This window comes from Aulonocara stuartgranti, assembly GCF_965226115.1.
Source record: "Aulonocara stuartgranti genome assembly, chromosome: 14".
Lineage (NCBI taxonomy): Eukaryota > Metazoa > Chordata > Actinopteri > Cichliformes > Cichlidae > Aulonocara > Aulonocara stuartgranti.
The window spans coordinates 24,476,988-24,719,842 of NC_138950.1; the positions used below are offsets into that span (position 1 = coordinate 24,476,988).

General features: G+C 40.1%; 11 protein-coding genes and 1 long non-coding RNA gene across 21 annotated transcripts in view; 7 read left to right on the forward strand and 5 right to left on the reverse strand.

Annotated features, from left to right (window-relative positions):
* The first annotated feature begins 51,704 nt into the window (after nt 1-51,704).
* gramd1bb (GRAM domain containing 1Bb) lies at nt 51,705-140,086 on the forward strand. Of its 8 annotated transcripts, XM_082503694.1 has the most exons (24): nt 51,855-51,962; nt 71,337-71,710; nt 80,251-80,340; nt 83,792-83,818; nt 117,717-117,927; nt 119,702-119,722; nt 121,264-121,287; nt 122,989-123,009; nt 123,677-123,700; nt 128,926-129,010; nt 129,498-129,601; nt 129,688-129,783; nt 130,548-130,628; nt 130,771-130,886; nt 131,872-132,031; nt 132,355-132,544; nt 132,660-132,803; nt 132,917-133,035; nt 133,125-133,267; nt 133,426-133,529; nt 134,236-134,530; nt 135,295-135,402; nt 135,692-135,812; nt 136,167-140,086. In XM_082503694.1, the coding sequence occupies exons 2-24, from the start codon at nt 71,451-71,453 to the stop codon at nt 136,254-136,256; spliced, it is 2,634 nt and encodes an 877-aa protein (XP_082359820.1). In that variant the 5' UTR covers nt 51,855-51,962; nt 71,337-71,450; the 3' UTR covers nt 136,257-140,086. The 8 variants fall into 8 exon arrangements, with proteins under 8 accessions (XP_082359813.1, XP_082359814.1, XP_082359820.1 ...); XM_082503687.1 differs by lacking the exons at nt 119,702-119,722; nt 121,264-121,287 and having other exon boundaries at nt 51,705-51,962; nt 70,554-71,710; XM_082503690.1 differs by lacking the exons at nt 51,855-51,962; nt 71,337-71,710; nt 80,251-80,340; nt 83,792-83,818 and adding exons at nt 88,447-88,604; nt 94,690-94,733.
* A 4,293-nt stretch (nt 140,087-144,379) lies between these two features.
* Nucleotides 144,380-154,873, forward strand: dact3b (dishevelled-binding antagonist of beta-catenin 3b). Its single transcript, XM_082502045.1, has 4 exons — nt 144,380-145,019; nt 150,703-150,835; nt 151,639-151,749; nt 152,244-154,873. The coding sequence occupies exons 1-4, from the start codon at nt 144,789-144,791 to the stop codon at nt 153,746-153,748; spliced, it is 1,980 nt and encodes a 659-aa protein (XP_082358171.1). The 5' UTR covers nt 144,380-144,788; the 3' UTR covers nt 153,749-154,873.
* Nucleotides 154,874-154,909: 36 nt separating this feature from the next.
* LOC309687130 (C5a anaphylatoxin chemotactic receptor 1-like) lies at nt 154,910-162,450 on the reverse strand. The gene is made up of 3 exons (XM_082501854.1): nt 161,848-162,450; nt 157,654-157,824; nt 154,910-157,523 (listed from the first exon to the last, which is right to left on the reverse strand). Exon 3 carries the CDS (start codon nt 157,509-157,511, stop codon nt 156,477-156,479), a length of 1,035 nt encoding a protein of 344 aa, XP_082357980.1. The 5' UTR covers nt 157,512-157,523; nt 157,654-157,824; nt 161,848-162,450; the 3' UTR covers nt 154,910-156,476.
* Nucleotides 162,451-169,801: 7,351 nt separating this feature from the next.
* On the reverse strand, nt 169,802-170,883 carry LOC309688061 (C5a anaphylatoxin chemotactic receptor 1-like). Its single transcript, XM_082503493.1, has one exon. The coding sequence runs from the start codon at nt 170,848-170,850 to the stop codon at nt 169,816-169,818; it is 1,035 nt and encodes a 344-aa protein (XP_082359619.1). The 5' UTR covers nt 170,851-170,883; the 3' UTR covers nt 169,802-169,815.
* A 15,778-nt stretch (nt 170,884-186,661) lies between these two features.
* On the reverse strand, nt 186,662-188,004 carry LOC309687758 (C5a anaphylatoxin chemotactic receptor 1-like). The gene is made up of 2 exons (XM_082502926.1): nt 187,968-188,004; nt 186,662-187,774 (listed from the first exon to the last, which is right to left on the reverse strand). The coding sequence occupies exon 2, from the start codon at nt 187,760-187,762 to the stop codon at nt 186,719-186,721; it is 1,044 nt and encodes a 347-aa protein (XP_082359052.1). The 5' UTR covers nt 187,763-187,774; nt 187,968-188,004; the 3' UTR covers nt 186,662-186,718.
* Nucleotides 188,005-189,072: 1,068 nt separating this feature from the next.
* Nucleotides 189,073-197,364, reverse strand: lbhl (LBH regulator of WNT signaling pathway, like). Its single transcript, XM_082503709.1, has 4 exons — nt 196,974-197,364; nt 193,567-193,642; nt 192,008-192,302; nt 189,073-190,019 (listed from the first exon to the last, which is right to left on the reverse strand). The coding sequence occupies exons 2-4, from the start codon at nt 193,636-193,638 to the stop codon at nt 189,949-189,951; spliced, it is 438 nt and encodes a 145-aa protein (XP_082359835.1). The 5' UTR covers nt 193,639-193,642; nt 196,974-197,364; the 3' UTR covers nt 189,073-189,948.
* A 2,270-nt stretch (nt 197,365-199,634) lies between these two features.
* On the forward strand, nt 199,635-206,937 carry polr2i (RNA polymerase II subunit I). Its single transcript, XM_082504078.1, has 6 exons — nt 199,635-199,818; nt 199,973-200,027; nt 203,360-203,433; nt 205,096-205,170; nt 206,330-206,381; nt 206,612-206,937. Exons 1-6 carry the CDS (start codon nt 199,757-199,759, stop codon nt 206,672-206,674), a joined length of 381 nt encoding a protein of 126 aa, XP_082360204.1. The 5' UTR covers nt 199,635-199,756; the 3' UTR covers nt 206,675-206,937.
* A 2,560-nt stretch (nt 206,938-209,497) lies between these two features.
* pglyrp5 (peptidoglycan recognition protein 5) lies at nt 209,498-213,142 on the forward strand. The gene is made up of 4 exons (XM_082504203.1): nt 209,498-210,038; nt 210,144-210,339; nt 210,425-210,543; nt 210,789-213,142. Exons 1-4 carry the CDS (start codon nt 210,026-210,028, stop codon nt 210,962-210,964), a joined length of 504 nt encoding a protein of 167 aa, XP_082360329.1. The 5' UTR covers nt 209,498-210,025; the 3' UTR covers nt 210,965-213,142.
* A 610-nt stretch (nt 213,143-213,752) lies between these two features.
* On the forward strand, nt 213,753-217,540 carry foxg1c (forkhead box G1c). Its single transcript, XM_082504202.1, has one exon. It carries the CDS (start codon nt 215,331-215,333, stop codon nt 216,525-216,527), a length of 1,197 nt encoding a protein of 398 aa, XP_082360328.1. The 5' UTR covers nt 213,753-215,330; the 3' UTR covers nt 216,528-217,540.
* Nucleotides 217,541-220,378: 2,838 nt separating this feature from the next.
* On the forward strand, nt 220,379-222,680 carry snrpd2 (small nuclear ribonucleoprotein D2 polypeptide). The gene is made up of 3 exons (XM_082503860.1): nt 220,379-220,497; nt 221,346-221,525; nt 222,235-222,680. Coding segments are annotated over exons 1-3 (357 nt in total). The 5' UTR covers nt 220,379-220,495; the 3' UTR covers nt 222,410-222,680.
* A 1,779-nt stretch (nt 222,681-224,459) lies between these two features.
* LOC309687713 lies at nt 224,460-231,403 on the reverse strand. The gene is made up of 3 exons (XR_014270832.1): nt 231,221-231,403; nt 230,406-230,839; nt 224,460-230,249 (listed from the first exon to the last, which is right to left on the reverse strand). It is a non-coding gene; the product is annotated as an uncharacterized lncRNA (long non-coding RNA).
* Nucleotides 231,404-233,001: 1,598 nt separating this feature from the next.
* The window catches only part of vaspb (vasodilator stimulated phosphoprotein b), a 34,712-nt gene continuing 24,858 nt past the window's right edge, over nt 233,002-242,855 (forward strand). The window contains exon 1 of one of the 3 annotated variants that reach the window (XM_082502853.1): nt 233,002-233,485. In XM_082502853.1, the coding sequence (XP_082358979.1) occupies nt 233,481-233,485 (5 nt within the window). In that variant the 5' untranslated portion in view covers nt 233,002-233,480. The remainder of the gene's footprint in view (nt 233,486-242,855) is intronic. The other 2 variants (XM_082502854.1, XM_082502852.1) reach the window with 2 other exon arrangements.

Consider the following 242,855-nt stretch of genomic DNA (forward strand, 5'->3'; position numbering starts at 1 on the left):
CAGCTGACAGCAACATTTCATTCATGACCTACTTGCAGGAAATAATAAAACGCTGAAGGGGAAAACAAAAGCAAACATGAATGTTAACAGTGCATGGTTTTTGAAAAAAAAAAAAAGGTAAATGTTGAAGAGTGTGAACCATTTTGTAAAGCTTCATATAGTGTAGCTTTGTAAAATAGTTATTGTGTTAAAACTTTACTCTTAGGTCCTGTGTACTGTACAGCAGTGGTCCCCAATCCCTGAGTCGTTTGGTACCGGGCCACGAGAGTTGAGGCTCAGATGTGAAATTTATGGTTTTCAGGGTTTTTATCAGTTTTTATCGTTAATTCAGTTTCCCTGGGTATTTTCCCTTGTGTTATGAACAACTCTTCTTTTTTTTTGGTAGTGGTACTGGTTTTATTTTGTTGTATTTATCTGCAACACCTTAAAGGCCGGTCCGTGAAAATATTGTCGGACATAAACCGGTTCTAGGCGCAAAAAAGGTTGGGGACCATTGCTGTACAGTATATGGACTGGCAGAACAACTAGCCCTGGAATTATTGGTTCACTACAGTTCAGAACACCATAGTCAGTTTTTTAAACATAAATTTACTGTTATAGTTCTGTATATTAAAAACAGCCATTACATTCTGTACTAACTAAGCCCATCCAAATGTGAACCTCTCGTCTGCTTAGGAGGCAGCGTTTGTTAGAGGGGTCCTTCTTCTGCTTCCTCCTCAACCGTCTGCTGTTCTTCTGCCTCTCAACGTGACACTCAAGCCACTGACAACAAGGTCAGCGATATATCTATCAACCTGTCAGCCACTTATTGACTGACATTCATCTCTTCCCTCTGAAAAGTTCTTCTTATGTTGACAATCTGTCCAGCTGCCAAGATGGAGTGCATGCGTCTTCTCTGGTTAAGGAGATTGGGGTGACTTTGCCTCTGCTTCAAAAATGCATAGTCCCATATGTGGAGGAAAACACTGATAAAGGCACAGGAGCAAACTGTGAGGGATAATACAATTACCAATGTGTTCCCTGACATCTGCTTGTTAAGTAGTTGGCTGCAGAGTGCTTGCTAAATTTACATATTTTCAAAACACAGCATCCATATTAAACAGGATCACATTTTCGAGGCCAGATCACATTTCTCCACCCCGTTCCATGCCACCGTGCCCATTGTTCCACATGATTAGCCATGTGTGACGACACCATCATAAACCCATCGCACTGCCATGCCCACCCACACACATGCACAAACTTATCAATGTATGCGTACGCAACATCAGTGACATTTAGGCACACACTGGGAAATTTCCAGATTTGCGCATTACAAATGTGTTCACATATCACGCATGCATGTCTCTGCTATTTTTGTTAAATAACAGCAGTAGCTGTACGGTGGGCTAATATTGTAAAAATATTAATATTCAGTAAAAACAAATTGTGCGCATTAATCAAACAAGCATTAAATAGTTAGGCACTGATGTGAAGCACTGAAATTAATTTACTTTTCAGACATGATATTGGTAAGCACTTCAGTATGCAAGCAAATTTAAATGAATAGACAAATAGGTAGCTGAAAGAATAAGTGATATGATAAGTGGCGTCATTTTACAACAACAACAAAAGCAAACCTGGAGTTAAATTAATGAACTGCCTGAAAGAGTGGATTAGACTCACAGTGACTTATAAAAAACATTAATCACATTATGAAGCATGTGTTTGCATAAACCATGCCTCATAAAAAATAGATTTCAGTGGATCGAAAGATGCACACTACTGGTTTCTTCAGATCATCTATCAACATGATGTGTCACAATAATGAAATAGCACAGATACACTAATTAACCCAAATAAATACTAAAATGATCTAATGTGTCATCACACAGATAAGAAATCTTTTGGCTCCGAGCAGGCATTATAGTTTAATTAATAAAGATTCATATTTTGCCCTCGGTGGCCCTCTGTAATCTGCAAAGTAAGCCAAAGACTGCTGCACGAGGCATCCTGAACTGAAGACACTAATATAATTGCACCCCCTGGTGTTGACTGGTGATAGCTCTCACTATCTGTGAAGCAGAGAGGCTCTTAATGAGATGACTGAAATCCTAAGTGACACACTATTAGGCATCAGTCGATAATCAGAAATCTCAAATGAAAATTAAAAAACTAAATGCAGAGCGGCAGGTAACTTCTAGAATACACACCACACATCATTAAGCCTGTTTGTCAAAAAGAAAGCAGACTTAGCAGATTATATAGCTGCTTGTGCTGTTGTTCAATATGCCCTAGGAGAAAGCATCCAAGTAATAATGTCACTGGGTCTCATGCAGGTATTGTATACATGAAGCTCTTCTTAAAGCCTCTGGTGGCACTTGACATGTGTACAAAGACAAACACACAGGCATATAGAAATTATAAGAAGGGGTGTAGACTCTTGTTTTGAAAAGGTGGGATATGCTCAAGTCTTTCCTTTTAAGATGCGTCCATGTATTTACTAATCCTGAAATATTATTATTATAAGTATTTTACCACAACACTGATAGCAATACAGTGTATGGACTTATCACATAACAGGAGTCTTTACACAGATCATTTCTGGATAATGAATATTGCACTGTGCCCCACATCTCAACTATATTTAACTCTTTGACAACTGTACTAATTATAGTGCTGCCATTAGTTCAGATAGTGAGGTTAATAGTGTTACTATATCTGGCCGTCATTCTACATTAAAAACACTCAGAGTTATGGAAAAATTATGCATGTGTGAGGGTAAACTGTGCAATAGCAAACTAACACTGACAGCCCAAATATGATTTGAAATACCTGATAGTTGTTTAATAATGAAAACATGAGACTTAAAACACAAAACAATATGGATCGATATGAATTTAGCAAACTAGAATTTTATTGTTACAGCTATAGCACACCTAACTGTCCCTGTCCTCTTGCAAAAACAACCACACATCTGTGGACTTTACCATCAAGTTCAGTCTGTGATAGTAAACACATTTTTTTCTTCTACTCTTGTACTACTTTTTTTCAGAATCCATTTAAAAAAACAAAAAAATACATGTTTTACTAAATCTAATGTAACCTAGCATTTTCTTGCAGGCTGCACTGGAAACATTTATTTATATATACAAAATTCACAATGAGCACAATGGCTCAAACATAGCTATTACAGAAGATTCATCCAAATCCTCTACAACTGTAGGAAATGATGCAGGTGGTTATTTAGTAGTGAAAAATAAATGACACAAAAGGTGCACTGTGTGCTCTAGGACTAGCTTACAGGTGTAGGCCTTTGTTTTATTTAGCTAATATGTTAAATGCTTTATGGAGTTCTGTTAAAAAAATAGAAAAACAATAGTGTTTAAATTATGAATTCCACTGTCCTTCTGGATGTCGTCTTTACACATCCCATTTTTAATATACATAGAGAGAGAAACAGTAAGGAATGATGATTTTATAGAGAAAATAACAGCTCACTATTGAAGCTGTGTGTGAAATAATGTCCACATAAACAGAGACCTCTAGGGGATTTTTGCCTGACTCTGCAGGCTTCTCCTACTTCAAGTTAATGTGGGATACTGTGGCTGGTCTACAGTTCAGATAGTAAACACTATTTATCACTATCAGTGAACTGTGGTCTAGCTGCTCCTTGAGCAACAATAACAGCGCACACATTTTCTGTGGATATTGGGCATCTTCTCCTACAGCTAAGACTAGGAGAGGCAGCAGAGAACAAGCTTTTTGAAAAGCCCTATCTTGCATGGATACCATTAAGTTATTCAAGATTTTTCAGTCAGAAGAAACAGTTGTGAGTGCAGATCACTGTTTTGGTTTCTGAATGTCACAGATTACGGGTGACACACTGTTGAGCGAGGATAACTTACGGTAGCTATTACCTGAGGAGTAGAAAATAGCACAGCTAGCCTATCAGCTAGCTAGTTAGCATAAGCATCTCGGAAGCTCAGGATATTTTCAGTAAGTAAATGCAATTGAGGAATATTCATAAACAAATTGATATTACTTTAATGTTGAGCAACCTCAGAGTTCTGTGCCTGAATTTGCTAACATTTAAAGTACGCTGTTTTATTGAATAAAGGTAATACCTTTTTAATCTTCCTCTTTAACCTTTAACTGTATAGATGTACATTTAAATGCACACGTGCACATCCAAATGTGAAATGTACAATTAGCAAATATACAAATTGCTGTATCTTGTCAGATGTACTGTTTCTCATTTTGCATGAGAAACAATGAGCATGTGCATGTACGGCAATCAAAACGCTAAAACCTAAATAAATGCTGAAATATCCACTCCTCGTGTAGCTACGTTCAGGGCTCCTTTATTGACGAGTTGCTTCTCCTTTCTCTGGTGAGTTATTCTTATTAGTGAAGTAAAGCTGGAGGTTTTTTGCAGTGTTTTACCATGCAGAATTTTAAAATCTTATATTTGGTTCTTCATTCCTTGTGTGCACATTTTATTCATGCCAACATGAGTTGAAAAAGTCAGTTACATTTGGGAACTGAGACACTATTCTTTTTATTCACAGTGAGTTTCGTATTCATAGTGTGATTCTACATCCAGATGATGGAAAGTTTAATGAATCTTGAGCTTTAAAGTTTAATAAACCTGACTATTTCAAGATGTTATGAGATATGAGATATTGTATGAGATATTACTGCAGAACTGTAGACATCTCTGTCTGTCACTTTGGGAGCAGTCACCTGGGACAATTAGGAACTAATTTGGGCTTTGTTTAATATGAAAACTGGCTGTTGGCAGCCACAGTGGTAGGGTGATTAGGCATCCACCTCTTCCTCTCTTGAACAGTAATCAGCCCCACCGATGTTGTAAATCTATCTAGTGAATCTCTGGGTAGAAGTGATGTGTGCCAACTATGTCAGAGCCACATTACACAGCTCAGTGATGGTGTTGAAGCACTAAGGGCATCTGTCTAATGATGTGGCATCTAACGCTAGCTTCTGGTCTGAAAGAGCTGCTCTGCACAGGGATGAGATTAAACCAAAAGTGTGAAATATGCCAAATTTCTTATGACATACCCTCACTGTGCAGCAATTTCCTAATGTTGTAAACCTGCTCAACATTTGGCAATAAACCCCATTCTGATTCTGATTCTGATTCTGTGGGTTGAAATTTACAAAAGTACTTTCTGGCCAAAGGGGGCGCTTTAATGATGTTGCTTTTATCGCGTAGGGACCTTGATACCATGGGGATATATATATATATATATAGATATATATATATATATCTTTTATTTTGCCTATATGTCTCACTTTGACCATTACAGCACTGTCTTTTCTGCTCAAAACAATTACTGATCATCATCCTTACTGCCCCATTAACTGTGACACTGCTGATCACACTTAAAAGACTTTTTATTAGCTGGAAATTGTTTATTTCACTGCTACAAATTTCACACAAATATGTCGGTTGTCTGCACCATAACGGTTAACCTTCCTTTCAGAAGAAGAATGGGTAAAAATAGTTTACTGTGAAATTATGAGCTGAAGGACACTGTGAGCTCTGCTGAATGGTGCACACTTGTCACTTGCCAGGTGCCCGAGCTTGTCTCAGGAGGATGTAATTTGAGGTTTTATATAATCGTGGTGCCAGCCCCTCTGGCTGTCTCTGTGGCAGCATAAAGCTATAAAAATGTCACTGCTGTCCAGACAATTACAGCTACACTGCTGCTGTTTTTTGCTATGAGCAAGTTATAAATCTGTGACATTCATCACTGAATCATTTCTTGCAGTGCTTGCAAATGAGTTTGTGGCATTCACATATCATCTGATAATGTGGCAATGTGACAAAACTCATGTTATATAAGTTTCTGTGAATGCAACTTTTTTTGTATGTGATTGAAAAAAAATCCCTTTAGCCCCCTGTTACCCTTTTAGGGCATACTGTACAGATTCAATCTGCAGAAACTTTACTGCTAGCCCATTAAATTGCTCCTAAAGAAGGACTGTCTCATAACACTTCTCCTAGGCTGGTGTAACTGCTAAATGATACTAAGATAAATGATGATGCTTCTTTGACTTCACCAAATTGGTGCTATTGAGTAAAATTAAAAGCCACTGGTCCCAACCCCTGACAAAAGGACCCCCTGATGATCCTCTACCTAATCACATGAGCCAAGGCATGAAAACGGGTGTGGGTCACAATCAGCCAGGGTTTCGGGTGAGCTCAATGTGAAATCTAGCCCCACCCTATCATGTGATTTTACTGAGTTTAGATGGCCCAGGGTGTGAGTGGGCGGGAAGGGATCTCAAAACTGGATTATAGATGGCAGACAGTTGCTGTCGTAAGCCACCGCCTCTGTTCAAAGATGGTCGCTCACAGTGGACATAAATGGCCTCTTTTACTCCTCTTTCAAACCACCTGTCTTCTCTGTCCAAGATGTGAACATTGGCATCCTCGAAAGAGTGAACTTTGTCCTTTAGATGCAGATGGACTGCTGAGTCTTGTCCCGTGGAGGTGGCTCTTCTATGTTGTGCAATGCGCTTGTGAAGTGGCTTTTTGGTCTCTCCAACGGGGCTAGGGGGATACGGTGGGGCTAGATTTCACATTGAGCTCACCGGAAACCCTGGCTGATTGTGACCCACACCCGTTTTCACGCCTTGGCTCATGTGATTAGGTAGAGGATCATCAGGGGGTCCTTTTGTCCCTCTTTGGGGCGAAACTCCCACAGGGTTTAAATCTGGGACTCTCCCCATTTGACCCTAGAACTGAAGAAGCTTCTTGGATGAGAGGTGAAACGTCTTCAAGCAACTTAAAGAAGTCCAGAAACTTTTCTTTCCAAGCTCCTTAGACTGCGATGACCTGGATGATTGAGAACCTTCACAGACAAAGCTCAGGAAATACACTATTAAATTCTGTCCGAGATCCACATATTTGTCTGGAATATTTGTCAAGCTGACTTGTGTTTTCATTAATGTCAGCACCTCTTTGATTAAGCACGTTGCACCTCATTCAGAGTTTTTATTGCTTTCATTTCTGTGCTTCTGGCAGTGGATTAGGATGAGCTGAAGTGATGAACAGGTTGCATCAGACAAGATCAATGTAGGTTATTTATGCTTATTATAATGAGTGTGTTCTGTCTGGTGTGCTGAAGTATTAAGTACATATGGAAAAGTAAATACTGTGAGCTCTATTCTTAAATGCATGCATGTTCTCTACGTCTACAAATGTCTTTGTGTGTTGCAGGGGACTGAAGGGTTTAAAGTCTTGTGTTTGAGCTCTGTGACTGATCCCATTGCACTCTCTGCAACACTGGCCTACATGGATGCTGGTGTATGTGTAACATTAATAATTGTGGATTTAGTCAAAGCTGTGTCTGGTAAATGAGGCAGAACCCAGCTTTGGTCAAGCAATTGATCTTTTCTTTTATCCCAGCAAAGTTTTATGAAGTATCTCCCTCCAATAATCCGCAAACACATCTAACATCAAAGTCATAAAACTGTGCATTTTAAATCTGGGGTTAAGAAACTGGGTTTCGGATTTTGGTCTATTTTAGCAAGCAACACTATTAAATGACTGATTCTTTACAATGGAGAGAGAGTAACGCTGCTGGATTACTACATTTTCATTAAAAATGTTTTTTGGACAAAAATATGGTTACAAGGAGCTCCCACGGTCCATAGATAGATATATAGATGTTCATTTGCTGTAAGAACATAAACTTATAAACTGGCAGACAGTCCATCTGGTAAGTCTCACTCCTGCAACATATTAGGTCCTTCATATGCTGTATTTCATACTGCTAATCTATGATGTTGGATTCTCAGGAGCATGAAATGAAATGCAAGAAATAAATGTGGCTGTTGGATGTAGGTTTCTCTCTAAACCCTGTGTTAAAGCTTATGAGTGTGAATTAACAGTAAAAGAGTATTGTAAGAGTCATTATGGATGAAGGAGCTAAGGGGGAGTGCAGAAAATTCCAATGCCAGAGTAAAATGCGTGCAATGCAGTATTAATATATGTTCAACAGGAGCCATGTCTTCTGCAAAAAGTAATATTACTAAACCAGTCTGCTCTAGGCCTCTTTTTCCTTTGTTTCAACCATTTAATGATCAGATGTGTAATTCCTAGCGATAGTGTTAGACCAAGTTTTAGCGCCTTTCTGTCTAACCTTTATCCTTTGTGTGTTAGCTGCAGATCTTTGTATCTGCTCGCATAGTGTTTATCGCCTAAAGGTTGCCATCTGCTTACCCAGGCAGGTACCTCGTAAAATGTTTAATTGTCCTGAACATGCGCTTTTAGAGTCTAAGTCTTTAGTGTCCTACACAAACACAGGCACTGACAGCCGGTACACAAGCACAGAATAGATGAGATGCAGTCTGATTGTGCTGACTTACCCCTCTGGAGGCAAAAGCCAATATTTGGGGGGTTTATTGTAAATAAACTATCCAAGACCTCCAAGATGAGTGGGTTGTTTTTTTTTTGTTTTTTTTTCCCGCAAGATATTCTTTGCCTTTGAACATTCAGTACTGTGCAAAATTCTTGAGCCACTTTCTTTATATTTTGCTAAGAAAAAACTAGATGCAGCAATTTATTGAAATATGCAAATATACATGGAAATACAGCGTATATGGCAAAAACAGAGGTTGTACAATTCAGTGTTTGATATACCTGCCTTCAATCTTCAATACAGCCTGAATTCTCTTAGGAAAGCTTTCTTGTAGGTTCTTTAAGTAGTTCTCTGACTTATTGAAGGACATTCAAAGCTCTTCTTTGGATGTTGTCTCCCTTTTGTGTTGTCTGTCAAGAATCCTACACCCAATCCCATGACTTATACTGTTCCAGTGAAGCAGATGTATCTCTCCTGCGTCAGCTCTTTGCTGGATTTTTTCTTAAGGACATGACATTCAGATACTTTTCATTGACTGCAGATAATTTTTTTAGGCACGGTACTTCTTTTGTCCTCTACTTGTCTAGTTTCCTCCGATGTTTTTAAGCACAGCATGAAGCATGTGCACATTTGCACAAGTTTTTAGCGCTTTGTGAATCACCTTTTTTGGTGTAAAAAATATACTATTTTATGCCTGTCAAACTGTATCATCTTTGTGATTTTTCATAGATTCAACTAAAAAAATTATGTGTTTTTGTGACAGGCTGCTTAGTCCTACACAAGTTTGGAGCCTGGTCAGTGGAGACAGGTCAGTGTTAAGTCGTTTAAGCAGCAAAAAGAAATGTCTGAAGGTGATCAGGTACAAGGATTGGTGTGAAAATGAGCGAAAAAGCAGCCAGTTGCCAAAGAAAAACTTTGAAAGCCTCGAGAACTATTGCTGATGACCATAAAGATTAAATGAGAATATAAAGAATGTATTTGTCGAGGCTGCAGAGTAAATGTTGAAAATACATACACATTTTCAACTGTCAGCAGACAGCAGCTGATTCTTTCAAAATTATCTGTGGGCAAATAAAGCATGTCCAGTTGTGATTGATCTACAGAAATAAAACAGATGAATACAAAACAGAAACTTATGGAACCAAAACTCTTCCCTACAGATTCTTCATATTTATATACAGACATCTGTTTATAGAGAATAGAGCTCCACATATCAGCCAATATTAGCTATTGGCCAACATATCAGTATAAGTTTTATAACCACCAATAAATAAAACATTTTCAAATGTAAAGAAGAGAACCAAGAAACACTGTTATGAGTTATGAGTGTTGATGTTGTTGTCTACCAGAGGGCAATCAATATCAGATCAATATCAGTCTTATATCAGTTGGACTCTAATGGAGTTTAGGTGAGATGTAAGTCTTCAGATATTGCTGTAAGACTGTAAAGTGCTTCCAGCTGGAAAGTCTAAAAATAAAAGTGTTGTAAGCTTATAATCAGTAAGAGTGTCTCCGGGTTGCATGCAGAAAGTGTGAAAAGGCTTTGTTGAACTTTCTGTCTCTTATGTTATGTTTTTGCACAAACTGTTTATTGTTGTTTCACAATAATGTGGACCCAAGTGTAGATTTAATTTTTTATATTAGAAGGTAAATTCCATTATATAATATAGATTTTAGCTGGATCTGCTCATAATTTATCTGTTCATAAGTGATCAATTTCCACAGCATTCGGTTGCAGCAAAGCAATCAGGCCAGGAGGATGCAGAGTCAGTTAAGCTCCTCTGCAAGGTAATTAGATTCAGATAATCCAAACAACAAAAGCTATAATCCTGCTCACATTCAGTGCATTCTTTTGGCGTTGAATTGGCAGACCTGTTAACAAACTGCAGCCAGAGAGATTATAAAACTGAGCTGTTTATTGGATCACAAGGCTCAAGTTTAGCCACATTAATGTTTTGCCATATGTCATAGTGACGACTAGATAAATGCCTTGCTGTCACAGGGATATATTCCTGTGCACTTGGTTGTGTGTTATATATGTCTCAGTAGTCCAACAAATTCAGCAAGTGACCGACAGTTAAAAGCTTTATGTTAGCTTTTTTCCACATTGTTCATTGGAACCAGGAATGTCAGTGTTGGAACAGTTTACAATGGTGGTTATTTAGTTAAATGTAGAAAAATAAGGATATATAAAAAAAATTCCCCTCTCACCCCTGTGGGTGCGCTTATTTGCAGAGTAGTATTCCAACAGCCCCTTTTTCTCATCTCTTGCCCACTTATGCCTTCTTATTTCAGTAGCCCACTTCTCATCCATGTGTCCTGGTTTCTTAACAGCTGGCTAAATTACCCTCATTGGAAAACTGTTAATGTGAGAATCAAACAATCAACAATAATCAACCGGCAGAAACTGTTACTGCCATTTTTGTGTTTATTGCAATGTACGGAATTCCAGAAAAGTCAAACTTAGACTCAGTCTTCCAGTACAAAAGTTAGAGTGTAAGAAAACCTTAAAAGCTTTTAACTTTTAACCAGCTGCACTTTGTGCTGGGATCCTTATTTGATGTAAGCTTAAACTAGTGGTTTTGAGATGTATTATTGAGAAATATTTCATGTAAGTACATAAATGAAAAAGATGTAGATGAGCAATGTCATCCCCCAGTCATGTCTGTCCCATTTGTAGCAACTGAAAATAAAATAAATACATAATTATAATAAAGGTCAATCAAATGGACCAATATGGCAAGGCCATGATGATCCACTTGGTAAAATAAATCCGCTTGGCATCTTTCTTGGCCTTAAGACAACAATTCTGATGGCTAAAGATCCAAACGGGACACAAAAAAAAAAAGAGCATCACCAGAGAGCGTAGTTTGCCCAAGGGCCCGAGCTAATGAGACAATGCAGCAAAAATGATTTAGTCTCCACCTTCCTATCTCTATTCTGTGCAGGCCTTTCATAAAGCGGGCTGAGTCCCCAGTGTAATGGCCCAGTGAGGACCTCCAAACGAATTTCTTTTCCTCTGACTTAAGAACCTGAATCATTATGGACCAGCAAAATCTTTGATCAGGTGTAATTAGGGAGCGTATTGAAAGGATTTAAATCTGCACTGTTAGCAAGTACCTAAATGGTTGTAGAGATATGTAAACTGTAATTATTTTACACATAATTAATCTCCAGGTGTCTTATTACAAGTGTCTTATTTCTTGTTAACACAATCTTCTCTATAACAAAATATTTTAGTGGTCAAAATTTTATAAGTAAAATAAAATGGCCTAAAAAACGCCTCTTTTCAACCTATATACATGGTTTCTTAAATACATGCTTGTAAGTGCATTTAAATTCCCAAACCTTACATTTTGACAAAGCTCCAACATGTTGTAGTTGATTTGTAACATATGCATCTCTTATAAACTTGTTATATGGTACACTCGATGTCTCCAACCCGAACTACTACTTTAGCCAGAATGCTTTAAAAATAATTGTAGTCAAACTCAATCTGGGTCACTGAAACATATACTGATGCTTAAAATGATGGTTTACTCTAGTTTCCATGATATGCTGCTAGATCAGCTCTAAATGAAATGCTTTAAATACATTTTGACGCCTGACATTAGGTGAAAATAGCCCAAACAGGGGTAGGTGCTGAAATTCATACGTCATACTAAACTATTCATCCAGGTTTGATGAAATTGGAATTTGATATGATTTTCCAAGAAGCAGGAAATCTGTGAGGCTGCAAAGTAAAGTTACAGGTGTTTTAAAGCATATTGTGTATATATCATTGTCAAGTGTTCCTCTGACTGTGAGGTGTCCACACTTGAAAAAGACCAGACTTTGAATTTCACTCAACTTTATTTAGACCAACTAGTTTGATAGCTGGTAGGTAGCAGCAGGTAAAAAACCTTTCAACACAAAAATAAAGAACATTTCATTAACCATTCAGATAAATTACACAGAAGACAGATGAAATAACAAAATACACTTCAGTAAAGCCATTTACCATGTGGTTAACTGTGTTAATTTAACTGTGGTTCTTAAATAAATATACACAATGTGTCTTCTTTGCATTTAACACTTTTTTATAAACAATTGTATTTTAAAGTATACATTTTAGCGTTCACAAACATTTTAATAGACTTTAACTAAGGATTTTCTTTACAAAGAATTATTTTCTTTAAATCAAAACCAAACATTTATTCACTAGTTTTACGATCCACCCAAGGATTTGGGGTAACTATTTTTAATATTAATTAACATAAATATGTGGGAACACTAACTGCACAAACAATTTATTCAAACTTAAACATTCATTTTTGTCAATATAATTAAACTTAAATGCAGCAACTATTTCCCTAAGCGTAAAACATTTGCACAACTGAGCTTCCATAGTCCCAGATACATCTGCAAAAGCAAAATGTGAACTCAAGAGCTTACCGATAGCCTGTCTTGTTCAAAGTCTTCCTCACAGTGGAAAAGTGCTTTGTTTGCCGTCCTCTCAGTATGTTGCACCCGGGTCAAATGACTGCTGCATGCATTTAAAGGTTTACTCGGCACGCCCACCCTTGATTGCTCTAATGTGGCTCACCTGGCAGGGCGGCGCACACCAGGCCGTGCTTAGTTGTTGATTGCACCCAAGGTCTAATCAGCGGCCATGGGTAAGCAGCAGCACCGAACAGGTAGAGGGCAGGAGGAGGAAAAGAGGAATAACAGCCACACCTACTAGGTCAGCGCGACACCTCCCACTCGATCTTTGCTCAGCACTGTCTGGAAAGATCGCACTCAGGTGGGCTGGTCCCTTACTTGATCTTCCACCGGTAAAAGGACCACAAGACGCCGGATGTCCCGATGTAAGGTGGTGCCCAGCTCAGGACTTGTGGTAGCGGGTTTTGGACTCTTGATCGCAATGCTGGAACTTGGAGAGACCCTCACATGCACATCTCGAACGATCCCTTTGGAATCAGGATTCACGCTAATGACTTTTGCGAGTCTGAACTGCCCTCTAAGGGCATTTTGGTCGCAGAGCCAAACTATGTCTCCAACAGCAATGTTTCTCTCTGCAGTATGCCATTTACTGCGGATGAACAGGTTTGGTCCAGCGAGTTGGCTCCAGGACCTCCAGAAGTTGTTGACTATGGTTTGTATTTCCTTCAGCCTTTTGAAAGGATAATTTGTGAAGTCGACAGTTTTGAAGTCCCCACTTTGTGTGGCTCGACCAAGCAACAGATTATTCGGCGTGATGTAGTCAATGCGATCTTCTCGGCTCTGAATTCTGGCATCAATGGGTCTCTCATTTGCAAGGGTGGCGGCTAGCTGGAGTGCTGTCAGAAACTCACTAAAGGTAAGAGCCTCTGTATTGCCGAGAGTATGGAGGGCTCTCTTGATAACTCTGACAGCAGCTTCGGCGGCCCCATTTCGGTGAGGTGAGTCAGCGGGAAGAATCTTCCATGCCCAGATGGTCTCATTTTTGGCAGAGTATTCTTCAAGCGACTCCTTGTTTTGTCGTCTCAAGTAAGCATACATTTCTTCCAAGACAGGTTTGGCGCCGACAAAGTTTGTACCAGGATCTGACCAGATTTTTTGGGGATGGCCTCGGACAGAAGTGAACCTCTGGTAGGCAAGCAGGAAGCTCTCTGTTGATAGTGTGCTCGCTAGTTCGACATGAATGGCTCGGCTTGCCATACAGCAAAACACAACTCCCCAAACTTTCATGGTCACTCTTCTCTTGACATCATCCCTCACATGATAGGGTCCAAACAGGTCAACAGATGTAAATTCGAATGGTGCAGCAGGATTTGACCTCTCTTCAGGTAAGTCCCCCATTACTTGCTTGCAGGTTCTTGCCTTTGCCTTCTTGCAGATGATGCACTGGTCAACGACCTTTTGGGCAATAATTCTTCCTCTGACAACCCAAGCCTTCATTCTCATCTGCAGCAAAGTTCCTGCCACTCCGTTATGTCCCTTGCTGTGTGCTTCTCTGGCAAGGAGGGTGGATAACCAGGCTTGGAATGGTAGAAGGGGAACGGCTCTGCGGTCCTTTTTGAAGGTTTGGATTCTGCCCCCACAAACTAGAAGTCCACTTGTTTGGTCTTTGTAAACGACTAGTCTGTCTGTTGTGGTGCTTGGGAAGGTGACGCCCTCTTGTGCTGCTAGGCAAAGGTCTCGGAAAGCATCTCGTCTTTCACTGACTGTGAGGACACCCGAAGATGGTACTACCTCCCACTTTTCTTGGTCTCTGGTCTTTGATCTCATGAACTTTTTGGCAACCCTCCAGACCCACGCCACGGTCCCAATCAGCCTTCTCAGGTTGCTGAATCGCCTTTCGTCGATTAGCTGTTGGGTTGCTACTCCTCGTGGTCTTCTCGACTCTACGTGTACTGAGTCCTGAGCCGCCTTGATGTGCATTCTGGTAAGGACCGCAACAAAAGTCTTTTTCTGTAGCTTTGTGACCGTTTCTCGAGCTTGGGCAGCGACTTCTCCGGCGGATTTCTTCAGCCACTCATCTTCAGGAAGTTGGAGAAACTTTGGACCCGACTGCCACTCGGAGTCCTCGGTTAGGGCATCTGGACTGGCCCCTCTGGTGAGAATGTCTGCAATGTTTGCTGACCCAGGAATCCACCACCAATCCTGGACATCAGTGCTACTCTGGATTTCACCAACGCGGTTTGCGAAGAAGGTCTGGAAACTGTAGCTCTCACGCTGGATTGCACCGGAGACTTGGCTTAGCAGTTCTCGCCTGGTGAGTGGATCAGGTGTTTGCGCTCTGACTTCTTCTCTGAGCAGGTCTTGACCAAGGCGCATTTTCCTCCTTTTCTTTGAGAAGTTCACTGCGACCATGACATGAAGCTTGTCATCATTGATGGTGTAGCCAAGGCCAAGGGCTTTGTTGTCATCTTCCATCAGCTGGTTTGGCAGGATCATAGTCTTTGGCTCTGATCGGGGCAACTCTTTCTTTGACTCCTCCCTCCCACTTTGACTGGAGTAGACCCAAGGCTTCATGTAGAATCCTCCAGCTCTCAGGATGTGCTCGATGTTGGCTGTTAGGAGTCTCAGATGGTCGAGGTCATTGTGTGATGTCAGGATGTCATCGACATAAACATCTTCTTCCAGCACACGTTTCTCTTCTGTGAAGTGACTGAATGAAGGTAGGTTTGCAGTTTCTCTCATGGCGACTTGGGCTATGCAACCAGCAGGTTTGTCTCCAATGTTGACTCTTGTTATGGCATAGTCTTCTATGTCTGCATCTTCTGTGTCACGCCACAAGAATCTGTGCAAGTGGACTTCTCGATCTTCCAGCCAGACGGAGTTGTACATCTTGCGGACGTCACCAAGGGCGGCGTAGACACCAGCTCGGAACCTCAGCAGGACAGCTCTTATCGGGTTCAGGACATCAGGACCTTTGATGAGGATGTCATTCAGGCTGAGGCCTCTGTACTTCTGGCTGCTGTTCCACACCAACCTCACTGGGGTAGAGACAGAGTGTGGATTTGGCGCGATGAGGTGGCTTATGTACCATACTGGCCCAGTCCAACTCTGCAGGACTTCTTTGGACAGCTTCACTGCAGCTCTGCGGTTTACCATCTCATGAACTTGTGCAGCATAGGCCTTCTTCCATTCAGGTTCTTTAGATAGCTTCATCTCGGTTCTGATGAATGTTGCTTCTACTGCTTTCCTGTTATTTGGCAAGGTTGCTGGATCTTCTACCCATGGGTATTTGGCATGCCAATGCGGTTCACTGTTGTGGGCATCTCCAGTTGAGTAAGTCAGGCCATTTCTCACGATCTCCATCTCCCTCTCTTCTGCAAGCGTCATTTCTTTACCCCCTGGCTGGCAGCTCCCACAACGACACCCTCCACATCTCGGCTGGCAAGCGGCTCCGATGCTTTCCCACCTCCACCACTTCAGAAAGTCTCTGCTGCTGGTAGCTGTGGTGGATAGAGTCTCAGGGTGATCAGGGTGCTGACAGGAAGCTAGGTCTTTAGTGAACTCTTGGTACTTGAGTGCAGCAGCTCTCATTGATCTTGCGAAGTGAGTTTTGGAGGTGTGGGCCATCAAAGTGACTTCCTCAAAGAGGTCTGGATGCGTGCCCCCGATTGTTTTGCCAAGTGGACCGTCCCAGAGAACCAGGTCACCGATGGAACGGATCTTTTGGGGCACCAGCTGGCCTTCTTTATGGCTGATTAGAAGCTGGATCTCTCTGGGTCTGATGAGGTCTTGGGGAGGGATGTCAGGGAAGATCTTCTGTAGCTTTTGAGGTGGAACATGTCTTGTCACTTCAGCAATCTTGTCAAGACCATAGCAAACTAACTGGTGAGGCTTTAAAGTTCCTCTTGAGGTGTTGACACGGATCTTGAGAAGGTAGCGCTTGGTTGCCACAGACACCTTCATACCTCCGATACCCTGGATGACAAGCATGACGTCTTCACTGCGAAGGTTGAGCTTACTTGCGGCTTTATGGGTTATGTAGTTTGTGTCAGATGCTAGATCAATTAGTGTCCCAATTCTCTGCCCATCATTGGCGATGACGTCAAGGAGCATCAGGATCACAGGGTACTCTTTTAGACCAGTCCCCTCCAGTAGACCTCTCTCTGCTGCCATGGAGTTGAAGGCTCGTGATGAGACGTTGCAGAAAGCTTTCCGACACTCCTGCGCTAGCTCTGGTGATAGTTTAGAGATGAACTCTTCTTGAACCTCTGTATACCTCCTCCCCTCAGCTCTCGCCGGACCAGACTTGGGCCTTTGTGATAAGGGTCGTGGCAAGGGACAAAGAAGGTAATGATGCTGGTCTTTGCACTCTGGTTTTCCACACAGGTAAGTAGTCTTTCTGCAGGGTTCATCGTGGATCTCGAGGCATCTCTTGCAGGCTCCAAGTTGCTGCACTGCATCCTCTTTCTCCTGTAACTTTGTGTTGGTTCGAAACCGTCTGCAGATGTAGAGCTTTCTCTTGTGCTTTGGGTCCCCACAGATGATGCAGCCTGCTGGATCAGTACTGGATTTAACTGACTTGGTACGGGCGTACTTTACTGGGAACTTTATTCTCTCCTTGGCAGGGTCGATGTCTCTCAGCTGGTCTAACTGCTCGTAGATGGACTCTTGAGATTGGAGGTATGCGAGCAGCTTGTCAAACCGGTTCTGATGAGTCACAGCATTCTTTGGATCAGCAGCGTGGGTAAGCCAGTCTTTCTTTAGGGACTCAGGCAGCTTGCTTTCAATAGACTTTATTACTAAGAGGTTCTTTATGGCATTTGCTTCATCCAGCTCACTCAAATCATAGAGGGCCTTTTCAACTGCGTGGATAAGCTCTATAATTCTTCTAGGCTGGTTGCTACGGACAGGAGGGATAGCTTGAAGCTCCTCAATGGTTTCAATGGCGATGGTGGCTTGATTTCCATAGCGGTTCTCGAGGACTCTGAAGATCTCATCGGCTGAGGTGTATGTGGACAGGCGCAGATCTTTGGCCACTTTATCATCGAGGCTATCAAGAAGTTGGAATTTCTTTACTTCCACGGACCCGGTTGGTTCACCTTGCTTTTGCAGAGCCTCCCATTCCTTCCGCCATCTGTAGAACTCACGCTGGCTGCCGGTGAACTTTGGTAAAGCTGTGGCTTTCAATTTTATGGCTGCGACCGAGGCTGCGTTGCGGACTGTGACAACTGCTTGGTCGGCATCTCTTTTAATCCTCTCTGCTTTGATCAGGACTGCCTTCCCTGACACCAGCTTTGGAAGGCAGGTTTGGAGCTCCATCAGTCGACGATCACAATCTCGCCTCTCAGCAGGTGGCGCCCAGCGGTTCCATGTCTGGTGTGCCTGCTTAGCTTTCTTCACCAGTTCTTCTAGATGGTGGAGCATAAAATCATATGCCTCCAGGGGTGTATCAGGCTGAGTAGATGTGACGTTCTCACACGCCATTTCTGCTGATTTTAGAGCAAGGGTCAGTTCTTTTTCACCATATGATGTCCACAGTGTCTCTCTGATCAGGTGCTTCACCTCCTTCAACTTCTGCTCACATTCTTTCTCCGTTTTTTCGACGTCTGCTCTCTGTTGGCCCATCAGCTCCGGTGTGCCCTCTGCTTCACACTGCGTGATGTAGGCGGCCTCAAGCTCCTCGTTCGCGTCAATCACTTTGGAGCCCTCTACTGTGAGTCTCTTGAAGGAATCCTGCAGCTCCTCTACAGACATATCCATGTGGGTCCTTATTATATGGTTGGTGAGTCTGGAAAACAGTGGTTCGCTCTATTTTCAGCTCTTCAAGTGACTTGGACTCAGCCATGCTGTTTTCTCGGTTGTTGATTGGACAGGCAAACGGTGTGCAATTTCCTCCAGGCCCCCAGGTGGAGTCTTCTCCGTCTTTGTGGTGAGCTTTTGTGGAGTCTTCACTGGTCAAGGCCGGTTTCTCTACTGGCCAGGCCGGTTTTTTACTGTCAAGTGTTCCTCTGACTGTGAGGTGTCCACACTTGAAAAAGACCAGACTTTGAATTTCACTCAACTTTATTTAGACCAACTAGTTTGATAGCTGGTAGGTAGCAGCAGGTAAAAAACCTTTCAACACAAAAATAAAGAACATTTCATTAACCATTCAGATAAATTACACAGAAGACAGATGAAATAACAAAATACACTTCAGTAAAGCCATTTACCATGTGGTTAACTGTGTTAATTTAACTGTGGTTCTTAAATAAATATACACAATGTGTCTTCTTTGCATTTAACACTTTTTTATAAACAATTGTGTTTTAAAGTATACATTTTAGCGTTCACAAACATTTTAATAGACTTTAACTAAGGATTTTCTTTACAAAGAATTATTTTCTTTAAATCAAAACCAAACATTTATTCACTAGTTTTACGATCCACCCAAGGATTTGGGGTAACTATTTTTAATATTAATTAACATAAATATGTGGGAACACTAACTGCACAAACAATTTATTCAAACTTAAACATTCATTTTTGTCAATATAATTAAACTTAAATGCAGCAACTATTTCCCTAAGCGTAAAACATTTGCACAACTGAGCTTCCATAGTCCCAGATACATCTGCAAAAGCAAAATGTGAACTCAAGAGCTTACCGATAGCCTGTCTTGTTCAAAGTCTTCCTCACAGTGGAAAAGTGCTTTGTTTGCCGTCCTCTCAGTATGTTGCACCCGGGTCAAATGACTGCTGCATGCATTTAAAGGTTTACTCGGCACGCCCACCCTTGATTGCTCTAATGTGGCTCACCTGGCAGGGCGGCGCACACCAGGCCGTGCTTAGTTGTTGATTGCACCCAAGGTCTAATCAGCGGCCATGGGTAAGCAGCAGCACCGAACAGGTAGAGGGCAGGAGGAGGAAAAGAGGAATAACAGCCACACCTACTAGGTCAGCGCGACAATCATAATATTCTGGATAAAACTGAATTGATATTTCTCCATATCACAACGTCCCACCTAGACATAACATCCTGACCTGACCTGGCGGTCTGATGAATATTAAATCCTTTTAATTGATTGATTGATTGATTTTAAACAGCAGTGGAATAACACTCATTGCCGTCTCTTTTAGAGGGAGGAATCATTTCTATATCTTTGAATTTAAGGGAACTTATATAATGTCCAGTCCTGATTTTACAAATTTGGTTCTACAAGAAATCCCATTTTTAAATTTAAACATCCTCCCAGTGAAAACAAACATACCAAGAACCTCAGAGATATATTAGTGAGGGCTGATTGCCTTTAATAATCACAACATTTTTTATCTTTATGTGTTTTCTCAGATGAGAATTCCCCATGTCGAAATTATGTCCATGGTACTCCCACACTTATAGGTTATTGTCATTAGTCTTAAATTACATATTGATGGCTTACTGATGAAATTCAGCATTTTTTTTTTTGGTCATTAACAAACAACTTTACATATTTTTTTTCCTTTTTGAGATCAAGCACCCTGTATGTCATCTAAAGACTTCAGGTAAGCATACTATTACTTTGTATTCTAGACACATATTTTAAAATCTAGACTGAAAAATAAAATATAGAATAAATGCCTGCACTTCGGTGGGAATGTTGAACATTAAGGTAAATGAATGAATTTAAAGAGCAGAATAATTCCTGAAGAATTGTTTGGAAAATCAGTTTACGCTCATACATGAAGTGAAACAAACATACATTTTCCATTCTTACATGAATGTGGTGTAGATTACTGTCCACATGGTGGCACAATAGCATTTCTCTTCCTCGCTGATACTAAGGAATTATTTATGGCAGGCACCCCCGGAGAGTTAAAATCTGTCAAATTTTCATCATAAATGGAAAAGGCTTGACTTATTTACCAACCAGCCTTGAGATTTTTCCTCAAAATATATTATGTCAGAACTGCCAGAGAAGTCAAATGATGCTGCAGCCACAGGCCAAAGAGTAATGTTGCACTCCCTGTGTGGATCCAAACAAATCTCTGACATGTCTGCTGGTGCATCAGGAGCACAACCATAGTGATACACATACACATACAGACTACTTCACAGAGCAGCAAAGGTTAAATAGAGTGTGTGAATTAAGCATGGAAGTTACTTTTCACCAGCACTCACAGGGGACAGACGTGGACAGGCCATCTTTTTTATGGATTATTAATGAGCATGAAAAATCATGATTTCAAAAAATCCTCATATTTGAAGAGAGTGCATCATATTTAACTGTATGTCCAGAGTGGTATTTGCAAGCTTCAGACCATTTATCAATGCTATGTGTGAAGCAGACAGTGCTAAATAAAGCGCGCATTTAATGAGCCCATGCTTTCAGCAACGGCTTATGAGAATAGAACGCTCATGCAGTTTGAAGTCCTATTCGCATTGCAATCCTCTGAATCAAGATAACAACGCAGCCCAGAAGCTTATAAATTATTGACGTATGTCTCGCTCTCCTTGCAGCAGTGTGGCTGTTATACCACAAAACTAAAAATGAAAATACTGCTATGGATATAATCTAATCGTGTGGTTCAGAATATGTGTGCACGTGCACTACTGTTGAGAAAAAAACTCCATACTGGGTGATATTAAAGCCAAGTCTTTTAATCAGGCAGCAGCTGTATTTTACAGGATTTGATGACTAAACAACGTTCACTTCCTGGCTCAGACTAGCTGATGGCTTTGGCCTAATGTTTAAAGGACGAATAATAGTGTTGTACTATTGATTTCCTTTTCAGGTCTTTGTATTTCTCAGTCTAATCAAAAAACCCGGCCCTCGAGCTAATGCTCTGCAATTTCAAGGCATTTAAGATGAACATGGTGTTTTCTTAAATGATGGAGAGATTGACAAATAACTGAAGAACCAATGTTATGGTACCACGGAATAATAACAACCTTACATTGGCATGTAAAGGTTATTAGCTTCTATACAGTTTGCATTTCATAAACCACCTATTTAATTTACTATATATATATAAACTGACTCCCACATACAAGCGTATCTTCTCTTTAAAGGCATCCTGCTTCCCCTTTCCTTTTTCTTCAACAATATCTAGCATTTCGCTCACATACTTAAGCCTGATATTATCTCCTTTGTAATCAAGCACTATTCATCTGCCCAAGAAGAACCGGCACCATTTTTTCTGCCGATTATACCTGTATTGACACCAAATACCAATTTGTGTCACATAACACTGTGCAGCACCTTCGTGCAGGTGCCTTGTCAAAACTAAACATATCATTTTATCCTCAGTGCATGTACAGTGTGCAGTAAAACCAATTTTACTAATCCTCCCCAAATGTACGGTACAGTGCTGTTTTTTAACTGATGGAGAACAGCAAAGACAGTTGCAAACCATATAATAACTATTCCCCTGCGCTATGAGTTTAATCTTCCTGTAATTATACTCTGACTATTGCTTGCCTCTTTCATTGCTCTGGAGAGAGAGAAAGGTTATGTTGAGCACTCTCCAGTGCTCGAACCTTTCAATTACCGTGTTGTTGAACTGAGGAGAATGAAACTAGAGAGAGAGGTCAGTCAGATCTGAATTAGCCCAAAGAAACACTGGAACATTTACATGAACAGAAAGTCTGCATGTTATCAAGACTTTTAATTTCGTGCCAAGCATTTAAAGAAAAAAATCGATGACCTAAAAGAAGCTGAGAAAATTGTTACCTAAGCCTTTAATAAGACTTGGGTAACAATTTCAACCAATCAAGTACTTGTAACTAGCTTCACACTACAAGCTGTAATTTGATTTCAAAATACTGTATAAAATATTAACCAAATTTACTTTTAGTGCACAGTCCTCAATTATAAACAGCAGGCAACAATCACTGAAGACCAATGCACAAATCAGCCTTCAGTAGGGTTTCTGTTGTTGCATCTCATTTTGGATCATCATGAGGCTTGGAATAATAGATTGCTTCTGATTTGTACAATCATGCTGATTACAATTTTATACCTATTATTCATAATTAGAGCATGGAGTGAGCTACTCTGCAATTTGGTTTATTCACGGAAACTGATCAAAAATGCTTTTTACAGCATTTTCTTATTATTATTATAGGTGCTTTTAAGGATGACACTCCACCATGATTCTTTTTTTTTCTTTTTTGTTTTGGTTATGACAAGAATTTTCTTTTAAGTTTAAAAAAAATTTGGCTGACAGAAAAATAATGCACTGCACCTGGCACAGAAAAAAAACTTAACGAGGTCGTTGATTGTAAAAAATAAATAAATTAATAAATAAAACTATTTAGTCATATTATAAGTTCATGAGTTTTATGAACTAGTCATCTTACTTTCTAATGATTACAAAAATCATTAAGTATAAATCAGTTTTCCTGTTGACTCCTGGGGGAGCATAGGTCCGCAACAACACCACACCAACGGACTCTGTTCTGGGCTGCTCTCTTCAGCTGGGTCGACGTCATTCCGGCAGCCTTCACTTCGCTCTCGACAGATCTTCTCCACGTGTGTTTGGGTCTCCCCACTTTCCTTTTCCCTTGTGGCTTCCAGTCCAGTGCTTGCCTTGCGACGTTGTCGAGTGGTTTTCGAAGTGTGTGGCCTATCCAGCCCCATTTTCTCTTCTTGATGTCTTGACCGACCGGGTTCTGGCTGGTTCTCTTCCACAGGCCTGTGTTTGAGATCTTCTCAGGCCATCTGATGTTGAGGATGTGTCGCAAGCACTTGTTGATGAAAATCTGTATCTTGCTGGTAGTGGTCTTGGTCACCCACCACGTCTCGGACCCATACAGAAGGACTGCTTTCACATTGCTGTTGAAGATGCAGATCTTGCTGTGCTGAGATAAAGCTTTGGAGTTCCAGATGGGTCGCAGGGTGTTGAAAACAAGCCTTGCTTTGTTGACAACAACAACAATCATTAAGTATGGAAAGTTACAAATATAAGCAAAAAAAAGCACAATCATAATTAACACTAGCTAGAAGCACTGAAAATTCATCCAAATGCAACATAAAAACATCTGCTAGAATAGACCATTTTGATATAACTACAGTTTTTTAGAAGTACTGTGGACAAAGTTACTTTCTATGAATTCAGAGATGGTTACAGCCCCAAATTCTGGGTATCTGCATAGTTCAAGCACATAAGGCAACATGACCGTTGGTGTGCATGTACTTTTAACCAGATGTTGGTGGAACAGAGGATGAAGCCCATGTTCATGGTAATAACACAGTGACAAACAACAAATAACACAGTAGCAAATTTCCCACACGTGGGACTAATAAAGCTTATCTTATCTTAAAAACATTCCCAGTGAAAAGTTTACCTTACTACCCAATTTAGAATGAGCTCTGAGTTTGCTGATGTTGGTGGTGGTGATCATCTTGAGCCACAGTCCAGCAGTTCACTACATGTTTACAGTCTTCCACATTTTTAGAATGTAGAATGCTTTTTTGTTTGTTTGTTTTCTGTAAATTTCCTTTACAGAGATTAAACTGTAGAAAGTTTAATGGAAAGTCACAATAACAGTTTATGGGTTCACATGGGTTCAGTTTATGGGGACCTTTTAATGGCACTATATCCTGTACTGAGAAATATACAAAAAGATAAACACACAGTATCATTGGATTGGATCTAATTTATGTTGCAAAATGAAAATATTTTTTATGCATTTTCTAAAAGTAAAAAAATTGAATATGGTAATTGCTGAGATTATACATTAAAATGCATGGAAACAAACAGCTTTTACAGTGTTATGCAGTGGACAAACTTTAAAAAAAGTTTGTATTTGCAAATGAACAACACCGGGCTCCAAGAAATTAACAGACATCTTAAAGCAGCTACATTACAACAGTAACTGAGGATGTTGATAATACAAACAAAAATAAAATGTCATGTAGAAACCAGTCTTTAAAATATTAGAAAACAAGTTTTAATGTGCTCTATTATTCCAATCACACAGTGGAGAAAAATGTTTTTTTATTTTTTAATGAACTGACAGAAATGAAAACTTTCAGTCAAGATGTAGGTGTCCTTTGCTATCACAGAGCATGTCTATCATCACATCACATAAATGTTCTAGGTCAAAATGACATTTGTTTCATAGTCACAATGGCACAGTGCTGTCAGATGTAGTTACTTCTAAACCAATGTGAGATCTCTAGAGAAGGGTTTTAGGCAACCCCTGATTATTGGTACATAATCAGCGTAAAGCAGCAGATTGTTGTTCCTGTGTAAGGAAAAGATTAACAGGTATTGTGCCTGTCAGTGTGACCTTCATGCAACACAAGTTTGCATTGATTTATTCTAACATTGCAGGGGAAGCAATTTGTAGCAATTTAGTGTTAATGTTAGAGTTGTCAGTGTAAGAAAAGTTACTGATCTTATACTGACATCTGATACTGATTCTAGGTTTTTGAGCACGCTCAGTGATTGCACTCATCAAAGCAAGGACATTTTACTGCTTTTCATTTCACTGGTATGCCAAAAAGTAGAATGAAAAATTGGGAAAAACAAAGAGCATCAAGTATTTAAGTAATGATCAGTGTAGCACACATTTAAAAAATTAATCCACTGATTATTAGGATACTATAGCAAACATTTACCAGCAAAATTAGCTTACAGAGTCAAAGAATTCATATAATCCCCAGTAAATAATGCACCGTACTGCAGTACGATCTGAAACCTGCTTTTCTGTGTGGTTTCTGATCAGATAACAGTGTTTTTCTAACTTAGCAGTGACTCATCAATCCCCAATCATTCAAGACCTCCCACAACATTTTTGTTCTGTGAATATATTTACATATATCTATTAAAGTTAGATTTTTAACACTATTGCTTGAAATGAAAACACAAATTACTGGAAAAAAATGTACGTTTTGCAGGGATAGTGTTAAACGCAGTTAAAATATCCTCCAAACTTAAGAACGTTAAGTTTGGCTTTTGATCCTTACATGGCTCCAACTCACTTTTGGCAGAAAGACCGCAGGCTGGCGATTTCCATCACTGTGCATACTTTTTAAACCTTGAGTTAATCTACAGATTAGAGCTGTCATGCTTACTTTTTAATGATGTTGAATTCCTTTTGCTTTTTCATCTATTGGAACAAACACACGGGGCTTTTTTGATTAACTTTATTAGGCTGTTTTTAATATATTTCAAATTTGTTATACTTATTTTGAGTTTCATCTGCATATAAAGTAGGTTTATTGGGTTTTGGGGTCTGTTTGTTTTCTCTTTTTTTGTTAAAATAGCTGAATTCTCTCAATCTACATTTTATTTTCAAGATAGCCTCTGTATATTCTCGAGTCACCTGGTCAAGGGCAGATATTTGTGTATTCGTTTGCAGACAGTGTATGCGATCAAACGTGGACACGAATGCAAATGTTGCTTGTTCCTTTGTAGATAAAACGCATGCCCTTCACAGAGGGAACATTTGCTTCGTTACATTCATAAAAACAAACAGGTAACCGAATATCTGTCGGCCACCTTTAACATACTGGTTGACACAGTTGCTCTTTTCTTATCTGCCAACACAAACACTGGGTTCAAGCCTCAGTAAGAACAGGTGAAACAGAGAAACATCTAATAACTCGATTCAAATCGTTCTGTTTGTGTGCTAGGGAAGGTTCGAAATCAATACTTACTAGAATAATCTGTAACTGCTCTTGGACTTGACTGACACCCCATCAAAATATGTGCTCATCAAGCCTTCGCTCACTCTTATGTCTCGTCTGTGTACTCACTCACAATAAATCAGTTTATTCAAAGACATTTTTACAGCATGTGTTAAAATATCCTTCTAAATTGATCTGATCAGTTTCCAAGCCCACTTGTTATTACAAGCAGGCACTGTGTTTGGCCGCCTGGACCTTTCTCCACCAAAGCGCTAATGGATCAGGTCACTCCAGCACTATTTATATCTCTCCGAAAACTATGTTCCTCCTTCCCTCCTGCTGCTATCCCCTTAAACCATGGAGATGTTCAGCATAGAGGGAGGGAGATGGGGAGGTGGTGGCAGAAGTGGTGGTGTTGGGGGAAGGGTAGTTTTAGGGGAGATTCTCATAATAGCGCTTTGCTGTCCTCTTTCTTCTGTTGTGCGTTACGACTGAACGCTCAAAATAGAACATCTCTAGAGAGCATCGAATCAGGCTTACGATAGGTTTATGTGAACAGGGACACGCATACAGTTTAGCTCTTTTTTATGTGATGGTGGGAAAACAGCTTTTCCAAGTTCATTCGTCCACATTCACTTCATATTAGTTTTTTAAATTAGGAAAAAACATGCTCGGTTCAGTCTAGATCCCTTCACACACGTTGCCCGTAGTTGAACATGTGAGCTTTTCTCACCCACAAATCAAAGCTTGAGTATAATCCCATTTAATTCAGCAAACACGCCAACCTTGTATTTTTCATAGTCCAAGGAGCCCCTGTTTATCTTCATATTGTGCTATGTTTCAGAACATGTCGATAGCACGAATAAAACACAGGAGCACGCGTTCGATTGCATAACAGCAGGAAGTAACCAGTTACATTGAAGACAAATACTCTAAAGAAGCTGACAGGAGTTTTTCTTTTTTCTTGGTGTGTTTGTTTATCTCTGTTATTTGCATATGTTTGTGTGGAGAGTGCAGTGTGTGTGTATGCGTGCCTGTGGGGGCTTGAGCCACAGTGGATAAAAATGCATGCCAGAGTGAGAGAGAGCAAGCGAACGTACAAGTGGAGCAGGATCAGGAAGGGGAGAGAAAGAGAGCGGAGAAGGAGACCGAAGAAACCGAGAGAGGGGGTTTTGAGCTGTGCGGTAGCAAGTCGTCGTTCCTGAAGAAGAGGGAGGTGCATCGCTCCATCTTCTCATCTGGGATTTAAACTGCTTTAAATTGGCTTTAGTCTGACAGAGGATTCCCCGGCTCGTGGAGTGCTGCTCTCTTCTCCAACGCAACACGGGACTTTGTTGTGAAGCAAGAGAGACGCACAGGAAGGAGGGAGAGGGACACTTGCTCCTACTTCCTTTGTACCCAGCCTGCTTGACAGATGGCTCTGGCAGACTGATCTCTGACTCTCACCCAGGAATGAGTCCTCACATCACTCACTGAGGCAACGTATGTCAGCTCTTTTTTTCTTTCTTTCTTTTCTTTTTTTTTGCTAAAGCTGCATGCTCGTACTTGTGTTCAGCTGCACTGTTTGCTTTGAATGTGTTTGAATGAATGTGCAAAATGAAAATGTGCATGCAAGTGTGCCTGAAATGTTAGTTCATGGGCAGTGCCAAAGGGAATGTGAGGACAGGAAGTACTGTGGCTCAATCACCACCACATCAGCACCTTATCAGAGTGAAGTTATTTCACAAGGTTCAAATAGTGGAGCTTTTAATTAGTTTTTTTTTCCTTTCTCTCTAGCTGACTTGTATATATTAGATTAAGATTAAGCTGAGGTCCAGAGCGAGTTTGTTGACGGCAGACGGGCTGTGACCTGGTGCCAGCACCTTTTCTCCTGACTCTGCAACCACCTGGACTTTTTCAACCATTCAACCAGCTACCCTTTATAGATTAAACTGATGCTGCTGTTCTTCTGTGCAGACTTATAAATCATGATGGCACACACTGCAACAGAAGCAGGTGTTGTGTTTCAGATTATAGACACTATTATTTGCAAGGTTTAGCACTAACTGTGATACGAACCTGAGAGAGTTTCGTTATCTGTGTGCTTTTGATTGTAGGGACAACAAAACACACCTGATAAATGTGTCGTAGAGTACAACAAAAGCTATACAAACACAGTGTATTAATTTATTCACTGCAAAAACAGATATTCAGCCATGCAATAAATGTTCATATGCATTCTGTGCCACTCACCAAAGAGCAGTTTCTATAGTACATTTGAAGATTGTACGTTTTGATCTTATTCACATTTTTCTCCTGTAATTAGAAATCCCTGCGACTCAGGATTAACACCAAACTCACTTACTTAGTTGCTGGCCAGTTGCCAGCCTTTCTTATAAACCAATACTCTCTACACAATGTGCTAGCTTCTCTCAAGCAGCTAACACCGTTGGGAATGTATTGTTTAATTTCCTTAGAAAAATAGATGACAGTCTTGTAATATCTATTGAAAATCTGCGATTTTTCAATGTGGGGAAGTTTGCATCAGAAACAATGGCTGAATACGCGAGCTTGGTCTGTGTAATAACTCACTCACGTTCACTTTCACCTGTCCTTGCTGTCACAAATGCACAAACACAACCAGACAGACTGTACATGCACGCAAACACTGTCTCCTGTCTTGTACCTGATGTCATCACAGTGTTAGTGTTCAGAGCAGATGCTGATAAATTGCTGATAGTAATTAATAGCAGGATAAACTTGCACACCGCATAAGTATTTGCTGGAATGTGAAGACAGTCAACAAAAATATATGAAGAGGTAGAAATGAGAAAGAAACTCACATTTTATGTATTTGTAATCACAGCTGATTCGACAAAAATTAAACTGAGGACCAAATCTTGACCGTAAAAAAAAATAAAAAAAATTAAAGTATCAACTTAATCAATTTTCATCCATTTTTAGTGAGCAGAATTTTACCACCAATATAGACCGTTCACAAGTACTGCACCCGGTGCTAGCCTTTATCATAGTTGTGTTCACTGATATACACAGATAAGAATAGCCCCAGCAAACTCAAACAGCACCAAGACCCTCTGCATGCTTACCCACTTGAAATACTATACTTTCAGCTAATTAAATATTTAGCAGACATGGCAAACCAGATGTTAGATTCCAGTTAATTACCTCACCTGTAGGACTGTACAAAGCTGTAACTTGGAACTTCTGTGATTTTGCTTATCCTCCCCTCTCATCTCTATTAGTTGCCACAGTATATTATCGCTCTGTCACCCAAACAGTTGACCATCAGATTTCTGTGCTTGGTCTCAACATTATGTGCTTTCCTCTTTGTATAGGAGGCACCTCCAGGTTCATAGTTCAAACTGTGGCATTTTGTCAATGTCAGCTTAATGTGTTTGTTTTTAGCATTCACTGACTGTCTCAGAATGAAGATTGATGTTGGATTGCTTCCCATTGGATTCCCAGAGTCACTCTCGTGCTCTCTAGTGCCCATATTGAAACTCACACTATTAGCTCTAGATTAAAAACACATCGGCTTCCCGTCTGTCCGACAAACATCACAAAGCAGGGGAACTGTAGTCACTGCAATGAAAACCAGTTACTTTATGAAAGCACGGTATGTGGTCAGATGAAAAGCAGAGGTTCATGGTTACGCTTTGAATTTGACCTTTTGCTCTGGATTGAGTGTTTTTTGTCTTGCAGACTATGTCCTGCTGAGCCCATAATGCTATAATAATACATGTGCCAATGCAGGTGTTATATTTTAATTATATTTAGTCATTAACAATAAACACTAGAAGGTGTATTTGTTTTCTAAAACACTGGAAATGTGTGTCCAGGGCTGACAAGGTATTATTACCTGGGCTTCTTTTTCCACCGGCAGAAGAAAAACCTGCAGACGCTACTCAAACGGACCAAACCTGGGTTTGAACCCAAGACCCCTCTTGCTTTGAGACAGCAGTGCTAACTATAAGCAACTGCAGTTATTACTGTAACTACTGTATTGCACTTTATTTTGTCATAGTACAGCAGCACTATGAGCTGTAGTCAGGTCTTGTTCTGAGTCTGAGTGGTTTTTATGTGTTCCGTGGAAGAAATAACCACATCTTTATCCTGGTTTCTGCTTGTTATCTCTTTTAGTCCTTACTCCCTGCCACCGTTCTGTGAGCAGCAGCATTTCATTGTTTTGACTCCCAGTGCCATCTGGACAGCATCCACGTTCTTAATTTTGCATGATGCTTTCCAGCATGATTGTTTATAAGTCTAAATTGAATTCTGTGGTTTGACACTTTGTGGTTACATATTACATACGTACTGGTGTTTAACTTTAAAGTCTTTAAAGGCACCTGGCACATAATGCCAGGTGTCAAAATGATCAAATCCAGCATTCTTTGTTGGTCTCATTTCAAACTGTAACGTCTGAACTCTTGGTTTGCATTCTTCAACTAATCACCTGCTCTGACAGAGCGCTTGCATAGTTGGCATGTTTTACTGGTATTAGCAGGTGTTATTGTAAGCCTGACGGACTTAACATCTTGGGAGACACGCTGAGTATATATCGTCCGGTGTTTAATTAGTACCTACTCCTTCAACATATTGAATTACTTATTGACTTCCTTTAATGAAGATTTATTTCACACATGCTACTTCTGTTTCACAATTCATCGAGACATGTTTTTTCCTAGTTACTTTCACATAGTGAATCAATTCTGATTTGCAGAAATCGTTCAGTTCACATTTTTGATTCATTACAAGTGTAGCATCAGTTATATGTATATGTGGTTCCTGTTTGTTGACAGAATGTCACCTGCTTTTTTCTGTGCAGGTGACATTAGTTTTTTTTCTTGTGGCAACATAATAGAGTGAAATGAGTTCAGTGGAAATCAAACTATAGATTTAGTTCCTTTGAGCTAGATCAGAGCAACGACAGAACTTTCCTTTTTCCTAGTGAGAGAGGACAGATCAGATCAGTTGATACTGAAGAATCTTTACTGCAATATTAAGCTGTACTTATGCATCATATTTAAACATTAATATGTGAAATGAATGCTAAATGATTGTCTTGTTCCTGTTTTCATTTTCCCACAATTACAGTTCACTTTTGGTTATGAGCGTCCCGGATATTATTACGCTCCATATTAGTTCAGTTCTCACTGTCTAATCTCATTGTTTTTTATCCAACAAAGCTGAAATGATAAAACTGAATAAGTGTTTAGCTAATGCAAGGAAGCAACTTGCTTTACCTCAGGGAAATTAGCAGCCAACTTGCAAGCAAAACTAACTGCTTGTATGTCACACCAGAGGGAAGATGAGACAAAAACAAAAACCAGGGGGTGGGCACAGCACATGCAATAATTAGCAACTGTCATCATGACGCTTACATGAGGAAAACATTTTTATTTTTGTATGCTGCAAGCAGCAGTTATTTCCTGTCCTGTCCTGGAGACCATTTAACTACAGAAATGTGCAGGTTTCTTTAAACATTTAGATTGCACATCAGCGTCACAATCACCTTTCACAAATGACTGTCTGTGTTTTCTGTGCATTGAACTATTTGCTGTAATACTAAATGACATCCTTTCCTGCTTATTAGATAATCTGTAGACATTTATTGCACACACAATAGAGCGGTCTAAACCATAGCATGTCAGCTATAATGGAGTGGATATTTATCGTGCTAAAAGCTGCCCAGGCAGATTTAGCTTTACAGCCCCAAAAGCAGAATTAGCATAATTAATGGCAGGCCTGTTGTTACACAAAATCTGTGGGATGTGCCAAATTTCAACACTCGATGATGAGAATGGTGATGTGAAAAGAGGAGGAAGGAGATTAGGTCTAGAGACTCAGGAGAAAGAGATAATTAATCCTAATGATTTTATTCGTTCCCTGATTTGACCTCCAGTACCACCATGAGGGCAATATTCATGCGTCTGCATAAAATAACTACTGAAGGGATGAGTGTAAATTTTGTAGAAGCATTTAAGGGTTTGCCCTTGAAAGAGCTGAAAAAAATATAATTGCAGTTACTGAAACTGGCAACAAAATGAATCAATTAGCGACCTCAGCATTTTTAAAGATAAATGTAAAAAAACTGACAAAGGGGAAACTGGTTGGAAACATCATAAAACATTAGCTTTTAAGTGTGTTCTCCCCTTGAGCGCCTAACCCCTGCTATCCTCTGTTTTCCAGTTAGACCAGCCTCCAACACTGTTGGATGACACCCTCTTTTAGAAGCTTTAACAGTGTTTAATATTTAGTTTGCGTTGGGGGATCATTAAAATTGCTAGTGGCTTTGGTCAATCAGATTTGGAATATATTAAGCCATTAAAAAAAGTTGCTCACTAATCATCATAAATATTGTGAGCATTGTGCACTCAGTGCCTTGTGTAGGCCCTGCACTGCAGTTTTCCTCTTTTCTGTGCTTCATCTGTATCCAGTCCCTCAAGATTGCCACTGACAGCAACCTTTCCTGTTACAGCTTGTCTTAAAAATTGTCTCCTGTTTTCTGCTTCTTTTTGTTTGATGTCAGTCTGTCGCTGTGTTCCTTGTCTTGGGTGATATTTAATGACCCTTAGTCCTTGTGTCTGTGGTTGTATCCTGCTCATTTGGCTATTTCGCTGAACTGTGTCCTCCGAGGAAGCTTTGTAAGAATAACTGTTTATTACTTTTCACTATACCTGTTTTTTATTGCTTTCCGTCTTCTAAACCATTTTTCATTTGATTACAGAGAAACGTGTTTTTCGTGACCAATAAAACAAAGCAAGGAGAGGGCAACTGTTATCAAGAAATTCTCCTCAATTAACATAATAGACTTTACATCAGTGTTGCATTATTCCACAGCCAGGCTTTAGTAAGTATTTAAAGATGCAAGTGAGAGGATCTGTGTGTAGGATCTTTGACAGCAGAAAAGAAAACACACGGAGAATATTCAGTATGCAGCTCAAACATGTCAGACGGGACTTATAGGAGCTTATATGTAGAGCCCACCAGGTATCTACAAGATTACAAGCAGGCCTCATACACACAGCTGTCCATTTTAACGAGATGGTCCTCAGTAATGACAGTGTTGGCTCCAACACTGTGACACAGCTCAAACTATCCAACTGTGGTCCACTTGGCTGCTGAGCAAATGTAATGAGTGTGTCTAAAACTCCTACAGCATGCTTCACATATCCATGAGCAATACAATAAAACCTAAGCTCTTATTCATTTTACGCTATTTTTAAGAATGTAATATCTGTCACAAAGTCTCTGTCTTATTGATCTTTATTGCATTTTTACTTTCATATGACTCCATTAATAAACCCTTAAATGAAAAGGACATGTAACGAGAGTCTGGAACTTACCAGGGATTGCATATCTGTGTACTTACATTTCTCAGTTTTTGACTATTTCATGTATTTCAATGCAAGTTCAGTGAAATGTGAGCATTTGGATATCAAATGAAGGTGGCCTTTCAGTGACTGTTTTTGTATTTGCAACAATATTTGTATAACACACAGTAAAACCATAAAAATAGAGCATAAAATAGAGTTCAACACTGTTAGAGCAAAAACAAACAAACAATAAAATAATAAAACTAGTGCTTGAAACCTAAAGAAAAGAACTGTGTGAATAAAATAATAACCAGTAAAATTAAAAACAGATGTAAGGAGGAATATAAAAGAAGATGAGCAATCACTTTACTGTACAAAGAAAGAAAGAAAGAAAGAAAGAAAGAAAGAAAGAAAGAAAGAAAGAGTCTTCCTGTGAAAGAAAGTTACGAGGAGTGATTTGAGTTTGCTAAACTAAGTTAGCACTAAAGAGTCCCACAGCTGCAGGGAATGGGGGGGACTAAGGGTGCAATTAGAAAGGTAATTGAGGAATGTAGGCAGCAGCCCAGTTCACAAGTAAAGTAAATCTGTGATGTAGGTAAGTGGAAAGCCATTCAAAGTTTTAAAAGTGTTTATAAAAAGTTTAGAATCAGTTCTATAGCAAACAGATATTTGGTGTAATGTAGCAAGAAAGGAAGTGATGTGGTCGTCTCTCATCTGAGACTAAATGTAGGTGTTGGAGTTTTGGAGGATACCTGAGTAGAGAGAAAAAATAATCATAAATGATACTTTTTCTTAAGCTGAAAAAAAAGCACGCCATGGCAACTCATGTGTCAAAATAAAGCTTGGAGTCAAAGATTAGACCTCAGATTTAGATATTTTGAGCCATAGGAGGCTTTGTGATTTATTAATTCATTTCGTATGAGCTATGAAATGGGAGAATTTGTTTCTGTCAGTAACAGTCACCAGAACATATAGTTGATAGCTGGGAAATACAACAGAGGGTAAGGATTTCCAGAAACAGCACTGAAAACAACAGAACCAGTATTTCACGTAGTTTATCAGAGATTTTATATGTTGTATCAAAACAGTAACAAATTCTATAACCTTTTACCATGTATTGCACTTCATATCACTACATGCTTTTATATGTCATGTTTTTCATGCTTTAGCACTGTTATACTACTATAGTAGCTTAAAGCTGTGACACTGGGGTTCTTGCAGAGACAGATTTCTGTAAAACTGATGCAGAATGGCAGCTGTCAAATGCATCCAAAGCAAAGGGAGACACTATTCCATATTACATATAAATATTATTTCAAAAGAAAAAGATAATCACAGTAAAATTATGAAATGTCTTTCACTGTAGGCAGGAATTTTGGTTTGCTATGGTCCGTATTAGCCTGGCAGTCAGACAGATTCTGACAGCTCATGCTTCATTTGTTCTAGCATAATGAGCCTCGTCCCTCCTCTCATTGAGGCAGACTTCTAGCCGCCCTTGCAAGTGACAGGTCAGTCACAACTGTTTCTCCACTTATCTCTGGAGTCCACCGAGATGACTGACATTACTGCACGTTGTAGTCCGTGTTCTTTCCCATCGCTCAGTGCTGTGTCACACACTGATTACAGAGGCACGGTGTTGTGCACGCGTTGGTAATGCCACTTGAAAATCAAAACTGAACTCCACCCTAATTCATACTTCTGCATTTGTCTGGAGATGGTAGGCTACTTCCATATGGCCTTTGGATAGGTTTAGATACGTACTGTGTGCTCATATGCGTAACCATATGAGATCAAAGGGACGCAATCACTTCATTTTCATTCTGTCTCATGGGGCACTTATTTTGCTGACAGATGTGTGTGAACAAATTAAGTCAGTTCAGCAGGCTTTTATTTGGCGTGCCCATGTAGTAGAAGGCTTTGTGTAGAAACCTCACTAGGGAGGTTTTCTTTTTCTTTAGATTTAAAGAATGCCTCTTTATAATTTTTGACTGTGACTTCTTTAAAAACTGATACTCCATCATATTAGTCACAGAGACTGAAAGTGATCCAACATAGCTATCCATTTAACAATATTTTTTCATGTATTATTTTAAGTATGACAGGTCAGAAAGATGAAAGACAAACTTAACGTGGAGTAAGCTTGAAATTTTTGTATATCAGTGAGAGAGAGGGCTTTTTGATGCAATACAAAGGAAACTTTGAATGTGTGCTGTGTTGTGGATTAAGCTGCAAGACTGGTTTCTGTGGGCATTTTAATACTTGTCACTGATAAGCTTTGCACTTTTTGAATCTATTAAAACCCCTATTATTCTACACAGGCTAGAGCCTTGGCTCTCCATTGAGCAGCAAACAATAAGCTTCACAGTTGCCTTTTCCGCTTATGTGGGATGAGTGATTTGTATTAAAAACACAGATTTTTGTGCCACTTTCAAAGACCAAAAAATAGAGCTCCGCATTTAAACTGTGGGTCTGTGTTTAATGATGTCGCTTGATTTTAACCGTTTTTAGGGGATAGTTAGCATGAATTGGCAGCTGTTGCTGCGGTTTTTATTAAACTTCTCTTTTCTCTTAAGATCACTCTTCTCTTTTTAATGTGCACTATAGATCATAGACTGCCAGCACAGTACTGATTTTCCAAGCTATTGGAATCCTATTGTGAAAAGATTGCAGCTGGTCTCAATGGATATTTGGAAGGTAATCATTTCTGAGTAGTGAAATCTGCATAACAAATTGCATGGATTCCCAAGTTTCTGGAATAAGAAACCATGCCATCTGTTGTCTTATGGTAAAAGATGCTTTTAAACTTCATCCCATTGTTTTCTATCTATATAGTCATAGAAACAGAAAGAGAATACAATGAACTGATTCACTGTGTGTTGTCTTACAATTCAATATCATGTGTAGGTAATTTTAGTGGCCACAGAAGGGTTGCATTGGGCATATTGATTCAAAGAAACCTGACTGCTGTCGAAAAGTAAAACATTTTTCCATTAACTGCTAATGAGCAGCATCTCTGTGGTCCTCAGAGGAGCTAAATATATTCAATGTATTTTCTTCTTCTGCAGCTGGAAGGGTGTGTGTTTTTTTTCAGGACTAATTACCTACTTGTAGCTGTTTCCAGATGGCTATTCTCGCCTGGCAGTTGCTCCTTAATCACATGTCACAGCTTTTTCTCTGCACTTAAAAATCAAGGTAGACGGCACGCGCTTGCTCATAAATAATAGCCTCTGGATAGATGTCAGACCCCAGTGTGATTAAATATAGCAATTCAACTTCTGTTTTCTCGAGTTTAGTTTAGGAAGTGTGTGCCAACAAAGACAAAAAGTTTCACCGTCTAATGTCAAAATGTATTTAAAAATTAGCTTTTTATATAAGTTTTGTAATTTATACCAGCTTCTTCTCTTGTAGTTTCTAACATAATTTGTAAGCTTGCTCACTTAAAAGGAAAATAAGAATCTTTTCTTAATTTTATGCTAATTTCCTCTTCATCAAGAGACAAAATATCAACCAAAAATCCAGAAAACACATTCCTCTTTTATATTATTATTATCAAAGGTCTCATTTGAAGCAAGTTTCATCTGGACCTGCATAGCGAGAGATTTACGTTTACGAAGGACATTATGGAAAAAATGTCAGATGTAGAAAATGATGAGCGTTTATATTAGAAAATGTCAAGCTGGGCAACATCACTTTGAGACCTTTTTGATGAAGTTCTCACAAAGTAATCAAACATTCTTAGTACTTTCATGTTGCTGAGTTTATTGCCTTGTAAAACCTATGCATCACTCCCTTTCTGTATATTATTAACAGTATATGCACAGCAACCTTATATCCTCAGTTTGCATCTACATATCCAAAGCTAAATTACCAACAACTCTCCAAGCCTTAAGACACCGACAGACTGTGATATTTTCAAAGTCTTATAAGTTTATTGCATTTCACACTGTGCACCTTGTATCTAAAAAAACTTAGTTGCAACATCACATTTGATAGTTAATATATATGCCTAATATGATTTGATTGGCTAGTGCATGCTCAAGAACATTTGAATAAACAGGGTGAGTAACAACAGCTTGAATAGTTAAATGTTTTTTTAACTCGACGGAAATGAAGCAAAGAAAACAACCCATATTTCAGTTCAGCAGCACATAATATTAGCCCTCTAAGTGGAGCATAAGTCAGAGTGTTGAAGACTGAAAGGTGAGTTCTTAATCCGTCTAGCTCCGAGAAATAAGACTTTATAATTCAATTTTATATCAAGTATAAAAAAAAATAGGTGTAATTTCAGGCTTTGTTTTCTTGGCCTTTATATTTCTGAAGATTTTTCTTTATTTTAAATATTGTGTTGTTTCTTTGGCATTTTTTAATAAGCCAACACCACAATGGATTTTAAATCAAACAGTAGAGAATCTGCACTTCAGGTGATTTAAATGCAGACACATAGTGTTAATTTAAGGGGGTTTACAAGCATTTTTGTTCAGGAACTGCAGCGATTTAAAAAAGCCTGCAGAGTTATGAAAAAGGTCTGTGGACAGATGAAACCATGATTAACTTGTATAAAATAACAGGAAAAGAAAACAGCTCGCGATCTGAAGCATGTCGCATTATCTGTCAGACATGGTGGAGGCAACGTCATTGCATGGGCCTGTAAGCTGATAGAAGCAAAAAGATGATGTCACCGCCTTTGATTTTATCATTTTGAGTTTTAGTGTTTTAGTTAATATTTACTGGTTTAGCTTCTGTTTAGAGTTTTCTTTTCTTTTGTAGGGCGTGTTATGTTTTGTAGACTTGGAGGTTCATTAGTATTAAATGTTTGTGTTGTGTTTTCAGATTTTCCTTGCCTCCTCAGCGCCTTGCAATTTTTGTCATGTGTTTCCCCATGTAGTTACTTCCCCCAGTCTCATTTCACTTACCTCAAGTTTTTCTTCCCCTGTCTCATTATCTTGACTGGTTTCTGCTATGTCTAGTTCCCCAGGTGTTTCCACTCCCTCTAATTACTTCATGTATACAGGCAGTGCAGAATTATTAGGCAAATGAGTATTTTGTCCACATCATCCTCTTCATGCATGTTGTCTTACTCCAAGCTGTATAGGCTCCAAAGCCTACTACCAATTAAGCATATTAGGTGATGTGCATCTCTGTAATGAGAAGGGGTGTGGTCTAATGACATCAACACCCTATATCAGGTGTGCATAATTATTAGGCAACGTCCTTTCCTTTGGCAAAATGGGTCAAAAGAAGGACTTGACAGGCTCAGAAAAGTCAAAAATAGTGAGATATCTTGCAGAGGGATGCAGCAGTCTCAAAATTGCAAAGCTTCTGAAGCGTGATCATCGAACAATCAAGCGTTTCATTCAAAATAGTCAACAGGGTCGCAAGAAGCGTGTGGAAAAACCAAGGCGCAAAATAACTGCCCATGAACTGAGAAAAGTCAAGCGTGCAGCTGCCAAGATGCCACTTGCCACCAGTTTGGCCATATTTCAGAGCTGCAACATCACTGGAGTGCCCAAAAGCACAAGGTGTGCAATACTCAGAGACATGGCCAAGGTAAGAAAGGCTGAAAGACGACCACCACTGAACAAGACACACAAGCTGAAACGTCAAGACTGGGCCAAGAAATATCTCAAGACTGATTTTTCTAAGGTTTTATGGACTGATGAAATGAGAGTGAGTCTTGATGGGCCAGATGGATGGGCCCGTGGCTGGATTGGTAAAGGGCAGAGAGCTCCAGTCCGACTCAGACGCCAGCAAGGTGGAGGTGGAGTACTGGTTTGGGCTGGTATCATCAAAGATGAGCTTGTGGGGCCTTTTCGGGTTGAGGATGGAGTCGAGCTCAACTCCCAGTCCTACTGCCAGTTTCTGGAAGACACCTTCTTCAAGCAGTGGTACAGGAAGAAGTCTGCATCCTTCAAGAAAAACATGATTTTCATGCAGGACAATGCTCCATGACACGCGTCCAAGTACTCCACAGCGTGGCTGGCAAGAAAGGGTATAAAAGAAGAAAAACTAATGACATGGCCTCCTTGTTCACCTGATCTGAACCCCATTGAGAACCTGTGGTCCATCATCAAATGGGAGATTTACAAGGAGGGAAAACAGTACACCTCTCTGAACAGTGTCTGGGAGGCTGTGGTTGCTGCTGCACGCAATGTTGATGGTGAACAGATCAAAACACTGACAGAATCCATGGATGGCAGGCTTTTGAGTGTCCTTGCAAAGAAAGGTGGCTATATTGGTCGCTGATTTGTTTTTGTTTTGTTTTTGAATGTCAGAAATGTATATTTGTGAATGTGGAGATGTTATATTGGTTTCACTGGTAAAAATAAATAATTGAAATGGGTATATATTTGTTTTTTGTTAAGTTGCCTAATAATTATGCACAGTAATAGTCACCTGCACACACAGATATCCCCCTAAAATAGCTAAAACTAAAAACAAACTAAAAACTACTTCCAAAAACATTCAGCTTTGATATTAATGAGTGTTTTGGGTTCATTGAGAACATGGTTGTTGTTCAATAATAACATTATTCCTCAAAAATACAACTTGCCTAATAATTCTGCACTCCCTGTATATTTAGCCTCGATCTCTGTTCAGACCTTGGCAGAGTGTCTGTTTGTCATTACTGTGTTCATTCGCTCATGTGCTTCATGCTTCTGGTTAAGAGTATGGATGTTGCAACTTTTGTACATGAGCTTTTAAACTAGTTAAAGGTTAGTTTTCATTTACCTTCGAGTCCTGCATTTACAGTATCTCACAAAAGGGACTACATAAATATTTTGTTATATCTTTTCATGGGACAACACTGAAGATATGACACTTTGATACAATGTAATGTAGTCAGTGTACAGCTTGTATAACAGAGTAAATTTGCCGTCACCTCAAAATAACTCAATTGAGTTCAGTAACTCAATATGGTTGAAGTCTGGAGACATGCTTGGGCAGTCAAGTACTTTTACACTCAGTTTATTTAGCAAGGCACTGGTCTTTTTGGGGGTGTGTTTGGGGTTGTTATCATGTTGGAATACTGTCCTATGACCCTGTTTCTGAAGGGTTGGGACCATGCTCTGCTTGAGTATGTCACAGTACATGTTGGCATTCATGGTTACCTCCTTTAACTGTAGCTCTCAGGTACCAGCAGCAGTCATGCAGCCCAAAACAATGACATCCCACCACCATGCTTGACTGTAGGCAAGACACACTTGTACTCCTCACTTGGATGCCGCCACAAACCCCAAATAGGTTTGTCTTGGTCTCATCAGACCACAGGTAATCCAGGGCCTTAGTCTGCTTGTCTACAGCAAACTGTTTGTGGGCTTTCTTGTGCATTATCTTCAGAGAAGTTCTTCTGGGACGATAGCCATTTGATGTAGTGTGTGGCGTGTGGTCTGAGCACTGACAGGCTGACCCTCCACGCCTCCAACCTCTGCAGCAATGCTGGCAGCACTCAAAATAATGAAAAAGGCTCATGGTTTATGTTCCATCTCCTAGTAAATTACACAAGAACTGTGATAACACAAGAACAAGCTTAGACCCTCCCTCAGGCTACTGGCCTGTATGAAAAACATCTTTCAGGTTATGGTTATTTTTTAGAACAATTCCCTTTGCTTTTTTGACATATTTGAGATTTTGTTATTCCAAAAATGCTTTCTCTATAATGGAAATCACATCACATCAAGGCAATGCATTAACCTTTTGATGGATATCCATTCAAAAAGTCCCATTTTCTGAAATGTAGTCATCTACAATGCACAAGGTGATTCTTCAGTCTCTGAACCTTGGCTGAAAGGTTTGCGGGATCCAGCTCCAGGAACACTTCTTGAAGTACCTCGAAGCAATATTTGAGATTGTTGGTTTATTTCAGATCCACAGCATAGACTAGTCCCAACAGATAGCAACAGGCTCTGCTGAGATCCCGAGATTACCGAGAACAGTTATGCCCTCAGTAACGATCCCTACATCACAAGGTTTGAGTGACCCATCTTGGTTCTCCAGCACGTAAATCTTCATCACCTCCTCAGCCAAAGCCTCAACACAGACATCATCAGCATCCTCCTATAGACATAAGGAACTAGAGTAAGCTTACTTTTATTCCACATATTTTAAGACATGGACACAAAAAGGCTGTTTTCACATAAAATCTGAAGCTACGAATTTGAAGACTGAGATCCTAAATTTTAAGCAATTTGAAGTAAATGCTGTTCTCTGATATACTTCATAGCTTCAGTTTTTTCGCTGGATAAGTTCTTTTGGAATAAGTGGGGGACGTCCAGCAGCGATACACAACATGATACAAAAAGTTACTTAATGTTTCCTTAATAGCTGGTGAAGGGTTTCAGTCATCCAATTCATGGTGATCCTAGTAGTTTGAGTGAAGGAAACTAGACTTCTTTAGTTCCTTGAAGATGTTTCGCTTCTCATCTGAGGAGCTTTTTTTGCATATCTACTGGACTGAGGAGTCCAGTTTCCTCCTCTCAAACCTACTACAAAATGTTAATGCTGCAGTGATGACATTTTCATATCTGTCATGTTCTTAAATATATCCGCAACATTGATGGGCAAGTCTAAAGCAACATAGAGATTGGTAGTGCAATAACACCATCTATTTGTCCGTTATTCAATGTGTCAGACCGACTGATCTTTGGATTATTAAATCCAAATATATATATATATATATTAGGGGTGCAACGATACACAAAATTCACGGTTCGGTTCGGTTCGATACTTTGGTGTCACGGTTCGATATTTTTTCGATACAAAAAAATGTTCATGCCTTTTTAATTTGTCATTTATTAAAATTATAAATATATATTTTAACTCAAAAGTACAGTTTTTAAATTTAACCCTAACCCTTGTGCGTGTTTTTTATTTTGACAGCGAATGCGCACCTGCGGACCACTTATGTGCAGCCCTGGTTATTTAGCTCATCATATTGCAGCCACAGAAATTCTTTTGTCCATGAAACCATAAAGCTGCACTTTCTTTTTGCCTTATAGTCTGATTTGTCATAACTTCTCCGTTTTGTGGTAAGCTTTTCTTTGGCTGTCACTTCTTCACCCTGACCTGTCTTATTTGGCTCAGCAGAACTAAAATATATATCTGTCTGTGAAGGTTCTCAGTCATCCAGGTCATCGTAGTCAAATATAAATCCTGCTGCTTTTACACACGCACTCACATAAGCTCAGCGATTCTCTGCGCGATCAACCTCTCACATGTTTAAGCTGCGGGAGATTTCACTTGTCATGTTTGCATAGTAAGCTAACGATTAATAAGACGATGTCAGAGGAATTGGTGCGCAAATTATCATCACTCACAGATCAGTGCTGTCGCTCTCTATACACAGTTCCGCGATTGCAAAGTGAAAGCAAAAAAACAAGCGCAAATTCAAACGCGATTTCAATATGTCACATATTGACAGTGGCTCACCGATGCCAATGACATAATTACCCAGCTACATTTCCGAAAGAATGCAAAAGCATTGACATATATTTTTCCTACAATAGCCCGACGGGCAGGGAAGAGATAGATTTTGGTAGCCCGACTGAAAAAATCGCTAGCTCCAGGACGTCGGGCTAGCGATATTGCAAGCCCTGTATCTGATTGAGGAATCACTCATCTTTGGAAAAGAGAGTTTATTACAGAGAAATGTCTCTTTCCAAAATAAAAGCTATACTATCCGCTTCTTCTGGGCTATATTCTCAGCAACATATTAAACAGCTGTCTAAATGACTCTGCTAAAGTTAGTAGCATGCTTGCTTGTTTTTTTTCTGCTTCCACTTGTCTTTTGCACTAGGATGATGTCGGCGTAAATGTGCAGTCATATTCATTGTGTTCCCACTAGTGCTTTCAGGTTAATCTCGTTGAAATGACCTTAACGCCACAACACGGCAAATCTCCGTTAACGAGCTACCGCCGATCGCCCCGTGCATGGGGCTAGACGGCCAACACGTTAACGAGCTAACTGCGCTAACACACTAGTTCCCACCCATGTAATTGAGCATTGCATGGCACATCCAACATACTGTTTTACTTTAGTCCATGACTCACTTACCTTCAGGGTCATACGTCACATGAAAACCAAAATAATTCCAAACGCCAGATCTGAATGAGGGTGGGGGAGGTCCATGTTGTAAGGAGAGCTTAACTTCTGTCTCGCTAGCTTGCCCTGCGCTCTTCCTTCTGACGATGCTGTCTGTGTTGAGCGCTCAGTGAATCTGCGTTCGACTACTCCGCCTAGGCTGCACTGTCGACCCTAGGCGGAGTAGTCAAATGCAGATTCACTGAGCGCTCAACACAGACAGCATCGTCAGAAGGAAAGTTGATAAGATAAATTACAAATTTTGTATTGTTCGATACATATGCGTACCGAACCGAAAGCACTGTATCGAACGGTTCAATATCGATACGAATATCGTTGCACCCCTAATAAATATATATATATATATATATATATATATATATATATATATATATATATACATATATATCAGACAGTCAATCTGTCTGATAACAGAAATAGCTCTAACTTCTGCCTACCAGCTGACTTTATAGTCAAAGTCAAAGTCAAAGTCAACTTTATTTGTCGATTCTGCCACATGTACAGGACATACAGAGAATAGAAATTGCGTTACTCTCAATCCCTAGATAAATAGCAAATGAACATTTAAATATATTTAAATATAAAAGTGATTAAAAATGCAAGTAAAATAATTAAAAAGTAAAAATTTAAATAAATACAATTTTACATATAACAAGAAAGCTATACAATATACAATATAATGGGTAAGTGACATTGAGTGTAAACCAGGCAGAGTAGTGCAAATAGGCAAATAGTGCAAATGGAGATTTAGTAATGTACGGTAAGAGAAAGTGTAACAACAAAGTCTTATGAGGTAATGGCAGTCCAATGCTCCACAAAGTGACTGGTAACTGGTGCAGGCCAGTGAGTGAGTCAGAGAGTGTGTGTGTTTGTGTGTGTGTGACAGAGTTCAGTGAGACCGTGGAGGAGAGAGGGGAGAGGGGGCAGAATCGGGAGGGAGTTAAGCTTCCTGACAGCCTGATGGATGAAGCTGTCCTTCAGCCTGCTGGTCCTGGCCTGGAGACTCCGCAGTCTCCTCCCCGACGGCAGCAGCTTGAAGAAGCTTTGCATTGGGTGCGTGGGATCAGCCGCTATGCAAAGGGCTTTTTTAGTGAGACGGGTGCTGTAAATGTCCTGGAGGGAGGGGAGAGAGACACCAATGATCCTCTCTGCAGCTCTCACTATGAACGGTTTTATTCAGTGAGTTGTTCTTTGATTCTTTCCCATCTAAAATGCATTAGGTTCAAAGATTTCTCAGAATGAGTGTCTTCAGCATTATTGTTAAAGGCAAAGGTAAACACTGCTACATTTACAACTAATTTTTAAATAGAGTCTACATATAAATTCTGCATTTTGCTCTAAAACCACAAAATGCACAACTACACAGCCAAAGGGACATATTGAGCATTCACATGTGAGATCTGCGCTCCTATCGATGAATATTTTTAGAGTGTTGTAGAAGCAACAGCTCAGCCGAACATTCTGTCACTAAAAATCAAAAAAAAAAAAAATCAAAAAGGTTTTAGCATATTCAGTCAATGAAAAGAACTGGAGCCAATCTGCCAAAAGCTCTTCCAAAGCGACTGAAGAGCTGAAATTTGAAAAAGCCAATCGAGTGTCAGCACCACAGAACAATAAGCAGCGTCGCTCTCTGAGGTGCTTCATTGTGTTGTCGTACTTAAACTGATTTAAAGTCCAGTATGCTAAAGTCTACTGTTATAGAGGCACAGTGAAACCAGCATGAAGACACATTGGCTCTGTCAGGAAAACCAAACCAAAAAAAAACTTAGTAATCTAATTTATTCTGTTACCCAGAGAGTCACAGCTTGTTCATATATAACCGTGGCATGCCATAACATCCAAATGACGTTTTGCTGTAATCTTGTGGATTTATGGTCTGCAATGTGCTGTGTAAGGAAATGAAAAAACAGAAAGAGATGAGGATCTGTTTTTTTTTTTAGGCAATACTTATCTCTTTTCTTTGGCAATGTTGTGACACCACAACAGGATGTTTGAAATTAGAGTTTGCCCGGTCGGATGAGTTTGATTAGTTGAAGCAATTTGTGTGCGTTAGAAACTCACATATTCACTCGTGCTCCATAAAGACTTAGTGACGAGATGCAAATTATGGAAACACTGCATTTAGACTTTTTGTCAGAAAGTTCATGGCAAGCTGTTTGGGTTGCATTTTAGATGAATTGTTGTTAAATAAAAATATTGTGGTGTAATATATCATGTGTTGTTGGAGCAGACTGTTTTTGTGTGTGTGCATCCTGATGTGTAAAACCTAAAAATTGAAAGATGATTCTTTTGCACTTGTTTTCTTCTTTATCCTGGCGTTGTTCCCGCTGGTGCAGGGTCCGCTCTTCGGCAAAGGTTTCTCCATTTGGTTCTGTCCAAGGCGTCCTCAGGTGATGCGTTGATAGTCTTAATGTCCTTCTTTATTTTGTCCATCCACCGTTTCTTCGGTCTGCCTCGAGGCCAGCATCCTTCTGGGTCAATCATCATTGCCATTTTTGCTACAGAGTTCTCATCGCTTCGAATCACGTGTCCATACCATCTCAGGCGGGACTGGAGCATCTTTTCCTTAATTGGGGCTACACCTAGTGGTTTCCGTATGTCTTTGTTTGTAACACGGTCCCGTCTTGTAATTTCCAGGCTCCATCGGAGCATGCGCATCTCCATGGTGTTTAGGGCCTGTTCATGTGTGGTCAATGCAGGCCAACATGCAGAACCATACAGGGCTACTGGGCGGACCACCGCTTTGTAGATTTTTCCCTTGAGTCGATCTGGCATTCTTCTGTCGCAAAGGACACCAGTGACCTGTCGCCATTTTAACCAGGCTGCATTTATTCGTGCTCGGACATCGGAGGTTATATTTCCATCGTAGCTGATGACTGAGCCCAAGTAGCGGAACTCTTCTGTCTTCTTCAACTCTTCGTGGTCAATTATGATGGTGCCATCAGTTTGGGGGCCTCCTTCCAGGTATTCGGTCTTTTTCGTATTAAGCCGCATGCCGTATTCATCGAACCGGGTCTTCCAGAGTTGTGTCGTCGTTTGGGTCTCTTCTCTGTCTTTGCTGGCAAGGAAAATATCATCGGCAAAGAGGAGAGACCATGGATGAGGTAACTGGAGGTTGGCCGTGATGGTATCCATACATAGAATGAAGAGGAGGGGTGACAGAGCTGACCCTTGGTGGACCCCAGCACAGGTCCACAAATTTTCAGTTATCTGTCTTTATTTGCAAATGAATGTCCATAGATATGAATGACATGGATTATTGATAAACCTTAAACCACAGACTGACATTAAAGAGGTATGCAAGGTTTGGCAGATTTTCACGTTCATCTTTAGAAGCTCTGGGTGTAATTCACACACACTCTGAAGTGGCAGCAAGCATATGATTTCCTGACTGCAAAATCATACCAGTCATAATTACTTTCTGGAATTTGATTATCATTCATTTGTGTGTATGTGTAGTTTTGTAGTTTTGCGTGCGTATGTACTTGTACTCAAGAGGGAAAGCAAAACCTCCTCTGACATGAAGAAGTAAACAGTGCATTAAGGATGTCGTCAGCAAAAACATCCTGCTAAAGTTATTTATTGAAATACAGATAATTTAAAACTATTTGTCAAGGAAATCAAATTAGTGAGCAAACTTTAATAATCTGATGTTAACGTTATTAATTATAGCAGTGATCAGTCATTCATCTTCCCATTGTTGCCATGGAAACTAAGCCAAATTGTCTCTTCCCCACACTTGTTCTGTATGTTCATTACCTCATATCTTGTACAAACAAATGCAGGGGAGTCTTTTCATGAATCAGCTGTTTTTTGTTTTCTTTTTTTTTTGAGGGGGCGGGAGGAAAAAATAACATTCTTCTGAATCTGCCAAATAGTGAGTGAAAGATATCATTCTAGAGCATACTGTATACTGCATGAAAAAAGGGGAGCCCAGAAAACTCAAAAATAGCTGATGATGATGGTTCAGTTCCTGGCTGCTGTTCCAGTCTTCATGTCAAAGTATCTTCAAGCAAGATACTGAACATCAAGTTGCTCCCCAGTGCATCCATCAGAGTTTGAATGTGTGTGTGAATGCTTGATGGAGAGCATGTATGGAAATAATGTGCTTGTATCAATGTGTGTGACAGGTGAATGAGACAAGTTGTACAAAGCACTCTGAGGGCTCAAGTAGAGTAGAAAAGCACTTATAATTAACCACTGTATAATGAAAGCTCTATCACTTTACCTGGGCAAAACTAGGTTATTCATGTTGCTATAGTTGCGTTTAAGGAATGCTATTTAAACATAGGTGTGTTATATTATACTGTTGAATGAAATTTTGAGTATATTTCAACTCCTACTAAATTTCCTATTTTGAAATTTGATTAAAATATATGTAATTGTCACTTAAAGTGTCACTTAAAAGCCTAAAGTTTTAAAGATTGAACTTGTCAGTTCACAGCGGCTGTTAGCTTGCTGAAATGATTGCAACATCACGTCACAGTTCATCTTCTCTTAACTAGATGCATACCTGGAGCTGTTATTGAGTAAAATGAATGTTATGATCTTTACAGATTATTCATAAGATGATGCGATCATCGTATCATGCAATTCATGATGCAACCATGAACCAATGATCAGGCCTGTCATTAAAACCTTTTGTTTTTTTGTTTGAACTGTGCCCCAACAATTGAAGTGTTATCTGTGGCTTTGGCAGTCTGCTTTTGTAGTAGTCTTCTGTGTAACTCAGAAATCGTTGCTATACAGCTTTGAAAAAACCTATTAGTTCAACTATAAGATGATGTTTTTATTTCTGAATAAATCTGAAAATGTTTACTGAGATCAACAATTGCTAGTTGTTTTACAGTGTACTTACTATACCATGATTGTAAGGTCTGCAGACTTAATACCACTGTGCCAGAGTTTTTCTTACTTTCTCCTGCTCAGGGTTTTTCTTTTGCATTCTTTCTTTTCACACATAAACAAACAGAATTATCCAGTGCCGCATGGTGGTCCAGTATCATTATACACATTAATTTACTACATCTAATGTATATATAAAATCACACTGCTCACCACACTAGAAATTTAGTTAAACTAGCTGACATCCAAGGCAACAAAAATGATAAAACATTAATCAGATAAGCGGGTATAGCAAGAGGAGAAGAGATGAAGAGATAAAGTTGAAAGGAAGTGACAAATTTCTACCCAGCAAAGCAGTGAGTTGTGACATTAAAGGGTATGTCAAAGTCATCAGGTCATCTTGAATAGACTCATTAGCACATACATGGACAGAAGACAAAATAACAGTGTTAAAGTTTTGAAGCCATACCTTGCGATACATCAGTGAGGCATGTGCTACAGCTCCCTCGACCATCCTTTTCCTCTAAAATGGGAATAAAATCATGATCGGTATCACTATATGTAGCAACAGTCTGTGACACTTTGCATTCATAATTCATAATTGTGAGAAGGGAGTAGTGCACTCTACATCATATGGATAATACTATGGATAGTATGGATAATGTGTATAATTTGGGGAGATTTTGAAAGTGTCGTGTAATGCATCTATTACAAAACACAGACGGCTAATCAGATAAAATTGTAAATTTGTAAATTAATTCAGGAATTATTTTTACACTAAAATGGACTTATTTGTCCAGTATTTGTATGCAAAAGGCACCGCAGCCACTCAGTACAGGTGTATTAATGGATAACTAAGGCAGAATTTTATGTATGAATGAATGGCGGTCAGAGTGTGCGACATGAATTAATCTCAGTGATTGCACAGTACAACAGCACCGACAGTGATTTCCTACCGAGCTCTGCCTGAATGTAGCAGCACACTTTCACAGTGTAATTGGAGTCTTATCAAACTGTAGCTATTTTAGGCCTCAACCTAACAAACACAGTAGTGCACCTTTCTATCATGGATTCAGTCACTTAGACACAAACAGTGTGTCTAAGTGAGTGACTGCAATGCACAGTGGACTAAATGTAATGCCCTCTTTTAACCCGTTAATGCCTATTGTATCATATTTGATACAAACTGTTTTTGTGAGTTTATTAAACTTCAACATCATCAGTGTGATTGATTTTTTTCCAGTGAAAATGCCAGATGTAGCAGATATGATACAAATTAAAATTCATATATGCAAATTAATATCTAGTTTGTTTGTTTTTATTGTCGGACGCTTCAATAAACATTCAATTTTTTTCCAGTTTAGTGTAAATTTGCTGCAGTTAAGAAAGAAAGTAAGTGTACTTTATTGATCCCTGTGGGGAAATTCCTCTCTGCATTTAACCCATTCACTCATTGAAGCAGTGGGCAGCCATTGGGCGCCCGGGGAGCAGTGTGTAGAGACGGTACCTTGCTTAGGGGTACCTCAGGGTGGCTGTTCAGGGGAACCGAACCCCCGACCTTGCGATCAGGGGCCACCACTCTACCTACTGAGCTATCCCTGCCCTAATAAATCCCCCTTAAGTCAAGTATTTGATTTACTTTGCTGTCTTAATTTCATTAGGTGATTTTCACCTGTGAGACTAATTTCCTGCCATACTTCTCTGGCTCGAGGCATTAGACTGAGCTTCATGCAAGTAGATGTTGCATACATAACATCACACATGGCTGATTTTACTCCCCTTATTTTTCTAGGCAAGATGGGATTAAAAGATCTGTGTTTTTCCATGGAAAGAAATTGCAGAGAAATGATTAAATTAAAAAACAAAAAGGTAGAATCTACAGAAATTTGAATAAGTCTTTGGGAAATACAAAAATATTAGTGCTAATATATTATAAATCTGTACACAGTATCACCGTGATAGAAAGGCCATTTGCAGCCCACTTAGCAAACTGACAGATCTGAGTGTTTCCAGTCAGCTTTCCCAGAAGCTTTTTGCCCTTTTGACAGTGAATGGTGTTGACTGTAATCAGATAGTTACAGTAGATTTGTCTCTGTCTCATCTGTTGGACTGCCTGTCTTTTTCTCTCTCTCTTTCTTCCTCTGTCACTCTCTAATCAATAGAAACATTGTTTCGGCTGTCCACAGAATCCAAGAAGCAAATTGTTTCTGCCAGACAGAAACAAATAGTCTTTTGCATGCACGAGGCCACAGAAAAAAGTCACACTCTTTCTGTGGAATGTGTGGAAACGCACAAATGCATACAGTAAACACACACCGTTTGAGCAGACGCTGGCAGACGGACTGCCCACATTGTTTGTCCGTAACCTTTAATCTTTTGTTCCCAAGGAGGCAGAGAAGGTCAGACCTCATGATACGAGACATAACGAGTTGACTGTAATCTTCTTCTATTGTGCTTCTGTTTCACGTGAAAATGAACAGGTAAAGCGAACATGGACTTTGGATGTTGCTCGATGTTCTGCCTCTGAATGCTTTTTGAGCAACAGGATACCTGTTGGATTACTTTATAGGATGAATGGCCTGTGATGACACAACAAAGGTTAGAACTTTTAGGTAGGATATAAATACTACTTAATAAAACATGTTAATTGTTTTAAAGTTATGTGACAACCAAAAACTGGTCGTTTGTGCCAGTGATGATCTGTGTGTGTCATATTAAAGACGATGGAGCCACATTTGCATTATTTTTTCAGCATTGTTGTGTCTCATAAGCCAATTAAAACCTCTAAATTAATAAAAGACTAAAACTTTGCTGGGCTACAGCTGTTTTCAGTAGTTTTACATGTGCACATTGCAGATGAAACAATTTGTCCTGACTGAATAACAGAAATAATAACCTGCTTCGGTTATTTAGAGGATCTCCTGAATATTCTCCATATGCATGAACGTTACAGCCCAAAATAACGTTACATAGAAGCATGCAGATGTAGACGGAGAAACGTAGATTGCCACTAAGAGGTTAAAAGGAGGGAGGTCATTAATGGTGTTTGGCCAGACACTGATAGGTCACCGCTCAGTGGTGTGCTCTCTGCGGCTCTCATCCGTGAAGTAACGGATCTCCGCCTCCGAGATGCATTGATTTGAGTTTGTTGTTCGGCTGTGCCAGCAAAGCAGGAGACGTCACCGGATTTGTTTTACCTGTAAGCATGGAGGATCGTCTGTGAAGTTATCCTCTCAGCCTGGCTGCGTGTGTGTCTGACAGCCGAGTGCACGGATAAGTTTGTGGAAGTCGGCGACGGAGAATCACAAAAGGTAAAGTCAGACCTTGATGAAACATGTCACACTTTCTGTTGTCGGTGGATTGTCGAGGTTGGCTGTATCGTTACCTGCTTCGAGGATCATTGAGAGGTCTAACAAGCGGAATAAGAAACAACGCGCGTCAATAATTTACAACTTCTGTCGAGTTTTTATTGAATAAACCGAGTAAACAGATCGCTGATTACCCCGCAGGGACGACGCGCCGTAATTCGGAATGAATGCAGACTATATTTCCCACATGGCTGTGAGAAGACAACGAGTCTAATCATGATCATCACAATAATACACTTGCTGTTCCTGTCCAGTTTGCCACTCGCTCTCGGAGACAGAGGCTGTTTGTGAGAAAGTTATAAAACTGGATGTTGTCGCATCCAACGAATCCAGTGAAGAGAAATAGGCCACCCAGTACTTTTTAACTGTAATAATATTAGTTATAGCCACAGAGCAGGGATGCGGGTTCGATCCCCGGCTCGCATCATCTCAGACTCCATCTTGCCATCCAAATTGTTAACTTTTTGTTGCCAGATGTATAGAAGTAAAATATGACCATTCTTACGTTTTTAGCCATTTTTATCGTGTTTCATAAAGAGATTGCCTTGTTATTAAGTTCGCCTCACACTTCAATTATAAACCTCAACTCTCACCTTGGTCTTACTGTGTACTTACAGCAATGTCTTTACGCGTGCATTAAACCCACAAATCACTTAACTGACCTTATTTATATGTGTATAGGAAACAAGAAGCTATGACAAAGCTTTGTACACTCTCCCTTCATTTCCATTTTTCAGTTCTCACTGATTTGCTCATCAGTAAGGACAGACTACCCTATTTGTTCTTTCACCTTTTTCACTGACCACATAATCTTTTCTAGAGCTGTCCAAAGTTGGATTTTGTAAGGTTCAGTAAAGACCGGGTGTCTTCCTAGTTCACCTTTTTGTGTCCTTGCGATCTTTTTTTTCTTTCTTTTTTTTTAAACTAAAGCATTTTAGCCAGTAGCTGGAAATGTAGTTTGTGTGCTTATTTTGGTTACAATCATTTGCCACGGAGTGCTATGGTGTTAGTCATTTATTTTATATAAAGTAAGTTGGTCCGAGTGAAGTAATTAATACTGTTTCTTCATTCTTTTGGTGATCTGCGGCTACCCTTTGAGAGGGATCGTGTGAAGTCCAGTGTTCACGTAGAAGTTGCATATAACATTAATATTACAACAGTGAGTGGTTGGTGCTACACTGAGGTCTTTGAGAGGAAAACAATTCTTATGTGAGCATTGAATATCATGTGGTGGTGACTTAAAGGATATAGATCCTTATTTGGTATGTTTTATAATGTGACCATGATTGTCCAGCTGTTTGAGAGGACATGTCTGCTGTGCCGCATGTGCGCATCACCACAGCATGTGTTTAAAAAAAGTCTTCAGGGGGCCTAAAGCTCAGTGTGCACAGCAGAATATTTTTCACTCAGAGTGTGTGTGTGTGTGTGTGTGTGTGTGTGTTGGATAAAATCTGTAAAACTAAGTCTCCCAAAGGAACAGTTCAGACTGATTTCTTAAACAAACTCTAACAAAAACGATTGTTTCTGGTCACTTTAAACCTTCAGCTCCTAGCTGTGAGAGTCAGGTATCAAAGTGTAGCACAAAAATTGGTATCCTTCCAAAAACCTACTTATTTGTAGTACACTGCATATATAGCACTTGTGAAGTAAAACCGCTAAAACATTTAGTTTTTTTAGAAACTGTTACAATTTTCTCAAAATTACCTCAGACAGACTGTAATGGATTTTGTTCCTTTGTCATTCAAAACGTGAATTTTGGTCAGCTTTGGGAGAGTCATGTTGCTATCCACAGCTGTCCTTTCTTATGTTTAGCGCACAGCAGGAAATAATCTGCGTAAGATGGGTTTATGATACTACTGTGTGGTTTAGGCAAGGAAGCAGCAGAAATAAAGACTGCAGGAAGAGCGACATGACAGACTTTGTTTTAGGGAACTTACTGAACTAAGTTAGTTATCATTTGGCTGTAAATTGTTGCTGTAATACTGCTAAATGCCTGCAAGTGATATGCTTAGTAGCTGTCTCTACCTTGAATCACTGGTGTTCTCTGAGGGCAAGCAAGTCAAGCAAATAGACATCAGTTAAAACATACCAAAGTGAAAGTGATCTCTCTTCTTAGATCTCAAACAGCCTTCGTCTAATTCATTGTTTGGTTCCATCTTGTATATTACTTCCATCTTGTGGCCTCGCTTGGCTATCGCTGGAAACTAGCTTGATATGAATCCATTGGAATCTATGGTTTCTTTCGTTTTCGTAGATGAATGTGTTTTCACCTTCTTTGAACATCTTGTTGTTTTTGATCGTCTGGATAAACCTCAGGTCTTTGATGGGACTGTCTCTACCTCTGCTTTCACTGCACCTTGTGTGTGTGTGTGTGTGTGTGTGTGTGTACTCCAAGGGGCTTTTTTGTAATTCCAAAACTGCCTAATGGAGAGTCAGAGGTATTTAACCCTAGTGGGGTTGTCCTCTTGGTGGTGATCTGTGGGTCATTAACCCACTGTTCAGCATCTGTTGTCCCATGAGCCAAGGTGTGAAACAAGATGTGGGTTATTCCCGAACGAAGATGTGAATCCTTTGTGACACATCGTCCCATTGTGCCAGCATGTGAACCATTAAGGTTGCATGAGTAAGGTGTCAGCTCAATGGTTGCATTGAGGTGGCTGATTGAGGTTATCAACTGAGTGTAATCTTGAGAACCCTTAACACATTACTGAGACTGAAGAAGTCACTTGAATGAGTGATGAAAAGTTTCTCCCACTAAGGCTACGTCCACACTAGCCCGGATAAATTTGAAAACGGAGTTTTCGTCTGCAAACGCTCCACGTCCACACTATCGTTTTCAGTCATTTACACAGAGTTGTGCGCCCACATTGAAACGTCTGAAAATGCTTATGTTCCAGTACTGCGCATGCGTGAAACGCAAGACGATTTGACCTGCCTCATTTCTGTCTGCTGCTTATTTACTTTCTGGCTCTTTGCAACATTGCGGCAAAATGTTGCGGAAAAACAGAGTGTTTTTAAAGGGATTAACAATGAGGTGGAGTTGTTGCTGCGAGTAACACAAAAGCACAAAGTTGCAAAAGCGAGTGAGTTAAAGAATTTGAAGAAAAGCTATCTGGAGCATGTACAGACTGATATCAAATCTTTAATAGGGCTGTTGCTGTATAATGCCCTCCGCTATCTTACTGCTAAGATAGCGGAGGGCACGTGACTGCATCACATGACTAAAATGTGTCATCGTTTTCGAAAAGGCTCCAGGTTCGCTGTCCACACTTCGATGCAAAAACGGTGTTTTCAAATGTAACCACTTTGGAGAGCGTTTTCAAAACGCTACGTTTTCCTTGCCCGAAAACGCTGTCTCAGTGTGGACGGAAGGCCAAAACGGAGAGAAAAAGATGCGTTTTCAAATGAAAACGTATTAAAGTGGACATGGCCTGAAAATTCTACATCCAGATGAACATAATCAACTTTTCGGGCCTTAACACATTGTAAAGGAAAGCCTGGCTTATGGACAGGCAAGGTTGATTTCTGGTTTAATGAAGCAGGCACAATTGATTGAATGTACTAAACTCAACCAGACACATCATTTCATTTTTTGAACCACCTGTAGATGAGCTAGTTTTGGCTGCTCTCTAAATCACAAGAGGTCACCATTGCAGGTATCTCTACATGTTTGGTTTGGTAGGCAAACATAAACCGCTGCACCTATGGAGACACTTTCAATAGCCTTTTTTTTAAAATGTGTAGTCCTGTTTTTCTCGGTGCATTAAAAGCTGTTTTGAGAGATGTGGTCAGCCACAACAGCCACACTACAAACATGTCATTTTATAGAGTATGATGCATTACTGTATGGTCAACAGAATATAAGGCATTTAAACTGAACCTCACCTTAAACATTCACAGCAGTAATGTTAATTCATATAACACTGATGGGGAGCATTTTTCTGCAGAAATAATTTCTACCTGATGGAGGCAATGAACTTTGTTTTTCACTGTGGTTTGTCAGAGTTCGTAAATTAAACTCCACAGCACTTTTCAGTTCTGTCAGTGACGTTAAGCACTTAATTTTTCTTTATAAACCTTTACAAATGTGCTTCAGACCTTTGAATCATCTTAAATCTTGTCTGTGAAGGTTCTCAGTCATCCAGGTCATCGTAGTCAAAGGAGCTTGCAAAGAAAAGCGTCTGGACTTCTTTAAGTTGCTTGAAGACGTTTCACCTCTCATCCGAGAAACTTCTTCAGTTCTAAGGTCAAATGGTGGAGAGTCCCAGATATAAACCTAGTGGGAGTGACCCCCCACAGAGTCATCCCCTATGTAGCCGGTGTATCAGAGAAACTCAGGAGAGTTTTCTCCAAGCATGACATCCCAGTGTATTTCAGACCCAGCAACACGCTCAGACAGAAACTGGTTCACCCGAAAGACAAAACGCCAAAACACAAACTTAACAATGTGGTGTATGCTGTACAGTGCAGCGAGGAATGCTCAGACCTCTACATTGGAGAGACCAAACAGCCACTTCACAAGCGCATGGCACAACACAGAAGAGCCACCTCCACAGGACAAGACTCAGCAGTCCATCTGCATCTTAAGGATAAAGGACACTCTTTCGAGGATGCCAACGTTCATATTTTGGACAGAGAGGACAGATGGTTTGAAAGAGGAGTGAAAGAAGCCATCTATGTCCACTGTGAGCGAACATCTTTGAACAGAGGCGGTGGTTTACGACACCAACTCTCTGCCATCTATAATCCAGTTTTGAGATCCCTTCCCAGACGCCTTAACGCCCACTCACATCCTGGGCCATCTGACCTCAGGAATTCGCATGATAATGTGGAGCCAGGTTTCACAATGAACTCACCCGAAACTCTGGCTGATTGGGACCCACACCCAGTTTCACACCTTGGCTCAGGCTATTAGAGGATCATCAGGGGGTCCTTTTGTCCCTCGGTGGGGGGTCACTCCCACTAGGTTTATATCTGGGACTCTCCACCATTTGACCATAGAACTGAAGAAGTTTCTCGGATGAGAGGTGAAACGTCTTCAAGCAACTTAAAGAAGTCCAGACGCTTTTCTTTGCAAGCTCCTTTGACCATCTTAAATCTTAATAAACAGCCACAATCTAGTGCAGTTGGACTCTATTCTGTTTACTTAAATTTGTAGATAGATGCAGAAGTATGATTGGTTTGCTTTAATAATTATACTATATAATTTATGTTGATAATTATAGTAACTCTAATGATTTTCAGAAGAACCTGGCTGCATAGGTTGCAATGGAAGGTGGAAGAGGTGCATACTAATCACTGAGCCACCATTCTGAGGTTGGATATAGAAATATGAGGAAAAGGGTAATATATATAAAATGTATGGAGGTTTGCGGAATCAAGGGAGTAAAGTAGAGGTAAAGTGGTTTTGGAGAGTGGGGTCAGGGTGGAGGTAATTGGAGCAAAGGGAAGATAAAGGAAAGAGGAAAGACACAGGTATAAGGAAGGGAGGCTGGAGAGGTAATTTGAAGGAGATGGAGAACGGGTGTAGAGAGGTGGTTCAGCATGAGCGTCCATTTTCATGTCTCCTTCCCTTTTTGCTTTACTTCCTTTGGCATCTTCTTTTTTCCAACAGCACTTTTTAAAAGTTTTGTTCCTCTACAGCCTTCTTCTAAAATGTATTTCAGTCTTCTGCATCTGTTCTCTGGCTCTCCCTCAGAGGACTGTTTTGGCAGCCAGGGCTTGTCTGTCACAAGATTTTGCTGAGCCTTGCAGAAAGACTTTCTTTCTCCTCGTCGAGCTTTACAATTTCACTGCCCCTCTGCTTCAGCTGATCCTTTGGTGGATACCCGAACCCTTTCTGCTTCCAGCAGTGTGATCAGCTTGTAGCGCTCCTGCTGGTACAAGTTTGAAATCTTGCTCAGTTTGTGCATTTTTAGTCTGTGTTCATACAGGTTGCAGTACATCGTCGACTTTTCAATAGAGCTGGGTGATAGAACGATAACGATATGTATCGCGATATAACTTTTTCTCGATAGAAAAATTAAACTATCGCGATAGACCTCGCCGCTCTTGTCCGCTTAAAAAAAAAAAAAAAAAAAAAAGAACAGCCAATCCAAATTAAGTAGCGCAGAGCCGAACCAATCACAGCCGCAGCGTCACGTCACGTGACTTGTTACGTACAGCACAAGTGCCAAGCCGCACGTGTGTTTGTTTGGGAAGCAGCCAGCCACCGTACCGCCCGGGTAATGGAGGAAATGAGTGTGCCGACTAGAAAAATCAACCGAGCGTGACCGAAGAGAAAACAGATGATGGTTCCAATGCCGGAGAGATTGTCGAACGGAAGAGCCATAGAAGTTCTGTAGTGTGAAGGTATTTCGGCTATTTCAAGTCTGACAAAAAACAGAGTCGCGTGCACTGTAAATTGTGCCAAAAGCAAGTCTGGAAATACAATAAACTGGTGCATGCGCTACGTCCACACGTACCCGGGTATTTTTGAAAACGCAGATTTTTCTATGCGTTTGCACCTTTCGTCCACACGTAAACGGCGTTTTTGGTCACTGAAAACGAAGATTTTTGAAAACTCTGTTTTTGCATTTACGTGTGGACTAGAAAAACGGAGAAAACACAGCATCAAAGGTGTGTGCATTCTTTGACGTCACACTGTGCGCCACGTTATTGTTTCGGTGAAATGAATTTCTACAATACTGTTACTGTTAATTCTACTCTCTGCAGTGTTTAAATGCTTACATATACACACAGTTACTGTCCCTCCACACATACGACTCGGTTCTGCTTCTATGCCCCAGCTTTGTTTACTTTTTCCCACCGAGGCTTCTAGACTTCTGATTGGCCAACATTTCTGCACGGTTAGGAATCTAGCTCCACCTGCTGCTTTGGCATGTTCACAGCAGCGTTTTCCTTCATTTCTGCCTTTATGTGTGGACGGGATTTTTTTTTAAAACGAAAACGGAAAATCTCCGTTTTCAAAAATACCCGTGTACGTGTGGACGTAGCCTCAGTCTCTGACTGGAAGCACTAATTCGTCATTCGGCTTTTGTCAGACTAAAGTAACTGTTAAAACTGTTTGAAAAGCGAAGCTATACAACAAGGAGAGATTGAGAATTTCCTTTTAGTTCTCAGTTTATTTGATATTGACAAAAGTTAGTCAATTTTGTCTGTTCTTCTGTAAAACAAACTAAGATTTATTTTTAGAATTAATATTTTGTTTCTAAGTGGAATTGACAATTTAGTCTGTTTCATTTGTTCTATTTTGAAACTTAAACGCTTTAGCGGCTGCCTTTTGTGTAGTTTGCAATATTTGCCTTTATTTATCTGAAAAAGTCTCATGTTCCTCAAGTACATCTACCCTGTTGAACTTATTATGGGAAATAAATATTTAAATAAAAACAAGCTGCTGATTATTTCACATTTTACTTGTGAGCAACGGCACATTTAAATCTTACAAATATAGTTATTTGGCTTATATCGTGATATATATCGTTATCGCCTGAAATGAAAAAAACATATCGTGATATGAAAAAATCTTATATCGCCCAGCTCTACTTTTCAGCTACCAGCTCTCTGATGCACGGTGTTGCTCTGTGCTCGCTTTGTTTTAATTGGTCATTTTCAACTCAGGACTGGATCCTAGTCTTGCTACTTCATTGTATACTAAATGAGTATTACACCTAAAGCAGATCATCGTGGTGTTCTTATTTTTTCCTTTGCATTCTAAAATTTTATTAATGATTTGATTTACACTTAAAACCTTTTAATGTTGGTCAAGTTTAGAATTGTTATTTGTTTCCTAACTGATCAAATGGTTTCAGTGACTTGCTTGGGATGAAAATTAATCCTAAAAAATATGCCAAAATATGTGTGTGTTGGAGAACACCTGAGCTATTAATATAAGATAAGATAAGATAAGATAACCTTTATTAGTCCCACACGTGGGAAATTTGTTTTGTCACAGCAGGAAGTGGAATATCCAGGAATATCCAGGAATATCCAGGGCCTTAAAAATTCCTTCAAATGAATTAGCGTCATTAGGTGACACATTCACATATAATCAGGTTACTTTCCTAAACAACAGATGCACAAAAAGAGCGAATGTGTACAGAAATAAAGGTTTGATTATTAACATGTCACTAGATTATGCAAACTAAGTGTCATTTAGTGTGATGCTGAACAAAGGGACAACCTCCAGACTCCTCTTTCATGTCTTCTGTTGGAGTTTTCTGTAGGTATCCGATCAGCCTTTGTCACAAACACATGATACATATAAGCATGATCAGATTCTAATCATTCTTTTCTTTGTTTTGCAAATATATTTCAGGCACATTCTTGTTTTTTAAACCTGGCTTAACAGCCCTGAACAGTTCTATACCCAGCTTGTTCTTAGTGAGGCCAATTTGAATGCATCTCAACGTCTCATGTCTACTGGTTTCCGACAGCCCTAGTTCTCTTCACTGTCTGTGGTTGTCAGGCGTGGGAAAATGCCTCTTACTCCACAGGAAATGACTCTCAGTCACAGTTTTCTTTACCTCATTGAGTTTTTTTCTGCATTCCTGCCATTTAAGTAGCTTCCACGGAGTATATTATATATAGTCCTATGGATGTGCATAAAGAAAGTTTGGCCTGCATTTTTTTATTTCATGTTGTTTTAATGGTTAGGGCGTTTTAAGTGTGCATTGTGTTAGGTGTTGAACTGACTGAGCTAGAGGTTATGGGGGGTTTCCGTTGTGGAAAATATCTAAGTTTCTTGCACTTGCCTTTTCCTGTTGCACACTGCATGTGGTTTTGGCATGACCTTCTGTGGTACTGACATAACGTTTTTCTTCTTGTGAACAACAAAATGCCCCCCAAAAAATTGTAGTGTTCTTACTTTGTTTGAAAGCTCGTGATTATAAGGTGATGTATCTGACCAGAAGAAGTAAATGATAGCATTTACCTGTGTTTGAGATAACTAGGAAATTTCTTACTCAGAAACCATCAACCAAATATAATAACATTTTAAACAGTCTGACTCCACCAAGGTATAGAATCTCTGGGGTATAGAGAATCATGTTATTCTATTGGTACCGACTACTAAATATTTGCTATCATCACATTCCTGGTTGATGCTTAAAGACATGGAGAATGGCCAAACTGGATTAAGCTGATAGGGAGGCAACCAAATAACGTAAAACCAAGGTATGCAAGAGCCTCTCTGAATGCACAACAGGCGACCGTGGCTCAGGGGGTTGGGAATCGCATCTGTAACCGGAAGGTCGCTGGTTCGATCCCTGGGCTCTCTGTCCTGGTCGTTGTGTCCGTGGGCAAGACACTTTACCCTACTTGCCTACTGGTGTTGGCCAGAGGGGCCGATGGCGCGATATGGCAGCCTCGCCTCTGTCAGTCTGCCCCAGGGCAGCTGTGGCTACAACTGTAGCTTGCCTCCATCAGTGTGTGAATGTGAGAGTGAATGAATAGTGGCATTGTAAAGCGCTTTGGGTGCCTTGAAAAGCGCTATATAAATCCAATCCATTATTATTATTATTATTATTATTATTATTATTACAACATGTCAATTTTTGAAACGGACGACTATACCAGCAGAGGGTCACGCTAGGTACCACTCCTAAGAACAGAAAAGAGAGGCTACATGGGTTGCATGGGCTCACCAAAATTGGACTATAGAACATGGCTATTCAATTACAATCCATTTAGAGAACATGTCCTCACGTAAAAGCCTGAAATATCATTAGGTGACATATCATAAAGCCTAATAGTTGTATCAGTGGCTGCATGTAGTTAAAGAAAGAACGTTCTGTTCAATAGTTTTCCAACAATGCATATTATATATTTTTTACTATAAGATGCAGGGTTCACCAGAAAATTATATGGTACAAGGTTTTAACATAATGAGCGCTGTGAAATTTTTAGCTTCATATATCAAATACTTTTCGATATATTCTTTTGAAAAAAAGAACCATCATCCCACTTTGGCACCATGTTTTTTTTTAATCTGAAATTGAAATCTGAAGCAATGTTTTAACATGAATATCTAAAACTATCCATCCATCCATTCGCTTCCGCTTATCCTTTTCAGGGTCGCGGGGGGCGCTGTTGCCTATCCCAGCTGTCATAGGGCGAGAGGCAGGGTACACCCTGGACAGGTCGCCAGTCTGTCGCAGGGCTTACACACAGGGACAGACAACCATTTGCTCTCACATTCACACCTATGGGCAATTTGGATTAATCAGTTAACCTATCCCCACAAACTAGATGTCTTTGGACGGTGGGAGGAAGCCGGAGTAAAACCACGCAAACACGGGGAGAAAATGCAAACTCCACACAGAAAGACCCCGCCCTGATGGTGGAATTGAACTCAGGACCTTCTTGCTGTGTGGCAACAGTGCTAAACACCGTGCTGCCCATCTCTCTCTAAAAAAATTAAAGATAAAAACCTAAACTTTTCACTGGTCTTTGAAAATGAGTCATAATCTGTCATCTGCGACAGATACAGCGTATTGGTTAGCTAGAATATTTTTCTTAAAAGTCCACCGCTGCTCCAGAATAGCCTCTGGATCTTGAGCTGGACTGTGGCCTGTCTGTTGGTGACCTGGGCAATAGGAGATTTGAAAAATGTCGCTAAAGCTAATGATTCTCAATTCTTTCTGCTGCAACATTCAAATTGTACAGTTAAAAGTAAAGTTTGGCATGACCACATGAAAGTATCCATGTTTTTGAACCATTCCTTCTGTTATGGGCCCCGTACTACAAACTGATTATTGTTTAGATGCCACCTGACCATACCTATCGCTTTATAACCACATCTTCTGATGGCTTCTTCCAGCAGGATGCCATGTAACAAGTCAGCAGATTTCAAACTGGTTTCTTGTACATGACAATGACTTCACTGTACTCAGACGACCTCCACAATCACCAGATCGCAATTTGCAAGGGAAATTTGCATCATGGATGTGAGTCCATCAAATCTGTGCCATCTGTGTGATGCTGTCATGGCAATATGTACCAAAATCTCTAATGAGAGCTTCCGGGTCCTGGTTGAATCGATGCCTTGAAGAATTAAGGCAGTTCTGAAGGGAAAAGGGAGTCAAACCTAATACCAGCAAGGCGAACAGGAAAAAGAGCAGGTCCATTGAGTGTATATTTTATTTTAGTTACAAATGTGAGTCACAGCATATCTAGGTTAGAATAAAATATGTCTGGTTGTTCACCTGAATCTCTCTTAATTTCCTTTAAGTGTAGGTTTGACTCACAATCAGTTCCACAGAACAGCTGTGCTTGTTTCCATAGTCTAACGAGGTTATTTTTAGATGGCACAGTATCTAAATAAGTGATGAAAGCTGGTGTTTTGATCAGTACAGCAAGTCTTCCAAGAGAAGGAGTCAGCCCTTTTCATGAAGTAAAATATGGGACATGGGATTGCTTGCTAGCTCAGATTAAGAAGGATGCACTTTGGGAAGCTGCATGGTAAAGCTTGTACATGTCTCAGGGTGGTCTTTTAACAAGACCTTTAGCTTAGCACTTGTACATGTACCTTTTTTTTTTATTCCTGAAAAAAAAAATGCATTCATTTTTAACGTGTTTCTAAAATAAATCTGGTGAACCGATAAAGAGAGACGGAGCGAGAGAGACCACTGAACATGTCGTTTGCAGTACAATGTGTTCCTTCTTTAAAGTCAGCGTGCTGTACTGGAGCACTTCTGAGATTTGTACGGTAGTTTAGTGCAGCAAAAGGAAGGTAAGATGAGGTTAATTTTCTATTACATAAACTGTTTTCTAATCCTATTAGCTCCACTCAAGATGTACTGTAACACTTGCCTGTCACCCAACTAGATCCAGTGTTATAAAGTTCTGCAACACTACTGAGTTTCCCAAAGGCATATAGCTGCTCAAAGATACAGTTTGGTATGAGCAATAGGTTGTTTAGTAGGGAAAAGACATCATGCCTGCAGAAAGACATTGGCAGAGCCAGTGGATAAATATTTTATGTGAAAAAATTTTTTCCCCATTTTTGTTCAGTGTCTTTGACATTTTGTTGTTGTTGCTATGATTCCACCAGTCAAATTTAACTCAGTTTCTTCTTCTTCTTTTTTTTTCAGCGTGTTTTCTTTTTAAATTAATTTTTCTAATGTGTCGAAAGACCATAAATACCTTAAAATGCACCATAATATGTACTTAACATGATGACTAGTAATTTGGTTGGAGGAGCACAACAGTATTCCAAAACTTTTCTGGTAGGTAGTTTAATTTTGAAACTTGAGTTTGTAGATGCACGTATGGAGAAACTTTTAGAGCCTGATTCCCACGCTTGTTATTGAAAAAAATAGAAAAGAAAATCTGTTATTGCCATATGCTCCTACCACCCACACTGAAATATCCACTTTAAAAGTGTAATCCACCATCCATACCATGGTTATTACACGTAGTATTACTTACCAAAACACCATGGATCTCCCAGTCCTGTATGCTGCATATTTTATGCTCTTGTAAAGAATTAATTTGACTAATCAGAACACTTTATGTTGCATGTATTTTCATGAGTGTTTGTTAATTGGCATTAGCATGCCTCTGTAATCTGCCCACAGTCTTTGACATTGTGCTAACAGGGACAGAGTGCTAAGAATAGAGATGCAGAGAACAATAGAGTTGAACTTTGATGGTCAGTAATGACGCGTGAAAGGCAAGCAATCACATGGTTGTCCTGTCTTCTGTAGTCATTACAGTGATGGAAAACTGCGATCGCCTTCTCAGCTGTAACAGCAAAGCCGCTCTGTGGTAGGCCCATCTGTTGACTCCGCTAATGTCCACATGGCAAAGTGCACAAGGCACTGAGACACAAGATGGTTAGACCATTCGGGTCCTTCCTGCTGTGCACTCTGGATTTTAATATTATATTAGACAGGTGTGTCAACATGCTCTCCAGCTAGAGAGCAGTGTTTCTCACATGCATAACTATAATGAAAACTATTAATCTGTTCATTTAACTACAGAACAACCAAAGCTAAGCGCTCAGTCATGCTAAAAATGACATCACCTGCTCACGTGTGAGTCGAGCAGTGTCAGAGTACAACCCGAGTTTGCTAGAATGTGTGAAATTGTAATGAGACACGTTGTCTTGCCATGATTAATTCATGATGTTTCCCCACTTCCATGCTCAGCCTCTAGGTCATTGTGTGTATGTGTGTGAATGTATAGTAAAGAGTAGCAGCACCTTTAACTTTAAATAGTGAGCAAATTTTTTACACAGGGTTCCTGCAAAAGCTCATCTTCATGACTGTGCACATGTGCAACAAGAGTAAACAATAGGGTAGCTTTCATACTGTAAGAATTTCCTAAAAGCCTTTATTTCACTCGACTACAAAACAGTGCTGTCATTCTGCACTGATCTTTGAACAATAAAGTGGCTTTAAGCTGAATATTTGATATAATCTTACATGACAAATTGCAAGGAAGCCTGCAGTGGGTTACTGGTAGCATGTTGAATTTGCAGCTTTTATCTGAATATTCTTCGTCTTCTTCTTTGAGCTACTGCCTTTAGGGGTTGCCACAGTGCCTCATGCATCTCATCCTGTCCCCAGCATCCTCCTCTCTCACCCCAACTCTCTGCGTGTCTTCCTTCCCTACATGAATCGTCTCTGTGGTCTTCCTCTTTTCCTCCTGCCTGGCAACATATTATCCAATATATCCACTATCCTTTCTACTGTGCTCCAAACCATCTCAGCCTCACTTTCCTCACATTGTTTCCAGACCTCTCAGTCTGAGCTGTCCCTCTGATGTTCTCATTTCTAACCCTGTCCATCTTGATCACTACCAATGAAAATGTTAACTCTGTCACCTCCAGCTGTGCCTCCTGTGTTTTTGCCACCATCTCTAAACTGTCATCATAGCAGGTCTTACTACTAGGGCAGGGCAATATGGCCAAAAATATTTATCACAATATATATTTAAAAATTTGTGATAACGATATAATTGACGTAGGACAAAATACTTTACAATTCCACAACTTTATTAGTGCAAAAAACTCATTCAATGTATTTTCACTTAAAGAAGCAGCTGTTTGTTTTTTTTATGTGCATTAAAGTTATATAAAAATTTAACAGTGCAAATCCAAATTCTTTGCTGACAGTTTAACCAAAAGGCATTTCCAGTGGAAATTGGCCGACATATCCTGAGCATAACCATATAATATCCACAAAACTTAAAAAGAGATTATACACACACAATACCGTAATATTATGTTGAAGTACAGTACGTACCACTCCGTGAGGCTCCTGACTACGGTAGCCGTAATGCTCCCACAATCCATCAAGCGGTGCGGCTTCGTAGCTTAGCAAAGTCGTACTAAAACATTTTTTGACAGATTTTTGAGCGGCGTGTACCACATAAAATCAGTTCGGTAAAGTAAACTAAGTAGATCTCATGCTCCTAGGGCTGTTCGATATAACGATATATATCGGATGACAATATAAAAACGTCAATCGTTTCATTTTACGCTATCGTTTGTTTCGTGGTGTCGCAAAATAAACTGTTTACGGCAATATTTTTTCATCATTTTGATGGTCACTGTAGTGGCTATATTAATTTCTTAAAGTTCTCTCTTTCTCTTATATTATAGTGTGCACACTACAGACGGACAAGCGCCTGTTTTTATGCGTTGTGGTTAGCAACAACGACGGTAAAACCATCGCATTTCCGCTTGTTTATCTTTCACATAAACCTTTCACAATTAAAGCTCAAGATCCTGTTGAGACTTTTCAAAATAAACAATCACGTGAAAGATGCAGGGTATTTACGGATGAGAAGCAAAAAAGGTGCTAAAAAATAAACCTTAGACTCAAACGTTAGAATAGGCTTTTCCCCGCAGCACGCCGTGTAATAAATACTCACAAAGAAACGGCGGCCGTTACAACTTATGTCTAAAAATGTATAGATTCATGCATCGGTTAAAACACTCGACTCCAGGTCCACGACTCCCACCTGGAAACACTTCCCGCAAGTCGAGCTGCCCAAGATTCACAGAATTTACAGAAAATGTTACATTTTTGTGATTTATATCGTTATCGGGACGATAGATGAGATTTTGGTCATATCGCACAGCCCTAAATCCTCCCATGCTTCTTTCAGCTCCATATCGTTGGTTCTGTAGTGTACCATGTCTTTAGCAATGTTTTGATGGTTACCAATGATGGTGAATCTTCAGTGGTGGTGCTTGTTGGCATCAGTGGTTCCTTTATTTTCTTTTGATTTAGTCATGCAGATGAGCCAGTTGATGCAGAGGGTTGGAAGTGTAGGCAGCTAAAAAAAAGGTGTGAGTGGTTTACATCCTGTTTTGGTTTTTTTTTTGTTTTTTTTTAAATACCGCTGAATGTAGTTGTGAACAAGCTTATATTTGCATCCTGTTAAAAAAACCAACCCATTATTAGACCTGGCCTATTTTCTGCATTGCCAATGAGGTTCTAACCACACAGTTGAAGTGTTATGTGTAGTCATACTATCATAGCGCAGTTGATTTCTTAAAAACACGCATGGATAAAAGCCAACTTTGTCCTACTTACGATACCCTGGAGATCTGCTGTTAAAGGTTCAATTTTAGGATACAAGGTATGAATTAATTTTATCCGTTTGGCTGCCGCTTTAACACGCTGCAAGAAACCTTGGAGGATTTTTTTTCTCTTGACTTTACAGTATGTTTTGTAATGCTGGAGTGCAGCCGGCAAATCCCACTTCTATTATGACTCCTGGATCATCTTTAAGATCAGGCCTTTTCTGACTTAAGAGTGGGATTTTCATGTTCTCACTTTCTCTGGGCAAACTTATTGCATGGTTATATTCCTCTCTTATACTTCTAAATCTGTAAGAGCTTCTACAGAAAACAGGGCTTCTAGTCAATGAGATCGTTGACTCTGGATGATCCTGTCTTCGATATTTAATCTTGACACCTTATGAAGTTTATACATTTTTAAAGTGCTTTATTATTGACTGGCTTTAACTGTTTAATTATTGCATGATTAGTTTTCGTAGGAATATTAGAAACAGCAGTAGTAATGTTATTCAGTCTCTTTCTGCAAACATGATGTGCACTGTCTTTACCATAGCAGGCATATAAACTACCAGTCTCTGTTTGTTTCTCACCTCATAGATCCCAACTGAGAAAGCCATATGTGCACAACAACCATGCTAGTATTTTTAATGGTGTGGGCTATGAGAAAGCACAGATGGTTATTTTCACTATTCACTATTCACTCTGCTATCTTGTCAGTAGCAGTCTCGCTCACAACTCATCAAATACAGCACATGGTAAGGATGCCATGGCATCACATTTTAAAGCACTTGTTTCTGCTTAAGCCTAATTAAACCTTGAGCCTTGAGATTGTAACTGAGCATTTTTTGTTTATGCCATTGTCACACCTTCTGTCGCATTGTCACGTCACAGAATGGGAAACCTTTCCAATCTCCAGCAGGCTTATCACTGTGATACCCAAGAAAAGTTTGCCTTCTAATGTTAGAAAGTCTACGAATAAAATTCGGCAAAAGTTGGGACCATGCGCAAAAAGTAAAGAAAGCGCAGTGAGTTGCAAATTTCATAAACCATTATTTTATTCGAAATAGAACAAAAGGAAAGGACAGCATTCCTCCACCAAAAGTCCAGAAACTGGTCTCCTCAGTTACAAACTGTTAAAAGAGGAGGGGATGCTTATCGACTGGTAAAAATAGCCTTGTCCCAACTTTTTCGAGATGTGTTGCTGCCATCAAATTTAGTCTGAGCTAATATTTTCTTAAACTAGTATGGTTTTTCAGTTCATGTATTTCATATATTTGTTTGTTTTTGTTTTTTTATCTTCCACTCTGAATAAAATTAGTAAAATAAGTAAAATTCTATAAAGTAAGCTAGTAAGCAGTGTTGGGTGTAATGCGTTACTAAGTAACACGTTACTGTAATTAAATTACTTTTCCACTGAAAAAGTAGAGTAACTAATTACTGTTCATTTTTAGGTATTTTAATTACAGTTATTTACAATGTACTTGTGTTACATTGTAAAATAATTAAACTCGCTGAATATCATTATATAATTTCAATAATTTTTCTTCTAAACGTAGAAGTAAACTCTGCCGCTTTAACATCGTTGTAGTGCAGGTGCACGTCATTTCGCGCCAGTTTGCTGCATAGTTGTATTCTAAAGCGGAAGATGTCGGACTCGGCTGAAGCGAGTGGCTGTTTTATGAAATGGACATATTCCCATCTCTTCACTTTTCTGAAACAAGCAGACAAGAACATTACAGTAATATGTAAGCTATATCCTGGGGAGAAAAAACTATCGGCTGCTGTTAATAGCACGAGTAATTTACTGAAGCGCCTGACACGAGAGCATAGACAAACACTTCTGAGTGATCCTTGTTCATCATCCATGGATAACACCGCGGCAACTCCTGCTAAGCAGACAAAACCTGATTTTACTTCAGCAGCACAGAAAGCGTCTGAAGGTGAGCTTAAAAAATGATTGCAGGCTACATTGTGGAAGAGATGCTACCGCTGCTTACTGTAGAGTCTCCGTCTTTAAAAAATGTATTTATTATTTAAAGAGTTTAATTTCTATTGTTTGCCCACTCAAGGTTTATAGGGATTTTAAGAAGTATTTAGTTAAATTACTTATTTAGTAATTAAGTTACTTTTCTGACACAGTAATTTTAAATACAATATTGACTAACTAATTAGTAATTAATTACTTTTTTAAAGTAACTTACCCAACACTGCTAGTAAGCTAGCATTGTCCTTCCCATTTAAACAAATATACTTAAATGTGACAGCAAAAGATTCTGAGCATTTCTTAATATTTTGGTGATTTGGGCATGAGCATGTGTTGATACTTGTATCTCATTTTCTCACACAGTACTGGCAACTTGCTCTGTGTTGATTTCTAACATGCCCCCATTTCACTTTTTGTCGTGTTTTTTTTTTTTTTTTTTTGCTTCACAGTTAGACATACAATAGTGACACGTGTGGTTTTGCTCTCATTCAAAAAAAACAAGACATCAAGGACCTGTCAGTAACGTTGCAGTTTCAAAATCACCTGCTGAAAGAATTGCCATCTTCAGAATTGTAAAGAAAGCTTCTCTGTTGAGTACATACCACATAAAACAGTTTGCAACCACTCAAATATCCTCTGTTTACAATGATAGTGATCCACAGAGGCCATCCATTACATGCGACTTTTTTTTTCCTTTCCTTTTTTTTGTGGACATTGGCAGAAGGTTTATAGTCTTGTATACATTTAACAAAGGCCTTGTGGTTTGACAGACTTAAGCTGGTGCATGGTGGTGGGTAGGTAGCGTATGTTGAGTAGAACAGTGTGCTGCCTGTCTCCTGTGATTGGTGTCCATGGTGTCTTCCTTTGTCTGTGTGGGTTCTTGTCCATTAAGCCCTGCCTCTTTTGATTATCTGCCTGTGTGGTTGTGTGTGCGTGTGTGACTGCTTAACTTGGCCATTATCATCCTCAGCCTTGCCTTTACCTTGCAGTCCTATCACTTCCCTTTAACCTGTAGGCATTAACTGTGTGGAGAGCACGGCACACTGGGGCACAAGACGGACTTCAGCCTGAAGCAACAGTGTCCTCCTTCAGCATCGCCAAAATGAGCACAAAGTGACGGCAAACAGCCTCCCAACCTCATACATCGGAATCGGCAATCAAGAGCTGACAGTGGTTGCCTTCCCTTTAGCATTAGCGGTAGCTAAAATAACAGCTCTCGGACAGTGGCATAGTAAATGTGTAGTTGGGTGTGTGTGTGTGTAACTTGGCCTCCCAGTCCCTAGGGAGAACCAGCAAAGGAGTTGTGTTACACTCCCTGACAGACCTTATACATGTTTCATCTGCTAGCCTCAGAACAGAAGCCCCCTTTGTTATCTAATCTAGCCCTCTTCTCTCCAGCCTGAGTTCACCGCCACAAGACTGCTCTTCTAAATCAGTCAGCTGGCCACTGAGCTACACAAACACCAACAGCTGAGGAGCAGCAAAAGGACTTGGTTAAGCCTTAGATATCTACTACCAGGATCTATATGCCAGTCTTATAATCCGTAGGCTAGCATGCAGAAAGGGCTTTAACATAAACAAGACCTGAAGGGGCTATGGGAGGTCTACCAAAGATTTTCAAGGATCTCAACTGTGCCTCACTTGTTCAGCCCTGAGCTTTTCTGCAATTCTTCAAGGCACAGAATTGCAAGACCTGTAATAATCTTAAGTAGTGTATCTTAAAAGAAGTGCTTTAGGGGAGTATTTAGAGAGCTAGGCAAAAATCATGACTGACACTCTTAGACCTCCTTCACTCCAGGTGAGTGTGCCAAAAGATGCTCCAGCATACTCCGATGGAGGAAACAATGCTGTGTCAGATGGCTCTGTGCGATCCAGCTCGTCAACACCAACCCTCCGTCGCAAACGCTTCAAAATGCGCCGCATGAAGAATGTGCCCAGTGAAAGGGAGATCGAAAGAGGGCGGCCGACCAACTGCCACCTTACAGCCAGATCCCGTTCCAGCTCCAAGGAGTACCTTCAGTTGCCTTCCATCGAAATCACACCATCAAGCGACGAAGATGCTCCTTCCTGGTCGAGGTGCTCCACACCAAGTGCATCTCCTCGCCGTAAGCGTTTCCTGTTGAGGAAGTGGCTGAAGGTCAGAGAAAAGAAGGAGCAAGGCAGTGAGAGCAGGTTTGTATGGGCCCTTTCTATTCACCTAAACCCCTCTTCTTCCCTAATACCTCCATGATGCTTCATAATTCCTGCTATCTGCACTAATGATGTATCTCCTACTTGAGAGTTCAGTTGTTGGCATGGTATTTTTCAATGACTGAACCTTTAGGTCTCTGTTTAGCTGAGTCTTATGTACTGATTGTGCTTGTCTTTCGTCCATATTTTGTTAGTTAATAAGTTAATAAATAAGTCAGATAGTTTATTTGTTAAGTGTTTTTCACAGGCAAACAGTCACAATAGGGCTGTATGCAGAAAGACTAAACTAAAAAAGAACATCAAGGGCCATAATAGCCATTAAAAAATACAAAATAAATTGCACAGATTGTTGCACCACATTAATGGAGTCACCAGAGTGTTGACCCCTGTCCACAGGTTACCCACATTAACAAGTTACATCTTCTTGCATGCAAGAGGCATACACAGTAAATGTTTTCAGTCATTTACTCATAGCTTAAAAGGTTGATCTGATTACACTATTGAAGACAGATCAAAAGGTTTAGATAATCAAAAGGTTTCCTCCTTTGAAAGTATGTGCGTGCAAAGTCTGGTATCTCAGATAAAATAATCAAGCGTGCAGCATGAGGAAAAGTCATAGTATTCTAAGTTGCAAATACAAATAATGTTGCAAATGCACTCAATTGTTCAGTCAGGCCTCTGAATGTTATTTGTAGCAGATAATCTAATTTTGCAAAGATAAACAAATGACTTAGCAAAAGAGACTAGTTAACTCGTTACTGATATCTAGAAAATACACTTTGGTGTCACAGAGGAAATAATGACAAAATTCTGATACTCTTTAAAAACAAATGATAATACTACTATTATACTACTACTACTAGTACTATAGTAATATTATAAACAACGTAACTAAGTATGTGTTTCTCTTAGGTATTGACGAAAAAATAAAGCCAATTAATTTTAATCTTGTCTGAGATGGTGCTATGCTTCAGGTAACATTGTGCCATATTTTTGTTGCTGCCACTCTCTGTCACTGTTCCTATGTAGTGTGTGGCTGGTAGACTTTTCCTTTTTAATATCCATTTTTTAGACACAAACAATTGTTTTATCCAATTAATTTAACGTTATCTGTTAATGTTACAGACAAGCAGGGCTGATAATATTTGCTTCCACATTAATGTTACTGCTTTATTGTTCTCCATAGGCACTAGCTTAATAATAACAGATGGCTAATGTGGCTATAAGATAATTGCTAATAGTTAAACAGGAAACCTTAACATTTATGATTTATGGTAAGCGTTAAATGCCTTAGTGTTCCTGAAGTGGAAACAGTAATGACTTCATGGAATTCCTTATAAAGTGTTGTTCAGTGTTATAGATCAACTTCAGCTGCTGAACACCACCCAACATTGTTCTTTACTTTAAAATCCATCACAAACTAACCTGTTTATCCTGCACGAAACAGCAGTATTTTAATAATAACGGAGTCTGTTTTCCAGGACATTTCACAATATGAAAAAACATAGCTTCACATCATATACAGATCCAATACCTGATTTTAAAAAATTAGGACATTGTGCCAGATTTGCTCTGTGGGTGAGCAGGTGACCATATGCCACATGGCTGGAGTGCAGCAGGCTGGGTTTGAGTCTGACCCACGGCCCTTTGGATCATAACTTCCCCTTCTCCCTCTCTTCACTTTCCTATCTGCCTTCATTCTTCCACTATCAAATAAAAGCAAAAAATGCACCTTTAATGCAGCTTTAAATTTCCAATTTATCAAATCCCACTGAGCAGTTCTTACTTTTTAGATATATACCTCTGTAGTTTCCCCTTCCATCTGTGAGTGCCATCATTGCTCTTCCTGAGAAACACAGCTTGCAGACACACTGTGTGACAAACTGCACACAAGCAATTTGCTTTTGCTGATATTTGTTGAGCAGTGGATACACAAATAAGATCTCTTGTAGTCATTCAGGTGTTATTGTTAAATAAAAATATCCCCAAAATGTGTTAAACCTAAAGTAACACCGCTGTTTTGAAAATTTAAAGAGTAGAAAATACAGATACTTGTATTAAAATGTAGAGAGCGAAAGTTAAGAGTTAAAGTAAGAAAAATAAATACTCAAGTAAAGTACAGATACCTGAAAATTCTAGCAAAGTACAGTAACAGTATTTGTACTTTGTTACGTCTCATCTCCTTCTCAAGTTCCACAGAACTATATGCAATAGAATAATTTGGTAATGTGGTGACATTTAATAACCAAAAGGTCAAAGATTAACCTCTCACAATGGGTTCACCCGAAACCGCGGCTGATTGTGACCTACACCCGTTTTCACACCTTGGCTCGTGTAATTAGGTAGAGTATCATTATCAATAGGGGGTTAGTGATAGGGCTCCACCTGTCGCTCTGAAGCTTTCGGATGAGAGGTGAAACATCTTCAAGGAAACTTAAAGAAGTCTAGATGCTTTTCTTTCCAAGCTCCTTAGAGTACGATGACCTGGATGACTGAGAAGCTTCACAGACATATTTACTTTGGCATGTTAATGTTTTACTTTTTTTCACTGGTATTCACAGCTATAACTAAAAAAGAAGGCGAGATTGTGACTGTGTTTTAATGAGACACAGAACTGGTGGCATTTACCTTTAGTTATCAGTTAGACATCTTTATTGTCTTCACTGCTCATATAAGTCTGACCTGAATCTAAACTGTAACCTGTCTGGTTGGCCTAGGAATACAAATGCATTTTGGTTAGTCTAGTTGAAAAATAATATTTTCTCCTCCCAAACCATGACAAGCTAGAAGGAAAAGCTCTGATAATTTCTCTTCTCGTTGTTTTTTTTCTGTCTTTCTTGTTTTTTTCGGGGGCCACTTATCACTGCTAACAGCAGACAGGAATAGATTCATTCTTCCCTCCATAAATGTGCTATCTTTCTCTGAATTGAAGGCACTCTCCAGAGGTGCATAACTGCCGCAGCATCCTTGAGTGTGAAATACGGTCATTATCGAGCAGTTCTTGAGAAAATCTCTACTTCTTCCTGAAGGTGTAATGTGAACTTTCGTAAGAAGTGTTCCTCAGCTTAATAATGTACTGTGGCATAAAGCTGACATGGCTTCTCAGTGTGCTGCCTGGTACAACTGAATCTATTATGTAAAAGAAAAAAAAAATACCATGGTTTAAAACTGTGTGAGAGTGACATAAATAATTCAGATGTTAATGTTTGTCGTTACTTAATTATTGCTGAAGCAGAGCAAGAAGTGCGTAAACGTCCGAGACAGTTTGTTCTGTTTCACAGTGTTCTCTCGCAGAGTTGATATTTAATATAACATTCGCTGTATCGAAACCTTTGTTATGACTGAAAGCTGTTTTCCCACATTCTTCTACTGAGTGGTCTCGCATGACGTCACATGCGCATTGCTCTACAGCTGTCCGCCATGTTGGATGTGAATCAACCACATGGTTGTTAGATACAAATGTGTATATCACGGATGGTTGACAGCAGTTCCCAGTAGTTTCTGGCCGTTGCTGGGTGAAAAGGGTTGCAAAGAAGTGGATGCACCAAAAACCTCCCAGTGAGTTTAGTTGCTTTGGTTGCTAGCAGATTCCCGTGGTTGCCTGTAGTTTTTCATGTTTGTCTGCAAATACTCACTCACTACTACTAGTTGGTAAATGAACTGGTTCTTATATCAGTAGCTTTTCGACTCTACCTACCTTATTCATCACATGATAGAGGCATCTGAGAGAAATTACAAATGCCACAAAATATCTTTTACATAATTTTTCTTTCTCATCAGTAAACCCTCATGCCTTACAAGTGGGGGATCTTTCTTCCCGGAGAAAACATTCCCATGAGCATACAAATTTTTTCACTCATGACTCATGAGTGCTTTGTATTAATTTGCAGTGACCCTTTCCTGTAAAGTGGCTCCAAATCATGCCAGTAAAATGTCCCTAAAACTGTAAGTTCCTGGAACCTTCACTGTCGGAGTCGGTCATTCTGTTTTTTCCCTTAATTCATCATCAATCTGTAACATTCCCTGACTTTGACTCCATACTGTTAACATTCATATAAATATCTACTACAATATCTGATGGCTCACTACGAAAAACGTATGAATGAAATAAATTGTTATTGTGTTATTTTAGGCAGCTTTTGTTGGCATGCAGCTTGAACCACCACTGCGACCTCCAATTTCCAATGCAATTGGTTTTCCTCTTATTTTGGAGTCTTTTCATACAAACAAACAAATGGTAACTCTAGATTGTGGAACCTAAAAAAATAATAAATAAGCTGTCATTCATGAATACTGTAGTTAGTTGTTTGCTGTTCAGTTCATTTAAATTGGATATAGTTTATCCTCATGCTATTGCATTCTGGAGGTTCTAAAATTAAGATAAATTACCACCAGAAGTTAATTTAGATATGAAATATGAAGGGTATAACACACCACATCATTCTTTCTTTTTAAAAGGCTTTTAGCTTAGTAGTTGTTTTTTGAGTGACATAGGCACGGCACAAAAGCAGCAGCCGAAGTAAAACCTATTAATCTTGTGCTTTTTAAAATGCCTACATTGGTTTTGTGACTTGAAGCCTGCTTTAATTTCCCAGTTAATATACAAACGTAGCAGAGCTTTTATATTTAACCACATCTTTGTAGATTTATAAAGGGATCTGGTGCTGTTACCTTGGTTACCTTGGTCTTCTCTTCTGAAAGGCTTTAGAAATATTATATCACATTATATTATATATAATAGCAGGTATTTAGAAACATTTTTTGAGATGTAAGGAGAAATTTTACATAAGCACTCTTATGTTTCATTTACATATAGGGTGTCGAAAATGTTACCTGTCAGTACTTGTTTTTAGTGTGTAAATGTCACATAAAATCAGCAGTAGAAATGTTGTGCCCCCAAAATGTGTACATAAGCTTTGTGATGTGAAACCTGCTTCTACTCCTCAGTTAATATACAACTCTGGCAGATCCTTTACAGATAGTCAGATGTGTTGCAGTGTGAAAGAACTCTGTTTTCTCCTCATGGAAACACTCAGAAGTATTTCACTAGGATGAAATTAAGACGTTTTACGCTTCCTGTAGTAAATCAGCTCTGCCATGATGCCTTTTACATTTCTAAAGAATTAACGGGTGTAGAATACAATTGATTTATTTGACTCTGACTGCAGTTTTAAAATTCTTTAAATAATTAATTCTTTGTTATACAACTTTAGCTCTTTCATCACTGACATGGAAGGCCAATCAGTTTTCCTCTCATCAAACTGCTTTAAATGTTTAAATCTTTAGTGATGAATGTGAAATCATGAAATCATTTAAGTGTTATTGATTTTAATCCTCTCTAAGTAAAGCCTCATTCTTTGTCCAGCCTGAGTGGTTTTACTTATCCCTTGTCGCAGTATTGACATGTTATCCTGTTTCATCTTAATCTTGTCATTCTGATGTTTTTCTCGTCTTGTGGTCTGACACATTCGGTGTGCACACTGTGTGTGCATGTGGACCTATGTGTATCTCTGCGTGTCTAAGATAGTGTTTCAAAGAACAGAGGGAGCTTACAGACACAGTGGAAGCTGCTGCTTGATAAGAGCAGAACAATTTCCAGAAAGTGGTAGAACATTTTTACCTGGTTTGACCCCTACTTGGTCTAAACATAAATATTTCAGCTACTCAACAGAAAAAAACTGAGGTTTGAAGAGATTTCCAGAACTCTGCTGTTCTTCAGGTAGTTTCATTGCAGTCGTAGAAACAATGTTGGTATTTTTGTGTCATTATGTGAACAATAGAAGTTTCTGAGTTAAAGAGCAGTGCTGATTACATGTCAAAACCAGGTGAATTCTTCTACTTTAAAGTGTAGAGTGGTTAGTTTGGTCAACCATGGTCAACATTTGTCGTAATGTCTGTAGTTTTACGCATAGAGGTTAAAATCGTCTTCAAAAGACATAAAATTTAACGTTTTAAGCAAGAGAAGATTTTTTTTCATGGTTTTAGAGTAGAAAAAGAAAAAAATCATCACGTAGTTTGTAAAACTTTGAGCAGCCTAAGTGGTCTGAGCTCTAATATAATGTTTGCAAAGTCTTTATTAGGGTTATGACTTCATAGGGAAGTCTGGGTGATGCACATTTCAAAGCTATACAAACCCTCTGACTTGGGGAACATCTAAATAACTGCATAGCATCTATAGTCACATGCTTGGATTGTGAACAGAGAAGTTTCATTGTTGAGAATCGTCCATCTTTATTTCCCCTGCTGCTTCCAGTGTGAAGGCACTGTGTGTCCATCTGGAGCACAGGGGAGCCGGTGACTTAACAAGGTCTGGAAATTTAAATAATTGCTTCTCATTAAGCAGCGGGAAGAAGATGGCAAAGTTTTGTCAGGTAGACAGTTCCACAATTCACAGTGACTTAAAATCATAGTTAACAAGAACACCGGAGGACAAGTTGACTTCTGGAAGGTAAAGATATACTTTGAGAGAGCACTCTTTGTACATGTCAAGCAGGATTGATAGAAAGGCAAATCCTCTCTAAGTGTTTGACTGCATTAGACTGGAATAGTAATGCACATTCTGGTCTGTGCAGTGACACCTACACAAATATGACCTGTCTGCTTACTGCCAAGTGAAATATTTGCAAATTAATTTAAAAGAAAAGGAAAGAAAAGCCTGGAGTCTTTGGAGTTAAGTCCTGGGCACTGATGAAATTAAAGTGAACTTTTTGGCCTGAATGAGCAACAGTGCTAGAAGCTGAAAAAGAGGAGGGTTTCAAAATTGGACAACGTAAGAGGTGCAAGCCAAGGTTTTGTCAGAGTTCCCAAGCTTAGCATCGGAAAAATAAAAGCTGAAGGAAGTCACAGAACTAGAAGCTTTATTCTGGAGGTGTAGGTTAAAATCCCCCCAGACAAGAACTGAAAGAATGTAGTGGCTATAAAAAGTGTTTATAAACTGATGGGCTGTTATTAACTACTAACCATCAAGCCGCATATTTGCAAAGTTCATTTTCCCTTTCGTTTTTTTTAAAACTGTTATTTACTAAATAAAGAAAGAAAATATGTATCCTGCGAACTGTAAACCAGTCACTGCTTAATATTTAAAGATGAGGAGATACAATATAAATTATAAACATGGATCATACGTGATCGAAGTTTGGATTATGTAGCTTTGTTGTCCTTGATTTCGTTGTACCTTTTAATATGTTGGTTTAAAAAGTAAGAAAGTATAATGAATAGTGTCGGGGTATTGTACTAATTGTGTACGAGCAATGAATAATTCAGTCTGGATTGACTCCATGTCTACATTCTGTTCTTGTCATTTAGAATGAGCATGCTCTGAAGGACAGAGATATATACACCAGAATAAACACATCTGATTAGAGTGCATACAGTATGTCTTAGCCTTGAGTGAACAGCTTGCAGTGGAGGAAGCAGGAGGGAAGATAGGAACCCGGCAAAATGATATGAAATTGCAAAAATGTATCTTTTGAGTGACATCTGCAGTCAGGAGTCAAGTTTTTGTACCAGAAAAGCAGCAGATGATCCGATAAAGCTAATTTTAGCTTGTTTATTGTTTTCGCTGGGGTTTTCTTTGTTACATTTTGTTACATGATAACAATTATTAACTACTTTTCATTTATATTAGTAGCCGTGCATACATGTGTATTATTAATAGTAAAAACTTAAACGTTCGAAAAGAACATTACAGATTACTAAAATAACTGATTAACTCGGACAAGTATTTTCAACAATTTCCCAAAATAATCTCAGGCTTCCAAAATCTGCATTTTTCATACATTCCAGCATCTCCTCCAGGCTTGGACAGCTCATAGCTGCTTTAGGAAATAGGTCAAGGCATCCTGCAGACTTAAGAGTGTGAATTAATGAAGACCTTTTTTCCCAACAGACTGGCTTTATTCTTAAATGTCAAAGCGTGGATGAGAATAACTGCAGAATTTTAAAATGCTCGGGAAAAAACGCTCTCTATTACTAGTGTATTAGTCATATACTATATAAGACGTAACTGATAAATAAACTGCAGCTTGTGCATTATTTGTGGTGTAGCAGAAACAATCCTAAATCTCTTCAAAAGATCTCTGGCTCCTAAGCTGTTCAAGCCCCATTTTTGTGAATGAATATTTTCTCTCTATATATATATATATTTAAACATCTGTAACCCCCCCCCCCCCCCAAAAAAAAAAAAACTGCAGAACTCTTTTTTTTTTTCTTTGCATAGCCCATGTCATATATCGCCCTCTAGTGTTACCATGGGATATGTGCATGCAAAAACTGTAGCTGACACATACTTTACATGCTGACAGTGTGAGAGTTGAAACTAATAGATGAAATTTATTTTTATATAAGTTCACGCATAGAGTTTATTTGTATGTATGTTTGCTTTTGTTGTGTTTTTCTTTTTTTTTTTTTTTTCTTTTAGGGAGAAATAGGCCAAAAATAAATACATTTTAGATGCAACGTCTGTATCTTTTCATTTTTGCTGGAACTGTGTGACACTGACTGTCACCCTCATTTTCTTGCAGCAGCCAGCAAAGCAGCCAGCAAAGCAGCCTGCAGAGTAGCCATGAAGACGAAAGCAATCGCTTCTTGACTCCATTGATCCGAGAGGAGAGGTGAGCAAGTGTGTAACTGCTGCACACATTTGCCTTTGCATGAGACACTTTTTATGTGGTAGAGCAAGAGGACTTTTAACATGTGTTAGCAAACCAAGTCGAAGCTGGGATTTGAAGGTCAAACCCAGGAAGTTATGTGCTACACTGCAAGGGTCACTCTGTAAGAATTTAATTTATTATTAGAGGAATTATGATGCTGTGAGCATCAGTGAGGGCACATACACTGTGTTTTGTGTGTCTATCTGATACAGTCATTCAAAGTGAAAGAACAATGAAGTCAGTGTTTTTGGTCATTTCATATGCAGTCTCTGGTTATTGCATATATTCTCCAGTAGAGGGCAGTCCAAGGTCTATTTTTTTTGCCAGTAGTGACGGTGAGGCAAAAAGATTGGTTGTGGCTTTACATTTAGATATTTCATCAGTTTCATAAAAATGCTAATTGAAGCCTCATTCAAAAAAACATTATTTTTTTCTTCGAGGGGCCTTGTTCTGTGAAAATAGATTCAAATGAAGCTTTTGAACCATCCATAAATGCCACGCTCTGATTTTCCTTCTGATGTGACATTCATGAGAACTACAAACTGACAGAGAAGGTTCTTTTACTGGTGCCTACGCCGCAGTCATCTGAAAGCGGTGATATGTAACTTCTCCCACAGCAATTAGAGGCTCTGCGTCCCAGAGCTCAGCTTGAGTTGAGAGATTAGCTCTTTGTCACTCTTTGGTGCAGTTGTCACAGCATCACTACTGAGAAGTAAAATCAGTAACTGAATCTGGGGCTTAGGCGTGTGCATGTCTTTATTTGTCATACGTGTGTCGGCCTGTGATGTGATATCCAGTTTTTATGGCAATTTTTACAATCAGATAGTAAAGCTGTAGAGAAGCCTTGATAATACATGTGGTAGTTTTCAGGCTGAGTAAAGGAAACAAAAGCAGAGTCTCTAGTGTGGTCTCTGTCCCTGCACAGCAAACCCATATGGAAAAGATATATATAAATCTTATAAAGTTTGTATCTGTCTTGTGTGAAACTTGTATGAAAAGCATACAAGAGTGAAAACACATATAATATCCTTTGAAAAATTATATAATGAAACTTGTATGTTTTGGATACTTACTAAAACAATATATGAAAGTAATGAGAAAGTGGCCACTTTCATGAGTAAATCATGTAAGTTTTTACTATTTCTTTTCCATATGGGAACTTTAGCTGTTCATCTGCTATAAATATTAAAATAATAATTTTTAAAAAGATGAGGATAAGGAACTTTGTTAGATCGCTGCAAAAATTAAACAGATTTTTGCATAAGAAAACCTGCACACCAAATTTATAAGTCTTTCAATCCAAGGGTGGTGCTTAAAATCACACCAGATAATGACAACCTGCAGGTAAAAAAACACAAGACTGTGTCAATAATTATTCTTCTAAACTGGCTAATTTCATGCTCATAATGTTATGTGGTGTGCCAAAAACAGAGTAGAATCTGGTTAAAATAAATAGTTTGTTGCTTTAGAGCAAATAAACTGCTGCTCATATTGTTCACGTGCAGAGCTAAGATTCAGTCAAGCATGATGCAAAAGTAGGACATCCTGAAGAGAAAATTTGCAAGAATCCCCTCCGTCTAGCCTCTGAATAACCACCCACTTAGTTGTCTTTGCTTTTAGCTCAGTCTACCAGAGCTGTGCACTACACCTCCACTGTTTCTCTCTGTCCTGCTCTCCCTCCCGCGCACTCTCCTCGCTCAGTGTCTCCTCTTACTCAAATCAGGAACAGCACCTGTGAAACCTATGGGATTTTTTGCCGCTCTTTTCTTTGCTGCACTGGTGATAGCTAGTGAGGTTTGTCTGCAGCAGCTGCAGGGAGAGCAGCGTTCTGTAGCCGGCTTTAGAGGGCACGGAATGTCATGTCTCCTCTGCAGGTAAAAACAGCTGGATTTCTGCCCGGCGGCTGCCTTCTCGCAAACTTCGCCCGTGTCGTCATCTCCATGCCAGTCACGCTTGTGTTTTTTGCTCTCTCTGCGTTTGTCTGTCTGCCTGGTGTGCTGCAGTTTTTGCTCGGTGTATGATGTGCGCAGCTGCATTTTCTGGTGAAGTGGCAGCAGGCTAACACAGTATGTGAACGTTTAGCTGCCTCAGCCAGATTATCAGGGCATCTGTGGAGGTTTTTGGGAAGGACGTGAAGACAAGTTTGCTCATTCCCTGTCATTGTCATGTTTTTGGTTTCGTTGCCTCTGACGCTTCTGCTCAACTCCTCCACTTTAACTGCAGATAGTGTTATGTAATATCACAATGTGACTTTGCTAAGTGAGTGTAATATGACTCATCGGTGAAGATGATGCAGCACATGATTGTGAGTTGTGAATGAAAATTTGTGCATTGTGAGACATGCCGGATCAATTTGCAGAATAGAGAATACGTTTATGTAACTACAGTGAAATTGCCAGGCTGTCATGTGACACTTAGCTTTAAAGCCCCTCCCTTCTCAGAAGGTTTAAGTAATATATCCGCAGCTATATTTCCACCACCATATGAAGCACTACAATGCAGCAAGCAGACAGAGATGGACTTTATTTAATCATACACTGGGGAAGCTCACCCCCTCCAGATATCTATAACTAGATTATAAATGCTCAAATATTGAATTAATATACACTGTGTGTTTTCATTCTTACATAATGATATCAACCTTTCTGCAAACAGTTGCAGTCTGATTTGGACTGACTGCAGTCACCCTCTGATTGTTGAAGGTTTGTAAATAATTGTACTTAATTTGTAAATGCAGACAGATTGCCAACATGCTGCCATCAGTCTGAATGAGTCTTTGTCAACTTAACGGGACAACTTGGTTTCAAGCAGGTTGTATTCTGGTTTTATTACTGTAGAACAGGAAGGCTCCTCAGTGTCTGGTGATTCCTGCTTCTAATTCCTTTCTTGTTTGGGTGGTTATTTGAGCTACTGTTGCTTTCCTGATAGTTCAAAGTAGTCCGACCAATCGTTTTTCCGGGGAAATCCCAGTAGGGACGCAGTTTCTGAAATACTGAGACCACTCTGTTTGGCATCAATCACCGTGCCACACTCAAAGTTTCTTCCCATCCTGATGCTCAGTTTGAACGTTGGCACGTCATCTGACCAGTGCCTACATCCCTAAATATAATTGCTTCCAAGTGATTGGCTGATTAGACCATTCTGTTAACAAGCAGTTGTGGACATGCGCCTCACCTCATGCGTCTCAGGTAAATTATAGTTAGTGAGTTTGTAAAACTATATGAATATATAATGAATGCAATAGATTCTTTACATGAGTTGTTCTAAAGTGAGGAGTTATAGTTATTTAGAAGAAAAAGAAAGTGTTTTTTTGATGTCACAACCACATAATATGATGCAGAGTGTTTCAGCTGTTAGATAAAAGCCGTGTCTGCAGTACGCTATGACTGAATGTGCTTTTTCCCCCGTGCAGGTCTGACAGTGCAGCGGACAAAATCAGGTGAGTCTACTTCCTCATCGTCCCCGTAGAGGTGGTGGCATGCATCGTATGCTGGTGAGCTTATCCACCGTGACCAGCCTTACTGTCACCCCATCTGCCCTGGCCCCACCCACCCCTCATGTGACACAGATTCACGCCTTTGTCCACCAACCAAGGTGTCTGAATACGCTTTACATTTGGAGAGGCCAGCAGTGAATACAGTTGCAAGCCATGGAATGCCATTGTTATCTTTTATTGGACAAACAACATTAGACACAAACAGGGCTTTGTAGGTTGGGCACTGTTGTGGAGATTGTAGTCCTTTAGCTACCCAGCCGGTGGCAGGTCAGCACTGTGCACTCACACTGTGGGCACAGACACTTTGCTCTTTGGGGTGTGAAGGCTGTGCAAGAGAGACTGTGCTGGACCTGAAGCAAAAAGGTCCAAGGCGTACACTGGAAAGGTGAGTGTGATTGGCTACAAGCAAGTCTTTGACCGGCAGCATGACGGGAAATTATATAAGTTGCTGTTTCTACGTTTCTGACTTTAGGACTGCTCTCCAATGTTGAGTCAGAGTGTAGTCAACCCAGTAATAGATATACTGTACTAACTTTCAGACATGGTGTTGAGCATGTTTTATTTTATGTAGAAAGTGATACTGGCAGTTTGTTATGAGGCCATAACCATGTAAGCGCTTTGCTTTTTGATGTGTGCCTGTGTTTGATGCTCGCAGCGATCATTCAGGAGAAATGATGTTTGTGCAGCACATTTTCTGAGCTGAATGAACACTGTTATTATTCTGTGTTTGTGTGTGTGCAATCTGGTATGCGTGTGTCTGCTTTGGTATTCTTTGAGTGGTCAGTCATGCGAGTTTGGTGACAAGTAGGCCAGTCCAGGTTTAAACCACTAGGAGTCTCTGTACTCCGGCATTTAGTGCAATGCCTTTCAAGCCAGGAGCCGTGCCTTTTGTGGGAAAATTGATGGTAATTAGATGTTGATTTTCCTTTTCTTCCTAGTTAATGCTTGTTGAATTTGTGAGGACAAGGGACTCTGAGAATGTCTGAAATTTGTTTTGGATACACAGGTGGCTCAGCTGCATGTTGTATACGGTGGGCAAACCTTCTGAATGACAGTGGGTGTATTTTGTAATAGTGAGTGTTAACTATTAGTCCAAGAGATGCTGCTTTTGTTGCATTTTGTTTGATTGCCATCTTCACTTAAACACCTCTGCATTTTTAGAATGATTCATGCATTCTGCTTCGGGTAGGATGGCAGAACAACAGAGGTGGATAACTGCCTATTGAGAGGAAAACACAGAACTGAATGGTTATGAGTGCATATGATAGAATATAATTAAACAATAGCAGTAAAATTTTTAATGATTAGTGAGATTAGTTGTTAAAAAACAAGATGTACTAACACCAGTCATACATTTAAAAAAAATAAGGGAGGAGGGGGAATTAAAAAAATGCTGATCGTACTATAACAGTGCAATGTTTTGATGAGAAGTCTTAAGTCCTTGCATTTTTATTAATGTTACTGAAGCTGACGTCCCTCCGCAAAATGTGTTTCCCCACACAGCAGAAACTACTCTGAGCAAAGAGCTCAAGGTGTTGACCCAGTCGCCAAACTCCCTAAATCCAATCAAGCATGTGTGGGGTTAGGGATGGGTACCGGTTCTGACATAAACGGTAGTAACCAGACCGAAAAGCAGCGCACATTTCGGTGTTTTATTTCGGTGCTTTTTTTCCCCTGAGATGTCATGCACTTTGGATTCCAGCCAATCATTTTACCTTTGCGAGCGTGGTAGGCGGGCTCAGGTACGTACGTTCTTTTAGAGCAGAGCTACAGATTAAAAATGCCCAAGGCGAAGCGGTCAAAGTCTGGCTGTACTTGATAGCAAAAGATGCAAACTCAGCAGCCTGCAACAAGTGCTTTAAGGTGATACTGTGCAAAGGAGGTAACTCCTCGAATCTGATGAAACACCTGGCAACGTATAGCATTTTGTTAAAAGCCAAGAAATGCGGCGTATTCGATAGCTTGCTGCGAGACCTCACACCGTGTGTGCACATCTACTGTGGGTGGGTTGCCTGTTATCGGTCGCAACATCCCCCAAAAACCCGAAGAGTAGAGTCCTGGCCCCTAGCCCTGCCAGTGTAGCAGAAATGATGACGGATGAAGATGGCAGCAGCAGCCGTTCTTCTCTGTGTGAGTAGCTTAATGTTGTTCGTGTGTAATTTACGTTGAGTAGGCTAACCACATTATTAAATTAATGCATGTAAGGTGAACTAGCAAACACCGTCATAGTTACATGTCTTCTTGTTTGATGGCAGATACTCCCTTCACCCTGGCCAAAAAGGCTAAAATGACCAAAGAAAAAGTGGAAAACAGCCAAACATGAGAGGTTTTTGGACAAAGTTTGTTTTTCATTGATTAAGCACTGCTTCCAGCCAAGAGTGATGCCATAAATCCCCTATAGCTGCAGAAAAGGCTAACATTGTTATCTTTTTACAAAAAAACAGCTGAACATGAGAGGTTTTTGGACAAAGTTTGTGTTCTCCATTCTTTAAGCACCGGTTTAAGCACCGTTTAAGCACCGGCACCGTTTCAAAAGTACCGGTTTGGTACTGGTATCGGATAAAACCTAAACGATACCCATCCCTATGTGGGGTACAGTGTGAAAAGACCAATCCGTGAGGCCCATCCCACAGCCAACAGGACCTAAATCTATCTCCGTAGACCTTGTAACAGGGCTTCCAGTATTTCCTAAGTAGTGAGACAGACTGCTTAAGATCAATACTTATTTATAGGAGCACCGGTAAATAATGCATGCAAAAAGCCCTTTGGTTAGGTAAAATGTAATGCAAGTGTAATTAGAAACCTTTCAGTTTTGATGAGGAGAAAGAAGCTCTGATGCATTCTTTGCATGGAAAATTTAATGGGGTTACTCAGCAATTATCTACATATACATTTTCCAGGAAATTTGGAAAAATGGTTCGGAATGTTGCATTGTTTTTCAAGTGAGAAAGAAATACAAAAGCCTAATAATGAGCACAACCTATAATTATTATAAATGTGATAATGTCTGCGTTATCCTGTGTTAAAGCACGTTGCCATACATGCTGGCTAGGTTTATGCTACATACATTAACATTATTAGCATTGTTTGAGTTCTGCCCAGCTCATTGGATAATAACTAATCTAATAATCACAGGCACCAGCCATATAAATGAAAACATTTGCCTCTGAATGACTGACTGACTTTAGTTGTGTTTCTTTGTTGTGTTGTTGTTGTTGTTTTTATGCTGCAGCCAACTACCAATCAAAACGTGGTCCATAAAGAGGCTCCTCATCAACTAAGATTTGGTTGGCTAATAATGGACACCCCTTACATTAGCTGTGATATTTATGCTTCTGAGATTCTTCCAAACAGTCCTGCCTTATCCTCTCTGCCTTTGCTCTAATGCCTGCATTGCTTTTCTGCTTTCTCAAATGCTGGATTATCGATCAATGTCTGTGGTTAGAGACATTAGCTTCCAGTGATGGAGGTCAGCATAATCTGATCTTGCCCTTTACTTTGTGAGACAGGCCCAGAAAAGCAAAGATTCAACATATTTGAAAACACACTAGTCTGGCTGTGGGTGACTTTCACTATACAGGCAAGAATTCACGTAACATATGATGAGATTTTTAATTTAAAAACAATAAATACATAAATAAAAATGAGCTAAAACTATGGATGCAATTTTTACCAGGTATTTCATGACCATAAAATTTTTTATTGACCAAAAAATATATATTTGTTTATAACATACAGTGTTGAACCACCTACAGCTGATTCCTGCCTTACTCCACGTCTAGCTCAGGCTGTGACCTCAGAGGAGACTTTTTTTATTGTTTTTTAATTATTTATTTATTTATATAATACATTTTCAGTGAGCACTTGCTAGAGCCATTACGTCTGGAAAGAGGAAATGAATGCATGACGCAGCTGCTGTTTCTTCTCCATATTCATTCAGTATCTGTGTGCATGCATTCACTGAAGCACTGATGTGGCGTCCTCACAAGCATACTGTGATGCGGTGGCTGAGGAACAGGAAAGCGTAACTGCAGCTTTTAGTGCAGACACGGAGACAGAGGGAAGCAGAACAGGATGGGGGGCTGATAACGCAACGACAAGAGGAAAAGAGGTGAAGGACCACCCTCGTCGAGCATAACCGTTCGCAGGGAGCCTACCAAAGGGACCTACCCACACACACACACCATGACCAGGCAGCCAATCAGTGCGCTCACATCCTTGATCCATCCTCCCGCGTACAACTGCTCATCCATGGCTCTGCAAGCAGATGTGAGGTGATACAGTAGAAAGCGACTGTGAGAGCCACTTAGACTGAAAACACAAGCTCAGTGTGTGTTTTCTTTTTATTATTATTATTATTATTGTTATGTATAGGAAGGAAGGCAGTGATTTGACAATAGCTGGAATAATGAGCAGCTGGTTCAGTTTCTGTCAAGATATAAGCATTTAGTCAGCCTGGACATCCTGCGGCTTCCGAACAAGCATTTTAGCTTTACAAGTGTCTGTATCACTTTGGTTTGCTTGCATCGGAGACATTATGTCTCATTTGACTGACACTGGATGTGCTGCTTGAAAGATAAGGACGACGGGGATTTCGACATTTGGTGATGATGATGACAAAACATGTTGGATAAGTGACACTTTGACAACGGAACAAGGGAAGAGAGGCCATGAGAGCCAGGAGAGAGGCCAGGATGGTGTCTGCCTGTTCACCATGCACAAACATAAGGTCAGCTCTCATGTCCGTTACCGGTGTGCAGTTGCAGAATGTTTTCAGCCCTGGAGTTAAAGTGCAACAACCTCTATTCTTAATCCTAAACCGTAAAATAGTTTATAGCATTAGTATAAAGTATAAAATGTGTTAGCATAAAAAGGTGTTATGAAGTGTCAAACGGGCTGACTAACTGTATCTAGATGCATGTGTGTGTGTGTGTGTGTGTGTGTGTGTGTGTGTGTGTGTGTGTGTATATATATATATATATATATATATATATATATATATATATATATATATATATATATATATATATATTAGAGATGGACCGATCCGATATTACGTATCGGTATCGGTCCGATACTGACCTAAATTACTGGATCGGATATCGGAGAAAAATAAAAAATGTAATCCGATCCATTAAATATCACGAAAGCACCTCACAAAACTTGCAACACGCCGTAACTCACCTCAGAACGTTAGCATGTCGGAGCAGTATGCATCACGTGATAGAGCAGCTGTGGCATGCGGGACCTGTGGTCTGGATAGCATGTGGAGCTTCGCTAGCAACCCGGCATTTCATCTCCGACAAAGTTATCCCGAGAGAAGTAAAGCAAGTGTGTAAGTCCATCTCTGAATGTTTGTAAAGCATTCCTGCGTTAAGCTTAACAAGCGACTGCCTCTCCGGCTGCTACTTCAATCATGAAACTGCTTAACGATCAGCTGATCGGCTTTTCTGTCGCAAGTCCGTGTCTCTAGTTTGCTTTTGGCCCACGTTGCACCAGAAAGAGGAAACCAGCGGCTGAACAACAGCAGCACGTTTAAGCTTGATCAGCTGTTGTTAGAATTTATTTAATATTACTTTCTACTCGAGGATCTTTTTCTACGTAGCTGACGCTGGTAACTGTGCAGGGGCGGATCTAGCAAAGTTTAGCCAGGGGGGCCGATAGGGCATTAACAGGGAAAAGGGGGCACAAAGACATACTTTTCTTTCTTATTCTCATTTAAAATGTCTAGCTTTTAATAAATAATTATCTGACAGCCAAAGTTTTAATTTGATGCAAAATGTATAGAAGTCCATTACTGTATATAGTAACTATTAAGTCTAATATATATACCCTAGTAAGCTATAGTACTTTTTCCTTTGGGAAGGTACCATCTGTGCAGTCTGCAATTTTGTTGAAGAAAGATGTTGAATCTATTTAATATTTCTTGAAAAATAATTGATTTCTGTGCATTTTTTTTTCACACTGCATCAAATTAAGGTTGATTACGTCGATTAAGCATCATGAGGTGGAGCGTGAGGGGTGGTTCCCTATTTTTTTATTTTTTTATTTTTGTTGTTGCTGGGAGTTGGAACCCTATTAGTTAGGTTGCTTAATATTTATGCTAAGTACTCTTTAAAATACCAGAATAGGGAGGATGGTGTAGGTTTAAGTTTATTAGATTGATCAGTATTGCTGAACTATGAAACATTTTTTTTTGCATACAGGTATAACAGAATAGCTTTAGTGTAGTTGTTGTTTTAAACTTGAGTATGAACTTATACAAAATGCAGCAAGATATTTAAAAAACAGTTTTGTTGATTAAAAAAACACTATATCGGATTCATATCGGTATCGGCAGATATCCAAATTTATGATATCGGTATCGGACATAAAAAAGTGGTATCGTGCCATCTCTAATATATATATATATATGCTGTACCCTTTTCTGTTTGACCTTTGCTGAAAAACTGTCCAAAGCAGGTTTTTAAATGTCAATTGCTTTAGCTTTTTTTGTTCTTCTAAGTTGCTTTATTATTTAAATATTTTTATGAATGTCTTGCAGCTGTACACTAATATAAGGTTATGCATTTTTAGACATCGTACATTACAAAACATTGTTATACATGTAGATTCATAAATATAAGTTTAGTTCATATGATTTCATAATGTGCTGCTGCAGGGACTACACTGTTTTCCATGTTTTTTGTAGGGTGGGGCTTGGGTTAAAATCACCATTAAACAACAACTTTTGGTCAGGTTTATCCTTTATATTTAATTGGGAGAAAGTGTCAGAGTGATTAATAAACACATTTCATTTTCCCTAACACTGATGAATGGCTACAGGGGTTTTGCAGAATAAATCACAATGTGCCTGTACAGTCGGCCTCTCACGCACACGCACAGCAGAGAGGATTTTCCAGCCGGCTTCTAAATCTCGGCTGTGATCTTTGCTGCCCAGATCCATTAAGGGCAATTTGGTTAGCTATACTTCGCCTGTCGACAGGGATGCAGGACAGTCCTAGGGCTGTTTTAGGTTACCACCCTGTGATAAATACTCCTGGCAGGTATTACTGCACTACCTTTACATAACTGTCCCTTAGCTACTAAATGAATCACCAATAGATAAACATTAAAGATCAAGTGAAGTGGAAAAAAGAGGTTTTTTTGAAGCATTATTTTGGATTCATTCATTGTTGCAGTTAAATATTTTCAGTCACATTTCATGTCACAGGATATGTATCAAAATGGTATTTTAAGAATATTCAAATTTTAAAAAGCAATTTGTTAAGAGTTAAATATTATGATATGAACTAAGCTGCAATTTGTTAATATGCTGGGATAGTTGAAAGCTTGCAATATGCACACTGTAAGTATTTAAGTGTCTCCACTAATATACATTCACAAATATCTTTTTTTTTTTTTTAATCACATTTCAGGAATTTTTATGAAAACTAAATTGCATACCAGTTGCACATGCATTTCGTTTTTCTTCCCTGTCATATACTTTGGCATGAACGTTTTTTTACTTATATATATGATATATAAATAAACATTGAATCACATTAACTTGTCGAAGATCAAAGTTCTACCAAAATTATAATTAATTTCAATTACATGTAGTTGTAAATTAAAACGCTAAAGCTTAATGAGGTACTGTTGTTCCTAACCACTCATACATTGGAAATAGAGTTAAAAATGTGTGGCTTTTCATATTTTCCTCCTAAAATGTGAGTTCTGTGAGTTAATATGTTTGGATATCTCGGCCTTGGTTAGAGATACAGTTTGATGCACTGTATAGGAAAATTCAAATCTTTTAGCAATGACTGTAAGGCTCAAATATCATTTTTAGCTGCTGAAGATAGTGACATGCAAAACGGACCTAAAAAGAAATTCTAGAGCTCTTTTAAAGCTTCTTTAAAAACATCTCTAAACCTTTATAAGTAAGAGGTTTTTTTCCCCTCCAACCTGTATTTTGAGCCAGTTGTCACACTGAAGGTGATTCATTAAGTCCTCCTGTCTAAAGACAATCTAACTGTCACTGGCAAACCCGCTTACTGCTTTCGTGAAAGGTCTTGTTTTCATGCTGGGTGGACATCTGCCTCACTGTAGAGTTACACAAGGAGATATGCCATGCACATATGCCGCCTAATGGCATGAAAACTAAGTATAGACCTGTCTTTGTCTTTCATGAATCACTTTCAAGACAGGTTTTTTATTGACCGCAATCCAGTTATGATTTCTTTAAGTCCACCTATACAGTCTTATTACTGAGGCATTGGTTTGCAGGAGAATTGGATCTATGGTTTATTACATCTCAATATAGTAAACTGGGGCACTCAAAGTATTGTATGTGGGTAAGGATAAGCAGACAGGCAGCACAGACTGCAGTCACCCCTGTACATCCAGGTTTGAGGTTTTCACATCAACTTACAGAACATAGTGTATCTGTTTGAGTGGGCCATGTGTTTGCATTCAGTGGGACCTTGATGCTGACTAATCACAGGGCCTCTTTTGACTCACTGTGTGATTCACTTATACTCATCAGCAAATCAGTCCCACTGATGAATATATCACTGCCCCTGCACACCAACATTGCATTCATTTTTTTCTGCAGATATGCTGTATATGTTGTAGATGGAGAGCCAGCAGCACAGTTGTTTCAAATCATTATAAAAGTAACAATTACATAATTCGTGAGTAGTCTATTGATAACATTCTATAATCTATCAGTTATTTGTTGACACTTTCAAAAAAATGGCTTCATTGAGCCCAGGGTGGGTGACATTTTGAAGCTTTGTCTATTTAAATGTTTACAGTTTTCATTCAAAAACACTAAAATGATCATTCAACTGACAAAACAGATAGTTTTAGCAGCTCTGTTGAGTATTTCAAACTCAAGCTCCAGGGGTTTAGCTGTTTAGAGATGTAAACTCCAAAGATCTTAGATTAAATTCTCTGCAGAAGTTTGCTTTTCTTACATAGCCGCTTTTACTGGAAGCCTGCTTTTCAGGTTTTATAAATCAAGTGGTGTAATCTGTCTTCAATAAATTGCCTTCCTCCATCAGAGGCGTGATTGATTTTTCCTCTAGCTGTTCCAAAGTTAGTCTTGATTATTCTTGCTAAGGGGTTCCTTTTTCCTGTGCCCCACACCTCTGAAAAAGTACCAAAAAACCTGCTGAAGGAATTTGACACTGTGCATTTATTTGACTCGAGGTAAGCAGCATTATACCGAAGCATTAGCTAAATAACCTCTATTCTGTATCTGCCGGTATTACTCCAGTTAATCAATTTCTCTTGGTGAAAAAGTATCAAGTTTGATTACCTCACTGACGGGCATTGGGTCTGTACAAAGTGTTGCACAGCTTCAGGAAGCTGCTGGGAAGCTCAGTCACGGGCAAAAAGAGTGGGAAGCCATAGCCCTGACTCAGGAGGCAAATGTATTGCAGCGTAATACATTTGTATTATGTATTTGCTACATAGATGGAGGAGTGATTGAGATCCTCTGATCACCATAATTCATGCATACACTGTCTTGAGTCACTGGCAGCAGTTGAGTTAGCAAACTACCCAGTAATATATTGGTTTATTTATTAAATGCAGATAAAAATGTATATGTAAATAAATGAGCATTCACTAATTTTTATTATACGGTCATTTTATTGGAAATAGACAGAATATTAACCAAAAATCCAGAAAAAAATACATCACATGAAAGTTATGAATTAATTTGCACAATCTTCCATGAAGCTCCAGATTCAATTTCTTTTCATTTCCGAATAATCTCCCAAACCGCACTTCTTGCTGATGGTCTTGTAGCCCATTCTACCTTCTTTTGCAGGTCTAAAGTCTTGTCCCTGACGTCCTTTGACAGAAAAATCTGAGAATGGAAGAAGCTGATTTTGTGAGCAGGTGTGCTTAAATACAGTAGATCAGCGGTCCCCAACCCCTGTGCCAGTCCGTGAGTCGTTGAGCCTTGGATGTGAAATTTATGGTTTTCAGGGTTTTTATCGTTAACTTGGTTTCCCTGGGTCTTTTCCCGTGTTGTAGTTGTCTTATTTTGAAAGAAATATTTACGCGTTACCATAGCAACCAGAGAGCATTAAAGGGCAGAGAGGAGGATGTTACTCTCAATTTTGTTGGCGCATTTTCAGGAGCACGCTGCTAATAAAGTTACACAATTACACAGTGAATTCACGTTTATTATTATATTTACAAGATACCACAGTTTTTGTCTTGGTCATTAAAATGTTCCGTGGCACAAAAAAGGTTGGGGACCGCTGCAGTAGATGAGATCAGAAGCATCTGTTGTTGAGTAATTGACTGATTGATTGTAATGGAAGCCAGATTTCCAGCTTTCTTGTAGGACATCAAATACTTATTTCACTCAATGACATGAAAATTAATGCCTAACTTTTATGTAATGGTGTTTTTCTTCTGACTGGTTGGTTGATGTTCTGTCTCCATTAAAATGAAAAACCATAAAAATTTGAAAAATTAGAAATTCATCAGGAGATCAAATAATTATATCCCCCACTTTCCCTGAAGTTATTTTAAATTCCCTAAATTGGATGTTTAGCAGCTGATATCAGGACATATTAAGTCCCTTAGGCCTTGAAATTTGAGTCCAAGTGCTCACAAGTAACCACAGTGAAATAGCTGAGAGTGAGTTTCTTGGCCGTCTTGAGACCAAGATCTGCTTTGTTACTCGTGAAAAGGTCATCTTGCCCATCTACAGAAACCACAACACATAAAAGGTTGCATTTAGTTCAACCATCCAGAGGATCATATTATAAATATTCTTCTCATTTACTCTTCTCTACCTTTACTGATAGGCCAAGCAAAAGAAGTGGAAGAAACTGATATGGAAACCTCAAAGGTAGGATGTATCTCAAAAGACACACACAGCAGTGATATTGTGTGGCAGTTTGGGTGTGAGTCATGTCTTTAAGGACAAACAGTACTTTCTAGCACATCATGCAGTCCTTCATTCTCTAAATGTACTTGCCTATAATATCATGTTTTTAATAATAAAAAAAAATACTTTCTTAACATAAAGACCTGCAAGTTATTACCTCTGAAAATGCCATGCTCAGGTCCACCAAGAGAGGGCACTGTTTTGACATGTCTTAAATCCCAAGATGCATTTCTGCCTTCCATCAGCCTCTTATGGTCCTCAGATTTCACAGTGAGGAAGATCCAGGAGCAAAACTGCTGTTGCATCATTTAACGATCATCCTGATCCTGATCATCATTTCAGGAGCGCAACCCAGTTATGTGAAACTGTGCTTGTTCTTGCATCCAGAATCTAACTACCCAAAAGCCTCGCTGAAAGGACATGGCTGTAGGCAAACTGGAAAGATTAAAAAAGAAGTTACACGCCACTGATTATGCAATATCAGTTTATTAGTGAAGCGAGGTTTTACTCAGCCTGTCTATAATTGCGCAGTATCTTCTATCTTATTTCCTAGTGTTTTGGGAGTCACTCACTCAGGACTAAATGTCAGAATATCTTTGTTCCAGTTCTGCTTCTTGATTAACTTTCTCTCGAGAGTCCTTTCCTGGCACCGCCGTATCCCATTCTTATCCAGTTTATAATAAAATTTCACAAGTGCTTAAAGCATGTACCGTACATCAGAATCAATTCCCTGCACATGATTATTACCAGCAGGAGATTATGTTGTGAATAATACCGTACGTTTCTAACGACCAAGCTGATTTTTATGAAAGTTAGTTGGAGCATTTGCGAAGAAATTCCTCATAACACTAAGTCATTAGAGGACTCTGTCCCTCTCCCTTGAATTTGACTGTATTGATGTAATCCACTGTTTCCAGTTTTCACCCACAAAATAGGCTTGTTGCGTAAATAAAAGAAAGATGAAAAAAGAATTGAGAGGAGTGCATCAATGCAAAATTGAGACCTTGCTGTTGCTTTGTCACCATGAGTGACACAGATCAGTTGTGTGGCTCAAAATAGCTCAAACGTAGTTGTTGAATGCCTTATTGACGACAGCGGCATAGCAACGAGTAGTACGCAGTGTATGTGTGTGTGTGTGCTCAGGTGGGCCTTAGCATTTTGTTTCACGGACTACATCTGCGTGTTTATGTGAAGAAAGCACCCAAGGTCCACATGTGGCCCTGAAGCAGCAGTTTGGGCTGCTTCTGATGGTAGCAGGGTCGTCTCTGGCAACAGCCCTGACTGACTAGAAGTGAGGGTTGTCGGGGAGGGGTCAGTCAATATCTCTTCACCCAATACCTTATCTCGCCACTGCTCTATAGCCAGAGTCCTTTCATATAAAAATAGCATCCCTCACTCAGCCTTCAAGCTTTTGCTTCAGAGCGGACGAGTGTTTGCACGTCATTGGCACCTAAATACCACTGATAAACGCGCTAATGTAGACCGAACGCCATCATAGGGTGGACACTAGACTTCAAGTTAAGTTAAACCCAAGCAAGGACATGAGCAAGAGCATAAAGACACAGATGGGTTATTCTTTCACTCATTGGGGGCTATGAGTGTTTCCAATGTTGAATGAGCTCTCTGACAAAACCTCATCTGATTGTGCTGGCGTCCACACCACGGCATTTCTCACTTCTTAAAGACAAGGTCATCTGGACCTTTTTCATACACAGACACAAAGAAAGATGTTGGTGACAGTGAGAAGGTTTTTGATATTCATACCAAAACAAATCAAGTACTGATAATAAAAAAAGGAACAGAGCTACTTTAATCTTGGGTATATATAATGAAATATTACTTTCCAGTAAATGGAAAGCACGGCTTCCCCAGATGACTCTTTGACATTTCTGTCCTTAGACAAAAGTGTCAGCAATGCAGTGTTACAGCAGCAGCTAAAACCTATACCGTACACTACTGGATGTGGACTAGATCTGGAGAGATCAGCGAAACCCGATCTGTGTCATGACATCATTTTTCTGAATGGCGCATCTGTGTATTTGAGGAGCTCAGGGTCATGGAAGTGATGAGTCACTGATGTGGTGCATTAGAGAGTAGACGTTACACTTTTCTGTTTTTTTTCTGCTGGTAACTAAATGACATCATGATTAGTGAATTCAATTGTTTGAACCTCAAGGAGTCACGATTCGTGAAGTCAAGCGTTTCAGACCTCTCACGCAATTTATTCCTTCAAAGGTCAATGCACTTCATTAAAAGCCTCTTAAAAGTTGCCAGGTAGCTGCATTTCAGCCAAAAGAGGTGTATTTTAACATCATGTGTTAGCATAAGTTTCCAAGCTAAAATGCTTTTTCTGCTCCATCCATTAGTCAGCTGTACCATGGATGGATGGATGGATGGATAATCCCTAAAAAGAAAAATTTAGGTTGGAGGCACTTCTCCGTTCTAAACACATATAGAGATCCATAAGAGATATAAGATTTTTTTTTTTTTTTTATAAACTACACAAGAAAAAAGAAAGTGTAAGTCAGGGGGTTTTCAAAAAGATTGAATATCAGTATCACGTTCCACAATTTTATGAGTGAGGCTGCCAATAAATGAAGCAGCATTGAGGTTTATCATAAGCATCTTCTTAAAGTACTCAGGATGGGAGATGAGCAGAGCTCACACAGTGGCTGCTAAAATCATTTTAAGCATCATTGGCAGCTTACAGCGGGAAGGAGATTGAAGACCAAGCACAGTAGTTTAGTTAGTAGTAAATATATTACATAAATATATTACAAGGTGTCAGTTTGCAATTTGAAGATGTTTGAAACACACTCAGTAATGACCTGAGGAAATATATAATTTCTACTGATGGGAATGACTGAGTGACACCATCAGATGTCCTCCATTCACACTGTTAGTGGGAGTGGAGCTGCCATCGATCAATTTTATGAAAAGTTAATCAAGAAGTACAATGGGCCCAGATCGGTGCACAAATCACGCTTAAAGGTTTTTCGCACACAAATCAATGATTTATCAATATTTTTTTCAGACCAAAATTTGTTCATATTTTCCCCAAAAAATGTCCCTCTGACCAGTGAAGGCCTGGCAGGCTTAAGACATGCAAAGTATTAAGTGTTCAACAGGAATTCTGCTACTAGTATTTTCTTGTTATTGTTATTGTTGTTGCCTTTTGGTCATTTTTTCAATGCTGCCTAAAAGACCATAAACCACAAAGTACTTAGAATTGCAACTAAATAAAGCAAAAAAAAAAAAAAGACACCGAATATCAGAAAACCAAACACTAAAAGGAAACGTGTAGACTTTTATCTTTTCATTTAAATCTATTCCAGTATTCCTTATCTGATCTCACCCTATGTTAAATTGTCTATTGTCTAATAGTCTAATTTTTTGGCACTATCCCAGGGAAGCTGGAGAAACTGGATTTTCCTTTTCCCCTATTGCAGGGAGTTTCTCATCTCCAACTGACAGATCACGCACTCTTTTGTCCTCCACCTGTTTTCTTTTTTTACTTGTAGTCTGTTAGTCTCTTCTTACCTTTCTTTTTCTCTTTTTTTTTTTACTACCACAGTATCTGTTTAATTTTAAAACATACTTAGATCCTCTGTTATTTTAGTCTGAGCCATGCTTTTTCATTTGTTTGTTTTATTTGTTTTGTTTTGTTTTTACTCTCATTACTCCCATGGAACCACTTTTGTAACCTTTGTCTTCTCTGACTTCCTCTTTGGACACAATAGTTTTAGTTCTGCTAGTCTGCTTCACATATATGTAGCTTGCACAACACTGTTGGTTCAGAATGAATCTGATGTACTAACAAGTGCACAGTGATAAGAACAAAATAGGCTGGTGTGCACGTGTAAGAAACCTGACGGTAATTTTGCGTGCACACTTTTTTGTGCAGGGTAGGAATGTTTCCATGCACATGTTTGTAAATGAAGGCCAATATCTCAAAACCACGATTAAGCTTTACTGAAGCTAAAAAATTGGACTAGTCTACCCATATTGTTTAAAAGCTGTTACCTTACAAACTAGGCTATTTCCATGTGTTTGGGGCTATTTATCAAATATTCAAACTGGTGTTATTTTTCACTATGTTTTGCTGAAGAACAGTGAAATGATTTGAAATGAAATTATGGATAAAATCCAGATTTAGATCATAAAAGAAAAAGAACTACAACTCTACCAGACTCCAGCTACCATGTTACTGTTTATAATGTGTTGTCTACTTACTAATCCTCAAGCCTACACCCACGTTGTTGTTTAGGTTTTTAATCCCAAAATCCCGTTCTCCTCCTTTTCTCTTCTTTGTTTAGTAATTATGGATGTGTGCGTTGCAGGTTTGTTTTAAAAGAAACATCGACCCATTTCCATCTTGCTTGTTTCAGCAGAAACAGGAAGTGGAAGGCTGTTTTTTGGGGGGGGGGGTTTTAAAGAGTGCTTTAATGTCAGCACGTGCAGTACTTTGTTCTTTTATTCATGGCACACGTGCCAAGCAGGCAGAAGGCCATCTGTACTTTACTTTATCACTTTGTGGGTCAACCTGATATTGAACGTGACTGTCCCTTTGCAGTGTTGCTTGATTCTTGCCATTAAACATAAACATATTTTACCATTGGATCAGTCTGGTTTTCCTTACACTACTTTTATTTTTATGTCAGTGTTGGCCGTCTGCATATTGTCTCTTTTGTCCTCCTCGGTGCGATGCCTGCTGCTTGTGTGTTTTCAACAGAATATTAAATTTCACTAAGCCACCCTGAGCTGATGTTTGTTGTGTGCTGTTGTCCGATGTTTGCATCTGTTCAGACTTATTCTTACTGTGAGACGTTGGCTGTGTCCCCGGCTTATCTGTTGCTTCTGTTAGTCGTGCACGTCAGCTTGCATCGCTGTGTCATCATCTCATCTCAACATCGCTCATATGACTTAAGGGTTTTATTCATTCCTCTTCACATTATAATCATGAACGTTTAGTAACGTTTGAGTTCACATACTGACGTTTTTTAATCTCTATTTTTCACTGATTTGGTTTTCATCTTATTCCAAATGTAATGTTTGTATCTGTTTGTCTTTTTTCTTCTTCCTTCAAACAGCAAACTACAAAGAAATGCTATTGTTGATGTGTACCCACGTGCATATACGATGTACGCCTGTGTTTGCGGGCTGTAAAAGTGTGCTCTCTCTCCCCACGCTGTGACCTTGGGAACTCAGATTATCCAACATGGTCAGTTAATCGATAAACAAAACTGTCAGCTGGTCACGTGACCACCAATTCCCCCTCTGTGGTCACAGAGTAAAGATGAACGTGGGAGGGTCATCCATATTGACAGAAACCAGTGCGAGAGTAATCCATTCTCAGCTTCAGAGTAAGAAATGCCCTGCGGGCAGAATGAGTGAGTCACACTCACCACACCATCCAATCCCACAAGGCAGTGTAGAGGGATTAATGCAGATTATCTGCCAATGCTATTCTTAGATATAAATGAAAAATCTCTGGATCAGATTATGGTTCAAGGAATGCTAAAAACGAAGCTGAGAAATCACATGACCAGTGTTTTGCAGACTTACAAGGACCTACTATCCGTAACGCCTATTCAATAAAATACTGTATTAGTGTAAATAAACATAAAATTTTATGTCTTTGGGTGAAAAAAGGAAATGTTGAACACATTATTTATTTAACATTTAAAGTTTATTTTAGAGTTTATCCTGACAATAAGTCATTTTTCCTGATCCCATATTGAATACTTTTATAATAACACTTTATCTGAACATAACAAATATTTTTCTGCAGAAGACTCAGCTACTCAGTGACCAGCAGGTGGCGTCGGTGAGACTCAAACAGTCAGTGACTGTTTGAGTCTTCACCAGAGGAGCTGTCCTTTCAGCACCCCGTGTCTCCTGTGTCTGAGCTCAAGCCCTGTCAAGATTCAAACTACAGATACACACGAAGAAACCTGTGATGTAGAAAAATCAATGAAGTTTACAAAGGCAGCAGAACTAGTAAAATGTCACAGAGACCCATCTGGTGATAGTGACAGAAATAAACAATGCATGCTCCGTGTTGCAGTTGCTTTACAATAGCTGGGTTCTGCTTTCATTAAAGACTGAAAGCCTTGGCAGGTGACATCTCACTCCCTAATCTGTGAAAGACTCCCTGGAATTTTCCAGAAATCATGACCGCCACTAATCTTACATGGAACATATTCACATCATAATTTTTTTCATTATTTTTATTCTTTTATTTATTTAGTTCCCTGGGTTTTTTTTAGCAGTCTAAAAAAAGGTGTGCACCATATGGCCACTGTGTGAGATGAGTCTTTTTATTTGAATGAAGTTCAAGCTCTCACAGCTTTATCCTGGGAGAGCGATTAGAGTGCTCTCACCTCACTTCCTTCCCTCTTTTCCTTTCCTCACTTTTTGCCCCTTTCTCCACAGTCCTATTGCATTCACATTAGCTGCAAATGCTGGCTAACAGTAGAGAAAGAGGCTGTCCATCTGTCTGCTCTTGCCCACTCCTGGTGAAGCGATGAAAGTTGCACTCACTGAGCGTTGTCACCGTGAGAGTTTTTCATGATAAAAGTAATCACAGTGGGGTCTGGGGGCCTTTTGAGAGTGAGCAGCTGCTGTCTATTCCCTCTTATAGTCATGGAGCACAATTTGCAATCCTCTGAGATAAGACATGCTCAAATGTGCAAAGATGAATTTATGCTGCTGACATATTATAGACATTAGAAATTATTTGCCAGACTTCTGTAAAATAATGTATAGCAGCTCAGTATCATTCACAAAACCGCAAAAAAATATAGATTTTCAAAAATCTTGCATGCTTACATTATTCAGCACTTCTTAATGTGTGCATTAGCAACCACATACACTCACAGTAATCCACCAGTTAGCAATCTCCATCCAGAGACGGTGTATGGGTGCATGATGTAGACACAGATACCTGCTAAGTAACGTGTTAAATATTAGAAGCGGTGAAGGTTAACTGATTTAACACAATATGCGTTCCCAAATACTCGATATAGAGATACAAGTTCTAGACTCACATCTGAGTAGATTATGATGTTGTTCCCTCTCTCCTACATATAACTTCTGATTTGTTACAGTTCAGAGCATGATTGCATTGCCATAAATAGATGAGTTGTTATACTCCGCTGCCACGGCTCATACTTTAATCAGAAATCTCGGTGGCGTTAATGCAGCATTATAGCAACACAGGAGTTTTCTATGTGTGTAGCGAGGTGTTGGCTTAGAACTGTCTTTAACTTTGGCCTACTGGCTGTGACTGGAGCATATTAATGTTATTCACAGACTGAAGTACTCAATTTTATCTGTATTATCTGCGTGCTATCATTTTATTTATTGGTCAGGCATGTGCTCACTCACGTGGCAACATCTACATTTTAGAAATCAAAGTGAGTGATTGAAGGTCAGTGGCTCAGGCTGAGTTCAATAATAACTTATTATAACGAAACTGTGCTTTAATAAAACTGCTTACACAGTTTAACCATAGGTTGTGATAATAAAACAAATGTATTCAAACAACAGAAAAAGACATCTCTCCAAAACAAACACGTTTCAGTAAAATAAGAGGTCTACATTCGAATCAGAATCAGAATACTTTATTAATAATTGAGGAAATTATTAGAATTGTTATTCTAGATCTTTAGAGCATGTGTGTGTTGCATCTGTTATGGTATTAGTCACCCCTAATGAGGTGTAATTCGTGTGCAGTGCTTTAAGAAGATTAAACAGGAAGAATGGGCTGCACCTTCACCCAGCGTCGGTGCTAAAGTCAGTCATAGTTTTTGATGACAGCTTCTGTTAAAGTGAATGATCAGCTGCTCTCTGAACCCTGTGGCCTCAAGTGATCCAGGGAAGAGATAAGCGGCTACTTCTGTGTTCAGTGGACCGCAAACTTGAAAGCACAAAATACTCAGCCATTCGTTTATGTGTCCTTTTTTTGTATTAGTGGCCTTTGCTATATTTTACAGCCATTCAATGGTTGCGAGGCACAGACTGTAGTTCAAAGATGAGCGAGACAGATTTGTCACTCCACATTTCTGGATATTTTCTTCAGAAAGTTGAGTTATCATTTATAGATCGTCAACCTGCTGCTCACTGATATAGTTTAAGATTAAAATGACTGACCTCACTGAGCTCAGTGTTATGATGTTCATGCGCTAAGCCTAACGGGGCGGAAATAATAACATATGATTCTGAAGGGGACCAATCGCCCTTTTTCTCAAATATCCTCAAAATGTCCCCATCGTTTGTTGGTAATTTAATTAAAAGCTTTTGATTTTACTACTACCACGCACCAGTGCCTGAAAAATAATGAGCAAATGGAATCATAATCATAATCCCATAACTAAAATATACTCTAGTTTTTTGAGTGGTTTGTTGCTTTAGCTTAGCAGAAGCTGCTGCTAAAAAAGCCACGTGTAGGTATAATAAATGTCAAACACTGCACTTCTCTCAAAAATAAAACTACAAATCTTTTGGAAAACTAGAATAACAGCATAATACACTCACTGGCTAGGTTGGATAGCTCCCATTATTTGTTGACTAGGCAGTTATTGCTGACAGGCTTATGAACCCAGCACCCAGAACTATCCCCCCACCAAATAGGGCAGTTTGATTTAAAGTCAAGTTACTGCAGTTATAAAACACTTACTAGCCAACTAAGCAAACTGAGTTACCATGAAGGCCATTGGATTCATCATGTGTGCAGGCCACATAGCTATAAACACAAGTACCCCACTAGACTCAATGCATTAAGAGATTAACAGGGTTAGCCGCTGACACAAATCAGGGGTGGAGACAAGTACGAGAGGAAAGAATTGCAGCAGGTTCCCTCAAATAATGCTGTTCTTGTATAGTCGGAGTTGAGCACAGGGGTAAATGCAAAGAGGATGTTATAGCAGGAGCCTACCACCCTGCTCTAGCCCTCTCTGCTGGGCTAGTTATGCTTATCTTGGAGAGAAATAGAGAAAGAGAGCCATCTAGGGAAAAGGACAGAGAGAACAGGAGGGAGGGGGAGGGAGGGTAGAGATCCTGCGCCTGCTCATAGTGAGCACAGCAAGTGCAGCTTTCATCCGCAGCGGAGGCTGAGGCAGAGAGAGTTAGAGTGAGCGAACAGAAGCTTGAAGCGACAGTGTGCGAGCCTGATTGAAAGCCGACCAGGCTTTAAAGAAAGGAGCAGCAACTAGCCATGTTGGCTTTTATTTGCAATCACTAGCCCTCGTGCTTCTGCTGCATGCTGCAGCTTGCTTTGCGAATGTTGCAGTGCAGGTCACCTCCTTCTCTTTTGGGAAAAATGAGGAACCCCAGGGAGGTGTGAATTTCTGGCACAAGTGCTCAGCACTGCGGCATCTTGATCCGAGCGAAGGAATGTAGCAGAGAGGTTGGAGAAAGCCGAGAGGATCATCCATCCAGACTTCGGTTCCCGACCATCCGTCAGCCTGTGCGTGTCTCTCTTCCCTTCTTCTCCCTGTGCATCTCTCCTGGTCTGTGTATGGGAGGTGAGGCACTGGCAGGCTGTCAGTCAGCATGCGGTGGTGTGAACGGGCAGCCCAGTGCCCACAACACGCTATGGATATCAGACACTCCTCGCTGTACTAATGAAAGGCTTCAAGCTCGCCTGGTAAGAAAAGACAAGGAGATGTGGCACTCCGAATGTGTGTGTTTGAAATGTTACCGTTATTTCCTCCCCCAAATAGCCGTGAGGCTGTCATGAATGCAAAGCACAACCCAGTCCAGCATCTAGATGTCTGGGCTATTTTCTGGTATTTTGTCCTCTGTGGCTTTAATAACATATGTCATCCTAAGATGACATTCTCTTTAATGAGGCTTGATGGATGTTTATTTAGCTGTGCTTATTAAATCGAGCACATATCCGTCTGTCTAACACCTGTGTATTTCTACACCCTTATGTAAATCGCTAGAAACTGGCATGTAATGAGGGCTAGATCAGGACCAGTAAGCTGTGACCAGAGCGTGTACATCCGGTGGGGCCAGTGTGGTGTAGCGTGTTTTTCCCGCTGTGACTATAGCGACCCTGCTCTTCTCCCCTCTGGCTGGCTCAGTGTGAAAGGAGCAGCTGAGGAGAGACACTCACGTGGCTGCCTGGAAAAGAGCATGCACATGCTCCCTCGGTCTCTCCGCGGCTTTCGCTCTCGCCTTCCCCCCTGCCTGTTTTCCTGCTCCTTCCTTATTACACATAGACACACAGATTCAGCACCAGCAAGTGATTCTACTCTCACTTTCTTTTCTAGCCTGTCTTGCTGCACTGTGCGCTCCCCGTGCACTCTTCTATCGTCCATCTTTTTATCCTCTCCTCCGCCTGTGTTTGTTTATGCTCCTCCTCCTCTTGCTTGATATTTTTAGAGACGAATTACGGCACACTGCAGGAAGAAAAAAAACTGGAGGGGGAGCAGTTTCGGCAACGTGCGTCCCACTTCCTTCCTTCCTTCCTTCCTTCCTTCTCACTTTCATGAGGACTTCTTCTCTTTCCTGCAGGACGTCTTCTTCTTTTTTCCTAATGTCTCTCTTTCATTATCTCTGTTTTCTTGCGTCTCTTCTCTTTTTCATCTCTTTTCTGCTCTTTTCTGCACATGCTATTGATGTCTTTATGATCTGTTGCCTGTTTCACATTTATCACTGAGATGATTGAGCACTAAACTCACTACTGTCAGTATTTATGACACTATTCTCCATCCTTCAAGGAGCAATCTGCTTTGTAGGCAAAACAGTGCGACCTGCAGGTCATTCCATACCACTATCACTTCATTTTGTTATTAAGGTTATAAATCAGGAGCTGACACTGGACATGCAGTTCTTATTAATATCAGTGGGATGAGGACATATCTGCACTCATCAATGTATTAAAGAAATCCAGTGTGGGGTTTGTTGATTACTTACAAATCAGAAGACATGGAATAGGGAAGAAGAAGAGAGACAGGATATGTGCGCACATGTTTGTGTGTGTGTGAGAAAGGGAAGGGGGAAGGAGGGAGATTGCTCAGGATTTGACGGTGTCCGCAGTGTATGGATGTTTGCTCTTGGTATGACATTTGGCCTGACTTAAATCTGCTCACAAACACACACACACACATTTACTCGCACGCAGATGTGCACATACAGCCAACAGCAGCTGTAGCAACAAGGCACTGACAGCAAGCTAGAGCTGGAGCTTACTCACTGCACGTGGCACGAGCCAGTTGTTGCTGCAGGATAGGTGGACAGACTGTGAGTGTGCAGACTCACATACAGAAACGTGTGTGTTTTGCTTCGCCCCAAACATGTCTAGTTAGTTGTTTAGCTCCTCTGTCTATAATGACATTACTGATCGTAGATGGCGAATGCATGTCCTTCCCCTGCTTCGCGTCATGCTAAGGCAGCAAGTGGCATTGAGGAGTCGTTCCATCCACGACTTGGATTTGTATTCCCCTCTGCGGCTGTGGAACAGAGCTCTGTCACTACCTCAGCTATCTGCATGTATGTGCTGTGTCCGTATACACTGCTGTCATACACAGAGTCAAAAGAGCAGGGATATTTAGATACTCTCACCTAGCAAAGCATTTGCATAGATGCTTTAGATCCTCATGTGCATACATAGAATCCAAAGCTTCGGGCAGTTAATATCCAGTGCTGAGCTCTCTGGGCTATTTTAGGCTGACTTGAAAATTGTAGCTCCCAGGCCTCTGTACAGAGAACGTTTAATTTAGCACAGTATATGCATGGTGTTAGAGAGAGAGAAGGAAAAGACTGTGCCTCTGTGTGAACTGCTGATTGTCCAGCTGGTCCTCCAGAGCCATTAGAGGTGTCAGATGTGATCAACCCCCTGCATTGAAAACAAAAGCATGAAATGTCAAGAGACAAGATTTTGTAAGGAATAGGTGCAGCATCTTGGACCCAGCTGCAGAGTCAGAAATAGACCACTGCACCAGCAGGCAAGGCCACAGTGGACTCCCAGGTTTACTACAGGGGGCTCCGCAGTGTAGAGAAACTGCAGAAGGCTTTCCCGTCCAGCCTCAGCTGATTATCTCCCTTTCTCTCTTTTGTCCCCCCATCCCCCTGTTTACTTATTTTATTAGTGCATCCTTGCCACAAGCCATTTGTCATCACCGATTATACTCTGTACTGTTCCACAGGCTGCATCCGATGCAGCAAGCTTTTTTTGTGTCTGCAGTGTGAGCGGATATGATTGACGAAGCCAGAATTATTGATTCACAAAGTCAATGAAAAACACAGAGATGGTTACATAACAGCACTTAGGGATATAGGAATAATGCATACATTAGCAGTTCAGGGTTCAGGTTACCTAAGTAGGAAGGCTAGGAAGTTTGGTTATATGTGAATAAATAAGGAATAACATTTTAAAAGACTTTTTTATATATTTATTTCTATATATTTTTATATATATTTCTGCAATCTTAACGGCCCCACAGTCAGTAGACTATGAATATTTCAGGAACCAGAAAACTGGTTCATATACACATATATAGCATATACTTTCCTCTTTCGCCATCAGCCTAAAAACAGTACCTTTACATATGCATCTCTCACAAAGCCCCTCTAAACAAAGAGACTATATATTTTATTAGACTGGGTCATGAAAGTCTTCGGGGCACACACAGTGGTAGCTATAGATGCATAATCCGCAGTAATGTGGAGATGATGCATATTTGTGTCTCTGACATGAGCAGAACCTTGTAACCATGAAGGACTTGAAAAATTTGGCATATATTAGAGAGATGAAATATCCAGATTGACCAGTGAAGTAAAGTTAACATTGATACAATGGAGATGCTGTATTTTACAGCATTACCTCAGTCAGGTGGAGTAGTTATTAATGTATGCGTCCATATGCACCAGGTTAAATTCAAACAGGTTTTAGGGAACTAGTGTAAAAAAGCTTTTGTTTAATACTAACTGTCAGTAAATAAGAACTTGTGTTTCACTTAAAACCCAGAAAAGGATGAAAATGTACACACAGAAGACGTTTGTCTAACAAATCAAGTTCTAACAGTATGAATTAACCTTTTATTTTTTTCAATGTAAAGATCACATTCGAGATCATATGATTACTGGGTGTTGGAAACTGTTGCTTGAAGAACTGGTATTCATTGATTATCATCTTTGTTTCTGTAAAACGAATCAATTGCTCGTATCGGCTTAACTTTAGGATAGAAGTGCAGCATAACAGCATGAGAACACCAGGGTGTTCCTGTGTTTCTCATCAAAATATTTAATTACATATTTCAAACATTAGTAGTAACACTACTTACTTATTTGACTTTCAAACTTCAAAAATACTTCACTTTGTTTCCCTCGCCCTACCTCCTGCCCAGAGCTTTGTCACCCAGCCTGCTTCCGCCTGTGTATCCCTTGCAGATGGCAGCGGCTGTGCCACGTCCCACTGGGACAAAGTGTCCTACAGGGGCCTAATCCGGTTGCCACTTTCCCGTCCCTTCCTGTCCCTCTCTGACACCTTGAGTTCTCAAATTACCTCATCAAGCTGTGGTTTGGAATTTAATTCGGCATGTTTAATTATATCAGCGTTTAAAACAGCTCCCTGTACCCAGAGGTGACAGCTTCAATAAGAACCCAAAAATTGTTACAGGCCTTCCTATGTTAGGTTGTCTCACAGAGAGGATAATTAAGCATTTTAATTAAGCCTGGGACTAAAGTCATGCTTGTGGGAATAGATTGAAATAGTTTTAGGAAAGGTAACCTATATAATGCCCCGCATGTTGTTTTTTTTTTTTACTGTGTGGACACACTGTACATTGATGCAGAAAGTGTTATGTCAGTCTTTCAGTCTCCTTTATTTGGTAAAAAAAAAAACAAATGGAAACACCGATCATCAGCTTGAACTCTTGGGATGTTTTTGATTGCTAATAGCGTGTTTAAATACTGCATCAGCACCCCCCACCCCCCCTTTCTGACTCACGAACACACCACCCTCCAGCTCTCTACTTCTCCCTCGACTTGGGAACGTTTCAAGTAGCGGTGCACATGAATGGCTTGACAGGCTGCCATGGTAGCTGCACGGCCGACACAGTCAGGCTGACAGACATTTCCGTCCCAGCGAGGCATCGTCACATTGGTGTCGTCATGACAACTCTGTAAACAGCACGCCTTCCTCTCAAAAATCATAGGAGCCTCTAACGTTTGTGGTGTGTTTTGCGTACATCATTAGCAAAATGAACTGTATGAAATCAAATGAATTGTTTTTTAAACCTGTCAATCATCATTACGTAGCTGCAAAGGAGCAGCTACGTAAACACCACACACTACCATGTCTGTGAGTGTGTGGTCAATTTGACCATCTGTGTATCCCCCGGGTTCAACAACAATGAGAACAGAGGTTCTCTAAGTAGGTCACTTGTTGGTGTGAGTCTGGGCGGGCTTATCACGGCACACAGTAGTCCAGCTCAGTGGACCAGCTCCCTTTGTTCCACAGCACAGCTCCGCTGAGCGCTCCCACAGAGGCAGCCAGCAATGCTGCAGCCCCAGGGTCAAGTCTTTCCAGCAGCACAGCTAAAGGTTCAGTTTGCTTCTTTTTACAGACACAGAGGTGATTACTGACTGCGATAGCCTGCATGTGTAAATGGCTGTGAATGTGAATTCATTACCTTAAAATGACTTTTCCTGGCATGTGTGGCATGTGACAGGTTTCTGCTGTTGCAAGCTTATTATAGTCTCACAACAATGTGCAGTTAGAAGTAAATCATAGTAATAATTAATAAAGTAGTAAATATAAACAAACATTTTAGGTTTCACATAGAACAGGTTCACCCATAATAATTAGAAACCAGTTGTACCTCATTAGGGTTTCATTCCAGTCCTATAGCCAAAACCTTGCATCTGTTTGACTTACATGAAGGTGTAAATATGTCTAATTCGATAAGTTATAGATAACAACAGAATTTTAATGGCTCACAAAGCTGGCATGTGAATGATTGTGTGATTTTGTGTTCAGATATTTTTCCATTTTCAGTTTATTTAAAATAATGTAATCAGGTAATTATTGTCCGCACTGTTGCCTCACACCAAGAAGGTCCTGAATTCGATTCCGACACCTGGCTGCGTGGCCGGCTTCCTCCCACAGTTAGTGGGGTTAGGTTAATTGGTACATGGTTCGCTAATCCCAAACCCACCAGCGTAAATACAGTTATACTGTATGCACGTTTAAAAAACTAGAAACTGGAAAAGAAAGTCCAGTATTGATAGTATTTAATGCTAAGCAGAGGTAGGAAGCACCAACATTAGTTTAACATTGCTATAAAAACTAAATGCAACAAAAATAACAGAAACAGGCTTTAAAATTTCGAGCAGGTCGTGACGTCTATGAAACCTGTGACTAGTTTGTGAGCTTAGATCCTGGAAGCATCAGACTTGGGTGAAGGGAGGGGACTGAGCCCTTCTACACATGAACACATGAGATAAACAGGAATGCTGCAGCACCCTGTAGCAAAATGGCCGTATGAAAATGGAACTAGTGTGACTATGAGTCATCACTGTGATCAGTTTAATGGGATTTAGGGATGGTTTATTTTGTTATTTACACATCCACTTCTCCTGCTGTGCCATGTGAACTCCATAAGAGGCCAATCTGTTTTTGTAATCTTGTGTTTTTACCGTTATGACTCAAACGCCCATGTATAAAATACCAAATTTGTAAAACTATGCACCTTTATATTCTGTAATTAGAGCTTGAGCATGCATTAATGAAACATCATTAAAGTATAATGTAACTGTCTGCAAAAATAATGTGCTTTCACTGCTTTGGGGGAAAGTACTGTAAGTTCATGTGAAGTTTAAATCAGCGATGCCTTTTATATTCAGGGGCATGTTTGATTATTGCTGCACTCTTTGCTTTAAAATGCAAAACAATCAGAGGTGAGATCAAGTTCAGGAAGCACTCTCCACTACAGCAGGAATGACTAATGACAGGCGTCGCACACGTGTGTTACAATGCAAAGTGAACTGCTTGTATATCTGCATTAAAATGGATAGCAATGATACAGCTTCTTATTTTAATCTTTATTTATTCATTTGACCATGAGACAAAGTGGAAACACAGAATGCTTTAGGAGCTATGGAGTGAAAGTTCCACAGATGAATCGCAGGTTAATCCTAAATATTTGTTGGACACATACAGGGAGCGTCAGCAGCTATGATTTTTTTGAAATATATGAATTTGGGTTACTTCTAGTATTAGAAAAAAAACACCGTGGCTTTGTGCATGTGTGTGGGTGTGAAACATGAAATGTGTTTACCACTGAGAAATGGGTGGCTCATTATGCGATTTCGAAGGAGCTTCCAGTGTAAAGTGACCTGAATGCCGGTGATGTCAGCCCCTCCGATTCATGAAACACATGAATAATTGAGGAAGAAGCAGGCTCAGTGCACCGGCGCTGGGCAGAGATGGAATGCAAAGTGAAAGCCATCTCTTTCCTCATTAGCTCCGTCTCTGTCTCTCACCCGCTCTCGCTCTAGCCTGCCTCGCACATTCTCTTCTATCTATTGTCAGCCTGCAGCCCTGAAATTCTGTGACCCAGCAGCAGCGATCGCAAGAGGAAGAGCCTCGCTTGGATACTAGGAGAGGCAATAAGCAGACAGATGATCCAATGGCTGAGAGAGCAGAGGAAGAAAAAGGGGGAACGGAAAAGTGCAGCTTGCTAAGAGAGAACGGGAGCTTATCAGCCCGTATCTGACAAAGGAGAGGCGAGCGCATGATAGAAAGAGAAGAACGAGGTCTGATATCCTGGCTTCGGTGGCTTCTCTCCATCTGTTGGGAACAAAATATGTTTCCTTTAGCTCGCTCTGCTGCGTCTGCTTCCTCCTTCTTTACCTCTCATCCTCCTGGCATGCTCCGGAACTCGTCCACCCTCCTCCCCTTTATCCCTCATCCCTCTTTCCTCTCCTCCCCACCCTTCATCCACCTCCTCTCTCCTTCTTCCTGTTCCTCATCTAAGGCTCCCGCTGCGTGAATGAAGCTGATTGAAAGGGGCTGAGCGCTGCGGAGTGGCTCCCTACATGGCTACAAGCAGGTTAGTTCTGGGAACAACTGCCTGCATACCTGCCTGCATTCAGACAGACTGACACGGAGCCGGCATAATGATGAGTTTCCCTGCTTGGATCAACACGTTCTATTTAGAAGGAAAATCCTAGGAGGATGAGAGCTGCATCTCAGACCACCAATGCGTCTTCTTTGGCAGGTGGTGTTAAGGGCAACGTAAGCTGGTTATTAGGAGATCAGAGCTGGCTGGGGAAGATCAGTGGCTCTAAGCCTGCTGAAGGAAATCACCCAGCCTCCTCCTTCCATTTTTTTTCTCTGTCTCTCTCACTCTCACCTTGTTTTTCTCCAGCTACCTTTTCTTTTGCACGGAGAGAGAAAAGAAGTGCAGTGTGCAGTTTGTGGGATGATCCACTGGGTGAACAGCTCATCACTGGGAGCTGCCTGCGAGGACATGGTGGTGTTTGAGTGTGTGACGGTGGCCAGCGAGGGCTGTCGCTGCCTTGAGGGCTGCTGTGAGGAGGTGCTGAGGGGCCGTGTCTTTCATCAGGGGTATGGTGGATTCTGTGATGCATGCGTTAGTGTCACTGTGCATATTCAGGGGGAAAAAGGGATGGGTGGGGTAGAATGGTTTTGGTTATGTAATCTGTGCATTTCACAGGTGCATTTAAATACCAAAGTGGTTTATTTTGTATTGTTTTGTAGATTGTGTGTGCGATGTCACTATTTGTATCAGTTTCGGCAAGACAAAGCGAGCTGTGACGTGCCTGGTGTGATTAGTGGGCATACATACTGTGCGTCCACGCGCATGCCCATGTTTACTTCTGCTCCTGTGTGCTCAATGCGCGCATTCCTGGGAGCGCATGTGCAGTGGTTGCTAGCGAGCGTGGTGCTCCTCATGGTCCTTTGGGAGCAAGCAGAGCTGAAGGACCAATGCCAGATGGGTATTTTCCAGGGTCAGCAAAACTGTGAAAACAAGTGGGGCCCATGGAAAGGCCCGGAACTCTGCTCTATTGTGAAGTTGAGCGTTTGGACAGCTTGAGCCGGTTGGATTTAGGGCTTTAGAGCTTATTTAAAGAAAAGACTGTAACAAAGTGGTGCAAACAGCGAGCTTGTTTCTCTTTCTTTTCTTTTCTTTTTTCTTTCACTATGAGCACAAGAACTTGACCTTTTGTGAATGGCTGGCACGTCAAGATCCTGTGTGATTAACACCTTGAAGTCAGTTCTCTGGGGGGTTTTTTATGTAACTAGGCAAAACTTTAAAACTGGACAACAAAAATCTTGTTACTCATCTCGTTGTATCATCAAGTCTTAGCTCGACTCAGTCCAAGCTACTGCTCAGAACCAACAAAAGCACAGGAATAAGGCATCCTAGTCTCCATTTACTTCATGTACATTGCATTGAAACATTGCATTGACAACTGCAACTGCAGAAAAGACCTCTTCAGATCTCTTATCTGCTTAATGAAATAAAGAAATAGCCCGTAGGTGTCCACAAAATACGTTTTGAGTTTTCACTTGCATTTAAAAGAGTCTGAGCATTAAAAAAAGTCTGCAATTATTCAACAATTAATGTAACAGTTTATCAGGTCTCTTGAATTAAAGCCGAGCCTCTGCGCTTCCCTTGGATCTCAGTTCATTTCAACTCCATTTGCTGGGATACAGAGGCGAAATCCAAACATTTCCGGGGCCAAGTTGTGTTTGTACCTTCAAGTTTTCTCAGATGCAATGTGAATAATCAATGTTTAAATGACAGCTGTTTGTTTGAAGACACAAACACTTGCTTAATCATGAAATGTACAATGACGGTGCCCAGATGGGTTGTGAGGTATTGTCTGTCACATCACCATCCTGCTGTATTTTCGGCTCAGACGGCTTCTCTGACTGCAGAACTTGAGTATATTTAGCCACACACATTGAATATTTAAGCCATCCTGTCCACTGTTGCTATAGCGATCTTCATTCAAAGTAGAGCTGTGTTTGAGCTTTGTAGTAGGCAATGCTTCAAGTGATATGTTTTTGGGGGTTTTTTTTAAACTGATAAATTTCTTGAAGTTCTCTCTGTGTGTATACTGTATATATGTCACTGAATATAAGTATACACAGCAGCCTTCAGGCCACTTTATCATTGCCACCCTATGACCCAGTAGGGACTCTTGCCCTATTTTAGCTCCAATACAACCAATAGTGCATATAAGTTTGCAGTGTTTGTCATGTCTGTTACATACGGCATTTTCATATGACGTGATAACTGTAAGAGCCTTGTCTATTAATCTACTGCCGAACTCTGTGTTTGACATTAATCACACTACATACTAGCATCCAGTGATAATGCTGTGACAGGTCCTCGCTTTGTGTCTCAGTGTTGTGTTTCATGAGGGAGTGAAGAACAAAGCAGTTGCGACTGATGCTTTTGTCCACTCTTCTCCAGGCTAGCAAAGGCTGCATGTTCACTCTGTCCACACTTAGCCCGCTGGTTCAAAGAGCAAACTCTTGTGTGAATGACCGATTGGGTTCAGTCATTCATATGCTGATGACGGATTCAGTGTTTCCATTGTTTACTGCCGTGTATCTGGAAGGGAGAGGTGATTCGTGCATTCCTATTACTGAAAACAACAAGTGGGGGTCCCTGTACATGTTTTGCATGCGGGGACATTATAAGAGATGAGCCACGTCTTTTTTGTTATCTCTTCTATTTGCTAGTTTTGGTTACCCCACCACATCTCTCAAACTTAACATGGATTCACGTGAATTATGCTCTTTAGGCAATCCTTATAGAAGCCATTATCTTTATGTATTGTCCATTTTTGTTTGGTGATGCTACATTGTAGCTACATTGTAGTATCCAAGCATTTGGACTTTTAGTATAATTAACCTTCATAGGACCAGATGGGAACTCCATCCAGTCTTGCAGCACTAGTCCAGACCTGCTAGTGTGAGAGTGAGAGTGACCAGCCTAGGATGTGACATGCAAAATAACACGACATGAACCCAGTACATGCCCATGCTATAGTATTTTTGGCCTATTTGTGCTATTTATTTTTTAATTAATTCAACAGGATGCTTGCATAAGATGTCGCAGGCACATAAATGCTAAAAACGGGTCATTTTTACATATTGCTAGGTGGTTGCCAGGCAACCTGATGGGGTAATACAAATTATTCACAAGGGGTTGTCATAGTGGGTAGCTCCCTATGTTGGATTTGGCAGATTTTTAAATGAAGCCATCAGGTGTCTGATGGTGTATAAATTAAGTTTTGTGGACATAAATAAAATGTCTTTATAATGAAATAAACGGATGCAGGTGCATCAGTACTGAAAGCAGCTCATATAAGTTGCCCATTGCTAGGTGGTTCCTAGGCAACATGGTGATATCATAATATCTGATATGGAAAAGAACTTAAAGGAGCCTAAGATGCACCCGTGCGCCAGGTTTTATCGCTCAGCTCCTGGCGATGTAGGTGTTGGAGTTGGCGGACAAAGAAACAAACAAATGTGCAGACTGAGATTTTATGTCTTACAGTAAAATGCTCTGTTTGGATGCAAAGACACGAAAACAGTATGTTTTATCTGTATTATTTGCACAAAAATGTGTTTGTCTGCAGTTATGAGATCATTGAGAACACAGACACATGACAGAGTGTGGACTGTCTTGGTGCAGGTTTGGTTTGCCATGAGATTCCAGTTCTGTAGCTATTGTATTTTGATATATATTGTTAATACATCTATTTGATGTACCTGTGCTCTTCTAAGGTTTGGTACAGTGCGCTACTTGCACCTTTTCTGGTTGATATTTGTGTAATTGGTGACAGCTGTTCTGATTATAAGTCACCTGTCCCAGTCAAGGGGCACATGGTGCACAGGATGCTCATCTTAAATTGTATTTTTGTGCATCACTTGGTCTTACACACGTGGTTTCAGTCATGATTTATTTATGCTTTCACATGAATTGTTGAGAAAATACTAGAATAGGGTGAACTAGTTGGGAATTCACCATGTGTCACAGCCTATTACAATAAAACGTATGATGGTAATCTGTCTTAAATTTGTCATGGATCAAATACGATACATTAGTGAGGAACTAGTATATAAAAGGGTCTTGTATTTAATTTTATCTATATTTTTGTTCTGGAATTCAAACACACTGAAGAAGACCCAGCACATAGTACAGTTTTAAGGGCCAAATTTAAGTAAGAGGGTTTGCGTCCAACCCAGTAATAAAAAATAGAAATCTGCCCATCATGTCTTCCCAGAAGTCCCCAAAACACAAATGTTCTATCTGACCAAACATAAAAGACGTTCATTGAACACCTTTGTGCTTCATGTTGGTTTACACGTCCACCAGCAGCACGGAACACAACAGCCGCCCCCACCACTTACGGCCATGTGCCACAGTTTGTGCCATTCTCCATCCTCCTATCATCATGTGCAGTTGCCCACAGGGTTTCCCACAGTGTTTTGTAGCCCAGACAAGAATCTGCTTACATCATAAAAAATGTATAACCTTACAAAACCACCCATTCACCTTTAAAGAAAAGCAGCACAGGTGTCGTTCTGAATAACCAATGTCATAATTTCATTGTCTGTTCTGATTTTAATCTAGTATGTCATCCTTTATTCGGAAATTCAGCAGGTTATGGGTTGGGTGTTGCCTGTGCTAAAATCAAAGTATTTGCTTGATTGTCCCCCAACTTCCAGGTGTGTCGTATATGCACTTAACTACAAATCTTCTGGCTGAGACAGAGATCGTACTGCACGGTGCATATCAGATCAGCAAGCTGCAAACTTTAATAGCATGCATCTTGGCATGTACAACGCCAGAAGTTAATATGAAACGCCAAAAAGCACAAGAGGGAGCGTGAGAGGCAATAAAAATACTCATTAGAAAGCTAAACTGTAGCTCTGCACTAAAATCTCATGTGGTGGTCCTTTACTGTTGGCAGAAATTAATGTATACTTAAAATTCTAAATGTTTAACAATTAATGTCTTTTAAGGACAGCTTTCCCTTAAATGTATTCTTAATGGCGTCACTAAGGAATACACAATGTGCACTATACTTAAAATGATCATCGACTGAAAGAACTGAACTTTAGGTAATCATATGTATTGATGTCAGAGGCGTGCATTATTTATCTTAGTGAGTCAACAGATGTGAAGGCTCTGTGATGTCCTTGTCTTTTAAAATCAAGCAGCCATTGGTACAGCAGCATCTGACAGTCAGACAGAAGCTGTCATCACCGCTCTCTATGATTCAAGGCTCCAAGTCCCAAATGTAACGGTAGATCAGTAATTCATGACCACTAACAGCAGCCATCGACTGACGTAATGGCTTGCATAATGCCATGTCAAGTAACCAGGCCTGGCAGGCACACTGTCACACAGATCACTTACAGGGCCTTTTGTTAGCTTCTGTCATTAGGAGAAGAAGGCTCCTTACTCAGCCAGAGATGTTTGAGATAGTCTAGTTCTGGATCACAGAGCCTAGCAGATAGGAACCTTGTGCACAGTTAAGGTCTGGGACTGCATGCAAAACAGAAATAGTGAAATATCACAGTGAGGATCATTCAAATTTGATATTTTTTCTAAAGATCTCTTAATAACTATGTGGATGTAGCTTACGCCATTTCGTTTCGTCATTGCTGCTTTTGTTGTTGTTGTTGTTTTTGAGTTCCCGTATTAGCTTGGCCATTATTAGCCATGTTAGCACATGGTGCTTCAAGCCTATTAAGCCTCAAGTGATGTAAGGCTGAGCAAACAGTGTACGTGCTGTGCTGCTGTCCACACTGACCTGTAGGTCAGCGCTGTCATGCAGAGCAGTTTGTCTTAATATTTGTTGTGAGGGTAAATCACATTGGAATGAATTCTCTTCTTTTTCTCTCTTTTTTTTGTTTGTTTCTTTGTTTTTTTTTAGCACTGCCAGTAACTCAAACAAGAGCACGCCCGCCTGCTCACCAGTCCTGCGTAAACGCTCGCGCTCTCCCACACCACAGAGCCAGGAGGGTGAGAACATGGTGGAGAAGGGTTCAGACCACTCCTCTGACAAGTCCCCCTCCACGCCTGAGCAGGTTGTCCAGAGAACGTACTCCGTGCAGTCGGCGCGAAGCGGGGGAAAGAACTCAAAGGTGAGTACACGGGAGATTCGCCTTTTTATCTTCTCGATGCATCATCTGGAATCTGATCAGATGGAAATACAATACGGACTGAAACACGGTGCACTTTCACTGGCATATTAAAAAAATTTAAAAAAACGGATAAAACAGAGGATCCAGCTCTCAGCATCGCTCAGCCCTTTTTGAGCTGTGTGTCCTTTCCACCCAAAACACTCAGAACTGCAGGAAGAGAGGCCCCCGTACACCTCGACAACACTTTGCGTCACACAGAGCTGCTTCAGTGGGACACCAGGTGTCAATATCACAGACAAAGATAAAGGTGCGACGGGCAGGATAAGGCCTAAGTGGAACACTTAGTAATAATCCTCAGTAATAAATTATTCATTGAGAATTAATTAAACTGTAGTAAAAAATTATTTCAGTGTGAAGGAATTATCATTGATTATGTTTGATAATTATAGTTATTATTAGTTTGTACACTAACTGATTTGACTGGATGTCAATCATTATCAGGGACGCTGCTTATTTTAACCAATTATTAAACATTATTAATTATAATGTAATATAATGTGTTTGTTCAAAATAAGTAAGCTGTTTATTAGCTATCTATTCACCATTTAACAATGATCTTTAGCATAAAGTGTTACCTGCTTTGACAATATGTTGTCTTTAACCTCAAACCTAAGCATACACATAATTACAGTTGAGTGCATTTTTACGTTGTTGTTTCCACTTTGGCTCAAATACAGTAAGATGGTGGAGACGAATTTCAGGACTCTGGAGAAGATTTGGTTTTATAACGTGAACGCTTACTCAGCAAGAATATAATCGTGTAGGAAACAGACATAAATCAATAGGAGGGCACCAAAATGAGGTTAGCAACTACCTGCCATGCTTTGGATTGCCTCTGTGATTTTAGTCCTGATGTGTTGCATTACATTTTTTCATCTTCTAAATTAGTCCTCCTGACTCTCTGACAGTCGTGTTGATATTTTAACTCTTGTGATCCAGCTGTGTAACTGTGGCTGCACTAACACGTCAGTGTTGGCCCGGCTTTAGTTATTCTCTAGTGTAGTGACGCACGTGTTAGGATCGGTTATTGACTTGGTAGGTGCCTGATGATCTGTAACTATCACTCCACCCCTCCAAAACCAATCTGAACAGATAACACTATTCTCTCTATTCCTCCTGAACACACATTTTTTCACTAATTTTACAATAAAAGATTAAAGAATCAGTAAAGTTTTATATTGTACCTGTTTTAGCTTGCTAAACAACAAAATTAATCCAGGAAATGACTTACATTGACAAATGTAAAATGTAAACAATGGTTTCAAATCAGAGATTAGGATTTCTTGCGCTGAGCATGTTCTCTGTGTAGCTTTCAAGTGTTGCAGCGTTTTCTTTTTTGGATCTATCTGAGTTCTCATCAGCATTTCTCGTCACAAGCGAATTTAAATCTTTGAAAGTCAGGTATTCTCACAGAAGATGCAAGCCATCACACTCCATCTCCTTTTTTGCCTTTGCCTCATCCGTCTCCGCTGATCTCCGTTGGGTTTTTGAGATCGTTTTCATTTCTCCACATCACACTGTGCACGCCGTCTCTCTCTTCGCTGCTGCTGCTGCTGCTACATGCCATAATGATAATACATACCATCTGATAAAGACTGTTCAGCTCTTCTGTTGGTACTGTCAGCTGTTTCTTCTTGCAGTTTGTTTCATTTTTGGGGTTTCATTTTTCTATCTGATTTTTTTGTTCTTTGTTCTTCTCCTGATTGCATGCTAGTCTCACAAGCGTCTTTCCAAAGTAAGCATTACTCTTTTTTTCTGTTCTTCTAATATTTCCGTGCCCACTTCCCCTCTGCAACACCTCCTGTCTTGTGAGCTGCGCTGTGAAAAATCCCCCCAAAAAACAACATTCCTGTTTTTCGAATGCTTCCCCCTGAAACCCGGCTTGCCCCCTTGTGCACACTGCAGCCGTTGCGATCCCCATCTGCACCCTTCATCACAGCAGATGGACGTTTTTTGCAATACCAATAACCCTACGCAACCTTACTCACTTCCTTTCCTTTTCCTCTTTCCTTCCTTTCCCTTTCTGGTGGTTTTATATGACATGAATTTCTACAGAAATGTCACATCAGGATTATTTGTTGTTGTTTTTTTCCTATTCAGATGTAGAGAAATTCACTAAATAGATAAATAAATATTGCAAATAATTGTCCAAATTCCTTCCTCACCTCCTCTTCCTGTTCCCTGCTTGGGCCTTTGTCCTGGAACTCTCTTTACAAACTTATCTCGCTATTACACTGCGGTAATGAGTGCTTTATATCTGTTATGCTGTGTACTGTAATTCCCTTGCTGTAGAAGGATGAACTCTTTAAAATACTGCCAGCATCCTAGTCCAGAGCAGCAGGACCGGATCTTTATTTAAGCAGCCTTTCTGTCATCACATGAAACAAATTTATCTTATTTTTTTTTTATATTTAATTAATAAATTTTTTTTTGCACCACAGGCCCCAAAATTCTCCAGACTGCGGTCACGTTTTGGCGCATCAGCTATACTGTAGCCCCATCATCTAGTTTGCTACTTGTCGCAGTGTTTTTCATGTCAGTCATTCAATTTATGGCTTGGCTATACAGTGACTCAGGCTATAGGATGCAATTAAAAAGCGAATTTTTTTTTTACCATAAATGAATAGAAAGACGCAAAAATGGGAGAGTGAGTCAGTAAATTGGAGGTCGGTGTGAAGAGAGCCCTCCTGATGCTCTGTTTGCTGCTGCGCAGTCACACAATCAGTTTAGTGCACACACATAGATCCTAATTGATCATATGACTCTCCTTTTATGTGCCACAGTTCGAACCCTCTCCACCCCCACCCTAACTCTTTTGCAATATCTCCCATATATATAGATATATATATAATATATGTGTATGTATACATATATACACGAGCCTCTGTGGCCTGCAGTGGTCACATGACCTCAGCAATGGCATTAGGTCCAAGCAACGTGAGCTCGATCGCCCCAACCCTAATGATGCACAAATCAAAGATGCATTTGGTAGAAGAAACGTATGCGCCGTGCCTCTATGCAAAACGGCATAAACGGCAGTCCTGATGTAATAATAATAATCAATCAGGCATCTAATGTAACATATCCAGCTAGATGGAGAGGCTAACCTAACCACTCAGTCAGCCCTCTGACGCTGTTACATCGGTATTGGCAGTGTTATTTCAGAGTTGTACTTGAGCCACAGGCGCTTACGATATCAGTGTATCCATTCCTGTCAGTGTTTACGTTGCTCATTGCTTTAGTTGACATTTTTGTTTCTCTTTAATTTTCTTTCAGTATGACAGGCTAAACCTGATTAAAGTAAGCATTTCTTCTTGTTTTCATTTGACCCATTCACAATCCCTTCTGCCTCCCATTGAGTCCCTTAGGCCTCCACTTACCCATCATATAGAGATGGATTTCTAGTTCCTGTCCCTCTTGTCCTTTCCAGTGCGCCCCCACCCTCTGACTCAATGCGAAAGGATCCTGATTTCATTCTGAAATGTTAAATAATCAGCCCGGCTTAATCAGAAGACTGATTCCACTGTAGTGATTGTCAGCACTGTAAATGACAAAATATTATTATTCGAGCCAATTCTTTTGCCCCGACACAAAACTATTTCTTTAAAACAATATGTCCTAAAATTTAAACCAAGAAATCTTCCCCTCCTCTTATGTAGTCACAGGAAGTCAAACACAGTGGCACATGCATACATGCACACCTTGTCCAGACAGTGGACTCTGAGTCATTTCTCTCTGTCACCTTCAGATCAGAGTAGCGCACATTGGCCCAGCTATCATCACAGCCTTGAGCCCGCTTCTGCAGCTAAATGCTAGCTGACGCTGCGCACACCAGAAAAGCAGCAAACCCTGTTGAACAGAAAACAAACAAACTAAATATTTCTGTGTTTTAAAATTACAGTTTTGCAATATTTAGGGCTTCATTCAGTCCATGATTTGTGTTTTGTGGCAATTTCTAAAGCTGCCAAGTCAAAGTGTAATACGAAACATATGACTCACTCTTCAGCTACACCGTCACAATCAACATCATCGACTTTTTTTTCTGTGTTCTTGCCAAAACTCAATCTGGATTATCCGCAAAGTCTGTTATTCACATCAGATTTAACTTACTGTGTCAGTTTGGGGTTTTTTTTGTTCTTTTATTAATATAATATTTCTTTGTCAATCATCCCTCTGCTGCCAGACACATGCTGTATGATGCACTTTCTCCTCTTTAGTCCCCGTCTTCTTCCCTCTTCTTTGTTCTCCCCTTTGAATGATCACCTGCATGTTCCCTCTGTGGGACTTTTTGCATTTAGACTGTTAGAGTTGAAAGCGTGTTTATGTGAATGGAATTGTGAATCTTATTAGGCCGCACCTCTGCTGCCCTCTGCTGCTGTAAAACCGCAACAGACGTGATTGTTTGTCTAAGACGAGACCTCAAAAGAACAAATTATAGAAAATCACCAGTGACACGTTTCACACCCATTACAGCTCATTTAAATATCATCACTAAACTACAAAGGTGAATTAATTTTCACATTTTCTTTAAAAAATAAACTCCACGCAGACAATGTGATGATTTTTGAAGACATATCGATGTACGTCTTGTTGTAAAGGTATTTTGAAATACAAACATAGTATATCCAGTCAGCGAATGCAGCACGCAACATGCTTTAGAATTAAATTACTTTCAGTTCCACCAACACAGGAAGCAGGTCTTCCTTGGAAGATTTGGGGAAAAGTCCTATATTTGATTGATAAGTAGACATGTCTGTCTGGGTGCTTACGTAAGTGGACTGGAAGATAATTTAACCCTCCATCGTTTCCATGTTCAGGATAGAGTACATTATTTAAATAGTGTGGGGAATTCTGCTGTTAAGAAATTGTTGTTTTACATCTGATGGATCTGGTTATTAAAAAGGTGATTGATCGTGTGTATCTGCATAAGCCTTCAAGCCTGCTGCACTGTTCACTAGTTCCACGGAGTTAAATGCTTTTCCTCTTTTTCTCTTTCCACAGAAGAGCCAAAGCTGGTACAACGTAAGTCATGCCTTCTTTATCTCCTTCTGTCTGTGTGTGTGTGTGTGTGTGCGCGTGTGTTTGTGTTTGTGTGCTGGGGTGTCTTCATGTCATGTTTGTGACACCTGAAAGTGTTGGTTTAGTTGCTAACACTGCTTAGGAGCTGAAAGGTCTGTTGTCCTTGACCTTGTTTACTGGAGCACTGAACCACTAGTGTGCGTTACTGGTCCTGCAGGAAGGGATTAGCAGGAGGCTTAAAATAGCAGCAAGTGGGCCTTTGATGCAGCAAGCAAGACAACAATCCTTCAGCACTGCAGTGCAAGATTTGACTAATATGCCCACATATTTGACTGGTATCACACAGTATAGAATCGACGCAGATTGTTGCAGTTCTGTGTTTTCACCACAAGGTGGTGTGCTAACACTATTTTCCTAACCATGGTTCTCTTTGTAGATCGCCACTGAACATCCACTTAACAAATATTTTAAACCCTTTTTTTTTTTAAACAAAAAGGTTGCCAGCTGTGTGGGTTTAAGTGGATTTAACCACTAATAAGTGAGAACATAGTTTCTACAGAAGGGTCTTTATTGGATTTTTCCCCCCCATTTTGTGCTCCTTTTATTTCTTCTGTTGGTTTATTTCCTTTCTTTTATTCCCTGTGTGTACACTCTGCCCCTCTCTCCCCAGCATGAAAGACAACACATCCTGAGAGTAAGCATGACTTGTATTTTTGTCCAGCCCTGATTATCTTTGACTTGTCTCTCTTGCTCTCAGACTGGTGGGATTTTTTGATATCCCTCCTGCCTGTTTCTCATTCCATTGCCTTCCCTCAGCACTCAGCGTTGCTACTGCCAGCAAGTGACACGCTGAAATAGAAAGCACTGTGCTGTCATGATAAAGCTCAAAACAAGATCTTCCATATTGTGTTTTCAACACAGTGTAGAAGAATCGTACAGCACAATTATTCTTTCGTAGCAGTAACAGTGTTCAAAGGGTTTGCATTTTACACGTGGACCTGTGAGCACAAGTGAATTTCTATTTCTGGCGTGCAACAGGTGGTAGCACACTGAGTTCCTCACTGTACTAAGCAGCTCAGTAAACCATCACAAGGGCTTCTGAATGCGCCATGGGAATGAAGCATGGTGCTTTAGGTTGTGGCACGTTTTCCTCCTGCCCAGCTCTCTTTCCTGCGTCCTGATAAGCACGGGCACTTGGTCTGGCATTAAAACAAGTAGAAACACAAGGCCCTAACTAAACATAGCTGAAACATGAAAAAGGATTCTGAAAGCTTTTCAATACTTCGCTAATGCACTCAGCTGTAATAAACCCATTTCATTTCCTCTACTGACCTACTATCTGGAACAGACCCGTAACAAGTGATAATCACTGCTGTAAGTGCCGTCCTGTGGTTCTCAAACTGTGGGGTGGGCCCCCTGGTGGAGAATAGAGGCACCACAGGGGAAGGAGCCACATTAACTTAAATTATTACAGTTTAAGCTGAGGAGGCAGACGCATGAGCGTTTCCTGATGCTATTATTATTAGTTTTATTTCAATAAAATTACCAGAAAATAGACATTATAGTTTGCAAACCACTGGACTGCACTGATAATCTCTCACAGATGTCACTGTCATACTTACAGATGATATACTGCCGGCTACCAGCACAGTGAACTTGTCGTGTACAAGATGGCAGGATAATCTGCCCTTACCTCCAGATTATGTTGCTGTCAACAAATCTCTGTAAAAGGCCAAACTTAACAGTGAAGCCACCCTGCTCATTAATTGCCACGTTTTCTTGTTCCTTTGTCTTGCAGATCTGCATTTTTGTCAGCGGAAGCACTGCGTGCCGTGTTTTTACCCTGAACACGGTCACAACTGTTTACATGCATGCTCCTTCGAGTCCCTTTGTACTACAAGCCTGCCGTCTGTATCAGTTCTGCAGCTGAAAACAGTCCACACATATACTGCATATAAATATATGCATTAGCTTACAGCACCCAGATGTTGAAAGGAAATTATTTAGTCTTTAAATAAGACTGAAATGTTTGGTGATGAGTAAATGCTATGGACACAAAAGACAAATCTACTGTGGCTTACAAGTTAAAAATAGTATTTTGTTTTGACATACAGAGAAGACTTGAGCCATCAAATTTAAATCAGCACATGTGATGCAGGGATGAAGCTTTCCAGCATTAACTCACATTAAGCACATCAAGCTAAGAGTTGCACCCAAACAAGCCAGTCAGTCTTTGTAGCTTCGTCAACTTCTTAAGAGTAAGAAGTTCACATTGTTGTTATTTCGAAGTTGCGTTGGCTCAAGACTAAAACTACATAGAGTGTGTATGTGAGACAACTTCAACAGGATAGCTGGCCTCAGGTCTCCGAGCCTCAAACAGGGAGGAAAAGCCTGAAAATAAGAAATGTTTATGGAGTAATCCCTTAATATGAATATTCAGAATTGGCATTACAATGTTCTCTTCAAACCCCGCTGACAATTTGAATCGGGGTGAAATTCACCATCACAGCTGATTCATAATGGTGAATTGAATTAACTGCTCAGCATCGGGGCTACCTTCCTGACATCTTGTACACTAATCTTTACACACATGTGTTTTTACTAAAGCTCAATCAGCCGGAGAAACGTGTGTCTAACAGATCCTTTTTCAGTTCACTTGGTTCTGACACGTAGGTGTTGTAGCATTTATGCGCCTGCTTGTCAGACACTGTGTGCATGTGTGTGTGTGCACGTCTACGTGGCAGTAGCGATCGGCCACGACTTCGAAACTACAGTGACTAAACATCCACCTTTCCTAACGCGAGCCCGTACGAGGTAGGCACGGTCACCTCACTTTCTTAGGAGCAGCATAACTGCGTTTTCTTATTCGCTTTGCATCTACACAAATGTGTGGCCTCCAGGAAGTTGGCAGGAAAAGAGAAAACAAGCAACAAACAGCAAGATAAGAGATATCTGGACAGTAGACAGTGCATGAGTTTAGTGCATGGAGACCAACTTTCCATAAAATGAACAACAGCGGTAATAAAATAGAGAGTTTATTGTTAATAGGATAAACACACTCCTCCGGTACACAGCATAAAACCCCACCCAGGTTTGCAGTACCAGTCTCCTCCATCCCCTACTGTTTGTCCAGCATGTTAATAGTTAACCAGATCGATACACGCTGTGTGTTGGTAGTTCCACTTTATACCCCGTTCGTCCTAGGCGTCACTGTGCCGCCTGAACTCTGCATGCAAAGTCACAGTCAAGTCAATGAACTCTTTCTTTCCTTAAGCTATAAAGCTACAAAATCGACACGAATACACGGAAATACCACAAGTACGGGATGAACCTTCATTAAGTTTCATGCTCATGATGTAAAGGCATGTTTTCCAAGAAGCCTGTGATATTTTTCTTTCTGCTTCCTCAACTTACGCAAAGATGGGACTCGTGGCTGGATTCCAGTGCCCAAATATGACTTATAAATTTGCTTAGAGCAATGAAAATCCAAGCCACAGTTACACTTGTTTTGTGTTTTGTTTTTTTTTCTCTCTGTTTGTTTTTTGTTTTGCTCACCAGTCAGACCTCCATAACTGCGCCCACGTTTTTGAGCGCCGAAGCATTTTTTTTGTTAAGAAAATCTATCGATTTTAAGTGCTGCTGAAGTAGAAGCTCTCCATCCTTCTCGCCCACTGAAAGTAGCAGAGGGGGATCAGGTGTCAGGAGTGCATGAATGACCTCAATACCAAGGCAGGAAGGAACCACTCCATACTTGCAGTTTCTTGAAATCGCCGGCATTCAGCACGTTCAGTACTCGTACTTTGGATTCCAGCGGCCTTTCATTCATAAAATAAACGTTAAAAGCCCAAGAGCAAAGAATTATCGAGCGCGTATTTATTCATTCTCCTCGCTCTGCTATTTAAACCCTGGCTTGCGACCCGGTGCAGTCCCTTTCAAGATTGATGGTGTTGTTTTGCAGCCAGAGGTAACTGGAGGTTATGCTCACATCTGTTCTCTATAACTCAATCACTCGCTCAGACTGTAAGACGGACTCAACACATACTTTGGCTTTTTTTCCCTTTATTCAGTCCTACTTTTTTCCCCTACAGCTACATCTTTGTTTATATTAATCCTCCAGTCTGCAGAGTAAACTCGCCTCATTCTTTGCTGGTCATAAACAGAGTAATTATCAGGCACTCAGACCTGGACAGCAATACACACACACACACACACACTCATGCTCTGCTTGCACACTTACGAGGAGGAGTAAGCAGAAAAAAGGAAAAGGCTACTGGCGTGATAATAAAGGACTTGTTGGCTGGGGTTACTAGAGGGCAACGGCCGTAACTCCTCTCCCTGTCTGCGTGAAAGGAAGCGAGAGAGAGGCACAGAAAGACAGAGTGAGACAGGAATCATGTGGCTGGAGTGCGTTGTGTCCACTGCTCAGTGTTGAAAGGGAGCAGCACCCAAGAGGAGGAGGGGAGCGCGGATACTACAGCTTCAAACTGCTGCACACATTGTCTGGCTTCTCTTATTTTCCCAACTTTTCTCGAACTGACAAGTCAAGTTGGCTGTGAGACGAGCCCACTGGGGCGCATTTTTGGAAAACTTGTTTCCATCCAGGCAGCAAAAAGGATCTGGCGCCCTGAATATGGAACTGGATGAGGACTGTACGCTGTCTGACTGGGAGGCCATGCTGGAGCTGGATGAGGCGTTGGCATTGTGGGTTCTGCAGGGTCCAGCTAGAGGGGAATGGGGTTGGGAGTGGGGCTGGGCTGCCTCAGACCTTCAAGACCCCGAGTGGGACAGTGAGGAGATTCCTGCTGTAAGTCGACCCCAGCTCGTAAGCTGAAAACATCACGGGGAGAAGCGTTGAAAAATGAAAATGTAACCTTGAAGCGGCAAAACAGAGGATCGCCCAGAGGGCTTTTTTAGGGAACTTTGTGTGCTGTGCATGCTGCTGTGAGCGTAGTTCTGTGGTAAATCCCCACCAATAATTCAAACAAGTGGTTTGGCTGTGAGTCTTTGCTATTTGAAATCTTCTTGAGCTCACATAGGCCTGTTGTTTGACATGATTGTCCAGTTACTATGTGAGTGATTTCATTTGTCAACAGCGGAGGTTGTTTCTAGGGTTGTTTTAAAAAATGGAAACATGATGATGTCTGCAGAGAACGGCATGATTTTTTTTAAGAACACTTTCAGTTTTTTGGCTTTAGACTTCTCCCTTGAGCCTCGATCAAAAGGAATATGTATTTTCTTTTCTTTCTGCTTAACTCTTGTTGCTGTTATGTTTTCCTGAAGTTTTCCTGTTGAAGGAAAGCATCTGGCACGGACAGTGAGAGCCTTCCCTCTGGTACACATTTGGAGATATATCACAGGCTAATCTAGTCAGCTGAAGCCAAGCATAAAGAAAAATACTGGTCATATGAAACAGAATATGCTTCCCGTTTGATCCTAATAAGCCAACACTGTCTGCTTGTTTACACTTGAGATTTCATCGATGATCCAACAAAAGCCTCACTGTCAGAAATATGTCGCCCTGTAATGCAAATAGGATATCCTGACTCATAAATACCAGTCATGGCAGCATGCGTTTTGAATGTTTTGCACTGGGCTGATTCTTTCCTTGTATTGCGCTTTAAATCGGTTATGATGCGTCCTTTCAGATATCTCGGGCTACGTACCTCTGCTTGCCGTACTCTGTATTTCCATTTGCAGTAACTGTGAAAATCCCCCACAGGATGAAAGTCACGGCATGATTAAAGTAAAGCGGACATACCGATCAAACCTGTGGGTGGTTTTAACAAGGTTATCTCACATGCTCGTGGAAACAAGTAACCCAGGCTGTGTGACAGAGGCAACACTTGTGAACAGAGCATGAGGATGCGAGTGTGTGTTTGTTTGTGTGTGTGTGGTTTCTGACTCTGCCTGTCACTGCAGGTGCTGAGCCCGACATACAAGCAGCGCAATGAGGACTTTAGGAAACTCTTCAAGCAGCTCCCTGACACAGAGAGACTCATTGTGGGTGAGTGTACACACTGAGGCCATCTGAGTACTGGCAGGGTGCAGCCAGCTTGGTAGTAATTAGAAAATGATTAATCCTTCCGGAGCAGACAAGTACGGGATATTCCCACCGGCTGACATCATGGCATGACTGTAAATATGTGTCGATTTTTGTCACTGAGTAAAATAAATCCCACGGTCTTCAGAGGCCTTAGTGTCATCGTTTGAGGAGACCTTTTCCTTTTCGGGCACTCATGTGAACACGTAATGTGAACACAAGTTTCGCTCATTTGTTGTTGAGAGTTTCTCAGTGTTCCTATGAGTACAGTCATTGTTGTAAATGCTTCCGACTAAATCAAACTGCATGTGAACTTGACTCGAACTTGCTGAAATGGTCAGTTTTGTGTCCTATTTGTTGTTGTTGTTTCTGTGCTACATGGTGCAGTTCCTGTGCCGTCTTTTTTCTCATTTTCCATCATGTCTGATTTCATGACTCATCCATGTTGCAGACTACTCCTGTGCTCTTCAGCGGGACATCCTCCTGCAGGGACGACTCTACCTCTCTGAGAACTGGATCTGTTTCTATAGCAACATCTTCCGCTGGGAAACGCTGGTATTGCTGCACTTCTGTGCATTCTTTCTGGCAGTATTGGGTGTGTGTGTGTAAGTAATGGTGTACATTTGTGTGTTTGTTTAAAGCTGACGGTGCGGCTAAAGGACATCTGCTCAATGACAAAGGAGAAGACCGCCCGGCTCATTCCCAATGCCATCCAGGTCTGCACGGACACTGAGAAGGTAAGGGATACGCAAGACTTTGTTTTCAGTGTGTACATGTCAGTGTTTATTGATGATGTGGCTGCTGATAGAAGCACAAAGATGAAGTGTGAAGTTTACAGAGCTGTGCTCTCTGCTCAGATTCAGCCAAATACTGCCAAACTGATCAGACAGCTACAAATGGATGATGAGATAAAGCACCCCGGGAGTGCAAACCAAGAGTTTCTTAAGGAAAAACAACAGGATATTCTTCTATGGCCCAGTCAGTCATCTGATCTCAGTGAAACAGAGGCGTTTTTTTAGTTATTAAATGCAAAACTGCAAGCAAATGACACAAGCAAACAAGCTGCAAATTAAAGAGGTTTCAGTAACTTTCTAGTCCCTGTACTTTCTTGGGAAAAAAAATCTGAATTGAAGCTGAAAGTCTGCATTAGAATCACACATTAAATGTTTGATTTACAGCCCACTGTGGGGTGGTGGTGTGCAGAAGCAAAACTACAAAATTGCGTCTTTTTCCTCAAACATTATGGAGGGCACCCGTAAATGTGTCAGAAATATGTGCTTTAGTTTTTATTTTCATTTATTTCAACTAATTTACAAAATTATTTCTCCCTTTCATTTTGTATTTTGTTACTTTTTAGTTCCCACTTATTTAATCTCCCAGAACTGACTCTCTTCCCTTTTTTTCTATTTGCATGTCTTTGTACATGATGCAAATTCCTTTATTTATGGTGTTATTTTAGTTCCATGTCGGCTAATACGAGATCGCGTTTTATTCTCTGCAGCACTTCTTCACCTCGTTCGGAGCCAGGGACAGGACGTACATGATGATGTTTAGACTGTGGCAGAATGCGCTGCTCGACAAGGTCAGCAAATCCAATTTGTGACTTTATGCTTTGGTCTATATTTTTTTTCTTTTGCCACACATGGGATGACAACAACAAATTGCTGCATGGTTCCCTCCTCACTCTCTTCGTTCCTTATAACTGGTTTGTTGATCTTCTGCAGCCTCTGTGCCCCAAAGAGCTCTGGCACTTTGTTCATCAGTGCTATGGCAACGAGCTCGGCCTGACCAGTGACGACGAGGACTACGTTCCTCCCGATGATGACTTTAACACCATGGGGTATGTCTGGCTATGGTGCTGCATCAGTTACTATGGCTACCACTATAAATATTGTCATTTGGTTGCCTAATTTCCCAAATTAGAAAATAATTATTCCGGCCAACATGAGCCAGAGCCAGTAAATACTGAGTATTTTCTGTGCCGATGTACTATTAATACAGTCACGGTTTGAATGCTTTTATTCTACAATGCACTCACAGTGAAGGCTAAAGGCTTTGTTGCGAACATGTCTACATACACATAAGAGACAGTTTGCCTCAAAATCAAGTTTACATGTTTCTCCCCTAGTGCTAGTTATCGATCTCGATCTTTTTGTGTTGAGCTCATCAGTTTTGGGTGGAGGTGTCTGTGTTCCTTATGACATAATGTAAATAAATGGCACTTGGCTCACTGTGCTCAGAAGAGCCAAAAAATGTATTTGAACAAGTCGTTCATTCGAGAACTCATGACCTACCTCTGCAACATAGAAGCACATGAACCCGTGACGGTGTGACATGACACAAACATGTGACATAATATAAACATACAGAAACAATAGCACTCCCCTCATGTTAGCTAGTTCCTTTGATTGGCCAGCGTGAAAAACATTCCTACATAAAACCACAAACCATGCTGCCTTTGCAGTGGTTGATTCATAGACAGTGACAAGGTCATGCTCGCAATCAGTAGCCATCTGGGTGTGTCAAGTTGACAATAAAATGTCAATAAAAAGGACTCACTCTGCTATCAGTTTGTGATTGAACGGGTCAAGTCAGCAGCCTCTGATAACACGGGAATTACCTGTGACAGATAAGCAGAAATTAGAAATCTCTTGCCATCTGTTGTAAATCCATTGCTGTCTACAATCAGAGAAATTCACATTTACTGCTTACATCCAGACTACAGGCAGAAACTCATATATTTGTAACTTAGCTATTCTATTATCGCAGACGTCTCTACAGCTGCAGTAAAGTCTGGGGCTGTCACGTTTCTCCATTGCCTTCAGGTTCAGTGAGGAGATTCCCAATGAGGAGAATGAGATCAACAATGATAACTTGTCCAAGAACAACGTAGAAGCCAAGCCTGAAGGGAGCCCTCCTCCTGTACAAAAGAAGCTCATCCCAAACAGCACCATCCCCACCCCTGGCAACCACGATACCATCACAGTAAGTTGTTGCAGTTATGCTCTATACTCTGTTTTTAACCACGTAAAGCCTAAAACATGAAATCATTGGCAGACAATTCCTTTCTATTTTTTTATTTCAGTGTTTATTCTACCTTTTGACATTTTTCACGTTTTTAAAAAGGAAATAACATTTTACTTTGCATATAAGAGTTTTAATTTGTATCATTATTGCTCCATTCAGTATTTTTGTGCAGTTTTTTCAGGTTTTTCAGTATTTAAAAAAAACAAATCACAAAAATTTAAATCAAATCACATGCAAACCTCAGAATCTCTGAATAACTTCACCATATTGTTTTTCCGCAGTTTGACCTCCCAGCTGAGGAATATGCAGACTGCCTGCCAGATGGTGATCTGCTGGCTGTCCCTCTGGTGGTGGAGGAAAAGAATGAGACCAGTGGGCCTGCTGGTCCTGTCCCATCACCGTCACTGGACTTCAATGACAATGAAGACATCCCCACTGAGCTCAGTGATTCTTCAGAAACACACGACGAGGGTAATTGCAGAGAGCGGACGGTCTTTGCTAACAGGACGACTATTCATATAATTTAAAACCAGAACATAAGAAATGTATTTTCTTTATTTGTTATGTGTGTTTCTTTGCCACGTAGGAGAGGTACAAGCCTTCCATGAGGATCTCAATGGCAGGCAGCATATCAATGAGATCTACAAGTTCAGTGTGGACAAGCTGTATGACATCCTTTTCACGGAGTCTCAGTTCATGAGTGATTTCATGGAGCAGAGGCGATTCTCAGGTCGGTACGCCTGATGTTCCTGCACGTGATTCAGTCGAGTCACGTCTGAGCTCCTTGGAAAGAGTGCAAGCTAAAAAGACAGGCTTTATTCAATTCGAACATTTGCTTTTCAGATATAGTGTACCATCCATGGAAGAAGGAGGAAGATGGGAACCAGACCAGAGAAATCATGTACACCATCTCTCTGTCCAACCCCCTGGCTCCCAAAACAGCCACAGTCACTGAGACACAGGTAGTCATGTCAAGTAGAAACATGTTTAATTATTTAAGCTCTGCTGTGCTTTATGAGACACTTAAACTACATTTTGTTGATTGTATCAGACTCTATACAAAGCCAGTCAGGAGAGTGAGTGTTACATCATTGATGCTGAGGTCATCACACACGACGTCCCCTATCATGACTACTTCTACACTCTCAACCGCTACATGCTCACGAGGGTGGCCAAGAACAAGTGTCGGTTACGGTGAGTCATAAGACTTCGTGACATAATTATTTTTGGACCATCTTTCCCCGTGTTTAAATTATTTTTAAGTGTTTCTTTTCATGGTTTATCTCAATTTATTTACCATTTTATTGCAAAGACAGAACCTGTGTATGAATACAGTCATCCTCTTCTCCTAGGATATCAACAGAGCTGCGTTACAGGAAACAGCCATGGGGGCTGGTAAAAGGCTTCATAGAGAAGAACTTCTGGAGTGGGCTTGAAGAAAACTTCCGCCATCTTGGTAAACTCCATGGTTGTTTGGTTGGCTGTTTCGATTGGTCACATCAGTCATGTGGTTTTCTTAACAAGAAGACTCAGAGAGCGCAACTCGAAGAGCAAGGGCTAAACTAAAACCTTTATTTATGATGCTTTTATTACAACATGCTGACGTCAGCTTGTTTTTATTAGAATATGATGACATCAGCCTGTTATGGCGTCACTGTGAGCTCGTAGAGCATCGTATTTTTTCAAAAAAGGGGGTGTTATGCTCGATATGATCTTGGGCGCTAACAATGAAGGTCAAACTCAAATGCTCAGCCAACATGGTACCCGTCCTCCAAGGCCTGGTATATTGTTGTGAACTCCATAAAAATTGTGGGTAATATAGTTTTTTTTTACTGATTTTAACATTTGATGTGATCTTGACCCTAGTTATACCTTAATTAAATCAGCTGAAGCTGTTATTGGTATCTACCATCACACAAAACTTTCACAATGATATCTTTGGACACTGGACTGCAGCAAACAGACAAACAGACAGACAAAGAAATGGAACCGATTACATACTCCCCCCATTCAAGGGGAGAAATAATGGCAACGATAGACTTAATCTAATCATTGCTTAATGCTTAAAGAGAGAACAAGAGCATGTGGATGTTTTCAACAAGCTGAAAGTGCATGGGTGTTATATATATTTATATGTAACAGGTGTGTTTTTCCTCTCTCAGAGTTGGAGCTGTCCAAGCTGGAGGAGATACTCATGGAGACTCACCAGCTGTCTCCAAAGGCAAAAGTGGTGAAGAACTCCACGGTGAGGCGCAAGAAGAGGCCGCTTCCCCACATGCGCAGCCAGCATCTGGATGAGGCCCTCAGCCCCGTTACCACGCCGACAGATGAGGAAGTGATCCAGAGGATCAAACACGTGGCCGGCTCCACGCAAACGAGACACCAGAGTCCAGAACACCTGCCCGGAGGCTTCGCTCTGTACAGCGTCTCCAAACTGCTGCTCATCATCAGCTTTGTGTAAGCAGCTCATCAGAGCACGCACGTGCACACGTCATTCCTGTGAGGATGGCTGCACAGTTGTCCATCAGGATGTAAATGTACATTTGACACATGCTGACATGACTTATTTTAATTTCCTTAGAAATATGTCATTATTGTTCTTTTGAGTGTAACTCCTTTCTCCTCTTCTTTCATTGCCATCCATAGGATCTGTCTCAGGTACACATATATGTTCTCTGATATATAGACAGATTACAAATTATAGAAAAACTAACAAACTGTCTTAGTAAGGTACTGGGCCACTATATGTCGGCCGATTGGCTTTGGCGTTCCTTAGCAAGTTTGCTCTTTTATTTAATGTCTCAATGTCGGTGGAGAGTGACTGACTGACTGATGCACAGTCCAAAGTTTCCTGTAGGCGTTCAGTGATGTTGAACTCTCATTACTCTAAAAACAGCTTTGTTCCCACGTGTGTGTATCAAACTATTTAGCGACGCCCTCGTGTCCTTTATCCTGGCAGAGAGGATAAAGTTTGCAAGTAGATCCAAACTATGTGAGCAAAATGCCCCCAAAGCATAACAGAGATTCATTTAATCATTACATTTGTCATCCGTCTGTATTCAGTATTTATTGAAAACCATCCCACAGTCAAAGTGTACTTTCAGTATACATCAGAGTGCTCATACCAGCTCATTAGAGGCATTATGAATGATTTCAAAGTGAAGCTGAGCCCTCGTTTGTTGACTCTCTTTCTTCATTTCTGTCTCTTTGCCCTCCTCCAGCCTGGTCCTGCTTGTGTTCCTCAACATGATGCTTTTCTACAAACTGTGGATGCTGGAGTACTCTGCGCAGTCCTTAACAACCTGGCAAGGTCTGCGGTTTCATGAAAGGTAAACACACCCCAACAGATCCATGTGTACACACGGTTTATTGCACTGTTTTTTTCATTACTCTTTACACAGAACTTTCTGTTAAACACATTAAAGATACCCAAACACTGTAATACAATTCCAGACAGGCACACACATCCGTAAAGTAAACTGCATCCATATTGCCTTGAACAGGAAATCTCCACGCTTGCTTACTGATTGTTAGCAGTCCCTTAAAATGGAAATAATGCTTCAGTGCCTGCACCCTTAGGTTGCTGTGTGTGTTTATCTGTGTGTGTGTTTTTCCAAGTAAACTGCCTCAGACGCAGATGGAGTGGGCCCAACTCCTGGAGGCACAGCAGCGGTACCACGATGCTGAGCTGCAAAAGTGGAGGGAGATTATCAAGTCATCCGTAGTGCTGCTGGACCAGGTATAGAAAAAGTTTCTTTTTTTACAGCAGATAGTAAATAATAATATAATTAACATTATTTAAATTAAATAAGATAAATAATAATTCTGAAAATGTAGTTTTACTTTTATTTATGTGTTTCAATATTTTTAATAGTTTCATTTTTAATATTAGTGTAATTTTAATATTATTTCTGCCAGAAGAGATTGTACGTGTTCTCATAAATACATTCAACTCTGACCAAAGCTTACATTTGCTAACTAGCTTGATTTTCATTTATGCTATTGCGACCAAAAGTTTGAATAACTTTTTCGCCTGTTATTAAAATGGAGAAAATACTATTTAACATGTGTTCCTGTTGTTTTGCTTCTTCAGATGAAAGACTCTTTATTGAACCTCCAGAGAGGCATTGGTTTAAGGGACTACCCCTCTGAGACTGAGGAGAAACGCAGTCGCTATCACTGACACACTACCATCAGGCCATGAGGGCATGCTGTGCAATACGGGACCTGTTTTCTTTTTGAACCAGTATGCCGTCAGCGGCAAGACAGAGAGAGAACAGAGAGGGGTGGTGGGACCAATAGTGAGCGGATCCATGGACATAAAGAGAGGAACAGTCATCTCTAGCGTATGGAAGTTAAAACCACCCCCAGAGGACGAAACCACGGACAGAAAGGGTCCCGATCACACACAGGAATCGAGCTATCCCCAACAAGAGGAGGTGCAAGACTTGCTTCCTCTAAACACCTTGGGGATAACTGTTTCCTTCTACTCTCTTTATTTCCAAGTGCATCCTACTGTAAGCCATGTGAGCCAGGAGCGTGGCGGAGAGAGCGAAGGAAAACTACTGCATGCATTTAGACAACCTATCTCCCCTCAGTCAGTGTTAATGTGGTCCAGTTCCAGTCTATGTGTGTCTGAAAAAGAACAGAAGAAGAGGAGAGATTGAGTCAAAGAAAAGGGGAGGGGGATCCTTTTGAGTCTTAACGGCTTTCTACACTCTCCGACTGTTCCAAATCAATCGTACCCTAGAGGTCCTCGCTGCAGCGTCCCTTCAGTAAACCTCCAGGTGATCAGAGGACAGGTTCACTCCACGAGAAAAGACGTATTGTAGCTGGGAGATCAGCTTCACTGATCAGCCCTTATTGCCTTGTTTGAGCCTGGACTGTTTGGTTTCTGTCCGGGCTGGTTCCCTGACATACCGATGAGTAGAGCGTAAGATTGATAAGATGCGATTCGCAGGCTCGGTTTCTCCCGTCACAGTGTTACCTACCTTATGTCGCATTATTTCTCATCCTTCTGATGAAGTCGAATGTATTAGTCTGGGGGAAAAAAGAAAAAAAAAAGGCTGGACTTTGATCACAACTTGATAAACTTTGAAACGGGGACGCTGCAGCTAGACCGACCAGTAGGGAGTCCTGTGTTCTTACATGTTTTATTACTAAACTGTGATTATATCTCTTTAAAAATGTTTCAGATTGGAAAGAGGTCATGAATATATTTGAAATATATAAGAATATTTCATTATTATATAATATATATACATATATATATATTTAAAAATATATAAAAAACATTACCTATATTTATTGTTAATTTATGTACATACAGAAATGATCAGAGCTCTAGACCAGTTAAAGAATTTCTAACAAAAAGTGTTTTCTTCTAAAGATGCATGCCAGATATGTCTGTGACATGTCCAGTGTGCAAGTATGATTCTTCATTCGCGCGATTATGTTCGCGCACGTGAGCGTGTGTGTGTGTGTGTGTGTGTGTGTGTGTGTGTGTGTGTGTGTGTGTGCGTGTGTGTGTGTGTGTGTGTGTGTGTGCAGGAATTTTTACCATTCCACATGTCTATGTTTCTTTTCTGGCTCTTCCAGCTGGACTGCCTTCTTTTCTTTTTTTAATGCTGATGTGTTTGGATGCTGCCTTGCATTTGTCCCACCAGGGTGCAGCTGCACATTTGAAGAGTTTTGTTCCAAAATGATGTATCAGACAGCTGGAAACAGCCACGATCGATTGGTTAGGTAGTGTCACATGCACATTTGGCTAAGAAGCTAAACGATGCCTGGCTCGACCGCAGGAGGAAACACAAACCCCTTTGAGGTTGTGTCAGTAAGAGCATCTCGCTTAAAATCAAAAATAACCGGAGCTACCTGCTGTGACAACCCTTTCTAAATAAGGGCAGGAAAAAAAAGTAAAAATATATATTTTTTGCAGTTTGCAAAAATGAAATGGATACATGCTATTTTGGAAATGAACCCTTCGTGCCCCCTGTGAGCAACTCTTCTGTTCATTTCACCACATTAGCTGCCGCTGTTTGCTAAACAGGAAGAGGTTTTGGCATTTTAGGAAATCTGCACATTTGCTGTAAGGTTGGATGATATGATCAGATGCTACTGTCACGTGTGTAAACTAAGTAAGTAAATAAGAAACAAAAAGAAATTAAGCCTGACAGTTTTTGTTCATTCTTTGTAAGTTTAGATCTACCTTCATATTTGGCATCTTGGTAGGATCTTTTCATCTTACTCTCAGTAAAAAAATAAATAAAAAGTGAGAGCATAAGCACATTCCTCAAAATCGAAACCTCTTCCTTTAAAAATACCTGCGTTAACTCAAAATGTACTCTACCTTTCCCCGTTTCAAGTGTCTGTCTTGGATGCAGTGAAAGCATGAGAATTAACTTTATGCAACTAAATTGAACCAAAAGAAAGTAGAAATGTACTTTCACAGAGGACGTATTGTTTTAAATTAAGTATAAGTATATACATACATACATACATACATACATACATACACAGGTGTTAGTATGGTGGTTTACTCACTCACCTAACAACATCCCCAGGTTTGATCCCAGAATGATGCACAAATCCCTATTTGGGGTTGCATCAGGAACGGCACCCGGTGTAAAAAAAAAAAATAATAATAATTTTATCTGCTGAATCAAACACACGGATCTGCCCGCTATGGCAACCCCCTTGTGAATAAGGGAGCAGCTGAAAGCAGCTATATAAAAAGTAGTGTTACGTTTGCTGAGGCCTCGCCCCGAACTTAGCCTGGCACACCTTCTCGTCCGTTTTCCGGAGCAAAGATTGGACGAGCGATCAGTATGAGGGCAAGCAGATAACTTTACTGTGGCGTGTACTCGACCGACATATTGAGCGCGTTCCATTTGAAGAAGGCACAGTGACGATAACGCACAGAAACCTTAAGACGTGAATGTGAGCGATTTTGAGATGTTTTCTGTTTTATAGAAATCACCTTCACAATCTCGAAGGCACTGAAAGATTATAGTGAAGTTATGCTTTGTGTGTATGACGGTGCGAATACATGGAAATGTAACTGAAATGCTTTTAGAGTTTGTTTTCAAGTGTAGTGAGTAGATTTTTTCTTCTTCGTTTTCAGATGCTTCTGTAGTAAATGCTTGATTGAGATGGTTTTACTGACACGTTTTCACCGTCGCGGCTGAGTGAAGCAGTTAATGTCACCTCAGTCCAAGTCAGACGCTCGATCGGGCTTTTGAGGAAGCTGTTGCGACAGCAAACTTAAGTTTTATTTCACAAATCTGAACAGTTATGCAAATTTACTTCTTGTTTTTCTTTTTCTTCAGAACTGTTTCTCATTTTTACCAGCAAATTAAACAAATTAAGTTTCATTCTATAGCAATCAACACTTCTTTTTTTTTCTGTCCATTTGCTTTCACTCTTTCTCTCCTAGCATGCACTCACGCAGTTAATCTGTGTTAATCGAATGATTGTATGGTTGCTATCGCTGCACAACTGTGGAACCAAGGTGACCTGGGAGATTTTGTCACTGACAGCAGATGGAGTTTCTGTACGTGCTTTGTTAACTGTATCCATTGGGCATTCGCCTAGAGGCAACAGAGCTACCCTTGCAACACAGTGCTGACTAACAGCCTTGGTTAACACACAGTAGGAATCACACGCAACCTCCTGAAAACGACCACTGATTAAAACTCTTCTTCGAGTGTGTCTTGATAAAACATGTACTGTGTAGTTCTGTTCAAAGAGAATTCTGCTGTATGTTTTTTTTAAAGGTTTTGATCTCTAGACTTTTAGTGAAATTTCTACATGAGATGAATATGCTGTATGTATATGTTGTGTATATCTGCAGTGTGCACACACGCACACTGTCAAAAGAATCCGACCTGCGCTGCGCGTAGGTTTTGACTTGCTGATGACTTTTGCCTCATAGAGATGGGAGATAAAAGTGGCTTTCTGGTTCATGTGAAGTAGAGGTTGGAAGTTTGAATAAAGAAAAAATACTAAAACAGATGCTGCTGCTATTTTTGGTGTGGTTACTTTTGAGTTTCACAAATGCAGTAATGAGTGAGAAGAAAATTAACATTCATGAAAATCTGGAACTGAATCACAAAAACGGATCCTTAGCAGATTTGAGAAGGAGGTAAATACAACCTCATTCTAAGACAAACAGCAACATGTGAGCTCTTACTGTCAGGATATGTTGTGTTAGGACCCAAGATGGAGAGGTTAACAAAAGGCATTATTGGATTGATGGAAATCTATATAAGGCCAAACACAAAACGATGCAAAACAAGTGCAAACTATTTCAATTCACAAGGGACCAGGGATCAGAATGACGCTAGAGAACTGAACTACACTCTGACAACAGAAAGAAAGTGTATAAATACACAGCGGGGAGATTAGAGCAGAGAAGAAACACCTGGGACACAGTACCAAGACACAGGTGGACAGGAAGTAACTGATGAGAGGGAGGAAAACTGAACACAATGCCCACGAGACTAAGGATTAGCAAACTAAAACAGAGAACATAAATAGAGAGTCAGGGACTATGGAATGTGAACCTGACATGAACATATAAACTACAGGGAGTGCAGAATTATTAGGCAAATGAGTATTTTGTCCACATCATCCTCTTCATGCATGTTGTCTTACTCCAAGCTGTATAGGCTCCAAAGCCTACTACCAATTAAGCATATTAGGTGATGTGCATCTCTGTAATGAGAAGGGGTGTGGTCTAATGACATCAACACCCTATATCAGGTGTGCATAATTATTAGGCAACGTCCTTTCCTTTGGCAAAATGGGTCAAAAGAAGGACTTGACGGGCTCAGAAAAGTCAAAAATAGTGAGATATCTTGCAGAGGGATGCAGCAGTCTCAAAATTGCAAAGCTTCTGAAGCGTGATCATCGAACAATCAAGCGTTTCATTCAAAATAGTCAACAGGGTCGCAAGAAGCGTGTGGAAAAACCAGGGCGCAAAATAACTGCCCATGAACTGAGAAAAGTCAAGCGTGCAGCTGCCAAGATGCCACTTGCCACCAGTTTGGCCATATTTCAGAGCTGCAACATCACTGGAGTGCCCAAAAGCACAAGATGTGCAATACTCAGAGACATGGCCAAGGTAAGAAAGGCTGAAAGACGACCACCACTGAACAAGACACACAAGCTGAAACGTCAAGACTGGGCCAAGAAATATCGCAAGACTGGTTTTTCTAAGGTTTTATGGACTGATGAAATGAGAGTGAGTCTTGATGGGCCAGATGGATGGGCCCGTGGCTGGATTGGTAAAGGGCAGAGAGCTCCAGTCCGACTCAGACGCCAGCAAGGTGGAGGTGGAGTACTGGTTTGGGCTGGTATCATCAAAGATGAGCTTGTGGGGCCTTTTCGGGTTGAGGATGGAGTCAAGCTCAACTCCCAGTCCTACTGCCAGTTTCTGGAAGACACCTTCTTCAAGCAGTGGTACAGGAAGAAGTCTGCATCCTTCAAGAAAAACATGATTTTCATGCAGGACAATGCTCCATCACACGCGTCCACGTACTCCACAGCGTGGCTGGCAAGAAAGGGTATAAAAGAAGAAAAACTAATGACATGGCCACCTTGTTCACCTGATCTGAACCCCATTGAGAACCTGTGGTCCATCATCAAATGTGAGATTTACAAGGAGGGAAAACAGTACACCTCTCTGAACAGTGTCTGGGAGGCTGTGGTTGCTGCTGCACGCAATGTTGATGGTGAACAGATCAAAACACTGACAGAATCCATGGATGGCAGGCTTTTGAGTGTCCTTGCAAAGAAAGGTGGCTATATTGGTCGCTGATTTGTTTTTGTTTTGTTTTTGAATGTCAGAAATGTATATTTGTGAATGTGGAGATGTTATATTGGTTTCACTGGTAAAAATAAATAATTGAAATGGGTATATATTTGTTTTTTGTTAAGTTGCCTAATAATTATGCACAGTAATAGTCACCTGCACACACAGACATCCCCCTAAAATAGCTAAAACTAAAAACTACTTCCAAAAACATTCAGCTTTGATATTAATGAGTTTTTTGGGTTCCCTGAGAACATGGTTGTTGTTCAATAATAACATTATTCCTCAAAAATACAACTTGCCTAATAATTCTGCACTCCCTGTAGACACACATTAAAGCTAAACAAACATGGAGGCGAAAGCTGACAACTCGCTGAGATGAAACAAGGAGCGAGGGGACAGAAAAGGGAACTGATACTATTTAAAGAAGAACTGACGACATAAATAAGAAAACTCTGGAAAAAAAAAAACACAAAACTCGAAAGAGTAAATAGCATAGAATTAGAATTTACTTCACAAACTCAAAAATAAATGGAAAAAAATCAATCAGTGACTCTGACAGTCTAAGAACCTAGCACCATGTCACTTTTAAGAAGTGCAGAAGCAGCACATAAAAAAAGCAAAGTACACCTCATGATTCAGTAGTTTCTGATTCTTCTCTATAGTTTTTGTTGATTCAGTTCAGTGAGATTTCATTCTTCTAAATTTAAGCACAGATCTTCCACCACAGCATTTCAATCAGGTTGAGATCTGAACTTTGTTGCCACTGAAACACTTTGATTGATCCCTTTTTTTTTGGCCATTCTTTTATTAGATTTGCTTCTGTGCTTGAAGTCACTGCTGCATAACCCAGTTTAGGAAGCTTTAGTTGTCAAACAGATGGCCTCATATTTGACTCTAGAATACTTTGGTATCCACAGGAGCTCATAGTCGACTCGCCAGCTACCCAGGCCCTGTGGCTGGTTGGTATGAGATGCTTGTGCTGATTTTCTGTCTTGTTCTCCAGACATGGTGCTGTGCATTATTGCCAAGCATCTCCACTTTAGTTTTGTCTGTGCAAAGCACATTGTTCCAGAAGAATTTGTTCAGAAGCAACTTTGGAAACCTGAATGGAGCTGCCCTGTTCCTTACAGAGAGAATGGGCTTTGTTCCAGCAACAGTTACAAAAAAGGCATATTTGATCAGTGTTTTTTATTTGTACTATGATGAACTTTAACATTTAGCATGTTAACTGAGACCTTTAGAGTCTTGGGGTTTTCTTGTTTTGGTTTCTAAGATTCTAAGATTGTTGCTGATGTCTTTCCTCTGTGGCATCATGTTAACACACACCTGAATTCTCCAGACAAACAAAGTGCCAAAACTTCTGCTTTAATGGAGATGTTCACACTAATTCAGCTAATTCAGCTAATTCAGTGCATTTCATTGGCAGCACCCAGCCCACACTCTTAATACTGTTAAGAAATAATCGTGTGCTTAATATTTTGCACACTGCTTCTGCATCGTGCTTTAATGTCTGTTGAATAAATAATGACGCGTTTTAATATGTCATGCCTTCTTGTTGTTGTATAACTTGCTAAGGACCGAATGATTTTTATTATATTCTGATATCTAAAACCTTAGGATTTAAAGAGCATATACTTTCTTTTGACTGCGGTTGCTACAGACACAATATGGTTGACCTCAGAAGACTTAACAGAGAGAGTAGTATTGAGGAAAATAGTGTGTGACGTATGGATGAAATATTCATCTGTTACTGCACTCAAAAAATAAAATCATAAGACTTTTAAATATTGATGTCATGTTTAAAAGTGTTGTTATTTTTAGGATTTGTACCTACAGAACAACTCTGTCATAACCTTCCGCAGTCAGAAGAGACTGCTCACGTGATTCTTACAGCTCCTTGTTGTCTCATTTTATGTTTCATAAATTGCCTGTTAATTGTTTAATTAAGACGCCATAAAAACCGCAGAAATGTGCATGTGCGAAGTAAAAGCCTCAAAAAATGCTAAATAATGGTAGTGAATGAATTGCTTATCCTGTGTATTGTTCAATATTTGGTGTCTTTCGGCTTCCGCTTTCTTTTTCTTTTCTTTTTTCTTTTTTACTTTCTTGCACAGACTAAACAAAATCGTGCACTTTATAAAACATTCATAAACATTTTTACAGCGTTGATTGGAAGACGTGTTCTGCATTCCTCAGCATCCAGAAGACATGCAGCACCGCGAGCAGCGGGGGGTGAAATGAAGAAGGAGGAAAACTTGTTTCCCTCAATAAATCATGAGTTAATCGTTTTCTATAGAAGACACATGGAGATGAGGCAGATCAATACAAACTAGATGTTGGTGAAAAGATATGTGACGATCACATTATTGGATCCTCTTCACTTGATGCCCTTTTTTTCTGTCTTGTCGTTGTTTAATTCATTTCTCCGTTGGCGACGTTAAATTGCTTCATGCGTTTTACTGCCTCCTGAAGAATTACATTAGTGTAGGTCCATGATGGGAAGATGGGTGAGGTCGACGCCTCGCTGTCATGAATCAAGGGGGATGGGACATCGTTTACGCGCATCACCCCGCCAGCCCCTCGTGTCCAATGAAGGCTGAGAGTGGATTTACAAAGGGGCGGAAGGCTCGAGCCCCACTTTTTCGCCGTGGCTGGTCGCAGAGGGCGGAGCTCTGTTCCTGCCGTTTGACAGCTGCGAAATAGAAAATGTATAGCGGATAGACAGTCTGGAGAACCATGCAGCTCCAAGGCAACCATACTATCACAAGGAAAGGGATACAGCATGGCCCTTTATAGCCTGCGCTTGCCCTCGTAAATCTGGGTCAACTGGAGAGCGCAAACTACAATACAAGGGAACTAAGTAGCTTTCATTGCACATAATTCCTGGATCTGAGAGGCATGCATCGTGCCTTCTCGTATCCCGTAACTGTGGAACGCAGTCGAACCAAAGAGCGCTTGGAGGCGTGTTTGGCCGGGCTATGCGAACTGGAGCTCCGCAGACAGCGGCAGGAGTGTCTGGTTCTGGGGGCGCTGGCTCTGGGAGACCCGCTTGCCCAGGAAAGCTCCAGAGGAGAGCTGAGATGTTTCAGCAGCTGGGGCCAGGAAAACTTGACACTGAGACGTCAGCTGGTAAGAAGTTTGTGTTGAGCCTTTTACTGCAACTGTATGTTTGCATTCCAGCCCTCCCGCATTACCCCACCCTGTGATAAAAGAACTCCACCTTATACCCCTGTCATGTATCACAACTCTACATACTTTTGAATATCTAATAGCCTTCAGCGTAGACTCATTGAAACCCGCTTGACCGCTGGATGGTCTTCTAGTTTGGGCAGCGCCTTTTGTGCTGCTGTGAAGTCTAGCTACAAAGAAAAAAAAGTTACTCAACTTGATTAATAGGCTCTCTGTTTGAAAGGGTGTAATGCGTTACTCTGCTTTTTGGCTGAGATTTATGCCCCTGGGGAACGAAATCAGGGGGTGGAGCAGCCGCCGTTTGTGCCACAGACCGACTATTTAATGGCCCATTGTTCCCTCCGCCTAGACTTTTATATTCCACTTAACAAGCTCTCATTTGTGCTCTCCGCACATCATAAATGGATGAATTATTCCTCTTGCTTTTCTGTTGCTGGTGGAGCTAACGTTTTTATGTGAACATTAGCATCCGTGTAATTCATGGAATGTTGTTTTGTTTTGTTTTTATTTACGTGACGCTCAAGCAAAATAAGACCGATATGTTGCCAGAGTAAAACGGGCGGGGAGGGGGGAGGTTAAAACTGGTTCTATAACGGCAAATAGAAGTTTCACTAACAGCATTACATCAGCGGTTCACACGGGGAGTTTCACGCACCAGTGAGCACTTATCTGCGCTGAAAACGGTTCTTCTTCACTTTCTCTCTTTTTTTGCCCAAGTTTTTATGTCTCGGTGAGGTTTAATTCCGTTTTAACTTCTGGTGTTGTCTCAACATTACTACAAAAGCATGGCATTATTAAAGAGGGTGGAAAAAAGGGAGAAATTAAATCAGCCTCCTCCTCTTCACATCTCCAGCCCCCCCCCCCCCCCCCCCCCCCCTCCCTCCCTTCTTCTCCTCCTCCTCCGCCGGGGCCCTAACAATAGCCGCATATGGAGCAGAATACTAATGATGGCGATCGAGGCCCCAGTGAGAGGAAAAGGCGCACATTGGTGGCTCTCCGCACTGGCTTTAGAAATATGACATGATATGATTTTCTGTTAAAAAATAAATAAATAAATTAACGATCAAAATAAAGTGAGTTTTTCGAGAGTGCCACGCGCAGTTATGCTCACATGTCCACCGGTGCCTTAGGAGCTGCCAGCGCATTTCATCCACATCAGCTGGAGAGTGACGAGTGAAGGCGAGTGAAGGAGTGACACGAGTTTCCTCACAAGGGCGCATAATTTCCCCGTTTTCATTTCTGCGCAATTCGCCTTTGGATCGATGTTTATTAACTGTTGCGCTCATCCAAGCGTGTGAGTAATTACACGGGAAAGTCCTGGGAGAATATTTGGACCCGACAGGACTCTAATTGAAGCCTCAAATTGAGTCTTCGTGATATCAGGTCACCATCTGCGTCCGAGCTAAATCCCCAATCTCATTTCGCGTGTAGGTTAAAGTCTGCAAAATGTATAGTTCACGGTGTGACATAGAAACAACTGACCCATGAGACTGACATCGTGTGTGCCTTGAACATGAATGTGGCCCCAAACAGGCTGAGAGATGCAATTTTTTTTTCTTCTTTTCCCCCCTTCTTCATACAGTATGTGGTGTTGAAGGTGTTGACAGCTGTGGGACGACAGACAGCAGCTGGGAAAGCACGAATCTCTGACCTCCCTCTCAGCTTCCCTGCTGTGTGTTTTTGGAGAGAGTGGAAGGGATTATATGAATTTTGTATGAATGTGGCACACATGCATCCATCAGCGGAGAAGTGATTTTAGGGGAGAAAATGTGCTCTGAAATGTTATTTAATCTCCTCTGAAGAATATTAATTGGCCTAGGGGATGTAAACCAAATTTTTAATTATTGCATGTTTGGGCACATAGAAAAAAATCTTTGCATTCTACAGGATTGTGTGTTTGTATCTACAGTGGATTTTGCTATTGTTTTGTGTCTTTGCTGAACTGCTGGCGCATCATCAATCAGGCTGTGTGTGTCCTTGTGTTAAGACAGCAGCGCATCATTAGTGAACGTATAGTCTGCTCAGCAGTGACTGATCACTCGCATGATGGTTTACTGCGCTTTGTTCTGGCACACAAACAAAAACCTCAACTGGATTTTGTTTGTGCTCTTTGGTTTCTTTGTGTACACAGCCGTTCAAGCAAATAAGCTTCAGAAAATATACGAATTATATGCACACAGACGATACACACGTGCAAAAATTATGATACAAGCTCACTTTGAGATCGACTCTCATTTAGTTATGCAATTTTCAGTCACATGAGCACAGCCTGTTTCAAGTCTTTCTTTAAGGATTCCCTTTGCAGGCCATGCACCCTGCTGCTGTGCCTACGAGCCACTGCGCACACTGAACAGATTCAGAGGAAACTAATTAATACTATTCACAATGCAATGGATAAACTCTTTGTGTGCGTGTGAAGAACTTCCTCCCAAAATCACTGAATATATTTTACCAAACTAAAACAAATAATTTAAAATGTGTCCACGTGCTCTGAAGAAATAAGAGATCAGTAGCTGAGCAAACACGGGGGGCAGGGTGCCCTGTGTTTGTGCATGTGCTGTGCATGTGTGTGTGTGTGTGTGTGTGTGTTTCCGGCCTCCCACTGTGGATCCAGTCACAACATAGCTTTAATTATAGAGAGTCCAGCAGTGAGGCTGCATGCTTTGTGCTCTCTGTTCAATAGATTTCTTTATCCTGGCAATATTGTTTCAAAGACCCACCGGCCTTCACTGGTCATTGTTCCTTTCTAAAAAAAAAATACAGAGACACTTTTGCCTGCTTCTGTGTTGTCTTGCAGAAAAACCCAATGTGTGACTGAATTTGAATGTATCTTTCTATATCAACAGAGACAATCCACTCTTATTAAACTCTGCAGCATCACGTTCTGCACACACACTAAAGTGCAGTAGCTAATGACAGGAAAATTTGCCCAGTCACTGTTCATGTCCCTGGTTTCACCTGGCCTCACCTGCTGCTCAGTGTTTTTCACTGAGAGAACAGGTGGTCCTGATGTGTTGTACAGCCACAGCAGCTTAATGGCTATAAGTGAGACTGGCTGCACAGTGTTCTTCATCTCCCCCATCCCCCAGCAGCCTGCAGGATGCAGTAAAAAAAAAAAGAAGCAATAATACAGTGTGCAGCATGTCTGGGAACCAGTGTGAGACCTGTAATAACAGAGTGCAGTCAAAGCAAAATGTCACAGTATAAACCAAATGGTTTGTTCATCCACAGAGATTTGTTTGTTTTTTTGTTATAAATTAATATCCAGCCCTGTGTTTGTGCATATGTCCACAATTAGATGGCAGTCAGTTGCCACTCTGAAATAGCATCATTGATTTATTGATTTCCAATAGCCTCCCCTCCTCTCAGCATTTCTTTACCACAAACCAGCACCCAACGTTTCTGCCATACAAAACAGTATTGATATAGTGATGCTAGCGCTTTGTTTATAGTAAGACAATAAGGCCGCTAGCAGAGACAAAAGAGGTGACAGTATTTGGGGTGAAGAGGTTGTCTGTGCTTCCATTATGATTGCATTAAGTCTGCAGGACAGGGGAGTTAGAGCCTAAAGGCACTGACAGAGATCTCTCAGACACATTGAGCCACTTCCTGTTATAAACATTGTCTTTTCACATATTACTGTTCTGAATAGATAATAACAGCACTGTAACACAAAAAGAATGATCATGTCTGTTTGGTGATCTTTTTAATTTGATGTTAGCATGCCACTATGTCGCTTGCACAAAATGTTACAGGGAATGTTTTGCAAATGAATGACCACCGTTAGATCAGTTGTGGTGAAAACATTTGTAAAAGCAGCCTGAGATTTTAAGATTAAATGAGCATGTATTTGACCCTAATGCAGTTTGTTTATAGACCACATAGAGGAGTAGAAAATGCCACAATACGTAAACACTTTTAAAGTTCTTATGTTCGATTACGTTGGGTGACTTTTCGTCAGCTACAATTCATTACATTTTAATCAGAAGTCTTTTAGAGCAATCTGTGGCTGATTGATGAGCAACAGCTGAACCTACCATCCCTATATAGCCAGGCATTTACAGTGGTTGGCTGGTTCAGTTGTACTTGATGATTTACACCTTTGCATAGTGAGTGTGCGCTTCTTCTTTATGGATGAAGGCTTCAAGTCCCAAAGTGGTGCACAGCACAGCTTAAAAGCCACTTTGTTCCAGCACCACCCAAATAAACAAATCCCTGCTTTGATGCTGTGTTGATTCTCTGATATTATTTATTTATGTATTTATTTATTTACGTATTTATTTATTCAGTATTCTGCATTATCTTTATCTGTTGTCTGTTAATAATACAGTGCATTCTTAGAGGATTTCTAACGAGCTTCTCTGCATGTCATCCAGCTACATGTGTCGACGATGACAGAGCTCAGGGAGGAGTTGTCTGTCGTGAGAAGTGTGTAATGTGAAAAGTGTCACCTTGTTATGAGGGCACGCTCAATCGCCTGGTAATGAAGTCTCTTAACGAGCGTTGCGTGTCAGCCATATTAAATCCAGCCATCTAAAATGCCTGTATTAGGTCTGCGTGTATCAGAGAAGGTATTACTCACGTTGCTGACACAGTTTGTTTATAGACTCAGATTCTGGGTACTTGTCTTCCTCACAAGTGCAACAAGGAAGGGTTAGGTTGTGACAGCTAGCTGTCATAATGAAAGATAGCCTGCAGGCAGTGAATCAAAGTCCATTTAACGTCCTCTAAAGTCTTGCAAACAGAGCTGTCTGTGCACTTGTGTTAACCCATTCAGGTAGACGGGCATGGAAATGCGTGCCCATGTTAAGTGTGTGTGTCACATGCTGTCAATATGACACCAGCAAAAAATGATCAGGCTGGATGAACCAGCATGTTTAATTACTCGGTTTTACCACAAACAGATGGGTAAATGGGAGGGTGGGGGATTGTAGTGGTTTGAGGAAGGCTGTGTGAGGTAGCGGGGTGGGCTTCCAAATGGTAAACACACAAGTGTAAGAACGACAGCGTTATTTATTTATTTGTTTTGGGGGGACTTTAACATATGTTTAACATATACCCAGTCTCATTTGTTGCTGGTTTGAGCTAAATGAGCAATTATTTGTATATCTGGCTCGCGAGTGTCTGCAAGCACGTGTGTGTGTGTGTGTGTGTGTGTGTGTGTGTGTGTCCACCCACATGAAATAACACCCCACCCTCCCTCTTCCCCCTCCTTCACAGTGCTATGAATTATTCATGTTTCAACCTCTTCAGTAAGCCTGCTTTTATAAATGATGGTCATGTGATGGCCACGTTTCGATTTTACACACTTCTGCATCAGAGTTTTGGCTTTGTTATTTTTATTTATTGGTTTTAATATTTTCAGGCATTATAAATTAGGAGCAATGTTGCAGCTGGAGAAACAAGCTGCGAACGATTCACAGCTGTGCTTCTGCCATTAGCATATCCAGAAAGCACTCATTAAACTACAAACACTGCTGGAATTTTTTTTTGTTTTTTTGCTTTGTTCCTAAAATCAATCATTTTTGCTTCGTACTGTCTACTTAATATTTATTTTCCCATCAGTTCAACCAGTTACAGACTGCAAGAAAATAGTCTGAATGCATGTTTGCCTGTTTTTCAGAGTGCTCTTCAGAGCTCCCCGTGGGGTCTAATGCAAACGCTGGAACAGCAGGTGGGAGAGCTGAGGATCGACGCTGCTGATGACTGTTGTGACAGAGCCCAAGGAGAAACTGGCAACAGTCGACCGAGTTCTGGTACTTATTTCTGCAAGGCAGTGAAATCAAAGTGCAAACACACTATATAATTCCCTTTTTTCAGTAAATGAAGTTGTTTTTTTCCAGAGTGTTGCTCAGCTGAACGAAACTTGTGTTCTTTGTATTTCATGTTTGAGTCTCTGCTCTTATTGTTCCTTTATGCTCCAGTTGTTTGTGATTTTAATCTGTGGCCTATTTGTGAAATGCAGTGAGAAACTTTTCTATTTTTTGAGGAGTGGAATGAGTTATAAGAGATGAGATAAGCCTCTCTTTTTCTATTGGTGCCTTTGCCTCACAGCAAGAAGGTCCTAGGTTTGAGTCCAGTTTGAGGCCTTTGTGTGTGGATTCTCCTCCCACCGTCCAACGATATGCGTGGGATGTGGTTAATTCTGTTCAGTTATGATCAGAAGTTTACATAGACTCATAATCTGTGTGAATGTCATGGTAATTTGAGGATTTTAAAGATTTCTTTGAACCCTTCTTTTTCCAGAGTAAAATGATTGTACAATATAAGGCCTGTTAACCTCTCACTAATTAGAAGTTAATAGGCTGTGTTGTTGTTGTTCAATTAAAAGACATTGCAGAACCTTCAGCATCACTCATTAAAAGATTTAAGTGACTGTGCATATATGTGCATATATGAGCCTGTATGTATCCTTTTGACCCTGTGTACATTCAAGAAAATCCCAAACCAAGTCATTAAAGATGCATGCTGTGCAATCATTCCACCATGGAAAAAAAACAGTTCAAAGAAATCATTAAAATTGCGATGAGTTAATTACACTAATTACACTGTGTCCTAGGTTTCTATGAATCAAGTGAAGGTCAGTCACCAAAAGGAAAATCTTGTACCACTGAGCCCACAGAGAGTGTCTCCTCCTGGGCTTACACCAGTGACAGGCCAAAGTCTGTGGGTAAGCAAGACTATCAGACGTGGAAGATTTGAGATATTGTGAAACCTGCATATGTGCTCTTGTTGAAGTAAAATGATTAACATATTAGCACATACTCTTTGCATATTAGCATGAGAAAACAGCAGACTCTTAGTCAACTGTCTTTATGTGAAAGAGGCTTAATAAACATTAGAAGACTTATTCTTTTTATTTTAGGGTTTTCTGTAGACTGGATTTTGGCTCTGTTCTGATTACCATCTTATTAGGTCAAAGATGAGGATGCGTCAGACCCAGCCTAATAACAAGTGCAATTCTATTATTTGTCTTTTTGTTAAATGCTAATATTGCAAATGTATGGGAACAGACTGAGAGTGGCATGGCTGCAGACTCTTAGTTTTGAGATTATTTATTACTGTTTAACTATTAGAACTTTTATTGATCACCTCATAGTTATGCATTCAGGATGATTTTACTTACTACTTCACTTATTTCTCAATATTTCTCTCTGCAATCAGGAGACCCCCTTATGCTGGATGGAGAATTTGATGCACCACTTCTACGCACCACGCTACCCCGCTCTTTCTCTGCCCCCTACCCACCTCTTGAGGGTATTGCTGAGGAGGGCACTGCCATTGACTCCTGGCAGTGGGACCCCAGCGGAGACAATGGTGGCTGGGAGCAGCAACCTGAAGAGGATCAGGTCACCGAAGAGGACTATCAGCTGGCTTTGAAGGTAGAGGGTTACATCCTGAGTCTCATCCAACGCCATACCCTCACACCAAGACCTTGTCAGCCTCGCACCACTCTTAGCCCTGACCCCCCATACTGCAGTGGCTCTGGACACAGCTCCCTACACAGGATAACTCCTTCTTTAACCACAGAGCACCGCCCTTCTGATCATCATCTTCAGCCCCATGGTGACCTTTCTACAAATCCTAATGGCCAGGGATGGGGTTGTGACCTGGAGCGAGAGGCCTGTGGTGGGGAGGCCCCATCTTTGGAGGAGGACTGTTATTTAGCGCTGCCCTACCCCCAGCCCAATCTAATTTCCCTGGCTGGAAGGCTACCATCCCCTCCGCCCTCACTGGACCATAACTGTGGAGTTGGGGCTCTTGACCTTTGTTGTGAACCCCCATCCCCCCATCATTATCTACATCCCCCTATTCTTCACATGCACAGTTTAGTAAGTGCTCAGTATATTCCTGGACAAGCCTGTCATGCCCCTCTGTGCTCCCCAAGACATTACAACCAAGAGCAGCCAAAGTCCAACCAAGTTTTCACATCTCCTGATCACCTCAAGTACAGAGCATCTAAGAAAAATCACAGCGAGAGACAGAGATCCAAGAAGTCAAGCAGTAAAACCAATAGATCCCAGTCTGAAAACAGCCTCCTGGGTCAGCGGGTGCTTCCAGAGAGGAGGTACAGCACCACAGAGAGGCCCCAAGGCAGAGGTGATCCTCATACACTGCCTCAGAATCAAAACCAGGTTGTAGGACACCAGGTGGTCTACAACAGCCACAACGAGAGCCGACGCTGGCGATCTAACCTGGAGCTCAGCCAAGATGAGGGGGAAGTCCAAGCAGGGCAGGTACACAGACGACCACCTCGAAAAGTTCGCCACGGCCCTTCTTGTTCCCATTCCCAACCCCAGAACTACCACCAACAGCAGCACGCCAAGCACTGGCAGCAGGACTTTCAGGAAAGCGCACCTCTCTGTCAGGGGGAGGAGAGCTATGGTGGTGCTGCCCCCGCAGAGTCCGAGTCTAGCATGAGCGAGGTATATTCTCCAGCCTCCAGCTCGCTATCCAGCGACTCAGATGAGAGCGGGGGGCTGGTGTGGCCCCAGCAGCTGCCACCCCGCCTTGCTTCTACCTCTTCTTCATCCTCTCCTTCACCACAAGCCACTGCCAATACCCCATCTCAACCAAAAGCCTTTGTCAAGATAAAAGCTTCCCACGCTCTGAAGAAGAAGATTCTCAGATTCCGCTCAGGGTCGCTTAAAGTCATGACTACTGTATGAGAAACTCGTCAAACTAGTTTTAAACACATACTCGTCAGTAACTTACTTGCCACCAAATCCTATGTCAAATATCACATCCCATCTTTATATTCAATCTACAGTATGTCATAGTGAGATGCCTTTACATGTATTGGCATGAATAATGATCTATTCAAAGATCTTTCATTTGTACTATCTGGTTACATTTATCTTCCAGTTGACAACCATCAGACACAAGACTAATGGGCAGTATACTGCTCTAATGGATGACAACTGATACCAAATGACATGTACCACCTAGAAGCGGAGTGACTGAATATGCTGGCAGTTTTTCCTCTGTTTCATTTGCTCTCATCAGATAATTGTGGTTAATCAATGTATTACTGATATTTTCACCAAGTCACATTATTAGTCTAAAAACTATATCAAATCTTTGTGATACGGGCCTTAAAACATACTAGGTAAATTTGCTGTGTTCAGATTTCATAATAACCTCTGATGGTCTTTTTTAAAGATTATGCTTTTTGCTGAAAGTCATAAAGTAAACAGGAATTTCTTTTAATTCTTTGTGCTAAACTGCATTCAAACGCAAGCAAAAATCGACATATTAGCAAAAAATCTACAACTAAACTTTGCAATGCACTTGAAATGTTGGAGTTAATCCACTAGAATTGTGCGAATTAATATCTCCCTATTCCTACAAATTCACAATCCTCTGTAAGAAAGTCAAGGGAACGATTTAGAAAAGGGTTAGGATACTTTTCTGAATGTGGTATGAGTGCTAAAACTTAACTGAATAACCATGTTTAAATTTGGTTTCCTGCAGACTCAAAAATCCTGCACCAACTGTGAGTCTCTCAGCAGGGCACACTTCTGCATATCCAGCTGTTACTGAGCTCCTCTTAGTATGTCCTGGATTCACTGCAGTGAACTTCTTACTACCTCCCCTCTGCAGCCAGTGAGCATAAAGAACCAGACATCCATGTGTCAGGGATGGATTTATTAGAGGCCACACTAAGGGGCCTGTGTACATTCATGCATGCATGTTTAAACTCACAGATTCCCTGAAACACTGGGACCTACACACTGTAAATAAATATGTGGACTTGTTTGGAACAACTGTAAATAAAGAAAGCATTTCACTCAGTTTTGATATTTTAGCACTTTTTTGTTTATTCTTAAATCAAAAAAGACAATGTGTTAACAAGCAAAATGAAGGTTAATATATTCTTAATATTTCATATAATGCAAAAATTAAGGTTCTGTTTTATATGTTAAAAGTTAGAAATGCAGAAATCCTGATTGAAAACTTTCAAGAATACATTTTCCCCCCATGTGATTCTAAGCTCTCTGCTTTAACCTTAACTGGTAATCCACTGTAGGATGAGTGGATGGATGGATTTGCAGCTCATGACCAACTCTCTCTGTTGAGTATAGTATCAAAGTATCTATACAGCCAATAGTGTGTATTGAGCCTTGATATGTAATAGCAAACTATATTAATAGTTATGTAATGATGGTCAAACCCCAGATTTGACTATTTATCGTAGCTCTTGTCTCTTTCCAGTCTCTTCGCCTCAAAATACCAACATCATATAGATAGAAATATAAGTACATATATGTACATTTTTTTTACATCAACTTTCAAGATAAACATCACAAGATAATTTTTTATCAGCTGTTGTTTGAAAGAGACCACCAAGTCATTGTGATGACCAAGAGGTAGAGAGTTACAGGATGTATGTAAAAGTTCACTAATGTATGCTGGTGCTTGTCCGTGGTCAAAATTTGAATCTTAAAGTGGAGACTGAATTTAATGATTATCCAGTGCAGCTGGGTCAGCAACAGTGGGACATGAGAGTACCTGGAAGATTTAGTCAGAAGCCTTGCAGCAGTGTTCAGAACAACCTGGAGTGTTCAGAAGTGAACAATGGATTTTAATAATCCACACATAATGAAATAAATGCATGAAAAACACATTTAGTTCAGAGCGTCACACAATGGGACTTCACTTGTTTCTTAAGCAGACATTTGAGATGAACATTCAAAGTGTAAACAAAAGTCAAAAACTACTCCAAGATTCCTGATTTTAGATTTAGCAAAATGTAGCAAAGGACCAACCACCAGCTATTAATAGAATCTAAGCACCTATGGCTCTGAAACTTACTGGGGCTTAAAAGAGATATATAACTGAAAATCATAACTGTTAATAGCAGTTATAACTGGTATTAATAGTTTTGATTTATTTTCAAAGAGTTCTACAGCAAATTGAGTGTCAGCCATTTAGAGTGTGTCTCCCTCTTGTGGTCTATGAAAACAGCATGTATACAAGAAGATGTAATCAGCATTTTTCTATAATCACTGCGAAAAAGTAATCAAATCTCTATGTATTTTATTTCTGCTACCAAACTATACTAAAACATGACAAAAAGTCAGAAAATGCATCATATACATAATGCTCTGAAGTAATTCTTCTGTAAAAGCCAATAATAGAACTTTCATGTGTTTTGTTGCGTATGACATGGATTTTTATAGAAACCTTACAGTGTAACTATCAGTTCTGCTTTTGAAATCTTGAAATTTGACTTGACTTACCACCCAAATTCACTGGAAAAAAATCTTCATAACTTGTAAAAATGAATGCACTTTTGTGTATTTGTGTTCACAGACTTAAATCCAAGCCAAAGTCTTTTGCTAAACTTCATGACAGAACTGTTTATGTTACAGCAGTCCTCCATATGCAAGAGAGTTATATTGTTGTCATTTCTTTGCCATTACTGGTGCTCTTGGTGTCCACATTAGTGACACTCTTCTTGGTGGTCGGTTCCTCGCCCATGAAGCGGAAGATGTTACGCAGGGAGCGGTTCATGCTGTCTTTGAAGCTTTGACCCAGACACACATAGAGCAGAGGGTTGAGGCAGCTGTTGAAGTAAGCCAGGCAGAGCGCTATAACGTGTGCCAGGTGAAGTTTGGGACTCACATAAGTACCCCGAGGGGTGGTCAGTATGAGGAAATCCACGATGTGCAGAGGTATCCAGCACAAGAAGAAGCTCAGCACCACAGAGATGACGACCCTCAGGGTTTTCTTGGATCCAGTCCGACTACGTGTCATTCTCCTCTGTGTGTTACTGAAAACCACCAAGTGACAAACTAGAATAACCAGGAAAGGAATAATGAATCCAATCAGGAAGCGAAAAGCAGAGATAGGCCAGGCACTGTCTACAGTGTACTCCATCCTACACTCTCTCTTCTCGTCACCTGCCACAATCTGCTTGGCGTACACAAACTGTGGGATACTGCCTATCAGGGCCAGGACCCACACAGCAACACATCCATAAGCACCCTGTTTGGGTCGCCTGTGGTTCTGACACCAGATGGGTCTAATGACCAGCAACAAACGATCCACGCTGATCACAACCAGCTGCAGGATGCTGCAGTACATCACCAGGTAAAACAGGCCTCTGATGAGCATACAGGCCAGTGGACCAAAGTGCCAGTGATCATCATGGACCAGAGGGACCATAAGCAAGGGGATGGAGAGGCAGCACAGAAGATCAGCCAGAGCGAGGTTGAGGAACCAGAGGGAGGTGACAGAGCGGGACATGCAGAACCCCGTCACCCACACCACCACAGCATTTCCAGGCACACCCAGCAGGACCACAAGGCTGTACATGACCAGAGCCACTATCTGGATCGGCTGAATCTCAGGAGTCACAGACTCAATAATGTCAGGAAATGTGTAATTATCATCAGGAAATGTGTAATTATAGTCACCGTAATCCATGATTCCTTACAACTGTGAAGTATAAAAAACATTTTCATAACTCACTGAAATAATATAATTCAATCAAGAAAAAATATTTATTGACTTTTAAATTAATTTTAGTAGTAACAATGATCAATTTTAGACTTTAGTATTAACTCACCGATGTTCAGCCTCTCGTTATGTTGCTCTGTCACCACTGAGAGGAAGTTGTTGAGCTGGTTTGCTTCTCAGCTTTATACTCTCACCCCACCCCACACAGACACAGTTGCACATGATCTCTGTTGAGAGTCCTCATTGTAGGCGTGAAACTGCAGTCACAAAATTGGTGAATCTAAAAAAAAAATAGTTTTAATTGCAAAAAATTCATTTCACAAGAAATAATTAGGTCACAGGCCTAATGACCTAGGTCACTTCTGTGACCTAGGTCATTAGGTCACAGAAGTGATGAGACAATTTGTAATATTTACTTTATTCGTGTGTTTTGCACCTGCAAGTACGCACGATGTAAGAAAATAATATAAAAATATACAAATTAGAATTCAGTTATTTTGAGCTGAGACCTGAAATGAATCTGCCTGAGGTTAAAATACAGATCAACAGATGTGTTTGAAGGATGTGGTCAAAAGATCATGGCAGCACTCTAGCTGCCATTTCAGTAAATGTGGGAAATGTGCAAATCCCACAAACATGATAACCTCCCACTTATTTGAATGCAAAGACTAGTTTGCAATAATAAACTTTTGTGTTCTCGTGTTATTAATATTGAATTCAATTTGATTGAGTTTGATAGTAGATGTTTTTCACCAAACAGATTTAACTTTGTTCTAAGTTACAAAAAAGAACAGTTTCAATTTCATTTCTTTTCACTGGTTGCTTATGTGGGTTATAAAAGAGAGCGAGTCATCAATTTTAATTCCTAAGTACTTGTGCTGACTGAGTTACAAGCCCTGAACTGTTGTAATACCTGAAAGGTTCAGTGGTTTAGATTTTGAATTTGAGAACATCTTGATCTGTTTAGTTTTGTCAACATTTAAAACGTTTTAAATCACAGTTAATGCTGTACTGCACTGAATGCTGGCTGGAGATGACAGAGAGCCTGATTAAGTGTGGGTGCAGAGGAGTATATGAACATGTCATCAGCATAAAAATTAAACTTTGCTGTAGTGATATTATGATTATTCATATATAAAATAAATAACAGTGGCCCTAGAACAGAATCCAGGGGCACTCCTTTGTTTCATTAAGGAAGCTAGAAGTGTTTCCTTCTACCTGTACACACTGAGACCAGCCTCATAAATAATTTTAAATTGATCCAACTGTTTGTTTGTTTTTTTTCTTTTCAGACAACCCTGCATTGACAAGTCTTTGGCTTAGGCATTTATGATCAAATGTCTTGGCTTGATTGATAAAAAAAAAGAAAAAAGGCTACATAGTGTTGCTTGTTATCCACTGAAACAATGAAATCATCAGATCCCTAGCTTTAAACAAAGGGAGAACTTATTATAAGGTTCAATAAAGTTACTTTACATTAAACCTGATGTTTTAGGCACCAGTCATCATTTTACTTGCTTCTCTCTTTCACTTCCACATGCACAAAAGTGTCTCATTCTTAATAAAGCAAACAACCTTTCCCAGTTTTGTAAATATACCTATTAGGATCCCTGGCTTTGAACCCAGTTCTTCAGTTTTGTGGGTTTTTGATTTGTTTCTAGATTTATAATGTGATTATGCTTTAGCTCTTCATTGCCTAGTCCTTTGGTGTTCAGTATTTTCCCATGTGCTTCCAAGCTTATTTATTTATGTTTCTAGTTCTTAGTTCCTTGGTCTAGTTAATTCCACTTTCGTTTCCAGTCTGTCTTGGTCTCATGTCTCTGTCTCCTTCCTATAGTGTCTCCTGTAGTCAATCAGTCTTGATCTTTGTGTTAGTTTACCTAGTCTGTGTCTAGTTTATGGTTTCATTCCAAGTTCGTAATCTGTTTATATTTTCATTTTTCTTCTTAGTTTGTAATACACTCAACAAAAATATAAACGCAACACCTTTGTTACTGCTCCCATTCCCCATGGGATGGACGTAGAGACCTAAAATTCATTCCAGATACACAATATAACCATCCCTCCCAAACAGTGGTCACAAATCAGTCCAAATGTGTGGTAGTGGGCTCATCTGCTATATTGAGATAATCCATCCCACCTCACAGGTGTGCCACATCAGGATGCTGATCTGACATCATGAGTAGTGCACAGGTGTACCTCAGACTGCCCACAACAAAAGGCCACCCTGGAATGTGCAGTTTTTTGCGCTATTGGGGGTCTGGGGACCCAGAACCGGTCAGTATCTGGTGTGACCACCATTTGCCTCATGCAGTGCAACACATCGTCGCATGGAGTCTATCAGATTGTCAATTGTGGCCTGTGGAATGTTGGTCCACTCCACTTCAATGGCTGTGCGAGGTTGTTGGATATTCGTGGGAACTGGTACACGCTGTCGTATACGCCGGTCAAGCACATCCCGAACATGCTCAATGGGTGACATGTCCGGTGAGTATGCTGGCCATGCAAGAACTGGGACATTCTCAGCTGCCATCTGCCCTGAACAATGTGAACCATGATTCATCCGTGAAGCGCACACCTCTCCAACGTGCCAGACGCCATCGAATGTGAGCATTTGCCCACACAAGTCTGTTACGGCGACGAGCTGGAGTCAGGTCAAGACCCCGATGAGGACGACGGGCATGCAGTCAAGCGTCCCTGAGACGGTTTCTGACAGTTTGTGCAGAAATTGTTTGGTTGTGCAAACCAATTGTTCCAGCAGCTGTCTGGGTGGCTGGTCTCAGACGATCTTGGAGGTGAACCTGCTGGATGTGGAGGTCCTGGGCTGGTGTGGTTACACGAGGTCTGCGGTTGTGAGGCCGGTTGGATGTGCTGCCATATTCTCTGAAACGCCTGTGGAGACGGCTTATGGTTGAGAAATGAACATTCAATGCACGGGCGACAGATCTGGTTGACATTCCTGCTGTCAGCATGCCAATTGCACGCTCCCTCATTGCTTGTGGCATCTGTGGCATTTTGCTGTGAGACAAAACTGCACATTCCAGGGTGGCCTTTTGTTGTGGGCAGTCTGAGGTACACCTGTGCACTACTCATGATGTCAGATCAGCATCCTGATGTGGCACACCTGTGAGGTGGGATGGATTATCTCAATATAGCAGATGAGCCCACTACCACACATTTGGACTGATTTGTGACCACTGTTTGGGAGGGATGGTTATATTGTGTATCTGGAATGAATTTTAGGTCTCTACGTCCATCCCATGGGGAATGGGAGCAGTAACAAAGGTGTTGCGTTTATATTTTTGTTGAGTGTATGTAGTTATCTTCATCTGTGGCCCTGATCACGTGTCTGTGTTTGTTTACTCTTCGAGTTTGTAAAAGTTGAGTCTCTGTCTCTGTTTGTTTCTGATCTTATTTTGATAGTCTCTTGTGCCATGTGCTTTTGTGCCATGTGCATGGGCTCATTCGTCAGAATTAGTTTGCCTGTGTTCCCAGGTATGTGCTCCGTTTACCTCCTGTGTGTATTTAAGCCCCTAGTTTTCATCTGTTCTTTGTTGTGATCGGTGTGTCCTGTCAATTTGGAGTTTTGTAGTTAAAATGCCAAGTTCTTTGTATTCAGTGTCCCTTAAGTCCAGAAATAAAACTTCCTTTGATTTCAGTTAAATGGTTTAAGATATTTTAGTAATAATTGTTATTTAATTGTTATTTTATTGGGGTGTATGTCAGGAGTTTGTGTATGAGTATGTGTCAGGGCAGCTAAAATGGCTTATTTCTGCCTTTGTTAATATTTTAACAAAATACCTCAACACCTGAAAATGAATGCAGTCCTGCATTTATAGGAAAAAAGAGTTTATTCTTAAACTCATAACAATAATTTGACAGTAACATAACATGTCTCTCATATTAGAATGTTATTCACAAATTAACCTACTCGGAAGCTACAGCACAGTTAAAGTGTTTTTAGTGATATCTAGCTCTTGTAATAAAAAGCCACTATTGCTGCCTCCCTTTGTGCCATGCTTCACAGTGCCTCTCAAAAGTGAACTACAACCTTGTGGTAACTGCTGCCATTAAGACCCCGTAGTTAATCAGCATCTTTCACTTCCACAACTGAGAGATCAGTTTCTCAATGGTGGAAGAAAAGAGAACAACAGTTGTCCATAAACAAGGAGGAGAAAAATAGCTTTGGCATGATTTCCCAGTTTAGCCTGGTGACATCACCAAGATTAGAAAAAAAAAAAAAAATCAGGAAATGAAACACAAAGTCATCAAAAAGTTCCAAAAAAGTTAAAATAAGACTCACATTGCATAATATAGCAATATCAGGAAGCTGGCTTTGTGAAAATGTGTTTTTGCTCAACATTTTCACAGCACTGAGTGCTCAGAAGTAATGCCATTTGAAGGGTGGAGCACTGCTGGGTGGAAGTGAAGGAGGTCATCTCTGAACTCAACTGAATAAAGGTCAGCAGAAAAACAATATGTTGAAAAACGCCCAAATACTTTTTGCAATACAAAATATAGTAAGACAATAAGACCCTAGTAGAGAGAAAAGTAGAAGTATTTTGGTTGAGGAGGTTGTGGGTGCTTGCATTATGACTACACTAAGTCTTCAGGGCAAAAAAGTTGAAACCCTATTAGAGCCACTGACCGAGATCTCCCAGCATCACTGAGCTGCTTCCTGTTATTCACATTCTCTTTTCACACATTACTATTCTAATAGATAAACAAAGCCAGCATTTTAACATTATAACAATGATCCAGTCTGCTATAGCTGAAGGTTTCCCAGTTGATCTTCTTAATTTAGTGTTAGCATGCAGGTTAATGGATGACGGTGATGGGAATGTTTTGCAAATGTCATAAATGAATCAAAGTATTCATCAAGTTAAAGAAAATTTCAAGCTTAACTGTACCCCATACAATAGTCTCATGGCCGTTTTCTCAGATCCTGTCAATGAGTCGTTACAGCCATAGCATTACTTAATGTATGAGAAATTTCTGTTTTTGTCAGTTTTACTTGGAGGCAAAACAGGACTTAAGCACAGGGTTCCTCCAATACAGGGAATTTATTTACAATGAAAATGTGCAATAACTACAGTCTTGCTACAACAGGCTTGTCCACAGATGCTTGAGCTGGGAGAAATGAAAAGTGTTATGGATCTTCATATTACAGAGCAAGAGTAGATGAGCAAACAAAGGGTTAATCATTGATTGAATCGTGAAAGAGCCAGTATAATTAGATGCACGTTTCTTAGATTCAGTTCGCAGTGGGATATTTTCTGCTGATAAATCTGACCTGTTTGATAAGGTGTAGCTGAGATCCTGTGACAGTCGCCAAGGTGTTTATTCTGTCCCTCGATTTGGAGCAGAGTGGCACGGGTGGACCTCATACATGGCGGCAATTGCGAAGGTGAGGCTTGATAGAGGCAACATAGTGCTCACCTTCTATCACTGGCAGGAATGCAGATCGTATTCCTTGCTCAGGTACAATGGCGTGTCCAGCGGGGTGGCCTGGGGGGGCACAGGCCACCCCCCAAACCAGACTGGCCACCCCAGGTGCCACCCCAAAGGCAAAACAATAAAATTCAATCAAATATCAAATGTCCGATTATGTTTTCACGGTGACGCTCAGATATCCGAGTGTAAGTGAATGCAGCATCGCTTCTGCGCTATGCGCATCACGTTAGCAAAGGTAGGAGAGCCAAGCGCGAAAGATGGCACTGCAGGAAACAATTTTTCGGTGAAAGAAAATGAGGACAGAATAAATGTCCCGGTAAGTAATATCAAGTTTGTTGAGTTTAGTAAACTTCGGTGAAATTAGAATACCAAGGAAAAAAATAACACTTAAAGAATTATTGCAGCTGTGGAATATTTCAGACAGTATGCTACTGAGGGCAGCTAACATAAGAGTTATGCGTTATAAGATATAATCTAAGTCGTAACATTGCTGTATGGAGCTGCAGATTTGGTTGCAGGTTAACATAGCTGGACTGGCCATCGGGCATACCGGGCATATCCCCAGTGACTTATTTTTTATTTTTTTTGTAATGGCATGAACAATGAGAGGTGGTGGATTGGCCAGATGCAGGTCGATGTGTAGAAATAACTCCGTTGTTTGGTGGTGGCTATGACGGGGCTTCCACAGAGGCAACAGGTGGATGAGGGAAGGGGAGGCAGGAGGAGAGACCCGAAGCAGCCGCCAGTCCGAGTGTCAGGTGAACTGAACTTCAGGTAAGAAGTTATGACCTGCAGTCTATCTGGGTCAGATATAAACCAAGTTTAGGTGGAGTTTATTTTCATGTTGCTGACTTTTTACTGTCAGTTGCAATAACTCATACTGCGTTCTAGCCAGTTTGACGGAGTTTTTATACAGCTGGGTGGGTGCTATGATGTTACTGATAGTGAACTTTATTTTATTCATAAGGTTAGTAGAGTTGCCAACGGCTCCTTAAAAAAATGGAATGGTCCCTCATTCAGAGAAAATATTACGCGTTTCGTATTGAGCTGAGAAGAGACGCAGTTTGTCCCGGACTTTAGCTAGAATGGAAAAAAGACACAAAGCTGGATTTATTCTGTCTTTATGCTGCACAGCTGCCTCTTCTCTCATTCTCTCCCCCTCCCTCTCCTGTTGCTACTTCAATCATGAAACTGATCAATGATCAGCTGATCGGCTTTTCTCTCTTGTTTATCGCCCACTTTGCGCCAGAAAGAGGAAACCAGCAGATGTTGCGCTAAACAACAGCAGCACGTTTAAGCTTGATCGGCTGTTGTTAGAATGTATTTAATATTAATTTCTAGTATCAGCTGATGTTTGCTGGAGCCACAGCTGTAAAGCTGCTGGTCATGATGTCTGTTTAGATATGTGGTGAGAGGGAAACATGAAACCAGGAGATGTCCTTACTGAACCATCAGAGCTGAACAGGTGATGGAGAAACAGGTTTACCTTTTAGGTGACATGAATGAGTTGAAGGGAAGTTATGAACTGTTTCTGAGAGACAAATAACACCAGGATCCTTTTTTATGTAGCAGACAGCTGGTAACTGTGCAGGGGCGGGTCTAGCAAAGTTTTGCCAGGGGGCCAGGTAGGGCATTAACAGGGAAAGGTGGGCACAAAGAAATACTTTTCTTTCTTATTCTCATTTAAAATACCTAGTTTTTATTAAATAATTATCTAAATCTTACAACCAAAGTTTTTATCTGACGTAAAATGTATAGAAATCATACATATACCAACAAGACTGTACATCACTGTCACAACAGGGTTTGTTTTCAGTCAAAGTCTTTATGGCTTTACTACCTGGTGGGTCGGTCTGTAGTAAAAATGCCCAATTTTTTTGTCCCAGTCCAGCCCTGCAGGTTAATACTGGCAGTGTCACCATGCCAGCTGACTGTATTTTATCATCAGCCAGTGTTGTTCTTTATCAATATTACCAAAGTTTACGATAAGGCAGCATAGAAAGTATTTACTTGCTTTCAGGTTTCATTCAAATGTTAGTCTTTTCAGTTGTTTCCCCACTTTTTTCCTGTTTCAAAATCAAACACCAGTTTGTGAGAAGATTATCTTCTTTTTTTAACAGGCAGATAAAGTTTTGCATTGGCATTGGCTAATTTGTCAATTGTTTGTTACAAATGTTCGTATTTTAATATTCAAAAATGTTTTTGCCCAAAACATATGTGCACTATATGTCAGTAAAAATACTATGCAAATATTGTTGTCCTTGACTGCTGAGTAAACACTGACAAAGCACTGATTGTATCTCTTGTACTTTATCAACGCAGTATCTAAAAACTTTGCACCGTAGTGGTTAAAATCTCATTCTAATAAGAGTTAAAAGTGCATTTGGTTATTAGGTTTATAGGATTATTGAATTATGGTTAAGGGTTGGTAGAATTTTTTTTTAAAACATTATCTGCCAATTAAATCTGCCACCCTTCTCCAAATCTGTGCCCCTACCTGGCCCCCCCAACAAAAATTTTCTAGACACGCCACTGCTCAGGTACCAATGGACACAGACCAGTGGCTGAAGAAGTCAGATTATTGGCATACTCTATTTAGGAACGAGTGGAAAACGTGAGTGAACAAGAAATCCTCAATGCATAATGGGAAGCCCCGAAAAGCCTAATTCTTTTGCAATGTAAATAAGCGTTAGGGGGATCTCTCACCTCACGCCCACTGGTCACGGCAGATGGCTGCCCCTCACTGAGCCTGGTTCTGCCAGGTTTCTTCCTGTTAAAAGGGAGATTTTCCTTCCCACTGTGGTCAAGTGGTTGCTCATAGGGGGTCATCATACTAAATATTAGAGATGGACCGATCCGATATTACATATCGGTATCTGTCCGATACTGACGTAAATTACTGGATCGGATATCGGAGAAAAATAAAAAATGTAATCCGATCCATTAAATATGCTCACGTGATGGAGTGGCTGTGTGTATTTGTAGCCTTGCTACCAATCCGGCATTTCATCTCCGAGGAAGTGATCCCAGAGAGAAGTAAAGCAAGTGTGTAAGTTCATCTCTGAATGTTTGTAAAGCATTCCCGCGTTAAGCTTAACAAACGATATATGGAGCGACTGCCTCTTCCCTCCCCCTCCATCTCCTGCTGCTACTTCAATCATGAAACTGATCAGTGATCAGCTGATCGGCTTTTCTGTCGCGAGTCCGTCTCTCTTGTTTGTTTATCTCCCACTTTGCACCAGAAAGAGGAAACCAGCGGCTGAATAACAGCAGCACGTTTAAGCTTGATAATCTGTTGTTAGAATTTATTTAATATTACTTTCTAGACCAGGATCCCCTGCACAGTTACCAGCCGTAGCTGACGCTGGTAACTGTGCAGGGGCGGATCTAGCAAAGTTTAGCCAGGGGGGCCGATAGGGCATTAACAGGGAAAAGGGGGCACAAAGACATACTTTTCTTTCTTATTCTCATTTAAAATGTCTAGCTTTTATTAAATAATTATCTGAATCTTACACCCAAAGTTTTAATCTGATGTAAAATGAATAGAAGTCCATTACTGTATATAGTAACTATTATGTCTAATATACCCTAGCAAGCTATAGTACTTTTTCCTTTGGGAAGGTACCATCTGTGCAGTCTGCAGTTCTGTTGAAGAAAGATGTTGAATCTATTTAATTATTCTTGAAAAATAATTTATTTCTGTGCATTTTTTTTCACACTGCATCAAATTAAAGTTGATTACGTCGATTAAGCAACATGAGGTGGAAGGTGGGGGGTGGTTCCTTAGTTTTTCGTTTTTTTGTTTTTTTTTGCTGGGAATTTTAGAGCCCTATTAGTTAGGGTGCTTACTCTTTAAAATACCAGAATAGGGAGGATGGAGTAGGTTTAAGTTTATTAGATTGATCAGTATTGCTGAACTATGAAATATTTTGGGTGCAGTGCATTTTTTGCATACAGGTATAACAGAATAGCTTTAGTGGGGGGGTTTTTTTTGGGCGGGGGGGGGGGGTTTAACTTGAGTATGAACTTATACAAAAAGCAGCAAGATATTAAAAAAACTGTTTTATTGATTAAAAAAACACACTATATCGGATTCATATCGGTATCGGCCGATATCCAAATTTATGATATCAGTATCGGACATAAAAAGTGGTATCGTGCCATCTCTACTAAATATCACATTTTCATAAATCTAGAGCATCAACATAATGGTAAAAAAATTCTTAATAGTATAAACCAGTATAGCTGAGCATCACAAATTTTCACAAATCAAATCAATAAAGCAAATCAACCAAAGTGGCCAGACCAACACACACATCAAGAAATTCAGTGACTGAACATAACAATTCCCACAAAGCAAGAATTTATTGCAAGCCTGTTGTATTACACCACATTAGTTTTATTAGATTGGTAGAGCAGATTCTAAAAGCATCCTGTCAGAATTCATTTATCCCACCGTCCACACATGTTAACTCTCGTGTGTTTAGTTACCAAAGTAAATGAACTATATTCTCCACATTTAATTACATCTATTTAGTCTACTGTGCCATGTGACAGTGTAATTGAGCTCAGTTATCTTTCAGTTGTTGATGACAGGTCAATTTCCTCCTGCCAGACTAAACCTTAACATGTTCCCAACTGTAAGACACAGTGCTACAGCAGATCTCATATTCATGACAACATAAAACTATCAAACGTAACAATGATTCAGATAAGGGAAATGTTTCTCCTTTGAACACCCTTTTGAGTGTTAATGTTCAAGTTAACAAATGTTACTATGCTATAACTAGTCAATACATGTGTTGTATTTGTTCTCAATGTTAGAGGAGAATATGATGTCACACAGTCTTCCAGTCTATATTCGAGTTTTTAAATGTGTTTCAATAATTGTTGAAGCTGTTATAGCTGAAAATCCTCCCAAGACAGATCTTTTTCTTCTAATTTTGTGTTTCTGATATATCTAGAATAGAATAGAATAGGCTTTGTCAATGTGCAATACAATAGTGCACAATAGTACAAATCCAATATCACATCCACAAGTCCAATAACAGTTACTTTTATTGATGTTGACATGGCAATATGCTTCATATTTAATCTTTTCAGTCTATATATTCTCAGAACAACCCTTTCATGGCCTGGTGAGTCTCTTTTAATTGCATTTCTTGCCCAACCAAAAGTTTGTTTTCTTGTCCTTAAGACTTTTTAGTTAATACATTATTTGTAAATTACTCTAATGATCTAAGTCTTTTATTTGCAACCTCACTTAAATTTAATCCAAGCTATAAATTTTAAAAAAAAATACAGTTTTGTATTGCTAATAGAACAGCAGGTGTGCAGACAATCTGAAGTATATACAGTAATTCAATAGAAAATGTTGTTGTTCATGCATTTTTTTAAACTATTCTCTGAATGGTGTTTCCATTTTAAACATTATTTCAGGATATTGGTCGCACAGTCTTCATTCGTGTTTTTATAAGTTTGACAAAAACTGATAAAAACATCTCTTAAGCAATGGCATTTATCCACCACACACCAGGTTTTATATATTAGTTAAATCTAATCATGGATAAACCCCCCATAGATTGACCCTGTACAATGTATGCAACACAGGTGTCGAACTCAAGGCCTCAAAGGCCGGTGTCCTGCAGGTTTTTGATGTCCTTGATACAGCACAGCTGATTTAAATGGCTAAATTGCCTCCTCCACATGTCTTGAAGTTCTTCAGAGGCCTAGTAATGAACTAATCATTTGATTCAGGTGTGTAGACCCAGGGTGTTATCTAAAAACTGCAGGACACCGAACCTCGAGGCCTGGAGTTTGACACCCCTGCTGTAAAACGACAAAAGAAAACCTAAACTGTGACACCTAAATTGTCAAGACCCTGTGGATGTACTTGAGTGAATTACATTTGTGGCTTTACTTGTAAAAGTCAAAGTAGGTGGTTCCACAAAGTAAATTTAACCTGGAAGTGTATTACGTTATACCAGGAAGAAAAAAAAACTGTGTATATATTAACTTCACATATTGCTAAATGCCTGACAGGTCCCCAGAAGAGTCTTTCTAGCACAGTCTGCGAACTCTTTGTCTGATCATTTGACAACACTGCTTAGGTCTTTTACACAACTTCTTTCAGCTGCTTGCTTTAGAGGTCACCGGAGCAGAGGTCTACCACCATCTCACCATATTCCAAGCATCCGCTTCTGTCACACAAGCCCTCTTGTCCTCCTTTATCCATGAATTTGCTAGGCCTTCCTCTTCTCTTCCTGCTAGGCACTCCATATTCCACATCCTTTGTCCAGTGTATCCACTGTCCCTCCTCTGCACATGTCCAGACCATTTCAGTCTTGCCTCTCCTCCAGTCTCATTGTCACAACACACCACCATCAGAATATCTTCCCAAGGGTAACAGGCCTGAAATATAAAAGATCCTCAAGAGGGAACCAAGTAGGCTTTGAAAGGGGAAAGAGTTAAGCAACTGAGCATCAGAAGAGTGTTTCGCCCTCTTGTGATTAATGAAAAGAACACTTGCACAACTGGACGTTACTGCATTGTTTTGTAATTATTTGAAATAAGTTTAAACCTTAAAACATTCTTGAAAACATATTTACTTACCACCCAACTTAACCAGAAAAAAAATCTTATTGACTCAAAAAGTAAAGGCAGAGTATTTGCATCCACAGACCTTTTTTACTTATACACAAGCGATTTATTTTACTGTCAAATATAAGGGCTCATATCCAAGCCAAGGTCAGCAGAAATTACTTATTCTTTTGCGAAACGATTATTCTATTGCAAAAGTATTACAGTCAGTGCACAGTCATATTGTTGTCATCTCCTTGCCATTACTGGTGCTCTTGGTGTCCACATTAGTGATACTCTTCTTGGTAGTCGGATCCTCGCTGATAAAGTGGAGGATGTTACGCAGGGAGCGGTTCATGCTGTCTTTGAAGCTTTGACCCAGACACACATAGAGCAGAGGGTTGAGGCAGCTGTTGAAGTAAGCCAGGAAGAGCGCTACAACATGTGCCAGGTGAAGTTTGGGGCTCGCAGAGGAAACCCGAGAGGTGGTCAGTATGAGGAAAACCACAATGTGCAGAGGTATCCAGCACAAGAAGAAGCTCAGCACCACAGCGATGATGACCCTCAGGGTTTTCTTGGATCCAGTCCGACCTCGTGTCATTCTCCTCTGTGTCTTGCTGAAAACCACCAAGTGACAAACTAGAATAACCAGGAAAGGAATAATGAATCCAATCAGGAAGCGAAAAGCAGAGATAGGCCAGGCACTGTCTACAGTGTACTCCATCCTACACTCTCTCTTCTCGTCACCTGCCACAATCTGCTTGGCGTACACAAACTGTGGGATACTGCCTATCAGGGCCAGGACCCACACAACAACACATCCATAAGCACCCTGTTTGGGTCGCCTGTGGTTCTGACACCAGATGGGTCTAATGACCAGCAACAAACAATCCACGCTGATCACAACCAGCTGCAGGATGCTGCAGTACATCACCAGGTAAAACAGGCCTCTGATGAGCATGCAGGCCAGCGGACCGAAGTGCCAGTGATCGTCATGGACCAGAGGGACCATAAGCAAGGGGATGGAGAGGCAGCACAGAAGATCAGCCAGAGCGAGGTTGAGGAACCAGAGGGAGGTGACAGAGCAGGACATGCAGAACCCCGTCACCCACACCACCACAGCATTTCCAGGCACACCCAGCAGGACCACAAGGCTGTACATGACCAGAGCCACTATCTGGATCGGCTGAATCTCAGGAGTCACAGACTCAATAATCTCAGGAAATGTGTTATTATCATCAGGAAATGTGTAATTATAGTCACCGTAATCCATGATTCCTTACAACTGTGAAGTATAGGGTATAGATTAGTGTCGTGCATAAAATTAACATTAGAATGAGAGAATGATTCATTCAACAATATCTGAACGTGAAAGTTCTAACCTACCGCCTACTGTGACGTCACAGCACGTTTTCCTTTGAAGTGTAAGATTAAAGGCATGTGAGGGCTTAAATACTCCTCAGGTAACAACCACTGCACCAACTGCACCTTCTAAAAGTCGCCTAAAGGTTTCACTATAGGTTCTTTATCATTAGGCAAGGCAACAACTGCACCTAGCGTTGAAAACAAATTTTAACAAAATTTATTGATTCAATAGGCTTCTACGAATCTCCAACCCAAACTCTCTGTAGAAATGCGGCGCTCAGTATTCAGCCGCACAACTTCTTCAGACACTGATGGCTTTGAGGAGCTTGACAGCTGTTATGTTGAGCCTGATGGGTTCCTTTTACCGATTTTCGATTCCAGAGATGAACAGTTACCCACCTCTGAAACACCTAAGGTTCCCGAAAATCCCCAACCAAATGACCAGTACAGTCATACAATTCCTTCAGATACTGATGTCTTTGATTGAACAGAATATTATTTTGAAGATGATGGGCCCGTTTTCCCAATTATTGATGGCGGTGATGAACAGCTAGACACCTCTGAAACAACAGAGGTTCCCACAAGCAGTGAATTTGATGGATCTGAGGACAATGATAATGTTGTTAGAGGAAGTCTTCAAAAAGAGGAAGGAGAAACAATTTTTTCCCGAGTTCAAACAAGCCTTTCAGCTCTTTCTTCCTTTATTATGGTTCCAGTTGAGTCTGTGAGCTGAGGAGTAACTTATGTCACCGGCCAAATCCTTAATATTGGTCGAGCACCATTTACCTCCCCCACTAGTGAAACTGAACTGCCACCCACTTCTGAAACAGCTGAGGTTCCCACACCCAGTGTTTCTCTAAACACAGATGAAAAAGAACAATCACCCACATCAAAACAATTTGTAGATTCGAGGGACCGGTATGATACACCCGACTGGGCATTCTTGTTTGAACCTGAAAACACAACAAGGGAACAAAGATTAAATTTGATACCTGAAAGTGAGGAAAGAAACGAACAGTCCCCTCTCTGAAACAGCTGAGGTTCCCATAACCAGTGTTCATATGAACAACTCTGAAGATGAACAGTCTCCCACCAGTGAAACACAGGTTCCTACAGACAGTGTTTCTGTAGATATAACTGAAAATGAACAGTCACCTTCTGAAACAGCTGAGGTTCCTACAACCACTGTTTAAATGAACAACTCTGATGAAGACACGTCAACTAGTGATAGTTACAGCACTGATTTATTCAATGTTTACCCTCCAGAACCTTCAGCTATTAACAGATCTGAGGAGAATGAACAAACGAGCAATGCAAGTATTTTTTCCAGAGTTTACAGAAACCTTTCAGCTTTGTATTCATTTATTAGAGCTCCAGTTGAGTCTCTGGGACAAGGAGTACTTTTCGTCATCAGGTTCATCCTTACTATTTGTGGAGTACCGTTTACCTTATTGTTCAATATGTGTTCGGCAATTACTCGGCGTATGTTTCCCCAGACCCACAGACGAATTTCATCCCTAATTCCTACACTGAGAAGATTCTTACGTGCACATTGTTGTGCAATTGTTATAATTTTTTTCTTCCATGTATTGACAATTGCACTTATAATATTCTTCGGCATGAAAAGATCTAATTAGTTCAATCACTAATTTTAGCAAACAAACACCAATTGCTATAGCAACATTTTCACATGAAATTCAATATCCTTAACATATAATGACATCACAACTATCCCCCAGCCAGTCGCAGCAGATGGCTGCTCCTATGAGTCTGGTTCTGCTGGAGGTTTCTCTCTGTTAAAAGTGAGTTTATCCTCCCCACTGTCGCCTTAGTGCTTACTCATAGGAGATCATTTGATTGCTGGGGGTTTCTCTTTAATACTGTGCGGTTTTAACCTTACAGTATAAAGAGCTTTGAAGTGCCTGTTGTAACTTGGCACTATTAGATAGACTTCAATTGGCTTCAACTGACAAAACATTGAAAAAAAACAAAAAAAAAACCAATCAATAAATAAATAATGGTGTGTGTGTGTGTGTGTTTTTAATTTTTCTATACCAGGGTAAGTGCTAAAGCTTAATGGGTTACAATTATAGCCCATAATTGTAAGAATAATATGTGGCTTTTAACAGATTATTCTTGTAACAAATGTGAATGTGCTGAGTGGCTGTGGCACTGTGCACAGGATAAAACCTCTTGATTTTAGTGTCATGTAGAACTAGATTCAGGCCAAAGATTGCGTTTAAGTAACATTGGTGATTAGAAGCCAGTCTTTTGATCTTTTTGTTTTTGTTTTTTTAAAGTCTTTCTGATAAGGTTATTTTAAAGTTTGTTTTTTTTAAGTCATAGACCTATTTATATTGGTTTCCCTGGTTTTAAACAGAAAATTTAAGCTCTTCATTAAAACAAATGCAGTGTTTACCTGTACGGGCACTGACAGCCACTAGAGGTCCCTTTACTCAACGTTTACATTCATCAGTAACTTCCTTCTCAAATGCTAATGCTTGCCAGATTAAATAGGCTTGTTAAGGGACAATATGTTTTGTTCTTAATATCAGATTATGTTATCTGTCTTTTTCATCATTCATATTTTATTGATGAGACTTTCGATGGAGGAGTAGCAAATACGCAAAGATTAACTGGTGATTTCTACAGGGTTTTTGCTGGCTGCATGTACAAAAACTCAGAAAGCCTTTCAAGAAGACAGAGTAAAGATGAATTTATAATACCTTCATTTAGACTGCGTATTTATCAGATTTTTGCTGACATTGACTCTACTTCAGAATATTTATATATTTTTGCGTTCAACGTTTGATAATGTGTCACGCGCAAAAGCATCAGGTCTAAGAGCCGTGCTTAGAGAATGCTTTGTAGTAAATCAGAAGAGTCGACTCCCATTGAGCGAGAGCCGGCTCCTCACTTTATTTCCTTTCGCTGCTCAGCTCCCACACAGTGGCTCAGCTATGCTCCAATCCCTCCATTTTGTGGCCAATCACATGCGAGGATATAGGATAATATCATTATCTGAAAAACAGAGAGGGTGAGAGACGCGGCAGTCAAGTGGAGTGTGCGTCTGTCCTCTCAGTAAGTGAGTGAGACAGACAGCGGTGAGGAGGGCTGTGCGAGTGCATCACAAAAACACATAAATATGCCTGACACCCGTAAACGAAGCAGCATCTGGCTGCAGTTTAAAGACTTTTTTGTCTCGGTCTCGTCTCAACTTTGTCTTGGTCTCGATACCATCTGGTCTTGGTATTGTCTTGGTCTTGGTTTAGGCGGTCTTGACTACAAGTCTAATGATCTCATCCACTTGCATATCTGGTGTGATCAGAGGTGGCAAAAGTACAGCTATTCGGTACAAGTCGTTCAGTTATTAGTGTTAAGAAATACTCCAGTAAAAGTTGAAGTATTAAACAGATTAAACTTCTTTACTCTTTGAGTACATTTCAGAGCCTCTTAAAAAGTACAGCATCTGAAATGCACTTAAAGAAAGTAAATGGGTCTAGTTTATGTTGCCTACATTGTTGAGGATGACTTTGCATCTAAACAGGAAAATGAGCACAGTCAGGGGTTAAAGTTGCATTCAGCAGGTGGGGGAACCCTAAATTTGGTTGTAATGGCTCAGTGTGGGGAAACACGACTGAAAATAAATTCTACTGAGAGCTCCTGCAGATTTTCTTAGTGTAGAGGCTGTGATCAGCTGATCTGCTGCTCTTTGTGGATGGACACAACTGAACTCAGCATGATGTCAGCAGATGTTTCATGAGTTGTCCTGGCTGATTTCCATCCTCTGCTCTAACAATGCACTGTTCATACTGTCTTTTTTTCTAGATGGTATAAAGTTTGTATGTTGGTGGAATTCAGTCAATGAATCTCAGTATTATCAGCTAAAAGTCATCTTTAGTCTGACCATGAGCACCACAGCCACCCTGTAGCAGCCACAAACTGTTCTTTTCTCTGCACTAACCTGCAAAGTTTTTCAAGCAACCTTTAAATAGCAGTTAGTCTGCCAAGGTTTGATTTGCAGCATGTTTCGTGATACGAAAAACATAATGCCACATCCAGTATCTGATTTAAAAACATAAGGACTTACATGCAAGCTTTAAATTTCCAGTTTATCAAATACCACCGAGAAGTCATTACCTTTAAATATAACCGCTCTTCTTCCTCTCCTGACCTCTTTCTTATCTTGCTCCATCTCTGAGTGAATTTAGCTCTTTCTATTTTCTTCCTGTGAAATACAGCAGCTGGAGCTTTAGCTAGCAACACACTGTGAGACAAACAGCACGCAAACAGTTTGTGTGTTTGCTGAGCTGATAGAAATGCTATCTGTTCCGATAGTAATAACTTAAAAGTAGGGCTGTCAGCGTTAAAGCATTAATGCCCTGTTAAAGCATTAATGCTGACAGCCCTACTTAAAAGTGGAAATAAATAAATAAATTATAAAGATCAATCAATTGGACCAGTATGGCAAAGCTGTAATGTTCCACTTGGGAAAATAAATCTGTTGCACATTTTTATTGGCCTTCAGACAGGCCTTCTGATTGCTACAGTGCCGAACAACACAGGCCAAAGGAAAAGAAACTGTTGTGAGGAAGGCAAGGGAAGAGCAGGGAGGAAAGGATAACTGGAAAACCATACTATGTTGTGCCATGTTTTGATTTTCTTTAAAGGGTAGAAAACATGTTGGATCACACTACATTCAAATCTACCACAGAAATGTAAATAGCATGTTGTTCTTTACCACTGATATTAACTAAAATGACCAGTTTGCCTGCTGACCCTGTAAAGTTTACACCTGCACAGGTGCATTGTCAAGCCCTGCCTGCTGGCAGAACGCAAGTTCTGAGAAATTACCATTTCAGGTCCTCCATAAACCCATCATGGTGCCTCTTCAAAGTGATGTCTGCAGCTCTACAGAAAAATTCTGCCAGTCACCCGAACCATGACAGTACCCCCCCCGTCACCATGGGCTAGTATACCGTGGTGAAAGTTTGCGTGACTCAGTCCTGAGTGGAATGTCCTTGCCCGCCAGCCATACGTTTTGTCCCCCCGTGTAAACTGGAGCAATTGAACGGCGTTGATAGGCATACTGGTGTTGGCAGTTGACTGACCTGAGTAGTGCTTGCCTAGTCTGATCCCAAGCTCGTCGACAACGCTGTAGATGGTGTTGAATGGAAAGTTACTCAAGTTGCAGAGGATGTGAGTGAATTACGAGCGTATTCTGCCCAGTGCAGACAGGTGGACCATGCAAGGTCATGCAGCGGAGTATGGTTTCTAATTCTTGATTTAACCGTTCAGTCTGACCGTTTGTTTGGGGATGATAACCAGAACTAAGACAAGGTTTGGCTCTGAGAGCGGTGCAGAAAGCCTTCCAGGCTCATGAGGTGAACTGCAGGACGCGGTCGGAGACTATTTCTACAGGTAGTCCTCTGAAAATGAAAATGTCCTCTGAAAAACCAGAATTTGAGTAGTTTCAGTGGTAGTGGGAAGCTTATCTAAGGCGCCAAAGTGGGCGGCTTTGGAAGACCTGTCAATGATGGTGAGTATGTAGTAGTTTTTGTCAGCTGACAGGTGACGAGCATGATACGTGACCATGGCACAGGGAGCAGTTGTAAAAGCCTAGCTGGGTGTTAAGTGTTAGACTTGTTGCGTGCACATACTGGACAGACAGCCACATACTCTCAGACATCCTTTTCCAGGGTGTCCCAATAGAAATGTCTTTTAATTAGGGAACTAGTCCTACCTCTTCCTGGGTGGCATGCAAACTTCGCCTTATGAATCCAGGACCTTAGAGCGAGCTGCAGCTGGAATGAATTGTCAGGTCCTGTGCCTGGGTCAGGCTCCATCTCCAAAATCCAATTGATTTCCTCCTCCACCTCCCACATGACCGCCCCCACCTTGCAGTTGGCAGGAAGGATGGAAGGAGCCTCTTCCGGTTCCGTGCTGTGGGCAAACTGCAGAGAGAGCGCATCCGGTTTGATGTTACGGGAAACTGGTCAATATGAAATGGAAACATTGAAAGAGTTAAAGAATAAAGATGTGCCTGATGAGCATTTACCCTCTTGGCTGAGTGAAGATACATGAGATTCTTATGATCTATCCAAATTACAACGGGATGCTCAGCACCCTCCAGCAAGTGCCACCACTCCTCCAATGCAAGTTTCACAGACAGGAGCTCCAAGCAGGATTCGAACCTGGCCCTCCTGGTCTAAAGGTAGCTATTTAGCTCACTGAGCCAACCTCTTTCTCAGCCAGGAGCCAGGAGCTCCCTGTCCCCCACATCATAATTTTGTTTTTGTGGGACAAGGGCAGCGAGAGAAAAAGGCACATGGTTTGAGCTTGGAGGGTGTTTTGTAAAAGCACTACTCCAACCCCAACATCAGAAGCATCAACTTCTATGATAAATGGTTAATGGACATCTGGGTGAATCAGGACTGGAGCCTTGGAAAATAGTTTTTGAGTTATGCAAAAGCGACTCAACTACCTGGTTCCCCAGAAAACGGCTCTGGCTCAGGGGAAGCAGCGTCCCGGAAACAGGGCGTAACCGAAAACATGGCTGAGCCTTGGGGAATAGGAGTGGCTCTCTCTAGAAGAGGTGGCGGTATAGGTGCAGCTGCAGCAGCTTCCAATGTGGGAGCGCCACTGGGCTGGGATTCTTGGATGGCCGTAAGAATCTTAGCCTGGCTGTCACTGAGGGATTTTCACTGAGCTAAAAGGTACTGGATTGATTGCTTTTGGCTACCAAGTATCGCACCCTGCATCGTGACAGCCGTCCGGGTTGGATCTGCAGGGTCCATAGTCCATAGCCAGATCATGTTGTCACAGCTATTTGCAAGCTTTGCAAGCTCCTTTGACTACGATGACCTGGATGACTGAGAACCTTCACAGTCACAGCTATTATTTCATACTATTTAATTATCAATAAATTTTTACAGAGAAATAGACAAAAGACAGTCTCCCTTCAGCGGAAGAATAAAATGATATGGTTTGAAAATGCCATAAATAAACCTAGGTGCAACTGGAGAGACTATTGTTGGCATTGCTGTGATTCTTATACCTGGTGCACTAATTTGTTGAGAAAACGTTTACTCTTATTCAAACTGTTTTTGCGCCTTCTCTCAGTTTAGCACTAGGTTTATGAACTTGCTAGCTACTAGATAAGAGCCAAGGCTAAACTTTTCCGGAAGGTTTAGCCGTTAGGGGGCGGGGCTTTTTTCAGTCCTTGTGAACTTTTGTAACATATGAACTGTATATTCTCTACCCCTGTATTTATTCTAATCGTTTGTGGCAGTTTTTGAACATCAGTGGCATCTGTTAATGCCAAATCTAGGCAAGGGGTTGGAGGTGTGGTGTGCTCAAAATATAGCTATTCCCCCCCCAAGTAATTCTAACATTTTTGGGGGTGCAGAAAAGGGAAAATAAGAATTTATCAGGGTTGGCTGAAGGAGAACCCAAATGCTGGACTTTTAGAATGGAGAAAACGAGTTTATTTACACAGAAAACAGTGCCAACAGTCCACAGTGTGTGCTTTCCCAATTCCCCGTGCCGTGATTCCGCTCCGTGATGCGTGGTTGTGCTTTGTCCTCCTCGATGCCTGTGTTCAACTGTGTACTGCTCCCTCCACACGTTTCCGTAATCACCCTGGAAACAAGAGATGCCACAATGAGTACTGCCCCATCCACTGGCCGACTAAACACGTTAACCATTCCAACAAGAAAGTATTGAAAACCCGAGCTCCGCACTAACTGTATTTCTAGTTTAATGATCCCGTGCCGACTGCTGCTCCACTGCTCTCTTAAGTAGAGCCCCTTGATTAGCAGATCAGCAACAGGTGAGTTATTATCACAGGTGTGGCTGGCTCCAAGGCAGGGACTCTCCAGACCTGGTGGGGCAGCAAAACTGACACAACAACACACAGGGAAACGAGGAACGAGGAGCAGATCACACCACAACCATAAATGATTAAGAAAGACGAATAAAACTCATAATATTCATTAAACTCAAAAAATAACACATGATCCCCAGGTCACAGACCCAGGCCCATGACAGAATTAATTGTTTTACTATGTGCACAAATTATAATCGTGCATTTTATCATTACTTCTATGAAATTATGGAAGCATTATGGAAGCTGGCAGCTTGGTGCTACTTGCTGTTAGAGAGGCTGGATGTTTGGATGGTTAGAGGTCAATCAACCCTGAATTAGACAAGTGGAAGAACATGGATGGCATCTTATTTTTATGTACTGGACATTTTAATAATAAGTTCCACTTTCTTTCCTAAGAGGGTCCTCTACACTTCTCACTGTAAAAAATCAAACTTGCAGTTGTTGAGCTTACAGTCATTTCTTTCACAATTCAACAATAAAAGTTCAGTTGGCCCATAAACTCAAATACATTAAGGGTTTCAACTAATCATTTAACGTTTTGGAGCAAAAGTTGGTCTCAGATGAAATTTATTGCTGGCAAAATGAATGAATTCAAGTTTTACATGAGTTGAAGCTGTTGGCGCCTTTCTGTGCCTGAGTACGCATGCGCATCTCATATTTTTGGATGCTACGGGGTCTACTTTGCGCTTTTGCAAGGACTGAAAGCCACCTGCCCGTCTGCCTTAATGAGAACGTGAGGCTAGGAGCTGGATAGATCGTTCATCTCAAGTTTTTAAAGGCAAGTAATGTTTCTTTTATTATATCAGACAGTATATGTTTGAACAGTCTCAATTTGTCTGTTAGAAATATCACAACTGAAGTTCTTCGTATTTTTCCGAAACTTAGCATAGCATTACTTTCTTGGCTAAGAAGCCTTGTGGCTTATGGGTATGTGTTTACTATATCATTTAAGATTCCATGTCACAAACTACGTGCCATGTCACAAAGCAATGAAAATCCGACAAACTTCGCTACTAAAGAGGCGCGCTCATATCACTGGTGTCAAGCCAGCCTCCAATTCGAGACTTGCAGTCAAGCCAGCCTCCAGTTTGTTTTACGTTCCCTGTGTATTCAAAGTATTACGGGAATGGATGTGGAAACCGGATTTCAAAATAAAAGCCAACTTCGAGTGAATTAACAGATATGTTAAGAACATAATAACATATAATTTAGGCTTTTTTTTTTTTACAAACTCTAATGTTAGATCTATATGACACAGCCTTGTACCCTAATTGTGCCCTGTCACTATCAAGGCCATCTTATTTTGGATTTCAAAGTAAAAGCCCTGTGAATCTTCATTTTTGAACTACTCTTTCAATGACTTAATAATGCTCTTAAAAGCAAAAGTCGTATTTCCAAATACTATTTGAACTTTATATCAACACTTTCCAACCACAGTCTTTTTACAGTGATACCATATCAATATCAAGTCAGTCTGATTTTGCCTTTCATAGTAATGGCCCTTTGAAATTGTCCATAATTGACTTAATCTTCTAACGATTCAAAATGCTCTAAAATGAAAAATTCTTGTTTCCACAGGGTAATTCCACCTTAGATCAACAGTATACAGCCCCACAGTGATACCATATCAATATCAAGTCATTCTGATTATGCCTTCCAAAATAAAAGACTTTTTAAATTGTCCATAATTGACCTAACTTTCAGTGATTTCAAAATGTTTTAAAATGGAAATTTCCTGTTTCCACAGGGTAATTCCACTCCAGATCAACAGTATACAACCTCACGATGTTACCATATCAATATCAAAACATTCTGATATTGCTTTAAAAAATAAAAGCATTTTCAAACTGCCCATATCTGAGTTGCTCCTGGAACAATTTCAAAATGCTCTAAAATGGCACATTCCTGTTTCCACAGGGTAATTCCACTTTAGATCAACAGTATACAGCCCCACAGTGATACCATATCAATATCAAGTCATTCTGATTTTGCTCTCAAAAATAAAAGCCTTTTCAAATTGTCCATAATTGACCTAACTTTCAGTGATTTCAAAATGCTCTAAAAAGGAAAATTCCTGTTTCCACAGGGTAATTCCACCTTAGATCAACAGTATACAGCCCCACAGTGATACCATATCAATATCAAGTCATTCTGATTATGCCTTCCAAAATAAAAGCCTTTTTAAATTGTCCATAATTGACCTAACTTTCAGTGATTTCAAAATGCTCTAAAATGGAAATTTCCTGTTTCCACAGGGTAATTCCACTTTAGATCAACAGTATACAGCCCCACAGTGATACCATATCAATGTCAAGTCATTCTGATTTTGCCTTCCAAAGTAAAAGCCTTTTCAAATTGTCCACAATTGACCTAACTTTCAGTGATTTCAAAATGCTCTAAAATGGAAATTTCCTGTTTCCACAGGGTAATTCCACCTTAGATCAACAGTATACAGCCCCACAGTGATACCATATCAATATCAAGTCATTCTGATTATGCCTTCCAAAATAAAAGACTTTTTAAATTGTCCATAATTGACCTAACTTTCAGTGATTTCAAAATGTTTTAAAATGGAAATTTCCTGTTTCCACAGGGTAATTCCACCTTAGATCAACAGTATACAACCTCACGATGTTACCATATCAATATCAAAACATTCTGATATTGCTTTAAAAAATAAAAGCATTTTCAAACTGCCCATATCTGAGTTGCTCCTGGAACAATTTCAAAATGCTCTAAAATGGCACATTCCTGTTTCCACAGGGTAATTCCACTTTAGATCAACAGTATACAGCCCCACAGTGATACCATATCAATATCAAGTCATTCTGATTTTGCTCTCAAAAATAAAAGCCTTTTCAAATTGTCCATAATTGACCTAACTTTCAGTGATTTCAAAATGCTCTAAAAAGGAAAATTCCTGTTTCCACAGGGTAATTCCACCTTAGATCAACAGTATACAGCCCCACAGTGATACCGTATCAATATCAAGTCATTCTGATTATGCCTTCCAAAATAAAAGCCTTTTTAAATTGTCCATAATTGACCTAACTTTCAGTGATTTCAAAATGCTCTAAAATGGAAATTTCCTGTTTCCACAGGGTAATTCCACTTTAGATCAACAGTATACAGCCCCACAGTGATACCATATCAATGTCAAGTCATTCTGATTTTGCCTTCCAAAGTAAAAGCCTTTTCAAATTGTCCACAATTGACCTAACTTTCAGTGATTTCAAAATGCTCTAAAATGGAAATTTTCTGTTTCCACAGGATAATTCCACTCCAGATCAACAGTATACAGCCCCACAGTGATACCATATTAATATCAAGGAGGATAAGAAGCTTCAAAACCAAGCTCTTAACCAAAGTCTAACCTATTTGACAACATGTTCAACTCAAATGCAACTTGTGTAAAACAGAATGGCAATTTGTTTTGATTTACTGTTTTTGGGTTTCGTGGCAAGTTGCTCTGAAAAAAGTTAATTTCTGTCTTTAAGAAAACGGTAAGGTGCAGAAAGTTCTGAATCAATGTCTTCTGTTCTAACTTTACTTAATGTAGCTTGCATGGCTGATTGCAGATTTCATGTATAACATGTTATTATAAAATGTTGAAAGGTTTTATTCTAACTTGAGCTGTTTTAAACAATTTTTATAATCTGGTTTTAGGTACATTTGTATTAGTTTTATAACAAATGTGGCGCGATACTGAACTTCACAGGAAATTGGAGTGTTGATACCATTACTATTAAAAGACAAGTGGTGGAAAAATTTGTTTGAAAGTTGTTAGCTGTATGGAAACCAGGAAGTTGTTCACATCCTGCCATCTGATGTTTTGAATCTGTTTGTTAGTGACTATCTATCAAGATAGGTTTGATATTCTGTCTGACAACACCACCTTTAAAATTGGATGAGTAACATTTGTTACAAAAATTTGACTTTTTTTGTGTTTTTGGAAGGACTTTATTTGTGGCTGAATGTTGTCAGTATGTTAAAAATGGCTGATCTCAAAAGTCAACATTGTCAGTGGTGCAGTTGTGTTTGAACACAAAGTTATTTGAAAATCAACTGTGTAAACATTCATTGGTACAACAGGGAGCACCTCATGAAAACTATGAAAGATACTTTTTCTAAACTTTAGGAAATTGATTGGCAAAACAAAAAAAAATATGTTGTGTAAACTTTAGGAAATACGTTGCCAAAACTAAAACTAATACCTTGTGTAAACTTTAGGAAATACGTTGCAAAAACAATAAAATATGAGTTGAGAAAAAGGACAATTATTAATTTTGTCAACACAAAAACATTAGCTAAAGCAACTTATCACCTAAACTTGAAATTATAAGTTATCCATCAGAACCTAAAAACGTAAATGCAGTCGGTTGCCTTGAGTTTTTAAGTTTTAGCAACGTTTTTTTTTTTACAGTGTATACAAATCTAATATATTCATATGTATTATTCCTTTCAACTTAATAATTTGCATTTTGTATAAGTCTTTCCAGTTCATTAAAGACTTGCTAATGTTTGTTTTAATCAGCTAGTTGTTATTAAATAGAGACAGGCAGTTCTGCATTTTGCAGCTGTTTCCTGCTTATTACACAGAAACTACCAGAGATATTTCCAGGTAATAGTCACACTTAATAGGTTATTAATGTGTTATTAAATGGAAACAGGCAGTTTTACATTTTGCTGCTCGATTTTCTGCTTATTACAATTTAGCAGGACTTGAAATGTTTGTCAGTGGGTAAAAAATAGTATTATGCACTCAGAAAACATGCTTGAAACATGTTTGAAACATGTTTGTCCTACAGCAGCCACAGTAGGCCACATGTAGTGTCCAATACACTTATATGATTCAGGTTATTAATCATAAGGTCCACCTGTTTTTTAACCCTGAGAAATGAAGCTTCAGAGATGTAAAGTGTGTCTTCCTCTTGTGGTGTATGAAAATAACACTTACTGCACCTTTCTGTAATTACAGGTGTGAAGAAATCAAACTTCTGTGTATATATTTTATTTCTGTCAAACAATTTGAACAAAAACATGACAAAAAGGCAAACGATACATGATAAAAAACAAATACCTTAATAGAATCTAAAGTATTCCTTTTGTGAGAGAAAAAACTAGAAGTGCCAAGAATTTTGTTGCATAAGACATGATGTTTCACAGAAATGTTGCAGAATGAGTAACGGTTCCACATTTGAAACCTCTAACGATTCTTTAAAACATATTTACTTACCACCGAACTTAACCAGAAAAAAATCTTAGTAGCTCATGAAAAGTGAAGGCAGGGTATTTGTATCCACAGACCTTTTTTTGCTCATATAAATCAAGTCAAATCTAATGGCTCATATCCAAGCCAAGGCCAGCAGAATTTACTTATTCTTTTGTGAAACTTCAACTGTGATGGAAATTGTTATATTACACCAGTCCTGTCTGTGTATTAGAGTCAGTACACAATCACAATCATAGGAACCCTAACTCAATGTTCCTCACATCAGTGGAGGAAAAAGAAATAATTGACATTGTACACATGTGTAAACATAAAACATCCACTGATTGTAATGATATTGACATGAAAATCGTCAAGAAGGTCATTGAAGGAATTGTAGGACCTCTAACATATATTTGCAACTTATCATTTCAGACGGGAAAAGTGCCAAACAAAATGAAAATAACTAAAGTTGTGCCGCTGTATAAAACCGGGGATAGACGCCACTTCACAAATTACAGGCCTGTTTCTTTACTACCACAATTCTCCAAAATCCTAGAAAACCTGTTTAATAAACGATTAGACAAATTCTTAGATAAATATAAATTACTCTCTGACAGTCAATATGGATTCAGATCAAAAAGATCAACATCTCTGGCATTAATCGAATCAATTGAGGAGATTACGAATGCTATAGATCAGAAACAGTATGCAGCTGGAGTATTTCTGGATCTCAAGAAAGCATTCGACACAATCAATCATGACATATTAATTAATAAACTGGAACGGTATGGGATTAGGGGGGTTGTACTGCAATGGGTGAAAAATTATTTAAGTGACCGGAAACAATTTGTGAAGCTGGGTGTCCATTCCTCATCATGCTTGGACATTGCTTGTGGTGTTCCACAAGGCTCTGTACTGGGTCCAAAATTATTTATTATTTATATAAATGATATTTGTAAGGCATCTGATATATTAAAATTAGTATTATTTGCAGATGACACGAATATTTTTTGTTCTGGGGGGAATCTAAAGGAGCTGCTGGATACAATTACTTCAGAAATGTGCAAAATTAAAAAATGGTTTAACAGGAACAAACTATCGCTAAATCTAAGTAAAACTAAAATTATCTTATTTGGGAATTCCCTTAGAAATGCACAAGTGCAGATTCATGTAGATGGTGTGGAAATTGAAAGAGTACTTGAACATAAGTTTCTTGGTGTGATTATAGATGATAAATTAAACTGGAAGTCTCATATAAATCATATACATAACAAAATTTCAAGAAGTGTCTCAATCTTGAGTAAAGTAAAACACATTCTGGACCACAAATCACTCCACATTCTCTATTGTTCCCTGATTGCACCGTATTTGAATTACTGTGCAGAGGTTTGGGGCAATACTTACAAATGTTCGCTATCATCAATCTTTATATTACAAAAAAGGGCCATAAGGATAATCCATAAAACTGGTTACAGAGATCATACAAATCCACTATTCTTAAAATCAAAAATTCTAAAATTCACAGATCTGGTTCATTTTCTCACAGCACAAATTATATATAAAGCAATAAATAACCTGCTTCCTGACAATATTCTAAAAATGTTTTCTAAAAGGGAACGGGGATACAATTTGAGGGGGGAATTAAATTTAAAACATCCTCGTATCCGTACAACATTAAAAAGTTTTTGCATCTCTGTGTGTGGAGTGAAGCTGTGGAACAGACTAAGTAAAGATATGAAGCAATGTCCAAGCATGGCGCAGTTTAAAAAGCGGTTTAAGGATATGGTTTTTACAGGGTACAGGGAAAAGGTAGAGATTTGATAGGGTGTTCTTGTCTAATATTTTCATGTGTGTGCGCATGCACGGGTTTGTTGGTATGGGTATATATGTATGTGTATATGTATGTATGTATATATATATATGTGTATATGTATATGTATGTATATATATATATATATATATATATATATATATATATATATATATATATATATATATATATATATATATATATATATATATATATGTGTATGTGTGTGTATGTATGTGTGTATGTATGTATATATATATGTATATATATATATATATATATATATATATATACATATATATATACATATACATATATATATATATATATATATATATATATATATATATGTATATGTATATATATGTGTATGTGTGTGTATGTATGTGTGTATGTATGTATATATATATGTATATATATATATATATATATATATATATATATATATATATATATATATATATATATATATATTAAATATATATAAAATTGTAGGTTGTGTATCCTTCAGGTGTTAATGGGGTTATTGAAAATGTGTATATGTGCGTATGTGTGTATATACGTAGGTATGGATAGATAGAAACATATATGTGTATATATTAAAAAAAATAAAATAAAAAAATAAAAAAAATTACACATAACATATAATGTAATTACAAGGAGGTATTTCTGTAGTCTATTGATACTAGATAGTGGAAAAGGGGTGGGATTAAATAAGCTTATGCTTCTTCCTGCTCCTTTTTGAACATGGACGTTATTTGGAGTTGTGGTTGCTCGTTTTCCTTTTGTTTGCTTTGTTCATTTGTCTCTTTTAATTCTATTTTTTTTTTTTATACTTTTTCAACATGTTCAAAATAAAGATTCAATCAATCAATCAATATTGTTGTCATCTCCTTGCCATTACTGGTGCTCTTGGTGTCCATATGGGTGATGCTGATCTTGGTAGTCGGGTCCTCGCTGATGAACTGGAGGATGTTACGCAGTGAGCGGTTCATGCTGTCTTTGAAGCTTTGACCCAGACACACATAGAGCAGAGGGTTGAGGCAGCTGTTGAAGTAAGCCAGGCAGAGCACTATAACGTGTGCCAAGTGAAGTTTGGGGCTCACAGGGGAAGCCCGAGGGGTGGTCAGTATGAGGAAATCCACAATGTGCAGAGGTATCCAGCACAAGAAGAAGCTCAGCACCACAGCGATGATGACCCTCAGGGTTTTCTTGGACCGGGTCCGACCTCGTGTCATTCTCCTCTGTGTCTTGTTGAAAACCACCAAGTGACAAACTAGAATAACCAGGAAAGGAATAATGAATCCAATCAGGAAGCGAAAAGCAGAGACAGGCCAGGCACTGTCTACAGTGTACTCCATCCTACACTCTCTCTTCTCGTCACCTGCCACAATCTGCTTGGCGTACACAAACTGTGGGATACTGCCTATCAGGGCCAGGACCCACACAGCAACACATCCATAAGCACCCTGTTTGGGTCGCCTGTGGTTCTGACACCAGATGGGTCTAATGACCAGCAACAAACGATCCACGCTGATCACAACCAGCTGCAGGATGCTGCAGTACATCACCAGGTAAAACAGGCCTCTGATGAGCATGCAGGCCAGCGGACCGAAGTGCCAGTGATCGTCATGGACCAGAGGGACCATAAGCAAGGGGATGGAGAGGCAGCACAGAAGATCAGCCAGAGCGAGGTTGAGGAACCAGAGGGAGGTGACAGAGCGGGACATGCAGAACCCCGTCACCCACACCACCACAGCATTTCCAGGCACACCCAGCAGGACCACAAGGCTGTACATGACCAGAGCCACTATCTGGATCGGCTGAATCTCAGGAGTCACAGACTCAATAATCTCAGGAAATGTGTTATTATCATCAGGAAATGTGTAATTATCATCACTGTAATCCATGATTCCTTACAACTGTGAAGTATAGGGTATAGATTAGTGTCGTGCATAAAATTAACATTAGAATGAGAGAATGATTCATTCAACAATATCTGTGACAAATGTTTCATCGAAAAGATTTTCATGATTCACTAAAATAATACAGTTCAATCCAGAAAAGCTAATGTTTGTTTTTTAAATTCAAACTAATACTTTAGTATTAACTCACCAACTGTTCAGCCTCTGTTTGTGTTGCTCTGTCACCACTGAGAGGAAGTTGTAGAGCTGGTCTGCTTCTGTGCTTTATACTCTCACCCCACCCCATGCAAACACAGTTGCACAAGATTCCTGCTAAAAGTACGTCCTCTGCATGTGAGTGTACATTTGATGACTGCAATCAAAAAAATTGGTTAATGTAAAAATGCTGTTTTTATGTCAAAATTTAGCTGTAACTTCACAGGAAATAATTAAATCATAGTTCATACACTGAGAAAAAAAACAAAACAAATGGAAGCTGACCTCGACTACTTTGTCGTGCTTGCTTTATTCACCAGTTTACTGGTAGTGCTACAAATTATTTTTCCCTTATTTCAGTTCTCACTATAAAATAAAAGTCTATTGATATGTCAGGATCGGTAATTTTAAAAATAATTACTTCAAATGTCTATCTTGTCAAAATAAAAGTCTTAATAATCGTGTTTAAAGTATGAATACTAAATGTCATGGAGTAGCCCTGTGACGTCTAATCACACAACACAGCATGCTGGTACTGTAGCCTTGCCACACGTGAAATTCTAGGAAATTAAAAGTGTTAGAGTTTTAAAATATAAATCTCAGTTGTACTCCCAATTGCAAATGGTCGGGGGGGTTTTTAGACCTTTAAGCCTAGTGTTATAGTCATTAGGGGGATTTAGTCAATGTGCTATAAAGGAGCAAATAAAGTTTTTGAGATGTTTACAGCATGATTTCATTGTATGTGGTTTCAGATAGCTAGATATGTTTCCTACTTTTACCTAACACCTGTCTTTTGATAATGGATTAAGCAATGTTATAAAATAATTTAGTATTTAATTGTTATTTTTTTTTGGATTATGTGGCAGGAGGTTGTGTATCATTGTGTATCAGGCCATGGTGCTAAGGAGGCCACAGTGGCTGTACTCCCAGGACCTCCAGCTGTAATGAGTCACAGCCTGGTCCAGAATGGCTTCCTCAGTCAGTGTATTTAGTTTTGCATTGGTGTATTGTAGTGCCAATAACACTGAACTGTTCAACTGTGTGAAGGCCTTTTTATTTTCTGCAGTAATTAATCATTTTGCAAAAACACTCAAAAATGATTTCCTGTTTCAACGGGACAAAAGACTTTATTGTCAAACTTGAAACAATAATTTTACAGTAACACATCATCTTTATCATATATACATATTATTCACAAATTAGCCTACTCACAGCCTATAGTACAGTAAAAGAACTAGAGTTTCAGCTGTGGTAATAGAAAACAAGTAGAGCTCCCTTTGTGTTGATCACCATGCATCACATTTCTGCAACCTTGTTGAAAATGCTGATATTACACAACAGCAGTGAGCATCTGTCACGCCCATGATGTAGCTGCCTCATAGACGAGTTTAAATCGAACAATATCATGCCTGAATTTTAACGCAAAGTAGGTTTTTAAAAATGTGATTCTCCAAACATTCAAGACATATCAGAGCAGAACTGCATGTGTGTCCAGAGAACAGCCAACTCAGTTTACAGTACTGTAACACATACTACATACTAAAGATATGACTAGGTAAATATCCTCAAGAAGACTGACTGTGGGACAGAAAAATGAATTAAAGAGACAGAGAAACACATTTGCATAAACATAAATACATGTGAGGAAAATTGAGTGGCAGGATTTCCTGTTTTTAACAAAATCAGGAAATAACAAAGAAGATCAAACACAGAGTCAGCAAAATGTTCTCTAGAAATTCTAAAAATTGCTGACTTTGGAAGAACGTGGGTTTGCTTCCCGTTGTCATAGTTCACCTCTTATTGTGCGCATTGGTATAAAGACGAACATTAAAGTCCCAGCTGGCATGGAGTTGTTACCGTGTAAAACACATTATCAGTACAGTATTTGTTTAATTTTTTCATAGTTGCTGTCATAAGTACATATTGCGATGCTTCCTCGCTGGTTTCTCACAGACGGTGAGTCCTCAGAGGTAAGCTCAGTTGAAGGCTGGAGCACTGCTGGGTGGAAGTGTAGGAGTGTCATCTCTGAATGCATCCGACTGAAGGTCTGCAGAAAAAATAGGGTGAGTTTGAAAATTAAATTTCAGTGTAGAATACTTTCACCGAACAAGTTATTTTTTCATACCGCTCTGGTGCCTTAAACATGATGAAACGTTTTTTCCTACTCTTTCTTTTTATAAATTTAATGAATGCGTATTTTCCAAAATAAAAACCAGCAACAAGCGCTTCTTAATTCAGTTCAATTCAATTTTATTTATACAGCGCCAAATCACAACAACAGTCGCCTCAAGGTAGACCCTACAACAGCACATACAGATAGAAACCCAACAATCATATGACCCCTTAAGAGCAAGCACTTTGGCGACAGTGGGAAGGAAAAACTCTTTTAACAGGAAGAAACCTCCAGCAGAACCAGGCTCGGGGAGGGGCGGCCATCGGCCGTGACCAGTTGGGATGAGGGGAGGAAGACAGGACAAAACACATGCTGTGGAAGCGAGTGGGAGATTAATAACAAGTAGGGATTCAATGCACATATTAACACATAGTGAGTGAGAAAGGACATATCCTGGTCAAAAAAGACTGAAAGATTCCTCACAGTGTCACAGGAAGTCAAGGTAATGCCATCCAGAGTAAGTATCTGGTTAAATACCATATTCCTAGGACTTTGTACAAGTACAATAACCTCAGTTTTATCTGAATTTAGAAGCAGAAAGTTAGAGGTCATCCAGGTTCTTATATATTTAAGGCATTCCTGCAGTTTAACTAATTGGTGTGTGTTATATGATTCAAACCACTGCAGTGCAGTATCTGTAATACCTTCAGGTACTGCACTGCAGTGGGTACTGCGCATACCTTATCATTAGCTTAGATGTCTCCTGAGTAGCCGAAAAGTAAGGCAAAACATATTAAAACATTTCAAATTATATTCCAAATAAACAAGCATTGACTTATTAATCCTTTACATTAACTATATAATACATACTACTGCATTTCATTAACAGCTTCGACACTGGCAAAGACTCACACACCTTGTAGTCTGTATTCTGTATTTAAAAACCTTCTCTCCTTTGTCTTTTTCAGTCATTCAGAAGCTTTCCCCAGTCCTTAATCTTGTGTCCAAAGTTTAAACCGTTTAAACAGTTGATTGTTTTATGTTTTATGGGACAATTCTCCATAACTTTACCTCCGTCTGTAACTCTGCATCAATTAGATGTAGCAGAAACCTCTACTCTTCTCCATGTTTCCTAATAGTAATGTCCCACAGGCTGTGAAGTAAACCACAGCAGCAAGTCACCACAATAATGTTGACGATTTTGTTTGCCAGGCAAATCCACCTTGTTTGGATTTTTGTGTATGCACTCCCTGACAGAAATAGTTTAATACTAATACCATTTTGTACCTACATGTTAGGTTACATCTTTGAGTATGTTAGTGGCAGAGGGGTGGTGGTTTTTCCGTCTGAATCATCAGGCTTTACTTCCTGATTTGGAGAGCTCTAATGCTGAGCTCTCAAAAATGCAACAGGAAAAGGATGAGATGGATGACTTTGTGGGTTGCCAATCCAACTGAAAGTTAGAAATGGTACTAGTACCTTTGGTTGTAGCTCCAGCTAGTACATCCACTTTTACACTTTACACAGGATGGTCTTGTTTGAATAATGACTGTGTGTCTGGTATTTCGTTGTGAAGCACTTTGTGATGTTTATCTCAAAAACTGCTATAAAAAGGAAATTATACTGTCATACAAAATACAGACATTGACTTGAGAAATGAGAAACCTTTTGTTTACCAATGTATCTAAAACTTATCAAAACTTTCTGTCACCTGACTGCCTAATAAACTGATCCCGTAAGCTTAATTTCTATATAGGAATTAATAAAAACTAAAGTGATTAAAAATAAGCGGTACCACAGTGAGTATAGGGGCAGCAAACAAAATTTCATGTTTATGGTTTCACATGCATATGTTTTCTTTTTTTCCCAATTTGTAATAAAACAGCATTTGAATATATGCGACTACCTTATGTGCAACTCACCAATGAGTGTCAAGCCTTGCTGCTGATTCAGTATAACCGATGTCTCCTCTTCCTCCTCCTCTTCTCCCCAATCTGCAATGTTGGCCGGGGGGATGCACTGCTCCAAGAACAGGTCCTCCTCATCTTCCTCCATGTCCATGTTCTCTGGAGGCCAACGCAGCTCTCCACTCTCCACCTCGCTCACCTCAGTTGGTTCCACAACAATAGAGGGTAGACGTTCCTTCTCGTGCTCGTGGCCCAGACAGTTCAGAGAGGTCTCGGGGTCCAGGACAACCTCAACAGGGTCAGGAAAGATCTGGGGGAAGAAGTTGATTGTGTCATGAGCAGTATATTGAATTAAAACTCTGTAGAAGCCTGTAAATAAACTTAATTAGGAATTCTACAAATTGTTTTATGTTTTTCCTTATCTATCCCAGAATCACACACACATGCACACACACACCTACGCAATATCGGGGCCTTGGATTTTGTGTACTTACTATTATTCGGGTTTTTAATCCTTGTTTGTGTCTGCATTTGAGTCTCTTCAGCTAAGCATTTCAAGACATTTTAAAGTATCAACTGTAACACAGAACTCCAATCACAACTAGAAAAATTTGCATTTCCTGCGAAAATACTGTGTGGATGCCTTAACGCTGAAGAAAAGCGTTGCCCTGAGCAGGATTCAAACCTGGCCCTTCTGGTCTCAAGGCGGCTACCCATCTCACTGAGCCATACTCATTCTCACAAAGAAGAGGTGGAGAGACTGTGAATTGTGCTGAAATGAGCAGAAGCTGCTGAGAATTGTGCTGATAAGAGGTGAAAAGGCTAAACATTTTGCAGAAAAGAGGTGAATCAGCAGAATTTCTGCTGAAAAGAGTTTTTTTCTGAAAACAGCTGAGATTTGTGCTAATAAGAGGTGAAAAGGCTGAAATTTTTGCAGAACAGGTGAATAAGCAGAATTTGGGCAGAAAAGAGGTGAAAATTCTGAAAATTCTGCTGAAAAGAGTTCAGTCAGCAGAATTTCTGCTGAAAAGAGGTGAATGAGCAGAATTCTGCTGAAAAGAGGTTTTTGCTGAAAAAAGCTGAAAAAGCTGCTATTTGTGCTGAAAAGTGGTGAAAAAACTGAAAATTCTACTGAAAAGGGCTGAAAAAGTTGAAATTGGTGTTGAAAAGAGTTAAAAAAGTTTAACTGTTAACTGAAAGAAATGTTGCCATAAGCGGGATTTGAACCGGGGCCTCCCAGTCTGAGAACGGATGCTCATCTCACTGAGCTAAAACACAGGTCAACCCGGCAAGGAAAACCAGTGAGGCCACTGATAATATGGCAGAAATGGGCAAAAAATATTGCAAAAAACATTCAATATCTCAAAAAGTATAGAAGTTATGAGCACCAAAAGCCGACATTAGCAGAAAGAGCAGAATTTTCTGCTAATTTTCTGCTAATTTTCTGCTAATGTTATAGTTGTGTGGATGCCTTTTCAGGCATCCACACAACTATAACTCAATCAGACTTAGCTGCTATGCTAAAAATATTTGACAGAGATCTGTCGCAGGATGATTCTAGGGTATTATGTTACCTGGATTGGCAGTCTTTGGTCTTTACTCTGCATGTCTTCACATTCTGGATTCTGACCACTCATCTCCTCCATACCTCTGCAGGTGAAACAAATTTATATCAATCCTACAAGAGGAATTTAAAAAAAAAAAAAAAAAAGCATGCACCACATTTAGCACGGACTAAAAAATTCTTTCTAATACTGCAAAAGCACATGAGTGTGTGCATGTTTATTTTAGAAGAGTCCAGAACCCCGATTGAAGTGCAATCTAAATGTCAGCTTAATGTAAAGTGCTCAAAGGAAATTCATGATGCTGCTGACACAGCTGTGCAGCCCCCACTGCTGCGTGCCAATCGAACTACAAATTGTGTCGTTTGGTTTTCCATGAAACAGCATCATTGCCGCTTGTGTCATTGCTGAATTACACTAGGATCACATTATCCAACATGCCCGGCTTTTCATTCGTCAGAGATTTCCTGCCCTACATCATGCTGGCTAAAGCTGGTCCGACCATGCACAAATATGTGCATCTCCTAATACATGCAAGCACTCTCTAGATTAGTGCAGACCTCAAATGGGGTTTGATACAAAATGGATTATGTAGTTTGGCGATCATATTTTATTTTCTGACAGGAAGCCAAGCATCCTGTTTTGGCTTGCGTCCCTCACACCCCCCAATCTGCCTCAGTTATCAGTAAAGTTTTTGTTACATAAAAAAATATGTTTACATGACCGTCATCAGACGTCTAGCCGCCAGCAGCTTTGATGAAGCCATTTGTTTCAGTTACATGGATAAGTCTGTGTCCATAGCCAACTTTAGTCTGTTTACGTTGTCTAGAAAAGCAGACGAAAGGGATTAAGAAGGGCTGAGGATCCATCTGAATCCTCTTTTTATCCCTCTTCCTTGCTTCCTTGTCTCTATTTCTCAGTATGTCTCAGCGTGTGTCCTCTCTCCATAAGTACCAGTCACGGTTTGTTGCCTGGTGTAATGACACAGTCTGCTCAGTCTCGCTTTGTGTTTAATGAAATTTCCACTGAAAGACAGATCTAATCTACTTTTTGGAATTTGCAGTCACATGTCTCATCAAACTAAAGAGGCAAATCTAATTATTTTTACATAGAAGCCGAGAAGATGAACGGGACCTTTTAACCTCTTCCTGAGATATGCAGCACTCAGACCCCAGTTCTTCACTCTTGCATCAAGTCAAAGCACAAAAGAGAGCATAAACAAGCCAATGCAAATGTCTGCTCGGAAGCTTTCAAAGGCATTTCCAGCCAAAATTTAAATGCACGAGGATCAGTGCTTTGGATCAAGAGCATTAAGGATGGTCTGAGAATATGTAAAAAATATTTGAAATCCAAAAATAATTTGTTTTCTTTTATTTTCGTGTGTAGCCTGAGACTTCCATCAGTTTGTTTCCCTCTTCCTCCCTCTCTCTCTCTCTCTCTCTCTCTCTCTCATTGAATCATTTTTTAATAGCTGACTTCAGTCGATTTGTGATTTTCCTATTGACATGCTCAAAGTTACATATTGCGTGACTACATGCAACTGAAGAAACGCTAAGCCAGTTTGCACAACTTGCAAAATGAGGACATCGTGTTCTTCCCCAAATAGGATCAGCTTTGGGAGTACTCTATCTTTTTTTTTTGACCCACTTGTGAATGTGCGCGGCCCTACAATTCAATTTCTGATATTGTGCTGTTGACAATTGTGCTGCACTAAGCTGTTTGTGTGCCACCTGGGGTTGGAAACTATTATGATGAATGAGCTTAACCCCCATGTAATCCCTCTCATGTACACTCGCTCTAAACACCTGCACGTTTTAGCACGGTCAACAATCGGGCTTTGTGTGCCTTGTGCGCTGCATTTGGCTGTTAATGCAAAAGTATGCTTTATCACTAGCAGACATTTAGGCTTCTTTTATGCGCACAGGCCAGATGATTAGTTTTAAAATATGCATCTAATATTACTCAAGTGTTAGTGTTAAACCAAGCCTGAAGTTTACACCTAAAGGTGAAGATTTGTGTCACCAGAAAGAGGAAGCTACAGGCGCTAAAGAGCCGCACCATCGCAAAACGTTTGATCATTAAAACGATAAAGTTTTATCTCATTTCCTGTTTCTCTCACATTTTCCTGTAGATGTTTCATTTTTCTAACTTCACACATTTACTTTTTTTTCAGGTCAGAGGCCACATAACTGGTTCACAATCTGACCACAGCAGTTACACTATAAGGTGCTGCGGTTGTGCAATAAATGAAAACGTACTGATGAAAACATGAGGAAAGATTGCAGCAAACTTTAAAACGTTCCTATTTTATTGTTGCTATTTTTTATACTTCCCCAGCATCACTACACTTAGATGTTTCTGTAGTTGAAAATGTGAGATGGGAGGTATGAAATGGCTCATGGCCTCTGTTTGCTCTTGACCTTTCAAGACCACAAAAACATTCAAAACACGCAAAAAGTAAGAAAAAAAAAAAAGGAGAAAAGCGTTTTCACTTTTTACAAACATACAATAAATAAGACTGGATCCTGTGAAATCTCCAACATGTACAATATATGCCAGTTAAACCTTTTATAGGTCAGGCCAATATCTAGTTTTGTCATTTCTAATTAATTTTTTATTTTTATCTAATTTTGACTTTTTGTTTTTGTGGATCAGTTTTGTTGTATTTTGTTTCCAGAGGGGATTTTCTTCTTTCAGTTTAGTTTATATTCTTTGAACTTGTTTATTTTAAGTGTATTATTTGTTAGTTTCATTGTCGGTTTTAGCTTTTCTAATTATTATTGTATGGTGGGAATATCTCAGAGGCAACATTTAGGAAAAACAATAAAAACAGAACTTGAAACATTTTTATTTTATTTTTGTTAGTTTTCCCGAGTTCACAAAATAGTTTCAGTTTTGTTTCAGTCTAATTCATATTTTTAAAGATGTCGAATACTTTGTCACAATTTTTGTCTATGTTAATCTGGGTTTATTGTTTAACCTCCAGAAACACTATTGTGTAAAGCTAGTTATTAATGGTCAGTGGACCATGTGTTACGACTGTTTCCATATTTGTGACTTGGAGGAAGTTTTTAAAGTTCACAGGGTTCATGGATCCATCTGCTATCACAGCTGCCCACAAGGACCAAAAAGCTTCAGAAAAAGTTGCTGAGGTGACCTAAGGGTGGAATGAGTTTGTCATCAAGAGTTATATGTTTCCACAGCGTGGGTCTTATTTCTGATAATGGCACAATCTGCTGCTTGACTGTACATGACTGTATCTTCCTGACACTTCTGCTGAGTTACTTTCAGAAGATGCACAGTGACGATAAGATCTTAAAGTGGAACCTGAGGGGGACTTGCAGCAGTTTTCAATTTAATTGTTATCCAAGAATTAAAGTGCACACAGTCACACGACCACAAGGTTCATCACCTCTTACCCATCAGTTGCTGTCAGGCATATGTCCTCTCCATCTTGGCACAGTGTCACAGTGGTGAAGCTCGGCTCATCCGCTGGTGATACGAGAGGGGTTGCAGGGGGAGGTGAACAACTCCCACAGCAGTCCCCCCCTGCAGGACCCTCAATGAGGTTTTCAGCCTCCAGGGCGAAACCTGGATGGGGAGGGCTCCAAACTCTCAGGGATCTCAGGTGTTTAGCAGATGGTGAAGGAGGTGGCTCGACTATTCAGGCAGGAGAGCACCCGTGTCTCACTTCAGTGCTGAGTTCGCTTGTCCAAAGCGTACACGCTCTCCGCCGTCTCCCGTATCCGACTTCCTTCCTCGTGTCTCTGTCATTATCCCTCCCTGTCCCACTCCGCTGCCAGGCTTTGGAGAGGAGCAGGATTAACGTCTCTTTTGATTACGGAGGCTGCATGGGTGACGTCAGGCAGGCTTGACAGTCCCCTCTGATGAGTTGGCACACTGGGTCGCTGGTGCATCTGGACAGAAACATACAAAGGGCACACAGATGGCCTGTGGTCGTGCTGTTGGCGGATGTTTAAATCAACTTGCCATGGCCACAACTGCACATGAGACGGACATGCATTTGCATGTTTTATTACGAAATCCTTTCTATCCCTCCCATTCTGTCTGTTTCCCCATCATGACTCTGTGTGTGTCGTTGCTCCATCAGTGGATTTAGATTTGGACGATTCATGGAATTAGCCCAGGGATCAAGGGCTCGGGGGTGGGAAGGGGATACAGTGTATATATATATATATAACAGGCAGCAAGTATTGCAAAACAGGCAGCACACTAGTAACATTAGTGTTTAATCCCCTTTGCAGCCTAAGTCAATAGGATAGATATGGGACGAGGAAGGAAAGGAGCCTGCGCAACATGAAAGGCATCCTTCTTCTCTAGAACCTGGATGAATTTTTAGTTTAAGAAATCAGGGAACTCCACCCGTGATGTAACAGCTGAGACTCCTCCGTAAGCAGGACAGTGCTTACCCTATTAACTCGAGTGTCAGTTATACCATCTCCGATTCATTTGTTTTAAAAATGGACACACCATGCTTTTCTTTATTTTATATCATATGTCTGTTACAGTGGTGGGTGCTCATATTGAACATGGCCAAGCTGGTTACAGCTAATGAAGTCAGCACTTGGCAAACATACACGAGCCAAAAATTAAGCTTAAGACTGCTCTAAACACTCACTTTTCTTTCTTTTTCTTTGGCTCTGTATGTCAAAGTGAAGGGACATCTTTAATATAATGGTCTCAAACTCATAGCATGCTTGCTTGCTTTGCTTAAATGTAAATCAGTTCTCTTTCCGAGCCTTAAAAAAAGATACAGTACTTTATAATTTCCAAGTCTGCTGTCAATTTGAATTAGGGTCTCATTGCTATGCTTGCAACAAAATGCACACAGATATTAAAATAATTTGATTAGGTTGTGCAAAATAAAATGTCTAAACGTTTTATGTGTTTTATATTTGCACAACTATATTTTTTTAAATGGAACATTTATTGAATCTTCTGACAATTTAAAAGTCCTATTTGCTACGTCCGGCATTTTTTAAGCAATTTATAGCTTAAAATGTATTATGCAATTTATCTGTGCTTACAGGGGGAAAAGGTTACACTGATTATGTAAAAGTCTAAAAAACACATTTAAAAACTTTTTAAAAAACTGTATGTATCAAATATGTTACACGAGGCAATAATGGGTTAATAACATTGTAATAATAGCTCTGTTTTCTTCAAGTGTCCAACAAGACATGGCAGTGCTAATTGGCTGCGCACAATATCAGGGCCATCTGTGTGCCTGACGATAATGACTGACTTAACCAAGGTTAATTCGGATTAGTGACATTAGTGTCAAAATGTCAATTAGATTTTGACTGGGTTTGTCTTTATATTACACGGAGCTAGTACCACACAGATGAGGACCAAAATAACATGAAGACCAGTCATTTAAGCCAATGCAACATGAATCTTGAAGGTTTGAATAGGATTGGTTATGAACAATATGGAGTTTGGGTTTTCTGTGTTTTTATGATGACTGGTCTGTGTGAAAGCTGTTCTTACCACAGGCTGTTTAAAGAGATAGATGTAGTGACTATGAGTTTACGCACTCAATTTGTGGGTTGCTATTTAAAAACTTCGAGTCTAGCATCATTGTCGTCAACTTTTTGCCATTGCTTTGCTTTGTTTCTTAGACACTAGTTACCAAATTTGGAGGAGAGGGTGGAATTGCTTGGTGACAACACACACTTGCACAATACAAAACAAAAACCTTAGAGCAATTCTTTTTTTTCTTTTTTTAGTTCAGTTCAACTTTCTTTATATACTGCAGCACCAAATCACAACAACATTCACCCCGAGGTGCTTTATATTGTAAGGTAAATACACTACGGTAATGCAACAATAACCAGAAGAAGTGGAAATGTGTGACGTTTTTAAAATAAGTCTACTGGGTTCACTCATCTAACCTAGACACATGCAAAATTAAGTAAGCAATTTAAACCCTTCGCTTGTACATGCATTGCTTCACTTCTGTGCATCTTTTGACTAATACAACAGGTCTGCAAATGTGTATCAGTGCCTATTCTGTCCTCCAGCCATTTGTAGGCGCTATTTGGAAAAAAAGGCAGAGTCAAAATCGTTTACGCATGCGCATATGGTCTGTTTTTAAACTTGAGGAGTGAGGCGGTAGACATTAACAACATTTGAAATTAATTGAGTTCACTACTTTTGTCCACAATAAATCGTTTCTCTGATGGATTTAGACGGTGGGACGTACGAGCCGGGATTTGTTGGCATACGGTTTTGTCAAGAATGGTGAGCGTTTGTCTGTTTTAGAGGACGTATACGTTGACGTAGCCGGCTAGCTAAGATAAGCTAGACGCACATTAACATAATATTGTATGAACTGAAGGAATACGTACGCATAATTGAAATGAAAACCCATTAACCACTTGGCTTTGTCTTCCAGTAACAACATGTTGTATCCTAAAGAAGACAAGGAGAACCGCATCCTGCTGTATGCCGTAAGTTTGTGCTCCTCACGTGTGTGTTAACCAATAAGTATTAGTGCTACTTTCTTTTAAGTTAGCTAATCCACGATACAGCAACACTCTTCTAACAGTCCGGATTATAAAACGAATGGTTAAAATTACAGCTTTAGTTTTAATTTTCCATAGTTTGCTTATTTTACACCCCTTATGTTACAATCGGTGAATACAATCAGAGTTTATAGCACATTAAAAACTAGTTGACCAAAGTGCTGTAGACGCTATACAATGAATATGTGTGTGTGTGTGTGTGTAAAAGCATCACTCACTTAGAGATGAAAGGGAAAGGAACCTTTCTGTCATGGTCAATAGTAGTGAGTGGAAAGATGTATGAAAATATGCTTTATCAGTTTGTTTGTAATCATCCCAAACCAATGCAATTACAGATTTTACACAGAATAATCTCAACCATGGACATAGTTTCAACCCCAGTCTTTTGCTTGAAATGCAAGGCAGAAATTAGTACCCTAACTCATTGTGTTTGGTGTTGTCATAAGCTGCAGACGTACTGGTCTAGTGTATGATTAGAAGTGAAAAATACATCGAGGCTGAAAACAGAATATCTTATGTTCATATCACGTTCAAAAGTCCAATGCTTTGTAAAACTTTGGAACCCTGTTTGATCTACTTGAAAACTGATGTCTACGATCTTGGTGTTGGGATTTTTTTTCTAAAGGTTGTGATAATGCTGGGCTGATTATTGCATATTATTGTTGCAGTTGCTGGTGTTTTATGTGAGACTAAACTAAATTAAATAATTTGATATATTACAAAATATAAGAAATAGCTCTAATATATACAAATAGCTTAATTATAAAAATCCAGAATATTACAGAATACAGAATTACCGAATTTTTAAATGCTGCAAAACAGCTGTAAAACTTTATTATTTTCACTGTAGAGGATGTAACTATTGCACGGTGTACTGTACATTAGTTGGAGGAGTTGTACAGGCAGGAGTGATTTCCTCTAGGACTGGGTATCATCACTGATTTCTAGAATCGATTCGATTCCGATTCACAAGGTCCCAATTCGATTCAATTTGATTCGATTCAATTTAAATCTGGGAAATTTTGCCTCAGACAGTCAGAAATATTATAATTCAGATCAGTACATTTACATATTTTTGTATCTATAAAAAGGAAGCTGACACTCGCAAGACTTTATCAAAGGTGTGAGCATCACAGCAGATGCCTTTGTGTCAAAGTAACTGAGGATAAAACACAGAAAAACATGAGGGTGATTTTCCTGGCCTGGGATTTTATAAAAATATTCTGCAGTACATCAAAAACGAAAGAAAACCATTAATTAATGAACATTACCTCTGAAGTTACAGCGGTTTTATTACAGACACAGCTAAACGTTTTGCATTTTGCATAATTTTAAAAAGTTTACATTTGTTCAGAAGCCTATTGAACAGCAGAAATTAGGTTTTCTTTTCGGAAGTAAGTAAAAGGGAAAAAAACAGCGGCCAACAGCGCTGTAAACAACGGTAGACTTGTGCGTAGCAAGCAAGCGAATAACGCAGAAAACAGATTTTTAGACGGGAAACTGTTCTTGAAGTACGGAGAGAAAGCGAGAGAGAGAGAGCTGTGCATGAAGTGTGGTGGAAGCAAAAACGGCAAAAGTCAGAGGGAATTCATGACGATGTTTTTGTGAAGCGTAGTTTGGATCTTCCTTTGCTGCTGGTTCAGTCAATATTGTTTGGAGAGAGATAAAACTAACAGCTTTAGAATCAGCGCAAAAAGGGCGTAAACACAAAGCGCGGACCTGCCGAAACATCAGAATCAGCGAGCTGTCGGCTTTCAGCTCGTGTCCGTGCCGTCGGGTGAGAAAGGCGACATCTCACTGATTCTGATCCGTCGGCGGGTCCGCGCTTTGTGTTTACATCTTTGTGCAGAATCCGTGTTCCTGCTCTCAGTTACTGTTTTAGCTGTTTGGTGGTTGTTGAAATTCAGTGAGGTTTAACCTGAGATTCTGGTGTTTCGGGCAAAATAAATTAATATTTAAAAAATCGATTCAGGATTTTAATGAATCGATATCACGTTATCCAAGCTAGAATCGATTTTAATCGATAAATCGATTATCAAAACCCACCCCTAATTTCCTCTGTTGTTCAGTGGTGCATTTGAGTAATCTCAGTCTCTAACTAAACATTCTCCTGTTACTGGCCATGTCATGGAGTGGGTGCCAGGTATTGTTCAGCACTGGGAAACAGTAAATATAATTGGGTTGAAACAAAACAAAACAAAAAAACAACGTCATGTGGAGGGAGGTACGCCTTCACCTTACCAAGGAGCCCTCATTGAAAAAGGCTTGTCTTAACAGCAGATCTAAAAGCACAGTCAAATATCACACCAAGATTCCTTGCAACCAGGTGATAGTAAAAAGCTCAAAGACTGATGGAGCTCTCCTTTCCATCTTAATGATTGGGATGCCCAAAAAAAAAAAAAAAATTAAATTCTGGTTCGTTTTTGTTTTTTGACAAGTTTATCTCCATCTATGATTGAACATCACTTAGACAGTACTACCAGAGCCTGAATACAAGCTAATTATCTGCAAAGCAATGAAAGTCGATGCTGTACTTTTTAAAAATGGGTTCCAAAAAGAGAAATATATAATGAAATGGGACCTAATACAGAACCTTAAGGTACCCCAAGTGGTTACATAGATGATAAAGTGGACAGAGAAACTCCGGACTGACAAATAGTTATTTAAGACAGCGGTCACCAACCTTTTCTGCACCACGGACCGGTTTAATATCAGACAATATTTTCACAGATCGGCCTTTAAGGTGTTGCGGATAAATACAACAAATAAAATGACACAAAAGCTGGGTTATTTTGTAAATATAATAATTAAATGAGGATTTACTGTGTAATTGTGTAACTTCATTAGCAGCGTCCTCCTGAAATGGGCCAACAACATTGAGAGTGACGTCCTCCTCTCTGCCCCTTAATGCTCTCTGTTCGCTATGGTAACGTGTAAATATTGCTTTCAAAATAAGACACACAACTACAACACGGGAAAAGATCTGGGGAAACCAAGTTAACGATAAAAATCCTGAAAACTCTAAATTTCACACCCGAGCCTCAACTCTCGCGGCCCGATAATAAACGACTCCAAACGACCTCTGATTTAAGACATACATTTTATTGTAATGTATTGTATAAAACGTTGTAAAACCATATGTAATGGAAGAGTTTAAAGGAAGATTGTTGTGATACAAGAAGAGTACCACAATAAGTCTGTAATTATTGTACTGAATGTCCTGCTCTTTAACAAAAAAATATCTTGATCTCAAACAGTGCAGGAACTGTGACTACCAACAAGAGGCAGACAACAGCTGTATCTACGTCAATAAAATCACCCATGAGGTTGAGTAAGTAACCACAATACAACATAAATTAGCAAATGTTTTATTTCCTCAATTTGAATAATTCGTCATTTTCCATTACAGACTGAGTCACACATTAAAGTGGGCGATAACTTCCTATTCAATCACTGCAGCACTTCTGAATGCAACCAAAACTGTTATGACATCTAGGGTTAAATGCGCTGTGTAGACCCATTCAGCCACACAGATTTGATTGATTTCTCCAAATATGTACAAAAGATTTTCTGTGTACAATTTCAGACAGTACAAAGCAGTGTTTTTATGTGTACTCACACATACTGAATGGTAGTGGTGCAACGGATCACGGTTGATCCGAAATCCGAACCAATCCCACTCCACGGTTCGGTACGCACGTGATCCGAAGATTCGAAAAAGAAAAAAAAAAGTATGTGTATGGTGCGCATGGTCAGTCTGTCAAGCGGTAGTTATGGCCAGCGCTAGCGGTCCAAGTAGCGGAGCAGAGGAGTTTGTGGCATTTAAGCAGCCCTTTGCTGCCCAGTCCGACCGGGCTAAAGCTATTACTAACGCTAATGGGGTTTTTAGCTGCAGACGGGAGGCCGTCGTCTGTTGTGCAAAACAAGGGGTTTAAACTGTGATGAACGTGCTTGAGCCACGCTATGATATCTCGTTGCGCGTCCACTTCAGTGACAAGATCGTTCCAAGCATGTATGAGCAGGAGAAGTTTAAAGTTATGGCTGAACTGTCCCAGGCATCTTCTGTTGCTCAAACTACAAATGGGTGGAGCTCCAGGGCAACGGAAAGCCACGTGACCGTGACCGCTCGTTATCACAGCGGAGTGGTAGATACAAAGCCCTGTACTGCCCTATAGATTACATTAGATTAGATGAAACTTTATTTATCCCTCGGATGGGTTCCTCCGGGAAATTCAGTTTCCAGTAGCACAGCACCAACAGAAGTTGCAGAATGTGAGCAGAAATATACCATATATACACATTTATAAATACAGAGAATACAAAAGGGATAAATAGGAATTAGAATACAAGGGAACGGCACATTTTAAGTATTGTGAGTCTATTACACTGTTGGATATTAACAAAAACTATTGCACGGTGAAAAGGCACTACAGCTACTTGTTCCCCCCTCCTCTGTCCCCATTTCCCCTCCAGCGAGGAGTTAAACAGTTTGTTGGCGTGTGGGACAAAGGACTTTTTAAGTCTGCTGGTCCTTGACTTTGGGAGAAGCAACCTGTTACTGAACAGACTCCTCTGGTTGTTTATGGCTGTGTGCAGAGGATGCAGAGGCTGCCCAGCATGGTCCATAATGTCCATATTGCACCTTAATTTGTTTTTATATAAGTGCGTGGAATGAGTCTTCAGTTGAATGTTTTTTAATAGGGAAAATATACTTAAATAAGTAAACGGCGAGTAGAATTTTTGTCTTTTTTTTCTATTTTTGCTGATCCGAAAATTGATCCGATCCGTGACTTTAAAACCGTGATCCGATCCGAACCGTGAGATTTTTGATCCGTTGCGCCACTACTGAATGGCTAATCTTTAGGAAAAAACATTAGCATTTTTTGCATGTGGGCTTCCTTTTGTAGTGCGCACAGTACTAGAATTTTAAATTGCATTCATAGGTCATGTCAGTCGATGAGCTCTAAACCTCATGCTTTCATTTTTTTCCCAGTGAACTCACACAAATCATCGCTGATGTATCTCAGGACCCAACACTGCCAAGAACAGAAGACCACCCCTGCCCTAAGTAAGTTTTACCATACCTACTGACCTCCCTCAGCACCCATGCTTCACCTCCTGTTGATGTTTTTAAGGGTTTTAAGGTCATTATCCTCTTCCGTTGTGAAGTGCTGTCCAATCAGTTTTTCAGGATTCAGCTGAATCCGAGCAGAGACTATAGCCTTCTTTGCTTAATCAATAAATTGCAGTGATCCAGTTCCACTAGCAGCTTTACATGCCCATGCCATAACACTGCCTCCACCATGTTTGACAAATAATGTGATATACTTCAGGTCATGAGCTACTACTTTTCTCTTCCCGTCATTCTGGTACAAATTCATTTTGGTTTCATGTGTCCAGATATTTTTTCCCTGATGTGAGTGGGCTCTTTTAGAGCGTGTGGCAAAATCGAATCTGGCTTTTTGCTTTTTGAGTGTAATCAGACGTTTAGACCATTTTGTGGAACCTCTGTATTTACATTCATGATAATAATCTCATGATCTTCCACTTTAGTTCTGACTGTATAATTGACCACCTGGCTGCAAAAATGCTTATCCAATTTTGGAGTAATTATGTTTTGTTGTTGTTTGTGTTTTTTTTAAAGGTCTGTAATTCCTAAGTGCTTCTACTGCAAAATATTTATTAAAAGGCATCATGATTTGTAAAACGGCATTGTTACCCATACACTTTTTAAGTAGCAAGTGAAATGTGTAATTCTAAAAATAAGTGCAGAGTCAATAATTACTGACACAGCATACTTCCTTATTTAAGCAGCAGAGCGTTGTTTAATCTGCATGTCTTGAAACTGATTGGTGCACATAGTCATCAATCAGTGAGACTAACTGAGCGTATGGTCATGCAAAACGGATGGAGCGTAGATTACATCACTGGGGTCTCAGCGTAAAAGCATTATATTTAACCACATCCCTGCTCTCGTGTGTCTACATTTTATAATTACTTTATGTCTCCTTGAGGCACACTAACAACATATCAAGTAATTATTTAGACGGTCACCGTAGACAGAGGAAATCTGGATAAAGGTTCAGCCTGCCCTGAAATAAACTGTTGGTGGTCATTGTAGGTTTCCACAAGCCATTTCAACTTTAATGGACTGTGGAATGAGATGTTGTGGCTCTGATGGTGGTAACACTTTTATAACGTTTTTCTTTCACCGTTTCTCTTCTCAGATGTGGTCACAAGGAGGCGGTGTTCTTCCAGTCTCACAGTATGAAGGCTGAGGTAATTGCAACCTATGCGCTTTCTCTATATCTGCACAAGCTGATATATATATATAAAAATAAAATATAAAAAAATCTTTCCCCATGTCAAAAATACAAAGCTAATACATTCTTCTTAGCCCCTGCTTTTCAGAAGGCACCACATTATTAATCCAGAATATATATTTGAGAGAGGTATTTATTAAAATCGTTTGTTTTGACTGACACATTTTTGTGTGTTTCCCCACACAGGATGCTATGCGACTGTACTACGTGTGCACGGCGCCTCACTGTGGACACCGGTGGACAGAGTGAAGCCTTCTGATAATAAAGAGGTCTAGCACTTGCTTCTATGCTGTTGCTGTCAGCACTCGTACAGTATCAATCTGGGTCTGTGTCTACAGTGAATGCATTTGGCTTTATAAAATAGCAGCATTGCTGACCCCTCTGTTATTGTTGTATGGACACTCATATCTGTCACCATGTTGTGAATATAATGTCATCAGTTTTGCTGTTGTGCTTTTTAGCGCTTGTCATTTTCAAATGTGTATTGTTAGATTAAAACATGTTTTCAAATATCTCTTGAGTCTTAATAACTGTGAAACTCTTCATGCACTCCATCTCTGAGTGACACCCTGGCTACATTTTGAGAATCTTTTGTATAATAATAGTTATTTCGTTACATAATTAAGGTTATATCAAGACTAAGTAACACATAAATGTAAAACCAGGATACAACAGTTAATATAAAAGAGTTATTAGAGTTTGTTTGTTTGTTTTTAATGAATTACTCCTGATTTGGTCTGAGTCACTCAATCAGTATTTCTGGGTTTTTTGAGAATAGCAAGAATCAGTGATCAGATAATGCTCCTAAATATTTTTAACTATAGGCCGGGAAACCTCGCCAACTCGCACACAAGTTCACCTTCAAATCAAACCAACTGACTTCCAAGTAGAGAAGTCGGTATAGATATTCACTTCCTGTTTCCAGCCTAGACTGTTAATGATTAGTGGGGGTTAAAACCATGAAACACAAGACTGGTTGTGTGTTTTCCTTTGAGTCACAACAGCTGAAAATTTAGACCACAAATCACATGTAACCAGTGCACATCCCCAATATTCACAAAATGTCTTGAAACTGTAGCTGACTCATTCGCTTAATGCTGAACATATTCGCAGCAGAGATGAGCCAAATAAATGTACAGTTGGCAACTTTAATAAGAATTTGATAATGTAATCTACACGTCTTGTTATTTGGTTACAAACTCCATGTGGTTTTACCCATTATGTTATATACAGTGGGGCAAAAAAGTATTTAGTCAGCCACCGATTGTGCAAGTTCCCCCACTTAAAATGATGACAGAGGTCAGTAATTTGCACCAGAGGTACACTTCAACTGTGAGAGACAGAATGTGAAAAAAAATCCATGAATTCACATGGTAGGATTTGTAAAGAATTTATTCGTAAATTAGGGTGGAAAATAAGTATTTGGTCACCTCAAACAAGGAAAATCTCTGGCTCTCACAGACCTGTAACGTCTTCTGTAAGAAGCTTTTCTGTCCCCCACTCGTTACCTGTATGAATGGCACCTGTTTGAACTCATCATCTGTATAAAAGACACCTGTCCACAGCCTCAAACAGTCAGACTCCAAACTCCGCCATGGCCAAGACCAAAGAGCTTTCGAAGGACACCAGGAAAAGTATTGTAGACCTGCACCAGACTGGGAAGAGTGAATCTACAATAGGCAAGCAGCTTGGTGTGAAAAAATCAACTGTGGGAGCAATCAGCAGAAAATGGAAGACATACAAGACCACTGATAATCTCCCTCGATCTGGGGCTCCACGCAAGATCTCATCCCGTGGGGTCAAAATGATCATGAGAACGGTGAGCAAAGATCCCAGAACCACACGGGGGGACCTGGTGAATGACCTGCAGAGAGCTGGGACCAAAGTAACAAAGGTCACCATCAGTAACACACTACAACGGCAGGGAATCAAATCCCGCAGTGCCAGACGTGTTCCGCTGCTGAAGCCAGTGCATGTCCAGGCCCGTCTGAAGTTTGCCAGAGAGCACATGGATGATACAGCAGAGGATTGGGAGAATGCCATGTGGTCAGATGAAACCAAAGTAGAACTTTTTGGTATAAACTCAACTTGTCGTGTTTGGAGGAAGAAGAATACTGAGTTGCATCCCAAGAACACCATACCTACTGTGAAGCATGGGGGTGGAAACATCATGCTATGGGGCTGTTTTTCTGCCAAGGGGACAGGACGACTGATCCGTGTTAAGGACAGAATGAATGGGGCCATGTATCGTGAGATTTTGAGCCAAAACCTCCTTCCATCAGTGAGAACTTTGAAGATGAAACGAGGCTGGGTCTTCCAACATGACAATGATCCAAAACACACCGCCCGGGCAACAAAGGAGTGGCTCCGTAAGAAGCATTTGAAAGTCCTGGAGTGGCCTAGCCAGTCTCCAGACCTCAACCCCATAGAAAATCTGTGGCGGGAGTTGAAAGTCCGTGTTGCTCGGCGACAGCCCCAAAACATCACTGCTCTCGAGAAGATCTGCATGGAGGAATGGGCCAAAATACCAGCTACTGTGTGTGCAAACCTGGTAAAGACCTATAGTAAACGTTTGACCTCTGTTATTGCCAACAAAGGTTATGTTACAAAGTATTGAGTTGTATTTTTGTTATTGACCAAATACTTATTTTCCACCCTGATTCACGAATAAATTCTTTACAAATCCTACCATGTGGATTCATGGATTTTTTTTTTTCACATTCTGTCTCTCACAGTTGAAGTGTACCTCTGGTGCAAATTACTGACCTCTGTCATCATTTTAGGCGGGGGAACTTGCACAATCGGTGGCTGACTAAATACTTTTTTGCCCCTGTGTGTGTGTGTGTGTGTGTGTGTGTGTCTCAAGTGTGTTCATCTTTGGTAGCGATGAAAACCTATGATTTCTGTCCACAGTCTTGTTGTTGACAGAAATCCTAGGTTTCTGTTGTTGTTTTAAAGTAATTAAAGATAAATGCTGTACAATCATTCCACCCTGGAAAAAGAACAGTCCAAAGAAGTCATTCAAATCCCCAAAATTCCCCTGAAATTCATGGCAAGTTTTGGATTTAGAGGGTAATTTGCAATGAGTGGATACAAACTTCAGACCCGAGCTGTAGCTACAGGTCTGCTCTCAGTCCAACTGGGAAATGCATCTAATACATTACATTAACAAGTAAACGGGAGTAATTTTTGATGAGTCAAGTCAGTTTCTTAAAGCACCAGTGACACTTCATGGACTTTCTCAGTTTTCAGACTACTCCTAAATTTGAAGATCATGACACGGCTTGTCTTTTTTCCTCCGTGCTACTGATTTTGTAATGTTAGTTAGTAGTTATGCGTGTGAAAAATCAGAGGTTTTCTCTAGCTGTGCAACATTCAGGAAATACTGTGTTGTACTTCCTTCTTTTTTAAGCACGTATATTCCAGACATCTTGTTGGGCAACTGTAAATTATTGCTCGGCTGGTAAAACTAGTGGGAAAATAACTCGTGCTCATTAAGTACATAATAGGTGTACTTCCCAAAACCACACCCCTTGAAACAGGCTCTTTGATAAAGGAGCTGCACTACTTGCCACGAGTTAGTCTGCTTTGTGGGACGCCATGGACCGACAAGGTATGGAAACAGACAGCTTTGCACTAAGGATGGTTTCTGGTTTACTAATTAGATTTTCTTTTATGAATGCTGAGTATCAATTTGATTGATTTCAATCTGTTTCAGTGAGCATTGTTTCAAGGCAAGAGTGGGGAGCAGCCGCTGCCAAACAAACCAAGGCTCTGAAAGGACCTGCCCGAAGAGTTGTTATCCACCACACTGCCTACCCAAGCTGCAAAGGCCTGGCTGAGTGCAAAGCCAGCCTTGTCAGTATTCAGAGATACCACATGAAAGACAGAAAGTTTGATGATATTGGATACAAGTGAGTTCCTCTGTTAGTGCACAAGAACTGTGTGCAAATGTTTGGTTTTGTTATCAAAGCTTACCTGTACTTCTTCAATGTTTAGTTTTCTTGTTGCTGGAGATGGGACTGTGTTCGAGGGTCGTGGCTGGGGTGTGATGGGCGCACATGCCAAGGACCACAACAGTGACTCACTGGGAATTGCCTTCATGGGGAATTTCAACAGTAAGCACTCCTTATTTTGTGTGTATCATATACAAGAGCATGTTGTTCAGGGTGTAGACATAAAATGATAAGGCTGGGCCTGTGTGTGCAATACAAACGTTAATCTTTATTTAGTAACCGCACCTTGTATCATAGGAAAAGATCATAAAAGCAGGGTAATTTTAATACAACAAGCACACACACACATTGGATATTGCACATTATTCTCCATATAATGATAAAGCTACTTCTTGTTTTCATTGCAGATGAGACGCCGAGTGAAAAAGCAGTCGTTGCGGTGAAACAGCTGCTGCAGTCTGGAGTTTCCGCAGGATTTCTACAGCCTGGGTTTGGCCTGTATGGACACAGAGATCTGGGAAACACAGAGTGTCCAGGAGAAAAGCTTTACGCCGCACTGCCACAACTGAGGAGCACGTCGTGAACCTCGCAGACGATTTGTCAGTGTTTTGAGGAGAAATTGCACCCCTTCCTTAAATTGCACACAGACCCCATGACCAGCTTCTGTGAAGTAAGCAAGGTGTTAGGAGGAAGAAGCTTTCTAGATCCGACACTAATGCTCAGGTTTCTTTTTTCCTCGTCACATTATATGCATATTATTTGCACATTATTATATTTTTTATTATCTGTTAGCAGGAAGAGTCTGTTTTCACAGCCTGTCAGAGCTTTCTTTTACAGCAGAGGGAGCCGTTGCATGGGATGAGAATAACGCAGGCTTTATCTGTTTAGAAGTGCAACTGGAAACTCAATGATTAATTGGTTAAGAATTGACAAAAAGTCTTATCATTTAAAAGCTATGATTCTTATAATTGCTGTGTGATGTCAACATATAGAAAGCACCGTAAAGATTTCAAATTGTGTCACATTTGTTGCATCTTCGAGATCAGCAGACTAAGCTGAAGATCAAAGTAAAAGAAAATTCTATATAGAGCTATTTAAAACTTAGTGCTGACAACATATAGGCATATAGGGAATAATATATGGGGATTCTAAGTTATTGTGGACCTCTGACCTCTTCTACAAGGTCAAATTTTTATAAAATGTCTTGTATCTTTAAAGTTGTACTTAAAATTCTGCTGCCTTTGTTTGTATTGGCAACAATCAGGAAATAACTCAGGTGTATGGGGATTCGAAATATCACATTATAGTTTGGCTTTTAAATTTCACATCCGCCTTTCTTTTATGCTGACCTCAGAAATGTGTTTTATATTTAAAGAGAGAATTGAGACAAAGACAATGAGCTTCCTAGTTAGTTAGAAATATATTGTAGTATCCTATTATATAATAAGTTATTCATGTCCCATTATTTACAAATCAGTACCTATTATTCATTATCTACTTCTCTAAAATGTAATGTAAATGTATAAAGTAAACATCTGTCAAATTTCTCTTAACTAATTTTTTCTTAAAGGACGTTTAAAAAGAACAAAGAAAATAAAAAGAATACAATAAAAACACAATATTGTTCCTTTAAAAGTTAAAAACACACAAACTGAGCTGTCTTGGCAGAGGTTTGCAGTCTCAGAGTGCTTCTTTTTATTACTCGATTCATTGTTTGTTTGATTTTTTTTTTTACGTATGCGAGGAATTTTCTCTTTTTCTCTATCACAAACACCACACAGGGTGAAGGGTTTTTTTTTAGTATGTAGTTAGAAGAGTTAATGATAATGATATTATCACAATATCTGTAAGAAATTCCAAGAAGCTACTTGTCTAAGCTATCTTTTAGTTTGTTTATTGAGTGTTTTGTTTCGTTTTTGGCAAACAGATTAAAGTTAAAATAACAGTTGCAGAAGCCCGTGAGACTGTAGCCATAACTGTGCAAAAAGAACAACTACACCTCAAGGTAATGTAAACTAAAGGTGAACAAGACCAAACATTTGCCACTCAGGTGAAATAATCACTTGCAAGAGGCAGAAAAAAGAACGTTTGTGTGCGAGACCACGGGCTCACAAAAATAGAATATGTGTATTATTAAAATAATAATAGAGTTTTTTATCACAGTTAGCTATGCTGGCATATCGCAGCAACACTTGTTAAACCGCAGAATAATTATTAAGTATATTATTGAACAACAAACAATCTTTACAAGTCCTGTTTTCTCATGCAAATGTCCTTCAAATATCTCTGCAAAAAACACTGTAAACAACACAAGATATGGAATCAAGGGCATTGTAAGTGCTGAAACAACAATGCATGCTTTCTGCAGTGCCAGAAACATTCCCAACAAGTGCTCACTTGTGCAGCACACAGATTATGGAGGAGGGCCCTATCAAACAGGCTAAATGGCAAAGGTATTAGACTGTATGACTAATCCTTGTCTTCATGACTAATATATAGTAGACTTTATTGTTGTCAATGATCAGTGTAACTGAACAAGATGCTAGGGCACAGCTACAGTGAAAGTTCAATGTGTTCAGACAGGGAAGGGAAGTGCTGTGTAAGTTCTAATAGATTCATCAAATTAAATGGATTTCTTTCTTCTGTGAGAAGAATTTGAAACAATAATCCAACCAAGAAGCATGTATATTATTCTTTTATTATTATTACCTTGTCATTGTCGGAACAGATATTAGATATCACTGCACTGGCTATACATGAATCTTTTTAAATGTTTGTTGAGCAACAAACTTAATAAACTAAGTCAAAGTAACGCAAAGGCATTGAGTTTGTGTGTCACCCCTTCCAAGTGGTGAAAAAACAGATATTAGATATTAAATTATAAAACCTGATATGAATTTGCAGTGTGTGTGTGTGTGTGTGTGTGTGTGTGTGTGTGTGTGTGATGACCTTTTGTTCACTCCTGCTGCTGTTTGTAGAATAGAAAATAACACAAGGCTATAACTCATCGCCCCTTAGGCCCTGCTTCACTTTCTTGTGGTTGAAGGAGTGCCCACATCACTCAGGAACCTCACGTGAACTTATCGTTTGTACCGGTGTGACATGGAGAGGTGAAGGCCTTTCAGACAATAAAACAAGCAGGAAAAACTCATATCCCTGTCTTACATTCATTTACACCAGATCTATTTCATCCCCTTTCTGATGGAAAGGCATCATAGCAGAAAGTTATTGGCAGGATTTATTGACAGTCACATATTTAGAGTGAAGAAAAGCAATCTGACTTCTGCTTGGAGAGGAGAGCACAATGTAAAATATAATGATGTGGTTTTCTTTAAATGATCTATTCCTCCTTAAGTAGGAATACATACATCTGGCACTGCAGTAACATGCAAGTAGGGCACGTGAACTTGATGTATCGTGCCAAAGCGTGCTCAGCTTAATTCTAACTTAAATGCATTTAAACCAGGATGGTGTAGGTGCCTTAAAAACAAGTGAACTCTGATAATGAGTTTATGAGCAGCCTAATGAATTTATATCATTAGGAGTGCTTGTACACACTATTAACATTACATGTTTCGTCATTTATGACCCCACAGGCTTCATTGCTACAGGACACTGCTTTAATTAGGTGCTATTTCAACAACAGCCTAGGTCATTAACGGGGCTGGAACTCATTCGTTGCCACCGGAGTCTCAGTCATGGTGGCCTGTTGCCTGCTGAACTTTAACACTGTTCTCAGCGACATGAACACTCCAAAGCATGTCCACAAAAAATCAAAACCTGGATACGTCATGTCTGAAATGACTGATGCATTATCACTAAAATAATCAATTCAAGCGAAACCTTAACGTGTCGACACATTTATCTGCTTTCTTCATCGGTGGACAACTGTTCAAACTAAGAAAAGTCAAGGTTAGCATTATGTAGCAAGTAACCGAGAAAACTCACTGTATTAGATTTAAGAGAAGCATGGATTAAGTCAAATACACTGTTTAATTTGAAGTAAGGAGGCAGTTTTCAGTTACAGAGAATCTCTGGCTACTGTTTATTTAATTTTACCACATTTTTGCCCAGAAATAATAAAAAATTTTGCATCATAAAAGCTTGCAACTCAGAGCTGGTATAAATTACGAAATAACTGGTACGCGTAATAATCTTGCCCTTCATTCTGCGTTTTAGCCTGCTCGTCTTTGGCCCGTTATATACAGGATCATTCGGTCTCTACAGCGTCTTCATTCTCTTGATCGGCATTTTGCCAAATTGGCTCCTATGATGTCGATTAAGGTGCGCAAAGAGAGAAAGCAGAGAAGAAGAAAAACGAGAGAGAAAGATGAGGCCAGCCCAGGGGGTGAGGCGCGTGTGAGAGTGTTGAATTTCATGAGTCACGGAAGTGTTATAATTGCACCCCAGAGTTCACTGATCAGTCACATAGATTGACAGCACATCCATGTCATCCCGGGTTCAAGCCCGCCTTGGCACAGTGTGTTTGGTATCATGGCACATCCTTTCATTCTCAAATTATTATAGATTTTTCTTTGGGGGGGTTGATAGGTGCTTATGGGGAAAAAACATCACACGAGTCATATTTTAGTGCGTTGCTTTGATTTTATGGATAAAAGGCGTTTAACTCTTCACTGGAATAAATGAATTATCTTTTTACTAAAATAGAACCACTTGACTCAAAGTACGGACACATGCGCACAACACGTCCCAGGATGATTCTCTTTTATGCGCAGTTACAAAGTAAACACCAACGCGAGTCGTTTTGGAGGTAACGAGTCCTGAGCTGCTGTGATCATGCGCATTTGTTGTCACGCTGTCTGGCCCGTGCGTCTTTGGCTCTTTACCACTTTGAGTCGACGCATCTTTGCTCTGTGTGTTCAGCGGTGCGCTCTCCTGTGATCTCCGGACAGCTTTGAGAATTTCGAGAGTGTTTTTTAACCTTTGGGATGGAGATTGAGGATGTGAAAACTTCAAGCCGATTATTCCACAAGTCTTCATTCAGCATCAGCAGCCTGTTGTGGAGACGAGAAGGAGTGATGGGTGACCAGGAGTCTCCTTCTCAGTCCCAGAAAGTGCGCTCTAGCCAGCTTGCAAAAGCCAGCCATGATCAAAACTTTGAAAAGTCAAAAGAATGCGCCAAAGTGGAAACCAAAGCGGGGACTGTAACTGGGAGACGAGAAGGAAATAAGGAAGAATCGAGGAAAACCGGTGGGGCAGAAGAAAGCGTCAAACCCGAAAAACCGCCTTTTAGTTACAACGCGCTCATCATGATGGCGATCCGCCAAAGTCCCGAACGACGGCTTACGCTCAACGGCATCTATGAGTTCATCATGGAAAACTTTCCGTACTACCGGCAAAACAGACAAGGGTGGCAAAATTCAATCAGGCACAACCTGAGCCTAAACAAGTGTTTCGTGAAAGTGCCGCGCCACTACGACGATCCCGGCAAAGGCAACTACTGGATGCTGGACCCCTGCAGCGAGGACGTCTTCATAGGTGGCACATCGGGAAAACTGCGCCGCAGAGCCGCAGCTGGCTCCAGGACCAAGCTCGGGCTGAAGAGAGGAGGCGGTCGTGTGATGCCCTCGGGCACTGCAACCAGCGTCACTCTGGCCGCAGCCAGTTCGTTTTACTGGCCGGTTCCGCCGTTTCTACCTCTCCAAGCGCCGGTGCGCACCCACCTTGGCGCGGGGACATATCTGAGCGCGCACCCTCGCTTCTCCAACCACGCCACGTCAGTGGTCTCACAGCGGGCCCGACTGAGCGCAAACGCTGCGGACGCTGACCGGTTCTTGCAGACGCACCAGGAGATGTCTTACATCGGACTCAGTTGCGCGCAGTCCCGTCGCCACCAGATCGGCGCCGCGTGCACCGCCTTCTCCGCCTCCATCCCCGCGTGCACGCTGCCGCTGACAGACCCGTGCTCTTTTAACATGATCTCCGGACAAGCCAGCTACTTTTACTCTCACCACATACCGTGCGCCGCCACGTTTAGTCAAGAGGAGTGCGCCACCTCCAAGACACCAGCGGCGACGTTTTTACCCAAGAGCGGTCATGCAGACCTCGGAGGATGCTGCGGTGACTTTTCAAATTATTGCCCTCAAGTCAGCCCGAGCCCGTCGTCTTGGAATATAGAGAAATAGATACAGTCCCGACAGCCAGTGTGTGAGATTTGAAACATTGCTGTAGATAGTTTGCTAATTGTTGGAAACAAAAGGCAAAGCCAAAGAATCCCGATGAATGATAAAAATCCTGCAATATTTACCCAAATGTCTGCGTCACAGTGGATGTATCTAAGTAAAAAAAAAAAAACGTTAATAGACTTGGATTATTTCTCAGAGTTGCAAAGTTTAAATGACCAAAAAATAAATGACGCGTGAACTATAAGTCTTAAAATACTTCCTCTGACAAACACATTTCCGAAAATGAGCAAAAAACAAAAGTGTATTTGCGTATATTGTGAATCCTAGGTTATGCGCGGATATGCGCAGATCATTTTTTAATGCAATTAACGTTCACCGAGTTTGCATCTGCTTCTGAAATTGTACTAGAAAAAATATTATCCTTTGTTAACTTTCCTCATCAATGATTTCCCACATGTGTGTTTATTGGTATCAAAAAGTGAAGGGTTTTTCGGCGCATGTCACCAGTTTTGGGTTGAAGGGAGATGAGAAGAAAACACGATTTTAAACATGAAATAAAATCGAAAAGTATAAAACTCTTGATGAAGGGAATCGCTTTCCCCAGCATGGTATCCAACACATTAAAATATTACTTTGGAAAGGTTCCAGCTTAATTTTAAACGAACGGGTGGAACCGGGGTTTTTTTTTTGTTTTGTTTTGTTTTGTTTTGTTTTGTTTTGTTGTTTTTTTAGTCCGGGGACTTTTTAAATTATGAGTTTTCAGTTTGGGTGAAAATGTGATGTGAAAATGATACTTAAACTGCTCATTTGCTGCACTTACTGTCTTCGATTTCGTTAATGTTGCAACCATATATATATTACATTCCCATTTTAATGACCTTACATGTAATTAAACGATAAATAATGCATTTTTAATTGTGTTTTCTTTTAACCTCATTAAAAGCTACAGTTGTTGATTGTTCTTATTTGGCTGTGTTATTAAATGTTTCACCCTGGAGATTTGAGCCCGCACAATAAGAACTATATATAGACTGGATTGAGTGTTTTAAGGAAAGGTTGTGAGGCACAGAGGCCTCTGTGCTCTGAGCCATTCTTTTTTTTTTTTTTTTTTGTTTATGAACAGTTCCACTAAAAAGGTTTCTCGAGGAGATATCGTGTGGAAAGGGTTGTGATGTAACCTCAACAGGTAGACATGGCATTTCCAGTCGCGCAGATCTTATTGATCTGTCTTCTGTTTCAACCTGCGCTGACATCACTGCCTGTTAAACTTTCCCTCACCTCTCCTCGCCGCTGCCCCCTGGAGATATAAATTAATAGATGTATGTGGATGCAGATTAGAGCAGATGTCTCTTTTAAACAAAGGGTTCTTTATCAAAAACATAAATAGAAAGAAAGAAAAAACCTCAGCCCGCCACCTTTCCAAAGCCAGTCACATCCTCAGTCACGTGTGGTTAAAGCAGACCGGGCTGGATCAGGTAACTTCACTGTTGCCAAACTCACCGTCTAGATAGATACAAAAGATAATATTTACACTTTGGCATGAAGGACTGTGGTGTGCAGAGCAGCAAGGGGGGGAGCTTAGCTGTGAAGCAACAAGCTTTTGGTGCAAAGTAGACTTTTGTATCCTGAGGCAAGAGTAAGAAGATACTGTTTGCTGTTAGTGTAATAAATAACATGTTTAGTTTGACAGCTCTACTAATAACCATAGAGCTATAATTCACCCTGCTACAATAAGGTTTCGCTGGTTTTTGGTGTGCAGGAGGCTGCAGAAATCAGGATGGCCTTTTCAAAAATCAACCAGAAGTTTAAAAAAACCTCTTTAGTTATCATCTCTTTCAGTTTTTTAGATACATTTTTTAAAATGTACAACAAAATGTAAAGTGGGAATAACACGTTTGTTTGTTCAGTTTTATTTGGGTGAGAAGGAATAGGCCTTTGAACACCCTCACATATCTGCATTTGTTCTTCCGTTAAAATTAGGTTGGAATTCAGTTGCTGAGCATGAAGCAGTCCATGCCAGACCTTCGACGTCTCCCTCCACATCATTTCTGTTTGGAGAAACAGATCAGCTCTTTAAAGCCACTGAACATTCTGCATCAGTATGTCTCAAAGTGCACCTGTTTGACCAGCTTGTTTCTCCCACGCTGCAAAAGTTTCAGGCTCTGTTTATGCTCCAACATTTTCTGTCAAAAAGAAACCTTGTTACCACAAGCTACCACAAATTCTTCTTCTTATTATTATTATAAATCAAACAGATTAAACAGATTTTTGTTGTGCACTGAAAAAGAGCTTAAAAAACACTTATGGGAAAGGGTGGCTATCACTCTGTTCCTGGCATGTCCTTGTTCAGTGTAAGGTGTTGTATAGGTTCAGTTTCACTCACATTAGACACTCTAAATCCTTTCCAAATGTAGAGTCAATCTGTCATACCCACACCTCTTTGTAACACGCTTTCTGGAGGTGTCCCAACGTGTTCACGTGTTTGAACTCAATCTTCAAAGTGCTGTCAGATATTTCTTTCAGACTAGTAATTCAGTCTGACTATTTCACCATATTTGGGATTTTGGGTAAGAATAATAACCTTCCTGTAAATGAAGTCAAAATAACAAAAGTTGCCACCTTGTGCTGCTTGAGGGAGATGATGCAAACTTGTATTTGCCTGCTCTCTTAACTGACCAAAGTCCTTTCAGGCTCCCACAGTTCCGTTTCATGTATATGAGCTCATTTTACACCACAGTTTAGGATGCAAGACTTTTGGCTGAGCTAGGTGTGCTCCATAAAGATGTACCCCAGCAGCGCTCGTAATCGATCCCAGTCAATCACACTCCCCTCCTCAGCAGCACACAGGCTGCCATTATCTGCAGCAAGTGCTTTCGACAGGTAGATCTGCAACCACTGAAACAAGGTGGGTGGGATGGACACCTATAGGCGTCTGTCTGTCTCTTGTCAGAAAGCCAATCTCCCTCTCTCAGACATAGACGTGCTCTTTTTACTCGTTCTTGTTGTACCGAAGAGCAAAACAATGACTTAACTGTTTGAGTCTGCATATCAGTTTGACTGCTCTCTGATTTATTTCCTTTATCCTATAACATCTTCTTAAGAACTCTGAGTTATATTGAGTCCCATGGTGTTAATATTATTTTTATTTTATTTTATTTTATTTTTAATTATTATTAGAGCATGTTGTTTCAGTATTCTTTGCAGAAAAAAAACATAAAATTACCACAGTGTAAAATTGCTCTATTCCCTATAATAAGTAAAATAATAAGTAAAATTATGCTTTCAAACTGAAAGACAATTTGAGCATGCTTACATAAGAATTTATCCTGTATTTAATATGTTAACAGCAATGTCAATTTTATATGTATATACCATATTTTACTACGCGTAATCTCATGGGTTTACCATAAAAGTTAAAACCATTGAAAGCTTTATCAACTAATAGAAAGATTTATAGTTTATCCTGTACTCAACTGGGAGCCAATGAAGTGACTTCGGCACTGGAGTAATATGTTTAAATCTTCATGTATGTGTGAGGACTCTTATCAAAGTATGTGATTACAAAAACTGATTATCCAAAAAAAATATTCTGTCTCTGATTTTCTGGACTAAAAACAAATATTTCTGTCTTACCTCTTAAAATTCAGCAATTAATGTGTCATTACTTTGTGAACAGGATAGATCACCGGAGTAGAATAATAAAATCATATCTAGTCAGCTTTTAGAAGCAGTCTATTGAATAAAATGTAAAATATAATGCAATTAATGATGGAAACGTGTGTTTCAGATGGACTTCTTTGTAGCGTTTAGTGAGCCTGTAGTAACCCGGTAGTTGTAGCGGCGTTTTTGAAGCGCCTTCAAACGACCCGGAAGTAGTTTGATCCACGCGAGCCCAACGGAATCGTTGCAGAGCGAGCTGAAAACGACCGAATTGTTACAGAGTGAGCTGAAAACGACCTAAAGAAACCATGTAAGTGTTTGTGATGATCAGCTGCTGTTATGAGAGACTGGTTATTCTTTCAGACACTGAAATCCGCTAATAGCGAGCATTTAAAAGGCTAACATTGTTAGCCTTTCTGCTACCCGGGCCGGTTAGCTTGATGCTTTTTAGACGATTTCGGAGCTCTGCCTTTTCATAACTAGCTGTGTTACAGATTTGTTGTAGTTATATCAAAGTAGTTCGTACATCTGGTCTTCTTTGTTGTAAAGTTTCAAAATACTGATTCCGAAATCAGACTATAGCGTAAATGCTAGTTTTCTAAATGCTAACAAGAGACAATGTGTGAGCGTGCGTTTTCATGCTGGTAAATAATTGCGACCTGTGGCAGTCTAGTGACGTAAAAATTATTATTTTAAAATTGTTTAGCATAAAGGTCCCCAAACATGTCCCAAAATATGACTCACTGAAGCTTTTAAATGGCGAGGTTTAAGCTTCAGCGTGTTGTCTGATAAATGCATCTCTGTGCCCAATACCTATTTTTTTACAGGTGTAGTGAGGTACTTTACTTTGTGTACTGTGTACAGCTTAAGTTTTCCACTTAACTTTTCTCAGTAAGTAGTCACACAACAAATAATGAATGAATTTTTGCGAAATGTCATAATAATTAAAAAAAACATCAAAATGTATAATCGGGCTATCTGTACCTGAGCTGTGTCAACGCACAAAATTCCCTGTTGTAGGATCAATAAAGTCTTGTTTTATCTTAGTAACAGAAAACCTCCAATAGTGCTACTTTACTACTTCAAATATGCCATTGTCATTGTCACACTCATTTATTAGGATACTGTTATGATGTTGTTTCATTGTTTCATTTGCAGGAGCCTCTTAACAAAGCCCAAGTCAGAGATGACCCCTGAAGAGCTTCAGAAGCGAGAGGAGGAGGAGTTCAACACCGGCCCCCTCTCAGTCCTCACCCAGTCAGTGAAGAACAACACGCAGGTCCTCATAAACTGTCGCAACAATAAGAAGCTGCTCGGAAGAGTTAAGGCTTTTGACAGGTATTGAATCAGACACTTATTTAGTATTTAACACTCTTGAGGGTATAATGTGAGACTTACTTGTATATATCAGTGTGTTTTTTTTTAATCATGTTTCTTTTGTCTGTTTTCTTACATTTAAGCCTTTATTTCATTATTATTGCTAGCCAATGGTGATAACATGCTATCGCGTCACTTTGGTCCCTTTTTAGTATTCACTCGTTTCCTATTTTTCTCCATTGGAGTCACATTTAGCACCTTTACTTTGTTATTAAATATTGCCCTCTCTCAAAGGTAAAAATAACCAAACACATTTAGTTTGTTATTCTTGTATAATGTAGCTGGAACATCATAATCCTCAGGCACATTTGATCATTTTAATTAGCTGGTTTACACACCTAATGAGTGAAAGATCTGCCGGCTGAATCCCAGAGGAAATGCCAACTCCTATTGGTGTTGCGTTAGAAAAATCTGTTATAGAAATTGAAAACATGCAGAACTACCCACTGTGAATGAGGTAGCAGCTAAAAAGTACTTTTTGTTTTGTTTTTTCCATTATAGGTGTGATATTTATTTATTATTTCTTCTGATACTGCAAAAGATTAAAAAAAAAATCACAGAACATGTAAATGCATATGTATGAGTACCTGAGTAAGATCACAGGGCTTTTATTTATGTATGCATTTATTTTCTATAAATTACTAACATTACATCACCATCGGCATTTCAGGCATTGCAACATGGTCTTGGAGAACGTGAAGGAGATGTGGACAGAAGTTCCGAAGAGCGGGAAGGGAAAGAAGAAGTCGAAGCCCGTAAATAAGGACCGCTACATTTCTAAAATGTTCCTCAGGGGGGATTCTGTCATCGTGGTGCTGAGAAATCCTCTGATCACAGGAAAATGAACTCTCTGAACCGCTCACCTATTCTTTTTTTTTTTTTTTCTTACACTTTCTCAAGGCAATTGATTGTAGTTGCCGTAACCTTATTTGTTTTGATTTTGATGTTGGATCACTGAATTCACTATTAAGACAGAAAACATGTCATCAAAAATATGTTTCTCCCATTTGACGGTCATTTAAAATGTTAGGCACGAAAGTGACCAATTTTTTTCTTTGTCTGTGGAGCTTTTCTGTCTTTTTCATTTTCATAATAAAAGTGATGAAGAGATGAAAACATTGTGCAGATATTTTTATAGCTTTTAGAGTGTATGTAGTTTACATTACACAAATGTAGACTAGTCTTTATATTATTAATTTTTCTGACAAAACAATGGTTTTATGTTTTCAGATTGTCTGTTTATCCCATTCTCAAGAATTCAATATTTCAGCTTCATCACATTTGGTACATCTATTTATGTTCACTTGGGCTAAAAATCAACATCCCTGACTTCAAAAACCATTTTGGCTCCAACTAAAGAATTAATTTAATAATCACTGCACGCTTTCACACAAACATCTGACTGGGTCTTTAACTTTACCAGTAATTAAAATGATGATGTGATAAACTTGAATAACCATAACATTTACAGTGACATAACGTCTCACCAACAAAGAAAAAGAACTTTGCTTATTATTCAGGGCCAGAACTCAGAAACAGACAGGACTTGTTCTGACACAAAAAGGTGACTTTAATCTTTGCCGCCCACTTGGAAGTCCCTAAAAGTCCATTTTACGTATCAGTTTGGACGGATGTTACTATAAAGTTCAACTTCACTAATCGACGAGCGCATACGCTCATGAGGTTGTACTTGGTGGTATTTTGTAGCGCTCGCTCAGTGCAGTCATTGAAAAGTTGTTTCTCCTTGCCAGCCTCCCCCTCCCCTTCTCCTCCTCATTCTCCTCCTTCCACTGTCACCCTTTCACTCTCCCCTGACAGCATCTAAGGTGTCGGGCTTGATTTCAGTCAGCAGCGCTCAATAAGCAACAAACTGCCGTTTAAAGGCCCACTGCATTATTGATGAGACCAGATGTGCTGACTGTCACTTCACACCCTCATCTCTCTCCATTTCGAGCCATTCCCTCTCTGCCGCTCGGCCCCTCCTGACCACTTTGTTAATTGTCTTAATAGCTCGACAGCTAGTGTCGCCTTACTTCTCCCTACCAGTTGGCATCTAACCTCTGCTCTGTGGTGCTCTCATATTCAGTGGTTACGTAGATGAAATGCTTGTTTGTGTATTTTATAGTTTTCTGTGAAGGGTGGGCGGGCGGGTCGTTGAGAATTGCATGCCTCTGATTTCTGAATCGTTCCTCTTGTTTTATCTGATGGAACCTCATGAAAAAATTGCTAAATATGTTTACAGAAGTATCCTGAATTTTCTGCTGTCATCTTAACATCTTGACCTCTGTTTTATAATTTATGTCACATTACACTCTCACTGTTAACCCTGTGCCTATCAGCCCAGCATCTGTGGAGTATCTGTGTGAGGGCAACAAGTCGTCACTGATTTACAGCTCTCAGGTGAAGCCTGCTGGCTGAGTCAACGGGAGAGTCGGGCTTAGCGCTTTATGTGAAATGTAGTGAACTTCTGTGACTGCTCTAATAGCTATTGCACTAATGCTTCTGGCAAATCCAAGTTTGAGATCATGTTGCGGAGGCCGGAAAATAGACGAGTTGTTTCATAGTCAGCCCAAGGGCACACAGCAGCTGTTCAGGGCCCTGCGGCAACCAGGAAGCCCCCAAAAGATCTGATCCTTTTTCTGTAGTTCAGATTTACCCATGTTGTAGATCAAGTAGTAAACCATCCAAAACAAGATAGGGACACTTTCACTTAGAAATCAGTTTGATGTGAGAGTCGGTAATCCACACATCAAACATGACAGATAAGGGATTTTTTATTTTTCCCTTGTTGTTACCTTACCCATATTTAAATCCACAAAAAAAAAAGATTTTAAGCATGAAAATAAATAAATCAGCTCATTTTCATTCACCCTCATTTATTTTTTGTGGGCCAAATCTAATGGTTAACATGGTGAAACTGGAAACATTATATCAATTTTTATTAACGTAATAAATAAAGAATTACTACGACGGTTACAGCAGCAACCCAGAACAGTGACCCTTCTGTTTAAGCTGAGAATCTGAGTGAAAGACCTCATTCATACAGACTAAATCCATGGCTCTGTGCTATATGCTTCACTTCCACCAGTTTAATTATGCTCTTTGTCAAATATACAAGGCGTTGAAATGTATATGCTTGACAACACACTTGAAAACAAATATTTCAGCTCTATTTTTAGCCTGGTGCTAGTAATGTGACGACAAATAGGGTCACAGCAAGAACAATCAGTTTTGCCCTTTTGCACAAAGTAATCAGATCACCTTTGTAGTGCGACCTCTTTACATTAAAATGAAATTTGACTGAATTTGACCAGGACTCCTGAGCAAGAAGATAACAGACAGTTATGAAATATGAGCTTTCCGGTGTTACCCGGGCATTCCAGTACAGGAGTCCAGTTTCACCTTCAAATTAAGGTGGTATGATTGCCTTCCCTGACCACTTAGCATTGCAAGATTATAATCAATTAGACAATATACTGAGCATTGGGCACTTTTTAAGTATCCCCATTGACCAAGAATGCCAATCATAACACTTAACGGCCGCTCCTTTCTAAATATAAGTAACATTTCTTAGGTCAGTTCTTCAGATGTAAATGTTAATTTCAGACATGATGCTAGAACTAGAGACAACTTACAAGAGCCTTGAACTAAGGACTCCATGCACACTTACAATCTGCACCTCTGCACTGAGATGTTAATTGTATTGTATCTACTTTTTGTAATACCAACAGAAGCTAACAACAATAATCAGTGAAATCAATATTATAAACAGTTGAAAAGCCACAATCGCGAAATACATCATTCTTTTTTGGTAACTATTTTGAACTCTGTTCATTCTGTTCCACTCATTTCCTTCAGATATTATTTCCTTTATGACTTTCATGCAAAGGTGAGGGGTCAGATTCAGCATCAAACAGAAGGAAGCTTCGTTGCAGGGGCGCTCCCACTGAGGCAGCGGGCCCTGGATAGGAGCAGATCACCACTCGGTCTCCTTAGACTCAGTCTGTGATCGTTTTTTTTTAGGCACAGTGAGAGATTGTCCCTTTTGCTATAAAAAAGAAAAACCCCTCAACTGTAAAAACTGACACTTTATGTATACATTTACCTCCCTTACCAAGGGTGTTTCCAGGTTTTCATCTTGAACTTTAAAGGTAAAATGTTTTGCAAAGTGGGAAAAAAGTATTTAGACTATTTCCTTACCTAAAAGTTAAAAACCTTAAGTAGTTTAAACCTGCATTTGATTCTATCATGTTCCAGCTGTTGATTTTAATAACTTACATATTGCTGGTCAGCTTGATCTCAGATAAGTCATTTAATTTATCTCCAAAATAATTAGTGAATAAAGCTTTAAAATAAAAGGTACATGGTATTATATTTTCATCCAAAACATAATGGAGTAAAATAGAAAAGTAGTATTACATGGAATTACTAAAAATAAGTTACTACAGTTACATTAAACTTGTACTTCAGTAAAGCACATGAGTAAGTCCTATCCATGATCTCATCCAATGGTATTGCGCATTGTGAGACATGTACCTGAGCCCCACCTGGGTTAGTGACACTCATGAAGTAAAAAATTGTTTTAATTTAAACATAAAGTAGAAAAAGAGGAAGTTTCTTACTATGACTTGTGTTCTTAGGTGAACATATAAAATACATGGTGACAACATATTTGCCTGCTATTGTATATGAACACCAGTCTTAAATAATGTTTTGTTGATGGCCAGGACTAATGCTGTCTTTAAAGCTGGTATAAAAATTCTCTAAAGGTGAATTAGTGAGCTTTACGGTGGCCCTGAGCATTCAAGTGCTCTTCCATTTAAATAAAGAAAGGCAAAAAAACCCAGCAAATATAAAAGTTCAGCAAAAGCATGCCAGGGGCGCCACCATTTTTGCTACTGTACCTTTGCACTGTCCACTTTCTGCTGTGACAAAACAAATTTCCCACATGTGGGACTAATAAAGGTTATCTTATCTTATCTTATCTTATCTTATCTTATCTTATCTTATCTTATCTTATCCTATGAGGGGCACTGGCCACCCCCCAATTCTGGGAGATAGCCAACTAGAAAGACGGTGTAATAACTTTAATAAACGCGAGCACAGGAGAGAGGGAGACACCCTACAATGAGTTGAAACATTATTGTTATTTAAAACTGATTATTTCAGATTTCAAAATCTTATTTGGTTTTCATATGTGCCCATTTTCTGTGATAACAACAACAATTAGCAAGAAATTACCTAGACATATAATTCTTTTCTTGCAATAATTTTTGCCATATTTTTCAAGTAACCTATATCTGACAACAGCATAATAAAATTGGTAATTATTTTTTGGGTGTGCCCCAGCAATATTTTTAGTGGCCCCTACATGGCCACCCCTCTGAAAAAAATCTGGAGGCGCTCCTGACCCAAACAAAACACCATCACGTGTTAGTGAGGTTGAAAAGGTCAAAGTCTAAGGCACACATAATCTTTTTTATTAAAACCTGTAATGACCAGTTGAGCGTTCAGACACAGACTCTAATTTCATTTCACTTCATTTTATGCTATCGGTTAATAAGGTTAAAAGTACTATTTCGGTGCCGGTTTGCGCTTATTTTGGCTGTAGCTAAGTAAGCACCTGCCTGGGCGCCTTAGTGTCACCCCCGGAACCTGAAGGTAGTCTATAGATTATAGAAAACCAAGTTCAGTCTCCCTTTTATTTACTGTGACAAACACGAGCGACCTATCACAAAGTGTAAATCTACAGCTTGTTTAGGATCAAATAGCATCTCTCAACAATGAAACTCAGCTGCAGCATCGTGGGACAAAGCCCTGTCACATAGCCGGTGGGTCTATTTGGAGATGCCTCGGATAAAGACAACTTTAGGGACCTGATTTGTCGGGTATCATCGTGCATTTGTCTCAGATTACTTACACTCGTGTCAAAGACACTTCAAGAAGTCTCTTTCCCTCCAGATTTTGGGGAGGATGAGCGATCCGTGAGCAGGAAGGCAGATGTTTTATTCAGTAGGTAAGCGATAAGAGGGGGGAAGTGTGATTATGATAGCGATCGGCCAAGCATCGATAGGCAACCATCCGAGGAACGCGACACCCTGCAGCGCATCGATCGGGCTCCGGTAACCGGAGCCGCCGCCGCAGTTTGTTTTCAAGCAGAGCCGCGATCCGGGTGTCATAGCCGCCAGGCCAGGTGGAGAGGAATAGGGAGGGAATGAGAAGGAGAGTATCAGCTCCGTAAATACATAAACACTGCCTTCACTCATCTCTTAAGTGAGGAATGACAGTAAGTGCAGCCAAAACAGCGGGGATCAGGTGTATCTCTCTGCTGTTTACAAACATGCTCTACTGTACCTGAGTAAAGTGGTATAGATATGTTAACCCTGCAACAGTGGACATCTGAACACAGTAAGACTGCTACAAATGAAATATATATATAGGATTATAGTATTGTTAAACACAATACTATAAATGAAACTACACTAAAAAATACTGCAAATATAAATACAGTAAAATAAACTGCAGTAACGTGCAGTTGCCAGCAAAGTTACTGTAAAATTAATTCACAGTAGGTGCTGCAATTTTATTTATAAAACATCTAGGCTACTGTAAGTTTAACTACAGAAAAGCATGAAATTATAAGCATTGAGCATTAAATTTACAGTAACTTTGCAGTTAACTTCATTTACAGTAGCTTTTCTGTAAGTAAAATTACAGCAAATTACTATCAAATCCACTTACAGCAACTTTACTGTAAATGCAGTTACAAAAAAATGTTTACAGTCAAATTACTGTAAACACTTTTTACAGTAATTTACTGTAAATTCTACAGCAACCTGTTTACATTCTGATCATGTTTTATAATGAAAGTACTATTTTCATTTTAATGAGACATTCATTCTGACAATAAAAGCACATTCATCCTTATTTTCCCTCCGGCGTAGCTATTTATAGCTCTAAGTATTTTTTTTAAATAATTGTTATTAAATACATGCATATATATTTAAATGCACTAATTTTATTTTATATCACATTAACTGTTTAATTAAGTTTTACTTATAGTGTGAAACTTCACAACCCCAACAATCTAACATTTCCTCTACAAGTTTTGCTTGTGAATTCAAACTCTGATCTCCTGTCAATGCCAAATATCTTTAGCTGTAGAAACACAACTCATGGTGTAATAGCTAGCTTGAATTGTACGTTGTTCGTTTTTCTGGAGTTCCTACAACATGGAAACGAATCGGTTTGTTTGTTTTGGTCAAAATGTTTTGAATTAAATTAGGTTTGTGTATTTTTCTGCTTCAGAAATGTGACGATGTGACAGTATAACCCAATAAACAAGCGAATGTTCAGGATGTTCTCTGCACTCCTTTAGGTGACGTTACCTGATGGTCATGTAGGAAAGTTTTCTTGACATTGCAGGAACATTCACTTTTGCTAAAAATTACAGTTTGGAGGACTTTACAGAAATCCTTCCTGGACTTTCAGCGTCACCATTCGGGTTAATACTCACTGCTCTTACCTGTTGCCATGTATTATTTCAGCTAGGCAGGCACAGCAGGCCGATACAGATGCATGATTATTTCAAATAACTTACAATTTGAAGGATAGACAATGTGGATATGTTATTTCTTCCAGGGTTCACAGTGGTGATTATCCATGTCCCCTCACAGATGGGTTTGAATTCACCAAACTGGCCAGCTGCTTCAGCTTCCTTCCACAGGCCAAAGACATGTTATTTAGCTGGTGACTTTATATTGCCTAGAAGTATGAATGTGAGTGGTCTGCCTCTCCATGCCAGCCCTGTAATAGATGTTAGCTGGATGTTATTGTTGTTTATTTAACTGTTTATTTGACTACATTAAAGAATACCTAACTCTTTATAGTCTTGTAATTCTTCAACACACTTGTCTCAGGGCATTTAATGGATGTGACACCATCTGTAGATGCAGATGTCATTCATCCCTGCTGTCTTTGAGTTCTTAGACTTTTTGAGATTCCTTTAAAGGAAGAATTGTCCAAGTTAAACTCTGGAGAGGGAAGACTAGCTTCACACTGATTGCACAATGTGAAAAAAATACAGGGGCCCCACGTTGACAGTCTAGTTTTTCCAGCACACTGACTGTGAGATTAATACAGATAGGCCAAACAGCTTTACCTGGATGTAATTTGTTAGGCTTGTATTGCCATCTAGTGGGTTGCAGAGATAACACACAGAGGCCTTGTTTGGATTGTCTTAAGTTCCCTTTCACTTACACTGTACCCTCAAGACTGACACATTCATGTGTGGTACAAATAACACATGGATACAAGCCAGGAATCCTTTTTGTTTTGACTCTTTCATTTTGATCTTCAGTATTTGTTGTCACGGTCCTCTTGAACTTCAATTGCAAGTTTCACAATGCTCTGTTTTTAAGATTGCAAAACAAGTTCCAAATTAAGAACGGTTTCATTTTGTGTCCTTCGCTTTAAAGATTGTAGTCTGGCATTCATTACCATTGTATAATGCCTCCCACTTTGCCCTGTGAGGAGTACAGGGCCTACATTTCAGGACATGCCATTTGGACTCTCTTTAAAATCCTTCTGCTGCCCTTTGCTTAGCTGGCCTCCAGCCCAGACCTCTTAGTGAACACTTGTGTCTCACTCCCATTTGCAGATTTCACCCTCCTCCAGTCACATTCCCTGTCAGAGAGCAATGGAAGGAGATTTTAAGACACTTCAACAGCAACACTTGCTCTCTGTACCACTGAATTTTCTTTATAATCCATTCAAACAGTGGGTCATCCCCTATGGTCCGTACTGTTAATCTTAATCCCTGTTAGGATAACTGTTGCCTACCTCAAGATCCAGGCTACCACTTTGTTTCCTTGCTCGAAGTTCAGTTGTGTAATTCTCTTTGTTTGTCTTCTATTCAACCAAGTGGGGAGGCTGAGGCTTTCAGACGCTGCCTCGGGACTGTATGCTTTACCAAGTCCTGGATCTCTGATGTGAGATGTAGTAGAAGTGCAGTCTGTTTACATAATAACCTCACTCCAAACCCAGAGACAGTGAGATAAGTGAAATACAGCCAGGTTCACCATGCACACCCTCTTTTGTCTTCTGCTCTGTGTTTTTTCAGTAGCCCGTGACCCTTTTCTTCTTATGCTTTCTCCAGCTCTGAACACCTATTGTTGCCCCTTTGCTCCAAGCCTTGGGGAGGCGTCTTTGCTGCTGTCCAGCAGGTTTTCTGTCAGACTGCCATCTGTGGGTTATGTTGACCGACTGACGTCAAGCTGTGGAAATAAAGCTGTGGTAAAGAGGAGGAGCAAAGGAGAAACCCTAGAATTACAGAGTGACTGCTTCTGATTCTTTATGGGCTACGTTCTGGGAACACAAGCAGCTTTTTGAGTCTGAGAAACTGCAAATCACACAAACACTTTCACACATGTTGAAGCAGGAACTTGCACGGGAACTGTTAATATTTGTAAAATTCCACAAGACGCAGGGCGCTGTTTGAGCTTCAGAGAGCACGGTTAACAGAGGGCATGTGGCCAAGAAAGAAATCATACCAAAAAGTTGCTCAGAGCAGTCAGCTGGTATGCCTGAGTGTGTGCGCGAGTGTGCGTGCATAGTGAGACTAAAGGCATATTGACTTTCTGGATGTTTATACATACCATGCTGGTGTAATGCATTCCTTTCACATCCTCTCTTCCACTTCTGTTTCCATCAGGAAGTAGAAGTGCTTTAACGCTGTGTAATATCTCAGTGCTGAAAACTGGGCCACGTGAGCCGTCAGACAGACATTTTTTCCATTCATTGTATTTTCTGACAACATAACGTAAGAGCTTTTAAAAGGTTAAGTGATTCAGCTTGGAATATTTATTTTTGCTTTGATTACTTTTTTAAATTCCAAAAGAATTACATATGAGATACCACAGAGAGACCCCAAAGCCACAGTAGCTATTTGAACTCTGAAGCCAGACAGCCAATAGGCTGAGGTGGAGAGCTTGGACATGATGCTGCCTTTATGTGGTATTGGAAAATAAAATTACATCGAATAATTTCTGCAAGACCCAGCTGGGGCTCAAGAGATAGAGCGTGTAGTCCAGTAATCTAATGCTAATGCATCTCTCGAAGTGTGAATGTCAGGTTAAAGGTGCTTAAACATAAAAAAATAAATATGTTTTTGTAGTAAGAAACATGTGAGTATTCAAATAGAGAAAAAAATGCACTGTGTAATGTATACCTGTCTATTTAGTTCAACTATGGTGCTGTTATGGTTCCTGCATGAACCATAAAACAATTGCCATTTATGAAAAAGTATTTATAATTAGTTAAGACCAGATAAGATCAAATCTCTGATTATGGACATCACGAGCTAAAGGGAGTGGGCTCAAGTAGCTCTTGTTTTTCTTTAGATTTTTCATTCCTGAGCAATTTTTATGTCTTTATGGCTTTCTGGGAATACAAGACAACAAGAAGAGGAAGAACTACTTGTGGAGTAAAATGCATGCAGTCGTTCCTCAAGTTCTTATGTAAACATACTCACCCTTACCCTTTCTGTGGTGTAAGTTGCAGGTATGCTAAAAGACACAGTGAAGCCCATCATGTTAAAGGAAATGTTTGGTGTCATTATGAAAGAATGCTAAACAGGTAAACACTGCAAATAATTTTACTTAAATATTGTCAGAAAAACACAAGTAGCAAAAAGTAGTAGCAGTAAAGACTAGCATGCTGATACTGCTCATGGAGGTAAAGCTTGTGTAAAACAATGCTTGTCAAACAGTTCCACCTTGAACATGTATTTCTGAACAATTTCTGACTTTATGTATTTGTTACTTTTCTTATAATATTTTTTTACATTTCAATCTATCTTTTGAGTGAGTAAATAACTCAAATTTTGAGATATATAGTCAGTAATTTGAAAATTCCACATATGTAATTTGAAATGATGTGATGATAACTGCAAATTTTGAGATGAAACTAACAATTTTTACTTATTTACATCGAAAATTTGAATGAATAAGTAGAAAATTCAAGTTAGGCTTCTCAACAAGTCAAGTCTGAGAACATGAGTAACTTGACACACGTATTGTGATATGTTGAGCTAAAACCCCCAAATTTTGAGATAATAACTTGAACTTTCGAGTCACAATTTTGAATTTCAAAATTTCAAGTTGTTCACAAATAAGTCAAAACTTGTGAAGATAATAATAACCCCAAGTTTTGATACAATAGCTCAAAATCTTATATATATAGGGGGAGAGAGAGAGAGAGAGAGAGAGAGAGAGAGAGTTGTTTTTTTAGGTCGCAGAAACAAGAATAAAAGCCATTAAAAGCCAGGGAAAAACCCATCCTCCTAAATGTGAATTATACGGAGAGGACTTGAACGCACCATGGGATTGCAGCCTACTTTGAAGCCGGCGGGTTGGGCCACACTCCAATGAATTTACACAGTCCTACCGAGAGACCGAGGGAACGAGAAAAGCCTGGCGCCTGCGTACGGCTTCGGTGTCCAGAAGCAGAGCGCTAAAGCAGCTGAAAGTGTGAGAGGAGACGTTCAGTTTTTAGCATAGTCGCGCCGGTTCTCGTTTCACCTCTTTAAATGGTAGAAACCACTGTGGGATAGTGATTGGAGTTGACAAGCCCGCTTCACTACTGTATCCCCCCTCCTTCGTCTCCTTCTCCTCCTCCTCCCCTCCCGCTCAACACACACAACCAGGAAATCGTCGAGGTGTGCTTCTTTTATCCCGCTTGTGGCTACCCCATTCGCGGGTGTCGATGCGGTTTTCTTCCCCTCTTTTTTTCCTAAGTTTTTAAAATATATATATATATATTATTTTTATTCGGCTGGTTTGACTCTTCAAGCCGGGCTTCACCCCTGAAGTCAGCCAAAGTTGCCTGCGAGGAGAGGATCTCCACTCTGGCCGAACAATGAGGTGGGTAAAGCGGCTCAAATCCCTTCATCTTCATTGTGTTTCCAGGCTACATTTTGTGTTTCGGCTAATACTTTTCCAAGTAGACGACCTTTATTCTGACGTGGTAGAGCCTGCTCCACGGTGCTTGTCCGCTCGCTTAATCGCTACAGCAGGTGTTCCCAACGCGTTCACTTCTATTTCTCATTCAGAAGCAACTCTTGCGTTTAGTTGTTTTGGTGTCCTTTCAACCACACATGATACTGTGTAGCAGAATTGCCGTAATGCTGAGTGTCCGGTCCCACCTGTTCAAGTGCTTTCAAGAAATACTGGCTGAGAGTTAACTTAGCAGGTCGGATGACAAGAAGATACTTTTTGTATCAGCTTTTTGAGACACTCATTAGTGACCATTTGTTTAGCTACCGTAAGATTTCCTCTGGCAGTGTCGTTTGAGTAATTAAAATCCCCAGAACAATAAAACCTCCGCAGTGTAACCGAAGATCAGAGATCAGCTTAATATCAGATCAGCTTTTTATTTTATTCTACTGTATATAGTATTTTATTTTATTTTATTCTATTCTGTACAGTTGTGTACTGTATTTATTCTTATTGTATCCTAATTTTTGCCTCATAACTTTTGCACTGTCCACTTCCTGCTGTGACAAAACAGATTTCCCACGTGTGGGACTAATAAAGGTTATCTTATCTTAATATTTAGAGCATGAAAAGGGATTGCTCGCAGACAGCAACAGCAAGGTGTGTTTGTGCTCTTCCAGCTGCACAATAACCACCCTGGTCACCTTGTTGTTGTTTATTTCATGTCATGCAGTCCACAGACATGCATTACACTAATTCTTGGTGGACAGTTTTTCCCCCCCTCTGGCAGTTGAAGAGATATTTGCAGCAGGAACAAAATGGAAAGCTCATGTCCACAAATTCCACCGTCCTGTTACAGCCTGTGCAGTTGGCAATTACACGCTTTGAAGCCACCACTCCTGCCTGGCTGGAGCTTCTCTGGGCTCACTTATTTATTTATTTTTTTTGTATACCCCCTTCTTCCTCTCCAACTCTTTCACATTTTAAACGGTTATGGAGCCCTTATGTCAACGAACACCTTTGGTACTTAGAAAGCCAAGGAGTTTAGAGTTAAATATGTGTGGTGGTGCAGGCTGATAACCTGAGTGACTAGTTTTTCTTTTCTTTTCTTTTTTTATCTCAAACCTATTGCGCTGCCCTTTCTGTAACAATATCTTTCAGCTCAGGCGCATGGGTTGGTCCGGGTTTTGTATTTGTTGTGCACATATTTCTGCATGCTGACTTTGATTACAGCAGGAACGGGAGGTGACCGAGCTGCCCGAGATCCTGCCACAGGTTATGCATAAAACATACCCTTCTAATAAGGCCATTATTTAAGGTAACAGCAACAATAAGCAAAGATTACTGTGTTTACTTACTCGATGTAATGACATTCGGCCAACAAAGCATTACAAACTAGAACTTGCAAATCAACCAGCATATACCTACCTTGCTACTTTCTATGTGTAATACAATATTACCCCTCATAAGATAATTACGCTGCTTTATTATCAATAACTCCAGCCAGACTTAAAAAAAAAGTACTTCACTATCCAAAAACTAGGTCAGCAAAGACACAGTTAAAAACACACACACAGTGTGTAAGCAAAGAGCATTTTTTTGCCCATGTGCAGGTTGTGTCTTGCCCCTCAGAGAAGTTGGAAGGTTGCATGTGGCTTAATGAATGCAGTTGTCTAACTCTAAACGATCATGCTTTGGCTAGCCCTCCATTGTGGCCCAAACAGTTCGCGTCACCTTGTATAATAGATAAAGGCTGGTATGCAGCCCCACTCATGTTCATTGTCACTTATCCCTGTGGAATGTAAATGTTGACACAGAAGTGCACCCCGTTGGTCAAAAGTTCAGGAACTGACCCAGTTGGTTAAGTAAAGCATCCCAACTTGGGGCTGCCTTTAAATGTGCAACCCGTAGAAACGCCCTGCTGTTCTTCTCATGAAACATTAGCACCGTTTCCCGTTAGACCAGGGATGGTAAAGTCATTGTGGGCCACATACAGCCCAGTTTGATCTTATATGGGCTTGACCAGTGAAACTACATGATAAATGTGTGAAATTTAAGACCGGTTATAATGCACAGACTCTGCTGTAAGGATCAAATATAATTTGCTTTTACTGTGGAATCTCAATAATAGGAACTTTCCTGGTATTTGTTTGCTTATCGCTTAGGTAATTATTTTGCTGTAGTATGCATGGTAGTGGGTGTGGACAGTCTTTAATAGATAGGAAAAGCTGTAAAACCTATGAAAACACAGTTAAGTTCAAAACATACGCGCTCCTTCACATTTCCAGTGGGCCAGATTTGAGTCTTTAGTGGGGCCGATTCTGGCCCCTGAGCTTTAAGTTTGCCTAATGTCTGCACTCCAGTTGAGATTCAGTTATAAACCCGTTGCAGTCAAAGCACGCTTTCATGACGCCACTTCTACAGCACAAACAAAAGAATACGGTGTTGTATGGCTCTAGATGTTTACTGGTAGCTTTGCCGTTGCTTTTTTAGCATGTCAATGTGAAGCAGCAGTTGGTCTTTAAATAAAATGGCCTTAAAATGTCCTGACCTCTAAAACCCTGAGGGTTTTACTGAGGTTCCTTTCTCAAAGTGAGAAGTAAAGTAAAGCTAACACTTGTGAGGCTTTTATCTGAGGTGTAACTATTATAGATGATGCTACTTTGGCAAAGTAAATGAGGATGGAACATAAATAAATTCGATTTTTTTCCTTGCTTTATTTTGTTGTTGTTGTATTTTATAGCATATAATCCCTTTGAAAACATGCCGAGGTAGATAATTAACTCCAGAGATCCATGAATCAACATATGGATATTATCAGTGCAAAGACTGATGCTGCTGAAATGAAACTGAGCAAAGTTACAGAGGTTTTCGTGAAGACGGCGCCAGGCGTTTTGCAGTGTGACACATTTTGGCACAGTGGCTACTATGTTGTGCTTTTTAGATTAAATGTAGGGTTGCTGATGTCACTCAACATGATACAAGTTGCCTGTTTTGATTGGCAAGAACCTTTCCAAGAAGACAAGTCCTTGATGTAGATGTTACAAAAACATAGTTATGTGTTTCCAGTGGAAAAGGTGTGACTGGTTGCACTGGTTTTTAATTTTTACATCAGTGGAAATGGGCCTTTTCCTCCTCTGAGCTCCACTGAACTGACTTTAAGGGTTGATCTGTTGGTGTGAATGCAAATTTCTTCAAGTTTTAAGTCGCTATATTCAGTGTTTCCTTATGTTTTTTTTTTTTGTTGTTTTTTGTATCTGCACACAGTGAACAATCGCTGTACTGATTGCCCGCACTTGAAACTGTCTTAGGTTACTCAGAAAGTGCATCTATCTGCATGATGATTCACGTTATTATCGGAGAGGTGACTCCCGTCTCTCGCTGTGACTCACTGACTGAATCTTTAGCTAAAAAAACTTTGTCCCATGTGAGACTGGCAGTGTAGCTGCCTCAGGCTCAAGAAGTAACACACAAGGAGCGATCATAAACGCAGACAGGTGTAATGTGTCTGCTTAACATAATGTTTACAGTCTAATGGGTTTCCTGTGCCCTTTTTAGAAACGGTGCATGTGTGAAAGTGATGCCAAGCTCAATGTGTCTCTGTGCTCTTGCACAAGCTTATTATTGATCAGCCTTAAAAGCAGTGAACTGGCCTCCCTCCGCCAGCCCTTCTTCTGTGTCTCGAGAAATTTTCTTTTCCTTGTTCTGGCACTTACTTGGAAGGAATGCAGCTCTAACCGTGATTTATGTAGTTTTGCTGTTGTATCATCTGCCACAATTAAATGTTCAACCTCTTGACCCTCGTGTACTAAGAGTGGCTGTTATTTAGGCATTTAGCAACACGATTGCATACGGCCATGTAAGGATATCATGATGAAACTCTGGGGTTGCGACGTTATTGCCATGGTGTTGTGTAATGTTCATGTAGGGATGCTAAATAGTTTTCTTTTTTTTTTCTCTTTTCATGTCTTCACTTGTTCTCCTAATTCCTTTGCGCAGTTGGATTTTTCTTTTCAAGGCTTATAACAGTGGCAGTTTACTTTTAAGCCATGTGGAGTCTTTGCTGCACACAATTATAAGTGTGAGGTAAAGGATCAGTCTGCATTTTTATTTATTTATTTATTTTTGTTAGCTGACAGGAAAATTGCGATTCGCTTTCTTTTGCAAACTGTGCCCAAATACTTCCTCCTTCCAAAAAAAAAAACCTGATTACACTTTCTTAATGTGAACATTAACGAAATTAGTTTTTTCCACCCGTAGACCTCCATGTATCCTCACTCAACCCTCTGCCCAGAAGTAATTGGGATGTGCTTGTGGGAATGGTTATCTGTAATAGATTAAGAATAATGTCTTCAATTCACACGTCATAAAGGCTCGCGCGTTGATCTGCGCGTTGAAAGATTCGTCGGTGTGTTGCCGTACGGTCGGGGTGACGGTGTGTCGAAATGATCACAAAGCTTGCGTGCTTCGTCGCTGAGCTCCCTCCATTATTAAAACGGCCCCGTCTAGTCGCATTTTGTTTCCCGAAACATCCAATCACAGCTCACCCCCACCCTGAACCAATTTACCCCTCCTGCCACCTCTCGTACTCATAAATAGGCCATTATGCCGGCCAGCCTCTTGGATTAGGCACTTTGCTGCAAGAGTTGCCCAACATACAATATCCTCTATTGTATACTTGGTGACAGATCCAGTTTCCTAGGTAGTAGTTCATATTGCTTGTCTATAATTGTGCCTCTAGGTTATTGTTTTTTTTTTTTAATTTTTAAACTCTATGATCACTTATCTGTAAGTTAACCATTGCTGGTGATTTTTCACCGTTATGAAATAGTTTTTCAGTGAACTTTGTGTCATAAAACCTGAGACTAAAGACAGCAAACAGAAACCCTAATGAGGCTGAGCTGTGTATCAACTTTTGATATATACAAAAATATACGTATAAGTCTAGGAATGTGGGATAGGTTGATAACCAGTTATACAAGCATATCTCATTAGTCTGTGTCGTTTGTAGGAGTCGTGTATCTGGACGTTATCTGTGTGTTTGTTAAGGTTTTATGTGGATTTGTTGGTTTACTCAGAGTTTAGCGGTTGGTCACATGATTAGGGACTGTGTTACTGATTGCTAATATTAGGCAACCATTGACGTGGAGGGAAGTTGAATTATTTAATAACTCTGTGATCCCTGTGGTAAAATTTCACCAATAAGTTGGTTTATTAAGCATAAACATGGCTTGTTTTGCACATCCTCTTTCTTCTGTTTAGCATCTTTCTTTCCTTTTGCCTGTGTCTCCTGCTTCTACACAGCGCTGGTACTACAATGAGTAATACCTTGAGGTTATGCTTTAACTTTAGTTGATGAGGTTCACTGACTTGTTTAAAATAAAAAAAGACTGAGAGTGAAAGCGCTGGTATTCAAAGCCACAGGACTCGTTTTGAGATAAACGGTAATTTCACTTTGAGGAACGCAGAAATGTGTGTGAGACACAAAGTCAGCGGTCAACACGGTAAAATGTTAACAATGAGGAAAATCTCAAATTTGTCCTAATGTTGTGTGCTTTGTGATGATAATTTGAGCTGTGTGTATTGGCTGTAGATGCCAACTGTTGAGAAGTGTATGCTCAACTAGAAGAAGGAAATGGGTGATTGCATGTGTGTTTTGCGACATTATTGTGCCTGTTTACATAACGATGACGAGGGAAATGCGAGTTAATAATTGCCACTACTAAGTGGACGTTCGTCTTTGAAGAAATCTGTATTACTGCCTCAGTGATGGGTAGTCTGGAGGTAAATAAACATAAACATAGCATTCTTGTAAATTTGTTTGAAGTGGATAAATCTTTTATTTTTATCAGTCTTTTTGAATAAAAATGCTCAGAATTTTTTCTTGTGGCTTTGACGTTCACCTGACCGTTCAATCCAGTATGGAGAGACGTACTCTCATTAATAACAGTGGCATGGTTGTTGGCCAAGCCACTCAGGTCTTACTGATAAAGCTATTGCTTTGTTTAAGGTAAACAGGAAGTAGGATTTTTTTTTTTTTTAGACCAAGTAAACATTAGGCGTTGTGTCAGCCGGTATTGGTGTTTTGTAAGTTTTACGGTGTTTCGCTATAACTAATATAGACCTGCAGCTGTCAGTTAGCCAGTGATCAGAAAACGCTGTTTGCCCACCCGCAGCGTTTTTCCTCTCCATAGGCCGGAGACTGTAAACACTAAGGTGTTGGGTCTCCATCTACGACCTTGTTTAAGATAAGACTTCTCAAAGCATTTTGAGCTGTTATGATCCTGGGGAGAAGTTTCTCTTCCAGGGCAGCAGGATTAGATTTCACATGTATGTAAATAATATCCTTAGCTTAACTGTGTTAAGAATGAGGTCAGAATTGTGATAACAAACTTCCTGTGCATTTGGATCTGTGCCATTTCTAACTGCAGATTTTAGCTTTTATCAGTATATACCTCTACTGCTTTGATACTTTCATTCTGTTTCCTAAATCTGTTCACGTAACTCTCCATGACAGGAAACAATTGTTAGGATTATTCCCTTTGGTTAATTTTCAGGAAAAAGAAAATTGAAAAGTTCCTTGTTTTAGGAACTCAAAAAAGTGGAAATTAGACCTTGGAATGGAGGATCACTCTGATCACGGCCGGTTGGAGGACTTGTTCCACTTCTCTAAACTACAGAGCAGAACAACAACTGCAGTCCAGCTGATTTCACTGCCCTGCTTTTTATTTGTCGCAAATTAAATATTTCCAGAGAAGAAACTCTAAACTATAACACAGTATGTGCACAGTAGCTGTTGCACAGTGACTGAATGAAGCTAAAGACTCGACACAGCCTCCGGTCTCCTCTGCAGCGGCCCGGTCTAGTGACATCATACGAGCTGATGGAGAGCCTGCCGCTAACACTGGAGTAAAACCATAGATCACTTTGGGCAGAAAGGCTGCAGCGGTATATTGTATGGTCAGCAGTGCTAATGGGCATAAAGATGCAGTGGGTTCATCAGAGGGTCCACAGCTTAATGGAGCATAATGGACAACACTTGGTATAAAACAGCTTTATGTTGTCAGCCATTTTTAACGTTCCCATCTGAGGTCCTCAGATCATAAGTTCACTTATCAGGAATGATGGCGATTGCCGATTGACAGTTGTATTGGAAAGAACAGCCTCAGAGGAGACCCAGTTACATGCATCTGTTAAGCACTGGGTTATATAATTAGTAGGCATCATTTATACATTAACACTGGAGAGTTTGACCTGGGTTTGTCTGAAGCTTTGTAACAGAAGGTTTACTTAAAGTCAACTCATGTTTCACTTTTTCTGTTGAGGACTGAGCTGCTTTCTGCATCGAACGTCTTTTTGCACATGACCGTGATGTGCATAATCTAGTCTAATGAGACAGTTTGTATTTTTTTTTGTTGTGCTTGCTGTTCTGGTTGCACTGTGAAACTGAGTATTTCCCTTTCTGTATTTCTTCAGTGTGTTGAGTCCTGAATTGTAAAAGTTTGAGCTTTGCGTGTCTAAAAAGACTTTCCTTTAGTTAAAGGGTCACGTGTTAAAAATGTTTATTGCCTGGTGTTCAGGGCAATAAACATTCTGTTTGTTGCCCTGAACACTTTGCAGAGGCAAAGCAATTGAAAACAACCGAAAAGAAAAAAGCTTGGCTTGTCCAAAGTGAGGATAATCCAAGTAAGCATTTCTGGCAAGTAACATAAGGTCAAAAGCTATGGACGGAATGCCATTGAGAAGCAGGAAGTGTGACTTAGGTGTTGCCTCCTTCCTTTTTGCCCAAAGTTGACAAAAAGAGACATCTCCTCTTAATTTCAGAGGAAAGGAGCATTACAAGTCAGGGCGGCTGAGTAAAGAGTTTGGATCAGCAGGGGATTGTTCTCCTTCAGAGAGCGAGCCGTGCCTCCTTCTTGGCCTGAGTCGAGGAGGATATGCTCCAACCTGTAAAAGGAATTGAGCTCAGAGAGGAGGACAGAGGTGAGATGGTTCCAAATATGGGCATTAAAAGTGTGCCAGTCCTGTCCCCCACAGCGCACACAAACGCACCACACGTGCACCTCTGAATCAGCGGGGATTCGTATCCACTCTTGACGTCATTGGACAACAAAGTGAACGTTTTTGGCCAAAGAAGTTTTTCCACAGCGCCCGAGAGTGGATGCTCAGCAAAAGATGAGTCAGCAGGCAAAGAATGCTCAGGCGTTTGACTCCATTCAGACGAAGAATAGTTTAAGAATAGTTTGATTCTAGATGTTTCTGTGTTGCTGATTCATGGAGGCGGAAAGCAGTAGCCTGCAGCATGTATGTGTGTCTGTCTGTACCTTCAGCAGCATGCTAGGACTTGTGTGTGAAGAACCAGACGTAAAAGGGTAAAAAAACAGTGAAGCAAGAAGAGCAGTAGATTGCTTTAATTGTTCCCTATAAACGCATTATCATAAACAAATGGGAAAATGAGTCTTTTAATCGTTTTAAAGGAGACTGATGGTAATAGCAGGACTTCGAAATGTAGCTGATTCCTTCCTTTAAAAGCGTAGTGCTATATTAAGTTTGTTCTGCTTTACTCTGCGTTTTTACAAACATGTCAAATAATCGTTGTTCATCCCCCAAAATTCCTTCCTGTGTCTTACAAACGCAAAGATCATCACTCTAATCCTCAGAAATGGCCTCTCGTTTTCGTTTGTGTTCCTCGTCCACCCGATAAGCTGAAGAAGCCACACCGGAGGGAAGTACTCGGACTGTGAACATCGAGCTACATATTAACATTTATGGCGCAGCTGTGTCTATCTCACGGCAGAAATTGGACTCTGCAGTTTGAAAGCTTACCTTGTAGGTTTGGGAGAGTCCCTAAGCACTTCTCACAGGATGTATCACATTAACTCAGAGGTTTGCTTCAGAGTCATGTGCGTCCAGCTGAACGTCGCTGGCAGCCGTATATATGGGCCACGTCAGTGTACGCTCAAATGGATAAGGCTGAGCATCAATGGGCTTTTGTGTGGGCTCGCAGTGTCCGAGTTGGCATCGGGGGTCAAGTCGTTGTGTGTAAGCCAAAAGCTCAGACTTCAGATTGCTTGAAAGTGTTTTTGTGTGTGTGTGTCTTCTAGTGCTTCCTCAATATATGATAACGCAAGCAAATGTCCTTAATTTGGACATCTCAGGCACATCTGTACAGGCTTACATTTTGTTTGCAAGATGTGGCCAATCAGAAGTAAGCTGGCTCAAAACACAAGAGAATCATGCAAAGTTAGTCTAGAGTCCAAAACAAGAGGAAGTTAATATGAGAGTAATAGTCTTTTTA

Coding starts and splice junctions, on each gene's coding strand:
- pglyrp5 (XM_082504203.1), top strand. Junction 210,340..210,424: donor TTTGATGATATTGGATACAA/GTGAGTTCCTCT, acceptor TTCAATGTTTAG/TTTTCTTGTTGCTGGAGATG. Junction 210,544..210,788: donor CTTCATGGGGAATTTCAACA/GTAAGCACTCCT, acceptor TTTTCATTGCAG/ATGAGACGCCGAGTGAAAAA.
- lbhl (XM_082503709.1), bottom strand. CDS start 193,638: ATGGAGGAGATGAGTGGTCAGAATCCAGAATGTGAAGACATGCAGAGT. Junction 192,303..193,566: donor ACCAAAGACTGCCAATCCAG/GTAACATAATAC, acceptor TTCTTCCCCCAG/ATCTTTCCTGACCCTGTTGA. Junction 190,020..192,007: donor GCAAGGCTTGACACTCATTG/GTGAGTTGCACA, acceptor TTTTTTCTGCAG/ACCTTCAGTCGGATGCATTC.
- snrpd2 (XM_082503860.1), top strand. Junction 221,526..222,234: donor AGAGTTAAGGCTTTTGACAG/GTATTGAATCAG, acceptor TCGGCATTTCAG/GCATTGCAACATGGTCTTGG.
- LOC309688061 (XM_082503493.1), bottom strand. CDS start 170,850: ATGGATTACGGTGACTATAATTACACATTTCCTGATGATAATAACACA.
- polr2i (XM_082504078.1), top strand. CDS start 199,757: ATGGATTTAGACGGTGGGACGTACGAGCCGGGATTTGTTGGCATACGG. Junction 200,028..203,359: donor ACCGCATCCTGCTGTATGCC/GTAAGTTTGTGC, acceptor GATCTCAAACAG/TGCAGGAACTGTGACTACCA. Junction 203,434..205,095: donor AAAATCACCCATGAGGTTGA/GTAAGTAACCAC, acceptor TTTTTTTCCCAG/TGAACTCACACAAATCATCG.
- LOC309687130 (XM_082501854.1), bottom strand. CDS start 157,511: ATGGATTACGGTGACTATAATTACACATTTCCTGATGATAATTACACA.
- dact3b (XM_082502045.1), top strand. CDS start 144,789: ATGCATCGTGCCTTCTCGTATCCCGTAACTGTGGAACGCAGTCGAACC. Junction 150,836..151,638: donor CAACAGTCGACCGAGTTCTG/GTACTTATTTCT, acceptor ACTGTGTCCTAG/GTTTCTATGAATCAAGTGAA. Junction 151,750..152,243: donor TGACAGGCCAAAGTCTGTGG/GTAAGCAAGACT, acceptor CTCTGCAATCAG/GAGACCCCCTTATGCTGGAT.
- gramd1bb (XM_082503687.1), top strand. CDS start 71,304: ATGACTGACACTCTTAGACCTCCTTCACTCCAGGTGAGTGTGCCAAAA. Junction 132,032..132,354: donor GCAACCACGATACCATCACA/GTAAGTTGTTGC, acceptor GTTTTTCCGCAG/TTTGACCTCCCAGCTGAGGA. Junction 135,403..135,691: donor GGTCTGCGGTTTCATGAAAG/GTAAACACACCC, acceptor TGTTTTTCCAAG/TAAACTGCCTCAGACGCAGA.
- foxg1c (XM_082504202.1), top strand. CDS start 215,331: ATGGAGATTGAGGATGTGAAAACTTCAAGCCGATTATTCCACAAGTCT.
- LOC309687758 (XM_082502926.1), bottom strand. CDS start 187,762: ATGGATTACAGTGATGATAATTACACATTTCCTGATGATAATAACACA.